This window comes from Agelaius phoeniceus, chromosome 1 (assembly GCF_051311805.1).
Source record: "Agelaius phoeniceus isolate bAgePho1 chromosome 1, bAgePho1.hap1, whole genome shotgun sequence".
In the NCBI taxonomy this organism is placed as follows: domain Eukaryota; kingdom Metazoa; phylum Chordata; class Aves; order Passeriformes; family Icteridae; genus Agelaius; species Agelaius phoeniceus.
The window spans coordinates 88,557,700-88,776,353 of NC_135265.1; the positions used below are offsets into that span (position 1 = coordinate 88,557,700).

The following is a 218,654-nucleotide window of genomic DNA, read 5'->3' on the forward strand; positions in this document are numbered from 1 at the left end:
ATTCCTAAAACACCTTTTTCTCCTCTATTGACAGGAGATGCAGATTCAAAATTTCATGCAAAACAGAATTAAATACTCAATCTGGGAAAGTGAAAGTGTGGGCTTTTCCTTTTAATGTATTTCAGTTATATACTATTTGCAGTAATACTTTTTTTAAATGAAAAGTGCCTAGTACACCTGTGATTTTAAGCTGTGTGTCTCTAAAACATTGCAAGGAGAAACTTATATTTTCATGTGAGTACTAATGAATAGATGTCAAAACTCACTTTACATAACACCTAACAATACAAACGCTCCTCAGACTGATTTTGCTTTTGAATTCCAGTTTAATGGACAAGAAATGAAATTTTAAAGTCCAGTCATTTTACCCTTGCCTCATTCAGAAGTGCTTCTTCTCCTTGGCATTTCTATTGACTGTGCTGTTTCAATGGGGAAAAAATAGTTGTCAGTGTGGAGACAATAATACTGAGTAGCTGGGACAGGATCTTGCTCTTGAGCATTGCTCAAGAAGGGCTCCTATAGTTTCAGGTGGATTCAGCTCATGGCTGAATGTGGATCTGTGGCCACAGGCACTCCTTGACCTTCAGGTGGCTTTCCCACAGCTGCTGTCCTACAGCTTTTTTTTGCATTTTCAAGGAGCACAGATAAGTAGTCACAGACTGATGTCCCCTCAGCAGAGGCAGCTCCCATTTATCCTTGCCTTTGGAGGAGGCTGAGGGCACTCCATGCCCTGCAGGTTCAGGGAGTTTACCAGCTTTCTGCATGGCTTCCAGGAGAATATGTTTATCAGCACTCGGCGCTGTCCCCACCGCGCACGCTCCTGCAAGCGTTTGCGCGAGAGCTCCTTGGTCGCTCGTCAGGCACCAGCAGAGGTTGTTTTGACAACACAGCTATTCATGATGATTCCCCCAAATGGAAACATTTCACAGCAAAGTTATTCACGCTCTGGGTGAGATTTCTGAGCACAACCAGCGCGCCCAGTGGCTGCTACTTGAACCACTGAGAAGCTGCTCAGTGAATGACAATAAATGAGTAACTTGGGTCTAAGTGAGGCACTGCAGCAGGGTGGAGTAGAGAATTGAAGCTGGACATTTTCCTCTTAGGTTACTTTTCTAACCATTGGGGAGTTGGCTAAGAAATATTTACACTTTTTGGAGATAAATTTGCAACCTTCTTGACAGGTAGAACGGGAAATATCTTGAAACGAATATAACTTTTATTCGTGGGATGAGGTAGCCTTTTTTTGTTCAGTTTCTGCAGCAGCAAACTGCTTTTCAGGTGATAAGGAAACATACTGCATTGCTAATATGGCTGTGACCAACCCAGCCCATGTCTGATATACCAGCCTAGGAGCACAAATATTAGAGTGTCCAGTAGACCAAACAAACTCATGCTGGGATGGGCAGATGTGCTGCCTGAGGATGCACCTTCTCACCAATCCCTGAACAAGCTTCTTTTTTCTCTCTGTGTGAAAATAGTAGATTTTTTTTAAGGTAATATGGTAGACAATATGGCACCTTATAGGTGTCTTCAGAGGGCAAACAGACATCAACAGCTCTGTGCTTCACACCGAAAAGTGAACAGACTCCAAGAGGAGAGAGCCAGCTAAAAATAGTTATAATAACAGTAAAGTAGCCAGAAGTGAATGTTATGGAAACTAAAGGTCTCTAATTATTAAAATGGCAAAATTCTGGAGAAGCTCTGCAGAGCTACTCAGGCTAGAGAAAAACTAAGTAAATGAACAACAACAACAAAAAAAAAATCCCAGCCAAAAAAAACCTTCATAAAGTAATAAAACCATGGCCCTGAGTACCAGAGAAATCATCCTTTTGTTGTGTGTATTGACCTGTTTTGACCAACCTGCTTTACTGCCCTTGGAAGCAAGCAAAATCCTAGTTATTTCTCAATATTATTTGTTTTTCAGTCATTTTCTTCTTTTTACTATAGGTAATAAAAATGGATAAATAAGTATTGCCAGCACCAGGGATGGTGTTAAAAGCCAAGGTAATACAGACAATGAACAATTTAAAAGAGTTGTCAAGAAAAATCATTCTTAGGAAGGGAAGATGAGTATTCAAAAATAAAACTAAAATTTTCTTTTTGACAAAGTTATATTGAAAACTGGTTTTTTTTTTCCTTACTTTCTTCTCCTCAAAGATCTGTATCTACTGAAAATTAACTACTGGAGAAGACTCATCTAGGCTGTTTTGGTATGGAGTGAAATGTTCCCAGTGCAGGAAGGCACTTCCCCAAGGAATGGCCATGCAGGAGATCCTGCCAAGGCAGATGCAAGTGAGCAGTTTAGGGGTTTGAAATATTTTCCTAACCAGAGAGTAACTTGAGGAATACCTACAGAGCAAGGCAGACAGATGCAAAAAGTGCCTTGCTACTGGTACCATTCATGACCCTTGGGAGACAGAAAATATTATATAGCAGGGAATGGTGTGCAATCCATAAATTTTCCAGTGTATAGGGTGCCTGTGTGCAGTGTTTAAGCAGTACTAAGCTGGAGGGTGAGAACAGAGCTGGAGAAGAGGTTGTTTTCAGTGCTGCAGAGTATCTGAGAGAGTGCTGGCTTGCTGAGTTGCTCAGCTAGCTCTTACAAGCAGGAATTATTTTCCCATGTGTGCATATTTCAGGCTCTTCTTTCCTCGTGAACACACAGATGTACATATCACCATTGAAAGGCAACCAAGGAATGTGAGGTGAGAAAAATACAGCTGATAACTTTTGGGTCTCTTCCCTTATTCTGTCAAAGGAAAAACTCACTCAGCCAAGAAAGGGTACTGATAAACCTTTGAGACAGCCTAATTCATTCAGCTCATCAAAAAGCGAAGAGATACACACACAGCCCCATTCATCCTGGTGCCCTTGCTGTACATTAATAAGAGATGTATTCACCCTTTCAGGGGCTCTCAGTACATCCTTTCATTTTGGACAGTGCCTCATTCACCTTCTCCTGAAGTGCTTCTTTCCAGTAGCATCAATCTAGGAGGCCATCAGCCCTGCATGCTTGATAATTTTCAATTAAAACAGTAACATCTGCATTGTATAGGAGGAAAAAATGCTGGGAGACTAAGGAGGACAATTTCTAAGTTTAGCCATCAGAGGTGAATGTAACCTAATTTAAATGTGATGAAATTAGACCATTTGCCCTAATTTTCATGCATTTAGCATTATCTCAAGAATACTGATGAGGATAGAATGAACACCTGAGAGCAGCTGGCAGGCAGCATGGTCACTGTGCTGCATCACATTCAAGGTTTGATTTCAGATGAAAGGATGGAGTTATAAAAATGAAGGATAGAGGTAGGCTATCTGGCTCTCCAGCTTGTTTGGGAACAGGATAATGCCAGCATCCTCCCTTCAAAATCACACTGATTTCTTCTTTTACTTCTGCTAGCCTGCTCTCCTCTGTATTGAAATAAACTCAATACTGCTGTTTTAGGGGAGAGGGCTGTTCTTTGAGAGGTGTAGGTGGGAAAATTGGGATTTGGGAGATTGTTTGCTTGCATTTTAGTTTTTAACTAAATGGAGGTAGGAAGAAGAAAGCGTTGCTCCTTGAGTCAGTGCATAAGTAGCAAAGACACTACTACTTCCATCTATTGGTAGAAAAGTAAAAATTATTTTACTTACTTTCCAAAGACAGGAATTACAAGAATTTCTAGTGCCATCTATGAGTGAACACAGAGAATTGCCAGTATTCCTATGCCTTATTTTACACACACACACACACACACACACACACATGCACAGAGATATAAAATACAGAAATGCACATTGCTCATCTTGCTATCTCTAAGTCCACACAAAATCATTGTGAATAAAATCCTTTTGCAGCTATTTAATACACACACTTGAATAAATCCTGTTGGAGTTAGTAAAACTTTAAAACTCATCCCCACAGTCTAAGGTACCATGCAAACCAGCTGCCTTTCAATGTGCCATCACGATGCAAAGTTATTAAAGGAAAGCCTAAAGGAGATACCTGAGCTCACATCTCTAAACTTCCTAAATGGCAACAATCCAGGGTCAAAATCTGTATTTGACCCATACCACACTGAAGAGAAGCATCTTCCCACCACCTCTGCTGTAGTTCAGGTTTTTTTAAATACATCCTAATTCAAAACCAGCTGGAAACAGCAAGATTCAAAACCCAGTTGTTGTCCTCCGCTCACCTCCTGAAAAGACAAGAACAATCCACCTGGAATTCCCCCCTGGATCTTACTGGCAAGCAATTTAAAACCTCAGAATGATAATTATCTTTTTCTGATCCTCTATAGGTTGAATTTAAAATGCTTTTGAATACTCATCATTAGAGACTGTCAGAAGCAGGGATGTGGGAAATCACATACTGTAATATTTCCTTTTTGGATGTTCCCAGATGTATCAATTTCAAAAAGTGCAACTTATGCCTGGGAGAGACTTTCTATTTTATTTCTCCTCACCCATATCTCAGTCTATTGCCTGAGTTTTTTCTCTCCAAAGAGGACAGTAGCAAAAAGAATTGGCAATCCAGTAAATAAAGAATGGTTATATTGTATTCCATGAGAGAAAAACATGGAGAAAAGGACTACAACATATCTTAAAAAACACATTACTTTACCCTGGGGAAAAATTTAGGAGTTCACATTAAGGCAATATTCATTTGCAGAACCTTCTTAACACAAATTTGCAACATAAAGTATTATAAAGGCTGTCATAAAAAGTGAAACACCAAGCAAATATTTCCTGGTATTTTTTCTACTATTGTTAAAAGAACCAGAGCAGAGCCCCTCACCAAGCAGAGTGTTTGAGGTTAGCTCAGCACCAGAGCTGCCTCCCAGCTCTCTGCAGGGACATTCCTTGTGCAGCAGCACAGGCAGTGGGGACATTCCCATTGCAAGTTCTCACATCCACACTGCCCTAGGTCCAGTGACTGCAGCCACCTGGGCCAAGTGATGCCCTGGGTTTTCATATGGAAATAGACAGAGTCTCATTACATTGTGGAGAGATGCACACAGAAGTAAAAATGCGATGTCCGCTCTGGTTACACAGTTAGTTTTAGTTTTAAGGGAATGTTCAAAGAAAAAAACGTGTGGAGTGTGACACAATTTCTACATTAAACAGTAAAGTGTATTATTTGTTTTGTGCTTCCTTCAGGTTCTCCCAAAAGCAGAGGTCAAAGGAAGCTTTCATTAGCTGGGGACTTGCATTTTCCTGATATCAGACTCATGGTAAAAATACAGCTAAATATGGATTACCAAAGGAGCATTTAAACCAAAAAATGTTCCCCAGAAACAGAATCCCAGCAAGAAATGTACATAATAGTGCATTTCTCATCACTGGGAGGCATCAATGGAAAATTGAGGGGAACAGAGGGGGATATAATATCCATTGTATTTTCACCTCAGTATTTTCCTCTGAATAAGAACATTTTATGTTAGTTCAAAAATTTCATCTGATTTATAGTAGACCTGACTAAACTAGTAATTCATTTTCCAGAATCAAGTACAAAGGCAAGATAAAAATCAAACTCCAGAATTTTCAAGTTAATATGTTTTAGTTCGGAGAATTTGAATGTACAAAAACATAAAAAGACATAAATTGGGTTTTCAGTAAGCAAATGTCAGCAAATTACTAAGAAGGGCATGGTATAGCAGAGTCTTTGACTGACACCCTTTTTTCAAAGCAGGTCTAACTTACTCCCTAAGTTTGTAAGGGTTCTACATGGGATTCTGACATGACACTGTGAAACACAATCTGTTCCTGCTCTGATCTTTCCCTTCTTCTTATAATCCTTCAAATTCTGTGATGTATACATGTTTCCAGAGTGTATGTACCTAGATGCTGCCTTTATTCCATCACATGGGAGGTCAGTTGGGAAAGTAAGCAAGTACTGTTGTCCTTGGACTTTCCATCCACACCCTAAGGCATAAAGTTCTAGGAAATCCATGTGTGTCACTAATTAAAATATAACTGCAGACAAGTATTTCCCCTACACAGAGACACTATTGCATGCCTCATCTTTCTCTAAGCCATTTATTACAAGACAGCAAAAAATTTGATTTCTTTACCCAGGATTTATCTATTTTTCACACTCAAGAGTCTGTGTAGATACACAGTGAGAAGCAATGGCACAACTGCTTGTAAATTTATCATGGGACATGTTACTGCAGTTTCAGCACATTTCCAAGCAATAATGATAAGTAGGTTTTTAACAAAGGTCCTTTATCTGATGTGGTTGCTGGAGGAATTACCCTTCTTTCTGTAAGGTACCACCAAGAAAAAGACAAGGTCTGGTTCCTCAAGCAGAAGAGAACAAAAAGAGCTTCAATTTTCTAATGTGCATTATGAGGCTTTTATTTTTCTAAATGTTGACAAGGCTTCGTTAGGCTTTGGCTTTTTTTTGTTTGTTTGGTTGGGTTTTTTTGTGGAGTTTGGTTTGGATTTTTGTTTCATTTTCCCTTGGAGTTGGGGTTTTTGGAGGGAGGGCTTTGATAACCTATATTTAGCTGTATTTTTACCATGAACCTGATGTCAAGAAAATGCAAGTCCCCAGCTAATGAAAGTCCCCAGCTCCTTTGACCTCTGTTTTTTGCGAGAAACTGAAGGGAGCACAAAACAAATAATACAGTTTCTTTACTGTTTAACATAGAAATTGTGTCATACTCCACACTGTTTTAGGAGAAGAAGAAAGGATACACTCACTTTGGTATATTAACAGTAATTTGGCTATGTGGTAATTTCATGTTATAGATTACATACAGCTCTTTGTGTGCATGTTAAATGGCATAAGTAAAACTATTGAGAAAACAGTTGATTAAAAAAACAAAAAACCAAATATATTTGAAAAAAGCCACAAGAGACTTTCAGAAAATACATTTTTAGGCAGTGGGCAGTGACTACCATGCACAATTCTTCACAGGAACTGAGCTCAGAAGATGCCCTTTGGTTTTGCCCTTGAAATTAGTGCATCAAGGGAAGAAAATTTCAATTAACTAGAAAGCAGAAAGACAAGTTTTTAGAAAATTCTTCTGAGAGTTATGAAAATAGGTCTTTATTTTTCTCTTCTTTATTACTAACACTGCCTGCATTGATGTAGACTCATAACAAAGTTGACCAGAAACACAAATCTCTATTAAAAGAAACAAGAAATACAGAGGAAATCAAATTAACACCTTTTGCCAAAAACAAAGACATTAGGGGGCCAGTTTGTTTTGGTTTTCTCAATAAAAATATAATAGCCCTTTTATATTATCACCTGGGCATAGAATTTTTAAACATCAGTTGTGAAAATGCAATTAAATAACCCCCAAATTTCACAGACCAGGTTTAATACAAAAGGCCTCATTTGGAATCAGACTGGTGAGATTTTTTCCCTCCTTCATTTTAAAGTAAAAAACCTCAACCAAAGAAAAAGAAGATGCAAGAGAATTATTCCTCCCTCCAAATTTTCAGTTTAGATATCAATTTCATCCCTCTTTGCACTCAAATTCCTTGCTCAGCTCTACTTTTGACCTTTTATTTTTAGAACAAAGAGGGAAATAAGAAAAGAACTTGAAAATTCATGCAAAATAAGGCTACCTAATTTACTAATGCAAACATCCATATTTAGAATCCTGGAATTGAACAGCATATCAATTTGTTCCTGACATTGAAGTTGGAATGTGAAAGAAGGGTACCTCTCCCACTTGCTTGAGATTCAAATGTGTCATACCTCTGCACATGTCCTTCCCTGCTCTGGCTGAAAAGGATGAGCAAGAGTAGCCTATGAGTCAGTGTCCTCCCTGGAGAGCTTCAGCCATGGCATTATAAAGGCAGTAGTTTTGTTAATTCAATCAATCACATGAGTGCTTGCCTTCAGCCACCAATGAGGGCAGAACGAGTCCTTCCTCTCATATTTTAGGAAATCCACCTTTCACATCCTCAGTGGAGTCAGGTTTGGGGGGGAAGTTTGACCAATCTGTACCAATTTCTCCCCAGTTCCATACCCTTGACTGGGCAGCAGGTTTGGCTCAGTCTCCTCCAACGGCAGAGAGCATTTCAGCTGGCTGCTGTTCTTGGCATGGGATAATAACCTGGTGCATCTCTGCTGTTCTCGGCATGGGATAATAACCTGGTGCATCTCTGGTGCCTGGGCAAAGAACCTGCTGGCTCTGCCTTGGCATTTCCATGGCCCAAAGCAGTTTGTGTGGCAAGGGCTGGAGTACAGCACTGGGGTACCCACCCACGAGAGTACAGCTCACTGCCATGCTTGTGCCATGATTATCCCTAAAAGTTAAGGTCCCTACACTATCCATTGATGAACTCATGGCAGAAATGGACAAAATAAAAGCCTGCTGGTATAAATCAGAATGCTCTTGTTATTTTCACTAATATAGAGTTAACAATCATTTGCAATAGCTGCAAAACTGGCCTCTCATGTGTAATGGATGACACAACACAGCTGCTGGGGAGGAAGAATAGATATGTCCTCCCACTTCTTTATGAAGAAGCTCCATTCTTTAAAATGCTCAACAGATAGAGGTGACTCTATCTGAAGAAGTCAACATGCATCATGAAAGATCTCAGATATTCTGCTGGTAGGTGATCATTTCATTTTATCTTCAGCTGTCAGTGTCAGTCAATTGTAATGCTAAGTAAGGTTGCATCACTTGCTTTCCTCGGGTGCAAGGAATGGGATGTTTTGCACAGGTCTGCACAAATTTTTGCTACAAGCTCTCCAGTAATTCTCAAGGTACACTTTGAATTTAAAAAGCTTTTCTACATCTAAGGACTAGGAGTGCATTCCTCTTTGAAACAGGTTTGATTTATTCCCATGGCTGGTGCAGCTGAAAGAACAGAACCAGCAGCAAATAGCTGCATCCAGCTCAATTTGTTGTATATTAAATGTTTGCTCGTTGTTTTCTCCCTGCAAACATATTCCAAACAGACAAAACTTTTCAGGAAATAAGTCTCTTTACTGCTAGTGATGCACATAGAAGTTGGAGTTGGATCTGTCTGCCATGAATATCATCACCAAGGGCTATTAGAGCTGATTTTAAGACATGTCTGGCATTCCTTCAACAGAAACTAATGCTGGGATGACTTCTTGGAGTCACCATCCTCAAATGTTCCCTCTCCACAACCCTTTACTGTGACAAAACAGACAGCAAAATCTTTCATTTCAGCAGCTTCTGGTTTCAGCACTGCTATCTCAGCAGGATGTGAAGACAAGATAAAAAAGCCACAGTGACTTTGCTTGTAGATGGGTCAGAGAAAATTTTCATGAAAACAACTTTCATTTCATCATAAGATGAAGTTCAATGACTGCAGCACAGTCAGGTCCCAAGCTATTACACATGTAAGTAACAGCTCAGATATTAATGTACAGCAGAGATAATCTGTGGAGTTTTTTTCCTTTTGTGTTTTTTGTTTGTTTCTTTGGGTTATTTTGTTTCATTTGTTTGTTTGTGGGTGGTTTTTGTTCAGTTTTTGTTTGGTTTTGTTTTGTTTTGTGGGTTTTAGGTTTTGGTTTGGTTTGGTTTTGGTTTTTTTGCCAATGTTGTTTGGTTTTTTTTCTTTAACTTACTTTATACTTGGGATTTAGCTGAAAAAGGATTTGTGAATGTGTCTTTGAAGGCACATGACACTGGTCAGGCTCCTGCTCCAAGTACAGTACATTTTTCCTGTGATTTAATCCTCATGAGAGGCAGCAAAATATTATTTAATATTTAGACTTTATAAGACCTGCCACCACCTTTTCCTGGCCCAACCAGAAAAATCAGAGTACAGCAACCAGCACTGCACTGAAGAAACACAGAGAAACAAAGGACTGGCCCAGCCTTTCCCAAAGCAGCACAATGTAGATCAAAGGACTTAACAGAAAAGCCATGCTTCAACAGAGGTAAGTTTCATAAAACAAGCCTCAGATTAGGTAAGCAAATGCCCAGATAGCTGAAGGTGAAAAAATCATAGACTCAGGAGCCGAGCCCTTGCTGAAACCATTGCAGCTGTGCCCACAGCCGAGGAGAGAGCCGGCGCTGTGCGTGTCAGAGCTGCCCCTGAGCTGCCCTGCTGAACAGCCCCAGGACAGAAGGGATTTTTATGGGTGGAATGATGGTGATGCAGAGGAGTGAGCAATGTCTGCCTCCTGCCAGCCTCTGGCAGGCAGCTTGCAGTGATTCCCCAAACCCCAGGGCAACTGCAACATCCAGAGGGCACCTGCAGTGTAAGTTCTCTGTGCCCAGGACCTCATGCTCAAGGCATAGAAAGGGCAGACTGCCCACTGTTTCTGCCTGTTTTGAAGATCAGAGGGGACACAGATCATTTCCACCAGGCCAACTGTGAGCAGCAATGTGGTTTAGAAAGGGATTTCACATACAATGCTGCAGCAAGGATGATCTTGCCTGCTGTGCTGTCCAGCATGAAGGAGCAAGCTCTGAAGAGCCCATATGTAAAAGTGGCAGCTTGTGTCAGCCCCCTCACTCCTCCATGCCACAGCAGAACTATGGCCATTAGCTCAGGACAGCATGCATTCATTGAGCATGCACATTTGGCTTCAGTCAGGAAGGGTGCTTGCTTCATACCAAACAGATTTGTAACAATAATTTGTACAGGACCAAGCTACCTGCAGTGAAAGGGATCTAGGAATGTGGAGATAAAGCTGAAAGGTCTCTTCTCAAAGACACAATATCTGAAGAATAACAGAAGCATATTTCTGGATCAGTGGAGTGGAGGTCATAGACTGGAGTGTTTTCCATCTGCAAAGATTTCTTAGCCCACCAAAGAGGAGCCTTTTTATACCTGTATTCAAACACAAACAACAGAGTTGGCGAATTTTGAGGATAGACATGTTGCCAGTATTTTCCCTACATTATTAAGAATAGCCAAGAAAATTACTCCTTATCCATTTCTAGATGTAGATAGAAAGCATGGTTCTGTCAGTGAACTCATTACCAGAAAAATTAGTCCTTGTATTACATGACTATCTTGTAGATATCTCTGCTACAGTCCTTAGCCATGTTTGATTAAGCATTCATAGCTAGTTCAAAAACTGTAGTAAGCTGCACAGTTACTAATTAATCAATATAAACAAACTGCTGTGTCTTGAGTCCCTTAAGAGGAGTGGAGGAAAAGAGAGAGCAGCTATTTTTGCATCACAGTGACTCAGGGGTACTGCTCTACGTGCTGAGCAGTTTGTATTTTCCAGAGAACATCCACACCTTTTCATTTCAACAGTAAACTCCAGAGAAGTGCTCCTTCAGCTGAGCACACACTCCACAAATTTCTCACATAAACCTGAGAGAGGGTATTTAAGAGTCATACACCTAAAATGTGCCTTGAATACTTGAAAAGGAGAGGTTTTGATGTGTGTCAAAATAAGAACTATTCAGCCAGGAATTGTCAAAGTGGGAGCTTTAATCTTACATGTTTAGCATTTCCACCTGGAAAAAGAAATATTAAAAGAAACTTGAAGACCACCAGTAATGTGGGAAAAAACCCTCTGAGCCAGCATGGACAAACTGCAGTGACTCAAGGAAAAGAGACATAACCTTAATTGAAGAAAAGGCTTCATGTGTCAGGAAGAGAATAAATTTGGACAGTAGAGAGACAACAACAGTACTACTGTGACTTCCAAAATTTGGGGAAATTACACAGGGGAGGCAGGCAGCAGGGGGCAGGGCTGGAGACACACACCTGTGTGGTGGATCTTTTTGCTGAGGAGGATCCTGGAGGGACTGCAGCCCATGAAGGACCCACAAGAGGATGAGGAGCAGTGGGTGGCATGGATCAGCAGAATAAAACCTTCTGTGAGCTAGCCCAACCTCATGGGTCACCTGTCACCTCACTCAAGGGACAGGGAGGGATTGAGAGTGACATGCCAGCAAGTGGGGACCAGGAAAGGTGGAGGAGAACTGTTGGAATGAAGACCAATATGGGGAGAGGGGAAGAAAGACGTTCCCTCAGGGTTTGTTTTATTGATCAACCCCTTATTTTTCCCCTCAATAACCAAAGTAGATATTAAAAGTTCCTGTTAATCAGAAATTATTGAATTAAATTAAAATCCCTGGGTCAAGACTGCTTTGCTTGTGATGAGAGGTCTTAATTTACTTAGCATTTTCACACAGGTCTGGGCTGTTTTCTTTTTTTTTTTTTTTTCAATCACCACAATGCGCTGATAGGGGGACATTTCTTCTTTAGGATAGGGATGCTCAACATGCAATATGTGATGCCTGTGGAAGGGGACTTCAGGGCAATGAAAATGTTGTGATACCCTTCCTGGCTATCACTTCTGAGCACAGGCTGCTCTTCCCCTGTCACAGTCCAGACTGACCTGGGGACAAGTGGCAAAAGCTGCTGTGCTCCAGCCTGTTCCTGAAAACAGAGTTTGAAAGGAGCCTACCATCCTGGTTGCTTCATACAGTCTTGCACCTGGCTGGGAACAAACAGGGATTTACCTGTGCATAAACACCAGCTTCTCTGGCTGCACCACCCACACCCAGGGCGTGTGTATTTGGGAAATCCAGCCCCCTGAAGAGGCAGTCAGGACCTGGCAATCACAGCAGAGGGTGGCTGCATGGAGACCCTGCAGCCCATGGGGAGTAGCACTGCTGTGAAGCTGCAAGTGACAAACCCAGCCATCATCCACATGATAAGGCCCAAAGGAACTTCTGCCTCCTGAAAGAAACTGTGCAGCTTTTCACACACAAAACTATCCTCTCCTGTCCATAAATCATCATAGCTCAGGAGAAACTAATGCCTGCATAACAAAAGGATTACAGAGCTTTCCTTATGAGGTTAGGAAAGTCCAGAGCGTTTCAATCAGCTCTTTGATATTTGCAATCTCGGCAAAGCCCCAGGATACTGCTTTAAGGATTAGAAAAAATAACAGAAATATTTCTTAAACTGGTTTTGAAATCTGCAAATGTTTTATGCAACAGGAAGACCAGGCTCCAGGAACAAGGCAGAGCCAGCAGCCTGTTCAGCAGCACAGGAGGTGGTGTCCACTCAAAAAATATTTGAGTCTTTTGGGTGGGACCAGGGTTCATGGATACAGAAGATAACAGAGCTGTGTGAGGCCTTCACAGTTTGGCATCAATACCTAAACACTGGCTTAAAAATGAAGCTGTATTGGCCTCAATTAAACATTACATGAGTGCTTAAAATAAAAACAGACAGGAACACACCAAGCTCCATCAACAGTTCTCCACCATTTGAAATTGAGTTCCATTTCTGAGATTTGCTAATGACACTGAGCTATTTGGGGTGCACTCCAGAGGAAACTGGAGAAAGGTGGAAAACCAGACAAAATGTTGCCACATTAAAGGCATGTAGTTTGAGCTGTTTCCAAATTATACTAGGTACTGAATTGAGCACATCAATTCAGAAGAGAGAACACTATATTTTAATAAAGAATTTAGTACCAATCTCTGGACAATCTGCCAGTGGCAAAAAAACTCCAAAAACCAAAACAAAACCAAAACCACACCAAAAACAAAACAACAAAAAAATCTAAAAGGAAACAAAATGTTACAGAAGATAGAAAGGCTTTCAAGTAGCTCATCAGACAAGTGAGCTGGTATCTAGCTAATCATTCAAATTCTGCTTATCTTCTTTTGAGCAATATAGCTATAGCAGAATTTGAAGATATCACAGGATAAGTGTGTGAGTTCCACAAGAAGTTGGGCTGATATAAACCACCTTTTTTTAAACAGGCTACTCCAGGACATGTGGCTTTAAGTGTTGACCATATGAAAGAAGAGCCTTGCTTGGGTGTGCTAGTTGTCAGCACACAACATAAGTTTTTTAAAGAAATTAAATTATATGAGTAATTGCAGAAAACTTTACACCCCCACCCAGCAAAGCACCAAAATGCACTCTCCTCTCTCTTCAGAGAAATGTAAAACATCAATGCTGCCTCAAAAGTTTCTAATGCTGAGATCTGTCAGACTCAGGAAGGTTCAGAGGGCCCAGGATGCTGAGGGAAGAGATGTGGGAAAGGTGCTTTTAGAGAGAGATTTACTTTGTCACTCACAAAGGTGATGGCCAGAGGGAAGGTTCAGCCATCTGCCTCTAAAGTCCAAGTCCTCAGGTGGGCAGGGATATGGCAAAGGCTTTCAGGGAGGAACCCTCTTCAGGATGGGCTCCATTTAACATCTCCATGGGTGACTAGAAATGATGAATAACTTGTTCATGACGTTTACAGATACTGATTAATTAGAAAAAATACGTGTGCACGTCAGCTTCCAAACATAGTGAGGGAAATTATTTTCTGAATTACTGTTTTTATTGACATTGGACTCACTCTGTTGAATGGCTGAATGAAAACACTTTTCCATCAAATGCAACCATCTAATATATTTTACTGCTGTGTGCAATACTGTTGATCTAGATCAACAGTATTCCACAAAGCTTCCACAAAGGTGATTTTGACCAGATTCCTGATCATGTTTTTCTTCCTATCCTGTTTTATCTTTTGTATATCTGTGTTGTAAAAGCAGCATGTGAAAGCATTTCAGGTAAAGTCCAAAAGGGAAAGGGTAAAAGTACAAATTAAAACCTGTTAATTTTTAGATGAGAAATCAAAACTTTGACATGACCTTGTAGCGAGAGGAGGAAGCAAAAAGGGTGTGATCCCTGCAGGTGAACAGCTCTTGCAGTGACTGTTGGAGCTGGGTCTCTTTGCCAAACAAACACATTTTCAAGCCCTTTCAAGCCCTTTCCCTCTGACTGGATTCCAGATGGGGCTGCCCGCTGGATGTGGTAGCAGGGGAGTGGCAGCCAAGGCCTGAACATCTTCCCACCTACTTAAGGCTGGCAGGATTCTTCTTTTCTTTGCAATGACTCTGTGACCTGTGAAAAAAAATTTTTCATGTTTCACTTCTGAACACTGGGAGTCAGGGCCACTCGCAGTCAGTGCAAGGTCAAACCACTGAATTATTGTTTATTTTCCATTGTTTCCTTCCTCTGGAAAAACAGCTCTGCCCCTTTTCACAAACTGCTTAGAAATCCTGGGTTTGATTAGCACTGCCAGGTTCATCTGCACAGGCACAAGGATGAGGATGTGAGGCAACACCTGCAAGCAGCAGGGAGAAATATCAGGAACACTGATCTGTGCTGGGCACTCCCACTGGCCACACATTTAACACTCTGATTCACTGGGCCAGAGAGGCCTCAGTAAGATGAAAGCATCTCACAGGTTTGAGTGCGGGCAGATTTTTAGCTCTTTAATATTAAGGCTAACTGTGTTTAGGGTTGGAGGGTTTTTTTCCATTTTCACATACAACAATCTGAAGAGAAGAAAAAGGAAAAGCCAGCAACCCTCACATACACACATGCATTCAGAATGGGCTGGACAAGTTGCTTCAAAGAGTTTATTTCCTTTGATTCTCTCAGCTTACAAACCCAGCCATGTATTCTGGGTCAGAACTGCCCTGTGAAAAGTCATGTCCCAGTTTACTTGGGGCAAACTAGTCACTCAGTCCTGCTAGGGCTGGGGCAGAAGTTCCTGTAGCAGTGAGTGCTGCTGACCTCCTGCTTATCTCCTGTTCCTCATCTGTGGCTGCTCCCCCAAGTGACCTCTGTGCAGCAAACTCTGGTGTGTCACAGCAAATGTAGGAAAAGAAGATGCAACTCTGCAATATCTGGCTGACAAAGCCAGCTGATGTTGTACCCAGGGCAGCAGGTCAGATGGACTGTGAATAAAATGGTACTGGTTTTGCTGGTGTGGCCTGCTTGGAATCATTTATCATACTGGGTGGCCTATAGCACATCCTTACCTACCCCACAACTCTACTGTGCCATACATGCAAAGAAGAGCCTGCAATTTCCCTGGCATAATAGCCACAGAAAAACCCCTCAGCCTAATGAAGACATTCAGCTTTTATAAAATGGCATGTACAGCTTTACAAGAAAGCCTGAGAATTTCACTATAAGAGGCAAAATTAGTGTGACTTTGTTAGCCTATTTTCAAGGTGTCACAGCAACAGAAAGACATCAGCATGACACTCTTGTAACTCCTTGGGTGTCAAATCAAGACTCTTTCAGAAGGCAACATAGAAGCACAAACCACCCTCTGTTAGCAAAGAGAGCTTTGATAGCATCTGTGTCTCTCCAAGAGTTTCAGACTGTGGCAGGCAAAATCCCTAATCCTTTGCTGTGACAAGAGGGGTAAGTGCAGGAAAGCCTCGAGGTGTATCCATACTCAAGGCTTGACCTCTCTGGCTGCTGGTGGAAGAGCAGACACAGTGTGAGTGAATGGGCAGGAGCTTTGGGGAAACTCCACCTCAGCCAAGAGGAGTCACAGCTCTCCATTGCTGCCCACCTGCCTTCCCCTCACACCCAGCCAGGTGCCCTGCTGGCATTCTGTCCAGGTTCCAGGCATTGCTGGCTGCTGACTTTGCTGCTTTTTTGGGGTTAGCAAGCACACCTGCAGCAGAGCAGGACACGTCCATCAGCTCTCCCACCAGCAACCACAGCATGGCATCTTACTGCAAGGCTGGTGTGCTGCTGTGGCAGACACTGAACAGCTGCCTGCTCCAAGAGAATGGAAGTTGTGCTTGAGTGAATGGGTTTAAATCCAAGTGTTCGAGTCCAGTAGCTAATTTATGATACAATGCCAAGATGTCTCACAGGAGTTCATGCTTCACCCTCCTCTGCACAGCCCACCATGCAGTGCAGTCTCTCTGGTGCAGCCAGAGTTTGACTGTGGCAGCTGCAGCACTGCAGAACATCCCTCTGCACAAATGGCCTGGTTTTGTCTTGCCACATAAACAACAGCAGTCCAGGAGCAATATCTCCTATTGACACTGAAAAAACAGCTGAGATGTTCGTGAGTAAAACCACCGAAAGAGAAGCATTTCATGGCTAATTTGTAACACACTCAAAGTCCTTGTCTGCTTTGGAATTTATAGGTCTTAACCACTGCTTGGACTCTTTATAGACCTGGGAGATGCATAGGACCCCAGCAATGTGGTGATTCCCTATCTCTCATTGTTGTGATATGCTGAATTTCCATCCTTCATTCTGCAGGGATGATTACAATCCATGCACCTCATTTGCATTAGCCTCATCAGGCTTTGTGGAACTTAGTCAGCTAAATATCAAATCCAGCTCTTGCAATTCTGCTTACCTAGAAGAAATAAAGCTGGATGAATTGAGGAAAAAGTAATCAGCTTATGTTGCTCTGATACAAAATATTTGAAGCTGATCTGGGATCAAGTATCTGGTTACTACATTGGTATTTAGAATATTGTGAATGTTGGGTATTGGGTGCCCCAGTAAAACCCTTAAGAGGCGAAGTTGTGACTGCTGCTTGTTTTTAGCTCTCTGGCACCTGAGGGTTGCAGCACACCCCATACATGCTCAGGTAGCTCTGAGATTCCAGAGTCCAGATGCAGCAGTTCCTACATGCAAGAGACAGAAAAGAGAAGCATGCTGTGCAATAGCTGGCCAGATGTATGATTTTCCAGAAATCATGGAAAATGCTATTCTTTAGGAGGACTTGATGGGATTCATACCATTCACAACCCAGAGTCTTGCTCCAGCTCCTAGAGCAGGCCACAGAGTCAGGGTCCTGGCCATTTGTCTGCTGTTGAACCAGGGCTGGGTGAATCAGTCAGCATCATCTCTGCTGCTCCACTGTCCTACAAAACAGATGGTGACTGTGCATTTCCCATGGCATTGGGAAACAGAAGGGATATTATCATGTCTTTCTAGGACCAAAACTCAGGTTAAAAAAAAATATTAAAAATTCTCTTTAAATATTTACTAGTGGAGATTTTGTTCTAAGTAATGAAAAATGTCTGATCAAACATAATACTCCTCTGCAAATATTAGGGTAACAAGGCAAAGAGAGCACGGAGTGAAACTGCTCATTCTTTGAGGTTCTGCCTTCTTGTGGAGCAAGAAACTCTGAAGACTGTTTAATTTCAATTTCCCCATTAGTAAAAGCATGTTCAAATAAAGCCCAGGGCACATAAATCTTTGCACTTACAAATCTGTACAAGTTTTGTGCAAATGTGACACACACAGACCTGTGCTATTATTTGAACTGTGAGTCATAGAAAAAAGGAATGTAACAGCCAGCACAAGGACAGCTGAATGAATTTTCATCAACCTCCTTGATAATGATGTGATAAACTGTCATCAGGGCTTCCTCCTGTTGCTAAAGAAAGCCCCATGACCTGTCAGAGCAGTAGGAACCCCTGGCAGAGCCCCTGCCAGCTCTCAGTATAGGCACTGCAAGTCCTTGGTGGTGCTTGATGAAGGCAGCTTGCACATGAAGCGTGGGCTTCATCAGATGATCACTGAAACCAAATTTGCTCCTTGGAAAACATGCACACATTCCCACAGTCCCAGGAAACAGTGGGCTGCCAAAAGAAGATTGCCTCAGCTGACCTGGCCTAGCTTTTTCCTAGCAGAAAATACATATTGAAAATCCCTTAGGCCAATTTGCCAACTTCTGCAAAGACCTCATCGCCTGTCCTCATCTAAGTCATTGAATGAGATCACAACTGCCCTTCCAAAAATGCTGAGGGTGGGCAGCCAGGATGATTTCACCCACCTGTATTCCCACAAAAGGTGATCACAGTGTTGAGCCAAACAGCCCTTGTGGGAGTTCCATGAGAAACCAGTGAATCTGCTCAAGGTTTTCACTCTGTTGTCTCAAGGCTTCTTCCTTGGGCATTGATCCTGTCACACTCACAGTTTTATGAGTCAGGAGGTGAAGTGTATCTGGCTGCTGGGGAATTGATAGGAGAAATAAAGGGCTTTCCTTGAAGCATAGCTAAGTGCCAAGCTTTTCATGCAAAGCTGCAGCCTGCAGTGTGCTGACCACACTGCCCTTACAGGCACAGAGAAATCAGGCAGCCTAAAGCAATAAAGTGGTTATATGGTTTTCCAGAAAACCTTAAAAAAAAAGGGAAGAAAGTATAAAAGCACCTGGATTTAGTCACAGTTTTGCCTCAGAACAATGTGGTAACCTTCCTTTCCAGAGAAGGTATTATCTTGAGCTTCGGGAGGTGGGTTCTGGTGCAGGCTCTTTCATAACACCCATGATTGGTATCCTCTCTCTAGAAACAGCATTAGTCCATCCAGACCAGGTGCTCTGTTTGAGCCAAGATGTTGTAAAGAGATCTCTGAGGCCAGTTTCTGACTGGGGCCCCAGAGTGCCTGGGAACACAGGCACCAGCTTGTCCTTCTTGGTTCCTCCTCATCTGTATGGAGAAGGTTGAAGATCAGGCTGGGATCTGCCATGCTCCTTGCTGTGCCTTGTCTATAGGGATATCACTAGGTGGCCCTGTTAGATTGCTTATTTCTAACGAGCAAGTTTTTAATCTTCAAAAAAATATTATAGTGTTAGTGATTGGAGCTTTTTAATATTTTTTTTTCTTTCTTTTTTTTTTTAATAAAGGATTCTCATTTTGAAAGAAATAATTTCATGATTGTGAGAGCTTGCTGGTAGGTTTATTACCTGTATTTTGACAGAAACCCATGGAAACCACAACTCTGGGCCCAAAGAAATGAAATTTCTTTCAGAGGAGGTTTCTTTGTACATGGTTTGAGATGACCTTGGCTCTAAAGTTAGTAAATGCATATAGATAAAAGAAGATGGGCTTTGAGTAGCTGATAATCTGGTCTGCTTCAGTAGAAAGGTAAAGCAAAGGTTTGCTACAGTTTGGCTCAGTGCCAGGTGGAAAAGGACAAGGTTTTTTTTTTCCAAGTGGAAAGGCTGACACATTTGCTAGTACCTCTTACATTTACCTAGGACCGCACAAGGACAACGCATCAGCTTTTCAATCCTGCCATCAGTTACTTGTCCTCTAAAAGGTTATTTGTGCTTCTGTGAGAGGCCATTGCAACATTCAGCTCTTCATCACAATCCTTTCCAATTAGAAAAACCAAGAGTGTTTACACAGTGAAGCTTGAAACCACTTGTACAGCTGCAGCATGAGGGCAGCTTGGGAGTGGAAGAGTTTGTAACTACAAAAAGTCCCACGATCACGTTTCCCAGCACTGAGGATCTGTGTTGCATTCCTTGTACAGCAGCTTGACTGGTCAGCATTGTGAATTTTAAGTAGAGCACAGAGTATCAGCACATTGTGTTGAACTTCTTTTGGGTCTGCTGGGAGAAGGGAGACTTAACAGGTCTGAAAAGAAGAAATTATTCTCTCAGTGCCTGGGAGAAATAATGGGAGTAGAGGATGTGCTGTGTGGAAAAGAATGATGCAAGCTCTCAAAAGTTATTTTTGAGTTATTAGTGAGTTATTTCCTGCAAGCAACCACCTCTGCTACAAAAGAGATGTTGGCACTCCACCAGTTAAAGAAAACCCAAAGACCAGTTTGGCTCTTCAGCAGTGAGCTGACCTTGCAGTCTGAACACCTGATAACTGCTGTAATTCAACATTGTGCATGCTCCAAAAGACCAGCTGCCACAACAAAAGTCATGGAGATGAGAAAAACCAGTGAGCAAAGAAGCCCACACCTCTTCAATATATTCACCAAACTAAACAGAGCAAATCTACCTCCCCAGCAAGGTGTCAGTGGAGAGGGGAGGGCACAGAATATTTGTCCAGCTGGCACAATAAAGCCAGAAAAATTGCATTTTAAAATGCTCACTGTCTTTACATAGGATGAAAAAGCTAGGGGTGGGTTTTCCCTACTAGCATCAAGTCAGCAAACCCACCAGTGACATCTGCCAATGCCAATGGAAGGAAATTTGTCCTGGATACCACACAAATGATGGTGGTTGCTCTTTGTATACCAAAACAGCATCAGTCCCAGTAAGAGAACAAAGCCCAGGTTCTCAAAGCAGAATATTTCTCTTCTGAACATCCTGACTAACAAAAACATGAAAGGTCTGACTTAGGACTCAAAAAGACCTCTACTCTTTTTTTGAAGCCATTTGACTTCTACAGTGCTGGGATTTCTCTGGGAATTTGCTGGGAGGCTGTTAGGAAGACTCATGTCACATGTAAGATTAGGCATCCTCTGGTATCCCTTCCTTTCCTAAGGACACAGCTTCCAGCTGAAGAGCTTTGAGATGAACACACGACCACCTTGCTGGTGTGAGCTGGCCACTTGCAGGGCTTTCCAGGGTTATTTGCTTGTTCTAGCCTTGCACTTGAATAAACAAAGCCATGACATTAAGTGGCAGAGACCACACAACATCTGTAAAACCTGCTGACTGAGCTGTCTGAGAGCCCCCTTTGCTTACCCATGGATGCAGGGAAGGTTTTGCAATTAGAAATGTCAAGGCAATTTGGCACAACAAGAGACATTTCCCACTTCGAAATTCTCATGATTACACAGGATTAAATGGTGTGTCCAGCCACACATGGGATGGTGACAGAGTTCTCTCTCAAGCACTGCAGAAGCCAGCAGGTTTATAGCTGGAGCTCTAGAGAGACCTGTCACCTCTCAGCCACTGTTCTTAAACTTGAGCACGTGTCCCCTGTTACATGCCAAAATGTTATGTGCAGCAGAAATAGAAATTAAAAGATACTTAATGCAGGAAATCCTCCCAGAGAAGAGATTTCTGCTGCCTGCATCCCTTTCTTCAGCAGTGGCACCTCTCATACCAAGAATAAATTATCCACATATTCCTAAGCACTGAGGCAAGCAACAAGGGCTTTTTACATCTCTCCCAGCCTTGCCTTCTCCATACAACAGTTGTTTTCAATTACAGCCAGCTTCCATCAGCATCTCTCACTCTCCTTGCTTGCAGGAGATGAGTTACATACTGACTTTATTTTCACGTAAGTTGTTCTCTGGGCTGTGGAGGAGGAAAGGCAAAGAAAGAGAAAGTGAGTGTAAGTGAATATCAAGAACCTGCCTTAGATAAAATATTCAAATCTTACAGTGAATAATACATGGGAATGGAAAACATTTTTCCAGCTATGTGCAAGCCCAGTGCACTGTAGCAGAGGCCGTACCAGCTTGGCTAGCAGCACCTGTCAGAGGAGCAAAGGAGGCAAAAAATTCTGCACAGCTTCTGTTATTACCTAAATTCCCCTTCAACACTGCAGCAGCAGATGCAGACACAGAGCATGCATACACTCACACTCTCTCACACACATTCTTTACACTTCTGCTCCAGCAGCATGGGTGCTGTGCTCACATGCGGCAAAACAGCAGCAGAACTTTGTCAGAGGTTTCAGCTGGAGGCTGGGCTGCTCCGTGCTGCTGATCAGCAAGGACTATCCCCAAGATGATTAACAGAGGTTTGCTTTGCAGCTGCCATCACCAGCACTCTGCACTCCAGCCTGCCCCCCCTCTCCACTTCCCTGGTGTCCATAGCAACATCCCCAGCACTGCCTGCAGTGCCAGCTCTTCCCTCCTTCCAGGCAGCCTCCGCTCTAGGGAACCATCCTCGTGAGCAGCAAACCTGTGCTCTCCTCACTCACAGGCTTTGAAATCTGTGACCATTTCCCAGCAGGATTCTGACTCTCACCAGGTGCCAGTGGCCCCGCTCATGCCCTGCCCATCCCACCACTGACTGCTGCTGAGGAGCTTCCCAGGGGTGAAACACTGCAGACACCAGGCTCAAAGCATGGCTGCCTTTACCTGCTGGCAGCATTGCATGGGCACCTTTGGAGCCACTTCTGCCCTTGACAGAGGGGATGAGCCTGGCCTTGCTGCAGCTCTGCTTGGTGCACTGGCCCAGAGTGCCTTGCCTCTCCTTTCTTTGTTCCTCTCTAACCAGAGGGTTGGCTGAGTTAAATCCTGGCAAGTCCCTTTGTAAGAGCTGCTGAATCCCAGCTGTAGCTGGGAAAATGTCATCCCACTCCACTGGATGGGAAAATGCTCATCTAAGGACATGCTGTAGCCTGGGCTGCCTGAGCATTCATTTAATGGGTGCTGCACTGCTGTGGGAGCTGCTCATCTCCCTGCTCTGACAAGCTGCAGATGTTTTCATCAGTGTTATTTTAGTTTCAGGCACAAAGTGCACAGAGGCTGGAAAATAAGTAGCCCTAAGGGATCTTGTGAACCCCCCCATTTGCTGCCTCAGGATACACATGCACCCCTGCTGTCTCAAGGCACTGTGTATATCTAGAAACCAGGGAAAGGAAGGGGGGAAGGAGAGGGAACACAGAGGCTCTCAATTCCCACTCACAGGCTCTGGGGAGCAACTCAGCACTTGTATAAATGCAGGGACAAGGGCCTGTACTGCTCAGCAGCCAATTCAGGTAATAGCCATGCCAGGCTGAAACTGCTGCTCTGGATCAGCTCTATTCACAGCATTCCTCTTTCCAATTTTTGCTGGCACAAGTGTTCCAACAGACTTAGCTTTCAAAGCACCTATTACTGTTTAAAAATACAAAAAAACCACAGACTGGCTCTAAGGCTTCCACAGATTGAAGGAAAGATTTTGTTTACTTTTTAAGCCCTTCCCCGCTTTAAGACATAATTCATTTATGCAAGCAGATAAAAATGTTTTTTATTGCAGGCCAGCATATTTCCAGACAGAACTAATCATCATTAGCCTATTTGATTACTAAGTAAACAACCTGATTAAGTATTGATCATTAATCTGTGATATCGCTTGGATTCATTTTAACTTCGCACATTAACATCAGCTGCTGTGAGATGCAAATACAATAGATTCACTTTCCAATTTCTTGTCAGATTATTGTACATGTGCTACTGCAGTATCCCAGGCTCAGATATTGCATTTCTCCCCTGAGGTCCAACAAACAAGAATTTCAAGAGGGCAGCAAATGAATTTTTAGCCTGAGGGAAAAAGTTTGATGAAAAAAGTCACTTTGTTAATAGTTTTCATGGAAAATGAGATGAAAGTGGGGTTGAAAAAAAAAATACTGGAGTTGTTTTAGCTGTAAGTGCCACTGAGGGCCTGATAAAAGCTGTACCTTGTCATTTTTTAGACTAGTCTCTTTTGCACACTAGGGCTCCCACTCAGGCTCACACAAAGTATTCCTCACTGAGTATAAGGTAGGAGGAAGACTGCTGCTCCCCGTGGGCAATGTCAAGAAAGAGAGCCTGCCTGGTAAAAGCTAAAATATAATTCAGGAAGCATTATGATATCTGGATTAACTAAAAATCATTATTTTTATTGGAAGTATTCTTTCTCATGGTGAGAAGTCCTTTACTCCTGTGAATAGCTAGCACGTTCCACAATTACTGTGAAAGCTCAATTTATCCAACAGAAATGTCAATGGAAATCTTTTGGGTCAGCTTTCAGAATACCACCTTGCACTTTGAAAACAGCAAGCAAAGTAGTCTTCCTGTTTTATCCATCAGGAACTGATGGCAAACAGGCCAGGTAGATTGGACAGCAAATGGGTTTTAGTGCACAGAGCTGCTGCTCAGCTCATGGCTTCATCACCAGTTGAGGGAAAAGATGTATGGGGGCATTAAACAATCACTGCATGCATCACCACATTGCCCCCTTGAAAGTGAGGCATGGGGATGCCAGAAATCCATCTGTATTGTTCTTGGATTCACTATGAGTAGTAAACTGATGCGCAAAAAACCCCCAACTACAAACCACATATGAAATCCAAGCAGTCCTAAAGTGCCAAGAGATTTCGTAGGAGCCCCTGTGAGGCAGGATGCAGCTGGGGTAACCTGCTTCTCCAGCCTCCTAATTGCCTTGATCCATTTTCAAGGAAGAGGATAAAATGTCACAATGACATATTTTGCTTGAGCTAATCAATGCTGTGGGCTGCAAAGCAAAAGAAAACAGCCCTATTAATTCACAATAACCTTCTTCTGAAACCTTGTGGGATTTTATGCTTAGCTGCTGCTAAACAGAGGAGGTTAAATAACAAAAATGCAGAACCACTTGCTTTGCTTCTGAGCTCTGATGGGCAGCCTGATAAGATGGATGCTGTGGTAGGATCCAGACCAGACACAGCCGCTCCCTCAGGCTGTGTGCAGCTGTGCCAGCTGCATTGCCCATGCTCATGTCAGTCACTGCTGGGCTTCCTCCTCTATCCTCAGTGAGCAGCAGCAGAAGTGGTCTGAGGAGCAAGGGAGCCCTTGAGGAGCCTGCCCTGAGCTCAAGCTGGAGCAGCCTTAGGGCCCAGGACAGCTGCAAGGCTCAGGTGGGGAGCAGGACATGCCAACCATTCCTGTGTGCTTCTTCAAAGGCCTGCGTGAGGGAACCACGGCAGAGCTCTCGGTGTGGGCTGGTTTTGTCAGTTAGTTTGTTTGCAGGTTTGCACTTCTGTTGTTCAATATGAGCAGAAGTTAGGGTTATTCAGGGAGGATATCCTGAACCTTCTTTCCCAAAACTGTCCTCTTGCCCTGACACAAGAATGCTTTCCCTGCCTCGCTGCCACACCCAGGGGCTTCTCCCATCCCTTTGTATCAGGCTCCCTCTGTGCTCCATAGCCTGTGTGCACTGGGAGGGCAAAGAAAGCCAACAGCTTTCCTAGGATTACTTTTCAACAAAAATTCCTCCCTTTTTAGCAAAACTTACTAACTTACTACTACTACTTACTACTTCAATTTATTTTAAAAATAAAAACACTCCAAGGAAAGCTTCCCTTTAAAAAGCAAACAGACCAGTAGCAATGGCATTAAAGGAATTGATTTCAAAGCAATTGGAATGCCAAAATCTTGATATGTGACACCTGTGGATGGACTATTATGGAATAAGTTTATAGCTGTTTAAAAGGGCAAGCAAGTTAAAAGAATTAGTCTAGTATGTCAATGAATAATTTTTAAATATATATATATATATATATTGTTTTTAGTCTGACAGCACACAGGATAAACCTAGAAGTCCCTACTTAGTAAGAAAAATGAAAGAAGCAGCCTAGGACATACAAGAGGGCTGCTACAGGTCATCCAACAAGCAGCAATAGATATAGAGTTTTAATTTATTTTCTTAAAAGAAAAAAAGAATTCATTAGCTGAAGACTTTGGTAGCCTTCTCCCTTCCCAACACAAAGCAATGAAACAGGCAAGAGATTCAAGAGCTCCTTGGGATATGATGGGAATGATTTTCTGCAAAGTTAAAGGGAAGAGGGAGGTTTGGAGGATAGGTAGCTCTCTGGAGAAACAGTATTGAAAGCACACACGCAGGCTCTGCCAGTGCGGAGGAAGCATAGCAGGAGAGCAACTTGGCTCTGCTGGGAGCTATGAAACAGCCTGAGACTTGGGAAGAATAGAAAAATAGGACATAGGGGAAGCTATTCAGGAGAAGCATGACAGAAGAGCATGGATTTATAAGGGTAAAATCAAAGGCCAAAGACACAGAACAGGCGCAGAGAACAGCAATATCACCAGGAAAGCATGTAAATTAATACATTAGCAAGAAAATAGAGATCACTACTCAGTGGGAAGGGAGCCCTGAGGAATGGAGCATTCTGCTTTGACACAGCTAGGAGTGGATGGGCAGGAGAATAACACCCAGGAAAAGAGTAAAAGAGCCAAGATGATACCAGAAGAGAATGAGCCATAGAGTAGTCTGGTAAGATAGAAAATGCCTGAAAGCTTGTTTAACTGATGACACCTGAGGAAATGTACCCAGATTGCTCATCAGCCCATGGGAGAACATGTCAGAATGACCAGAAATTTTTGTTGAGCACTTGGAGAAAAAATGGCACTTGGTAATGGGAAACAGAAGAGCAAAATGGTCCTTAAAAAAATGACTTCAATGTCCAGTGATAACAGAGCAAGTGGTTTCAATTGCAACTCCTAGAAAGGCACTGGAACAAATGATCTAATTATATGTGAACCTGCAGTAAGCAAACATGTTACAAGCAACCAACATCTCCAACTCATTAATAAAACCCACATCAAATCAATCTAGTTTTTAACACATTGCCATACCAGAATATAAAATCTGAGAGAGGCTTGTGAGCATAATTTGGGGATTTTTTTGTGATCCCCTCTCTTTTGTTTTGGGTTTGAGCTGGGCTTTTTTTCCCCACATCCAGCTAGGTTTGGAAAGGAGAAATAATTGGTCACTGAGTGAAACAGAGGAACCTCAGGGGACTTTGGTAATACAGGAGCTTAATAATGTGCCATGAAATTAGATCTCTTTAAATGTTTCTCTTTATTTGTATATATTACTGTCAGTGCTTTGTATCTCTGGCTATCCAGATCACTCACACTGGCTCCCCACCATGACACAGGTGCTGCAAAGTATTTCTTTAAGCAGCACAGTAGGAATAAGGTTTACAAGGAAATCTGGGGTTCACAAACGCCAGATGAATGTAAATACACATTTCTGTGTGCACATGAAAGCGTACTGCAGTGGCATCCAGAGCTGTTTTAAAAATAATTATGTGCATTAGTCATGGGGTTGAACAAGGAAAGGTTTCATAAAGGCAGAGTTGTCAGCCTCCATCTGCACACAGCCGAGTGTGGGGAGGTGCAGGCAGAGATCTAAGACGTGAAACTGGCTGATAATTACCTTACACCACTCAGCAAGAAAAGTTAAGCTGTGAAAACCATACAACACATGTGAATTATCACCCCACATGGAGTGGGGGGGTCTCTGAGGGCAGGGGCACAACATGCCAGCCCTGGGGGCAGAAGGTGGTGAAGAGATTCTCAGGCTGCAGCTGCCTGAGGATGGACATGTAGGCCTGGGGAAGTTCTGGTGAGGGACATGAGACTGAGAGATTTCAGGGACCCACAGGAGAAACCTAGTGGGTGGCTGCAGGCTTTTCCTTGTGAGGGAATGTGGGCAGCTTCCAGGCCGTGGTACCAGGCTGGGCAGGCATGGTACAAGGGGCAGCTGACCTGACTAGGGGTCTTGCTTTCAATAAGTGATGGGGACATAACAGAAGAAGATGGGAACACCTGGAAATTGTGGACTGTGGTTCAAAAATTTTACCTATCAAGACATAAAAAATCATTGGTTAAATTCCTCTCCTCCTTGGGTTACCTTGGCTCAATATACATCATCTAAATAAATCAAACCACTGGCCACAGAAAAAACCCAACAAACTAACCTCAACTTTCCAATTGTTTCAATCCAAATAATTAAGAGAAAAGTAACCAGCCTTTTCAACAAAAACTCCAAATTTTCCCCTTTTCCTTTAGCAACCTCCTACAACACATGAACATAACTAGTGGCTGCATTGCAGACACCATCTGTTCCAGCACAACAGCAACTCACCCACTTCTACCCACTCAGCATGACCAGAATTTAGCAGTGCATGCTGCATGTGCAGGGGAGGCACATGTGTTGTGAGTGGTGGAGGAGAGCAAACTAGGATAAGGAAGGGACAATCACTGCTAGAGGGGGAGCAGAGTGCAGCTCTGCAATGAATCCTTCTTTTTGAGAGGATAACGAGTTGGCCACACTTGAGTCGGGTGAGAAAAATTCATCTTGGGATAACCAAATGTTTCTCCATCTTGCAAACTGCCTAGTACTGATGCAGCCATCCAAACCTATTGCTTCCTTGCCACCAGCCACAGCCAGCAATCCAATCATATTTTAGTGTGAAAATCTTCTAGTACTGTGCTCCACAGAGTATTTTCCATGGGTAGGGCATCTCATGGAATATGAGTAAATCATTCTGGTAGTCAGCCTGGGAATTCTGGCATCAGCCCTGGCATGGGCAGAGGAATACAGCTTGGCCCTCAAATTCTCTTTCCTCGTCCAATGGTTTTGCTCTGTGGCCATGAGATTCTGCACCTAACCTTGGGGGAAATACAAATTACTGCCTCTCACAGGACTGTAAAACAAACTTTGCTTGGCAACAAGACACAGTACCTCGTCTGTGGGAAGCTATACAAAAATGCATTCTCTTCTGCTGAACTTCAGCTCTAGCTACATCCTCCCACTGTCCCCAACAGGGAATGCATGAAATCTACCAAGACCTTTTTCTGTAAGCATTTTAAACAATTAGCACAATTCCATGAAGGAGCAATTTCCGTGAAGCAACAGGAACACAGTGAGAACAAGGTTGTGCCCAGGGTTTCAATTATCTTTGCAGAAAGGCTCTGTGCAGAAAGCACTGAGGGCTTCCTCTCAAGGCACATTGCCAGTGCTGTACTTCCAGTTTCTATCACTTTATGCTCTCTTGCTTGCTATACTTGGATAATCCAGGTTCCATGCGGTATCATTCCCTTTGCACTTGGATGCTTTGGTAGTTCCATCAGCTCACACAGCTAAACTGCTCTTCAAATATCTGCTGAAGTTATATCTGCCTCATTTCTGTAATTGAGCAGTTATTAAAGAAGTTATTTTCTCCTATATTTAACCTTTGTGTCACACCTCTGTTTCCTTATATACCATGGCTTGGTTGACTGCATGAATAAACTGTTCTGTCCCTCCTCTGCACTAACCCAAAAGCTCATTGGAAGTGGGATTACATTTGATAGTTATGTGCTCAGCGTCAAGAACCCTAACTGCATCAGATTACAAACTTGAATAATAATTGGTTTGATTAGGGCAAAAGGCATGATATGTAAACCAGTGCTTGAATATACACTGGATGTAATCATTGCCACATAAAGTATTTTATTTTCTTTGCTCTCTGCCATCTAAACTCCCTGAAATGCCAGGAAATCACTTTCCTAAGTCATTACCCTTAAAATAATCCTCAATCTACATAACCTTGTTATGACAGAAGAGCAAACAATTTATGCAGATGGCAATAAAGCAAGCAAGATTCAGTGTCACTTGAAGTAGTAAATTATGCATGTATTACAGGAATCTACAAAAGCAAAATCCTATGCATATAAATAATAAAACCAGCTTATATGCAGATTTTTTTTCAATAGTTTGAATCAAGTTTTTACTTCAATACAAAAACTACTGTAGCACGCTAGAAAAAACCCACTCCTTATTTATATATATTATTTATACTACCTGTATGGCCAGCTTCATTTTAGACTGACCCTTTTTAATACTGTTTATGGTTGAGATGTCAAACTGAATATATGTGTTCTCTGCCCATTTTTGGAGCTACTTTTGTTATTCACTTAAATGTTCTGTTGTCTCTTTCTATACATGTGCTCACATACACATCTTTCTCTCTCTCTCTAGACATGCCCTTCCTATCCTGTCTTGATAAAGAGATAGTATTTGAAAGTAATGCCATTTAAACAAATCTTTAGGACTCCTGCAAGAGCACTTGCCAAGATGGAGCTTCTCAGTTGACGAGTTGTAAGCCAGGCCAGTTCTGAGCAGTTGCTGCCATAGAGGGCGAAGTTGAATAACAGAGGCCAAAGAGGAAAAAACCAGCATCAGGCCATGAGGGAACAGATGATTTTGAAAGGGAGCTCAGACTGGCTGTGGCACTCCCTGCCACAGGGACTGAAGATGGACAGCCTGTTTCCTTTAGTAAAAATCCAAGGGGAATGGGGAGGAGAAAGAAGCATAGCAAGCTCCTTGTAAATGGTTATCCTCCAGTCTTATCCTCCTCAGCAGGTCTAATAACTCTTGGGTTCTGTAGATTTCCTGCATCCTGCATAGCATCTAGGCTATGTTCAGTCTTAACTTTCCTTCAGCTCGAAGTTCTACTTCTTCTCAGTTCCTGATTTTCTTACCAAAGTAGGGGAAATATCCACTGTATAAGAAAGAGTTCCTACAGAGGTGGCAGTTTCCCAGCTGGGTGCCCAAGACAGCTTTAGACATTTGCTCATGCATTGACATCTCATTTGTTAGAGCAGGCAGAGTTACTGAGTTAGCAGAGATGGAATATCACAGTACTCAGAGCAGTTCTTATGGAGAAAACAACATCCTCTATTCAAAATGCAAGTGTCGTCAGCAGTACAATGTGGGGAGGTTTTCTTGTAATAGTGTTTCTAAAACTAAAATAAAAGCCCAAAACAATACAAAACAAAAAACCTGAAACAAAACACAAAAAATACCACAAAACAAATGAAAAATCAACCCAGATGGACAGATGAAAATAATTAAGCCCTGACTCTCCTAAAGAAACCCAAAAACCAAAAAAACAAACAAAAAAAAACCCAAAAAAAACCAAAAAAAAAACCAAACCCACAAACAACCCCCACTCACAACCAGTCAGGAAGCAGCAACGAGTAACTTTGTAGGCAAAATGTATTTCAGTTTTTGGCACGGTTACCTGAATGCTGGAGTCACTGCAACCTTTTAAGTTAAGTGTTATACATAAGCAAATTGGCCCCATTTGAAAGCAGCAACCTCATGCTAACTTGGAATCTGTATAATTGAATGCAAAGAGCTACACTACATTTCCATGACATTTGTATGAACATGCATGAGCAGAGTTACCCAGATCAGGGCTGAGGACTCTCATGCTCAAAAAGGACAAACCACTTAGCAAGGAGCAACATCCAGTATTTAAATGAGAATTTATCAGGTCTAAAAGAACAGGGCATTTGTACTGACACAGAAAGCTCTGAAGGCCAAATTTACACTTCAGCAGGAACAAACCCATTAGCAATCAGCACTCCTATTCCCACAGCACTCTGGGCTACATCAAAGTATACAGTGAGGGTTTTCACACACCTTTCCACCCTGTTATTACCATCTGACACCCCAGCTCACATCATTATTTGTGCCAGTGCAACCTGACTGTCCTTAAGCAATTAACCCTTGGGACTGAGAGACAGCTAGTGCTGAGGAAACCTTTTTCTATCAGTGCCAATTAACTAATTTTTTAAACTGTAGCTGATGTACAGATCAACTAAAAGGCTCCTGATATAAATGATGCTGCATCTTTCGTGGGTGGGTACTAAATACAATGAAATAGAAGTAAATCAGAACACCTTTGCTTAAAAATAGTGTTGCAGTTCTTTGAGCTCCCCAGTAGCAGTGTCAGGCCACACAAGGGTACAGGAGTGTACAGAGGAGTCTGGCCTTTTATCATGCTCCAGCAGAACATTGGTGCCCCTTATTCCTGAGGATAGACCTAGGAATCTGAACTGGCTCTGAACCCAGAGACCAGCAGCAATGACCCCAGTCTCCCCAATTGACTCTCCCCAATGAGTTAGTCTCATAGGGTTCATTTTAACAAATTGTGAACTCTTAATTTTGCCACTCAAAATGAAGAAACAAGTTTTCTTAGCAGATTGGCTTTTGCACATGCCACCTTTGCATATTTATTTTTTAGTACATGAAACCCAGTTTAATGACATTGTACTAGGACCGACAAAAAAAAAGAAACTTAATCCCAAATGGACATGAAACCAGATATTAATAATTTTTATTATATTAGTTAAATATTTTACTTTGAGTACTAAAAGGAAGATAAGCTAAATTGATTCACTGCTTGAAAATACTTATATTACTGAACTAAGGCATGAAAAAGCTAGACATAAAAATACCATATATACAGCAGAATGCCATTTGACATTTATATTCCCAATTGTAACAAATTCAAGCAAGACTGTTAAAAGGGAGTTCTCTTGCCTATGACTGCTTGTTAGGAGTCTTTTGTGTTACATAAAGGCATCCTTCCACATTCCTGGCTCCCTGGTGGAGCACCTCACTCCTCTGGTAGCCAGTACCATAAGGGGTAGCCAGTACCATAAGGATTTTAAAGGATTACCTTGTATGGAGGAATGGAACACCTTCATGACCAAAAATCACGTGTAACACTCAGCAAGTTAAAGCCCTCTTCTCCCTTCTAGCAATCAGCCATGATACAGCTACAAGCTTGGAGTTTACTTCTGCCTTATCTCCTCCAAAAGGCCCTTCTTGCACCCTATCTTGCTATCAAGCTGTGAAGATAGCAGTACATCTTTCCATAAATGGCTTCATTTGGATTTCCAGCAAAACCTTCATCTTGAATAGCTGTGTACCTGTAAGAGATCCCAACGTGCACACATATCCCGTGTCCGAGCTGCCTAGACAGGTGATTTTGGCCTTGTTCTCCCTTTCACTGAGATTTTATTGAATTTGTAACTTCATCATGAAGGGTTATTGGCCTCAAGCTTGAAAAGACTAATCAGTAGGCAGAGCCACGCCTTGTAGACCGCAAAACGTGCTGGCTAACAACCATCCCAGTTCTTAACAAACTCCCAAACATATTTTCAGGTCAATGCTCTATCCATCTGCTAGTGTTTCATTCAATGTGTTCTCTATTTTGAAACTTATGAACTTGCATTTCAATATGCATGTAAACAGAAATAATTCAAGAACAGCATCACTGGGCTCTGATTTGTTGTGAAAACGTGATCACCACCATGGGGCAACAGACGGTGTAGAAGATTACTCAGGCATGCTGGTGAGTCCCCTGAGAACATGTGAAATCCCAAAAGGAAGGACAGGCTGCAGATTTCATACATAGGAGCAAAAAAGAAAATCTGCACTCAAATGGTTATGTGGCCTTGCATGACATGACTGCAAAGGTTTATTCACCTAATTAATGAAGACAATCCTCTTTCATAGAACTTATTGCAAGTGAAATATTCCTAAGAATTTGTGACTTGCTTGGTTTCTTTTTTTTTTTTTTTACTGCGGTTTATAGACCAGACACTTCCCATACAAGCTTGATTGCTTAGATAAAATTCAAGCTGGATCCATGTATGATTTCTTAGATGATTCCTATCAAAAAGGCCAATAACTTTTAAATGTAATTCTTATTTGCTTTTTGAATAAGCCACAGTAAAACCATATAGCCAAAAATGCTTTATTTGACCATTAGCCATATAACCAATATGCATAAAATGGTGGCTATATTTTTTTTCAAAAAGCTCAAAGTTTTTAATGTTTTCAGTAGAGCCCAAGAAAGCTCTACTGAAAACATTAAACAACCCTTTTTTCCTATAAAAATAAAAAAGAAAAATTATGCATTCAAGAGGTGGCTACACTTTTAAACAATAAATTAAACTTTGTAATATCAACATCAATTTCCATTTCAAATTATTTAAAAGAAAAGTACAGCGTAGAGTACAAGATAATCTCTTTCCTTACCTTCCAAATGCATCAAATACATTCTTTTATTCCTTTAATGCACTGGCACCTAAGATGCTAGAAGCATATAGCACTATAGAGTGCTTCAGGGAAAAGAAAAAAAAATTTAAAGACCTTCAGATAGAGTCCCTAAATGGATATTCCCTTCCAAGATTTTGCTGACAAAAATGCTAACTGAACTTTTATGAAAATACAAGCTTAGTGAGTAGAATAGTGAAATTTTCTTCAAAACTTGCAAAAAACCCCAAACAACTCCAACTTTCCCAATTGTTATGCAATTTATCCTAGTACTATAAACACATTTCCATATCAGTTGTAATCAGTTTTAACCATTACGTTATTTGTGAGAATGAAAGGCAGGCAGATTTTTAAAGCTTTTATAGGACTGTCCCCATTATATACCTTGTATTTCTCTATCAAGGTTACACAGTGAAGTGTGAAAATCTAAATAAATTTGTGTAGTGCGCACCGCACAGGTTACTGGAATGTAAGCACTGGTATTCATCATTTATTTTGCAAAACTGGGATTAGAAATAGATTTACATTTGAGTGCATTTACTAATTCCCCACCTATTTTCTACAGACAGTAATTCAGTTCCTGCTAAGCCCCAAGTTTTCAATCATGTATGCAAAGCTCTGAATTAGAAGGGCCCTGATTAGGACTAACCCAAGTGCTGCCACACTCACCTGCTGCTTAACTGAAGATAATGAAGCCCACTGCCATTAACACAGCTGGGCTGAGCTTTTCTGTTTTCTGGAATGAAGTGCTATGATATCCTTGCAAACCCATACAGATACACCTAATCTCACTTTGAACTAAACTGCTGAGGTTAGATAATACAAATACAACCCCACTAAGATCAATCTAGGCTGTGGATTTACTGCGCATTTACTATTTCTCTTTCCCAAAGGAAGGCAGCCCTTTTTCCTTACTTCCTTGCAATCAGGATTGCAACCAACCATGTACAAGAAAGTTGACAAATAATGAGGCATTTGGGCTGATGATGCACTTTCTGTGCTTTAGTGGCCATACTGCGCACTAGCTGAGAGCCAATTTGCTTTATGACTAGGTCAGCTGCCCCACAGCTAAGAAGGTACTTCTAGCAGCTAACCTTTGCATCTTGTAAGAAAAACTATTTTTTTTTCTTTTTAAAAGATATATTTTGTACAGAATTTAGTAAACAGTAATTTCTTATAGATATTAACTTTTTTTTCTTTAATTTTAAAGCTTAAATTCTAGCTTGGTGCAAGACCACTTCCTTGCAAGCTCCAAGGACTGTTTACAAAATGTTTATACTGCAAAAGGCTGATACAAATATGATACTACTCTGGCTTAATTTGGTAAGTGATGTTAGGTGAGGGGTTAAATAGCCCTAACAAAGCATCATCTTCCTCTTAAGCATGCAGGGCAACCTCAACAGGATTGCAGGCAACCTCAACAGCAGGGCAACCCAGCCAAATGCAGATTTCATTTATGTCTCAGGAAAAGACATCAAATGAAAACAGACAATATAGTTTGTAAGAGGAAAATATTTAAGAGGTTTTTTTTAATGTTACTTAAGAGCACAAACCAGTAGACGAGAAAAATGTTCCACTTAAAATTATTTTCTAGGTGGGCTTGACAAAAATTACATCCCACGGCCAACAGTATGGCTCTCTATGCCATAATGCACTCATAGAAGCATTTTAAAGGAAAAAGAGTAAAAAAATAATATCTTTTCCACTTCTACTTTATCTGTTAAAAACATTTTCATGTTCACAATGTTTGATTTTTTTCTTTTTATATTTAAGTTAAATCCAGGTCTTATCTGTCCCAAGGAAAACATTTCTTACATGCTTTTCCATATATCTTTATGATTTCTACCACTGCTAGCAGCACTGTTTAGAAAAGAGAGCAGTTTGAGACTGGTCTGAACACCATGCTGCCCCTTCAGCAGGTGAAAGAAAAACATCCTTTCTTAAGAAATAGTAATTTTGCCTGTCTGAGACAAAGCCAGTTTCACACTTGGAGGAAACCTCAAAGTAATTTTATAAGGCAAACCAATGACATTTCCATGAAACAAAATCAGGTAAGTCAAGTAAACAGAAGTTAAACAGTTAACAGTAAACGGAAGTGTTTCACTAATGTCTATTAAAATAAACACTTTAATATTTTAAATACAACTTTAATTAAAGGTTAACCTGCATCTAAACTCAAAATAAAGCACAAACTAAGACAACTCTTAGTCAAGCAGTCTGCAAGAAAATGAGATGAGATGAATTTTCTTTAAAAAAAAGAAAAAAAAAAAAGGACAACAATATTTCCTGGTCTCTTATAGTCCATACAATTTGTTTTTTCCCATAACATTACTGATCCTCAACATTTGCTCTTTATATGAGTGGTACAAATGCTACTGTCACAGAGTTACTCTAAGCTGAAAAATTGTTAAATCCATTGATATTAGGTGGTACTTCTTCTTTTGATTTGGAGAAACTTCCTTTTTCTTTAGAATGACAGGCTTCAGTGATTGCAGATGCTACTGTTTGAAGCTTATACAGTGTTAAGTACTCTAAAACTCAATCATATTGCATTAGACTGGTATATTTAAACTGTTAATGTAAACTACAGTTAAAACAGACAGCCATTTGAGATGGCTGAGCACTATCAGTGTCAGGACTTAAATGCAAGAAAACCATATAATCAAAACATTGTTTTATATAATGAATTAATCATTCACATGGCCTTTGAACAAAATATTTAATGAAAACTTTACCTTCCATATAGCTTCAATTAATAAATGCTTTTAACCAAGTAGACTGCTTGCAGGTTACTAATCAAAATACAAACATTTCCCAGCACATGTTTTCTGGAAAGGTTGAAAGAATCAAATAAACTTGCACTTAAATGCTACATTTCAGGATAGAAAAATAAAGCCATTATCAGTGAAATAACTATGTTTAAATTATAATTGACTGAATATGAACCATGTGCATCTATTTTGAACATTTATGCAGTTAGTCTGATAGTATAAGAATACTGTCTATAGGGAAGAGCTTTTTTGTAAAAAGGTGTCATACTATAAAGCCAATGCAAAGTTCATTATATAGTTCAGAACTAGAGTTCTTTTAAAATAGATATATATTTAACCAAGTATTGCAGAGTAGGAAATATGAGGCACCAAAAAAGGAAAAATACTGAGTGTATATGAAGACTTATTGCTGAATTTGTGGGTACATTTTGACTGCATATAATTTAGTATCAACACTTAAAAGACAGGATAATTAAAAGCAAACCCCTAGATTACTTTTTTTTTTTTTGTGTAAAACACCATCACTGTTCAAGGTTTGGTTGTATTTTAATGACTTGTATTTCATATATCTGGTTACACAAAAGGCATTCATGGTTTAGGGTGTTGTTTTTCTTATTTTTAACAAATAGCAAGACCTGTCCCTTTCACCTTTATCTCAGAAGTGTTCCTCTGTGAGATTTCTGAAGACATGCTGAATAGGCAGTTTAGTTCCACATCAAATATAAAGCCACTAAGTTAAAATTTCTTTAATTCCGTAGAAATAAATGTTAGTGTATTTCACAGTGATGAAAACATCAAGGGTTCATTGCTCCCTCTTCATCCATCACCACCACACCGGACATTTTGAATACTTATTTTCACGACCATGCCAGCACAGGAAAAATCAAGGGTAAAATGCTTATGAAGGTTATACAGAATCTTTTCTTCACAGCATCTTCTACCACTTGCCAACTGCTTGACAATTAAAAACTGTGTGCTCACGAGTTTTAACTCCCACCAAAATTCCCCCAAACTGACCATTTAAATCTAAATCTTCATGATTTCTTAATTTTTGTGAAAACAAAAGTTGGCAGTAAGATGTTTTCATAATTATGCTTTCATTGCAAGATCAGATCTAAGGCATACTTCATTCAGTGCAAAGTCATCACACACTACAGAGAGAAGACAAAACCCCTTCAATTCTCCCATATGGATCCTACAGGTACATGTGCAAAACCCAGCAAGACTGAAATAAAGATGGACACAATATACAAGATACTTGTGTAGTTAATATTTCCTCCTAGGTATTAAAAAAAAAACAAACCAAACAAAAAATTTATAGAGATTACTATTTATATAGCTTTGAGCATTCTCTCTGTGGCCACAATTTCAAACAAGTCAAAAAAATCCAAGAGCTCCCCAATGGTATTACCAAACCCATCCAAGTTTACCAAAACAAGAGCAGCATTTGTTGTCACAACATGACAGTCATCCTTTAAATGCACACATACTAACCCAAGTCAAGCCTATATCATGTATCTTGAGACTGGAATTATACGAGAAATACATTTACAGTGCTTTGGTAAGTACATATTAAACATGAAGAAACATAAATAGCAATTGGAATATAGGAATAACCTTGACCACAAAGAAACAATGAGTACTTCCATGAAAGACACAGATGTCACAAAGATGCTCTAAATATTTTCTTACAATTTATTTTCTTGCCTTTTTTCACTTCTTGACAAACTATTAAGTGCAAGTCATGCCAACTGCAAGGGATGACTCTGAGACCTGGGAGAGGAAAACTTAAAAACCAAAAAAAGTAGATGTTTTAACAGACAGGCACACGGGTAACAAAGCTTCCCAAGTAATATGTGCAAGTCCACTATCATTTTACATTTGGAGTCACAGACTAATTAAGCTACCTGATGCAGTTTAGCAAGACAAGAGTGAACCAGTCTTTTGGTTTTTAATCTATGCCCAATCAAGCAAGATGACAATGATCCAAAATATTACAGAAAACTCCAGTTGAAGTGAAATTTGGAATGCACTATGTAAGGATGAGCACAAACCTATTCACCATTCAAGCTAACAAAGCCAAGAAGGTTTCCATGTTGCCAACTACTCTGCACATCTCAATTAAAACTCTTTTGATCAATAACAGTAACCAGACATCCTCTTCAGCTATAGCTAAAATTGTAATCTTGGAGAAAGGATCAAGCCTACAAAAGACAAGTCAGCAATTTAGCTCATCCTACATGCACTTTCTAGTTACCTCCTGAGGGAAAAAAACATAGTCTTCCAGTAACATGAGAGATGCATATTGTACAGCTGTGACAGTTTCTATAATGAAACTCCAGCTATAAATGATAATATCCATAATACAAACCATAATTCTAAAATACATCTGAATAAGTGTGTGCATATATATCTCTCTGAAAAAAAAATTATCTAATTTTCTCTTTTATACATATAAACATCTGGCTAATATGCCCCATAAAAATTTTACCCTATTTAGGACTAATTTTTTAAATAACAGAGTTTTAAACAGTCCCTTAGAATATTTTTTAAACACTATTAAAAAATTAATAACTATCTCAGGTTAATCAAAAAGCACACACAAAATAATTTAACATTATACAAATGTGGTTATACTGTTCAGAACGTCCAATTCTCTCATCTGAAATGAAATAGAGACCAGTGTACCTTAGGGTGAATTATTCATCAATGTACAAATTCATTCTTTCTTTCCATGTAAATCTTCAGGTGAATTTAACTGCATTTCTGCATAAGCAAGAAACACAGTAAATCTGGAGAACTCTTGCAAAAGGGAGTCGTGTTTCGCTGGATAAGAGCGCTTTGCTGGAGGGCAGCAAGTCAATATTTTATCACCATCTGAACACTAGCAACACCTGTGCCCTTGTAAGCTTCACACCTTGAAATAGCAGCAACGTATTTGATGGGTTCAGTAGTAATTTTTCTTCCAGTATTGGATTAGACTACTTTGCATATACAGTAAGTCAAAAGTCTAGTACTTGTGTGCAACATTAATCCACATTTACATCTGAGAACTCATAAATACACATGGAAACAAACATGACAGAGAATTAAACCTCATTTTAAGTTAAAATGTTTTCAGTACACATATAGAAACAGCAGTGAAAACTATAAAGGAGATGGACAGCAGAAACAGAAGAAAAGGGGTGCAATAACTAAAACTGTATGAAGTAGGTCACTGTCAAAAGGGCAAGTTGCAACTAAAATTGATCAATAGAAGATGTAGACTGTACCACCTGCATAAATGCCTAACTGCAGCATTATTTTCACATCACATACAGTAGATGTGATTTCTAAGCAGCATATTATAACAGCTGGCATACTCACTAATAGATTTACGGTAACTGAATACTAAATTTCTCCAGCTCAGTTTACAGTAGTTATGCATTAGCCTTTAAAGCTCTTCGTCAGCCTTTTAGTCAAGGTTACAGTTCCACGGATATCTAGTATCCCAATAAGAAAGTTACAAATATTCACCTTCAATGAGCTTTCATATGATACAAATATATTAAATACCTTCTTAAGATGAACCATTTCAATAATAGGAGTTTTCCTTTTGCTATTTCAAAGGAAACACAAGGAACTTTGTAACTTCCAAAGTAAAGGGTGTTTTAAGGCAGTAAAAGATGTGTGTTAAGGTTTCCATGATTGTTTATGGTTGTCTATGTGAATAAAGCATATTACACACAATTGCTGTCATATATTTATCTATGTGACTTTGTTATACTGTACATGATTTAGCAATCTTCTTGAGAAATTTAAAGTGCCACAGTTCATATGTGCTCATCTGTCTTTTCATGGGCTTCTAGTCCATTCTAGTTGCTTTCAGAAACAAGCCCTTGCTTTACTTAAAGAGCAGGATTTTAGGCAAAAAAATCATCCTTCACTGCTGTGCTAACTGGAATCCAGTGGTCGAACCAATCCTTCTTTGTAAACACGAAGAATAGCTTCACAAACAAATTTGTATTGACTCTGTGGAGAAAAGAAAACACAAAAACATTTATGGATGTTCAGTTAAACTGCTGATTAGACAGTATTATTGAATAGGACTAACAGATCCACAGCTTCCTTTTTTCCTGAGCAATGACAGGAGAGGAGCTACAAGGATGGGAGGAGAAAATCCTACTCCTCTGTCTGTGTTCACGGTAAACAAAGCTGACATTTACTCTTCCTTGAAGGACAAGCATTAAAAAATCACACACCAAGGAAAATATAGTTCCCCAAACTAAAATTATACGTGCTTAATTTTCAGGGAAAAGGAATTATTTGTAAAAACTATGCATGACTTTGACTAAATTTAACTTGATATTTATCTTCTTTATATATCTCATCCATTTTGGGAGGGGTTTGGTAGTTATCTGATTATTATGAGTATTCTGAGCTTGCCAGTCTTGCATTTACATATTACTGGGCACATTTAAGGTTGACATCTAGGATCTATAGGTGTGACTACCTAACTGAAACCCTTATTTTTTTTCCCCCAAACAACCTGCAGTACTGCAGAAGGAGTCACTTTATTTTCAGTTTTTGATCAGACCACATATCTCCTTTTGTAACAGAAGGGGAGCAAAACATTTCAAATTAATATTTTTGAAGATGAGCAGTCACATTAATTCTTCTCTCACTCAACATTTTTATCTCAATTAGATCTCAAAGTCTTCACAAATTAGAGTTTCTTTCCTGCATTATGCTATTACAAAGACTAGCTCTTCCACGACCTTGTAACGTAACTATTTGTTATAAAGAATAAGCCTGTAAGCCTCTTCCTAAAAAGTGATACAAAGACACATTATCAATAGGACTAGTGCAGAACTAAAAATCCAGGTAGCCTGAATAAATTTTTTTGACTAACACAATCCTGAGAACACAAGATGATTGAAATTTAAAAGAACTTGCAAAGATCAAAGCATCCTCACTTCTTCTGTGAAACTACTATTGTCAAAACCCCCAAATGAACCCTTTTCTCCAAAGTTTCATGACATATATTCAGAGAAGCAAAGCTTCCTATTTTTCATATCCCTTTTTTCCATCTTTGACATGTTCTCCCAGCTGCTCTTGTATTGTCAGCTCCCATCAACTCTTCTGAAACATCTGGAAACATTCTCCCACCATCTCCCAAAGGGAGGGGCTAAAAGATAACATTTGGACTGTGAAGGACCTTAGGTTGCCTCTATATACCAGCAGTTAGGAATGTTATTCTTGTCCATAACATAATACAACACATTTTCTTTTAAGTACAGAAAAACTTAAAGGAAAACAGGAAGGTGGAAATGAGTTTTCTGCATCTCGATTTTCCCAGCTTTTCTTCAACCTTTCAGTCAATTACTCCCACCTTCAATAACACTTTGTTCTTATTTCTTAATTACCTTGTCTCTTCACTGTTATTGTCATTTCCATATTTCTACTGCCTGAACAAGCCAGGTGTGGTATTTAGCTCTCTGTTCAATACTTCTGTTAACTTGGGTGATCAAGTTACTGAACAAATAAAAGAATCAGCACTTCACCATTGCTTCCTCTGACTCAATCTCTGACTACTTGTTTTTCTTGCTCTTATCTGTTGTATGTATTCTAACTGCTCACTCAGCTGGTAGCTACTTCTATTATGTACATCCTAATGTATTCTGCATTGCTTACCTACCTAATTTCTCTTTAGTGGTTAATCTTTCTTTTTTTTCATGGAAGGCCATAGAGTTACACCAACTTTGTTATAGATTCATCATTTTGGTTGAATGATGGATTTGCTTTTTTTGCTGCTCACATAACAAAATTACTGGGGTCTTTGAGAAGCTACAGCTTCCATAGGATTAACAACAGACACTAAACTGACCAGGTAATAGCTCTGATCAGTTCATTCTTTTTGAGTATGCCCTGTCACAACATGTACCCGGCAAATCATATCACCTTGGAATTGGAGCGCACACACAGTCCCCATAGGGCAGCTGAACATGCTCTAGGCAAGGCTATTAAAACTGAACAATCCCTTTATTACAACTGAAGAATCTCTAACAACTTCTCCCAGATACCCTAAGCAGGATCTCAAATATGAGAAGTGAGGCTGGCTGGAATGGGATGGGAATGGGATAGAGCACCCAGGATAGATCGGAATATTAACACGCAGCTCTCTGGTATTCTGTTTTCTCACAGTTCAGTGCTTGCTTCTGTGTCTCCTTTACAGCACAGAATGCCAGTTTTCTCACTGGCTTTTCACAACAGTATCTGCCTTCTTCAGAAATAACAAGCAAATTTAGTTTCACAGTATTGCTGCTACAGATCATCCCTCTCCTGATTGTGCTGACAGCAAACTCTGTGACACAGTAAGCAAGGTAAAGAATCCTATTTTAGATATTCATTTTCCACACCAGGAGCCTGACTGTAGCTGCATTTATTACTATTTCCTGTATTCTTCAGTTATGTCAAAGTGTGGAGTGAAAGGACAGTTCTGGCTGATTTCTGTTGTAACAAAAGGGATTCAGTCTTCTGGCAAGCTGAAGTTTACTTCAGGTTTTTACATCTGATTCTCATGAAGAGAACCACTTCTAGAATGTTGAAGCTTGAATTTGTGTAAGTAATTTTAGAACCTGAGGGGTATAGACAGGTGCAACTCCAGAAGTTAACACTCAGCTTCCTTAAACTTGAAGCTAGTATTCTTCATCTCATGACCACTTTTGTCACCAGCTCAGCTTTCACTTCAGCAAGGAACAGGCAGGGCACCCTTCAAACAACTCCCTTCCAATCACACAGTCCCGACCCTCTTCCATAAGATGAGACAGAAATGCCCAATTTAATTGTTGGCTTTCTGTGTTTAAACCCCCTTACTTTCATTTCTCATAGGGCATTTAGCTCTCCAATATAACCCACACTCAGAATTCTAGTCATCAGCCTCTCCTAAAGAAAGAACAAACTCTCATCCTTCATCCATCTCTAATGTCAATATGCTCATTTCCAAAGCTGACAAAAAATGGCTCTCATGAACTCAAGTTGTCTCACTTTTATCTTAAAATTGCCATCTACTTTCATGTTTCTGTTACTGGTGCTACACAACTTGCCCTTAGTTTTTTTCCAACTAGGTAGTGGCAAAATTAAAAAAAAAAAATCTATATGTTCTTATAGAATTTCTACTCTAAAGTGGCCTTTTGAAAAGCTATTTCCTACTTTTCAAACCAGGCCACAAACACTTTGATTTTACCTTCAACTTAATAACTTCCTATGGTGTTCTGTACCAGAATAAAAAGCAAAAAATTATTCTAGCCTAGCAGAGAATTTAGACAAAGGACCAGGAGGAGATGATCAGTACAAGTCTGACTTTGGGCATTCTAACTACTTACAATGTATCAAAATCAATTATCTTTTCATGGTAAGATAAGAGGTATTTTTAAAAAAGAAAAATACATACCTCATTAGCAGCAGCCTTGGCTGCTATGCTAAATTATGCTAAATTTATTTGATATATAATGTTTGATATAAAGTTTGATATATAATGGCAACTGAAGATTCATACTACTAGATCCTTTATAAAAATTGTGGACCTGTTTTATAACTTGACAAGGGCAGTGTATACACAGAAAATGATGCTTCCTCTCCATCACTTACTGATGTTTGCACCATCATAGCTCTCTGGTCCCGCATTTTCCGTACAATATCCAGTGGATAAACAGGCTGGTTCCTTTCAATTAAGCACATGGCTGTTTCCATAGTGACCAACACACCAGTGCGACCGATTCCTGCACTGTGAAATACAACAGAAGAATACTCTATAAAATTAGGTTTTTGCAAAACACCAAATTCATATCACAGTCTTAATAGTAGGGCAGCCTTGGAAATTACAGGAAGACCCCAGTAAAATCCAAAGAGAGTGCAAAGTTTATTTTTACAGAAACTTCAGTAATATTTTCTGGTAATTACTAAAAAGAAAATATTTTAAAATATAAATAAAACTAAATCCTCACCTAAAGTAGATGCATTTTTAAACAACTGATCTGCTCAAACTGTACAGGTTTGATATTTTTGTCTTTAAAAAGGTAAGATCTAATTGACTGCTTTTATCACACACACACACTTGAACAGCAGGGAAAAGAATTTTAGCAGTACCATTCAAAATGAGATTACAACAGTGTAGAGGATAAAAATCAGAAAACAAACTAAATTGCAGATTATCAGTTCTGTGATAATTATGTGACTAAGCCATTTCACCAAAAGGTTGCAGGAGAAAGGAAGACAAAGTAAACTCATCCTTTAGATATAACATCAGTGTTTACATCATCAGCAGTAAATGCTCGTATTGCACAGTTTAACATTTTCATCTCATTCAACGATCTATAATTAGAGTTTTAAAACACAAATACCTGCAGTGAACAAGAACTGGCTCATTCTTTACTCTCTTTGGCCTCATACAGTTCACAAACTCCAAGAAGTCCATGGAGTCATCAGGAACGCCATGATCAGGCCAAGCTACGTACTGGAGATGGGTGACGGTGTGCTGTTGTTCTGTCTGAAATACAGTAAAGTTTTAAAAAAAATGGCCAGAGTTATGACTCCTGTATTAATGTTTACTAGATACAAGTAATGTTTTTCACAGCAAGTGTTTTCTGCAGATGCAATAAGAGGTAGATGGTGTAGAAAACGTTTGTGATTTTAAAATTCAGTGTGAAGTATGGACATGTAATTCTTAGAAAGAATTCATGAGGCACAACATTTTCTAAATAAATGAGGTATGAAGTTTAACTTCCATGATTTAAGCATTTAAATTTTTTTGATTTATTGACTGTTGACCTATTATACTTTGACATCATTGATTCACCTGAGGTAAAATGCTTTAAGACATAAGCATAACAGTACTGCACAATAGTTTAGAACTGGCTGGAAGAAACTGAGAACAGCAGAACTACTGAGAACAATACCAATATAACAGGGATTTAGGGCTATACAATCTATTGTAAATATGTCTGTGCACTCTTACAGATTCAGGTATAATAAAGTTGCCTGCAACATTTGCCAAATCTGGTTTCTGTTAGAAAACAGTATATATACATATATATCATTCATACACGCATGTTTATTGTACATATATGAATGACATCTGTATGATCCACAGGAGAATACTTTTCTGTATGGAAGCAATATAATTAGTTAAAAGATTCTGTTGTACAGAGAGTTCTTTTTTTGAATTTTTGAATTATATGTAAAAACCCTGAGGTTTTACAGAAGTTCTTTCAGCTTAGCTTTTTGTTAATTTTGATTATGAAATCACTCAATCATCTATGCCTTCAGATTGAGCTGAACTGATATGTTACAGATGTAACTAATGGTTAGGGTGGGAAGGAAAAAACCTAAGATGCTCATGAGCTCTGAAACATCATGCAGTGAGAATGTCAATCTTTACAAACTGAGACAAGTCTTCACGCTCCTTTATGCCTTCCACACATTTTGCAATAGTTAAGCTGTTACCTGCATTTAATTTATGTCCATTATCAGACTTAACATTTGGCACCCTTCTGAAATAAGACTCTCCTTTATGACAGGATTAGTCTATAAAAGCTGGCCTTTCCCTAGTGGTCCACACAGGAAGGTTTCTGTGATGCTAGTGACTTTAAAAGGTTTTTCCCCTTTTCTCTTGTGCTCACAACTGCACAAGAAATAGGACCTGTTTTAAATGTCTTCAGCTGCTTGTTTTCCTCTCCCACTTGAGGATGTTCCACTGCCAGGGAACAGGCTAGTAGGACACAAAAGATGGAATAAGTACTCCCTATGTATTAAGTAGAGTCTTAGGGAATACATTTATTCCAGTCAAAACAACTGCAGAAATTTACAATTGCCCGCAGGGACAAAAAGAAAAATGACACAGCTCATACTTTGCTTCTTAAAAGCAAAGCCTGAGCAATCAACAATTAAAAGGTACAGCATAAGGCCCACATGGACAACATAATCTAACATTAATGACCAAGCTCACTGTAATACAAATTACATCAGGATCTACCACCCATGTCATGAAAAAATGCACAATGACCAGGATTTCTGCATGAAAAAGCATGCATGGCCTTTTGCTATCCAGCTCTACTGAGTAGGAAAAGTTGACACTGATCAAATGATTACCATTCACATTTTTCTGAAATTCCACAGATTAAAAAAAAAATACAAAAATATGTCTAGGAAATATCATTAAAAAGTCCTCCTTTGAAAATCTGTACTTGCTTAATCAGAACCTCTTCAAAAGGGAAATGAGATAAAGCAGCAATTACACGTAAGAGTTTGAGCTGATTCTCTTAAATCAGAGATGTTTGAATTACAGCATCCTGGTGAAACAAAGACTTGATTAATTTGAAAATTATCCAAAACTGAATATCCAGTTGCTTTCCATGTGCTTCAAGAACTTAAAGCTACACAACATGGATAAGTGCCAGTGGCACACCTGAGAAACACTGACGGTGATCAGTAGAAGCAAAAAGTCATTTTACAAGCTTAGAACAAAGGAAAGAGCTGACTTAATTTTTACATATCAGTACTTCAGGCTCAGATAGAGTGAGCTGCATTTAGTCAAATAGTTCACAGACATTAGGTACAAAAACTTCGTTACATAAGACTTGGAGTAAGAATACACCTAGAACATGCACTTAGTCCTCATAGCTGCTGCTTTTGGTGTAAGCATCTTCAATTTTGGTTTTGTGCCCTAATCATCCTTAGAGATCAATATAGGTGTTTGTTAATTATTCCAGGTATGCCTCAAGCCTCAGTGAAGCCTTCCAACTATTTGTGCTTTAGCATGATCAATTTTGATTCTTCTGTTGAGCTCTTCTGAGATGATTCGAAATGCTGAAACTTGACTATTCTGCTTTCCACTTGCTTTCCAAAATGCACAAGTATTTTAAAACATGTTATGTTTTATTAGCAATGTACACAGTAAATATATTTGTGTATGTTAGAATTACTTTTTCTATGTAGGAGTTTTTATATCTCTTGCAGAAAAATGTCAAAGCAGTACTCTGTTGAAGTCCAGATTTTTAAAGTTATTTTTAGCAGGGTTTTTGGCTTTTTTAAAACCATATTATCTTCAAGTCTAGTGAAAGTCAGTTTTTAAATACAGAAAATGTCAGCCAAACAACACCCCACATAGAAATAACTTACATTAAAAGACCATCACAGCTACTAAAATCTAGCACTTCTACATGAAAAAATGCTAGAATTAACGTTACTGGTTCTATAGCTAGCCCTACAGTACATGTTCTGTTAGCAATATTTATTTTTAAACACTATTACTCTCAGATCTTGCTCCTTTATACAAACCTGATAATGGAAAATAAGAGGTAACTTCTGATATTCAAGTTATTAATCAAACCACTATTCTCTACAACTCAGTTTAAATCTTATCCGCAATTTTTTTCTTTTAGCACTGAGGTTTTCAATGACAATCATCCTAACGACTGATAAATGAATAATTTTTCTTCATAAAAATCTGGCTTTATTAGTTCTGTTTTATGAGTCTTAGAGAAAGTGAGACAGCAACAGCTGCTTATGGCTTGGTTGCTATTTTTGCTTAACTTGACCTTGTACACCTTGCTATTCCAAAATTATTTAATTTTTTTTTGCATTCATGTGGACTAATTTCAATGGAATTAATGTATTTGGTATTTCTCCAAATCAGTTTAAAAATTATGGATTAAAAAAAAATTAGCTCAAACAACAGACTCCAGGGACACTTCAGTAATTTGCCCAGTTTATCGTCAGCCCTTTGGCCAACATTTAGCTTCTTCATGGCATTGATCCACATTACTTAGTAAGGAACTACAGAGGTGTAAGACATCACCAGCTCTTTGTTATTGTGCTTCTTTGCTGTTATTACAGCAAAACTCTTCAGCAAAATAACTCCAACAAAATTATGTACTTGTCCCTACCCGGCCTGGGCAAATTCAAGATATCTAACTGCAGAAGCAGCTTCATTGTGGTTAAGCTAACATCCTAAATTTTGCTCAGAAGCACATGATCTTTTCCAGTGAGTCTGTCATTAGGGCTGAAATTCCTGACAAAGAATACGTCTGTCACAGGTAGTGCTTCAAATGCACTTGCAATACAGCTGTACTGTCAAGACCTTCAGACACAAAAATATCCAATCTTCATCCTTCTGCAGTTTGCAGCCTTGCTTATTATAATTACATCAAAAGGCAAACTTCCTTGTTTCATTCACCTTAAATGATAGACTCTCCCTGATTAATAAAAGATTTGTGTCCTCTTCAGAAAATCAACACACAGAACTCAGAATCATAATAATCATATAGAAAGTAGGAAATTTAAACTTGAAATGTCAACCTTAATTCCTACTTATGCTAAAACCAAGCAATTGATTTTGCATTTCAATGTTTCAGTTAATGTCCTTCTTCACAGAAGTTATAACATAATCTTCAATAATGAGACAAAAAAAAAAAAATCACAGTGTAGAACTACATTAACCCTGAAATGGTTCTTTTATCTTCTAAGCAGGAAAAGGTGAGCTCTTTGCCACTGAGCTTCATACCTTGAAAGCTGAGTCTGAATAATCGGGGTTGAAGCCCAGTTTCTAAAGAGTAGATACTCTGGCAAGTGGCATTTGTCATTTCTTGGACAACTGTTCATACGTTATTATGCTGCTGCACACACTTGCCATCACATTTCTCACTTACTTTTGTTATTTCGTTCTTTATGGTTCAAAACCAGTGAAATTTAATGGCCAATCATACTTTGCAAGGCATTCATCTCAAAGGAAACAATGAAAATTTGTTTCAGGCCTCTTACGCAATTTTGTCCAGGATCATAAAGAAATACGTATCTCAATTTACAAAATAGTGCACTGTGTGATGAACTCTGCACTCTCACGACATGATTTCTTTCCTTTGGTCTGCTTGTTCTGGTCCCCAAAGTGCACTGAAGCTTTTTTTAGAAAATAAAAAGTTTCAACCAACCCCAAAGACCCCCAAAGTTAGTGCTACAGTATAGCTTTTGATCTTGTTCTGGAAAAGGCCAGAAATTAAACCTTTCTTCATTTTATGAGATATATAAAAGTTACAAATAATTTGAGTGAAAAGAACTAAAATTTTGGGTACATATAGCTGCAGTACTACTTTTGTGAGGTTAATTTCTTCTGTGCTGACTTCTTTTTAGTCAGGTTTATCACTTACAGAGAAATTGGCCAAAATACAGAAACAAATATCATGCTGCTCCCTGACTGGGTGGTTTCTCATATCTAGAAATAGAAGTACAACAAACTGCCTTAACTGAAAAACCTTTAAGTACTCACATCTGACATCTCACATGTTTATGACTGCAAAGGAAACTTAATCACATTAAAGCAAATTTGGATGCACTGTCAAGTGAGAGAATGTCAAGTTACAAATGTATGAGACTAATGGATTGGTTATGCTGTAAGAACATGGATTAAATATTATATTTTAAAACAGATATTGCCTTTTCCTTGCTTACTACTTACTATTACTACTAGCAATTCTGGTAACAGTAAAAGCTGATTAACTCTACAGAAATTTAAAAGACTGGCTTAAAATTAGCCTTTGGACAGTATACAGTGATTTCTCACACATTTTATGATAGCATAAATCCTTCATCTTTTTAGAAAATACCTGTGACCATAGAATTTTGGAAAAAAGATGAAGGAAAACATAGAAATGCAGGTCTACTTAGAAACAAAAACCAAACTTCAACCCCTACAATTCAGGTTGTGGGAAGTCTAGATGTGACCTGAACACAGATTTCACAAGACAATATGCTGTGTTTTGCCTTCTCTTTGTTTTCTAACTCCCCAGACATTAGCATGAAAGTATTAGGAGTTATGGAATATAAGTATTTTTCATAAATTGAACACATTTCAATTGAGATACATATGGATCTCAATTGAGAGGTATGTATCTTTTTTCATTTTTAAAATCTGACTAAAGACAATGAAAAGGAACTGGTGAGATTCTGCATATTATCTCAAAACAACTTTATTATGCTTCACTCCTTTATTAGCTGTTCTAGCTGCATGTGCTACTAACCAAGTGACCCATATTTCATCCCTGAAACAGCAGAGTTACTTAGGGAAAAAACTCTCTTTATAAATCAAAGTACTTATGAAGAGTCAGTGATTGCAAAACTGTTTAAAGAAAAGCACTAAACTTCCTTTTGATGCTTATTGCAGTACCTGTATTATAATAGCATAATGCATTACAGCATAATGTATTATAGAACTTCAAAAAGTGTGTCTTTGAAGAAGATCTAAAGAAATAATCATACCATGTTGATCCATATAAAGCACACATATTCTATTTTTAAAAATGAACGTGTCTGTGTGTGTTTATAGACATGCATCATATCCATACACAAAGATATACACATATACATTGCCAAACACATAGCTTTTATCTTAGTATAAGGGTATTAGCATTTGGGATTCTAACATTTATCTACCCCTCTATAAATGTATTCATTCAGCTTGTTTGGGGATGATTAAAGGCAGGGAGCATTTACCTCAATGTTTGTAATGACCATTTCTCTGACAACATAAGCAATTGTGCAGTCTTCAGAGTGGCACCTGACACGGAAGCAGCCATATTCCATTACATCTGGTGGATCAGGCCAATACTGATGACATTTGGTCTGTAAAGGAAATCAGGCACACATCAAGACTGTTGTATATGAGCCCTTCCATTTCCAGCCTTCTTTCTTGTATTATGGTTCAGGGAATTCAAGGAGTGGTACTAAATCTGTTTTAGTTTGCTGGTTAGATTTTTTTCCATCCAAATTGAAAAATAACAGGACATATTAGGCTAAGTTGTCCATAAACTTCTGTTTTAGTGATTTATAATAAATATTCAGGTAAATTGGATGCATGATGCTTTGTCTGCTGCTTATCTGTAATTGCAAGAATGACTTCTCAAGGCATAATGTGGGAAAATAAACATAGATTTACTTTGTCTTAAGAAAAGAAGTGCAGGGATTAAATGTCAAACTAACTTTAGCCATCTAATAGCGGATTACAGGAGAGGCATAGCCACACTTTTCTTGAAAGTGAACAACGAAAGGACAAGAGGCAACTGTAAAGAAGCTATAAGGGAAATTCTGACTAGATGTTGGCAAAAAAATTCCCCAAAGAAGGACAAGCACAGAAGCAAGAGCCTTATGAGAATGTGGAATCTCCACCTGTGGAAATTATTAAAACTTTGATGTGACACTGCAACCTGCATAAATTTCAAAGTTGTTTTTGTCTGTAACTTTTAAATTGATAGAGTAGCACGAGCTGGAATTTTTGGAAAGTTAAAATTTTTTTAATTTTACCTTTAATAGAGCTCAATTTTCAGAGGCTTGAAACTCAAATTATAACCATTATGCCTGAAAGTTTCACTGTAGTAATTTATCTTAACTACTTTCCTCTTCAAATTTAAGCCAAAATAATGTATTCATTTTGGAAAAAAAATAAGCATTACTGAGGAGGAAAAAAAAGTCCTATCATACAAATCTTAACACCATTGGAAAGAGATAGTCTGGAACATAAAACCTCCAGGGACTAGGAAAATGTCTGGCACTTGTCAATGGGGATATTGACAAGAATATACTTCTTTTTCTGTGCCTGAAAGCTGTCCCACAAACTGGGCAAATCTAAATAATTTCTGAAGGGAAACAAAACTCTGGTGTGTCTGGTGTGCAAAGGTACCAGCAGGATGATTAGAAGCTATCAACAACTGCCTTGAAGTTTCCAACTAACTGTATGAAATCCAGACTAATACTGATCTGTCTTCCTCAATTGAAGGAAATTAATACAGCAATACACTCAAAAGATGAAGGAAGCATTTCTGTATCAGGTGATGTTTAATAATGTCTGCTTCCATGAGCAGCTACATAATGTGACTGTGGTTAAACCTGATTGCTGCTTAACTCTACTTCCTTACATCTCAATCTTTATGCTGTGTAAGACCTAAAATACTCACTCCCTTGCTTTCTAAAAACACTGGGTTTTGACTGGGGTGTCAGATAAATTTGATAATGTAAGACAGATCACATATGAAATACAGACAGAGACTACAGTGAAGGCATACAGGAGTCACCACCTTTTCCACCTCTTAAAAAATCCAGCTGTTGAGTTTTCAGCTTCTAAAACTTTAAAACCAATACCTTCCCATTTAATCTAAAAACAATGTTTAAAACTACAAAGGACAAATTAAATCAAAACACATCAGATTTTCACTGTGCTATTCCAAAATTCAAGGAGAGACAGAATTTACCTAAACATAATTAAAATAATTATCGGAGCAATTCTAGGAAGGAACCTGAGATGTAAATAAAAATAAGCAAGCTAAATTTTAACCACTAGTAAATACCACAATGACAGACTCCTTTTTACAGCAGACTACAAGGTTTCCTCAACCTACTCAATGCTTCCAGACATTTGCTGAATCTTTTGGAGAGAAAATGCCACATGGAGGCCAATGCTCAGGGAAAAAAACAACAGCATGCAGTCCCTGTCTGATCAGCACAACAGAGTGAATGCAGTGATTTCTGTTTATCAGACAGCTGGCTTGTTTGCAAAACAGCATAACAAAAAGCAAAAGGAGGACTATCTGCCCTGCCTAAGTAATTCAGGAAACCTGGCCCTCAGAAGAATAATTCAACTGAATAAGTTGGCCTCCTTTAGGGTTATTTAACCATAACAATGGAAAAAAGTTCAAAGTTACAGTACATTTTTCAGCATACAAAGGACCTGGGCGCTTACCCGTCCTCGTTCAGTGAGAGTTGTTAGCATGATGATCAGTGATAATTTGTGATCCCAGACTACTTGCCAGAAGTGTGCACATGTGTGTGGAAGAGGCCCCTGAGTAGCAATGTACCGGTTCACAATGCCAGCAGAAGGAATTTCCATCTACAGAGAGAAAGAGAAATCCTATGTTAAGTTCATTCTCACTACTCAAGTACTTTTTTAACTTTTGCATTTCATTCAAGTAAGTTTTGAGGGAAGAAAGCAAAAAAAGCTAAGTAATAAGACAATCAAGATTACAATTTGATATGTGAAAAACTTTTAAACCATTAATTTAGAACAGATGTAAAGCACAGATTCTATAGTCCTTCATGCTGAACTATGAGCAGAAGATTAATAGTGAAAATGTACTTGAAAACTTGAAACTGCAAAGCTTTCTAAATTTTCTTTAATATTTAGTAAGGAATGATGTTGGGGTATATTCACCAAAGGTACAGCAAAAGCTGATTATTGCCTGATAATAAACACAGGAAGTTAATAATTGACTATATGATTCAGGTGCTTAGCTTATGTATCTGACAGAAATATATACACATTTTCCTCCTTTTTTTCCCTGACTCCCAGCCTACACTTGATTGATTAGGAAAATCAAGGCTCTAGTTTATCTTCTGGATCCTTCATAGCATAGCTATGGTCATAAGTGGATTTAGAGGGAAAAAAAGGCTTAGTTTTATGGAGACAATCTCAGCATTTGAAGTGTATGGAAAAATAAAACAATTTTTACTGGTTAAAGACTCTGCACATATTACAGTGTATCACTACATGGCAGCACCCACTGTGTATTAGGATGGTCACCTGTTTCACAAAAACACTATATTTTAGGTTATGAAATTTTACATCTTTCACATTTAAAAACTCCCCAAATTAAAACAAAATATCCTTATTCCCTAAAAAAGCCCTTTTTTTTCTGCTTAGTAATACAGAAAGTGAGTAAATGCAGGTCTCTGTATGACTTACATTCACATAATTTGCATTAATGTAATCTTCATCTCCTTGCAATATTATCCTTGTGGCATCATCTGCACACACACAAGAAAGAGGGAATAAAATTAGCAATTAAGAGATATACTTCCCCTCTATTAAGTTTAAAAAACCCTGAGGACTTGCAGAAACACAAAAAGCAGAATACAAACAGAATAAATTACCTTTTAGAAAATAAATGACCAATTACATGACTTCAATTATATAATTAAATCTTTAATCAGTAAGTTCAATACAGCAGTTTTAAAAAGCAAAATAGGCAGAAACTGTACTTTAGACTCACAAGGTAGAACATCTTTGTATCTATTCTTGTCCATATTCTGAGGTACCTTTGCACATGTAACAGCCAATCCTGGTTTCTTTCTGTAAAGTTGCTGCAAAGTAGAATGAAAAATTACAAGATTTTGGGGGATGTGATTATGCTATACACACACTAATTACATTCACACAAAAATACATAGACTGAAAAAACTACATATTTTCTTTAATGTTTTTCCTATCCCTCTGCAAAATTCACTTGGGAGGTTTTTGCATTTAACATGACAAGAATTTCTGTTATTGCTAGCCCATCAGGATAGCTAGAAAAATTTCTAGAAAAAAAGCAAAAACAGCAAGTGAGCATCATTGATATAAACCATTGCTCTGCAAGTTTGCCTTTTGCTTTTAAAACTGCAGACCAGAGGGACAACAGTGATTGAGGGTGCAACAAGGGAGCAGCGAACGGCATCAGAACAAAAAAATAGCTGCAGACTTACTCTCTGGAATCAACTATAACACAAAAATTTCAGAAAAGTTTTAGTCTCTGGAATAAACCTATCCATTTCAATCCTGCAAGTAACTAAAAAATCACAACTTCAATGTATCAATCTCTTAACATGTGACTTCTTTGCTTTTGGGCCAACCCCTATGTTGCAGACTTTATCTGGAGTAAATGGACACAGTAATGGGGTATATATAATGTGTGTATAACCAAAATTTTGAAGTTGGTGTGAGGTTAATGGTTGGATTCTACAATCTTGAAGATCTTTTCAAACCCTAATGATATTTGCTTCTATGTACATCAAACAAGACAAAAAAAAAGGTAGACAAGGGAAACAACAACACAAAACCAAACAAACCCACAAGAACTGTAATTATACAACTATAGCTTTTGTGTATTAAATATACATGAAAGCACCTTACGACTGAGTTATTAAATCTGGATGTGCCACTGAACACTTACCACAGAGTTCATTATATATGAACTCATATGTTTAATGAAGATTTTGAATATTGTTCCACATATAAAATGGAATGAAACAAATAGGAGGCTAAAATCCCCTACTTCTGGTTGAGAGAAAAAGAGCAATACACAAAAATATTTATTCTACTGAGATTTGCTGGACCTTAAAATTCTGTATTCACAGATCACTGAACTTTTCAACTTATACAACATAAACAAGCCATGTGAGAAGAGAACTTGATAATATATGTAATGGAAAAGCTTCTATCTGTTGTAAGTCAAGTTCCACTTTACTAGAGCCTGGATGCAACTTCTGCCTTTTTTAGGAAGACCGAGAAGAATAATTTAAAGTCAAGTAACCATTTTTGAGCTTCACTGTTGCCTGGCAAACAGTCATTTGCTATTGACAGACTTCTTAAATTCTGACTAAATGGAGGAAGATATTCTGGAAAAACTTGATTATTCACAGTCTACGGGCTAATTATTTACTATTTTACTAAAGTGAATAAATAGTTTGAGTCACCAAAGCTGATGAGGAGACACTGCCATTGCCCCTGCTTCTGAAGATCACTAAACAATGAACTCAAAGCAAGAAGACCACTAAGCTGTACCCTAGTTTATTAGATTTCAAAAAGCTTTTGCATTTTTTTCTGTAAAATCCTTTTATAAACATTGCCATAAAAAAGATAAAATACAGGCTCAAATATCCTATGAATATCATAATATCATATATCAGAATATCATAAAGGATCAAATATCCTATGAAGTTCACTACGGGAAATTTGTGTACAAATTTAGTCAACAAATTTGACAATTAAGAAGATATTGAAAGGTCAGTTCACATTTTTGAGCTACAGCTTCAATAGCAGTAGCAACAGATTCATTGTAATTGCTGCATTGCATCCAGTACTGTGGATTTTGGAAAGTAGTTATGAACCATTGTCTACAATTCCTTAAAACCAGGGGAATTTTAATTCTCAAAAATCATAGAAAAAAAGGAAACCTCATAAAAGAGTGGTTATACAATAAACAATACCACAACTCTTCAGCTGTTACCATTACATTTTCCAGCTTTAAAAAAAAGTAAAGGAAAAAATATGAAAAGAGGAAGAAATTTCATTGCTGTTCTACAAGTTTTCAGTGACAGAAGGGGTTACCCCAGAACCCAATGCCAATTTTATAAACCATAATAAACTCAGGTTTATTCAGAGCTTCTACAAATGCTTGAATCTACAAGAGTGAAGCAACCACAAACATACATACTGCACTCCATTGCCATTAGAGAAGCTGAGGAATTATCCTTTGGAATTTCTTATACTAACACTGAAGGAATTAATTTAATAAAATATGAAAATCTTATTAGCTAGTTTTCTATGCTAACACATTGAAGAACATAAAAAAGGAAACAAAATACAAGACTGACCTCTGTCAAAATCGCACTACTCTAATCAATTAAATACAAAAAAATAACTGATTTAGTGAACTTTGGGTACTTGAGCCAGAAACATCTTAATTTAAATACATTTTTCTCAGCAGATGGTATTTTGTCTAAGACTTAAAACTCATTCTTCCCTATTCTAAGTAGTGAAGTGCGAACCTGATGGGCAAGTCAAATTGTTGCTCTCTTGAGATAAGATTGAAGAGGAACAATGAGATTTGCAACTAATTGCAGCCCCTCCATGACTCACTGGTTACAGCTACTGTTCTACACTAACAGAGTTGAGTATTACCTACCTCAAACTGAATAAGGACAGTCCCACTTTCTAGCCCTCTTCTTAGCTGCTCCATAGACTCCTCCAGTGTATCACCACCGTATTCAGAACAGACAGGAAGAATAGATTCTGGCAGAGTGTGAGAATCAGCTTCATCTTCTGATATGGGATCCACAAACTGTTTGACTACTGAAATATGTATATGAAGTTATAATCCATTACATACAGCATTAATGTGTTTTTAACAGATATTAAAATTTACTAGCTTGAAATAACAGAGTTTGCAAAACCTCAGAAAAGCAAATAATTAAAAGCAACAATTTAATCATGCTTCTTTTTGTACTATATTACTGTAGAAACTATAAAGAGTATAATGTCCCTATGACCTTTCTGAAAGAAAAACTCCAAATGGCTGTTTATGAAGGCAAAGAACTTGAATTCCTAGCACAAGGAGGTTTTTGCAACCTTGTCTTGCCTAATGAACTGCTAAATAGGCTAATGAAATACAACATCCACCATGGTAAAAAACAAGGGAGTTTTACCTAAAGAAGTGTAGATCGTAATTAGTGGAATATGTCTACAAGAAACTTCTATCAGTTTGGACCTCCAAAAGCAAAACAAAGGCAAAAATCCCTTCATCACACTCCTTTGCCATCAGAGAAGACACAATTATCTTTTACAATTTCTTATGCAAACACTGAAGGAACTAACTGAAGTTAAAAAGAATTATTAGTCAATTTTCTACAACATTCCTTGCTATTGAAGGACATGAAAAACATTAATGAAGCAATCTACATAGCATTTCTGTCCCTATGAAATGTATTGTATCACCAGACATGTCCAGCTGTGATTATCCTGCAGTGATGGGAAGAGTTCATACCTGCCAAACTTCAGAGAATGAGAAGCTGGTTATGCTCATGCCTATAGAAAATTACTGGTATGGGGCCATGGGTCATCTTTAAGATTTCTCTTATCTGCAAGTTGGAAGGCAACTAGAAAATTAAGGGAAAACTAAATGCTGCATAAAGCCAGCAGAAAATAAAATAAAAAGAGCCCCTCTATCTTCTTAGAAACACAGGAAGTTTTAAATAAAGCCAGTGTTACAGAAATACATATCACTTAGGCTGTTTCATTCCCTCCTATTTCCTAGTAATGCCTAATCCCTTCAGATTTTTATGTCTTCATGCAATCAGGAACTTTGTGTAATTGAGTGTGCTAATGTCTTACCATACCTTTTAAGGAAAGCAAATAACAAAATTAAGAGTTTGACATCATCTGAGTGCTCTTGGGATCTACAGGTGTTTAAATATGGAGCAAGCAATGCCAAGCTGGATGAGTTTTCCATTTTTAAACATACAGCTTAAGACCCTGCATATTTCAAAGATTGTCTCCTCTTTGCAGGCAGCAGTTCTGCAAGCAACCAGCACAGGTTTATCTCAGTATTGTCCCAAAATGTCTGCTGTAAGAATGCAGTTTCATCACGTAATTTTGCAGGGGAACAGCCCATGAGTTTTTGCGAATCTGCAGTTGGGGGGTTTCAAAATGATGCTTTATTTACGGAAAAAAACCAACACCCCACATCACCAAAAAAAGAAATTCAAGGGACTATCTATTCTCATAGATTTTTAGAACAAAAAATAAGAAGAAATTCTAACTTGCAAGACTCTTTGTAGCAGTGGTAAGAACCTATATAGTTTAAACTACTTGTACTACTAATTCAAATTTACTGAGACCTACTCTTTGCACAGACCTATTCCAAGTGCTCTGAGAACATGCTTATGCAAACAGAAGAGAGTAGAGTACACCACCAAGCATAACAGCAACAGTCCCAAAAACATTAGAAGTGAATAAAATTAGCCCAGTTACCTTTCCTCCTGACCAAAAGTGCAAGCTCTCTTGTGTGGGATTCTCTGCTGGCTTTTATGAACATGACCACCTGGTCATGCGTGTGCTCTGAGATATCTCGGCCATTAATTAATACTATCTGATCACCTTCATTCAGCTTTGGAATGCATTTATCAGCCTGTTTCAAGACCAAAGAAACACATTAATGTCATCACAACCAGTTGTGCAAGCAGGAACATATCAGGATATTAAGTACATTGTGTAAGCAGTGTACAGTTCTTCACAGTTCTCCTGGCAAACTTTCATACTCTGTATCAGAGGTTCTATCAAAGGTTTCAGCTCTAAAGCTCTCATGCTTCAAAGCTTCTCCCTGACAACAAGGAACAAACAATTCAAACAGCATATTGATAGCTTTAAAAAGAATTCACATTAATCAAACAAATTGCTCTCAAAGATCTGTATTTCAGACTCCAAGTGTAAACTACCTCTGAATTTTTTGATAAAGTGTTTCAGGCACATGAGATAATCCAGTTCACTTTTTATGCGGCGAATACTAAGCAGTCCAAACATGATTTTCACAAACATGATTTAAGTAACATGACATTCCCCAGGCATGCACTTTTTAAATTTCAAAGAAATCCACACACATTCCATATCTTTTTTACTTTGTAGAGTCTTTAGATTTAGATTAACTGCTGGACTCCAAGGTTTGTTTCGCTTTTTTTCTGCCACAGTTCTCTGTATGCTTAGCCCTATGTCCAGCAAAAAGCAATCAAAGCTATGGCCAGAATATGATGATGATGATGCTACAAAGATGTCTAAGGCACTAGAGCAGCTCTTGCATGAAGGACGACTCAGAGAGCTGGGAGTATTTAGCCTAGAAAAGAAAAGGCTCAAGGGGATCTTGCAATGTACATAAATACTTAGATAGAAGACACAGAGAGGATGAAGCCAAACTCTCAGAGGTGCTTAGTGACAGGATCAGAGGCAAAGAACTCAAACTGTAACACAGGAGGCTCCATTCAAGCATCAGGAAACAGTTCTACTGCTGTGGTGACTGAGCACTCCAGCAGGTTGCCCAGAGACATTGTGGAGTCTCCCACCTCAGAGACCTCAAAAGCCACCTGGCAACTAACTCTAGGTGACCCTTGAGCAGAGGGGATTGGAGAAGCGGACCTCCAGGTCCCTTCCAACTTTCTGTGCTTCTCTAATATGAATATGCAGGATTCTAGAATCTTTGAGTGTCAAGTAATGTAGCAATTTTTTCATCATTACTATCCTAATCTTTATTTTGTCTAGGAAGTCTCCAGCTACACAAGTGATATATAAACACTTCATTCCATTTATTGTATGAATGAGACATAGACCTTTACTGGTTTTATTTTTTCATAGGTGTTCCCTGTATTTCCTTCATAGCCAGCACAGGTTCCCTGAGCTTTATTCATCCAATATCATTAGCCCTACCAAACAACCATTACCAATCCCCTGTGAGCAAGAAATTAAGACTAAATCCAATCCTGATTATGCCCTGCACCAATGGCTCCTAATATATTACCAACTAGTAAAGAGGTGATGGAAAGAAGAAATTATATCACAAAAATATCACAAAGATGAAAAATACAGAATAAAAAAAATAGTGGCATGAATATGAAGAAAATAAATCGGGAGTCATTTGTACCAGCAAACAAAGTTAAAGAAAAGAAAACTTAAGACCTGTCTTAGTGCCAAAAAACAGATAAAGAAGAAAGGAAAGAAGCAAGAGAGAGGAAAGATGCATCCAAGAGGAAAAAATCCCATGCAGAAAAGCTGATTAAAATTTTAAAGAAGGAAGTGTTGCCCACAACTTTTTTCATAAAAATAAGGAAAGAAAATAATGAAGGATAGGGAAGATTGACAATGATTCATAAAAAATGTAAACAGGAAAAAAATGGGAATTAGGAGCAGCCATGATGTTCTTCAATACTGATTTAACTAGGTATTCACAGGTCCCCAAGAACACCCTTGCCATATTTTGTCCAATTTACAAAGGTAAGACTATAGAATGTGACTATGAATGACTAATTTAATCACTCTTAAATATTGTTAAGTTTTTCTCTTTGAAATACAAATACTTGAAAAGATAGGTGATATAAAGACCATATCTTGACTAAGAGAGTCAAGATGTCAACAAGGACTTGGCAGGAATGGTTTCTGAGCTCCTATATTTGCCTATAATTTAGAGTTCTTGGCTGACTGCTATTAGTCTTTATTACAGATGGACTAATATCTTTGCTCAAACAAACTTTGTTAATCATGTGATTTGTTAATGCACCAGCCTTCTTATTTGAATCATCTGACTATATAAAATATATCTCAAAGGAGAATTAATTCCTCCTATGCAAGCCTAATTTATAGATTTTTCAGAGTCTGAGCTCTTCCAGACAATTTATTATGTCAAAGGCTCTCTGTCCTATTGATACAGTCAATGTGTCATTTTTATGCTATGTCACCTGCTATTGCTCCAAGGAGCATGCATGGGGGTTTTTTCCATTAAAAGCTCTATTACATAAAACCATAATGACCTCTTTAGCACCTGAGAGCATTAATACTGTTTGTGAAAAAATTCTGTAAAGAACTTTAATTAAAAAAACCCTCAAGCCGAACATATGAAAGAAATGGTTGTTCCTTCACTAAAGTGTGCTTTCATAAAAATCTTGGGCAGTCTATCCTTCAGTTTTCCCAGCATACTACATTGCTGCTTTATTAAAAGATTTTTTAAAAAGAACTTTAGGAGGTGTAAAGAAAAATGCTGCCTTATTTTGGGGAGTAGATTTGCTTCCCCTCCTCAAAAAAAAAAAAATACACATCTTTTTGTAGGAAAGTGAGGAAAAGGTGACCTACAAACCTGAGAAATAATCTTAGCAAATAATATTACCAAATAGCATCTGTGAAGACATTTTACAGGGTAATGAGTGAATCTAGAGGAAGTTAAAATAGCAGTAATGAAGGTAAGGCAAACTGAGCTAAAATAATATCAAAATGCATTCAACAGACTTAAATTTGAACTATCAGCTTCATTTCATTAAACAGTAAAGGACAGTTTATGGAAAACAATATAATCAATGTTAATACTGCTATTCTCTAAAAATATGTGTATTTTTGCTATAACATGGCAAAACATGTGTATATCTTGCTATATCATGGCATGATTTCCCTAACACTGCTACAGAGTATTATATATTGGATAGCTGTTTCCATTTTTTTTCTGTGATCCTGGTAACTTTCTCACTTGGTGGTTTACTAGGCTAGAGAGATAATTAGTCACTCTTGTCCATGCCTATGACACCAAAGAGAGACACTTCAATGAAGTGTTTAAAGTTGGAAGATCAGCCCTTCTTCAATCCAGGAGAAAAAAATACAGATCAATACTTTGCAGAAGACCAGCCAAATCTGCCAAAGGAAATTACTGCCTCTGGAGGAACATCTTTCATTCTCTGATTGCAGAATGAGCCTGTTTGCCCTATGTAATTTCAGAATCTCAAATCACCCTTAGAATATTTGCTAGGTTGACCATGAAATGTCTTAGGAACTGTTTTATTTTCAATTCCTAGATGTAAGTTATAATTTCCTACCAAACATTTTTTCAAATAATTATTATGGTTCATAAAGGAGTGCTATGCACTGTGTAAATCAGGCCAAAATCATAAATGTGACCAAAAAATAACTTCTCAAGCAATCTCTTTCAGCTGGATTAGCATCATGACATTTAGGTATCAGTCCTGTGACTCCTTATAAAATTTCAGAAGAGTCAGAAGATTCAGAGTGCACTGTATTTTTAGGTTTAAGTCAGTAATATTTCCTAATAAGTCTGCACTGAAATTATTTGATGAGAGTTAGAAAATATAGTTTGGAAAACGGCAAGTGAAAAAATTTGATATAACATTTGTCCTCACAAATTTATGTAATAATTATTTAGAAAAAAAGTTTTAAAAGATTTTATGTTCCTATTATTATTTCACAATTCAACAGAAGAACTCAATGACTCTGCTGATTCTTATACATTTCAGCTAGTCTATAAATATTTCCATAAGAAAAATTCTATGGCAAAATAGGAACAGAGCAAACATATGCTCCCTTTTAATGCTCCCTCTCTCCTGCCAAGTACTCTCCCATCCTATAAATAATTTTAGAACTAAGGATTTCCTCAGCCTATTATGGCTAGCGTAGTCAATAACAATAGCTTTTTTACCCAAGTATTTGTCCTGTCCTGACGACACAAAAAATTATTTTAACCACACATCCTTTGTCAAGGAGTTTCACAGATCTACTATCTTCTACACAAAGAATTACTTCACCAAACATGAAGAACCTGACCTTCACAAACTTAATTTAGTAGTCCACATTTCTGTAGTCCTAATTTTAGTAGTCCATATTTCTGCTGGAATTCCTTTTTCATAGTGCTCCTAATCTTGCAGATCCCTACTACATCTCCCTCAAACCAGCTATTTTTTCTAGGGTGCAGGGGCCCAAATTATTTACTTCTTCAGTAATGATGTTCCTTTTCCCCAGTTCTTGCCCCTCATCAAGCATTTTCCAGTTCAGGATGCACTTGTTCAGATGACAGGAGAACACAAATATACTTTCTACTTATATCTGGTTTGAAAAACTCTTCCAGATCTTTTAAGCTCTTTTAGCTCAGTGATTAAGAAATCAATGGTTAAACCAATCCCTAATGAGAACAGTCCTGCTGCTATCTCATACTGGTTACAGGTGTCCAAATTTCTATGTGTACAGACCTTTGAGAGGTGGAAGGAGTAGCAATGGAAGAGATTAGAAACCTCAAGAATTTACTTACAGGTGATCCTGGAGTTATTCTTGATACCAGCAGTGGCATTTTCTGATCTACTCCACCCTAGAGGAATGAGAGGAATATCAAGTAAATAGCAACCGTAAATCTATCATTAAGCATAAGCAGCATTTAAAAGAAGTAATTGCTAATTTTCTTTTTATATAGTTTTTTTATGCTGTGTCATCATAAACAGGGACAGGGTTGTTAGGACTGAATTTTCATCAGTAAATGAGGAATTATGGGGTGGGTTGTGATGTCTTTAAATGTATCAATTTCCAGTAAACTAGACTGGGTGTCTGTTTCAGGCCATATATTTTAAAAAGCATAAACAGATAAAATGGAACATTTTTTGTAACACTGTCCTTGAAGCCAGCCCAATTTAAAACTTCCAAGGCAGACAGTTTTCTTAGATTTTGTGACAAATGTGCAAGGAATCTGGTAGGATCAAAGTTCCAGACAACTGTACTCCTTTATTCTCTTTACATCACCAATAAATAGCCAAGGTGAAATGATCAAACTCTTATTTTGATATTATGGCAAATTTATAATACTCTGCTTAAATGGAATTTCAGTGAGGGAATTTAAAACATTTACAATAGTCAATTATCAATAATAATTTAAATTTTGTTCACAAATTAATTTTCAAAATTTCAATATGATTTCTAAGGGGTACAATTAAACAGTGGAACAGCACAAACTATTTAAATTGTTTTATAATACAGAGGTCCAATTTTCCAAAAGTCGATGCCTTAAATTAGGCCTTCAAGTTCATATTTCAGCAGCCAAATAGGCAGTGTGCCTTGGATATGGGCCATGCCCATAATATATGCAACTGAAAACCAGAGAACTATTAGATGCTTATTTCTGTAAGTGTTGCTTTAGCACTTAAAGATTAGGCTGCCACTTCTAAAAACTCTCAGTCCACAGGACATTCCTGTAAAATAGACTGCTTTCTCCAAATCATTATGCTAAAAAAATTTTTAAAATCATGAAGTAAAAACATCTTATCCATAAAGCATTTAAAAATAATTAAAAGACAGCTGGTTTACCTTTAGATTAAATCCAAACTTCCCTTCTTCATCTGGTATGATACGCACCAAAAGTAAATCTCCCTCAATTAGGTCATTCTGCAATATATAGAAAAAGAAAGAAAATGTTCTTATTTTTAGAAGAAAATATCAGCAAAGTAGAAAACAGTGCGACCAAATTTAGAAGTGCTGAACAAAAATACTATACATATATCCACCTTTGAAATAGGAAGAGGATATGGTTGTAGAATACACTTACAATAGTAACAATAACAATGTACATCTCCGCAAACGATTTCTGGTTGCTCTGTCCTAACATCATTACTCTCATCCTAGCTTTCCTTCCCAACTGAAAAATCCTATTAAAGTTCCAACCTGTTGTCATTAAAAGCTTAGGTGCAACATATGAATAGAAATGACTCTATTCCAAGAACAATGAAGTGACCATTTTTAGGACTTTTCTTCTTTAAATAGGTTTATTTTTATGCAACAGATCCACAAGGCAGAAGAATCAAAAAGTGTCAGCAGCTAACAGACATGTTGGAAATGATAGAACTATTCTAACTAATTTTAGTTAGTTGTTTTAATTAATATTAAATGCCCACTTTTAGGCAGAACCCCTCTGGAACAGGCTGGGGAAGAATGATCTACGACCATAATGTTAGCAGGGAGCAGTTGCTCTCCAGCCAGGTCAGAACTCAAAAGGATGATGTTTAGCCATCCTTAAGAAATGCCTGGGATAAAGCAGAGCTGTGTCTGCTTTTCAGAGATGCTTGGGATAAAGCAGAGCTGTGTCTGCTTTTCAGACAGATGGCAACTTGACTTAGCTGATCTTCTTTTCCCTTGGAAGAAACAAGATTCAATCATGTAAGGATTTCTATTCCACTAGGAACTTTCCCTGAAGCTTTTAGAATGCTGGACACTTTGGGAACCAATGCACTTGGTAAGCTTGTCTATCACACGACCTTGGATAAATGTGAGTAGCAACATGAGATCTACTCTCATTACTACATAAAATATACCCATCCTGGACAAAGCCACCACTTTGCCCATTCTCAAACCACAGCTCAGAGTCACACTCACTGCTAGCCCTGACTTCAAAAGCACCCAAGAGCACACACCTTATCACAGTAGTACTGACTGGAGTCTTCTGTTGAGCTGCTTTTTGTAACGTTGTCATACGTTTCTAGGAACTGTTTATCCACCCCTTCCAGTGGGTAAGAGCCAGAAATGTTGCCAACTCCATTGGGAGAGTGAGCCAAGGCTTTAGGTGAGAGATGGGTCAGAGAGCTCCGTGTCGGACTGTTTCCCAATACGTTCCTTTATTTTGAAAGGATAAATATTATAAAGATATTGTTAATCCAGATTTTTAAATTAAAAAAAAGATTTAAAAAGAGCAAGTTCTAAGGGTTAAAAGATTTAATACCACCTCTTAGTGGAAGTGCAGGAAAACAGGATTGGATTGTGAACTAAGCCTATCATTAGGAAGTGCAGGGAAACAGGATTGGATTGTGAACTAAGCCTATCATTAGGAAGTGCAGGGAAACAGGATTGGATTGTGAACTAAGCCTATCATTAATCAGTGAACATCCAGAAAAATATTCAAAAATTCTGGAATAGCAAAACCATTTAATGCAAAATATTTGGATGTTAGCAGTGAAAGGCACTGTTGTAGTTGTACAGGAATTCACAGTAACACATGGAGAGGGCTGAACCACAAGGAAAGGCCCTTCAGTTGCCAATTCTATCCATGAAAAAATCTTTCGCTCTGATTCCACTCTCATTACTTCAAAGTACTTTTTTTTTTTTAAGATTCCTCCTCTTATGAGTACCATCTCAACCTTATCCCAGCAGGTGAAGGCAGTTTGCAGAAAAGCCAGGGTAAATTGTCAGAGAAACAGGAAATGAAGTGAAAATTAAAGGTTTAATTGCAATTAAAATATTGTGTTATTGAGGTAGTTATAGCCATACTAAAGGACCCAGAACTAACTTAGGGTACAGATCTGGCATTTGAGAACTTTAGCATTCAATGATAACAAAAGTCAGTACCTCAAACCCTCAAATCTGGCAATTGGCCAAGTTGCCTGATGGTGCTCCAGGACTTCCCAAACATTCATTTAGTTATATTCCCTCTTTTGAAAAGGATGACATACAGACCTCTCATACAACTAACCCCCTTCTTTAATTGGACCAAACTCATGGATGCCATACAGACTAACTGCTCCATCCTTATAAATACTACCCAATGTGAAAATATCTGTCTTGAGGAAAGCTCAAGGTATAGCAACATCACATTTAGACAATGTTAAAGTGGCAGAAGTACATATCTTGCCAAGTTAACCTTGGCATTAAAATTTGTGAATTCAAACATTTATTTCTGCTTTGGTATTTGTCGATATATGTGAGCTTTTTTGAACCATTTCCAGCAGATATTTAGAGCTGTCAATGAAGAAGTAATTCTACTCCAAGGAGTGTAGCTTTTAGCATACAGGACTTGTATTGCAGCAAACTTTGATACTGCAGCCACTTTTTTGGCCTGTGAAAGTCTGATCACAACAAATACAAATGTCCTGAGAGGTGCCATCAAGGAAATGTATTCTTGCCATAATACCTCTGACTTTCAGTTAGAATATGTGTACTTGGCAATGGCAATGAGGTATTTCCTGCAACACTTGCAGTACTTTCAGTTACTACAGAAAGTGGCACTTTTTGAATGAATTCAAAGTTTCAGGATGCTTTGAAGTAGTGAACTATAATTACACTGTCAAAATTCTGGTTTTATCTGATAGCTTCCAAGACTCTTCATGATTCTGATGAAGTCAATGTTAAGCAAGGAAGAACACTGTATATGTAAATACATCCTAATACGTTTTTCAGAACACAGTCCAAAAAAAATATTTCACTTACAAGTTGAAATTACAGACCATGTAATGATTTTTTTATATAGAAAAGAAATCTAACAATACCAGAAAAATATTATTTCAGTCAGTGTCATCTGGCACTGTATAGTCACCACATAAAATTGCCAGTGGATTTTTGCATCATTAAACTTTTGTAACAGTTTCTAACCAAGTTTTTCTGTTAAGAGTGATGAGAGATCTATTACAACTTAAGACTTTCCAAATCCTGACCCCAAAACTTACTTTTTTTTACAAATCTTTACAATCTTCATTCATTTATATATTTATTTGTGCCTTTTAATAATACAAAACCACTACTTTGAAAAATCAGTTGAAGTTATATATTTCCTTATTTATCTTAAAAAGGTAGGAGAAAGTATAAAGAAAACTCACTTTGGTGATTCTTGTTCAGATGACCTGGTAAAAAACCACAAACACAAAAACAACATTAAATGGATATAAGTTAAATCTTAAAAAAAAACAAGAACCAAACTCCAACTTCAAAAAAACCCCCAAAAAACCGCATAAAAGCCAAAAGTTGTGCTCATAATGAATTAAAGAATACTTAATCCAATGGTTAAAGTCTGAATTAGATAATTAGGGTGTTTATGAGACACTCTGCAAAAATCCCAGGGCAGCTCTGGTCACTCACTTCCACTTTTGATACAAGCCCAATACAAGCAGCACACATCTGCTACTGCAACTCAAGCTCTGCAGGAGTTTACACAGGCAATTATTTAGCCAGACACAATAGATCATTTTAGAAAGTTTTAGGTGTGGATTACAATGACTACAGATGTCACCGCTTGTATTTTGTAAAAGTCAAAATGTGGCAAGATCTTTATGTTTAGGTAGCCAGAAATGAGCACAGGTGGCTTCAGAAGCTTGACATTCCCAATGCTTTTTCTCATGAAGTGAGAGCAGAGAAGGTGTTGACAGAAAACTTTGAGACAAAGTATAATGAAAGTAGAAGTGTTTATAGCAATGAGGGCAATCTAGAATGGAAAAGAAATCAAAATTTGCACTGCACAGCATTTTCCAATGCATTCAATTAACTTCATCAAAAATCCCCTGAAACAGCAAGCTAAATTATATGATATTAATTATATATAAATTATATGATATAAATTAAAACAGTAGCAGTGCTACCAAGACAAAATTTAAAGTAAAAGTTATCAAAAAACGTGCTTACAAAGCAAAGTTTAAGGCAGATTGGATAATTTTACAAATTCGTTTAAGAAGTGACCAAAAATCCTGGACTGATATATGTCCATGCTGGAAAAAATATGTGAAGTAGTTCAGTTGAAAGTAGACTTGTCAAATTGCCAAGTTATAGGCGGTCATTCACAGTTAAATTTTCAACTCATGCTCTCTAAATCATCATTAATACTAAGAGTTACATACTACATTTCACTAAAATTACAGTAAAAATAGCACCAGTATCAGTCGAGTTAAGATTCCTTGTATGTAATTTGACAATATGAAGAAATTCTTCCTTGAGAGGCAGAGACGGTAAATCTTGATCCCTGAGGAATCTTGGAGGTTTGAGTTCTATGTACTTTTAATACTTTTAAAACATTAAGCTTTTTCCCCTTTTATTGCAGTCATATCTAACTTCTGACTCCACTGACATCCACCTCCACTCACCCACTAATATCTCTTGTTCTGTTTGTCCACAATCCCCAGAGAATTTTTACCCTCCAAGTGTAAGCAGATCCTGTTGGAATGTAAGTTCACCTGCTGCCTGACCAACCCACATCTAAATAGGACAAAAACTGAACTTGTACTTTAACTCCTCAGTGAGAGGACAATGTCATCTTAAAGTTTTGGGAGTTTTTCCTGCCTAGTCACTGACTTTCACTAATCTTAAGAAACTTTGCATGTTCAAAAACTCATCTCCTACATTACATTTGATTGCATTGTCCAAATATTCTCGAGTGGAAACAGAGGCAGAGGGGCTGTACAATGACATAAGCCTTATTTCCTTAGGAAGTCACACTAAAAATAAAAAAAAACCATTGAATTTATTTTCATTAAGCTAATGGATTTCCTTGTAAGGCAAAGAACAATGAAACTGTACATCTTTTTTACATTTTGCCACAGGAGACCTGCAGCTCTATTACCAAATCCTGTGCAGAATCAAAATTGCCCTGAGTTAACCCTTTCAAGAGTCTTCATCAAAAACTTACAGACATAGAATTGTGATGACAATCAATAAAATGCCCTGGTTTTAATATATTATCTGCACTCTATCTTCCCAAATGAAAGAGGTAAAGAGAAAGAAAAAAAAACCAACTTAGGGCTTCATTTATAGACCTTCTATAAACTTACAGTAAATTTTTCATTATCTCTCTTTGGAGTCTTGAATATAGGATATAAATTCTTAGTACTATTTGATGAAGATTTATTTGTTAAATTATTTCACTTTAATTCAAACATATCAGCTCTAAATGATTGACTGGAAATTTGGTAACCTTTTAAATCAGGAAGAAAGGTGACCAAATATTTGACCAAGAAAAGTGACCAAATTCATTATCTAAAATAATTCATCAGAGACAGTGCAGCTGTGTATTCCTAAAGTTCTCAGCAGGTCAGCATGTTAGAGCTGCAGAATTTTGCACCCTAACACAGTTAAAAACTATTTCTATCACTTAATTATTCAGCAATATGATAAAATACTTTAAACATGAATAACTAGCTGATTTTTTTTGGCTACACAGTGTTGCACAGTTTACCAAGTCATCCTCATTTAACAACACACAAGGATTGTATTTTAAGTCGATGAAAGACAACACTCACCAGACCAGCCATTCTACTTTTTCATCCAGGAATAGAGCCCTTCCTTGCAAGGAGATTAAGCTTTCCATTGGTGCAGCAAACAAGCAATCACTTCAAAACTTCAGGTAATTTCTCTTCCTCACTTTGCAATATAACTAAAATTATGCCATTTCAATCTTGCATTCAGTATGGATTGATCTATTGCCAATTATCTTTAAATATAGGTCTTTGCCCCGAAAAATCTAACTCTCCTCTTCTGTCAAGAGGACAGAATAGAAAGGTTTTAAGGAAAGACCCCTCCTCCTCATTTTGGTGTGACCTACCAGGGAATTCTGCTATTCTGAGAACCAAGGATGATGAACTACAGCAGAATAAAACCCCGAGAGAAAAGGGTCAACTGAAACAATAGCACTGTAGCAAAACTCCCCCTTTACAAACAAGTGAAGGAAACATCTGTAGGTTTTGCCCTTGTGCTGTTCTTGAAGTTCTTAAAGCTTCTTTCATTGTAACACCTGCAGGGCTGGGGAAAGTGAGTATGCCAGCATTTCCATTATCACCTCTTTTCTGAGGACTCACCATTACAACTGGGGTTTTTTATTCATAAGCAAAATAAGTGGAAGATACTTGCAGCAACACCTTTCTCCTACCTTTTAGAGGAATTTATACACAGAATATTCAGCATTTCTGTGAAGAGAATAACTGTGTAAGTTGTCATAAGTTTTTTGTACTGTATACAGAAAACTCGAGGACTTCATGACATACACAAGCTTTTCAGTGATTTCCTAGAAATTTCAGTCATTCACCTTTGTAAGCTGCTACCATCTTTAAAGGGATATTTTGTTACTCTGCATTGCCTCTATTGACTGTGCATAATTTACTGGCTTGCCAAGAAATTTTCATGTGTTTTGATACACAGCAACGGCTTGTATTGCTACAAGGTTTGCCTTATCACAGATTTGCAATTCAACTTTGAGACTTTCCATTTAGATGCAAAATCATTGCATTTTGAACTGGCAAGGAAAGTATAGTACATTTGAATAAGGATATATATTTAAAAAGCAAAGTTTGCATCTAAGCAAAATATATACATGTACTCTTTTCATGTATATTTGAGTGGAAAAGCACTCAAATATAAAACTTAGTCTTTATACTCAAATATAAAACTTAGTAGTAGCATTGTAATTCTAATTTGAAACATTCCCAGCTCCACTGTCTAGTATTAGAATATCTTCTTTGAGAAAGGCTGAAGTACACAAACAAGGATAAGAGAATTTAGTGAAATGCAACAGATTTTGTAGAAACAAAGAAATTATCATATCTGTGTATGATTAAGTACAAGGGGGAGGTTCACTTATTTGTAATTTTCTACCCAGAAAGTAGCTACAGGAACTCAGTTGGATAAATCTGAAGAGTAATTTTATCAATAGTAAAGCTTTAAAAATTTTCCTCTTGTGAAAAATCATATTTTAGTTAAACTAATGATGTGTTCCCATAGTACATTCACCAAAGCTCACTAGGCAGCTACAGTTATTGTCTATCAAATGCTAAGCTAAAAGAATTGAACAAATGAAGCATCCGTTCAGGAAATCTATTTTCAGTGCAATACCTTCACCAGATGATGCATCACACTCACACTAGGAACGTATGTGCACTTCCAGAAATTCATAGCACAGTGCAAGTGAATTTCCGTTCTGTATATTAGTTCATCAGTTCATTTCCTTCCCCTCCAGCTCTGGGGCTGCACACATTACTCCATCTGTATCACTAGCAAACAATAGTTTTACAATGGAAATTGAAAGATGCTTATAGCTTTGCAAGCATTTCAGACAAAAGTTTATGCAGAGACATATTCCACTTATAACAAGAAGAATTATAGACTGAAAATAATTTATGTTGGAAGGGAACCTGAGAGGTCACTTAAACTCTTATTCAAAGAATAGACACCAAAGCTACATGAGGGTATTTGGGTCCTTGCCATGTTGTGTTTTGAGGTTTTCCAAGGATGGAAATAACTCCACCTTTTTGCTGGTGTATAAAAAGGCTTAAATAATCAAAATGTGATTCTCCCTCCCCTAACTATCTTTTGAGCATTTCCCTAGCTATAACTTGCATCCAATGCCTCACACTTTTGCTCTGCATCTCCAAGAAGAGTTGGCTCTATATTCTTGATAATCCTCTTTTGGCAGAGCAAGGCACCAATGTGACCAACCACACCTCGACTCCCCCAGCCTTCTGGTTCTCATGCATCATCTGCTTGCACCTGTGAATATATTGCCAGATTTATCTCATCAATCAATGTATGACTCTAAATATATGATCTATAGCATCTCACCTGTCAGGAGGCTTTTCTTGCTGACTGTTACTATACCTTATCACTTAGAAATATGTTTTACAATAATCTTCTTTCTGGTTAGACAGAAAATTCCACTAATCTTTTCTGTTTAGGCCAGCAAATCTACTCTAAAAAAGTACCAAAACACTTGCTCCTACACAATCTGCTGTTCCAAACCAAACAGACATGTTCAGTTTATTTAATTACAAGGTGAACAGGAGAAACTGAATACAAATCAGACAACAAGACCCTCCTCCACACAGCTTATCAAGTTGCTTTTCCAAGCCAATAAGCCAGTTATTTTTTCTCTTTAGCACCTTGTATACTCTGCTGGTTTTGGCTGAGCTAATTTTCTTCAGTGTCCAGTATAGGGCCCTGTTTTGTATTTCTGCTGAACTGTGTTTTGGATTTGTGCAGGGCTGATAATACAGAGATATTTTTGTTATTGCTGAGCAGGGCTTACACAGAGCCAAGGCCTTTGCTGCTTTTCATACTGCCATGCTGGTGAGGAAATTTTGGGTGCTTGGGGGGTTGGGAGGAGACACAGCCAGGACAGGTGACCCCAATTGACCAAAGGGATATTCCAGACCATATGCCACCATGCTCAGTGTATAAAGTGGGGAAAAGAAGTAGGAAGGAGGATAAGTTGGAGCAATGGAGTTTGTCTTCCCAAGTTACTGTTATATGTGAGGGGGCCCTGACCTCCCAGAGATGGCTGAACACCTGCCTGCCTATGGGAAGCAGAGAATTAATTCCTGGTTTTGTTTTGCTTCTGTGCATGGTTTTTGCTTTCCCTCTTTAACTGTCTTTATCTCAGCCTATGGGCTTTCTAGCTTTTACAGTTCTGATTCTCTCTCCCTGATTCCATTGATGGAGGAATGAGTGAGTGGCTGTATGGTGCTTGGTTGCTGGCTGGGGTTAAACCAATGCAAATTTATATATTCTTCCTGACAAGTACTCTCCCCATTAGAAAAGTGCATTCAGAAACAGGAAGAAAGGCATTAACAGAGCAAACAACAGCTATATTAACACACCAAAGTATTTCATCTATTATATAAAAAAACAATTTAAAAATATTTTTAAAAGCACAAGCCATTAAACCTGAATCTAAAAGGTCAAAATAAGCTCTTCTCCTCATACAAGGGAAAGGGGAAACAACTGTACAGGTAACATGACTAAGATTATTCTGAGCTGCCAAAATAAATTACTGTTTGTTTCAGTAATCGTTTGCATGTAACACCTTTTCTTAAAGAAACTTGAGCTTACTAACATTCAGTTAAGGGGCAGGGGCAGGTGCTGGCCACAACACAGGTCTTCCCACAAAGCCAGATGAAAACCTTAAATCCATGAAGAGAGAAGAATGGAGTATACTCCTTTTCCATACTGAATGGTAGAAAACCATGCAGCTTCCCACAACAGGGTTCTTGGAGGTTAAGAGCATTAAACAACACTGTGTTTTTCAGTTTTCATTTCTTGTCATTAGTTTGTTTTCATTTCTCATTGCCTAATGAAGGGTGAACATCTGTATCACCCCTCATGTACCCAAAGATGCTTGAGAAAAAGGAAAGGAAAAATGAAACCAAGAAAGAATAAAGCCCAAAGATCTGTAAATAGTATTCGGTTACATTGGATTTAAGTTTTCATGGCAGACCTTGGTATTTCAGGTTCACCAAGTGTTTAAAAAATATATTATTGAAAAGTTTAAAATTACATTTTTAATTTACACCAAATACCTTAACATAAAGACACCAGTGAAATCATTATAGCAGTTTAAATTGTCACTTATTTACTTGAGGGCAAAGGGCAGGCTAGTTTATTTTAAGGAGTTTTTCTTTTAGCTTCCTCTAAGAGTTCACATATGAAGAATCCTACACATATTAAGTTGTCTTTTTTTTTTTTTTTTTAAGCTACCAATGCCAAGAACCAGACCTTGCACTGGGGATGGCCAGTGCAGCCTCTCAGGAGAAAACCTAATACCTGATAAAAGATCAAGCATATCAAAGTACATGATTCCAAAACAACTAGTCTAATGCCCCAGTTAAAACCAAGTTTGATTTAAAGGTCACTGCATAAATCAAGGATGTCTTGGAATTTCCCAACCTGATATTGAAACAATGTCACATATTTCAGTATGACTACTTCATTTTTCCTGTACCTTTTCCCCTTAAGTGACACAGTAGCATACAGATCAGAGTGGTGTCAGGGAAGGCAAATCAGCAAGGATGACTTGTTCCTCTACATCTGTGAGTCTCTCCTTATTCCAAATTTGGAAACTGTAGTGGTACATTTATCAAGACAGACTGCAACAGTGGTAATCTTCAAGCACTATGCCAGGCTAGACAAAGCAAAAATTGCAGTAAAAAAGAATTCCATGGACAAGCCCATCAGTCTGCCTTTAAAAATAACCAGCTGTGGGTTAAACCTGCTCAATGCGTGTGGGCAAAAGCCCAGGGGAAACATCCACATTTAATACTAAGGATATGCAAGGTAAACTTTTTTCTTACAAAATAGATTTAGCTGATAGGTTAGGATTCCATCCATCAATGTTCAGTGTCCATGGAAAGATTTTACTACACAAACATGCTTAATTTCACTTTGCATATTTCAACAAAGGAAGTGAAGTAAGTAGTAACTACTGTAAGATTGCAAAAGGAAAAAAACTGGAATGTGGACTAACAAACTTCAGTGTAGAGAAAAAGTGGGATTTTTTAATGGCTACTATTTTACCTCAATTGTTAAAAAGGAAATTATTAATGACTGTTTTACTTCACAAAAATCTAACAGTGAATACAACACAGGATCATTTATTCCATTCTTCTTCCAAACCACACAAATTGAATTTAATTACTGAGATTTATGCAGATTTTCATTTACTTGCAGAGTATCAAATATTATAAACATACCCAAAAAACCTGATACTGTATTAGGGATAAGATGTAAGAAAAAAAGCAATGATTTATAGGTGGTAGCAACAGTAAAAATCTCCACAGTGAGCGATATTTCTAAGATTCAACAGAGTCACTAGGGCTCAGAAAATAAATGAATGTGCTATTTTCAAATTTAGAACATCCTTTTTTTCATTGTCTGAGAAAAGGCATGAAGGCAGGAATTTCCACTCCGTTCTCAATATATATAAGATAACTGAAACAGGAAGGAAAGAAAAACCTACAGGGGAAGAAAAGAAAAAGGAAAATAAAAGAAGTCCTACAATGTGCTAGCTGGCAGGACACAATATGCCAGTCACAAAACACAGCATGGGAACATAATTTTCTGTCTACAGCTTCTACGCTCATCATCTCTTCTTATGTCTGCCTCTCAGTATTTTTACTCAGAAAATACTTCTATAAGTATATCATCTGCAAACTTTAAAACCCAGCAAAGGCATGCCTTCCTACCTATGACTATTCACAACATCTAAAGGCCTAATTTTTATGTATTATCATAGTTACTACTGCCATTAGTAATAATAAATTGTATTAAGGTTCAGCTGTCTTCCAGTCAGAAATATAGAAAAATGAAGTGACAAACTCAAAACACTTAATATACTCAAAAGAGTAACAAAATCCAAATATGCATACAACATATCAATTTTCTCTTTTTTTTAAATTGAAAACTCTTTGTTATAATGTCACAATAATATTATTATAGAATCTAAAGAAAATAGTTTCAATCAGAATTTAAAGCGATATGTAGTACCTGCACACTGTCACAGAGGCAGGTGAGTCCCATCAGCTTCCACTAAGACATTGCTTCTCAAAATACACTTTGGCTTAAAGTCACTAGGCATCACTAAATACCATTATTCTTTTGCAGTGCTACAAAGGAACACGCATTTCAATACACAGCATTCTCCCCAGCTCCAAGTTTTAAACTAAAGTTTAAACAAGTTTTCTTTTTGAGACTGAACAATGAATGATTTTGTACATTTGTGATAATCTGATATTCATTAAGAAATGAGTGTAGCCATACATATAATGTAATATATGAACAAACAAATAATCAGAGTGCACAAAGACAGGTGCTTCAACTTCTGGCAGCAAACCTAGCAGTTGTTAAGGCACTGCAGAGGAGAACAAAGTAGGTCCTCAAGGAATACAGCCAAAAAGCAGACACTGCCTTTAGACAAGCCATTGACAGTTCCTCTGAAGAAGAAAAAGATGGATGGCCACCAGCATTATGAAGTTCTTGAGTATACTCAAATGCAATACCTCTTTCAACTGACAAGGCTGAGCTGATGATGTGGAACGTGAGTGAACTCTTAGAAGAGTTCACTAAGTCTTTCTCCCCACAAAAAGAGTTTCTGACAGTTAGGAAAGGGGTGCAAAAGCTACTAGGAAACAGAATATTACCGATTTGAACAGACATGTCTTAGTAGTTCTTCTAATTTTACTAACAGCTCAACTACTATGTATTGTTTAATGATGAAGGGTTGGTATGCTTTTGACTTGCATTTTGCATCATGGCATTTGCAGTATAGAAATTGGTCAAAATAAAGCTTATGCAAACAAAACTGAACTCATTGTAGCCTTACAACTGATTGCGACTGTTTCACACTACAGCTCTTTGGGATTTTTGTTTGGTGCTTTTAAAAAAATCAAAATAAGCAATGGATTCTTTGCCAAAGTCCTTACCTCCTCTGTGGACTACGGTTCTGAGAGAACTCTGAATCACTGTCCTTTGACGTTGGAGAGCCCTTATATGTGTAAAAAACATCCTCTGTTTCAGTAATATAACTAATCTCATTCGTAAGGTTATCTACAGATGAGTGTCGTGGTTTGCGGATTTCATGGCGTAGTCTAGGACTCCGCCTTAAAAACACAGAATACAAACAGAAAGGGGAAGATTAGAATATTTCATGAAACTTTATAAAAGAAAAACTTATATCCTATTGCAGTTATGATCTGAATCTTCATATAAGTCTCACTTCAAAATAATCAATTTTTAACCATTCCGTATGGTGTAGGAGGCAATCATACACTGCTAGGTTCAGTACACTGAACTGATTGGTGTTTCTCCCCCTGTAAAATGCAACTTATCATGTTTTAATCATAGGGTGATTCAGGTTGGAAAGGACTAATGGAGGTCACCTAGTCCAATCTTCTGCTCAAAGCAGGGTCAACTAAGGCCAGAGTAGGCTGCTTAAGACTTTATTCACTCATATCTCAAAAAATCTGAAGGATGGAGACCACAAAGCTTCCCCAGGCAATGACTGTCCATGTGGTGAAGCAGTTTTTCCATTGTATCATGACAAAACCTCTTTTGTTTCAACATATACTTGTTGCCCCATTCTCCCACTCTGCAATAGTGAAAAACCTGGCCTAATCCTGTAGCTGGCCTCCTCCTAAGTAGTGTTATTAGGCATCTGGGCAACCCCTGCTTCTCCAGGTTGAACATATGTCACTACATCAGCCTCTCCTCACAGGGTAGGTGCTCCAGCCTCCTGACTACCTTGGGGTTGGTGGTCTTTGCTGAACTTGCTCCAGTTTGTGTCTGTTTTACATTTGCAGACAAAAAGGGCTGCAGCATTCTAATGAAATCTAGAGAATGCTGGGCCAAAAGGGCATCACTTCCACTGACCTACCACCTACAACCCTGTCAATTTTGCCAGGTTGGACTTGTTTGCTGTCAGGGCATACCAGATGGCTCATGTACCACTTCTGCCTATAAAGATTACCAGGCTGTTTTCCAGAAAGCTGCACTGTAGACAATACTGTTACACTGGGTTCTTATTTCCCAGGACACTATGTTTGTCTCTGTTGAATTTCATACATTTCCTATTGGCCCATTTCTCCAGATTATAGAGATGACTTTGAAGAGCAGCCCTGGCCTCAGGCTTATTGACTCACCTCCCAGTTTGGTGCCATCTGCAAACTTTATGATCAACCATACCATTGCCTCCTCTAGGTCATAAAGAGGTTAAGCAGGACAGGTCTCAAGAGCAACCCCTGCAGCCATCTACCTTTTTTTGTTGTCCAGGTAGAGTGTGACACATTAACAACTCCCCTCTTAGTCCAGTCATCCAACCATTTGAACATTTTTTTTTTTAAACCATCCTCTTGTCCACCCATCCGGAAACATAATGACTTAACTTGGGTAAAAGATTTTGGCAGACAGCATGAAAGCCTTGTTAAAGTTGAGGTGACACCCACCCTTCTGTTGCCATATATATTCTCAGAATAAAAATGTTTAAATATATCTGTACACACTACATAATTATTCTGCTAGAGTACATACAATTAGAAATGGTAGGAGGCTAGAAGGTGTGGAAAAGGCTGAAAATGGATTTACCAATTGGGGGTAACAGGAGGTGATCGAGAAGGAAGGCTTTTGGTCTCTAGGTGCTCAACTGATAAGGATCGTCTCATAGATGGGTTCCAAACCATCCCACCTATCACTTTTCTGCAGTACTGGTTGTTTACGGACCTGAAAAAATATAAAACAGCTATATGTGAGTTATTTTGCATAGAAAACTTAAGATATGCTTATGAAAGTCAATTTCATAATTTAAAGCATCCCCCTGTGCTTATCCCTCCTTACTTATGCGTTTACATTCTCACAGAGACATTTGCTGTCCCTCATCTGTGACAATAAAAGTGATTGTTAATCCCTGCTCCATTGCTTATCACAAGCCTGGATAAAAATAACTTTTTCTGAGAATTATTTTTAACCCAATTGTGTTTAAGAAGACAGAGGGGAAAACAGGAAATTCAGTATGTCCTGCTGGTACTGAACTGAGTGCCTGACAAAGGACAGTTCAAATACAGGTAATATGTTCTGAAGCTTCCCTGTTAATATTCACAAAGGGGTAACAATTCAGCAAGAGCTTCACTGAGCACAGGACAACTTTACCCATCTACCTGCTGCCTCATTCAGAGCTAAACCAGACAAGACTCTATTGTGAAAGGAAGCCACCTTGGAGTGATGTATTCTTTATAGAGATAAACCATTAAAAAAATCTGACATGAAAATAAGATCTCCAGGTCTGGACTGCTTCTTTTGACAAGAAGAAGAAAGATTTGAGAAGAAAAGGGCTGCAACAGTATAAGTACCACAGCTAGGAAAGCAGTAAAAGTATCTTAATAGTGAAAATACACAGCATAAAGAAAATCTTGAAGTAGACTGAAATTGAGATAAACTAACTCTTATGCATCATTTTATACAGCATTCCATGAGTCAAGCTGAGAGATAAGCTGCTCACCTTTAAGTTTACAGGCCTAGGATTTCTCATAGAAGAAACAATTTATTAGTTACAGAGAAAACACCTTTGGCCCATTAAGCCCTGAACTGTACATAATGGGCAGCTGGGCTAGCACACTATGTAAGCATCTTACTAGAGAGCTGAAAAGCTTCAATTTTACATAGCATTAAAAAAGAATAAAAAATAAATAAAATTAAAATGTCGCTAAAGCTGTGGTTATTATGCTAAAATCAAACCTTAAGCATGCTTTGCATGGTACTACTTTTTGCTAATATAAGTAAAAGAAACCCATTATTTTTTTTCATATATACTGAAGTATTTTGCATATCTTGTTCATGATTTTAAAGGAAATCAATTCCCTCATTTTCTAAATGTACTTTAGAAGCTTCTCTATGTATAGAAAACAGAGGAAAAACTTAGTATGAAGCATCTACATACTACAATCAGCTACCCATGTATGTTTCCATACCTAGTAAACAAAGTCCATCAACTCAGGAGAAGCTTTTGGCTATACTACCAATTTTATTTTTCTAACACTTTTGAATACAATGACAAGGTACCAGCTACTCATCTTCTTCAGAAACAGATGTCTTTTAAAGAACCCTTAGATAGTTGGAGCAGAGGGAAAGACTGGGAAAAGATGAATGCATTATGAAAAATGCATTGCAAAGAACTCCATATTAATAAGCTTTTCATTTTTACAAGTGGCTGTTGAGGCATTTTCCAACACAGACAACTTGAAGTGCAGCATAACTCATGTGATGGAAGCCAGAACCCTAAGCCCTAATTCTAATATTAAACCCCTAATCCTGACCACAAAATCACTTATAGGGTAAGTCTCTAGATATTTCAGTTAAGGCACAGAAGATAAATAATCTCTTGAATTCAAGTAGATGCCCTTCAAATGCCAAATATCAGCATATTTCTCAGCAAACATTCTGGAAGGCTGCCAAAGCCTTTCTGGAATGGACTGTACTATCTGTAAATGATGCTTCCTTTCTCCTATCTATTACTGAAGCTATCCTTAGTGAAAAATACAGATACATTTTTTAGCTGTTCAACAAGGAATGAGAACGCGTCTAGGAGAGGTTATTCAGCGTTCAGGCCAGAATTTACCTCTCAGAATCTGGGAGAAGTGATTCAGTCTGCTCCTTGAATAAGGCTTACAAGTGATTTATACAACTCAGCAGCTTAATTTAAATGGAATGCCTCTAGTACCTTAAGCTAAGAGAATCAAGAGGCGCACAGGTACGTGCAAATAAGAAATTGTACTCAAGTACTGCAACTATTTGAACTGATGCAATAACTGCCAGGCTATCTGCCTCAAATAAGTGTAGAACATAGAACAAGAAAGCCACAAATTGCATAAGGAAAACCTGTGATACTTAAGATGGTAAAACCTGAAAGTAGCAGCCTTCAAAGCTGATGGAAGCTGCATGAAAAGAATTCTTGAATACAAGTCAGTCTTAAAACCTCCAGGACTGCACGCTGTGGTCAGTGGAGCTTTTGTGTGCAGATTTAGTTTTATGGTTTGGTTTGTCTGTGTTTGTTTGATTTATACAATGCAAAAATTTTTTCCCTTTCAAAAGGGAGAATGCAGAATCACTTTTTTGGTTGTGTAACTTCCACATGAGTTCAGAGCATCCTTGAAAAGGAACATGGAAAATCTTACAGCATTCCACAACCATAAACAAGTTGGAAAGTAAAAATTTTCAATATGTTAAATATGACCTCAGAAGTGACTTTTCCACAATGTTTTTTAAATCTTTTGAGAAAATAATTTGCTGAGTTCATAGGAACTACTCAAAGTTTTTCAAAAATACTGTTGCTTCTTATGTAGTTAAGGAGTCTTTCATAGCAATGGCTGCTGAATTACCTCTTCCTCATGTAGATCCCAAAATTCATGCTTACTACTGGTATAAATAAGGCCAAAGACATTATCCTAAGCTGATGGAAAGTATCTCCATAACTGATTCTCCTCCTGGAGATTCCTTAGAACTCTAAGTAAGCAATTCAGCAGAGAATGCCTCAGAGCACTGAAATTACTTAAAAGGAATTATTTCTTAGTAATTCAGATCAACAATGAGAACTGTCCTGTATGCTGCAGAGTATTAAGAAATTGTAAGGGCAGATTTGTCAAAATTAAAATGTTTGGTAAAAAAAATGAAATTATACTAAACTGGTACCCTTTGGAACTCATACTGTTTTCTTTCTTAACATTACAAAGGCTGTGGAATCACTGTGTGTATATATCTGTCCTATAGGAAGATCAGGACTTTCAATCTCTTTGCGAATTTGAAAGAAATAAAGGACTCCAGGACTTGACAATCCACCAAACTTTGAGTCACCTCAACACCTCCACTACAGGAACAACAAGGTCATAACACACCATAAATGAGTTAATTCTAAAAACAGGTATTTTTGAAATGTTAGAAAATTAGAATACTGTTTGTACAACTAGGTTTTTTTCCCCATAACCTAAAAACCAGATCATCTAGCTATGACCTAGTACTAGGTGAAAACATGGAATTATACTCCAGTAAAAAGCATAACATTTTATCAGAATTCCTACATTGCCCTCAGGGGTTAATTGCTTCATTTACAAGCAATACCAGTGCACTTGGTATTAATTACTGCAGTACCAAGAGACATCAGAGTGTGAAAAGCCAGAGAGCCACCAAAGTCTGAGGAGGCATTTGAAGCATGTTGATATCATTCAGAAGTTGAAGCTATCCAAATAGAAGACAGAAAATCTCCAAGTCTGACAAATTATATGTAAAGTTAAACTGTTACGAGAACACACTACAAAAAACTCACAAAAGCACACCACCCATGAACAAAAAGAAAACAATAAAATACTTCTCCAAAAATCATGAGAAGAAGTAGGTTTCTAGAGAGTCTACAGATCATCAAAGGGTCAAAGAACCCCCCAGAATCTCACATCCAGAGAGGATAATGACACAAGACTTTCTTCTTCATTCACTATTAATATGAAATATTTTTTTATATGTTTCATTACAGAATGTTTTTGGGGGGTGGGGTAGGTGGATTGGGACGGGTTGGATGAGACAATGAAGCCACAGGACATGACATCTTTGTAGCTGAATTGCTGATAAATGTAACAACAGAACAAATCAACATAACGGAAGAAATCACTGTGACTGATAATTATCAAAAAAATGTAAAAGCCCCTAAAATAAAAGAGCAGAGTAAAAAAAATCACACAGGATAGCCAAATAAGGGCTAACTGCAAAGAAATGGAGAGGGACATTACAATGTCATGTGACTGGACAATAAACCTGCAGCTTAACTTTAATGACAATAGGGCCCAGTAACTGCATATGGGGAGGAATAATCCCAGCTTCATATAGGAAAATCACAGGCTCTAAAAAATTACTTCCTGGTAACTAAATCTTAAACAACACTAGGAAACTAGTGTTTTTAGTACTTTGTAACTAGAAGAATCCAATGAGACAAATAAAGGATTAGAAGTGTCACAACAGGGCTATCTTGAATACCTGAATGGGAAAAAGTTTTTCATCTTTGTGTCAGTAATAAGTGGTTGGTGTGATGCACTCCAGAAACTGCCCTAACATATTAAACAGAATGTGTATATGACACTAATGGTTAAACATTTCAAAACAAATCTGTTCTGAAATTCTCTTACCGGATCATTAGCTATATGACATTTTTCCTTTCCAGTGTTTTTGTACTTCAGACTGAAGCAACAAGTTGAAAAAATAGTAGTAAAACATATATCAAAACACCTTTTGAGGCAATTATAAGAAAAGTTCTACTGTAAGGAGATCACATTGCAGAAAGTGAAACCACAGCCATATAACTTGTCAAATGGTTCATATATAGACTGGAACAAAGCTATGGACAGGACTCAACTCTGCCACTCCAACTTGAGCTACTACTGACACAAATCCTCCCATTCCCATCATAGAGCAAAACATGCTTTCACACAATACTTACTTTGCTGGATTTCTAGAACCCAGAGTCCAATAATGTGATAATATCTTTTTTTCATGAGGTAGTGACTTCTTTGCCTGAAAAAATGTGTGATGCTCTACACAAGATTTCCAAAGATTTTTGCATGCTCTGTAATTTAACATGTTGAAGGCAACAATATGCTCTCTGGATTCATTCTGTAACAGTAGGGAACACCATGTTTCAACATATACAAGTAGATGAAACAGTAAACAAGATCATAAAAAAACAAGAATTATTTTAAGCTTAAACATGAAAAATACATTGTGGCAAACAAACAAACAAACAAAAAACCAGCATACAGTAGATTTTGAGCTGGAGATGGCCAAAATACCTCTATGACTATTTGAAATTAAAAACTGCAAAATGTGCACTTTACAAGTTCATGAAATGTTAATAAAATATTTAAGTTTAGAGCAGTAAAGATTTTGTATATATGAGTATCATGTTATACTGATAAATATATTTTCAGGTTTCCAGTCAGATTTTGACCTCTTAAGACAAACAAAATTCTTTAAAACATTCAATTAAGGGTGCAATGTCAAAAGGAAAAAAACCCTCATTCTTTGAATTCAAACTCTTCATGTAAGGCTTCCATTCAATAATGTTCTTTCAAGTGCCATAATATGCAAAATGCATATTCTTTTCGTTCTTTCAGAAAAAACTGAAGATGTTAACAGAGATCTTTCTTTGGGGAAAGAAAATACTTCTGATGGGACTGGAGCTGCTGCTACTGCTGTTGAAATCCACTTCTGCTTGGATGATAATGTGAGGCCACAATGAGGAGGTTCAGAAGGCAGCAGAATATAAAACTTGCGTGTCTCGATGCAAACTCTCACGAGTAACTTCAGTGCCAAAGTGCCAGTGAAACATGAGTGCAACACAATTGTGCCATCAATGTTTATCCCAAGAGTTTTGTACAAGAGAAAGCTTTGGTTAGCTAATCTAGTTATTGATGCAAAGAAAGTGGAACGAGAGCAACGCAAAAAGTAGAAATAAAGGTAACATGAGACCTGAGACAATTGCCAGCATAGCTCAGCACACCAGTGAAAAAACAAGTTTTCATCACTCATCTTTTCTAGCTCCTCTAAATTATGACTAATTTTGTAATCTCAACATATAATTAGACAGGCAACCTTTTGCTTGTTCACAGCAACAATCCTGTTGGGAAATAACTACAAACCATTTTGGCTGGTATAGTCAATCTGTTTTTCTTGTGTTTTTTTTATTTCTAGGCAGCCTTTTACAATTGACAGGTATCTGAGACCAAGCCGGCTTTTTGCAAATCACTTCATGTCTAGTCCAGAGAATCTGCAGCTTTTAAGAAAAACAGTGACACTCTCAAGAGTAAAAAGATTTCCTCTTGATTTTACATAAGTACTGAAAAACATTTAACTGATTACAGTCTTTAAGGAACGTTTTCCCTATATCTATTAAAGCATTTAAAACATATTTTCTTTTCAAGATGTGGGTTTGTTATTTGAGTCTCTTGCATATTGGAAACAATTTGTCAGTTCACCACAATTGCTTCTAAGTAGTTACACAAAACAAAGCAGGAAAGCATAGCAAATCTTAACTCAGAATTTCTTGAAATATATGAAGCACACATCACAAAGGTTTAATGACAAATGCTATTTCTGACATACTCCCTGTTGGTTGAATCCCACTTGAAGGGTTTTACTACTCCAGCAGACAAATAAAAGTAAGTGTATAGATATTTTTGTTGGCCTGAAGTACTGGCCTTTCAATTGCCACAAAAATTATTTTATTCAAACATCTCAATTATACTGAAAGACTATAGTATAAAGATAAGGAACTAAGTATATCTAATATTCTCTTTTTAAATTTAGGTTTGATAGCAGCAATTAATTTTGCTTTTTACAAGTGTGCTTTTCTGTTGTCACAGAACCTTCTTAGCAGCCTTTAAGTTTCTAAGGCTGAAAGTTTCAACATGGATTTAAGCTAGGAAAAATATTTTGAGAAGTTTCATAAAAATTTATTCAATTTTTAGACTAACATAATCTTTTGTTAATTACAATCTGCCTCACTAACAGGTCACCTTGCAAGTTATGCTGTTAAATCTGTCTATGTTTTTAAAGGTGAGGAGAGTTCTAGTGGGATTCCAGGATATAATGCCCATTATACTTCTCAAGTCAAGTTCTAAAAGAATGGCATTTTCATGATTATCAAGAAATGAGGGTTAGAGAAATTTGAGGTAAAGGGAACAATTCTTCGTAACTAAAGTCTTTTGCTAGTTCAGCATATGGAAGAATTTCTGCATCAGTTGTATGCCTACTCACTCCATTAACAGAAAATCTGAAAATATCTAGAGCACAAAAAGCGAAGATATATTTTAGTATGCAACAAATGAAGTTGTTTTTAAGCATTAGGTAAGCACATTGAAAATAAAATTTCATTTCTGAAAGGTACAAAATGTTGCCTTTAAACAGCATAGTTCCTATTCCTACCTTAAATCCTCCACCCTTCATTAAGCCTACATGTCATGAGCTTCTCTAGCATCAGACATTCACTGATTCATCAGTCTTGCTCCCCAGTCCTTATTTGGCTCTTCAGTAGAAAAAGAAATACTGCATACTCCTAATCAAGTAGCTGATCAACAGACCGGAGCAGGGGGAGGGTAAAAGAGAAGGTGAGTAGAAGGGAAAGAGTGAGATAAGGTAAGTTGTTTTTTTCAGAAAAGGTGCATAAGGAAAGAAAAATGGAGTAAATGAAATGAGGAGAACAAATCAATGAAACATGGGACATATCCCAGGGGACTGCAAATCCATTGCCTTTGAGAACTTTCTGTAGATTTTTGAATCTACATACGACATATAAAATACAAAAGAGGTTCTATAGCACTCTCGTCCTCTTTAGTCAAACCTTGCCTAAGAATATACAGTATCTGCTCTGTTTTCCCCACACTCTTTCATCTCTTTTACTTTCAGATTCATTTACCTATTTGCTTCTGTCTTTCCAAGCAAAAAAGTGATCATTTTGAAGACTGACACCAATGCAGTCATCTGTCCTCGCACACCCCTCAAGCATCCCACTATTCTGGTGAAACCCCTAGGACTCCACTCCCCTCTCTCCCTCTGCACGGCACCAGCAAGCTTTTCCAAGCAATACCACCAGAGCACTGCACACTTGATGCCCTAAATTTCAAACAAAGCAGGCTGACAAGGATGGATGTATCCACAGATTCAGTGGCACACCTGGTCTGCTTTTTCACATGAACTGAGGAGGAGCAAAAAGGTCATGCAGCTGGCCTTACTTTTCTTACAGTTCTGTAGCTCTTTAAGCATGACACTGCATGCATTACTGTCATCTCTGGAGGTTATGAAACAAAGAACTATGATCACTTAAAAGAAGGTAAGCTAAAAGAATTAAGAGCCTTGAACTGTCATCATTTATCAGATGTTTGATTGAACAAATTAAGATTGCTGCTCTCTTCAAAAGTGACACAGGTCTCCAGAGACAAAAATTCTACTTTTGACAGCAGCCAAGTCTTTATGTAATGAACACACATATTTTACATTAAGTCCACAGATAGTTCTATATTGACACTTTATTTGTTCATATTACAAAATCATTGTGAATACACTCATTTTCAGAGAATCATAGAATGGTTTGGGTTGAAAGGGACTAAAAATCATTGAGTTCCAAGCCCTGGAAACTGCTGTCTGAAAGCCTGCACTTATCTGTATATTTGAAAATATTTAGATTTTAAAATTACTATTTATCAGTGAATTTTTAATCCTCAAACTCAGGAGAGAAGTTACTACTTGCAAGTGTTTACACTCACAATTGAGTAGAATGGTCTATCAACCACTCATTTCTTCATGCAGCGAAATATAAATGAACAGACTGACATGTCTGCATATAAAAAACATATTTCAAAACTTACAGCTAGTAAAAAAACCTTAAAATCACCCTACTGTGTGTAAGGACACACCCTGTGCATGCTATGTGTGTGTGCAAGCATAAGTGCAGTCTGGAAACTAACTCTTTTTATACATGAATCCTGAAATGTAACATATACATACTTGCACACTCCTCAAATTTCAAAGAGCCCGCCAAAATGGGAAAAAAGAAGGATACACAGAAAAGAAAAAAGAAGAAAACATTTTCCTTTTGGGTAAAAAAAAGGCCTCCTTAGAAATCTGTGTTCAGCAGACCTTCTAATCTATGTGGATCAAGAGGTGGTCTTGTAACACAGTTCCTATAAATTTAAGAGCTTGTGTACTACCAGAAAGAACCTCCAAGAACTTTAGGTACAAGTTAACATTTACCTTTTACTAAGTTTTGTCCTCAATTGAACTAAAATATTTATACATCTGCTGATCACTAGTTTCTGAGAAGTTGTTTTTTTCTGTCATATTAAATAATCTATGCTCTTTGTAAAAAATATCTTATTTTTTTCATATTGTGGCAGCACAATAATAATCAGTAATCAAGATTTCCTTCCCCATTAAATAGACTAATATTTCAATTGGTCTTCAAAGAGCACAAAGCAATCAACAGAAGCCATCTCTTAACAGTTGAAAAATTTTATGTGCGCTTTATCAACTCTCTTCATATAATTTGCCAACTCCTAAAGCCCTCCATGTTACACACAGCAGCAGGTGGGCTATTTCCCTTTTCAACCTCATGTTTTCCATCTGCAAAGCTCTCCTTTCCTCCAGGAACCCTGCTCTCTTCCTGAGCTCTGAGCCGCATAAGCTGAAGGGACCTGACAATCTCCCCCTAGATGGGACAAGCAGTTTAGTAGATTCACTGCATTAGGGAACTCTACAGGGCAGGGAGAGCAAAAAGGGAAAGAGCAGAAGATGCTGGTGAGAAAGGGGAAATATGCTGTTAATAGATATTGGAGAAAGGACGGAGATCTGCATTTACCCAAGTCCCCAAGGGAAAAGAAGCCTCTATGGGAAAGATACACTCCAACAGACTGAAAGTGGAGGGATTCAGTGTTGGAAAAGAAACAATAAAAGGGAAAAAAGAGAGGGAATAAGCAGACAAGAATAGCAAGACCAAGTTAACGAAAGAGTTTCAAAGGCACACTATCCCAACAGAGCCTTTTGATCAGCAGTTTGTAGGTTACATTCAATATAAAATATTGAATATTGACACTAGAGCAAAACAATATTAGAGGACTACTTACATGTTTTTGCCGTTGTTGTATAAAAAACTTTTTCCTTTTAAAGGAAATTTTTAAAATGTTCACCCTAAAAGACAGAAACAGGCCATGAAATACCGAGCAATGTTTAGAGTGATAAAACAATGAAAAATAATATTGTGTACAGTAAGCCTGAAAGATTAGAGCTGTAAAATATTCAATGAATAATATGCAGCCATCTCTTGTGTTGAGTGGCAAATAAATGTCCTCGTTTAATCTTTAAATAGTTCACAGCAGTTCTCTCCCACCAAATCTATTCTTGCAGCAAAAAACTCGATGACATCTTCTACACTAAGCTGCACAAATGTTAAATGTGTCAACTTTTGTATAACTTTAGAGTCATATGACAACTGTGACTAAAGGAACAAAATTGAAGACCCTAATGACATGACAAGGTTGGTCTTACAACAACTGAAACTTTGCAGAGGCATTGCAGAATTTGTTTCATAACGTGAAAGATATCATGTATTTGCCTTAATCACTAAACAAAATCTCTAGATAAAATCATCATTTTAGAAGGATGAAAACTGTAGGAAAAAGTGTTAATATACTTTTCACTTCATTAACATTGCTATGTAATTTATGTGGTAATTTTAGAACTGAACACATCTTTTTAAATATACACAGCGTGAATACATATTTTCTAAGGTAAAGATTACAACTGAAATTGGTGCTCAAGCAATTTTCATTTTAATTATACACTTATCAGTTTTTCTAAATTAAACAAACTTCCACCCACCTGCACACCTTCCCACAGCAAAACAAGATTTGTCTAAAATACCTAAATTTTCTCTGCAATAGTTCTACTTCAGTAACTGAAAACCTGCATTTTTGGACAAAGAAATCTCTGATCTATAGTCAGCTGGAATCTTACAGAGGCCTTTAGGAAACCTATTTAAGGTTTGATCAAGTCATATTTGCCTGAAAAAAAATCATGAAAGGGTTTTGTAAGTTTACTGCTAAAAGTCTCATAATATTTTCGAGAACAGATGTTTCACAGGATGTTAGATACCAAGTATGAACTTTGTTGAAAGTTCTCTCAGTTTGGCACAGTTTTTGCATTACTCTCATTAAGTGCGATGGCATAAAAACTCATTCCCAACTGCTCATGGGAGAGGCACTTGAGTTATAGAGCAACATCCTTCATGGATACAGGAGAATATATTTGCCAGTTACTAACAAGAATATTAATGGAATTACCTATCCCTCTTTCTGCACAAGAGGTGGAAAACAATGCCATTTTCAGAAAATGCTTTTCTCCATCAATTACAGAACCACAAAGAAACAGGTATTTCAACACTATTCTTCAACAAGACAAACTGATGTGAAAATTAATGGAAAATTGAAATCATATCCTGTTAGGTCAACTATTAAAATACTCGTGTCATTTGACTGGCTACCTCAAAGATCAGTGATCTGCATTGCTCATCTAAAAGCTCTTGATTCTGAATATCTGACAAGTCAGAAATTTTCAGTTGTATTTCCTGAGCTGCAAGTACCAAAACTCCCTCAATCGCTCTCCACTATCTCCCGCTTTTTCTTGAAAAACCCCAAAACAAGCAAACAAAAAACTACCAAAACTCCATCAAAACCAAAACAGCCCCCATGATTCAGTGCATGACCACATAATCATTTCAAGCCAAATCAGAGCACTAAGTCTCTTTATTTTGACATTCTCCTAAATAGAATACCCCTCTCAATTCCATTCATTCTTCTTAAAGTACAACTAAACCTACTTAGTTCAGGCATGAAGAACACTTGCTACTCTGACATTTTCATTTAACAATAACTAAAAATCATTTGCAATATTATGCCCACAAACTGACTGAATGTTCACACCTAGAAAATAAAAATCTAGGAGATTAAGGTGTCAAAGCACTTAGACTTAACAAGTTCTTGAAGGTGCCATATCCAAAAATTATATTAATAGAATGCAGTTACTACTCTTATAACTGGCAGTTCAGTTTTCTCTCACCAATAATCTGTTCAGTGACAGATATGCATACTCACAAATTGTGAGTGTTGCAGATATGCAACACTCACAAATCATTAAATTTCATGGTTTATTTAAAAAGCACTCACTAGTTGTAGCATATTAAGAATGATAGATCTTTTGGGTCCCATCTTCCTATCATTCACAAGCATCAAAATAGATTTGTCACTCCGTGGGCCACAGAATCGCTAATTTTTGATTAAACTGGCAGTCCTGTCCTAGAACTTAGTACTAACAGCTGGTACTTGTGACTTGAAGCAAAGAGAAAGTTTCTTTACCTGTAAACCCTATACTTTGCCACTGAAAAAAGATTCTGTCAAATTTGCTATGCAAGATACTTGTTTTCCAAGTTTTAACTAGCAATGTATTATGCATTCCTCAACCAGTTTCTCTGAAATTTTCAAAGCAGTGAAATGGCATACACAAAATAGCATTTACTACCTAACTTCAGTTGCTGCTGTATTTGTATGTTTTTGCCATTAATATTTACTTGGAAAATTTGGAAATAACCATATAACTGTTAAGCACCCTTGAGAATAACTCTGCAGAGTGCACAAAATACTGCATTAAATACAAAGCTATTTTTTAAACCTATCTTGACTTGCATTGTCGCTGACTGATCAGTCAGCTCTTTACGTAGGTTGCTTTGATTGAAAAGCATCTTTTTGCCAAGGCAGAGCTCTCTCACTGCCTCTGTTCCTGAAAACTTTTGGGCCCCTTTGACTACTACCATATGGCATAGTTGTATTGTTGTCATCCACTGCAAAGTATTTTACTTAAAATTTTGGATAGAGTGCTTCGATGGTGTTTGCTGCCACCTTGAGTTCTAACTTGTTAATGGTGAAGTTTGCACAGTCCATAGGAAAAACCACTTGATACGAATGGTGTTACATAAAGAGCCTAAATAAATACTACTTCAGGCATTACAGAAATACATCCTGCTTTGAGATCTAAAATAAAAGTGAGAATTCAAACTACAAATACATCCCAAGCAACCACTCTGGTGGTTTTCAGTGTTTGCTTGTTTTGGTGGGATCAGGGAATGGACACCATTCCTGCACAAAGAATTATGATTAACTCAAACAAGATGCCAGAAATAAAATATCAAAAAGTTAGCCCCTGTGTAGGGAGCTTTTGCTTTCAAGATGAAATGAAATTTTTAGAGAGAGAGAGAGAGAAGCAGAGAGAAAGTGAGTGAGTAGGAAAGCTTGGAACAACTGCATGAGCTGTCAGCTTAAAATATTACTGCCTAAACCTCATATTTTAGAGTGGGAATTATTTGAACTGAAAAACCTGTGGGTTTTACTTCCCTCAATTTTTTTCTGTAAATGAGAATAGGCTTTTGTGAAAAATGTTTTAGCATCTGTGTTTTATTCCTCTGTGCTCTTCAGGAGTAAAAGTAGCACAGGAAGTTGTAGATTCCTCCTGTCCTGTGTGCTACAAACTATTTTTCCCTTCCTTAAAAAAATTCATAGTCACAGATTTTAAAATGCCATTACTCCTGTGATTTTCAGGAACAACTATTATCAATTCATATCTTAGGTCAACTAAGTTGGCAGAACAACACTGGCAGAAGACAGAAAATGTTCCTCCAGCTGGCAGTTTTTAAAACCTGCAGAAGTTGAAATAAGCTGAGTGGCTGATGTATGAAAGAGAAACACTCAAGGCACAAAGATGAGAGTCAAGTCTTCTATGCTTCAATGTGCATTAGAAATGGAAAAATACAAGCTTTCACTCTGCTGCTACATGAGAGCATTATTACTGACATGCATTTACCCCGGATGATTGCAGCACATCCCAGGGAGTTGAAATGCAACTCACAGCAAAGAAAAAAAAACTCCAGAGACCATGCAGTATATTTTCCCCTAGAATTTAAATTGAAACTGATTTTATTGTTTTTCTATAGGAAATAGCTGTTTGGCTGGGTTCATAAATGGAAGGATGGAATAACACTAGTATTTAAAGACTACAGCTAGGGAGTTTTTTTTTTTATAATTAAGGGCCAAAAAGCAAGTACAACTCACTGGAATGTATTTTTCTGTCATGATTAAGAACACTGTCCTATCTTACTGAAAAAGTTATCCAGAACAATTGTTACAAATTCAAAGAATTCACGTATAACATGACAAAGCTATAGTTTTATCAAGCATAAAAAAAAAAGTTCATACTTCATTTAAAAAAGAAAGACTGGAAAAAATTTCTTTCTGATCCAATCCAAAAACCTTAAGGAAATGCCTGACCTCCATATAATTTCTTATTCAGGTTATAATTTTAGTATGATATAACTAATAAAGCCCAAAAGCACTTTAAAAAAATTATAGCTTATGTAACTTCTCATGTCATTCACATCAGAGTTCCTGTGCACATTACTTCTTTGCAGAGGTTATTTTCTACAGCACAATCATGCATTGTAATGTTTTATGTATCAGAGAATAATGTGAAGGTCTCTCACCTGCTTGTAAATGTTATATACCCATATTTGATGACATTTAAAAATGTCTAAATTATATTATCTTACTTCCTGTAAATCTGAAACTCCAAAAACCTAATTTTACATTTCTACTTCAAGTAGTGTCTTCTTGCTGAATGCCACGTTAAAAAGTTCAGACTGAACTTAATTCAGACTGAATTAGGGGCTGAACTTTAATAGCAATACTGATTGGTTTTGTTTTTAAAGAGACATATTATGGAGCACAACAGCAACAAATCTCTAAGACCACAAGGTCCTCATAATGTACTCGGACCTGTATGTAAATTAACTTGATCAAGACTTCACACAGTGTAAGGACTTCAAAAGTCTTAAAGATTTAAAAGCCTAGGTAAGTTTTTGTTTTTATCTAAGCACAAGAAAATAATACAATACTCCATAAAGAACAAATATGTGTATTGTAGGCTTCTTTGGTAAAACTGTGAAAGCAAATGGACGTAAGATTGAAAAAACTGGACACATTTCTTTACAATACAGGAATTTACCAGGGATAGAAGCTTGTACAGATGAGTTTTCTATATACAGCAATCCCACTGGATGCAATCCCAATCATAAGATCTAGATTATGGAGATCCTAAAAAAGAAAAATACTGTAAGAATACAGATGCAGTTTGTGTCATTCACATTTATCTACTCATAAATTTATTTTCACACTTTCTATACCTAAATTGCTACACTTGAGGAATAAAATCAATGACATTTTTGAGTTTTGATTTTTGCTCATGTCTTTCCTTTGATGTTATCTATTACACATTCTAAATATTATTCATTCATTAAAGTTGTAACATTCATTCTACTACCCAGGATGTTCCTTAGGTCTGCATCAAGAGTAAATTTGCAAGTCTAACCTTATTTATTTCAGGAAAGAAGTTGAAATACTTCCAAAGATTAGTCAGGTAAATGTCACAGAATTTTGGGAACTGAACAAAAATTGCCTGATTACATGCTGTTAAAAAAAGGAGAGGAAATAATTCCTTACTTTTTCCTAAAAAGGTCTTACCAAGAAAGACTGCACAGGAGGTGACCATAATTTCACACATGAGAATATGTTGGAGAAATACACATGAACATTTCATATAATAAATTAAATCCATTATTAACTAAACCAAAAGCTGTGCATTAGCTTAACACATGCAACTGGGAAAAAAAATCAGAATTTTACAATCCTTTCTAGCTACTGAGATACTCAAGAGAAAACATATAAGCAAAGATTTGAGTTTAAAAAAACCCCAAAAACAGAGGCAGAGAGGAGGATGCTGGATGGTCATTTTGAGCCTAAACCCAGACCAATGTTAAAGAAGTTACAAATCTTGGCTTCCCAGTTCTTATGATCAATACACACTAATGTGGCATTACACAGATTTCTAAACAGACCTAAATGTATACATCAATCCACATGTAAGTAGAATCCATCGTTTCAAATATCAGCTTTGACTCAAAAGCAGTTTCAGATTGTTTTTAAAGGACAGCCAATGGTAACAGATTAAAGCCTTCAGTAGCACAGTTGCTCCTCTAGATGGTACTCTGGGCTCAATTAATATATGGCTTTCCTCCATGTCCAATCCCAAGTTCTTTATATTAGTAAGGTATGGGAAAATATAACAGGCAGCATGTGCTCTGGCAATACTGTGGAAAGTCTATAATAAATCCTTTAAAAACAGTTGAATAGAAGTGTGATTCAGGCCCATAAATGAGTGAAGTCCAGCCTAATTTGCAAAGCATAATACAGGAATCCAGAAGTGACATCCCTGTATTTAAATACTTGGGAGAAACAGAGGTATTCAGGAGATTAAGTGCCTACAGTTTAGCTGCTTCTGCCATGGTATGGCCAACCTAAAGCAGGGTAGAAAATTGTATTATTAGCACTCTGAGCTTACACTAGGCTCCTGCTTTTAAAAATCAATACTGTGAAGAAAAAACAGCTTTTAAAGTAAAACCTTAGAATCAACATGATTAAGTAGAAACAAAGGATTATCTAAAACACTTGATGGGGATTAATTAGGCTAAACTACTCTATTTTCTCCAGAAGCTTTGTCAGAACAAAGTTCATTCCTTACCCTCCTCTGCACCAGCCCAAACCACTAAGCTCCCATGTTATTTGTTACTATGAATTCTTTTGTATTAGGCCTAAGAAACACAAAATCAAGATGCTGGAACAGCATAAAGAGAGGGTCTCTTTAACGAAAAATGATATCCATGTACAGTTATTTCACTTTCATAGCATGCTGTTAAATTGCATAAGAAAGAAATAACATGCATATTTTTATTAAAAAACAGGTAACATGAAGAAGATAATAAAAAGTTGTAAAGAAAAGTTGTAAAAAATTGTCATGCCAGGCATCTAGCTAGTTAAATACCAATTCATATTTGATTTAATTTACAATTACCATTTTTATTTTTGTAGATATGGAAATAATATTGATTCAAAAAATTTCCTATCTTCAACTCTCTGAGTAAAAATGAAAGATAAGTTAACAGCAGATTAATTATTGAGCAGAGGGGATAGTGGTCCAGAGTGAAAAGGAGATTAGAAATTCAAGGAATATCAATATAGTTTTAAGATATTGAATTCACTCTCTTGAGTCTCCCCTACCACTATCACATATTTTATTATTTTAGCAGTTCAGATTTTTCATCAGAAAAAAAGCAAAAGCGTTTGCAGATGAAAACTGAGCTCAGATTGAAGTTGCATATTTAGTAAGTTGCTAAGAAAAAAAGGCTCACACTTATATTAAATATTTAACTTTGTATCATAAAACAAAAAAAAATAAGGAAGCTATACATCCATCTGCTCTTCAAGAAACATTATCCAAGAGTATCCCACTCTCAACCACCAGTACAGGAGCACCAGCTTCTTTGGGCCATTAGTATAAAAGCCAGGTGTTACCTGGTTCTTCTGCCATACACCATCTAAGAGGAACAAGATCATCAGAATCCACAGAGATAAACCCTTTCACAGAGACACAGCTTAATTAGCCCCTGCTAAATCTGTCAAGGCACTGGGATGTGACAAAACTGGAAGGATGATTTAAAAGCAGTACTGAGAGGGGGGAGGATACCAGGAGGCACTGTAAACATCCCTGCCAGAGCAGGGGCAGGACACAGCAGCCTCTGAAGAAGCAGCTTATAAACCTTCACTGTAAACTTCTTACAGGGAGCAAGGCCAACCTCATGTTGGTTGAGAGGTTTGCCTCATGGCATTCAACCCAAACAGGGACTTGCAACTGATGTTTTAGAAGGACAAAACTTCAGAGACAACCAACTAAACCCTGACTGATTCAGCTTCAGGTCATTTACAGGTAGAGGATTTCCTGGTTTCGAAGCTTCTTTTATGTTTAATGGACTCCAGTGACTGCCTGACTGTTCGTGATAGCTATTTCACCTTGAGCATCCATTCAATCAGAAGTAACCCTTACAGTTCAACTGCAGCATTGTGGGAAAAGTTCCTTTACTTAAACCTGTCTCTTTTTGGGTCGACTGAAGATCTTGTTGGCTATTCACATTCTCCATGCTGTTCACCTGCTACAGAAGGCTTTTCCTTTAAACATTCATGATTGTTATCCTTCTCTGTACTTTTCTTTTTCCATTACCTACTCTGAGATAAGGAAGTGAGAGGAAGAATGAAGATCAACATTCAAATGATATTGAAACTCAATTTGAAAGGTGGCATGATATTTTCTGGTTTGGGTTCTATTTCCTTCCTCTCAGCTTCTAAACATCTAGATGTCTAGTTCAATGGCTGGAAAAAACAGATCACAGATTTCATCCTTAAAAAATGAATTTTGATAAAACTATTATTTTGAATTGAAACAGTAGCAAAATTGTCTGCAGTGAAATTTCATTTAGCTGAAAATGTCTGAATCCAATCTATTATCACTGCTGGCACTGGTAAAACCACTACTGACACCCTGCATGCAGTTCAGCAGCCTGCAGCTCAGGAAGGATAATGGAAATTGGAAGAGCTTTCAGAAACAACATCCTGTCAATATTAAGAGACTGGTCACAGTCTAGAGTGGAAATCTTAGCACTCAAGTTGGCTTATCAAAATACTAGGCTATAATAGAAGTTAAAAGGCAAATATCCAATCAAGTTAAGTGAATATAGTGATCTCAAGTGTAACACTAAGAACTTCTTCAATAAAGTAGAAAGGTGACAAATAACCTAATGGACAAACTATACAAAGTCAGATTTAATAATTTCCCTGTCTTTCTACTTTTATCCATTATTTTAAAAAGTGTCTACCTTTTGAGCACTGTATTTCATGAATATGAATGTAATTGCAGTGGCTTCATACAGAAGCACTTTAAGAATTTCTAGAAATTCAATGCAACACTCACTTATTTGTGGCAGCATAAAGAAAAACAAGAAAAAAATATGCTGAAGGAAGCAAATGACTCATTCTATTCCTTCCTCATCATAAAAGAAATTTATCAATTTTTCATTCTAACTCTTAGTGTCAGGATTATTAAAAAACCTCAAAAATGTTAGGAAAACTAGAAGTCATCTCCACTTATGAAATCAATTATCTGTAGTACACTTCCTTTGGTTTTTACACTACAAGTCCTATACAAAAACAATTTACTATTACACATAAGCACAAAAGGTAACTTGCACCCTAGAATGCAAATAAAAAAGCATTTTGGGGATTCACTTCAGATGAATAGTGTAGCCAAAAAATTAAATTGCAGTAGACAATGAAATACTAAGACATGTTTCTTATCAATAAACACCCTGTATTTAAAGAATTCAAATACATTTTTACTGGTCATCACTCATGCTGTTAAATACTTAGATTTAGCCTGGAATCAAGGAATACAGGAATTTAAATGTGAAAAACCCTCTATAATCTTAACACTATAATCTTAACTCTATAATCTTAACACTAAGAAATTAGTGCTAGAAATTCTGAGAAATTAACCTCACAAAACACCTGACAACTAATAGCACTAAACAGAGCATTTCATTTTCTTTCATGTAAGACACTCAGAAATCTTTGTAAAATTATTAAGTAAAATATATTGCAGTAACCAAATAGTTTATCTTAAAAATACTTTATTACACTTTGAGGAGCTCTAGCTTATTTGGTTGAAATTCTAGCACCTATGTCATACATAAGTTATTGAAAAATTAACCAGCTCTACTTAAAAATAGAGATGATAAAGTCAGTACTTAAATATTACCTTTTTTTTTACTGCTATTAATTAATGTAAAAAAAAAACCCACATAAATTTACTTTCCAAGGGAAAAATTACAATGTAAACATACTCTACCACTGTGCAATTCCACTCCATAGAATTCAAGTGTTCTTGCTATATTTATATAGCAGGACTCTGCTTCAGATTGCTTGAGGCCACTAGAAGAAGGGAAAAAGTAATAAATTTGAACCACAGACCAGTCAAAAGTAAAAGATATTATATTTATTCCAAAAGCATAAAACCAGAAGAATGCTGAAGTCCAGTGTCTCAGAAATAACCCTACATTAAGTAGTGCCACAATTTCTTTACTGGTGAATACCCTGCTAAAGTACTCCCAAAAAATTAAGTGAATTATGTGTGATTTTATTACCTTAGCCACTCGGGACTAGCTATTTTTGGAAAAATCTTTGTTATCTGTTATTTTCAAAGGGATGAGGAAACAATTCCCCTATAAAATCTGACATTTTTAATAAGAAGCTGTATCTGTAAATACTGTGTATTTCATAGTCTCTCAGAAAGTAGTCATGAAGAAGAAAGATAAGAAGCACGAATGCACTAATAAAATAAAGGAGAGAGAACAGACTAAAAGTTAAAGATATGAAACACACCAAGGAAAAGCCATCTGAGATAACCTAAAATCTGTAAGTCCTAAAATATTTTTTCTCCTGCAGATAAGACATTAAAATCATAAAAGCATTTGACCTTCTCGTCTTCAAGAAAGCTTCTATGAGTACAGGTAAAAACAACTCTTTGCTGGGTAAGCTTCCAAAACAACATGCATAAAATTACATTAATCAAATCAATTTAGGTACAACCTGCAAAAAGTTGACATAATACTGAGTTATGTTAAGAACTCCAGCCTCTATTACTCCCAATTAACATCTCTCTTTTTAAATGCAAAGCCATCCAAATACAATGCCCTGAAACAGTCACTCTAGGAAATCTTACATCATGCTGCAGAGAACTGAAAGCTACCTTGAACTGGAAAGCCATGGCCAGTGTGGCTTGAGGATGCCATAACATCAGGAAAAAAGAGAGCAAAGATTAAGAAAACTTCTGTTTGTCATAATACTGAGCTAAACTGGTTTCTCAGATCTACATGTATACTGACTTTTGTCAGCTTGATTCTGAAAAACTTTAGTAGACCCTGTATCTTTCACTGTGTCAGAAAATTATAGAAACAAACCAATTTAAAATGGCCATTTTGTTATATAAAAGTATGCTGAATATGTTTGCAAAAGTACATTGCTGTCATTTTAAATATTTTGATCAAGTACTTTGTTCAGAAGGTCTGCTGCACACTAACAAGATATGCCTGCAAATTTTAATTCTCATTTTGTATACTCCATCTACACCAGACCAGTCATGCTTTGTGTCTTGAAGGGCCAACAAGTATCTCAGCACAGACTTAGGTTTTTTACTCGTTGTTACACTCTCCTACTCAATTAGAGGTGAAATGAAACCTTCAGGTCCCTAAGCAGATGGTAATTATTCAGTGAGATAAACAGGCAAGAGGAAACTGGTCTTGATGTTCCAATTTTTACAGTTGTTGATACCCAAGGACTAGTGAACTTCATCTGGAATATAAGCATCCTATTTGGTTTCAAATGCATCCTTCTCTTCAAACTGATGGCTGGATCTAGCAAGCACTATGAAAACCTTACCAATTTGGACGATATCTGCATCCTAAGATCTCAGGCTGCTTATGTTACTCAGCAAAACACAGCAGGAAGACCACATTAGAACCAACTATATACAAAAAAATCCCCCTATGGATTTAGGGATGAACACAGAAGGAAAATTTCTGAAGCTACACAAGTGCAATATGACAATAAACTGCTTTCTTAACAGCTACATACTGTCCACTGAACAGTGTGACATGGACTTGTTCAGGGAATACTTCCTCAGATTTTGAAAAGCAACATAAGACCTAGGTAACAAAAACTTTGCACTGAGTTACAGCACATAACAAGATATAACTTCTCAAGTCTGTATTTCAGCAATTCAAGTCTTTTTATTTTCCTTTGTGAAAGTTTCCCAAAGCATAGACACTAAAGAATGAAAAAAGGATAGATGTTTATAGAGTTGGCTTTGAAACCCTGTAATATAAGAATACCAATTTCAAAGCTATAATAACTTACAGATAACCTATAGAGTTTACAGCAATATTTTTTATTCCAGATTAGCAGAAATTTCATTCCAAAGGAACAATGTTCTCTCAAAGGTAAAAAAGTTTTTAGAATTCTTCCTTTCCATCTTTCTTTCCTAGCAGCTCTGGTGAACACCCGAGCCATTCTTGTCAAGTATGCTCTTGGCACTGATGTAGTCAAATTCACGTCTGAGACACAGGAATGCCAAAGGAGTATGCAAGAAATACTGTCAGGATATACAATAATTTGTCTGCCTCTCCTCGCACTCTGAAGTAAATTGGCCTCAAGAGCTAAGTTTCTAAAGACATGTTAAAACAATAAAAAAAAAAAATTCAAGTCCAATTTACTCAGTATTTTTATTCAGACCTTCAATTACCAACATCTCTGTTAATTCCAATACAGATGTTAAACTTCTCAACCGTCAAGGCTTCTTCACCCCAAAGACACTCAATGAAAGCACTGATATCACTGAAAGGACACAGAGAAGAAAGGTGTCTTTCCAACAGACCCCAGCACACCTTAGTCTGGACCAATGCTAACTTCTGATCTTTACTCTGCAGTTTTATATCTCTTGCTACCACAGCACTAAATACCTGAGCTCAACCCAGCCAATCCAAGACTCTTCAGAAACTTCCCTCAGTGGTCTCCAAGGTGACTGCTTCCAAAAGACAAGCAGGTTTATTCATTCCTGTCTAAAAACTTCCCCTCAAAAAACTACTGAGCCTACTGGAAACTGCAAATTAATTTGGAAGGAGTAGAAAGAAGCATCAGCTATTGTGTGCCTGAACATGGACTGTTTGGAAAGCAGCCCAGATTAGTATCTCCAACAGAAAGGACAGCTGGAGTTTAGAGTTCAGCAGTTATCTTCTTTTGCCCCAAAAAATGACAAGGCCTGTGCTGGATGTCTAGGGACCACACGTGAAGTTCAGAACTACTCACTACACCCACTAGCAGTAAAGAAACCAGAGGAAAAAATAAGAGTATTGAAAGATGAGAAAAAGGCAGCTGAGGGACATTAGGAAGACATGAAAATGGAAATATTTCAGGGTATAAATCAAAGAAACTAAGAGAGCAGGGAATTAGCTCTGCCGCAGTTAAGATACAGACAGAGAAAACAAGTCTACAGAGATTTGGATTTCATTTGCTCACAGACAATTTCTTAGATTGGTCTATTTGCATTCCCCTTGCAAGTATCTGATCAACACCACTAATTCCAAAGCTGCAGTCTTACAAGAGACAAATCAGCAGGATCAGAAAAAATAATTAGCAGTGCACTGACTGGAATAATCTGTTGCAGCCTTTGTATTAAACTCAGGAGAGAGGAGTGAAAGCACAAAGTTAATTGAAGTGGTTTATGGTTATGGCATTTCTTGGAGTTTTTTCCCACATATATAGAAAAAAAAAATATGTAGAATTTGAAAAATGATCAAATGTTCTTCATGCAGCAAACTCCTCAAACATCTGGTATACTGTTCTAGATTGTTGACTTTAATAATATTTAAGGCTAACTAATCTCCTGGAGGTTATAACTAGAAATTTATTTAAATCTTTCAACACATTAGCATCATACTCTGAATATAATTAATCTAGCATCTCTATGATAAACCAGAGTATTTCATTTAACAGCTACATAAAATACTGTTGTAATGAAACTACTAAGAACTCAAGTCTTCCTTTTGACATCTTTTTTTTTTCTTTAAAAGCTCAAGAGGTGAGAGAGAACTAAAAGTTCACATTACCTGTGTTGCTCATGTAGCGTTTCTACTTTGGTAAGAAAATCTTTGTTCTGCTCCGGTATAAAGTTGTAATTTGAAAGATATCCTGAACAATGCACTGAAGCATTATAGTCTCCAAGTTGTGCTGTTAAAAAACAAGAAACACATATACAAAGTTTTCATAGTTAATTGGATTTTTGTTTAGAAGAAATTCCTTCTCATTAAAACACATACACATATGGGAAAATGCAGAAATTACCAATTATTTCCCAACAGACAAGAAGTGTTGAACATCGGGAACTGTATGACCTCAGCGAGGTAAGACTTTTTTCAAAATACACTTACCATAACTATAATCTCAGGCACTGAATGACTCAGTACTTTATTTAGTTACTTATGTAGCCTCACTTTTGCATCACAACCTGTAACAGCACCAGACAGATGTCATGTGCTGTGCTGACACACACATGCTGCACTGTAACATCAGAGAACACCAAATTACTTCAGTAAGAGATGGCAAATGAAACCAATTTGATGCATTTACTTGACTAGAACATATTAGAAGTTTTCAACAAGATCTGTCACTTAAAAAGCATCCACTCTTCCCAAATTCAGGTGGAAATCACCCTACTACCAACTGTAACACTGTCCTAGAAATTGAGCTGTGAATTACTTAACAGAAAGAGTGAAAAAACTGCCGATTGGCACATAACATTACCAAGCTGCTAAAAAAAGTAAATAACTATAACCTGTGCTAACCTTCTTTTTCATAAGGAGTATAGAATAGTGGTTATAAAGCCCTAAAGTTTCCCAGAAGTTATTGGTATGCTTTGCAAATTAACACAAAAGAAAGTAACTGATAGGCTGCAAACAATTCAGCATCAAAAGCTCCTCAACTAAATCAAAGTTCAAGAGCACGCTTTTAGTAGGATATACTATCAACTATATTAACACTATTTTCCAGAAAATTTTTTAAAAAAAATACAAAATAGATATTTAAGTGATTCAAGTTGAGGGGCATGAGAGGCACATCAGAAATAACTTACACATAGTAATTATGTAGGATCTGTAATGCAGGGGATAACTAATATTTTCCACATATATATATTCAAATTGCATGATTTATATGGTCCAATGGAACTACAATGATACAGTACAATTCCCAGGGAAATGCAGTCCAAAGCTAATAAAGTTGCACACCTAATTGTCTGCATCAAGAGAAATATTTAAATAAAAAAGGGAATGATAAACTAATTTACTTTAAATGCAGAAAGTCTTGCCTACTTAGTTCTTTCTTTTAAAAGGTAGCCTAAACTTTAAATTAATTAGCAAATGGCAGGCAAAGGACTAAATATTTTCCATGAGAGCCAAAAATCGTATTTGAACATTACTGTAAAGTTATCTGAAGAAAAAAAAAAACAAGAACAAATAAAAACAAACCAAAACAAAAAAATCACCAAATCAACCAAGAGAGACAATGTAGAAGTATCACAAGAAACTGATTTTAGAAATATCTCTATATTGATAAAAGTCCAAGCGTGACAATGCTAAGTCTAAGGCAACAACAATAAAAGTGAAAATTCGAAACTTTTAGAAATAAGTAGTATGCTAATAACAGTGTAAAATAAAACTCACAATTTCACAATTACAGTAGTTGACTGAGGATCCCTTCCTTTGCTAGTCATTAACACAACCCATCTTTTCTATGAAACAATCTACATCTTTAAGGTTTGCTGCAGCCAGTTTGAATTCCAATCTTGCCAGTGGGAAAAGAGCAGATTACCAGAAATAAGATAATGTCGTTTTCTACTTCAATTTTGTTTGCAATAGGAAAAGATATTGTTACTGTAATTTTACGTTCTCTAAAAGAGGCAACTGTTTTTCCTCCATACATTATGAGGTAGTCTTCTTTCTGATCTTCTAAATAGGCAACTGGGTTTTTTTCCTCTTGCTACTAGCTACCTGAGGCCATGCCAACAAGGGGAGCAATTTAGCTTCTCCAACTCCCTAGCCAGCTGTTGCAGTAGAAGAGAAACATCTTGCTAGACTAATGATCTTGTGTAAAATTTAATTATCCAAGCAGGAAAAAAAAGTTAGGACATATCAAGATGCCAGCAAGAATAATAACCCATGATGCTTCTATCTCTTTACTGGTTTTCTCCAGAAGAGAAAAGAAGGGCAAAAAATATTAAAGACCTATTTCTAATCTGAGTTTCTCCTGACATAGTTTCTGCTCTGATCATGAGACAACAGATACTAACTCAATGAAGATAGAGTATAAAAATAATATTTTAACCTTTCTCCATTCTAGACCACTGTTGCTCTTTAATTTATTATAACTGGCAAACAATATAGAGCAAAGTGAGAGAAAGTGGAACCAAGGATGAGTCAAAAAACAAACAAACCCTGATATTTGAATATCAGAATGCTGTATTTTAGAGTTATATATCGAATATGAAAAGCTTTAAAGGAAGGAATGTGATGAACCAATAATTTAGAAGGACATATTCAGTAAAACCAGAGTATTTATTTTTAATTTCTAGTAAAAGAAGATTCAATAGCCAAGTAGCCATGCCAAAACACTAGTTCTACAAACTTTCAATAAAGAAAGAGCTTATAAGTGCTTGAAACACAAGTCTTGAGATCATATATGTTTAAAAAGCATAGGATCTTTCTATGCCTTATTGAAACCTAAAGAAGTCATATATTCATACTTTTTTCAAAAGTAATTTGTTCAGATATCCTTCAAGGTGCAGATGACATTGTTCTCTAATTCTACAGACTTTGCTTGTAAATAACAAGGAAAAGAATTGCATCCAAAGCAATAGCACCAGAACCTATTTCTGCACATGGGCATTTCAAGTAACTTCACATACAAGAAGGGAAATGCATTAATAGCTCATTGCCTAACCATGATGAGAAATCAGTTATAGATCTTATGGACAAACTGACCCAAAGGAATGCCTACAAAAGCTAGTCTTTACAAACTGGTTAAATATCAAATTTCCATAGACCTGAGAAGTGTACCAGAAAATAATCAAGCAGGTTCATATTGAATTTGTAACTTTTTTGCAATTTTAATATTCTAGGTCACATGAATAAAGCACAAAAGTGAATTGAGTTTCCTGTTTAAAAAAAGGATAACTACATATAAAGATCAGGTTCAGAGGGCAACAGAATAAACAAACCACAGGAAGAGTCTTGCATATAAATTGTAAAATCGCTCACATAGAAAACTGCAGTCCAGGATTAAAACATAGAAATCATAGGATCATATGACTGGCCTCCAAATCAAGACAGCAATAATGACTCACATTCCTGAGATGAGGGTGAAATGTAGTATTAAAGGTTAATGATTAATTTATCTTCATATGAACACTGAGGTACAAAAAGAAAAGATACTTAATCTATACAGTTCAATCAGTTTAGAAATTTTAAGTGATTGCTTCTTGGCACAAAAAGAGAAAAGAAAGATTAACTTCCTAGCATAAACTGTTTCTGAACAGTAACTAAAAATTATTCAAATATTAAAATGTTTCTGGAATCATAAAACAATCTGCTACAGCAGAATTCAGTTTCAAAGAACCAGCATAAAAATGCAGACACTTACTAAAGACAGACTAAAAGGCAAAAGGTAAAAAGTTACATTGGAATGATCAAAATGATACCATGTTGAAAATGGTTTCGAGAGAGAAATTTCTAAAAGGACCAAAACCCTCAGAAGTGAATGTTGAGAGAAGGAAAGGTGTTTCAACAAGTGGAACCTGTATCCAGATAAGGATGTGAACATGAACACTAACCCACTCAGTCCCTAAGAAATTGTGATGTCCCTACAGGACAAGTAGAACTAGCTATCATGTGAGTTAAAACTAATTTGTTTTGCAAAAGGAAATAATGCTTCACACTCAAGAGCCCTTACAAAATGTTCAGCATAGGCATGACTGTAAATAGCTGCTTACGACCACTTACAACAGCTGGCCATTTTGTGGTAAGACAGAATGAGAAATTAGGCATTAATAAAAACAAAGGAACATTTGTAGAGGAAAAATAGAGAAAACTATGCATGCACAATGGTAGTCTCCAAGTTATTTACCACTCCAGAATGAAAAATGAGCCAGTCATTGTAATGCCTTTTATTAAAAGAACTAAAAAATAAAAATCAGCAGCTCAAAACCCAGACACAGTCAAACAGCAACACAAAACAATAGTCACAAGGAAAAGGAAGAAACAAATTAGAAACTATAAATTATACTGAGTTGCTGTTTCTGCATCTCAAATACAACATGTACTTCAGAAACCATACAGACACAATCAAAAAAAAAAACTATTGAGAAAAGCAAAGTATAATCCAAGGTACAGGGAGTATTCATTTTGAGGAGACATTGGAATAAAAGACTTAAAGGAATAGTTAGCAGTACTCCTCACAAAACATTGTGAGGCTTTACCAAACTAATGCATCTCATCCTCTGCCATATATGTTGTTTCTCAGCATTCATCACTACTCATTTGAGAATCACAAAGTCATTTAGGTTGGGCAAGACCTCCAAGATCATTGAGTCCAACCCTTAACCCAGCACTGCCAAGCCCACACAAAACCATATCCCTCTGTGCCACATCTACACATTTTTTAAATACCTCCTTGAATGCTGACTCCACCACTTACCTGGACAGCCTCCTCCAAAGCCTGACAACCCTTTTGGTGAAGAAATTGTTTCTAACAGAACCTAAACCTTCCCTGGTGCAACTTGAGGCTGTTTCCATGAGTGTAATTCTGTATTACATGGACCTTGACCTTGGGAAACTCTTCTTTCCCCCTTTTTAGTTATGTTACACAAAAAACAATTAAAAGAGTCATCCAACTCAAAATGCAGAAGAATAGTAGTGTCAAATCTATGAGGCACTGCAGAAAGTCAGCTCCTTCAGCTACAGCACTGGCCAGTATCCCAATTTGGGGTTCTCCACTCTGGGGACTATACCTTGTTTTTAAGTGTTACGGTTCAAAAATTATTTGTGGCCTAATGGAAGACCATCACAAATACTTCAAGCAATGATCTCCTGAAGTGGCTTTTGTATTGCCTAACACAACTGTAAAATATAATTAGGGAAAACCAGCCCAAAAGAGCTGGAAAGTTGCTGTATGTAAACAATCAGGACACTTAGATGATCTGTTGTACAGAGATGCTAGCAAGCTCAGGAGCAGCAATCTAGAACTCAGTGAACTATGTGGAAGGAAATGGGAATGTTTTTCAATTAATCTCTCCAAGCTGATTCTTGTATTGGGAGTTTCATCACCATCACACAGATAACACTGGCACTGCTGATGACAGGTACTGTAAGATATGATAAATGGTGTCTCTGAACAACACTGATACAGGCTTCAGAAGAACAGATGTGACATGCACACAATCCTCAGACTACCCAATACACCTAGTAAGTAATTTCAAACCCTGGAAATTCAGCTCAAAGTTCTCTCTGCTAATCCAGTCTGATTTTGATTCTAAGACACAAGGGTTAAAGATGCCCTGGAAAGAAGCAGAAATCTGCATCATCTGTAAGCAAGTCTCTCAGCTTATATGAGATGTCCTTATGAGCACTATTTTACTTGAAGAAAGCATGGGTAGGGAGCACACACAGAAAAATCCCCAAATGCTAACCATGAAAAGAGAGAGGTTTCCATAAACTAGGAAGTCTGAGAGGTCAACCTAATTTTTATAAAGGCAAAATGATAGCAAGTCAGAAGAAAGAGTCAGGCCTCACTGTGGTGTTGATATTTCTCTAAGTCTTACACCCCACTCTCTGGGACATCAATCTTCTGGCATTCCCAAAATTTTAATACTCTTATTCCCAGTTCCTGAGAGACTTTCACACTAAAGTTCACAAAGTTCAGCTTTCCTTGACTCCTCAGCATCATCTTTCCTCAGCTTTCCTTTCCTTAGAAGAGGTTTAAGTCCATTGGAAGCCCTAGCAACCAGTCAACCCCTTTCTGAACAAGTCCCAAATACAGATTGCAGTGTGCTAGAGATGATCCCTGGTTCTCAAAGCAGGGCTGAGAGGAGCAGTACCACAGGAGACAAGAGCAACTGATGCTCAGGAAAAAACAAACTTAGAAGCATTCATAACATCTTGTCTGGCTTTATTGCTGTGCTTCAGATTCAAGGTCCAAATCAGCAATGGATTTATTAACATAAGAGCATATTCTCACAAAACCCATGGGGATTTCTTAAATACCAGTATCTGGGCATTTAAACAATGGCCTGGAAATGGCAATTTGCTACATGAAGCGACAGAAAACAAGTGTTGCTAAATCATCATTTGAAATTTAAAAAAGGAGTAGTCCTACTGTATGGGTTTCCTTATTTGGTTTTATAGACAGTACAACATTCCCATTTTACACAACTAAAAACACATGATTTATCAAGGGTTTTTTTCAGTATGATTCTATCCTTCCAACTTCACAATGATGAAATTATTTGAAATGCACCTTAACAAGTTCTTCTTAAAAAAAAAAAAATTCAAAATCCACTGACTGTTTTGTCACAAAGCACATTCCTGATAATACACTAACAACTTATTCTTGAAGTGCCTGAAGTATTTTCGTAATCAGGTTCAGTCACATGTTCTTCAGACACAGTATTCACACCCACTTGCATTCCCCTGTAACTTAGCCCCACCACGCAAAGCAGGGTGTGTTGCAGCAGGGCAGAGGGACACGTCAGAGCTTTATTTCAGAGATTTATTTCAGAACCAAATGCCTGCACACAGGGCACTACAGAGAAGCAGCATCCCAGTAGATATGACCAAAAACTGTCCCCTTGCGAAACTCAAAGTCTCTGAAGCCAACCATACAACCAGCACACAGAAGAACTTCAGTTAAGAAGCAAGAGCAGAAATATCAAATACCAGACATCATACACTGTGAAAGAGATCTGCCTTCAGCCCTCCCATCAGCAACAACTGCTACACCTTTTAAATAAACAACCCACAAGGCTATCAGACAACATGGATTTCCCCTTCTGCATACAAGGGAAGGCATAGAAGGAGAGAGCAGACTGAAAGCCTCCAAGAAGTGGCAGTAAACAGCCCAGGTAGAACTGATTCATGGCAACCTCAGACAATGGATTTCTCATAAGCAGCTACCTCATACCAAGAACTTCAGCTTTCCTTACTAAGTATGATTAGAAAGGAAAATGCTAATAGAAAACTACTTAAAACTATTTCAATTGACAGGAATCACAGCAAACATGACTCAGTAAGGAGACTGAAATCCCTGATTTCACAAATGTCTTTGCTATGCCATCATCTTCAGGTAAAAGCAAAAAAAACCCAAAACTTAATGGAATATGTCTTTCATTTAAGCATTCATAAGCATTTCATTCCCTACCAACGCAGAGAATAAATATCAGTATCACACAAACAGCAACAGAAAGGAAATCAGATAGCAAAAAATAGTTGCTTTTGGGTTTGGGGTTTTCTGTGCTGTGGCTTTTTTAATTAATAAAGAAACAAGAAAAATACGCACCACCTGGTAAAAGCAGCACCATAAGAAGTTAGAAAAAACAGATAAATAGCTTGATGGAAAATCCAGAATCCACCATGAAAGAAATGATTAAAACACACTAGCACTGTTTGACAATCTTCACTGTCCTTCTATCATTCTCCTTTAGTACAGATAACTGTGTTAGTAGGTATCCTAGCCTAAGTACTAAAAAGGGAACAGTCGTAAAACTGAAGGGGAAGCAGGAACATCTTGGGGATTTGGGGTATACTCGATATAGCATTATTAATTTCCCTTTTGATAAAACCTTTGCATTCTTCACTTTTGAGCTTTAGCACAATTGGATCACCAATTCATTTAGCAATCCTAATGGTGCAGAGTGTTTCAGCCTTCAAGTGCCCTTACTGGGCCTCGGAAACACCAGAGCAGGATGCATTTCATTTGGCACCAAAAACTGGGACTATGGGAAATTTGGAAAATTTCAACTGTTCTTACTGAAGCTTGAATCTGATTACAGTTTCATTTTATAAAAGGGTGCAACATATTATATACTTCAACATAAAAGCAAATGTTTCATAGACTCTTAGGGTTTCAATAGATACTAAGAGTTTATCACATTCCTCTTTGAAAACCACACTTTAATTATTTTAGCTTGGTTCTCATTTCAAACAAAAATACCTCAATTGTTTCTGTGGGCCTTGTTAGCCTTTCCATAAAAGAAATGAGATTCAGCCAAATAATTACACAACTATTCTCGCTTATTTTCCCCTGACTATTTTAACAAATATGCAAACTCCACTAAACCCCCAAAGTGCTTTTTTTCTTTATTTGTTTAATGAGAAAGGTCCTCCTCCAGCTGTTTTTCACTATCGTTTGAGGATGCTTGCAAGGCACTGTCAGACTCCAGTTTGGTTTTCCTACAGAAGATGCTTTTCTAGTATCATCATTTGAAATTTTTTTGCTAGCTGAAGGCAGATGAGAAGGATGTAAGTTCTTATATGTAAAGTCACCTTAAATGTGTTGCAAAGGGCCAGTTTTACATATCTAACAAACCAAATTCCATGAAACAAACATTGTGTAAGAACACTGTAGTTTCTTAATCATGAGTTTACCTTCCTCTTATCTATTCTCTAGATGACCACTTATTCCCTTGGAATGCTTTCTCGTAGCTATTATAACACATAGTAAGTTTCCAGTTTCCCAGTTTTGTTTCCACTGACAATGCAAACCTGACTTTTTAGTCAGCAGTCAGAAGCACACATAAATAGCAACATTATTCTTGTATCAACTTTTTTTTTTTACAGGCCTAAAAAGTATTCTTTTTCTATTTAGACTGCCTCTGGAGGCTGCTCTAATAACCTTCACCTGCATACTGAATACTCTGCACAAATAGATAAGGAAAGAAATCTTTCCTGACTTTTCAGTGCCAAAGAGCCAAGAAAGTAGTCAGTCAAATAAATTAATTAACAAAATAATGGTTGGATATTACTTACATTGTACTGCATATGATGCCAGGACAACAGCAGAATTAATGGGGCATGACAACCTGGAAAGGAGAGGAAATAATTTTTATTTAAACATAGGCTGTATGTACGTCTTATTGAAACTGTCTCACAATTAGTTCAGTATGCGAAGACTAATTTATCTTCAAAAGAATATCTGATTTTTTTCTTACTCAGTTTGATTGTTAAAGCACAGTACCAGACATTAAACAGTCCCTTAAGTGAACGGAAGGAACTAATCGGAAAACGACATGCTCAAACTCTTGCTGGATGCTTAGTCAGCAAAGAAAAAGGAGACAATATTTTTATGGGGCTCTGGACATTAATAGCTGTATTCTGGTGTATTTAAAATGAGACACAAACATTAAAATTACCCAAATGCCAAGCACAAAGACAGCTCTGATCTTATGACCAAAACTGACTCTATAAAGGAAAAAAAGCCAACACCAGTAGGTAACTGACATTTGGCAGCAAATACTTGGACCATGTTTTCCTTGTTACTTCTTTTTTAATCTACAAACACATAGAAATCACAGCCAAATAAACCATTGGGTATATGCCCACCATATAGGTAATATAACCCTGAAATGAGAAACTATAGCATGAACTGCCCGTTACTATTCCTGATTACTGCACTAGGTATTGGGTCCCCAGGTTTGGAATTCCATGCCTGGCACACCAAGCCTTGCATAAATATTTCTGTGGCTAATGTTGAGCCTGTTGACACACAGCATCTCCTACAGCTCATTCACAACAGACTTCTGAACCGTTCTTAATAAGTGAGCTATGAGAAAATTTGTATCATTTCCTAGCAACATGATTTTCCTTTAAAGCAATGTTTCACAAGACATATTTATAGGATAACTGGGATAATTTTAAAGCAACAATACCCTCAAGTCAAAGACTTTTTAATTTTATTTTTAAAAGAATTATAGAGAAAGTGAAGATTCTTCTTATTACCTTCCTTCTGCAATATCAATCTTCAACTGCAGAAAGAATAAATGCCTAGAAAATAATTTTTTGGAAAAGAAACAAATGTGCATTTATTTTTAAATGGTATGATTTAAATAGCAACATATATAAGTTTTACTTCATTAGATTTCCCAGCAATCTATACAAACAGATGAACAAATATTAGTGGCATTTACAAATACACAGTCATACACCCACTTATTCTCACAACATTTTTAAGGATCTTTGGCTGTCTCTACTGCAACTCCAAAGCTGCAGTAATAATGTCACAATTGACACTACAAAAACCAAATAACCACTGAAATGGGCTCTTTTTCTCCCTAGAATACTCATTTTGAATGCAAATTTAAAAACAAATTGAAAAAGGAAAAACACCCCAAATCTCAATTGAGGTTTGACTGTGAAAGTCTATCTTGGAGCTAGTCAATGAAGGATGAAACATTTCTCTAGCTGCATATGCTGACAAAAAAGCTCTTAAACAATTCCCCAAAAGCAGTTTAGTCTTCCTCTTATTAGAGGGTTTGATAATGCTAGTTTATAGTGATATTGAAGAGTGGGCATGTGAATAACTTTAAAGAGCAGATCTTAGAATAATTTCAGTTTTAAACTGCAAAACAGCTTAAAAGTGCATGATTAACAAATACCAAAACAGGTCAAAAGCTAAATTTTCTACAAGAAATATAATTTCACATGTTGTACTACTTATATTCCCAAGTCACTGAAATGAATAAGCAATGAAAGTGCTACAGAAATGCCAGATAATGGCCAGATTAACACGTGCCTTCAAATTCTAAACTCCAAATTACAGGCACTGAACAAAACAAGTATTCAATTAAAATCTTGTGACAAATTAATTGCAAATTGCTTACAATTCATGCACCTCACCACCCCAAAAACTCAAAGACAGGTTTAAAAATAAAACTTCAGAAGTCTATTGTAAACTGAAGCATTATACATATTTGCATGTTACAAGTAATGGTCAAACTAGAAAACAAGAACTGTTATCAGTTCTTCACCAAAAAAAATAAACCCCACCCTCCCACACCCTCAGCATTAAATCTACTACACATGTTTAAAACTGACTCAGTGTTGATACAAAACTTCTAAGACAGATAGACCTAGGGCATGCAGACCCAAAAAAAAAATAAATTTCAAGACACAAATAAACGTACTTTTAACACCGACATCTTTGTACTAACTTATACACAGCTTACAACTCTGAGGTACAGCTGGAGTGTATCAGAAACTACTCATTTGAGCATGGCATTAAGCTCTCCATTCCAAATGCATTCAATACCAAGAGTTATAGAAAGTTACCCATGTAATAAAGCATAATTTGCCAAGCTGCAGACATGGGTAAGACACATTCTTAGTTCATAAAGGCAAATAGAAGTTACCTGGTTTGTTCTTGCTGAAGTGTGTTAGGATCAGGTATAAAAAACCTTACACGAAAATGAAGTGTGCAGGGAAAACCTCCTGCAATATTTTAGAAGAGCAAATCAATATTTAGTTTAAAACAGAAAGAGCATAATATTTTAATTTCTATACTTACAGAAAAATTACATGAACAACCACATAGACATCTCATGCATTTTTTCCATGAAACTCAAAGAAACTATGCAAAGTCTCTCCTGATGCCCAAACAGCAACTTTGAGAGGAAAATACTCTCAAATGTAGTAACACTTTAAATGAAAGTACTTCGCATATGCTACATAAAAGGCATTACTGAGCTTCCTTTGCCTCCTAAGAAGAGAGAAAAGCACTAAATATATTTAAGGTATCTCAGCTGGGCTAATGCTCAGTTCTATCTAACATACAAATACATTAAATTACAGCAGTCCAACATGCTACTTTTGTATATGAATTGAAATAAAAATGCGTGATCTGTGGCACAATGTAGATATGAGAGTGCTGAAAAACATATCTCAAGTGCCACAGCCCAAACTGGGACAGGGCCACTCAGTGTCACTCCTAAGCTGCTCTCCAGCCAGGGTTATGCTGGCTGGCCTGTCCCTCTTGGCAGGCATTCTGTGTTACACAAAGCTGCAAAAAACAAGACATACTAGAACAACAGATGCACCTGGAAGTGTGTGGCGTTGGTTTTTTTGGTTAGTTTTTTTTAATAAAAATGCATAAATTTGGGGTTTCTTATTGTATGTGAGATAAGAAATTCTCAGAACCTAATTCTCAGAACACAAAACTGGCTATTCCTCCCTCAATCAAAACCCCTCTTCCTTTGCTTCCCTCTCAGGAGGAATTCACTGGCACCACAATATGACTACTGCTTTCATGGCCACCTAAGCATGTCTAATACTGCTCAGAAACCAGGTTTAACTGCTATTATAGCATCAAAGTTAATGATCTAACAGGTCTTTCCTCTCAGGTAGGAGTAAGAAAAGCAGAAGAATCTGTTGAAAAGACTGGAAGACACAAGACTTGCTCTTGAAGAAAAATCTACCATTTGGACAATATGCATTTGTTCTAGCCATAAGAATGCAGAAAAACAGAACTGCAAAGTTACAACCAAGATAGTAAAAATAAGTCTTACCTTTTAACTGTTTTCTAATAGGTTTGCTTGGTTCAAGCCATCGCTGTGAAATGAAAAACTATTAGATGGATTAAAAATAGTTACAAATAAATACTGTTTATGTGCACGTGTGTGCATGAATATGTGTGTATACATACATGTGTATATATTTATACACACATATACATGCACACACATTTATTATTTACTATACTTACAGGTGAATCTACTGAAGTCTCATTTTGCTGTAAACCAAAATATTCCTTCTCTGTCACACCCAGCTGGTTATAGGTCATATCCAACAAAATCTGTCCAGTGTCTTGTTTCTGAAAATAAGAAAAGTTTATAAGTGAAATCTGCAACACTTATACATTTTAAGATACAATTAATTGAAGCTCGTTTAGTTCTGGTTTTTTTCCTAATATAACTCAGGAATAAAATAGCTGCTAATTCATCAATTCAAAGGTTTTCAGCAATAAGAACTTTATTCTGATAAAGGTTTGGGTTTCTTTCCAAAATACTTTAGGCACAAGAAATTTCCTAATATGAACAGACATGTATTCCAGCCCTTGATGTGAGTGCAGCAAATTAATTGTAAGCAGGTCACCCCTCCCTCGCCCACAGTGGGAGCCATGCCCTTCCCTGGAGTGGCAGCCTGCAGGGATGGCTTGCAGACACACGGGGCTGCTCTGGCCCCTGCTGTCACCATAAAGCAGCATGCTGTGCTTCCACATCAGCTAATAAAAGGCAAAGTAAGTATACACCAGGATGGGAAATAAAAGGAGGGGGATCCTGTGATGCAGCCATGAGACCCCATACTTCAGACTGCACTCTCACCTGGCCCTTTGTGTCCACATACTCAGCTTCCATTCAGGCACCCCATTTTCTGCCTAGATGTCCCCCATGACAGGAATCACAGAAGAACTGGTGCAACATGGTATCAAACAGCAGAGATCAGAAGTCTAAGGCTGGTATAATTTCCCCCAAACCAAAAAAGAATCTCCATGCCATGGCATTGTGGAGAACAGATTAACCAACTTCTGCCAAAGAACACCATGAACCAATTCTATTTTAAAAAGCCACCAAACACTGAATCAAAAAAACAAACCCCCTCAACAAGACTGCAATCCTAACTATGCTAATAAGTAATAGAGAGGTTGCTGTAGTGGGTTTGTGTGGCTAGATTTTGGTACTGGGGAGGCACCAGAGCAGAGATTCCCCTGCGGATCATGGTGAAGCAGCTCTGTCCCTGCAGCCCATGGAGTCCCACAAGAGAGGCAGAGATCCACCTGCAGCCTGTGGAGGATCCCATGCCAGAGCAGGGATGCTTGAAAGGAGCTTGTGAATCAATGAGAAGCCAGGGGTGGAACAGGCTCCTGGCAGGGACCTGCAGACCCATGAAGAGAGAAACCCACACTGGAGCAGGTTTGCTGGTAGAAGCTGTGACCCTGAAGGACTGCACCTCAGGGAAGAGTGATCCATATAGCTGCAATTTGTGAAGAACTGTGGCCTGTAGGAAGCCCATTGAAGAAATTTGTGGAGAACTGTCTCCCATGGGAAGGACCACATTGTGGAGCAGGGGAGGGACTCCTCTCCCTGAGCAGCAGGAGAAATAATCTATGGCAAACTGACCAAAATCCCCCTTCCCTGTGTTCCTGTGCCACTGCAGGGGAGAAGGTAGAGCCTGAGCAGGAGAGATGAGTGGTGGGAAGGTGTTTTTAAGATTTATTTTACTTCTTATCCTGCTCTGATTTTGTTTGTAGTAAATTCAATTATTATTATCCCCAAGTTCAGTCTGTTTTTGCCTGCAACAGTATTTGGTGAGTGCAGAGCTGTGTGGCATCTTAGCTCTAGATTTTTATATGCAGAATTGCTGGACAGAGCAAAAATCAAGACAGTTTGCTTTTTTTTATTGAAAAAAAGAAAAAGAAAACAAAGATTCCTAATTAGTTTAGGATTTTTCCAAATGTCTCTCTTAAAAGCAAAATAATCTGCACACCCAAATTAAAAACCCCAACCCAAACAAACAAAAACTCAGAGGAAAATTATTTGAACTGCAAAAGACAAGCAGTTTATTCTTGAACAAATTTCTTAAAAATTTAGCTCTGGTTTTATTATGTTCTGATTTCTTAAGAAAAAGTCTTGATTTTTTTGAAAATAATCTCTTGAAACAAAGGTCTTAATGCATAAGCCACATTACTGTGGCTGGCCCCAGTCTTGCTCAGTATGTACATGTTCACTTATAAGCCAATTCAATTCTTTGCTTAAACATTTTTTTTATAATAGAGCAGTCCAGTAAGTCCTGTTCAGAAGAGAGATTTTTATTATTTTTTTAATAGTGTGCAACACTGGTGTGATTGAGTGCTTCAAACTGCATCATATTACATAGTCTTTCCTTATCTCATAGGAGCATTCTTCCAATTTAAAAAAATGGGAAAAGAAAAACAAAATTTCAAGCAAAGGACACACATCTTATTTTGGAGGATGGAATATTATTCAACATTTTCTACTGCTAGAGCACAACTCCTAGCAGCTCATTCGTAACTTGAATGTTCAGCGTTGCCATATCAGGCTGTTGGCCTCCAGTGAAAAGCTATGTCCATTTTTCTGTCACATGTAAACTGACACTGTAAAGGCCCATGTGGAGAAAACAATGTAGGCAACATCCAGATGTTGAGACTACCTTTTCCTCTCCAGCACTCTCCCATCTTATCTAACTTTCAGAGAAAACAGTTGAGATCTCACAATAAATGTGAATCCACGCAGGCCTGTACAGGCTGTGTGGCCACTAAGAGCAGCAGCTTTGCACCCTCCTACCAACCCAGCTGCACATTCCCACTCCCACCTTTCAAACAGGCTGCTGGCATAGTCAAACCACAGCACTGATCAAACCCCACTTTTTTTTCTGAAATAGCATAGGCCTAACATGCAGCTTAGAAACTGAACTGCCAGTCACAGGTAAGGCCACGCAACCATGCACTCCTTGTCACCCAAAGCCATGGCACCATGCACCTGTCAGGCAGCTCTGTCCAGCACCATCAGTGGCATTGCTTCCACCATGCAGACTGAGATTTGCCCACCAGAAATTATTCATATGTGTACAGAAGAGGGCCCCATGGAAACAGCAGATTGCACCTCATGAAATAATGGGCATTTCCTGACATCTGTAAGCTCATCTTTAGCACTGACTATATTTATTTCCTCAGGGTTGGGTTTTTATAAGCAGAAAGTTAAAACACTTTTAAGTCTCATCATGACACCTGCAGAACTCAGAAGCCTAATTTAATTGCACACCTATGGTGTGAACTTTTGACAGCATCTAAAGGAGCTCCTAAAGTTATATTATGACCAGAAGGAGTAATTACAGGGGATGGGATAGATACTTTGATGAAAGAAGGTGTTCAGGAATATCAGGTTTCATTATAAATGGAGCAGGAACAAGTCCACTGAGGGTGGATTCTTCTGCTAATTTTTAGTTTGATTTTCAACACTTCCTATTCCTTTTGGTTTCCTTTCTTCACAACAGCATTATCTCCAAATTCCTTTCTCAATTTCCATGCTTCCAGTCTTTCATCCCAATTCAGATGCCTTCACCTTCTCCCTCCCCAGCCCCTCCCAATTCCATTCCTGCCTCTCCCCCAGCACATATGAATTGCTAAGCCTTCCCATTGTTTTCCTGTAAAGACAAGCAAGCTCCTCACTATGACATCTTGCTCAGCAGAGTTCTCTCTTTGCAATGCTCCCATGGGTCTCCCAACCCGAAACCCAGCTGTTCAGCCAGCACTAGTCTCATCCACCTACACATCTATTTACTTCTCTTCTTCCTCTCCACATTTCCTAGGAAAAAAAAATAATTTCCAGCATTACTTTTATGTAGCTCCAGTTCTTGCCCTCTGGTACTAAATGCACAGTTTTTTTCCCAGTACCTAGACCAAGCATCCAGTCAAGAAATCTAAACTAAATAAAAAATGTTATTTTAAATTGTTCAAGTCTTGTTAAAATTCCCAGTTATAAGGGGGGGTGTTGTTTTTCAAGGAAATGTTTATTTACTTAATTTTGGTATTGCTTTAAGAAATATTTGAATTATTTTTTGGTCTATATACCTAAAAATGGCCACACAACTCATGCTGCACAATCTTCAACTTACTTTGTAAATTAACAGTTTTGAGACCTAGGTGTAAAGTGAGGCAGGTTAAGCATGTCACATCAGAGCTTCTGAATTTTGACATCCATTCCAATACAATTCATAGCCACAGCATATTCAAATATTACAATGTGTCAAGTGCTTTACAACACATCCTATTTTCACTCCCCTGTGCCATAGGAGGGCAAAACCAACATGAACACTGCTCAGCTATACTGGGCATTAGAATCAAGTTCTCCTTAACCCTATAAACCATTAGGGCAAATATTTAAGGCATTCCTAATTAAGCTCCTGTTTTTCTATAGTGTAATTTAAAAAATTATGTGTCTTCCTCACTAGCCTGCGCTGCTGTAATGACACAAACTCTTGAGAATTTCAAAGTTTTTACTGAAAAGAAACATTTTCAAGAAGTTTGTGCGTTTCCACCTGAAAAGAATTATTTATTTCACCTTCATGATATCTACCAATCCTTATTCTGAAGTATTAAAAGCTTTGCATCAACCACCTCATAACTACACACTATTCACCTCCATTTAAATCTGTCTTCAAATCAATTACAGCTTATGTTGGATAGGTCAAAGATTAATACTTAGAGCACTCATAATTAACACCTGTTACATTCTACTCATGCCACAACAAATTCCTACAACATTTAGGAAATTTAAATTAGTCAAATTCAATTTCTAGTAAGTTAAACAACTGTGAAGAGAAAAAAGCCCTTCATTACTTTTTAATGTCAAATACTGCCTAGAACCTGGAGTGATCAAGACTCACTGCCCGAAAAGCTGCATAAACTTGAGGGGAAATTGTTAGAACCTGGGACTAAAGAGGTAAATCTGCATGCAAAGTTCTTCAGGTTGTTAACTTCTACAAGGGAAGTGGTACAAAGTGACCATTTTGGAGGACAGTGCAATGTAAAGCATATCTCCCCGTCCCCTGCAGAAGCTTTGCCCCCACTCTCTGGTAATGATAACCTCGCAGTTAAGCGCCACCTAAGCTTTTGCAAATTCAGTCTGACTTCAGACACAATGCCCACTGCCTGCCATGTGCTGTTTGAGGTCATCCTTTCCTAATTTAGCCTGTAACACTCCTTTGCAACCAGAGAGCCTATGTCCTTTGGTCCTAAAAGGTGCATGAGCCTGAACACAGTGCTACCACTTTCTTTTCATTTCCGTAGTAATTCAACACACAGCTAATTTGCTCTTCTGCTATCTCTGTCCTTGTCTCTTCCTGGAATTTATTTACCAACCTGATGCCCTTATTCAACCATGGAAGATTTTGTTCATCTAGAATAAACAGAACTGGCTTTTTCCTAAGGTCCAGTCCTCTGCAGAGCAGCCTAGTTTTACCTTCTAAGCCTGCCTCACTGGAACTTCCCTCTTTTGTCTGCAAGTGGCCAGGATCCCCATGTGACATTCCCTGGAGGACTGCCTCAATGCCAAGACTAACACTGCTAATACTTCCTTGACACTGGCTGAAGATTCTTGCCTGGTGCATGAAAGCACTTACCTTTTTCAGAACAGTAATACATGAGCAGCTCAGTCTGCAAACTGCCACCATTCTCTATTGTTTGCAACTGAAAATTGAGCTTAAAAAAACATTACCTCATCTCATAAAAGCTATTTGTTTGCACTACTGATTCCCCTCACTGCAATTACTCCTCGTTCAAGATAACCTGCTACCTCATATTCCTGTATCTTTTTGTTGCTAATAAGGCCTCAAACTTAATATTTTTGATTTTTTGAAAAAGTTTCAAGAGCAACACATTAAGGAAATCTGACAGTCAAGAACTCCCTTTAATGTCCTTGCACTATTTAATATCTCCTTCTCACCAAGATCTACAACTACCTCCTCAGCCAACTCCTGGCCCACCCTGTAACGTTTCTAGATTCCATACACTTTAGCACAGTATTTTCCTACATAAAGGTCATACAAAATATTTGTCCAAGGACAGAGTTTTAACTCACTGCATTTCCTCTGCCTCACAAAAATGATTTAAAACAAACATATATATGAGGTTAGTCATTCCATTCTAACTTTAGAAAATTTCTCCTCCACTAATTCTTTCCTTCAGCATTTATTATGAAGTCTTGCCCTACAAAGGGCCAAGACTAACAAGCCTGCTGTAGGGCAGATCACTTTCTCACTGTCCTCAGAGGCATCATCAAATTTCATACTGTCTTACTGCTTTCCAGTCAAGTATACTGACCTGACTCAATACAAAACTAAATATTTGCTGCCAGCCTGAAACTTCATACAGCAGTTCTTTCAACATGCAGGGACACAGACTAGCATTAAACCATCTTGTATTATCAGACAATACCAAGTAGGAAAACTTGGTGACAGATACACAAAAATTCTGCAAGATCGCATTTTTCCATGAATGGTTTAAAATTATAAAACACACACACAATCAAAAAGAACCTCTAAGACTTGTACCTCAGTTGATTATTTTAAACATACCACAAATAATTGTGGGTGTTCATTTTAACCATCATATTCCTTGTCAAATACTGGAAGAAGAAACTTAACTGAGGTGGAAGAAAAGGAAAAACATTCGTTACGATTCAAGCTTCAATTCATGTAAATTTTTGAATTATTACAGCCTCATCATTTTCTTTCTAGAAAGAAACACTATTACTAAAAGACAACTAGTCTAAAAGCAAAAATCCCAGGTAATAAGACAAAAACATTAACTGTCTAGCTGATAGACAATGCAATTCAGAAGTGATCTGCCACTGTCAGTTTTATACCTTCTCAAAAGTCAGTTTACTTGAGACATGCTTCCTAAGTGATCATTCCTGGTAAATGAGTCAAAGTAGAGCAAAACCAGAAAATATCTGCATGTTTATATCAAAAGTTACAGACAGATTTGCATTATTGCACAATGTAATATACATAATATAATAAATACCTATTAAACACACTCATACATACACATGAGCAAATTCTCTATATATCTGCATGACAGCTAACATTTTCTCCAGGTGAAAAGCCTATGCATTATAGTCTTAGAACACGACAGAGGTGAAAATAGGGACAGAGGTGAGTTAACCTTACCATAAAACTGAAACACCTAAAATTTACTAGGAGGCTTCAAGAAAGCCTGGATATAATTAAAGTCAAGTGCAACATTCAGCACTAAATGCAGTCAAGTCTTTGCCTCAAATATGTTTTGAAATAACATTTCCAACTCTCAGCTTCCATGCACCTTCAGTTTTTTGCCTGGACTTTGGACATGTTCCATCTAAGTACTGAAACACATAACAATGGAACAAGAAAGGCCATGTCAGCCTTGCATAGTTAACATACTCCGTGGACTGTAAGCAACATAGTGGAATGCGTCTGTGTGTTCTCCCATGTGAACTTTCTTGATAATGATGACCTAAAATCAGCACATACCACAGGTTAATACTGATGAACTCTTTGTGATACCATGAATCCACATTTCAGATTCACTGAAACTGTGGAATAACACTTTTATATAAAAACATTGAACAAAATAGCCAATCACTTCACTACTCCGCCAAAGTAACAAGTCCCTGAGAAAAACGGCGCTGCTCTCAATTGCAATTAAGTCTTTGTTTACAGCTGGTCAGAAAACCAATATTCTTTGGGATAAACGATAAATAAGAACAACTTTTAAGAAAGGAAATTATGCAGCTATCTTCAGGTTTCTCAATAGATAGAAAGTTCCTCTGGTTACATCCATATGCAAAATCTACCTTCTTTTTTCCTTTGTCCAGTTTTACAATACTTGGTTTTTATTCACCCTCCTACAGACAGAACCACTGGGAAAACAAAGTAACATCTGAATATCATTCATCAGAATGATTAAGAAGAAAGAAACATATAGGTGTAACTACAAAAGTGCCATGCCATCTGGTAACAAAATTTGATGAAAATCAGCTCTGTAGGCTCTATAAAGACCTTGTTTCTAGAGAATGAAATGAAAGTTTTATCTCTATTCTCCCTGTTCTACTCTCCGAAAGATTCAGTATTTTGAGATACCATCATTTTCAAGATGTTAGTACTAGTTCAAAATTCCAAAATATATAAGTTTTTATCAGTGTTGTAAGTTTAGACTATTTAATCAATTATCTTTCTATTAAATTTAAATCCACCCCATATTTTGTAGTCTTGAGCATATGTACATTGCCAACAAGATAACAGAAATGACAACATAGGAATATCCATTTGTTTAAGCTTACAGTAAATTTATCTTAAGTTTCTTCTTACCCATGAGATTCCTTTTCTTTAATGTTATTTTCCTACGTAATCCTCTTACAACTTTGAAAGAAAGAAATCCTTTTGCAATAAGAATTCTGTGTTCAGAGAGCTGCTACATGACAAGCAATGCTGGCTGTTTCCATCCCACTGTCTTTAGAATGGGAGAACTCTCCAATTCCACTTATGCTGTTATATGGACATAGGCCAAGCTTCAAGTATTCTGCTTTTCCACTGTTACTTGCTACTATTTGTTGATGAAAAATATAATTTTGTCAATGAACATAAAGCACACTTATGCATATGTAAATATTAGTCTAATGTTAGTTCAAAGTGCAACATCCATCCAAACTTTGAGCCTTCACATATCAGAATCAGCTACCACTAGACCACAAACAACCCTGAAGAATTCCCAACCCTAATTTTTCACTGATAATATTGAAGTTCTTTTGAAGAGAAAACACTGAACTCTATGCTTTAGAAGAGGTGATCCTGTTCAGGTCTAGTTCTCCAATCTCTGACAGAGGAGAAAAATTCCACATATTTCAGCAATAATAGTAAAGCAGAGAAAGTAAAAAACTTAGAAAAAACTTATTTAAAATATCCAAAAGACAGAGTAGGTCTTTTTATCCATGTATCTTGTATCTATGTCTAGTCTCTTCAGAAAGCACCTTCATTTCAATAATGTACTACTACATCATTAATAAATTTCTGTTAATTTGTCTTCTGGATAATTATGCCATGTGATATGCATATTTAATTTCTTTAAAATACAGAACTATCAATTAACATATCATCCAGAAATTATTTAAATGTGGAGAAAAACATCTTGATAAGAGAAACAGTTTCTCTAAAGCAATACAGAAAGATTTCATTAGTGAGGAAAATCTGTTCAGAGCAAAACTTATCGTTTTTCAATAAGTACATGCCCTTCAGTTCATGACCAGCTGACTCCCACACTGACCACAGACCCAAGTTATTCTTTGCTCACAGAGATAAAACTGAATTATGTTGGCAATTAAAATAAACACACAAACAAAAAGGCTGAATTTTTCTGCTAATGTAAGCAAAACTTGGATACAGAAATTTTCTGCAGCTGGTTTCAAATCCTTTTGAGAAATGGACTTTATGATGCTACCAGAGTGTGGCAAAGCCTATTCTTAGGCTGCTGTAAGGTTAGATAATCAAGAAGGGCCATCCTCACAGAAAAATGCAGCCTCCCTCATTACCAGCTCAGTACTCAAAGAACATAAATCTGCAAAACCCTTTTCTTAAGCCATAACACAGCAGGGTAGCTGCATTCCCTGCTTGTTTCATGTAGAGCAGTAATGAGTCCTATATCACCCCTGTGAACAGTTCAGCATCACAGCTGCAGTAAAGGAGGCCCTTACAATTCCTGGATGGAGGAGGTAACCAGGAGTGGTACCCTAAGGATATGCTGAAGGTAGGGAGAGAAATCAGTTGAGTTCAGAATTTCATCTTAAATATCATCTGGTTCCAACTCCCCTACCATGGCCAGGGTCACCTTCCACTACTCCAAGTTGTTCGAAGCCCCATCCAGCCTGGTCTTGAGCACTTTCAAGGATGGGACAGCTGCAACTTCTCTGGGCAACCTGTTCCAGCACTTCACCACCCTCACAGCAAAGAATTTCTTCCTAATATCTCATCTAAATCTACCCTCTCTCAGTTGGAAGCTAGTCCCCTCTTGTTGTATCACTATATGCCCTTGTACAAAGTCCCTCTCCAGCTTTCTTTAGGTACCAGAAAGCTGCCTTAAGGTCTACACAGTTCCTTCTCAATGGTTCCCATTTTGCACTCACTGCCTAAAGGAGGAAACGGGGAGCAAATTTCACTTGTATAATGCTGGAATTCAGGCCAAGCACTACACCTAAAGCTGTGAAACATCTGTTTACAAAGAACAAATATACTACTATGCATGGACTTAAAACCATTTTGAATTCCCCACTTTACACAGATCCTTGTGCAGGGCAGGTGGCAATTATGCCAGCTCACTGACAGACAAGACAATTCCCAGGGCATGCTGGAGACAAACAATGGAAACTGTATACTAACGTGCTGCTCCTTCTCTTACTTACTCTCCTTCTACTCCACTCCCCAATATTACACACATATATGAACACATAGCATGCAAAAAAAAATACTAAAATGAGACTAATTCTGGATATACTATGGTGGAAATAGCCTTTTTAACCTATCAGATAATTTATATTTCAATCAGTATCCAATATCCAGCAGACAAAGTTAAAAAAACAAAATTAGTCTGCAGAGAACTGTAATAAGACTTGGGAAAATACAACTTTTGGGTGCACTTTTGAATGTCCTATTAGAAAGCACAGTGTAGTCTAAGATATCTAAATACAGCTTCCTCAGCAAAATGCTTCTTCTCAAACAAGGTAACTCAGATAAAAGAAGTATCATATAAAGAAATACACACAAGTCTTACACACAATTCTACTTAAATTTATCCACAGTTTCTCTGCATGGTCAAATAATTCTATTGAAAGCTGATTGAGAAGTTTCCCTTGTTTTCATTCAAAAATGAACTGATATTTTAAATCAGTACTAAAAGTTATAATCCTTGCAGAATAAAATACACTAAAAATACGGAGTACAAACCCCCATTAATCCCCTTTCCCTCCCCACACCCAAATAAAGAGACTGTATTGAAGTACAAAAGACTGATCAGAACAGTCCTACTGAGCCACAACATCTTCACTGTTTACATCAACTTTGCATTTCTGAAAATATGTACTGACATCACTACAGGAATTTATAAGGTCTCCTTCTTTCAGGAGGAGTCCTTTTACTAGTCCTTTGAAGGAGAAGCACATCCCAGTTCAGGAGTTTCCTTTAAATATGAATTACTTATTCATAGTTGATAATGATCACCAGATCTGTTTCTTCGTGGTTCCCATATCATGTAGAACACCTTTTTCCAGATACAATCTGCATGACATGATTTTATGACATTGAAGTTGGTTGGCTTGAAAACAAATTTTTTAAATCCACTTCATAAGCAGTAATTGTGCAGTTTGTTATGACAAAGCTACATCTTCAACATCTTTTAGAGGTACCATGCCTCAGGGTCCCATATTTCATCTGCAGCTTTCAAACAAATTTCTATGTATTTAAAAAGAAAGTAGTTTTCCAAACTTACGTTGACTTTGAAGCTTTGTACTGAGCCATCCAGAAAGTGGACGTTACAGATTATTTCTGATCGGGTTTTCTCTTTTGGTAGCTCCGATGCTCGTATGTTATTTATCCTCCCACCTAAGGCTCGTAAACGGGAGTTCATAACTATTGCTGAATAACCTATAAAACAAAAACTATGTTTAATGACAGTTCTTATAATTCTCTATGTTTGTTTTTCAGAGTAACTTACAACATCATGAAGACCTCATTACACCCCAAGCTAACAAATCCTTCTTCTAGAAAAGAATAAGTTGTAAAATTAGCCTGTTGTAAACCAGAACATAAATGCATAAATATAGAGGGGTTCCCACACTGTAAATGGGAAAATTATCAAGAGAATTACAGGTAATCCCTGCAATGTATACCTGGGTTAGGCATGAGTCAGTGCCTTAGTTTAAATCATTAAAAAACCCCAAACACCTACTATAATGTAGGAAGGCAACGTCAAGACAAGTTTTTATCATCTGTAACTAGGAAACCCCTTACCCCCATTTACATTTCCTACATATTTCTGCATTTACAATACAAGTTCCACTACAATAATTCTGTTTACTCTCAGCTGACAAAACAGTCTTGAGTTAATGCAAATCAGATTCTATCAAGTAACACTTTGTTTCAGGAATATATATGCAAACACCATATGTAAGGCAAGCAGAACTAACTCTTAAAACATGCCAATATTTTACAGTCTAGCATGAAGCCAGAAAAGAACATCCCACAAGAAAACACTTATTTTGTTGCTTAGGCTTTTTTCTTTAAAAAAACTCTTAATGAAAACCAAAACTCTAAAAATCAGGATTTACAAATTAAAACAAACAAAGGAACATCCCATCAAACAACAAAAAGCCATTCATTGAAATAAGAGGTGAATTAAATTCAGACAAGCCTGTAAACATTTCAAGCCTCTCTTCACTGGATCAGTTTACCAATTAACATCACAGCGTTTAAAGCCAGTTGGCAAGCGAAGCAGAGGATAGTTTTCCAGGTTAATTACCATACCAATTACCAAACCATTCCTCACTTATAAGGGGACAGCTACAAAGGGACTTGCATAATATGAGTGTTACATAGACTGCTGGCCAAGCTAGACAGGACCTATATGAGCACTATTTTGCCATCTTCCCTTTTCTGTCTATCTGCCTTAAAACACAGGCTGCCTTTTCTTTTACACAGCTACAGAAATGGAACAATTTAGAAAAAAAAAATCACTTAAAATACCAAAGCATTGTCTCTACTACATATCTCTTTGAAAGGGAGACATGAAAAGCATGAAGAGCCATGGGATGTAAAATTGCATAAAGTGGTCTTTTTGGGGTTGCAAAGACAACAAAGCAGTGCAGTGATCCTTCTCCACTCAAGTCCGTGTAATCTATACTCAGAAGCAGCTAAAACAATTGCCTTCTCACAGACAGCTCAGAAGTCAGACACACATTAGCATTCAACACTTCCAACAACACTCTCATGGGTTTTTTTTGTCAGCCAGTTGATAGTTCACCATTGTATATTTTCTAAAATCAAAACTGTAAGCTAGCAAGACTCATTTTTTTTAGCCAGCATGCATTTTTTTCCTCAGAAAAGGTGTGGGTTAGGGGTTTTAGATGTTTCTTTTTTTCTTTTCTCTGGCTCTTTTTTTATTCTTTTGTTTTTAAATAAGGGGATAAAAAGGAAGAGGTAATCTTTAGGAGAATTATGAACAATATTTCCATATAAACCACCAAACACTCCTATTGCTTTGAAATTTTTCTTGATGTACAGTCTGCATCTAATCACAGGTTTTGTTTTTTGTTGGTTTTTTGGTTTTTTATATCCAGAAAATGGGGTAATTCATGACTGGTTGCTGTTAAATAAAATATACAGTTATCCAATTATCAGGAGTATACAAAAAGTTGATGACAAACTAGGATTGTAAATGAAGTCTTCAGTCTCACATTCTCTAATTTTCTAGCAGCTAAGTTTTAAACTATTTATTCAGCACCATGTTCACCTTTCACCAAAAAGTCAAGTGACTACATTAATTATACTACAAAGTCTTTTCTCCACTCTCCACCTCAGCTGGCAAAAAACACCTTCTCATTTGCAGAAATAGCTCTCTATCCACTAGTCCACTGATGGGTTAAGTGGAAGGTTATCCTTCACTGTGGGCCAGCCACTAGATGAGAGAGAATGTTTTGGTAGCCAGATTCAAAGCTTCATCAGCCTGGCCTTAAGGGCTCAGTCTGCATTCCAACACCTAATGGTCCCAGCACACAGACTTCTCCATTCGTGAAAAAAGGCTATTTGACCCTTTTGCTTATAATGGCCAACCTATCTTACACTTCCACCATTCCCTTTCTCTATGCCCTAATTATATTCTAACTTTGTCAGGCTTCAGCAGAGCACAGCAGTCCACAGGAGTCTCCAGCACCCTGCTCCTGATCTACCCAGAGAGAGGGAGCAAACAGTGCTCAGCCCCTGAAGCCCTAGTGCAGAACATGCTTCAAGTTAAGCTACACCTGGAGACACTTCAGACATTTTGATACCTAACTCTAATCCCTCTCCAGCAGAGCATTATTTTTTTAAGTGTTACAATATAGCCAGATCTTGCTACTCACTTGTTCGAGCTTCAAATGCAGAAGCCAATAAAATAGCATCAATAACATTTATATACACATGTGCTTGCAATCCAGAAAAAAAACACCAGCAAAAAAAGAAAACTCTTATAACTGCAAAAAAATTAACCTGAATAAACCAAATTGATGATTTTTATTTAAGTGACTGTGCATAGTACCACAAGTAATTACAGGTCAACTTCATACCACGGTCCCTCTGCAGGAAACCCAGCCTGTCTCCTGGATAACCAAAGCTATCTAAGAGCTAACAGTAACACATACTTTCATACTGCAGTTCATTATAAAATGAGAGGTGCTTAGTTTGAAATTTGTAGCCTTGTGCCAGTTTTTCAATTACCTCTGCTTTAACACCTTCAGGTGATCTGCTGGATGCTGGGTTATATGCCCAATTCCCCAACTGAAGCAGTAAGTTGGAAATTTATCATGAGAACTTCAAACCTGCTACTGTGACCAGTTTGGGTTCACAAATGAAAACCTGCAATTCCTTTATTTTTACCATTTTATGTAAAATCACACCAGGAACACAGAGTTCATGGTTTGTGCTTACGGCAAGCAAAGAGCCCCAGCTGAGGCTGTCCTCAACAAAGCCAGCTGACCACAGGAGCTGTGCCAAGACAGGGACAAATGGCTGAGTGTTTGGATGCCACAGCTATCAGTCAACTGGAGCTCAAGGGGACTAATCAAGGCCTAGGAAACTGTCACCAGCTGGAGTCCCCAGCAGAGAAAGCCACACCTTCTACTTCCCACCTCCATGGCCTTGAGCACCACTGTGCCAAGTGAGCTCCTCAGGGAGCTGTGTTACGAGTGTCACACCACAGGAACCTGCCCGCACCACTTTGCATGTCCCACCTCAGCGTGCCACGTGCTCAGCAAGTCTGCAAGGAAACAACTTAGTGAATCCCTAGCCTAAAGGGCAAGGGAAGGAGAACAGGAGACAGGTGAGCAGCTGAGCTGTTGGCGCCTGCTACATGACTTTTCATCCATAAGTGAGCTGTTTAAAGCTGTATTTTAAATCAGGCCAGGTTACTGGAATGGCTTATGGACCCCAGTGCAACATGTAGAAGCACATGAAGGAACCTGCAATGGCAACTGCTTTCAGGGAAGGGAGAGGGGCCACTGAGATGTCCAGCACAACCAGAAGCCTTACACTTCTAAGACAAGGGCTCTTAAGCCCTAGCAATCACCCTCCAGCCCTGAGCGACCAGAACCAGCCACTACATGCAAATCTCAGTCCCTGTTTGTAGCCTCAGGAAGGAGGCTGATTCAGAAATGAAACCAAATTTTAAAAACCTGTAAGACAATTTAATATTATCAACAAGTCAGCACTTCAATGGTTTTTTCCCTTTCCCTAAAATAAGCATGTTTTCCCTAAAAAAATCCAGGAAGTTGGGAGGTATATTTTAATTAAACAAACAAACAAAACACATCGAAAACACAGTTATTTTCACAGCTATAAAGTATAAAACAAACATGTGGAATTCTATCCCATAATGAAATCATGCAGTAGGCTTACAGGAGAAACAAATACAAGTACAGATATGAAAAGAAGTTAATGTTTTCCAAGTACATTAAACACATTTCTGGACAAGTTTGGTTATGCATGCCTTCTCCTACAGTAATGTTGCAGTCAAGCAGAACAAAAATAACACGTTTTCCTCATCTTTTGTATTGAGACTGACTTTTAAAAATACTTTTTTTCCATACCAGCATTTGATTTCTTTCCAACTGCTTGGAAATTGCTGGTAAAAAAGCTTAAGATTCCATTATCAGTATAACTGCCATTAACTTATTTTTTACCAAGTAATTAAATTAAGGGCAGATTTACTGAGTATACACTCAAAGACCTTCTACATATAATCATAGTGTGTATAACTGTTAATAGATTTGTTGGGTTTGTGATTGTTTGAGGTTTTTGTTGTTGTTTTTTTTTTTAATAAATTATTTATTACCTCCACTTCTTCAGGTCAGTAGGGATAATTTACTCCTGTAAATGGGTACACTCATGTTTTTTGTAGGAGGAGACTACTGCACTAAGTTTTCTCAGTTTATTACAGTCTTGACTGAAAACACTGGTCTCTCAAAAATCATAGATATTACAGAATCTGTGGGAATGTCATATACAAAAGGATAGTGCTTCCAACTCACTTTCATTGTCTGAGTGACCACCCCGACAAGGAAGGGGAAAACAGTAGTACTAACAACATGGTCAAGTCTTGTGTGCCCTTTCAATAACAGTTACATTTTATGGTTATCTGTTCCTTTACTAAAAAGGTACAAAATAACTGACATGGGAATGGAAAGAGGTATAACAAATTAAAGGTGTCTTTGTGGCAATGTATATCCCTAAGACAACTGATACAAATGCTCTTCAGCATGCATCAGCCCACGTAGTTAAGAATTACTTACACAGAGCCCTATCTATCATCAGTGCATCTTAATGACGACTAAATTATTCAGCCAGATTTTCCAAATAGAAGAATTAGGCTTAACTCACTATGTATGAAAACCAGGCTCTGCTTCCACCTTCTGCAGAGGAAATGCTTCATCTTTTCCACATTGTCAATAAGAAACTAAATGCCTCCCTATGAAAAAAAAATTCAGCTCTTCTAGTTCTCTTGGGAAAATCCCAAGAGGTATTTAGCACAATACAAATTACCAAGCATTACTATAGCAATAACCAAAGTAAAAGATAAATGGCATTTTGAGCAGTGTGTGCAGATCACCATTTTATCCTTATTTGTAGTTATTTCTTCACAAAATTTTCCTGACATATTCATGTAAATTATATAGAAAGCAAGTGGGGAAGCCAGAAGCAACATGATGAAACTTCACATTACTTGGAAAAACAAAAGCTAAAAAAAATCCGATCCAAAGCAATTAAACCATAAATATAGAACAAGCATGAAAGCCTTAGATGATTAAGCCTTACAGATTATGGTAGGAATACCTCCAAAAAATACCTCCAAACTGAGACACAAAGAATAAAAGACTTGTTGCAGCATGGCCTTCCTTAGAACAGGAATAAAGGTTAATATCCATACTGAAAGTTGGTGCATGTGTGTAGATACACACACAACTTCCAAAGCAGTAGCTGCAAGTTTTCAAACCACTTCTCTTTAAGAAGGGCAGCAATATCATTATAATAGAGACTCTTCACAGCAAGGCTAAAATCAAAAATTAATTTTATTAAAGATTTGGCTTTCTTGGATTTTTATATATGATATATAAAATACCTATGATATTTTCAAGCACAGCAAAACTACTTATCTGCCATGTAAGTAATCAATAGGTCTAGCTAAGTATTCTAAGAATGATATCAAAAATTGAACTACTAGTGCTTAAATCATTCTAGCTATCATCTTTGATTTTCCAGAAAAAAAAAAAAAACAAAAAAACAAAAAAACCCAACCTATAGGCAGAGATTCTTCACAGAAAATTAGTCCATGTAAGCAAAAAACATAGGCATTTTGAAGTTATACCTCCAACAGGCATAACACACATTGCCAGCCCATAATTTCCCAGAACCAGTACAGAACTGAGCAAAGAGAAAACATCCTTCCACAGTAAAATATAATGATACCTCTTCTCCATTAATAGCCCTTAATGCCAGAGTTCACCCACAAATAAGCCTTCAGGGTAGACCACATACAGTATGACACCTCTATTTGTTTATTTAGAGCATACTTCAAAGAATTTTAGTTTCAATGAAGGTAGGTACAAGAAAGAAAGGCTCATTCTAAAAACAAAAACCAGACCACAACTAATTGTGAATACTCTTTCCTCTTCTAACCAGCACAGAATTGGAATCTAGCTTTTTATTTCACTTTTAAAAGCCAAAAGGAAATAAACTAGATTTTTCCTAGTAATGTCTAGGAATCAGTTACCTACCTATCTACAGTAGTCACTGCGTCTTAAAAGAGAACCCAGTATATGCAGGTGAATAAATTTTAAAAAGTCCCTATACCACTACAAGAGGTTAGATGCTTAATTAGTGCATAAATTGAGTAATTAAGTGATTTGCAAGCTTTCCCTGCACTTCATTTAGCTTTTCATTATAACACAACCCTGGTAAATTCATATTGCAAAGTGTTTTCATGGGAAATCCAGCTATTTTAAACTCTGGATTCAGCAGGACCAGACATGAATGTCAAAGACAGACCAGAAGAGATGCCTTTCAGTTCCAGCATTATACTGCACCCTGACTGACATGCCACTGAGATCCCACTAAACCAATATCATACTGAAGGTAATGCCAGCAGTGTGAGCAGCTGCAGTATCTGGTGCAGAAAAGCCATGCACCACATTAAGCCACCAATCCTTATTTCAGTTCTGCTGCCTGGGACCTACATACACTCATGCAGCTGCACTGGGAACATTATTTCTGTTGGGGACCATCCTACAGTGGCAGAGTAAAAACACTAAGTGACCAAATTATCCTGAAAAAAAAATGGAATAGCCACATTAAACATTTGTTCTGTACATACATATATATTCATTCCAGTGCAAGTTTTAGAGACAAAGATTTCAGTTCAACTTTTTTGAGACCCTTCTTTCTTCCTGTCCTTCCCTTTTGAAAAAGGTGTGCTTCACCTGTAAAGATTTACCAAAGAGATTTTTACCCAAGAGTTGTAAAACATGCACAGCTTCAGCCATCCCCACACCTCTTGCTGTTAAGACTGAAGAGGCAGAACAGGCTGCCATCAGGGTAACAGAGATTATTAGACCAAAATAACCATACTATTTACATAGTAATAGCCTTTACATGGGGGACTGGGGGTTAGAAGGATTATCCCAGCCTTTCAGCAACATGTTCAGCAGCAAAGACTGCTTATCTGAAAACTTAATCTTGAAATCAGATAACCTAATGGTAACTAAACTCTAGAAGAGCTTATTGGTGGAAAAACAATACTGACCATCAATTTCAGTGTTGTTCAGATCTTGTGTTTTTAGCATCCTTTATTCCAACTTCTGAAGTAAATATTTTGGTCACATTTGCAAAGGATCAAACAAGATTGTATGAATAACTCCTCAAACTTCCAGGGTATCAATCTGGTAATGCCAACTTCACAAATGCTCTTTTGCATACATACAATAAAACCACACAGCTAAGGCACTGTAGGATCCAATGTGTCATTTCAGAGAGAATGAAGTATTATTGCTAGACCTGAGACACAGGACGAGCACAAGTAAAGAGCTGGTATCTACTGCATGCAGAATGATTGACAGCAGAAAAAGCAAGAGCCCTGCTCCCTACACTGCTAAAATACTGTGAAATACAGGTGAGAACAATACACACTTATAATGCTTTCACATTTTTTGCAGCTTTTACTGCTCATGTCAGAGATCTTTATGATCTTTATGATCTTTTTCATTTTTAAAAACCATTTCTAAAATAACACCTTCAGCCAGAGTGCTGAGGGCAGTAAACAGCATGCTGCTTCACTTCCTGCACGCTGCCAATCAAAGCGTTCAGGAACTCTAGGGCTTCCTCTATTGCCTGCCTCAGCTTTAAGCAGACCACAGAACAAAAGAAAATCATCTCACCAAAAAAATGCAAGGGCTACCATTACTTTATTTTCCAAATAATACCTTTGGGAAGTAACTAACAATGTTGCATGAATTCAAAATAAAAACTGCAGAATGAAAGCCAAAATTCACCTTCCCCAGCTTGGTAGTGCCTTACACTAACAACACTGAAGAGTGGAAGTGAACACTGAGTCAAAGTGAAAGCTGAGCACTGCAGTGCCCAGCTATCAACATTTCCCAAAAATATATGAGTTTATATAGAATAAGTAATTTACACCTTCAAATTTTCAAAACCAAGTAAATAAGCATTCACCACTGAAATTTATAAAGACAAGCAAAAAAATATTCTGAAATCTTAGTTACCAAATTAATCATCACACCAAAACTGAAATACAAAAAATACATCATTCCATTGGCAATAAGCCGTGTGTCATGAAACTTTTGTATGACACATAACATGAAACAAGAACCATCATGTCAATTCTCCTGCCAAGTAAAGCTGTTATATTTAAGAAGAATTATAATCATCTGCATGACAGACTCAGGATGAGATGTAGAAAAATAACCAAAGCTTTAAGTATTAAAATATATTTCCAAAACATGCTTTTAGAGGGAAATTCTAATTTTTTTACTATATCCATAGTACAATACTAATCAAACAGTCGAGAAACTTTCTGTTCTACTTCTGGTTTTAAAAATACTCTAAAGTAAAACTGGGATTATTCACACAAATCTCACACTATCCACCATGCTTACAGGTTAATATAAATCTCTATCCCCTATAGGGTAACATAAAGAAATACATACAATTTTCACTTTTCAGAATGTTGCTGAGAGTGTCAGAAAAGTATCAAGTCTCCATATAATGTTCCCTATGTGAGACACGCTCTTTTCTGATAACAACTTTGAACTGTTGTCCTCCACCTATGAGTTAAAAGATTACTGATCTACACTGAAATATTTAATTTGCCAATACAGCATGATGATGGCCTACCAAAAAAAAAAAAAAATCACAAACTGCAGAAAATGCCTTTTATGAGAACAGGCATGTTTAAAAAAAACTCCAAACACCAGCTTTCTTAAACAATCCTCTCCTTATATCTCAAATAGATGAGTAGCAGATCGAGATGTGCCACTGTTACCCAGTGTTTTCCACTGTGGGCAATACTCAGTCTACTTCTCAACACAACAGAGGACTGTGTACCATTCAAGCTTGGGAAGAAAAAGTCTTATCGCTGGCAACAAAAAAACCCAGTTCATACATTTTGCAAGGAAACATTTTGGACCTCAGAAGAAAACCTATCTTGTAAATTGTGTCAATGAACAAAAAACTCTTCAGAATTATTATGAATTATCTTTCTGAACCCAGATACTTCTTTTAGAACTTAAAGCTTAAAACTTCACAAAACTGTTTTCTATACATTCCTGTTTCATATATTTTATAATACACATTCTGCTGCAAGCTTTTGAAATATATTCCATTAAGCATGACACAAGACTTCTGTTATAAAACCTATGGCTTCAAAAGGTCCCCAGAGGGATTTGGAACACAGCACAAGCAATCTGCAGTTAAGCGCAGAATACTATTGAAAAAGATTAAATGGTAGAATAATCAAATGACAGCAATTCTTCCTTTAAAAGAAAAAGGAAGGACACAATAGCAATCTGGAAATTGAAAGTTATGTTATGAAGGGGAACTTCAAGCTGTATGAAGAGAAAAAACTGTTTCTTTTAAAGACTATAATTCTATAATGTAATTTATACTCCAGCACTGTTCAAAATGATGAGTTCAGGAGATCCTCAAGTCTCACAAAACTAGTTGAAGGAATTACACAAAGTTCTACCTCATGATTATTAGGAAAGCATTTGAAAATGTGCTGCAGAAATCTTGCATCTTAGAATCAAAACCTAAACAACATGATAAAATTAAAACACCTCCTGATACTTTGATCATAATGTCTTGTTTTTACATATTCAGATAAACAAAACTGAAGATGTTCACGTAAGAAGTTTACTTGCCCTGTGAGGGGACTAAGGGAGACAAACATCTCCAGAAAATTTACAACTTTTTATATGGGCATAGTGATAGGAAAAGGGGTAATGACTTAGGCTAAAAGAGGAGAAATTCAGATTAGGTATTAGGCAGAAAATCTTCACTATGAGGATGGTGAGACACTAGGATGGGTTGCCCACAGAAGCTGTGGATGCCCCACCCCTGGAAGTGTTCAAGACCAGGCAGCATAGAGCTTTGAGCAACATGGTCTGGTGGAAGATATTCCTGCTCATGGCAGGGGGTCTGGAACTAGGTGATCTTTGGGCCCCTCCCAACCCAATCCAACCCATTATATTTGGTTTGTAAGTCAAGAAGAAAAAGCAAACACACACTGTGGAAAGCCAGTCTAGGAACATCTGCATTTTGTAAACAATCGCCAGAGATGAACAGCTTACTGCCATTCTTTCCTCTCTTCATCTCATCTTTCTCTTGCATTTATGACTAACAGAAATACTTGTATTTTCAGCTTACCAAAGCACACCTCTTTCTTCCCTTTTCAGGTTGTGTTACAGACTTCAAAATATCTAGTATCACAAGAATTTGTTATCAATAAGTTCCAACTGTTCTCCAGGACCTGCAGTATCACTGACTGCAGCTCTGTACCTTTTGCACAAGTCCTCCTCCTCCTGCACAAAGAGAATAAGCAAACAAAAAAAAAAGCAACACTGCCATTCAATCTGGATAGACATTTTTCCAATTCCTGCATGTGCTTGGACATCCTTACTTTAAAAGAAGAAAGTAATTCCTCCACACAGTGAAGAAAAAATAAAGTAAACATACTACAGAACACGTCCTAGCTTGCAAACAATTTGTGCTTTCTGGTTTTCCATAAGTATTTAAATAGTGTATGCTTCAAACCAGCAAAATCTAAACATTTACATCTTTACATCCCTGTTAGACAATATTTTGACCACCCTACAAGATTAACACACACCCTGTGACCATGGTGCACCTCACTGCTCCAAAAAGCATTCACCTAAAAACTTCAGCCCCCAAAGAGCCAAAAAGCAACCTCCCAGTCAGGATTCAACAAGGTTTAATGCCAAGCTCAGGCTGGACAGCCATGTCCCTGGCAGCACAGATACCGCCCTAGACCAGGGAAGGCAGAGCATTCCTCCACCATCACAGGCTGAGGTGAGTATATTGGGGCAGCTTTTAGACAAATACCTGATAAACCTTCTGCCATGAGGCCACCAAAGTAGAGTGAACATGAGCCATGCAGTCCAAACTGGAGTTTGAGGGAGTAAAACTGAATGGATTAGAGTGAGATTTTGTAAAGGAGTCTGGTAAAGAACTGCTTGTCTTGGGTGAAGTACTGCTTTGGTTTTGTTGGGAAACAGGGAGGGGGGGGTTGTTTTAGGTTTTTTGGTGTTTTTTTGTTTCTTCTCCAATTCTCCTACTGACATATAACACTGGCACAAGTAATTCAGGCCATTTAGATCCTTTTTTGTTCATTTTTAACACAGCTGTCCAGCAAATGCTCATTTATAAAAAAGCCTCCTGTTGCCATCTGAAGTAATGCAAGTCTCTTCAACCTTGTTAAAACTCCCATGCAGAGCCAAGATCACATAATTTACAGAATTAAAACATCTTATTTTTGAGAATGCATTCCTATGTATCAACTGCTGCTATTTTTCAGAGTTTATCATTCAGAGGCTAGTTTGGTTTTTAAGTTTCAAATCATTCAGTGCACAAGACAATGCCAAGCATTTTCAAACAAACACACCAAATTTTGCCAAGTAGATCTGACATGCCTCAAGCCTTTCTATTTCAGTTTTTGTATTCCTGGCTGGCAGGTAGAATATTTATCTTCTTCCCACAAAACAATCTTAGCATGCTGTGGCAACAGATTACAGAGGAATGCAGGCACTAGGCCAGCATTGCTGGTTTATACTGGAAACAGGAGCAAAAAAAGGAAAGCTCTGCTTACTGTCCTGAGATCCGGTATCTCTCCCAGTTTCCTCACTGCTCAGCACTTTTACAATGCAGAGGTAATGGGCAATGCCTCCCCACAGGCAAATTCCTCAAAACCTAATGTGGAAGGGCTGGGAGAGCTGGAGGGGTTTGGCTGCAGCATCTCATCAGGTTAGAGCCATGATCACAGAACAGCTGGAATGAGACCCAGGACACAAGTCCACAACTACTAATGGTTTTTTGCCTTTGTGTTTCTCTCATGACCCAGCAATATACCAGAAGTGCATTTTAAAGGAAAGGCATCAAAACAAGGACTACTTGAAAACACAGTCCTGTATTTCTAGTTTTGCTTAAGACTAGTCAATTGACCAGAAATGAGCAGTACAGCAAATCAATGACAAACCAGCCTTTTTTCCGGGAAATAGCTGATCGTCATGAAAGCTTTAAAGGAGAAATTAATTTGAAATGGGTTCTTCAATGTCATCAAGCTTATTTTACCTTAGCAACTGAATAAAGGAGATTAGCAACTTGATTTTGAAAGCTATTAGCTAAACCTTTACATAGATCTCTAATATTTAAGCTTATGCTGTAATCAGTAACAAAGGTAATGACCCCTACTCCAGATTACCTACCCTAAATTACACCTAAATAAAAATACTCAGCTTTGTTTATTTAATCTTAATTGCTTTCCTAGTGCAAAATGTACCTTGTCATGACCAAGTAAGTGGTCTGCTTGCCCACGAGAGCTTTCTGAATGTGACATCAATATTTACTTATGCTGAATGCTCTCAACGGCTACATGATCTTTGGAATTAAAGTACAAATTCTGACCTACACCACATACACTTTCCTACTATTAATAAAACCTAGTATTTCACCCAAGCAAGTTTGTCCCTTGCAAAAATGGGGTGGGGATTCAGCTTCAGCATGCACTGCAAATTAACTGCTAGATCTAGCCAAAACTTGCAAGGTATGTAACTTTCAACCAGGTTAAATTCATGCAGCAGCATAGAGCCCCCCTCTTGAAGCAATATGACAAGAACAGAAATTCTATCAAAGTAAAGGCAATTTGCAAGACTAGAAAGAATAATTGGTAGGACAGTTTTGCTGGGGACTGAATGCAATGACAAGCTGGCTGCCTCCCCTGAACCAGCAAACACAAAGCAGCCAAAGTGAATTGCAGCAGCATGTTTGGAAGGGAGGTCTAAGAGATAGACCTCAGCAGAGCTCTGGCTGGGAAACACTTCAAAACCTTGAGGAAAAATCAAGAAGAGAATGCCTCCTGGTTTATTTCTTATCATATTCATGAAGAAAGAGCTCCCCTTTCCATAAATTTCAAAAGCATTATATCAGATGAGTTCAAACATAAAAATAAATCAGGACTGATAAGACTAATTGAATCAGGAATGAGCACAGGCTCTGAAGAATATAGGGGGTTTCAAGTAGAATAAGCAGAAGACCAAACATAAAAGCAAGTGCTGGATGAATAAAAGCATAATGGGATGGAACAAAGCAAATGGTAACATGGGTATGACAACCATGTAGATGTTGGAAGAAGAAATTAGATAAGATAGTGAAGGGGAATTACCTGGCATCTTTAAAAAAATGAATGAAGTTTGCTCCTGAAGAACTAGATCAGTGCCAGGCAAAAAAAACCAAAAAAGTATTAAGGATTTGTACAAATTCCTACTACTACCCTTTAAAAAAAAAAAAAAAAAAAAAAAAGAAAAAAAAAAGGAGAGAGGTTAAACTATTGATTATTGTGAAATAAAATATGGTGTGTGGGGCATTTTTTGGGAGGTCATGGTTGCTTGGTTTTTAAAATGTCTATTGAAGTTTCAGTATCTTTTGTGGGTTTCCCTTCATAAATGTTTGCATGATTTCATGCTGAGTCTGAAGGGCTTCCTTGAAAGCACCTCTTTTTAGTCCCAGCCAGTCTCAAGCAATGTTATCTGCACAGTTGGGTGAGAAATCAGATGCATCTCATTCAACATTTTCAGCATTCATTCAGCATCTCATCTGACATTTTCTTACTACTGAATTTGTCACCTTTTCTCCAACATGACTCAAATTATTCATGTACAGACAGCTAACAGTGACCACATACACACCTTAACTTCTGTGACAGACATGCACTACTACACTTAAATACAGGTCTTAACATCTTGTTTTACAGATAAAGATTTGATCTGCCACAGTATAAAATATTTTGCCATCATTCACGTTTAATGCTTCAAGATCAACTCCTCAGGTCCACCTTATCAATATCTCCAGAAGGAGAGGGAAATGAAAACCTCAGAAGAACAAGGATGACAACTCTTTCTGGTGGTATTACTACAACCATCATCATAGACCACGCTAATTACTTTCTTCTACCTCAAGCTTTCAGTATGCAACAGTTTAGCAAACTATCACCTTCTTATCTCTAAGAACCTTTTGCTCAATGACCAATATTAAGTCACGAAGGGAAAAACTGGCAACACTATCAAAGATGTACCAAATGTAGCGTACTAAGCTTGTAAAAAAGAAATGTGCATTCTTACTCATGTAGGTGGAATTAGAGGAACCATACTGTAATTTGCTTCAGAAAAAAACCCAAAACTATTTTGATCAATTAATCAAACACTTGGAGAGCAAAAAGAGCAGAATGTAGTTGAAGTAAAATTAAATCCTTAGGAGGCTGTAGAACTTTTCACCTAAATTTAGAAGTTCAGCTACTACAAAGTGTTATCAAACCTACAAAATTTAGTAATACAACTGCCATTAGAAATGCAGTAAAAAAAGGATTTAAAAATTCAAAAATGCAGATTTAGATGGCTACTTTCCTTCTGGTTTTCAGCCATGCAAACCTCCAAAAGAGGCTTGAAACTGAGCTTGGAAGAGAAGCCTGGCTGTGCTGGGCCACTGCCACCCCCAAGAGCACAGCTGCAGGTCCCCAGCCCAGCACACCCTGCCGCAGTGACACCGTCAAGCCGCCCCGCGCTGGGAACACGGAGGTCCAAGCTACTCATTAACCAGGGCCGGGCAGGAGGCTCCCGAAGCCCGCCCGGAGATGGGGCTGTGCCAGAGCACCTGCGAGCCGAGCCAACGCAGCGCCTGCTCTCGCCCGGAACAAACTCCAAGGGAAGCCCCTGCCCCGGCTTTTGAACCCTGCTCATGCTGACAGCGGGCGTTCAAAACCACCAGCTCCTCTGTTCTAGGACTAATCCGTTTGAAGATTTCTCCCCCCTTCCCTCCCCTGTCACCTAAATTATAATATTTTTAATTGTGCAAACAGTAGTTAATTATAAATCTAGCTATCCAGAGAAAGGTGACAGCACACCAGAGCCTGGAGCAGCGCTATTTGAACACGGTCTGTGATGGCTGCAATTATGCTAAGGAGTTGTGGAAGAATAAGAAAATTCTACATCAAACATCTCTTCTGGAAGGCAAGCGCAATGCAAACACCTTTCTGCCCACTTCAAGAGCAGGTCCTAAAGTGGTTAGGTGCCAGGAAAACAAAAAAAAGTAGGGCTGATCTAAATGCAAAGAAAGTAAAGATATCAAATAATTTAAAAAAGCAACAAAGAAAAGAATAAATCATTAGCAACACCAGGTAAAAAAAAAAATACAAAGTTTTCATTTTGAGAAATGCTGACCTTGCAACTGTTTTTCTCCCTGCTTGAAATAATTTTACTAGATAATGAAAAGAAATAAAAAAGTTAAAAAAGAACCTGATGAGTCATTATAAAACAGGCTTGTAAAGTATATCTGTATATATGTACTCCTCTTCTATTGCAAAGTTAAGCACTGGAAACAGCATTTAAAACTTACTAAATATACTCAACCAAGTAGTCCCTGCACCTAATTTTACATGCAAATCAGTCACAGGTTAACATAAAAGGTTTTGAATATTTAAGTATACTTTCCCATGAAGTAGCTTACAGGATTTTGCTATCTCCAGTAAGAGAATTTTAAGTTCCACTCTGAAAGCCAGGTCTAAACTTTTAGGTCTCCTGTACAAATTTTACATAATATATGCACAGAAATCTCCACAGACCTCAGGACTATTTCCTGAACCAGCAGACAGCAGAATTACCTTGGCAAAATTTGAAAGGCTAATTTGAAATGTCATACAGGGAATGCCAATAGATTACATTGACTTTGTAACAATTTCTACAATGAATGGCTGGGACAAAACCAAAAAGACTTTTACACCAAAAAGGCCAACCACTACAGCTGGCCAATTGGGAAAACAGACAGACAAATTTAAAAAAAAATCCACCAACAAAAATGCCCAGAAACCAACTACAAACAGGGTATGTTTACTTCAAAGTGTTTTGAAACAAATATAGCTCCACCATTTATAAGCTTGTCTTAACCTGTTCAATTTGTTCTGCAACAAACATATCAATATATATGTTATTTTCATATATATAAATAGACAACATGCCATAAAACCTCATTGAGGCATTCATCATTTACATATAACCAATAATAAAGGGGGGTGGAAGGTATTTGCTACTAATAGTCAAATGGTTTCTGATTAGGTTTGAAACTAGGTTGTTTAACACTACTCAAGCAGCATGGTGTGCGTCAAGCAAACTCCTTACAGGATGCAACCTCACTAAGAGCTCTTTCTGCTCTCATATAAGTAAAAATAACTGAGTGTCAGCATTATAGCTATTTCTGTAATATAGAACAACAATGTAAATTCTTTTGGTAAGTTTATCATTGTATACTGGCAATGGTATTGCATTGGCAGGCTGATTTCTCACATTTATTTTCAACAGGAAAAATGTCCTTTATTTTAACAAGATTAATGTAATTTCCATTATACTACCACAAATGTTTTAGAAATACATGGCTATACATGACCTAGATCACAGAATCATAGAAAAATCTAGGTTGAAAGGGACCTCTGGAGATCATCTGATCTAACTGTTCTTGAAAGTAGGGCTTTAAAATAGATTTTCCAAGGTCCCATTAGGTCAAACCTTGAATACTTCCAGCAAGGAAGATTTCAATACTTCTCTATGTAATCTATTCCCAGAGTTATATAGTTCTCAAAGCAAATATTTTTTCTTCTTATATACAGGCATCTAATTAAAAAAAAAAAAAAAAAACAAAACAACACCAAAAATGAAGAAAACAGTAAATATAAGCACACTGCAAATAAAAGCAGAATACTAGAATTTAATGTCTGCAGAATATTTATTTCAAGTAACTATAGGTTTATAATAGATGTAACTGGACAAGTCCATATTCATTATTAAATAACTTGGTAAAATATTGGTGATCCCTTTCGGTGAGTACCTCTGGCACCATCCACTATCCTAAGAGAGTCACATAAGCATTCCCAGATGCCTCTGAGCATGCACCTACTACTACTCTCATCTCTTAGAGTTCCAAGGTGCCAACTCTCCAAGCCTGAGCCCTTCCCCTTTTCTCCCAGATCCCAGGCCTTTGTGAGTCCCACACATTCCTCCATACTGCCAGTCTTGCCCAGCTGTCAGACAGAGGATGCAGAGAGCACCAGTGTAGGTAGTGAGTGAACATAAGCAGCTGCTCACTCTCTGCCCTTGGGCAGAGCAATACAGACATCTGCAGAGCCTTTCACAGCCCTAGGGCAGGCAGTAAGCTCTTGATGTAGTTCACAGCTTGAGGTCTGTAAGACATTATATATATAAAATGTGTTGAAACCAAGATGATCGAGCATTACAGGAGCAGGGATGGACAACCAGCACGCTTTTTAAACAGCAAAACTCAGAAGTGGAGTGTTTATTTGACCCAATGTTGCTTGAGGTCACCTGACAGCACATCAGAGTTAAATACATGAAGAAACACAAACCTGTACCTCATTTACTTGTCACACATCAACTGCCAAAAGGGATCCCTATGAATGGAAAAGGACATTAATAAAGCCAGGCTCCTCATGCTGTCTAACCTTATCTGCTGGCAAGAGGCACATTTGCTGATTGCCTTGAAGTTGCCTCGAATCAATCCAGTAAAACAGGCTTTTTTATTACCCATGTTAAAAGTTCAACTTTGCCTTATAACATGCAGATGGTTGTAAAGCCAGTTTTTCTCCACATTGCCAGAAAAGAAAAGCAAACGTGCTCCAAAGAATGCTGTGAGCAGTCTCTAAGCAAGAGAGGCCATTTCACAGCTCTGGGTGCTGGCACGTGGCAGCTGAGGACCACTGATAAGACACAGGACTCCTGCAGTGCTGTGACCATCTGCACAACTGAGGTGACACCTACAGCAACACTTTCTTCACAGCTTCTACAACATTAGGACTCCTATCTACTTTTGTAAAAAAACCTGTAAGAATAAGCATAGTATCTTGACCTTAGAAGTAATTTTACTTAATTAAATAAACAAAGCCTTCTAGTCCCCAAAGGGGGACTACAAAAGGAGAAGGAATCTTTTACATGAACATAGTGACAAGACAAGGGGAAATTCCTTCAAACAAGGAGAGAGTAGATTCAGATTAGGTATTGGGACAAAATTCTTTCCTGTGGGAGTCAAGGCTAGGTTGGATGGGGATTTGAGCAACCTGTTCCAGTGGAAGATGTCCCTGCACACAACACAGAGGTTGGAACTTGATGACCTTTAAGGTCCCTTCCAACCTAAACCATTCAATGATTCTATGATGATAAGCAGTGGAGGAGACAGACCATGTTTGTTGGTTACATTAATGTGTTCACAAAGGTCTGGGGGACAGAAGGCAGAGGGACAAACACAGGCCAAAAAAATCTACTTTTTGCCTTTGGTAAATGAGGTGATAATAAAGACGCAGTGCTGGACATCTGGGAGACTAAGCAACATGAAGATTAATTTCCTTCATACTCAGTTAACATAGCTTGTAATTGTCTTTGGCAGCTTACTTTGACACCCAAAAGAGAAATTTTAAGCCACTTGTTTTATACTGGGAAAGATTTACTTCCTGGGTAATCAGGGAAAAAGAAAAAGCAAAACCAAATACGGATGACCATAGTACGCAACACGACACTACTCCGAGTCAGTCCAATGTAGCATGCACTGGTTAACAAGTAACAGAGGCTGTAACTGACATTATAACAAAATCACTTGCTCCTGAGAATGCTCACTTGGTGACAGAGCTAACTTTAGACCCCAACACAACAAATTCTAGAGGCTTGCTTTTAAGACCACATTAATTAATCTCTGAAAATTGTATTTTCAGAGCAAATTATCTTTCAAAACTTCTTTTAATAAAGGGCTAGAGTCCTCCTTTATAAGCCAAAGAAAATAGGTAACATATCATGAGAAAAGGTGGTTTCCTGTATAAAACAATCACAACTCCTCTGCAATCCTTTTGCTCCAAGAAGACGGAGGGTTGTTTTGAAGAAACATTATTTATATTGTGTTTTCAGAATCAAGAAGTCAACGCAAATAAGAAGAAATTATTTCAGTGATCCATTACCTTCACCAGAATCATACAATCATTTAGGCTGGAAAAGATCTCTAGGATCATCAAGTCCAGCCATTAGTCTAGCACTGGCACCACTCATCCATTTCCCTAAGTGCCACATCTACATGCCTTTTAAATATCCCCAGGGATGGTGACTCCACCACTTCCCTGGACAGCCTGTTTCAAAGCTTGCTAATTCACTTGGTGAAGAAAATTTTCCTAATTCTGAATATGCCCAACATCATATTCCACTGCATTAGTGTTTGAATACCACAAGATCTCTGATGGCTTGAAAGTCACATAAATTTAGTTAGAAATCAAGTATAGTTAGATGAACGAAACTCACAGTAAAATCAAATGCACTGCTATCTCAGGATCTAAAGCCAATCTCAGGATCTAAAGCCAATATAATACTAACATATAATAAACAGGGTTTACCAGTTTAGCACTGATTTTAAGCAACTGCATAATTTTAAACAACTGTGTAATTCTTCTGCTCATAGTGACAAGGAGAAATAACTGTGAGGCTGCAACCCTATGCAATCTGCTCCAACAAAAGTATGATGTTCCCAATTCATTCCAGGGAGATACTACCTGATATATGCAGACTGCTGTTGGCCAGTTCAGGCTCTGTAATTGAACAGTAACAGGACACTTAACATGATACATCAGTTATTTGGTACCTCTGGTCAAAGGCACCAAGTATCACATGAATGAATTGAAAGATTAAATATTTATCTGAAAAATAGTAAAGCACTATCTGTTCAAAAAAGGTATAAGACAAAAAAACTCCAAAAACCACAAAACACACAACCCACAGCTTTTCCCGCTATCAAACACTGAATCACTTCCTAGTTACCAAGAGCCACTGTGCTTCCCTTAATCCTAGAGCCTTATCAGCTGCCAAGTGCCAAATCACTAGCTTCCTTAAGATAGGTACTTTTTCTCCAGATGTGCATTTACAATATGAACAGGAAGCACATTAACCAAAGCTGGAGAATAAACTTAAAAAAATTGAACTTAATGAATAGAAAGATACTATTAGGACAGCTGCTTTACTACAAGAGTATTCTGAGGAGTTCTAAAATATGTCAGAGATTTTTGGTTTCTTGATTTCTAGTGCTCCCTGAATGGTGTGGTCTCACAAAAATTTCCTCCACTTATTAAATTTTCTGGCAACTACTTCAAAAAAAAACTGTGTTGCTAAAGTCGAACAAATCTGAAAGCAAGAAGAAGGAAAAACCTCCATCATGGCTGCAAATGTAAAACCCTACACCTATGTGCAGTCTTACTAAAAGCTGTTAATTTTACATACACAAAGTATGGCATCACAAGCATTTTGACAAATTAGGAGTTGTCTAATATTTGCACATCTGAATTTTCTCAGTGATAGCTCAAATTGCTTATACTTTTGGAGTAAACCAGAAAGAATTGATTCCACCCCAAACTGTTCTCCACAATTCTTGGTTATAAACAAGTATTGGATTTTTATCACTGGCTTGCAACCTTCTGTGAAACAGCCATCAAATGCTACATACCTCTCCAAGCAGCCTATACTGTCTTGTTCTACTATTGCATTTTTAAAATTGTTTTATTAAATACATGGAAAACTTAAGCTTTTTAACTAAGTACTCATGCTTAGCTAAATTCTTAGCAACCTTTTCAGGCATCATACTAAATAAACTATATTTACAAAATCATGCTGTGAAGACAGAAAGGTTTATGATCATTAAAACAATAAGGTCTTTCTGTAAAAATATTATCAAAAGACATGATCTCTTTTCAAACTAATTATTAATAGAATAATGCAAAAGACAATTTTTAGAGTGGCTTATGCTCTACCCAAAGTCAAGCTCACCAATGAGTTTGCATCAAGTGAAAATTGTGACATCTTTTTTAGGCATCTGAGAATGTCATAGATGGAAGTGGCAATGGGCAGAACAGATACTAAAATGGCAACCAGGTTTAGTTTACACTATTATTAATAGAAGGATTGTTCTAATAAACAACTGCACTGATTCACAAATTGAGAGAATCAAGACTTAAAATTGAGTTAGGCATATGAAAGGGTGTAAACCTTAATCAAATAGCAGTAGTCCAGGCAATTCTATGTGAAAGTAGAAACTAGCTGAGTGCAATAATTTTATCTCTTTAAAGTCTTTTGATAATCAACACAATCCACTGACACACTGAACACAAAAATAAGAAGCCAAGGACATCATAGAAGCTTGAACTATACCATAACTATGAATTTAATGCACCCAGTTGGTCAGGATGTTAGACAAATGTTTTTAAACATGTTTCCAAAGTGCTTTAATAAATCTTTACTGATATACAGATATATATATAGATATAGATATATATATATGGCTAGAAGCATGTGCAAAAACTAGAAATGATCTAATCCTACAGCAACCTCTGAAACCCAATAAGGACAGCTTGTGCTCACTAGGTTGTTCAAAGATGCCTTTCTTTCCTACAATAAACATGAACTCACATATTCTGAAAGAACAATGTGAAGATAAGGCAAGCTGTACTTTACCATGTGCTAGCTGATCTTCAACTTGACCAAAGTACAATCTGCTATAACTACAGGCTCTTAATGTGCTAGTTAGAATATCAGCAACACAGTCAAGAAGACACCTTCTTCCAAACCACTAGCATTGAAACCATGGCAAAAAAAAAAAAAACAAAAAAAAAAAACTTGCATGTCCTTAACTTCAGGTACACATTCACATCTGCCTCAATCAAAAGCTGTGCCTCTATCCACACCATTATAGTTCCAGAAGCACAGTCCCTCCCCATCTATGTAAGAATATGCAAAAAAAAACCCCAAATCACAAAAATTATGAAAAGCATTTAGACTGACACAGATGTAGAAACAGAATACTACTGTACATACATGGGATAAAAACCTTAAGTATAAAAGAAAAACCACCAAAAGTGAGTGAAACTGCCGGGATCAGACCTCTGCATACTTGGGCCAATCCCTGGGGAACACCCCATGTTGAACAGGAGGATCCATAGTCACAGAACTGCAGGCTGTGAAGAACAACACTACAGTAGGAAATCCCACATGTATACAAGTCACAGTTCAGGCTCCCAGCTTTGATTCATAACATGCGTCATTCCAGAGAGCGTAACTGTATCACATAACTTGCTAGGGAAATAGCCATGGTTACTCATCACAGCTTGGTGTTATGAACTGCTGGCTTTCCATAACACTGCACACACCAGATTAAAATCTCTCTGGGGGTGGAGGGAGAGGATAGCAGGAAATCAATGAACAAGATGTCAAATCATAACTACTTTCACACTTCAAAGTGCAAATAAAACAGCATTTGACTTAGTAGTGAAATACTTCACTGTTGATTTCAGCTGCTCCTTCTCTAGAACTATTTTTTGAAGTCTTGCTCAGGCTAAAAGAAGAAAAAAGTCTGGATCAGAATAAATAATAAATTACTTGAAGAGAGGCTTTTTGCATCTTGCTACACAAAAACTTAAAAGGTAGCTTTACTTTGTGCATATGCACATTTAATTTGACCTTTAAACCATATTGTTGAGACAAAAGCCTTGGTTAGCACTACTGGCACCTGTCAGAATCAGCAAAATTACAGCTACCTCCAAAACACTGCAACTGTATTTGCCAGCTACAAAGGCTGAAGCATTTTATGATTTCAGACAAATTTTAGCATTACTTCTTCTTCAGAAAATATTAAAGTGAAGCATATTTTGTACTGTCCACCTTAACATCATAAATTAAATATTTTATCTTGTTTTAACACTTATGTGAACTGAAAGAAAGAGTACACAATTAGTTTTATATTACATTGCAATAGAAGAACAAAGAGTTGGAATCACTTTCTGTACACCCAGTTTTCTTCTGCTTGCAGAGAACTTAAAAACACACTGATTTTATTTTCACCTTGAATTATTTAAAACCTCTTGAACTCCTTGTAAAACTCTACCTCTCACTAACACACATGTACAGGTTTGAAGACTGACTTTTGCTTCACTTTTTATGAATTTCTATGAGCATACCAATTAACATTAGGGGAAGAGTTCCAAAAACAAAACTAGTGACTGAACCTGTGGCTGGTAAGTTACTACCTTAGTAACACAGTATTGATTGAGAGTAATTACCTAAGCAATTTCAGAGTGCACCAGCCACCAGCTTGAATTAGTAAGATAAAAGCTGGCTGTTGACAAAGATGATAGAGTAGGTGGCTGTGATAAGGATTGGTACTACCTTGCCTCTTGAAACATACTCACTGAATTGGTCAATACAAACAAGCATGCAACTTATTAGCTTGGCTGTATTTCAACTTTGTGATGCAGGGAAAAGAACAATTTAATTTTTGGCAAAACACCTTTTAGAAAGCCTAATACTCCTCCTGCCAAAAAAGGGATTGAGATCACTTATCTTGAAGAGTTGCTCTCAGCTCCAAACTCTAAAACCACAGTTTCCTCAGAAGTGTTTTTAGTCATAATTCAAAGCTTAGGACACTCTCTCCCCCCCTAACATATGTTGCTGTGCTTGTATCAAACCTAAACTTGCCAAGAGAGGGAACTGATGAAATTACAGCCAATATGACAGATTAACATATGCTCATAGCATGCACATGCTTCACTGCTTCTGGGATTTCTGTTTTATTTGTAAAACTGCATTACCTGTCTAATGTTCTGTAATCTTCATATTGAAGAGAGAAGTTTAACAGAGGGAACTTAGTCAGAGAGATACATCAGACAAGACCACTCCTAATGATTTTCATTTCAAATAGAGGCCATTAGGATAATGTGCTGGTTCAGACTTAGGGACCTAGAGCCTGCAGAGAGCCACCACATCCCTTATGCAGTGATATGCTCTCCTGTTAAATCAGTGGCGACAGTTCTTTGACAGAAGAACTGCATTTCTTAAAAGGAGAAGTATTGTTATTGGATGGAGACAGATGCTGAGAAGGGATAGTAAGATAATGTGAGACAAGAAGGCTCTCCAACCACAGAAGTGTGACAGACAAAGCCAGAGGAACTCTAAGACTGGTGAAGAGGCAGATACAGTTCTGCTCGTATCTTTTTCAACTTTTTTCTGGAAAGTGATTAAAAAATACCTTGCATCTTCCTGAGGAGTACCAGATAGATAATCTGTATTCCAAATGTATGTCCAGAGCCCATATTTTGGGACATCTCTAACTTGTAAGCCAAGAGCATGTGAGACTCACCAGGTGAACAACAGTTCAGCAGTGCACCAAGAACCTACAAGGTTTTCAAGTCTCTCTTGAGTCCTCTTGACCCAGAAGACGGAAACCCTTTGTTACCATTACTCATGTGTAATGTTTGGAAATCTAAACCAAAGTCTAGCAGACAGGCATGACTAGACTTCAGCACGGACCAGATTTCAGCACAACTCAAGCAACCAAATTATGTACGAAGTATCAGTGTTCTCTGCAGCGAGAAGGCTCTTCAAGATTGTGAATGCAGCTGGACAATAGGAAGAAAAATTAAGTCCAAAAAAAAGCTTTATAAAGCAAGCTATTAGACAATGTTTTCTATAGTATCTGATTTTGTAGCATTTCATGAATGCCAGGGTATGAAAAGAAGAAAGAGAAGGAACACAAAGTCCCATAGTGGGCACGTGACCGAGTTTCATATTACAATGCTAATAATAGAAATTAGAACTACTCAGTGAGGTTCAGTGCATGCTGACTGAAGGCAATGGTATCACAGGGTATGGGGAGATTAGAATCAATTATCTCAAGGTATGTCAGGATGAAACTTGCAGCACATCTGTTACTCCACTCCAACTGCTTGTGTACCTGCTCTTTCTCCTTAGTAAACACCTTGACAGAAGAATAATTTACCTCCCATAAATTCCCACTTGTCATGAAGAAAGCCCACATACACCTTCTGACTTCTAGGCTTCGAGAACAGGAAAACACTACAGATCATGAAAAGCATCCAACTCCAAGACAAAACTGCAGGCAGAGCATTTCTAGTTAACACTGGCACTTCCCTTTGCTAGATTAAGTTGCCTAAACTCTGCCTCTCTCTTAAGAGATAACCCCAGTTCAGAGTTACTTGATTGATTCAAGTGAACCATCCCATGCTCCAGTCCAAGGTATGGGATGCTTCCATCAGGGGCCAAAGTGCCAGAGCTATGGCTTCTCATCAGTGTTGTGCCAAATCTCCCTTGCTGACTAACATCATGCACTCAACATCACAGAACAAAATGTACACTGCACTGCTACACACAGGTAGCCAGAAGAGAAACCAATGCTACAAACACCAACAAATACAAGAGGGAAGAAAAATAAATATTTTTTGCTTAATATACTTTTTTGGGAAAACAGCTGAAAAATGTTGCTCTCTGATTTTTCTGTGCAAACTTTCCAGTAGATGAGCACACAGTGTTGCCTCTGACAGACATAAGTTCTCAAGTTCACAGTTTTATGAAGCTTAGGGAATGTGCTTCTCAGTCAAAAAACAGACCAAAAAAACCCCAACAACTAAAACCAAACCCACACCACAAGGTTTCTATAGAACTTACAATGAATACTTACCACATTTAAAACAAAGAGACTGGTAACTGTGGTCCTTGTCACCACTACATTTTACTTTTAACTGGTTGAATTTTAATGAACAAATACCCCTATGTTTAGATGCCAGCATGGCAAATATATACTTGTGAATGAAGTGACACAACAGAACAACTGCTCACTGTACTGACATTTAGTCCACTTTGGAGAATCTAACATTAATGACTTCTGTGCACAAGACTTCTGGTGTTGTACCTATGTAAGGTTACTCCTCCAGTGTCTATGTAAAGCTATCATTTACCCATCAGTGTAAAAAGTAGGTCACAGCTTAGAAAACTATGCACAACTGTCTCTGCTATAATACTGACTGCTAAAAAACAGTCCACCCAAGATCTTTAGAAATCAGCTGATATTTTAGACTCCTGGAATGGATGAAAACATGATTTACCACCTGGTAAGCCATGAACATATTCAAGAAGATGATGGTACTACCATTAGCTTTTTTGTTACTACTTTTTTGTTACTTCTGTCTACTGCTTTAAGCATATTACACCAATAATACAAAATGATGAATTGAGAAGCAGTCACGGAGCTTTGCAATTTAATAGCATATCACTTAACTATAGCTTTATCAGCATCTTACTTTGTACTGAAAGTATATTGGAAGCATGAAGGTAAAGAGTTAAGTACTGTAAAGTAAAACATGGCACTGTGATATTACTCAAATTTATGTCCTAAAATAATGAACTGTCCTGGTCTTAGAAGATGCAAAAAAGTTGATATGGTAACATTAGAAATGCTTATTAAGTCAGAGAGAGAGATGACAAGTGTTAAGAGTTCTTCCAGGAATCCACAGCCAGCAATATTAGAGTGTTTAATGAAACAAAATTAATCTTATCATCACAAGTTGGTCCTTCCAATGAGCTGTTATGTTAAGTGTACTTAGAACTATGTGAAGTATTACATTTTTTTCTTATTAACTAGAAAACAAAAATGTATTAGGTATTTGTCACCAACCTATCACTTTTGCCACAGGACAATGCCAGAGAACATCACCATCATAAAAATTTAGCATTTGTATTGCATTGGTGAGCAAGCCCTTCTAGAGATGGTAACTGAGGAGACTCTTCTTCCCCACAGCTCTGTTTTCTGACTCTTTCCCTTATGATCAAACCCACTCGGGTAATAGGGACAACTTGCTTCTTGTACAACTAGTTCCAGAAAAAAAATTGTTTAAAAAAAAGTGAAAGTGCGACTGCCCTCCAAAGCTAAGTATTCTACACATCTACATTCACATAAATAATCCTTCAATGCAACACTGTGCAAAATTAATACTTCAGTAACATACGCATTTCTACTATAAAGACAGTTTGTGAATAATAGAGTAGCAATACCAATATTTAATAGCATTTAAGAACTTGTTCTGCTTTGTTACACAGTTATTATAGCAGTAGCAATTTGTGACAGGCTGAAGAGTGCCACAAGGGAAGCGACCATTGTAGCAGAGAAGACAAAAAATCCCAACTGGATCTTTGAAAGAGAGGAAAGCAAGGAGCAACAGAAGGAGAGACTGACTAATTACTTCGGATAAGTTCATTCAAGAGAGGAAACAAGAAGTGCTGCAAGATGAATGAGAATTTTATATTAAAAGAGGCATCCTATTTTATCGCTGTTGCATCTGTTCCATAACATCAGCGAGGCAAATAGTTGTCACACTTGACATATATAGATATATCATATATATCTTAGCTATATTACAGATACACTGGATAATTCTTCTATCTGCACAGGGCAAGTCAGCATCCAAAATGCTGAAAAGTAACCGTTGCGGAGCCCCGGCAGCCTTTGTGGTGGGGCAGCTGCTGCTAACCAGTCTGTGGTATACTGTATCTCCGGGCTTTGGGGTTCTGATCCTTCGGCAGACCCATCGGGGCAGGGGCACGGGCAGGGCCGCTCTGCGCCCGCAGCGCTCCCCTGTCTCCTGAATACGCCCGAGGCACTCGGGACTCGAGAATACTCTGAAGTCGGGTGCTCTGCCAATGATTTGGGGGGAAAAAAACGGGAATAGAGAAGAAGCCAAACTCGCCCTATATTAACAGGCAGCAGAGGCAAGCGCAGGGGAGCCCGGGGACGGGAGGGGATGGGACCTTCCCCGTGCCCTCCCCCGTGCCCGGCGCTAAGCACCCAAGACGCGGAGCGGAACAGAAAACAGAGGGACAACGCGGAGCGCCGCTCCCCGAGGGCATGGCACGGCTCGGCGGCCGACGGGCTGACACCCAGCCCGGCACGGCCGCGCACCTTCCCGCTCGCTTTCCCCCGCGCCAGCCGCCGGCAGCAGCGCTCGCCCCCGCGGGGCCGGCGGACAGCCAAGCACCGGCGCGGGGCCAGACGCCCGCCCGGGCGCTCCGCCGCCCCGCCGAGGTGCGGGAGGAGGAGGAGGAGGAGGGAGGCGCGGGGGCGGCCCCGGCGGCACCGCCGCCCCCGCCTCCCGGAGGCGCCCCGGCGGCGCCAACTTTCCCCGCGCCCCGCGCCGCTCCCGCCGCCCTGCCCGGTACCTGCCGCGCCGCCCCGCGCCGCCGCCGCCGCCCCGCTGCCCCACGGGGCGCAGAAGGCCGTCACGGCCGTCGCGGCCGCCGCCACCGTGCGGACCGAGGAGAGCAGGTGCGGAGCGCGGCACCACGGAGCCGATCCCGATCCCGCCGCCGGCTCCGGCTCCTGCGCCTGGGCGGGCGGGGCGCGGCCGGGCGGGGCGGGGCGCTGAGGAGAGCCCGCCGCCCGCGCCCGCCCCCTAGCGGAGGGAGCGGCCCGACGGGCCCGGCCCAGGCCCCCGCCCGTCCCAGGCCCCCGCCCGTCCCGTCGCTGCTCTCCGCCTCGGCTCGGCTCGGAGCCCTTCGGCGCTTTTCGCCGTTCCATCAGGGGGAACCGGAGCGGGGTCACCGCGGATGGCGGGGCCGGGGCTGTTCCCTTGCCTGCCTTCCCGCCCCGCAGCAGCGCTGGCGGGGACTGCCCCGCCGCCACCTGTTCCCGCACGGCCGTGGCGGCCGCGGTCCCGCCCGGGTCCCTCCGTGCCCAGAGCTCCTCCCGGGCTGTGCCCGCTGGCAGCGCGGCACGAGGAGCTCTGGCGGCTGGCTCCAGAGGCTGACACGAGCTCGTACCACGCCGCCGGCTGGCGGACCCTGCCAGGGGACGAGGAACCGGCCGTGCCTCGTGCCATGGCCTGGGGAAGAACGGGACCGACACAGGAGGTGCGAAGTGTCACCAGAGGCCGCAGTGGGTGGCACAGCCTGCCCCATCGCCTCCCCTCAGGGGAGCAGGGCAGGTCTGGCTCGGGGATGCGTGTGGTGCCTCCCGCTTCCCCCGCGTCCCTGCTCCCCGCCGGGCACCGCTGCAGCGCCGTGCCGAGGGATCAGCTCAGGTCCTGCGAGCGGAGCAACTGGGTCAGGGCAACTCTACACCCATGCTAATTAGCTGAGCCTTCTTGCAGCGCTAATTAACTGGAGCAGAGTACCTCAATGGTCGAGCAATCCCGTGGCATGTTTTCTCCAGTTTTAAAGAAATTTCCTGGTGCTTGGTCCATGTGCCCTTGTGCTAATGTGACTGTACATGAGATCAATGAAACAGTCCGGTTAACGTATTCAGAAAAACCCTCCAAAACTGTGTGAAACTTAGATGGTGCTCTCCTGATCTGTTTTGGCCCCTGCCTTCAGCCATCTCTGTTAACTCAAATGCAGGGGTGGGAGCAGGGAGAGAGTGAACTGATGCGCCACGAGTTCCCTGCAAGGGACCCAAATCCAGAAGAAAACCCCAGAGACAAGCCCTAGAAAAACTTAGCAGATGATTCCTTTGACATGGCTGTATTGTTTCAAATTCCAAATTGCCTTTCCAAGCTTAGTTCAGGGACCTCTATGCTGCAGTACACAATCTAAATATGTCTGCTGTGGAGATGGGGCATTCCAAAATGCACCTTAGCTCTTGCCATCTGCTTGTCTGTACTGCCCTTCTAGTGAGCCATTTCTTGGGATGCCACGTTCTTGGCTAGTTTGGGGAAAGTAACATGAAGGCAGCAGCTCCAGTGAAGGCAGAAGAACGGGAGCCAGTTTGAGCATGTCTACACAGTACTGCCTATCTGAATTTGAGTATTGGGAGGAGCCTAGCCGTGTCACAGATTTTCCCACCAGGTACAACGCCCACTGCTGCTCAGCACAGCTGATTCATAGGATTTTGCAGATTTCCTACAGCCTTCTCTGAATGGTTCTGTCTTATGCTCATGTTCACTAATACCTACCCTGAAAAGTGTTCTTTCCCAAATGTTTGAGGAAACCATCTAATAATCTAATCTCCCGTCATTTATTAAAGGTACATAAACCTAATTTTCCATGCATTTAAACCTTAATGGAATATTGAGGCTTCATTCTATTTAACTGTTTCTGAGATTCAGAATGAGAATTAGTTCATTTGTTATTTCTATAACATTACTCCAGAATGTGAGCTTATTTAACTCTGGAACAATAAGGGTTAAAAAGCATTGGCATTGCCATCTCAAATCAGCCCATTAGGTCAGTGTGTTTCCACCAGAACCTCTACTACTCAGTGAGTGAGGATTAGACCCATGTAATGCTTTGTGTCCCATGGAAGGAAGTTAAATTTTCTTTGAACTGATAGTCGGCATTTTCCAAAGTAGTTTGCAAGCAATAGTCAACATCTTTTCTTTTAGAGAGAGTGCAGGAAAACGGTGCTACATAACAAATACACAAAGTGAACACACCACCAAGGGCCAAGCTGCTGCTCCTCATATTGAAGGTTACTGCATCTTGCCCTTCACATAGTCCCATGTAGTTCTGTAGGAGCATTAATTCAGAGGCATGAGAGCCTATCCATTCCAATTAATCACAGTCAGGACCTGATGACTTTAGAGATGAAATACGAGGGCATCAGGCTTTTGATTTAGTGGTGCAGTTCCTGGACTCAGGTCCAAATCTGTGCAGCAGAAAACTCTTTCATTACAAGCATCAGAAATTCTACTGCTGGGCCTTGAAAGAAATATGTAATCCCAGTCTTCCCCTGAGTAAAGACTACTACTTATTTCATCAAGGGCAATCAGTCATGCCAGTGAAGAAGAGTAACCCCCACTTTTGATTTGGAGTTGCAGATTTAATAGGAACAGACTACAGATTCTATTGCACACAATTACTTTCAGCTCAAAAATTCTGTTCTTGGAAAGCACTTTCCCAGATTCCTTGACTTTATGGAAAGGTAGAGAATCCTATATTATTAAGACCATGGAAGAGAAAAGATAAATTATTACCTAGGATTGCCACACAATGGATACCATAGAAGCACTGTCTCTCACCCAGAGATGATTTGTCCCTCCAAATCTGGTATCAGCTTATAGCAAACACTTCTGAATCCTCTACTCCTCACCTACTTGTTAAAGTTGTGCTAAATTAGATAAGTATTAATTAATTTAGTGTAATTTGTTTTCCTATCACACAATCAAAAATGTGGACAAGATACTAATTCCATGAGAATAACAACCTCAAGTTAAAAAGAAAAACCACTACTCCTCTCAGAAAAGAAAAACAGACAAACAAACCCCATAAAAACAAACAGGATAAAAGTTGTGTCTGTTATTTTCACCTTTTGTGGCTGAGGCATTATTATTTTCTGTAATTACACTAACAAACTCTCTTTTTTCAGGATTCTCTTCCATTCACTGGATGTCTTAATCCCTACAGACTGGATGTCTGTTTTCATACTCTTGAGTATCCAGCTGAAGACATCTAAGACACAGTTTTTCAACTAAATTTCTGAATGTGTTTATTCATATCTCTGAGCACTTCTTTAAATAAAAAGAAATCACAACCTGAACCTCCGGTCAGTTTACTCAGAAAAAAAAAAAAAAAAAAGCCCCAAAAAAACCCCCCAAAAACAAAAAACTCAATTACTGATCAGAGGAAAGAAGTCCAGCTGGAGTAACTTTCTCAGCATCATCATGAAGTGTTGTCACAGTAACAAACAACTCTGAGGGCAGTTTGAGCACCTGCCTAGGCTGGGATCAGGTTAAAACCAGATGAGGAAAAACCTGTGAGTAGTGTTACTTTTAATATAGATAAATTCTGGAGTTAGGTTAGCCAGTAGTGATTTGAGGAAAAGTGTGCAGCTGTAAAAAGCTGTCAATGTTCTATCCCAAGACATGTTAAAGGGCAGGGTGGATGGATCTCTGAGCCACCTGGTCTAGTGGAAGGTGTCCCTGCCCATGGCAGGGTGGTTAGAACCAGATCTTTAAGGTCCTTTCCAACCCAAACCCTTCTATGATTCCATAAAATATCTTAAAATATCTGCACACACACACACACAGATTTTCAGAACTTAATCAGCCAAATTGAGGAGGAATTCCTTCTTGTCAACAAAAGACTCCTTGCTGTCAGAATCATGGGCATGCTAAAGCTTCTCAAAAAATGGTTACAAATAGGGAGATTGTGTGATTGTTTTTAATTAGCAATTCCTTATCTTAATTCTTCTTGAGAAGGCAAAATTATGATCAGTTTAGCCAGAAGCAGAAACTCATGATGTGAAACTTCATCCCAAATGATTACATTCTGACACAGTTATAACAAAAGCAGGATCTCTATAAGAAAAATATTTGGCAATCTGAGCTGTGGTTACTCTGCCTTATAGGTAGATCTGCATATGCAAGCACAGAATAAACTTCTCTCCACTTCCAGAGACACTACAGTTCTAACCACTGTCCTTATCTCAAGTTCACAAGACATTTAAAAACATAAACCAATTGTGAACTTTAAAAAAAAAAAAATCCTAAGTGGCTTAAAGTATGTTCGCATTATCACAAAACACCAGTCTAAATGAATACAGCCGGGGAGTGTGAATACACACAGCCACTGAATGTTCCCAGCAGTTTGACAGTAAATTGTCTGGCCAAAGTAATTTATGTGCTTGCACAGTCTTCATGGATATTATCCTCCTCCCACACTTTGGCTGACATTTCTGAAAGTGCTTGCATTTACTTACAAGCATGTATGAAGCAAGTCATGTGCTGATTCATGAAATGTGTATCATGAAATATTGGTTAAACAGAGTGGAAGGGTGCCAGAAAAAATTGAAGCTGGGGGATATGCCTACAATGTTGCACTTACACCTAAACATTGAAAGTTGTACCAGGCTGCAAAAAAGCATTTCTAAGGGAAACAGTGAATGTACAATGAATTCAGCCTTTTAACCTTCAATACATTTAAACACATAGCTGGGAAATTTGCATGTAGGTGCATAAAAAAAATTGAGTAATCATTTTTATATCTACTTGGATTATCTGATCAGTAGTATACTGAATATGTATTTACATGAATATTGGCCTTTCTGTTACTGACAAGTGTTCAACTCAAATTATCATTTTGGCATAGTCTTCCTTTACTGCTCCTTATGGCCATTCAAACTTTCCTCTTATTAGTAATATATAATGACTGTAAATTATGAAAGATGGAGACATATTGCTGGAACTCCTATAATTTTTTTTCATTCACCTATAACAGTATTTCCCCACTCCAGGACATGTCTTTGTTAATCATAAAGTATGATTCATAGGAAAGAAGTGTCAAATAATTTTTGTTTTGTCTAAAATTTGCAAATGTTTTACATTTAGCAATTAACCATGAAAAGCATATTTAAATTAATCCTATTTAAATCAACCCATCATATAGATTTACTATAGCTGCGCAAGAGAAGCAAGATGGTACTATGCTAATTTTCTGTAAAACATACTTCATTCTTTTCAAAATTACCACTCCCTGAAGTAAAACAGGAGTCCATTTTAAGTTCTGCATCATTTGAATTTGAGATGGAGCATTGAAGAAAGCTGCTTTAATTGAAGATTAAAAGATATGGAATTGAGCCTTTAGGGAGTGTTGGGCACTTTTCTTGTCATTCTGGTTGATTGATTTGCATGATGTGGGTGGGGAATGTTGTTGATCAGGCTGTCCATTTTAATTTTGTACTGGTTGTGTCAGCTTTAAAGTGAGGGGCGAGCACACAAGATTTAGTACACTGTGCTGCAGGCCAAAATAAGTAAAATAGCACTATATACACTCTTGAAAAGTGTGATATTTAAGTCAACTCAGAATATCATATGCTGCAATATGTTATTTTTAGTCTCATATTGAGCAAGTGCCCTCTCTTTTTTTTCTTTTCCCAATTCACACGTGTATAAACAAGGTGGAATAAAAGTCCTTAAACCTAACATGTCACTGTCCTGGTTCACTGAGAAGTACTGTTTTGAATTTAGCAGACAACCAACAAACCTTAATGATGAGACTTGAGATGTCCCCTAAAGGAAAAAAAAACCTAAAGCTTATTTTGCTCTTCTGATTTACATTGCAGGGTAGGCCAGATTTAGCTGCCATTCTATGTCTTACCACTGCCTGATATCCTATAAAATCACTCTAATTAAGAGAGGCTGGACCAGTCTCCTAATTTGTTGTTACATACACACCTATTGCAATCAGACTTCTCTTTTAAAAAGGCAAAACTCTGCACTTGCAAGTTCTTTGTGAGCCATTTCTACCCAGGGGATTTAACTGGGTAAATGTTTCTGCCTGCATTGCTTGTGACACTGCTGTGACCACTGTGAAAATCAAAAGCACCTTCCAACAGATGGCACACAGGCCAATTAGTGACAGTAGTGCTTCTGCCTTGTTCGGTGTCCTATATGAATGGAACAAAAAGCCTTCCCTTTTCCCTGTGTTACCCTACAATGGTGTTCATTAACACTCAAAAATGGGGAAAAAAAACCTGCCACCAAAAAAGCAGGTCTCTCTTCCCACCCACTCCCCACCCATGACAAGGAAACTATGTTTCAGGAGATGAGTAATAGAGAAGCTTTTTTTCTAAAGGTTACAATCAATGCAAAGCAAAGCAAAACAAAACAAAACAAAAAAACCACCAAAACCAAAAACCCAAAAAACCCAAAAAAAAGCCAAACACAAAAAACTCCTTAACTATACTTCTGTTAAGAGGTTCTTAATGAAATGTGCAAATGCCTCAGCATTTTTGTATTCAGCACAATTCAGTCCAGTAGCACATGGGGTTATAATGTAGCTAAAGGGAGAAGACATAAAGAATTAGGTCTGGAGTCTGGGGAAGTCAAAAGCTTGGCTAGACTAATTGATTTTGCAGGCTGATGTTTTAAAAACCTATACAGTGAAAATACTAATGAGTTCCTTTTTTGGAGGGATGAGAAGAAGTTCTAAATTTAACTATGAACTTCCAGTAACTTTCAGTAACTATGAGGTCTTTTGCTCCAGGTATTTAGGATATAAAACAGCTGGAGAGGTTATCCTCCTATGAGCCCTCCAAACATGTCTCAGATATGTCTGGTGCTATTTGTTGTGACAGGCACAAAAAAGCAGAGTGTATCCAAGAACTTAAAAGCTGAATGTTGTAGCACTGAACACACAGATGCCTGGCTCTGGAGTAAAATCCTACATTCAGCTCTTGGGCTGCTTCAACAGAGTACATAGGGAAAGTTTTCCAATTCATGTTGTGTTGGAGAACTGTGTCAGCACATTAAATGAGGAGTGCTTGGTCACTGTTTTCAGCAGAGTGATGCTGGTGTCAGTGGCTGGAAGTGCTCCCTACACAGGTACCTGTCCAATCTCACATCTCTGCCTCAGGTGCTCCAGAGAGGCGCCTCTGTTCACTTGGCATCTGTTTCCACCAGTGTGTTCTTATGTGCAAGTAAGTTTACGTCCCTTATTTCTGGATTCTAATCAGGACCAGGTATTCTCCAAGCTGTGGTTTCACAGCCCTGTTACCCCAAATGTGAGTGTGGGCAGGAGTGGAGCTTGAGGGACATTGACCATGCATTGCCAACCCCAGGTGCAGCCCCAAGGTCTGTAGTTTGTTGCCTGCTAAACATAAAGGGTTGAGATGCAGGAGTTTTAGATTTAGTCCAAATCCCACTTTAGACTTTCTAGATACCCATGCCGTACCTGACTTTTCATGCTGTTCATACTTATGAACTAATTCTCATGAGAAATGATTTGATGCTCTGAAAAGACTGTCATCATTCTGTGGATTACACACATAGAGAAGAATTGAAAGAAATCGATTGAAAGGTGTTAAAATAATTCAGATTTATAATTCTGACCTCCTGGCAAACTCCTCAATTACAACATCCCATTTATTATTGGAATATTACATATTCCTTGTCACAAAGCTATCTTTTTGGAGGTTACTGAACTGTGTTAAAATATTTGCCACTTTTGAGAAGAAACATAACCTCCTGATTTTCTCCCTCTTTGTTACAAAAATTTCTTAAGTTCAACATGATTTCTCAAAAGTTAGTCTTCGAGGCAGCACAAAGATATCCAGACAATGGTGTTTAGTTTTCTTCTCACTGAATCACCTTGTGATGGAATTTGCAGTGAAGCTGATGTCCTTGCAAGGCAAAAATAGGAAAATAGGCTCTGAATTGCTACTTTAGATACTTAGATTGACTCATTCCCGTCCAGAGTAAATAGGAACAAAATTTATTATCCAGGTCCCAGCACTGCAGTCAAGTGCTCTCATTTCTAATTATTCCAAGCAGAGTGAGGCATATTTTCCCCAGAGTGACCAGGTGCCTAAGCAACCTTTAGAATTGTTTTAGTTAGAGAAAGAAGTCTAATCATTATCTCCTACTTTCCTAGCAAAAGATGAATGCCAGCATTTCTAGATTACACAAGTAGTAAGAGTGGCATCTAATGGCTCTGAAATCTTCAGGATGGTGGAGGAGGACATACTGATTTTTAAAGGGTCACATATAGGTGTTTTGCCATTTTATTAGGAAAGGTAGGAACAAAACAAGAATTTTAGATGCCACTAGGCATCTAGTTCCACTGGGATCTGCAGTTTTTGATGCACAGATGTGTATGGACCCTGTGTGGAGCTAGTTTGCTGATGTGTACTCTTGGTTGACTATCACCCCTATAAATAAACAAATATATAGCACTGTCACATGTTCTTCCTTTCCTGCCTTCCACTCCATGTGAAATTTTTATAATTCTTGAATTACAATATGACATAATCACCCACATTTCCTCTGGCAGGACTATCTCTGTAAAGCCTGATAGTTGACAAAAACTGGTTTCAAAGCAGAGCTGATCTCATCGCTGATGCTTGTCCATAAAGATGTTTTGACATGAAAAGATTCTGTATAAACTGATGTGTTTGTTATTGAAACAAAACTTAATTTTCATATCTATTCAAAAAGAAAAAGAAAAAAGATGGTAACTTCTTTACTGGATGGAAATGGCAAAGCAAAAGAGTTTTTGAAATTTTCTAGTTGCTGAAAGACTATTATAAGTATGAAAAGAAACAAATTAGGCTGATAAGAGTAGGATATTTGGCCTTTATGCAAATGATTCCTGATGCTTCTCCTCCAAACCTTTCTTTATGAGTCAGTAGCTCCAAGTACCACACACTGAACACTGCTGCAACCTGGTATGCTGCTATCTGGAAATTTCAGATTAGACTGTGTTTAAAAAATTGTCAAGGAACAGACCACAAAATAAAGAGGGGGTGGGGGGGTGAGGAGAAGGGGAGGTGGCAGTAGCTGCTCACAGTGGGTTACATAGAGGCTGCTATTCTGGTCAGAGAACTATTTGGAGCAAAATTGCTACAATTATAGGTAGGGAATATAAATGGAAATTTGAATGAAATATATACAGTTGTATGACCCACTAATGACTCCAAAAAAGGGCGTAAGATGAATGAGTCACTGAGTTTTAAATATAGTTCCCTGCTGCAATGGTTTTATCATCAAACAAGGCTCCACTTGAATTAAAGGGGAGTGAGGGCTATATGATGGGGTCTTGCAGCTATGCCACAGTGACAGCAAAGGCAAAGGCTACACAAGTTGTTTCCATTATAAGCAGTATAAGAGAGAAGCATTTGCAAAGGGGTGACTCAGATCAGAGAGCTTTCAGTTTGACTCTGATACAGTAGTTCAGATAAATGCGCTCATTATTTTCTATAGTCTGTGACCTTTCCTGATTCATAAATAGTAACATTTGTTTTTCTGCACAATATTTATTTTAACACTGTTACTATTGATTTCACTGTATTTCATCATTTGTTCCAATTATAAAGTTAGGCTCACTTACTAATATAAGATCAGCAGCTTTCTAAAGGCAAAGAAAATAGCAAAGTCGTGCTAGGATTTTAACAGCTGGGAACAGAAATAGCCTTTGACACAATGCTTTTAAACTATTTTTTTTATTACATGACACAATTTGTTTTTAAAGAACTGTGATGTATCTTACAGACACATGTTTGGCAAAGTATGGTCATTAGAGAGGTAAAACAAACATAATGACTTCTGCTTTGCTGGCCACCAAAACAACACAGGCAAGGAAGTGAAGAATTTTACAAGGTCCTTTGAAAATATAAACCCAGAGACTACACTACAAATGTTCTTCCTATCATTTGCAGTGCTGTCTCTGAAGGTCATTTTTAATTTCAGTCATGATTTGCATGAAGTGAAAAAGTAATTCAGATAGACTGCTAAAGGTTTGTGGGTTTAAGGGGTGATATATTGCTATACAAAGCTTCTGAGTGCTTATATGCAAAAATATGTCACACAGCTTCAAGAGATTTTCTTTGCATATTTGAAAAAGTGAAAGGAAACTTCAAAATAATGATAAAAAAGGTAACCTATTTTTTTCCCACTTCCCCTTTCCTGCATCACATATGCATATTTCTAAAGAGATAAGAAAAATGAACTTCACTGCTGTTGTGCTGCAAATGTCTGTAGAGACAAACTTAAACAATTATTTATTTCTCAGAATAAATAAAACAAACAGCAGCTTTCTTTCCCTGGAAATTTTGGCATCATTTACTGATAAGAAACCTCAAAAAGCTTCTGGTATTTAAAAGCTATTAGGAACCCAGTCCAGCCAGCCTTTCTCCTGTCTCCAGCTTGAATGAATTGGCTGGCTCTTAGGAGAGAGCACAGCACGAGAGCACAGGGTTTGCCCCTTGGCGTGGGTGACTGCTGTGCAGCATTGCCCAAGCTCATCCTGTCACAGCAATAGAGCTCAGAGTTTAAGCTGCCCTTCAATCCCTGGTTTAGCACAAGCTGTTTATAAGCTCTCTGGTAGCTTGTTAATGGAACAGTTTACATTGATTATAATGACACCAAAGAAGTAATTAAGGGGGAATATTTTAACTGTACCTGAATTTAACTTGTCCTGTGTTGCTATGCAGATTGTCTGGTGTGTATATTACCTCACCTTGAAAACATATTTGTAAAGGTAGAAGGTAAAAGATAAAAAAGTAGATAAAAGTACTACGGAAATATTACAATATTATATGTGAGAGGGTGCATGTCTGGCTGATTTCTTCCTGTCAATACCAAGACAACTGTTACATGCAAGAGTTTCTTTGAGTTAGCATGTTCAATAAATTCAACCTTGGCAACTGTGCTGACAATCAGCATTAAAGTTATAGACCTTAGGTTATAAAAATCTTTTCTCCCATCTATTGTGAAATTCGGGAAGTGCAGCTCAAAGAAATGGAAGAGATACAGCAGGCCTGAAGCAAATGCTGAAGAGCTTGTGATCTCCCCGTGCTTATTTATGTGATGAGTCCTAACAACAACAACATTGGCATTTCCTGCAAGTCACATTTGTCTGGGAGTCTTTGGAGATTTGTGGCAGAGAGGGCAATGCAACCTCTGCAATGTCTGCAACTTCTGCATGCCTTTTAGGGGTTTCATGGTCTTTCCTGGTATCTCTTGCAGTTAAATATCTTAGTTTCTCTTCCACACGCTGGGATAATTGTCACCATGAAGATGGTTATATGTTTAGACATATGTTCATGAAAATCCAGTATTTTTAAGGGGATGCAGTTGCAAATAACCCACTTTCATAATGCTCGTAACTTAGTGTAGAATTAAATAAGATTTGTAGTCCATGCTGTAATAGGAGTATTTAGTACATAGACTATTTCGTGGGGTACCAGCTGTAGAATGCTATTGCCATTAACTTTGCAACACTAAACTTCAGGCAAAAATTTGGTTGATACCTGCAGTACCAAGTGCCTAAATATTAATGGAACTAACACAGATTTTCACATCAAAAGCATGCAAATATTCAGAACTAGCTATTTACTTTTTATAGTGAAGACCTAGAAAAAGAGTCTTAAGTAAAATATTATAGCTCTAATTTTTTGATGGGTTTATTATAAGGAGATTGGTGAGTTTTGTTAAAGAATTATTTGAAGAAATTGACAGTGGTAATCTATATAACACTGGAACAAAACTTATGCCATTTTCATATGAAGGTAGATACTTTTGAAATATTTCTTGTGTACTTTGTATAACAAAGAGAACTCATTTCAATATAATATTTCATGCTGAAAATAACATTCTGCCAAGAGTATAAAACATGAAGATTGATTTTCATTAAAATTTTCAGTCCAGAAGACCTTGGTATATATTAAAAATCAATAACTGTTTTAGTCTCTTTTAAATCTTATTTATTTGTATTCTAAGAGAGGATGGGAATAAGAAGCCCAACTGGTGAAAAAACTAGTATCTTTGTGTTAAAATGGGTATTAAAAAATCACATTATGTACTTAGGGACTCTAAACTGCACATGCCCAGGTGCCTTATTCTGTGCCCATAAAGAGTCCCATGGACACTGAAGAGGACTGTTCATATGCATGAAGTTAAAACACATTTCTATACAGTTGTAAGTTTAAGAGCTAGTTTAAAAAATTCATTATGGAACCATCATTTTATTGCCTTTATATTTCCAGTGAAAAGAGCATTTGGTACAGTAAATCTTTTTTTCTTTTTTTTTTTTTTGGTATCAGACAAAACTGCTCTGTAACTCTACACATCATAGGAGAGAAATGAAATGCAGGAAATAAAAATCACTGTCAGCCCAACTGTGCAAGTTTTCTATGGTACATGTTTTTTCAGTATCTTGAAGTCACTCCTCCAGATTGTATTTCAGGGAAAATATGAGAGTTTAGACTTAGAAAGTGACACCAGGATCTAAGCACTGGAAAGCATTGCCTGTCAGTCACTTCTGAGGACAACTTGAAAATGATTAATGCAACAAAATAAATTGAGCATGAACTCAAATGACTTGGTAAAGCTGAGTCATAGCAAAAATTTCTATGATGCTGACTGCCTGAGAAACCAGGCCTTTCTGTTTCATAATGGCATAAACTACTTTTTTTAAACAGTCAACAGTGCTGTTTTCTGGTAATGCAAAAAATCTTCCTTTACACAGAAGACAGATTTACTCCACTTTAAAATGCAGGCAAAGGACCATATCTGCCATACACTGTATTTTTAATTTATTTTATCATTTTCAAAAATGCAACATGAGGAAATGGCTTGAAAAATAAATAGCTCAAAAGGAAAAAGACAATTTGTCCCATAGATGAGTGGGGTTCCAGAGGTAATTCTAGGGGTTTTTTGTTGAAAGGAAATGACCTTATAATTAATATAAGATGGTATGATCAAGCAAATAAAACTTTCCGTTCTGAAACTGCAACATGGGGGTTTTGAGCATATGGAAGGGAGGAAAACACTTTTATTACAGTCATACATTTAGCCGAGAATGAGCAAATAGATTATATTTAAAGAATGCTTTTTCTGGTGACTGGGAGTAAGGCTCAGAAACAAATCCCTTAAATCACTATTATTAGCCATCTCAGAGGAGAGAGATATTTTATCTGACTCTGCCCCAGTTTGAAGACCTCTCAGTAATTTTAAGAAATTGAAGTAAAACTACATGGAACTCATTTGTCCTAATTTCTAGGGCCTACTAAAGAGATCCATATTGCAAGTCTAATCTAGTCTAAGGAATTATGCTTTAGAGGGCTAGTCCCCTGCTCCCAAACATAAAGCTTTCTTCCCACCAGCACTTCTCCTTTGCCCTAGAGAGGTTGGGATTTTATTTTTTATTTCAAATATAAATGAAACTCTATCATCTTAATAGAAGTTGGTAAGTATTAAAATTCAAGATATAGTTTCTACATAATGGCAGAATTATATTGAGGCACAACCCACAAGCACCACTTTCTCTTCTTGTTGCATTAATTCATTTGGTGGCAATCTAGGTGTGATCTCCTAATTCAATTTACATTCAGTTAAATGGCTAAAGAAAAAGAGGTGTGTGTGTGTTTGTTTGCTTGTTTGTGGTGATAACCTCCCAGAAAATTCTCTTCTTCAGAAAACTGCCACCTCTGTTTTCATTACCCTGGAAAACTGATGGAAATTACCATAAATGTGTGTCAGTTAGAAAAAAAAAAAGGAAATGTGTGAAATTGCAGTGTAGCATTTCCTATGATAGCACCATGAACTCATGAAGCTTTAAGAAAAAAAAACAAACCAAAAATGAAATAAATCCCATGGTGTCTTGAGTGGTTTTGAAAGTGTTTGAGCTGGGAAAACCACTAGTCTTTAACAGCAAAAAATACTGTGGATTTCTGCCAAGCTTGTCTTTCTAGGTTTGTATCAATCCATTTTTCCCTGTCTTTCTGGTGGCTACTTGCCTTCTTAGTACCCTAACTCAAGGGTAAGGAATAAAGCTATACTTGGCTAGCAGGCCAGACTGATGAGTCCATATAAACTGCTTTCTTGGAGGCCAAAAATAACTTTCTAATGATGGAATCATGGAATTTTATTCAAATTGACAGCTAGTACTTATAGCAAGTGTCCATGTTAAAAAATAATGGTCTGGATGCTTGGGGCACAGAGGACACAGCAGAGCTCAGGCATTACTTCCAATGACATCCAGTCAAATGGATTCACTGTCCAAGGTAGCCACAAAGTTTACAGGTTTCTATTGGATCCTGAAGTGCAAAACCCAAGAAAGCAGATTTTGTAGAGAGAAGGAAAATATAATTAGATGAACTGACCATGCTGTGCTTGGTCATAGAACCTCTGCAGTGTCTGTTGCATCTTTCTAAAAAGAAAATACATTGCTTCCATTTCTGCCTACATTGTGGGAATTTAATAGGTCATTAACAGTGCCTGATGATTGAAAAGAACAGCATAAAACTCCTGCTCAGCCCTGCTCACTTTCTAGCACTACAAGTAAAGGACATCACAATACCTCTTTGGATGCAAAAGGAAATATCTGTTGAATAAAGTCAACACTTGAATTGAAGAGAGGGTGTGAACAACAGTAGAAAGATACCCGTGAGTAATTTTGTGCATGAATATGCTGGTTGTGGGAGAGGAGTGCTGCTTTGCAGGTGGGTAACTCATGGATGAGTCAGGAGCAACTCTGGTGACAAACCTGCAGGAAGTGTAATTCACAAAAACCCTTCACACTTAAACTGCCTTCCAAAGGATGTCTGTCTTCAACAGCAAATACTCTGACATCTACAGCAATAAAAGTCTTTGCAAATCCGAGAGCTGAGATCAGTCAGACCACAAGAGCAAAGCCTGTGAAAGTGGCCTCAAGTTACCAAAAGAAAGTAACAAACAAAATTATCGTTCTCAGAAAGAGCCAGGGGAAAAAAAAACCAAAAAAAAACCCACAAAACAAAAACCCCCAAAAGAAAAGAAAAGAAAACAAAACAAAACGCAACAAAACGCTCTCAGAGTCATAGCACTTCTGAGAGTTCATAAGGTTCTGGAAATACTGCTGCAGGTTTTGTTTCCTTTTTTTCCCCCTCTAAAAAGGGAAGAAAGAATGACATAAACATAAAAATAGCTTTTAAGCTGACAAGAGCTAGTTCACCAGGATAGCGGTAAGACTTTTCCCCGCTCTGCCGGAGGAAGATGCTGATGTGCCTCTGCACCAGTCCTGTGCCGCCCTCTGCTGCCCGCCGCCCGTCCCCGCTTCCCCCGCCGGGAGCGGCGCAGGGCAGGCGCGGCCAAGGAGGGAAAATGCCAATGATGCAGAAGTGCCCACGCTGCCCGTGCTGCTCTGTGCACCTCGGCTGCTACTACACAGCCTTGCACCTCCGGGGAGACGCATTCCTTCGCTTGCTGGAGGTGTGCCCTGTACGCAAACCCGGACCTGGGTGTCCCCGGTAATCCCGCAGCTTCCTTTTTTCCTGAGCAAAGCAGACTTTTATAAAGCTCCAGATTTCCAGCACTCAAGTTCTTTGTAGAAATACCCCAAACCTGAAGGTCTCAATCAAGCAAGAAACTGTAAACTGGAAGTCTGGAACTCTAAGCAAGCAGAGCCTTTTCGGCGTCCAACAACACCTTTGGAAGAGATCCACGCTGCTGTTTGCATTGCAGGGCAGCTGACCAGCCTTAGTCATGGGCCAGGAACCTGTTTACACTAGGTTGCAGCATGGTAATAACAATTTACGACTCCTGGAAATGAAGGGGTTTTGATTTGGGTGGCTTTTTGTTTTTGTTTTAAACTATGTGACATTAGCTGTAAAGAAAACAGTGGAATTCCCAGCTGTGTTAGCCCTGGTAGACTGAGCTGAGGGTTCGTTGTTGCTGATGCTCCTGCTAAACACAAAATACAAATCCCTGATCTAAGGATCTCATTCCGTAACTCCATTTTTCCTCTCTCAAACCCTTTCTGATATGTATTGCAGCCCTCACACTGCACAGTTCCTTTTCAATACCATTTTCAAAAGTTTTGCCTTTTTCTTTTCAGAAAGCAGTTTGCCATTTTCCAAGGATGCTCCCAAAAACTCTGCTTTGTTTTGCTACTTATCTTTGTTATGATGATACACTTTTATAAGTGTTTGAGCCTTAAAATGTAGATCAAATTAGATTTTCTGCAGTGAGAAAGCAATGTAAATTGAGGGCTTGAGAGACATGTTGGCTGCTGGAGGTCCTTGGCTGTTTGGCAGCCAGCAGAGCTCCAAACTGAGACTGAACAGAGGAGATGAGTTAACATCAGAGAGGGGAGCCAAAAGCCCTGAAAGAAAGAGGAGGAATAAGAGTGTGACCACTCCATCATGTGGCATGCTCCTGTCTGTGTCTGTCACGATGGGAGGAGGTGTGTTATTGAGCAAGCCACGCTGTTTCTCATTGCCTATAATTACAGATACACCCATAACTGCACACACAAGCTTATCACAAAGAGGATTTCACCTCCCTTTGGACATGAGCAATGCTACTAGAGTTTCTGTCACAGGCAGCACCTTTGTGCAGGTAGAATTTGGTAGAATTCTCCAGAAAGCTGTAAAGTCTTAATTTTAGTTTTCTAGCTACAGTGGTAATCTTGTCTAAACTATTCAGTGCTGTAGCTCAGATACCAGTTCTGGGTCATCTTGTGTAAGAGTGACCCTCTCCACTCCCAGGAATCCCACAATGATAGCAATATTTTTGGAAACATGTGGTCATAACAGGAAGTTAAACACACAATAATCCTATCTCTACCTCACTACTCTTTGTACACAGGCAGAGTCTAGGGAAAAAGAGCAGCTCCTAGTCACTTATAGATCATCTGTGTTTGGACAGTGCTGCACAGTGCCACGTGCACTGAGATTGCAGGACCAGCCATCATTCCATCTCCTTGGCTGGTAGGTCTGAGGATTTACCTCCCCTGCAGCCCTGAGGGGGTTCAGATCCTGGATCCAAATGAGGCATATTTAAAAAACAAACTAAAAGCCATCTGTTCTGGTATAAGCTGAGAGCAGAGACTTCAAGACCTGCAGGTTATAACTGCTTATGACTTACTTCTGGTGAAGTCAGGACCTGTCCTACATGCCTATAGCCAATGTCCATGGCTGTCATTTTTCTAGCCAAGAGCTAGATTCCTAGCTTTCCCCAGCTGCCAACTGAGTCCTTGGACTTCTCCTTGGCATTCCTACTGTGATAACCATTTGACTCCCTGATGAGGCTGTCAGTGTGCATAAGGACTTGCTGGACTGGGAGCTTGGGGTCCAATCCATTTCTCACTGAAGGTAAGAGGAAACTTCTTCCTGACATTGCTGAAAGTGCAAAGGGACTACAGCAAAATGAGGGAGACTACACTCCACATTTTCTTTCATAGATTTCATAGCTCCATGAAACTGGGTAAAGAAGTAGTTCTCCTTTACCACTGAGCAATAAAATCATCACAGCCAAGTAAAATTAATATTTTTTTTTGGTGACATTCAATGAAAAATAGCTGGATCAGCAAAGCATATCAACAGGCTTTATCAAATCCTTATAACACTTACTGATATTTTCTAGTTTTATTTTTACATTTCCCTAAGATAATGAATGGGAACAGGGTAAGTACACGCAGAAATTTTCAACTGAGGTGTGTTGCATAAGTTTAATATGGGTTTTAAACATGCTTTAATGAGCAGTTTGAAGGTTGCTACCCCATTGACTTCTAAATATTAGGCTCAAGATCAATTTTATGCTCTTCCAGTTTACTCTGAAGTACACAGTAATTAGTCCTATTTTTATCAGCTAACAGTTTTGAAATTAACATTTATTTGATGCTATTTCTTCCATTTGTTTCCAATATAGGAATAAGATTTCCCCTACATGCATTTGCCTGCATTAAACCTTAATTAGAAAAATGAAAGAACAGATCTTTGAGAATTCAGTTAACATTTGCTAGCACTTCATTAACTAATGCCAAATGCAGGAAGGAAGCAAACAGTCCATTCTTTAAGAAAATTAATGAATGTTAGTGCATTACTATATGGAAAAAATAACATAGGAAACATTATCACAGGCAGAAAATGTGTTATTCCATTCTGATACCAGAGAAGGAGAGGGAAAGCAAACTCTAACTTCAGTTTTGACCAGCTCATACAGTTACCACTGTTGTTTTACATTAAAATTTGCATTTTACTTGTTTCCAACAGCAACAAAAAACATCTGGGTCTGAGTTTACCCTTTGCTTTCCCTGGCTGTAGCAAGCACTGCCCAAGGTAGGGGTGACTTCAGCTCTGCCTGCCCCCACTGTGCTTGCAGACCAGCGAGGTGCTGGGGTGTGCTGCTTGGCCTGGCTGCACTGTGCCCATTTCTGCCACTGCTATGTCTGAGCTCTGAGTGACCTGCATGGATGCAGCCAGCCCTGGCTGCCCAGAGCTGTGACTTTTTCATCCACAGAGTCATGAAGGGAGTCATGCTGCAGATAACCTAGTACTGGGAAGTGAGTGCCAGCCTCTGAACAGCTGTGATCTCCAGAGATAAAATCCAGCAGCCTTCCTCTGCTCCCAGTTATCACCATCAACCAGCCACTGAGTGGGACCCTTGTTGGCCACAGCAGTGCTGAAATCCAGTGTCAAGTGCTGCTGTGGTGGCTGTGCCTCCATGATGATCCCTGCCTTCCCACTGGCCTTGGGACTGGTGACTGGGCAGTGAGCTGCCCTGAACAAATGGAGAACAATACACCCATCTATATCTCATCATCTGCATAGAACTGTCCATAAAGCTGAAATACCAATAGTCACACCATCCAAAACAGAACTACAGTAACTATTGAATGTATAATGCTTCTCAGGATAAATAAATCTTGAGAGTCACAGGGAGCTCCAATAACAGAGGCTATTAAGTTCAGAAAGGAACAGGGGTGTAAATGTCATGGCCTTTTAGGTACTGCATGCTTTGAAGGAAGATGCCATCACAACATTGTCCTTCACCTCTTCTTTTCTCTTAGAGCTTTCCTGAACCTCAGTGCTTTTGTGCTTAGCTGAAAGGAAAATCCACATGAACATCATTCACTGGGTTTCTCAAATTCATAAGGCTGTAAAGCTCTCTGACTATGTTCCAGGATCAAAAGACAGGACCTTTTATTTCCTCACCCCAATGTGTGGCCTGATGAGAACCCCAATGTGTGGCCTGATGAGAGTAGGTGCAACTTCATTTCAAGGGCTTTAACTTTTCCTAGTTTGTTACAGTGCTAAATATCTTTCAATCACAGCAATAAACAAAATGTCCAGCACCTTGTGATAACAAGTCCCAAAACTACTGCTGTGGAAGTTGGACCTTCAGAATTAATCAGGGTAGGATTTAATTTATAATTGCATTTTTCATGCACAACTTTCAGTAATCTGCTGATATTTGTATTGCTAAAGAAATATTCACAGTGCTCAGTTGCTCAGCTGGATTCCTGCAGGACCTTAAGAAAAACAAAAACTGGAGGCAATTAGTATCTATAAGTATCTGAAGCAGATGGATCCAGGCTCTTGTCAGCAGTGCTGAGCAATAAAATAATGGGCAGAAAATGACACCCAGGAAGTTCCACCTGAATATGAAGAAGAACTTCTTTACTGTGCAAGTGACTGAGCACTGAAACAGGTTGCCCAGAGAGGTTGTAGAGCCTCCCTCACTGGAGATATTCACAAACCATATGTATGGAATTCTGTGTAATGTGCTTGAGCATGGAGATTGGACCAGATGACCCACTGTGGTCCCTCCCAACCAGACCCATTCTGAGATTTTGTGAAATATCACCCTGGGAAAGGCTGGTCACTGGAGAAATGCCTCTCTGCCTGGCTAATCTGTCACGTGTCCACTGGAAATACTCACACTAGCAAAGGTAGATCATCACTGAATGCTGGGCTACTACTTCACACACAGGTTTGTGGGTACTCCTGATGGTGATTGGAAGCTATGGCTTGGTCTGGATTGCCCAATGTTGTGTATTAGGGACACATTCTCTTCAGGCTTGGGTGGGTCTCCTGAAGACTTACACGTGTTGCTAAGCAGTAATCTAAGTGAATTTGAAGAGTCTCTTTGGAGGAGAATGATGATTTAGGTGCTGTACAGAGATAGTGTAACCCTGTGGCTTTTTAATCTCTAAGACAACTAGAACATACAAACTGATTGCACAAGCATCAGGAAACTGGCATTTAGCCCTGTACCAGATCCTGTCCTGGAAGAAAAAGGGCATCTCTAAAGGTATAAACCTTTGCAAGGCCAATTAGCAAGGAAGCCTGTAGCTTCTTCCTCCTGCTCTGCACCTGCCTGGGCCCTGGTGCTGGAGGTAACAAATGGCAAAGAGTGTATGAAGCGCACTCCAGGCCATGATAGCTCTGAAACCTCCAGCATTTCTGCAGGGAAAGAGAGAAGGGAGGGGGGCAGAACACACCTTCAGCTTTTACCTTTTCTAGATGTCTTGATCCACAGGATGAACTGATGTGAAAAAGTAAGGTAGCCTCAAAAGAACAGCTACTCTTTCTTTTAAAAATAGATGTAATTATTTACAAAATGAATCCAACACCAATTTAGCGACAACCGCAACATTACCAATGGTCCCAAAGGTAAAGCCACAGCTTAGACTGGATGTACAGCTAACATAGTGCATGAAAACTTAATTAATTGTTTATTGAAGCCAGTGATCATTTCAGAGCCTTCATCTTATGATACGTGGAGAGAAAACCTAGTGGCAATGCCACTGGGAAAGAAAGGATAAAAGAAAGTTAGTAACCTTCACTTTGAGGTTGTGTTTTGTTTCGTTCTTTTTTTTTTTTAGATTTCTGCCTTAAATCAAAATTGGTTAATGAAGTCCTTCACTGTGAACAGTAGGTCGATTACTGTAAGGATTACATTTGTCTTTAAGGAAGTGAATCTTACTGCAATTGCTCCTGCTCAAGGATATTCTAATAAATGAAGTCTTGCGTCCTAATGAGTTTCAAGCATATTAGAAAATTGTGAATAAATAAAAAATCCAAAACCATTTTTTAATTATGCAGGGATTTTCCCCAAAAGTGAATCCATCTCAGACAGGAAGGTGGCTTTAAATACCTGGTCATTTAAGAAGAACCATTTCCAAAGGGAGTATTAGAAAATTAATCTTTTGCAGATGCTAAACTCATGGCATCAATTAATTAAAGAAGCTGGAAATCAGCACAACTTTAGTACAGAAATAGATAAAAAGCTATTAAAACACAAGCATCTTAAATAGAAAATCTGATTTTTTTTTTTCTTGGTTATACCAGAGTAAATCCAAAATTAGACTTTGGGTTATAAAACTTCCTGAAAAATAATCTTTTCTATCTGCACAATTAAGACTGTGAGATGAAACATACCTTAGGCAAAAACCCCTTAGTTATTGTGAAGTATCAAATCACCACTGAAATAACTGCAGCTGTACTAATAAATCCCAGCAGAGTGCCTGAACCATCCAAGTTTCCAAGCAGAAAAGAACTGTGGTTTGACACCTGCCTATTCTATAGATATTTCAAAACCCATGTGACTTCACCTGAAAATAAAATGAGCCAAATCCAAATTCTTCAGACATTCTCCTTGCTAACCTGCCAATCTCAGTTATCCTGTTCTCTGATTCTGATTTCTGCATTTAATAACAAGTCTGATCATCTCAGCTGAGTTCAGTTGCTTGGGGTTTTTTGGTGCAGTAGCTAATCCATCTTTGTGCAGCCATGCAAAAGTATCACCAACAACTACCACAGAATTAGACCTCAGCAACAAACCAACTAAAGCTGTGAGAATGGGTAAAGTGCCTCTGAACTCATGTCCATAGGGCATAAATCCAAGTTGGCAAATCCAACCAGACTTCCATCTGAGTGGGAGGAGGCATGGTTAATTTGATTAGAAAGTGGCTAAGGTGCCCATTCCTGCTACCACTGCTAAAATAATAGTAGGTTAGGGCAAAAAATGAAGATGACACATTTGCAAACAATCTAAAATGAAGTAGTCCTCAAATTTACCTGTTCCACAACCTTCCAATGCCTTTACAACAAGGGATGTGGGTTTTCTTATGACTGTTTTTCCAACAATAGAAAATGACTTGATGTCAACTTCTGTTTTTGAATGGCATGAACCGAGTTGGGTGGAGGAGGAAGGAGCCAGCCAAGAGGAAATTTGAGGCTTTTTTGTTTCTCCCTGTAAGCAGGTATGCGTTGACTGTACTGCTTCCAAAGGCGTATGCTGCAACTCAGCATTAATAATAGCTCACAAAAATGTGGTTAAACCTGTATAATACACAAGATGTGTCATAGCACCTCGTAGGACAGCACCCATTATAGTGCAACCTCAAGATCTCTAAGTAGTAAGTCCTCTGCCCTCTGCAAGTCCACCACATTTACAACCTATTTGCTCCCAAATTCCTCTGTCTCAGAATCACCCTGTCTAATAAAGGCAGCAGAAATCAGGGTCATGGGATTTTCCAACAAAATATTTTTACTGGAAAATTCAATTTCTGAGAACTAAAATGGTTCTCCAAAATGTAACTGTTAAAGAACAGGGAAATAAGACTTCCTGAGAAGATACTCAGTGGGCTCTGGTGCTCTCACATCTTGTAATACTTGTAATTACTTGTGGGTTTTTCAGTCAGATTCCTGCACAGCCTTGCCACATGGAGTGAAAAATAATCTCCAAGGTTTCTGCTGCAGAAACAAGGGGTTGGCAACCCTGAGGTTTATCTTCCCTGTACCTTAGCTTTAGACTCTGCAATACAGGGCTGGAAAGCCTCAAATCCCTGTTGATTCAGAGGTTTTCAGACTTATCTCACAGCTGGTCCCTCCTCTCATTGGATCTTAAAAGCCATGTGGCAGCAATGGAAAGTGAACTTTCAAACTCAATTTTATTCCTAAACAAAAGATTTTAACTGTTTACAAAACTTTTTTTTTTGTTGGTTTGGGTTTTTTGGTGGAGGGGGTCGAGGGTTTTTTTTGTGAGTTTTTGTTTGTTTGTTTGTTTGTTTTGTTCTGCCACTGTGGAACATTTAGAACATTTTTTTTCTCCATTTGTCCTCACTTGGTATCTTTGGATTCCCAATAAGAAGGAAAAGTATCATTTTCACCAGCTTTAGTCAAAGTCCAAAAATAGAAAGAAAGAGAGAAGGAAAAAAACTCCGAAACCTGTATTATGATCCCCTACTTGGGAAAGCTGTGGAGCTTTCCATCCTAACAGTGGAATTGCATCATTGGTTAGAAAGAGCAACACTCAGAATGGTTTTGCATTGAAAATAGAGATGAACAGAAGAGGTATGGCCTTTGTCATCATAATCAAAGAGTTGATCCTGTTATTTACATAAGATAAAGATTTGTATTTCCCTGCTTTTCATTTAAGTGGGTTTTTTTTAATCTTGGCCAGTGAATAAAGAAACTAGTTGAGAGATTTCAGATGATGTGAAAAGAATGAAAAAAACGTATTTTTTTATTCATTGAAATGTTTTCTTTAAACAAACTCAAATTGTGACCTTTTATTCAGATTCACTAAATTTTTATTTTGAGATATTGTGGAGGATGAAAAAGTTGTCTGTGATACCCTTTGGTATGGTGTCCTAAGAAAATAAGGATTGCATTATCATTCTCTCAGTGTGTCTCTGCTTGCCTGTCCTCCTTCTCTCTTCCCACACCCCCAAAAGGTTTTGAATCTAGTTTTGACAAAATGTGTCAGAATGTTCTACAATTCTTACAGTCTCAGAAAAGTAGGCTTTTGAGTGAAGTTGGAAAAGAAACACTATTAATAGACCATTAAGGGTATAAGAACAAATATAAATCTTATAAAACATGGGAGAATTTGCACCAGAATTTCTCATTATGGTCCCACCACTTACACATCAGCTCATTAACAGTGTTGGGGAATTCAGGTTCTCTGTGTGATGGTCTTCTGGCTGAACACATAAGGAGAACCCAAAAGTTTTAAAGAAGCAAGAAACAGCAAAATAGAGACAAGGATAAGGCTCTGAAGAAACACTGGGGAAGACAAATATTCAGGAATTGCCTTCAGCTAGGAATGGTCTAAAAGGATGTTTCTTCCCACATTTGATCACAGAGAAAAAAAAGAAAAGAAGAAAAGAGTCCAAACTATTGAACTATTGTTATTTAATCTAGAAATCTATTGAGGCTGAATGATCTGTGAGAATTATGAAGAAGTTTGAATTGCAAAAAGGCAGGCCCTGAAAGTGAAGAAAAAGCCTCCCCATCATACAGAACATTGCTCCCTGATAGTGATGGAGATCTAGGCTGAAAAGAGCAAACAGGTGCTTTCAAGGAAGTCTTCAGAGATAGAACACTGGACCCATTTAATCCTTTTTTACAATGTACTATGACTGTGAATAGAAGAATCCGTCATGTTTTGAAAAAACTCTTCACAGGTTATTGGTTAATCACTTGCATATCTTCCATAAGAGCAGCCTTAAACTTCCAAGTACAGCTGGGAGATGTGGCAATACTGGGATCCCACTAGGAGTGGTTGCACTAGGGGCTCATACAGCCCAAGGCAGAGGAAGAATGAAGATCACACTTGAGAAGGGTTGAAAGTAGGGTTTAAAATAAAAAAGGTTGCACTGCAAGCCTGAGGGAAAACATGGTGTAAAGCCCAAAGCCATTTAAAAAGCAAAAAATCCCAAAATTGAAAAGGTGGTCTTTGAATGATTGACAGAGGAAACAAGACTTTCTTTGGAGCAGCTCCCAGTGAGTTCCCACCTCACTGTTTTCTCTTCAAAACAAAACTCTCCACTGTAGGTAGTTCATAGCCAGGTTTGCTGCCTGGGTGTACAAATCTGAGGGATTGGGGGGCACTACAGAGCCAGGTGACAGCGAGATTTCCTGAGCAAGGCAACAAAACCAGCCAGGCTGTATGGAGTGCTCTGTAGCAACTGCCCTATGACAGTATTCCCTCATAGTAAGCAAAAGCAGGATTAACTGGTCTGCAATTACCAGGAGGGTTAATTCCCTCCTTTTAACATAAACATAGATCTAAAATGAGATTATATTACATCAGAAACAAGGCAAAGTTTGAGGATATTTGTTGAAAATTGGCCTAATGACTCTTTTGTCATTGTAATTCACACCTTTCACCTTGCTAATATCCAGCAATTGCAAATTGGCATACTACCAGAAAATGAAAGTAGCATCCTTCACTTGTCCTGTTTGCTTATCTGCTCTTTCCCCTTCTTTCTTAGGTACTTTTCAGACACGATGGACTTCCTTTTAAAAGCTGCTAGTCATTTCCAATTTCTGACCACTGTACAGCCAGCTGCCTGTTTGTTTTTAAAACAGGAACCTTTTTTTTTTATATCAAAGTACTGCTGCAGCCCTATGCATTTTACAGTCCCTGGCTGACAGCAAAAGAAATCAAAATTCCTTAACATGTCTTACACCCACCCAGGATGCATGGCTCCAAGGAATTTTGTTGAAGACAAGGAAGAAACTCAAGAGGACAATTTCTGGACATACTAGACATTATCTAAGCTTTTTTAAAGCTGGCACAGAATAAGTGCTTTGTAGAGACTCAGAAGGGAGCCCAAGCCATGAACTGGTCTGCCCATGTGTGGAACACCACAGAAGGGGTCTCCAGCCACGAGCACCTGCACTGTGGGGTGAGGAGAGCACATGGTGGGCAGTAGGTGTGGCACTGCAGGGGTGAAACCCTGGAGAGGTGAAGAAGAAAGGCAGCTCAGGCTGTTTTGAGGGTGGTATTGCTGAGCTGGGCTGGGCCCCAGCTGTCTGCCTTGCCGGGTCCCCTCCCACAGCAGACAACTCAGAGCCCTGAGGAAGCTGTTATCATCTGCCACCATGAATTACTTGCAGAATTCCTCCTCCCTTTAGTCCTCCAGCAGATGTCTTGTGGCTCAGATTCAGGAAAATCACTACACCCATCTTGGACACAGTAGACAGATCTTCCAGTGGCACTAGAAGCAAGGAAGGAATTTGCCATGCCCTTATAAAGCTAAATTTTCCATGTACCCAGAATCACATGGACTGCAGGGTTAGGAATTGCCCTGTTTCAGTTTGCACAGGCAGGCTGTGCTGCCACTGTGCCCTGAGGGTGATGGCAACATCTCCTACACTGATCTATCTTTACATTCTATAGTTTGTTATTTATTAAGTATTCCTTTCCAGAAGAATCATCAGTACTAACCAGACCAGAGAGGAGAGGAGTCCCCTTTGCCAGGAATCTTCTCCTCTCAAGATTCCAGTTTCATGAATCAGATTTCTGTTTAACTCATTTTTTCTGGCGCAAAATACAGCAGATTCATTCCATGCAGACAAGTCACAGCAGAAAAGGATGCAAGAATCTTTCAGGGGGCAGTAAGCTAGCATATGAAGGGAAGAAGTTAGTATAACAAGTCCAATTTGATAGCTGTCTTTTCTTCAAGCACACAGAACTTGCCAAGTAGATGCTCTCTGCTGTCAGCTTTTAGCTTTCTTCCTCTTCCTTATCACTTTGGTAAGAATCAACACTGATGTTTTGTAAACACCTGCTCCCCAGTTTAGGAAAGAACTGTGGCTATGGGGGCAGCAGGAAGATTTTGCAAGAGTTTTGTTACCGTGATGACATGCTCTCAGTGGATATAAGGGCATACTTGATTCACACAACATCTCACAGACTGTTTTCTTCCCTTGGCTAAGCAAGATTTAATCTGTTACAGATTTTTAAAATCTTAAAAAATCTCTTTTTTAAGATTGGTGCAAATCTTAAAAAAAAAATGTGGCATGAAAATACCAAATTGTGAGTCTGAGGTTGAAATACAGCCTTGCCTTTTCACTGAGAGCCTGAGGTGAATGCTGTTTGCTTACTCATCACAGTAACCAGTCTGGTGCATCTTTCCAGGTTTTCAATATTAGATTATCTGAGGATATAAAATCAAATTGGGAGAATGAGTCTGCTGATAGATTATTGCCTACTTAGAAAAAGCACAGGAATGTCATTATATTTGCCTACAAAGAACCACATGTACCTATGAGGTTGTAAAGATGATATGCATGAACTCGATTACTGCTAATATGCTCTGCTTCATGTCTCAGATATTTCTTTTCTATAATTTTTTGTTAATATCCTAGGGTTGATAAAGTGCTTCAGAAAATTAAACTGATGAATACTATTTCACTGGCCTCATTAAAAATTCAAGCAATAATACTACAATAGCAATAAAAGTTATTGTTAAAAAAACAAACAGTTCCAGCTTAATTGTATTAAATACAATTAAGAAAATGGCATATTAACTCCAATGTTAATAGGAGTATAGTTTATATTGCTAACATTCTTTTTTTCTGTTATGGACACCACACCTAATTCTCTCCTTTTGTAGAGCTGAAAATTAATATTTCACTTTACACATATTTGTTACATATTATCAGCTAGAGCTGGGATAGAGTGCTGTCTGGCAGTTGCTGCTGCTGCTATGCCTTTACACAGCAGAAAAAAAACCCCCAACAGTAGAAAGGCAGAAATGAAAGTGGTATTCAATCAATTGTCCCTCTGGAAGCTGGAAACAGCTGTCCATTCTGCCACTGGGAGCCTGTACATTCTCCTACACTTTTTCTGACATGCTTGCAGTATAGCAACTTGACAGCTCCCCACATTTTCCCTCAGGTCTGGTCTGACCAAGGGAACAGATATGGTGGCCTCACTTTGCACTCTGCAAGGAGCATTCTTCTGCATGCTGTCCTGCGGGCAGGGAGCTCAAGCTACAGGAGGTCATTCAAGAAGACACATCAGGAGAAACCTGCTCACCTTTCTCCTGATGTGGCCAGAGCACTTTAGCTATAAATACCATAATACCAGTGGGGCTCTTCAGGGAGAGTTGGAGGGAATCACAGCAGCAAGGTGGTCTGAGTAAAACTGCAGGGCTGATGGAAAGTGGTACCTGATGTTCTCCAGGTAACAAAGATCCTGTTTCCTCATAGATTTGGATTGAGCCCTCACAGCCTTCACCTTAGTCCACAGGCAGTGGGAAGACCTGCACTTCCCCACCAGGAGCATTTTGGAGATGAAAGCCATCTGTGGAAAACTGACTGACTGGAAACCAAGTGCTCATTAAAGCCATTGGGTCCCTCCCACAGCAGGTAGTCCTTCAGGAACAGGCTGCCCCAGCGTGGGTCTCCCACAGGTCCTGACAGCTCCCATGTAGACTCCTCTCTCCACAGGTCCTGTCAAGACCCTGCTCCAGCCCGGGCTCACCTGGGGTCCTTCAGGTACCTCCACCCGCTCTGGTGTGGGCTCCTCCATGCACTCCAGACGGATCTCTGCTCCACTGTGCTCCTCCATGAGCGGCAGAAGCACAGCTGCCTCACCATGGTCAGCACCACAGCTTGCAGGGGAACCACTGCTCCAGTGCCCGGAGCACCTCCTGCCCCTCCATCTCCACTGACCTTGGATCTGCAGAGCTGTTCAGCTCTGTATTCCCACTCCTCTCTCTGGCTGCAGTTGCTTTTGTGCAGTAAGTTTTCCCCCTTCTTAAATATGCTGTCCCAGAATTCCTGCCATTGCTACTGACAGGCTCAGCCTTGGCCAGCAGTGGGTCCATTTTGGAGCCCCCTAGCACTGCCTCCATCAAACATGGGGAAATTTTCTATCAACTTCTCACAGAATCCATGCCTGTATCCCCTTCTCCTGCTATCAGAACCTCAGCACACAAACCCAATACAACATTCCACCCTTCTGTCCTCCCTGCAGTGAGGCTGGTCATCAGTCCTCATCCAAGGTCTTCTCCTCTCATGGCCAGAGAGGGCAGAGCCCTCAGTGATCACCAGTGAGGAGAAGTTGATATTGCACAGAAAGAAAAAACTAAAGTGGAAGCAGCAAGGAAAAACAGCTAACTGTGATACTGAGACGTGGAAGGAAGACAGCTTGCCTGAGCCCTCCTACAACATACAAACAAATCCCACAGGCCAAATCCAAAACTGCAGAACAGAACCATAGTTTCCATAGGCTTTTCTGTCACAGAAGCCATGACTACTAGCTATTGAAAAAGACTTAATGGTCAATAGCTTCCTGCCATCTCAGATAGTTACAAACCAAGAGGAATGCAGGTGCTGCCAGCCTGTCCTGTGTCATGGCCATGGTGGCTGTCACATGGCATGCTTGGGGAATGCCACAGTTCCAGAGGAACAACGGTCCCTCACTGCTCCTGAGGGTGCTCTCCATGGATAGAACAACACCTTCCTACAGCAACATGCTTTTGTCTTCCCCCTGGATAATTTCTCTCTAGCAAAGCCTAGCAGAATTTCCCAGTATTGCTTTCTCTGAGCATGAGCTGCTTGTAGGATGGTTGGCTAGCTCCTACCTGTAGGGAAGGCAGGGAGGAAAAGGCATGCTCTCTTTAATTTAATAATTAAAATAAAATTGAACCAAAATGAAAATATTCTTCATGAAATGTGGTTCTTTCTTTTTTTTCAATAAAGAAGAAAAATGCAAATAAGAATAGTGTCCCAAATAGTTCTGATAAACATCAAAACTTCCACTTGAAGAAAAAGAGTTACTAGAAAACATTTCTGAGGCCAGAGAGAATTCTGTATTTATTAACAGGCAAAGTTCAAAAGATTAATCATACGAAGTCTTTGATATTTTATCATGCAAAAGAATAATCTTGATAAGAAAAATGTTTTGGCAAGAGCACCCTCACTGTTGAACACATGATGGTTACTCTGGAAGAGGGAACAAGATCTAACTTGTTGAAATGACACTGTAAATGCAGAAGAAAAGCAGGTTTTACTGAACTCTGGTCCTAGACACTTATGTTGGTTTTTGTCCAATTTCTTGCACTACCTCTCACACAGCACCAGTGAGAGGAATGAAATAGAAAAGCCATCTCCTTCATGCCATTTATTTTTCTTCTTTCTCATTCCTGCTGGTTTTATCGTTGGGAAAGAATTCTCTAGGAGGCTCATAAGGCCATTTGTCTCTGAATCACAGAGAGCAACAGGCAGCTCAGTGAAAAGCCACACTGGGGGAAAAGAAATCCAAACCACAAGCCATCAAGGTGAGTTAGTATTTCCACCCCTGGTTTTGCAAGGGATTAACTATTAATAAAGATTTAACTAATCCCTGCTTTGCCTGTGCAGCTGAAATATTAATAATGGCCATACATCTTGTAGATCTGTTGTATTTCCTCCATGGCAAGTCTGCAACAGTGAATATAGCTCCAGGCTGTTTCTATATTACTGAAACTCACATCATTGTGCTTTTCTGACCCTTTTCCCCCATTATCATTAAAAAGAAAAAGGAAGAAGTGTTTTCTTCTACTCAGACTCTTCTGTCACCCTCCATTCCCACCATATGTTATTTTCCTTCTCATTATCTCAGCCACAACAGTAAAAGTACAGAATGAAGCACAGACAAAAAGCCTGGAGCTATCTTAGAATGCCTTATGTCACAAGAATTACCTAACTAGCCAGCTTCCCTTTGCAATCAGATTTGATATGATACCACAGCTGGAAACCTGTAAAATGCTTTTAGTTCTGACTTTAGTTCTGCCTCTCTCTTGTTTACATGTTTTTTGTCATCTCTAGAAGTTTATTTTCTTTACTTTGATTTCACAAATATTCTTATTCATGTTTTAGGTTGCATGAATGTCTGAGGTTTGTAGAACAGACTAAACCTTGGTCTTCAGGACAACCCACAACTTCTAGTTCTATACTAAAAGCCTTTAGCCACAACCCATAAAATATGGACTACTATGGAAAAGGTTTATTGATAATCTTTTTTTCTCTCCTGGTTAGGAGGTACCTCAAACTTCAGGACAACTTAATTTCTAGCCTCAGAAATTCTCCTAGTGCTATTAGCTGTACCCCAGCTTCACCCCTGTCTCCTCAGGGTGGGAGGAAGGGCAGGGAAGGTGGGCATCCATTGCCTTCCTAAAAATAGCAAAGGAGGTGCAGGGACTTCAGTCACAGGGGTGTTGGAAACAGGCCAGCTACTGTATGTGGAAGCCAAGGGAAATGCAGATGGCAGTCTCAGTATTTTGAGCTGTTGTGATCTCATAATATGAAATCAATCATCAGATTTGACCTTTTCTAATTCTGGACAAAACGTTATGAAGGACACTTTTGGCTTTCATCTCTCTTCAATTAATATGTACCTCCCTAGCAAACATTTTATGAATCCCATTGGTTTCTGTGCAGCTAGAACAAATGTTAAAAGAAACCAATCTAAAGGAAATGGTTTGGCTTTTGGAGTGTTGGGCCTTTTCGCTATGATTTTTTTTCCTTTTCCTTTTTTAAAATTTGTTTTTTGATCTCTACTTTATTCTTTTGTCCTGAAATTACAAAATTGGTTCTGAACTTTGAACGCAATTGTTTATGACAATAAATCAGTTGACTTCACTGTTTCAGTGCCATCCAAAATGACTTTGTAATCTGGAAAAAAATAATTGTTCTGAGGAGAAAGGGAGCAATGGACATTTCCCAGGCTTTTTTGACCTTCTGAGCAAGAATTGGAACTTGCCTAGTGGTTTAGATGATAATCTATCTACCCAGTGTGTGGGTGTGCTCTGAGTCACAGCCAACATGTGCAGTCACTTCTAAAACAGGGCTTCCTAAATATTTTTGTAAGGGTAGCTTTTGTTTAACTTTCATTTGGCAGAGTCCCACATTGGGAACAGTCAAAAGCTCAGGAAGGACCATATGTTGCATGTAGAGCTGCTAAGGACAACTTTGAAAGTTTTCAAATCTTTTTCTCTCAAACAGAAGAAGAAAAGACTCACCCTTCTCCCTAACATGATTCAGATATTACTTTTTTCTCACCCACTTGCCAGAAAACCACATCTGTCAGACTTCGAGTTTGCAACAACTGTCTGTCCACAGTGAAGATAAAGGTCTTTTTGTCTGAGTTTTTGTTGATTTTCTTGGGGGGTTTTCATTTGTTTTGATATTTGGGTTTTTTTCAGTGTTTTGTTTAATTTTGTTCTTTTGTTGTTGTTGTTGTTTTTTGTTTATTTGTTTTGGGGTTTTTTTGTGTGTGTGTGCTTGTTGCATTTATTTTTTTAACCCATGTCCAGCTACCAAAACTCAAGGGGCATTCTGCTGAGGATGTTCCAGGCAACTGTAACCCTGTAAGTCTGAGCAAACAGGATACAGTGGCCATACAGGCAGTGGGTACTGCAGAGATTTCTGCAAGAAGTATTTTTTGGATACTTTTCTCCCTGTTACATAACTGGGAATGGAGATAATGAACATGTTTCAGCCAAAGCATCAGAGGTGTTACAAATTGCTTTCTCTCTAGGAGGCCCTGTTATTAACCCAGTTACTCCTAGTAATAATACCTGCTGCTCTGCAAATAAGCCTGAAAAATACACTGGGGCCAGATTCAATAAAGGGCTTTGGTGACTCAGCGTTAAGTTGGTGTAATACCCCGTATTTAAGATCTCAGGCCTTTGAGCAGAGTCTGAATCCTGAGCAATAGATCTATAAAGTGCACAAAGAGTGTTAGGAGCTAGCAATAACAACCCCAAGGAGCTTAGCATGTACCTGCACAGACCTAGCCAATAAAGCTGGCTGGGTGGGGAGGGAAACCTTAAAACCTACCTGTCAGACCTGCAAGGAGATACTTGCATCTGGTTGTGATCTGCAAACTGGATCCTTTCCAAAATAAAATTTTTTGGGCTTTTTTGCCCCCTTTATTTATTTTCCTTTTTCTTGCTTTCTCCTTCCTTTCAGAGAACTGTGCAGGCCTTAAGCTTTTTATGTTCCCTCTTTGCCATAGTTTCCACACAACCACAGCAGACCCTGCTGCTGAAGCAGTGACCTGGGAATTGGATGTCCTAAGTTTGATTCCTTGCTTTGGCTGCACAGTGTGCGTGGGAAGGGGGCTGCTGCTCCTGCCCACCCTCCTTCCCTCCAAGCTTATGCCTTTAGCAGCTCTAAAGTAGGTCAGTCTGAGTGGGATGGAGGGATGTGCTCCTCATCCTCCATCTGCAACTGTGCAGGAAACATTTCAAGAAACTACTCCATAAAGAGAAAGAGCATATTAGGCAACTGAGTCAGGTTTCCTCATGCTCAGGACACTCACCTGGCATGAGGGCATCTGGGCTTCTGGCCCTTGTCTCTACTTGGTTTTTTGTGTTTTATCCACTGGTGGTTGAATGTGAATGACAAGAAAAAGAAGTCCCAGTAGGGAAACTAAAACTCAGGCCTGTCCAGCTCTGCTTGGAGTGAGTAACCAGCACCAGGCTGGTGGCATGGTTGAAGTGGGACTGCCTGTTGCCAGAGTAGCCTCTCTGCTGCTGGCATGGCTGTGTCTCAAGAGGCTGAAAAGATTTGAGCATTCTCTGTTCAAATAGGGAATGAAAATCTCCAAGCCCTCTAAAGTAAATACACAATCTACTATGAAGTGCTCGGGCAGAGAACAGGAATTTTGAATTTTGGCAGAAAAAAGCAAGAGTCACTCTACATAATAAGGTGAGAAATATGTTCCTGGAAGCTGAGGATGGTTAGAACACATTTGTGGGACCAATTGTCCCTACAATAGGCTTAGTTAGGGGTATGTACAAAGTGACACTTGAATTACCCACTCAACTCCACTAAGACTGGGACATCTCAGGATATAAACAGCTTCAAGATCTTGGTAAACTGAAGAGCAAAAAAGCTTTTAATCACCAGCAGCTTTGTTGGGATTTTAGTCTTAAATGTCTCAGCTGGGTCAAGTCCCAGGTCAGAAAATCTGATGTGGATTTGACACCTTGCTCCTTTTAAATGAGCATCAAAGAACAGAGTCTCCTGCTCCAAACTCCATCACTCTGGAAGGAAACACCATACAAAATTTTGTTCTCAGTTATATCATTACAACTTTGACAGCATAACTGGGCCAAAGATATGATAGCAGGATTGCTTTGTGGGTTTTTTAGTTTTATTTTTCATAGGCAAGGTTGTGCTATGGTATGGCGAGAAATACAAGTGGACACCTCACTACAAACAGCTTTGTGTGGCCAATGCAGTAGAGCCTCTACCCCTTGGAACCCAGTAATGCAAAAGTGATGAAGATACTTGCAGATGTGATTGAAGAAAAAAAACCTCAAGAGAGTCAGAAACCTTCCTGGACCCAGAACCAGATGTGTGGGCCATAGATGTGTGTATGATGCCTTTGAGATGCGACATGTATCCTAAGTGATACTGCAGATATATTCTGAGTCCATTTTAAACTTCCTCCTGCTGTTTTGTCCCTGCACATTGTTTCTCTTTCTTGCAGAGTTAGCCTAGGCCAGCCTCCCACTGTCCCCCAGAGCCCATGTCCCTGCACGGGGAGCTGCACGCCTCCAGCTGCTGGTAGCATTCCCACCCGCGTTACCACAGCAGCACAAACAGCCAAACATTAAACACAAGGATGCTGTGTGGGCAAAGTCCCTGCATCCTCCGGGCTCCTGAGCAGCCTTTATGCAGCTGCCAGGCCCCTGGAGGAGCCTGCAGAGTTTGGCAGTTTGTTCCATCCACTTTTCCAGCTAAGCCTGGCATTTTTCTGGGACATATAAAATAACCTGTGCAGAATGAGCAGTAAGCAGTGGTTATACCAACTTTATGCAGAGAAGATTTTTAGTGGCCATTCGACTCAGGAAGAACATAAGCTGTTTCCCCACATATACTTCTCTGTAACCTTTGACAGGCACATTTGTCCATCTTACATGTCTGCCTGGGCTCCACCCTTGCATTGCATAAGCCCTTCTTCCAAAGATAATTCAGCACACAGGAATTCACATGGAAGTATCTTGCAATGTGGCTCTGAGTGGAGAAGCATGTGGATAGCATGTGTGTTGCTTTTGGCTTGTTTTCAGTTTATTTTCACTTCCTTTGGACATATCTGATCTTCAGAAATTAAGGAGTGATACAGACTTCATTTCCTATTAGCTGACTACAGCTATAGATTGGATTGACATAAACTGATGTGTTAATTTGGCAAGATACCAAAAAATCAGCCAAAAAAGCTGACAGGCAGCACAGTTCCCTGGAAAACAGATTTCCTTAAATAAATCTTTTGTTTTGACAGTATGACAGCTCTGTTCAAGAACTGTATCTGTATTGGAACAGTATATTTTGATTTCTCCAAGACATGCAATTTAACTGTACATGGCTTTTTAATTCAAAATGTGCATTTACTGGAACTTAGAAAGAGTGTGTTAGATAGATTAGAAATTGATTCCCTGTTAGGTTTTAAGAAGGTAGCTGTTCATCAGGAGATAGCTAGGGCTGTTTTTCTTGTGATCCACCTGAGACCAGGTCTTAGTCTGACATTATTTAATATGTTAATCCACAATCCAAACAAAAGAAAAGAAGTCTTTACAGGCAAATTTGGGAAGTGATTAAAAAAAGTGATATTGCTAACAGGAATCACCCTGCTTTGAGGATGATCATTAATTTAAAGGTCTAAGTCTAAAAAAATGCCTTCTGACATGACCAAACAAAACATTTAGATTTGAAAAGGAAAAAAATGAAAATAAAAAAAAAAAGAGACTGAGAATGAGCAAGTGTCTGGGAAAAGTGTTTCAAATAAGGACTTTTTAAATACTCCTCCTAGGCAACCACCACATTTTTGTCTTCTCGAGACAGAGAGAGAACAGATATTTCCCACATCTTCTCATTAGCACACACATAACACCATAGTGCTGCTCTTAGACAGCAAGCATGAAATATATTAACTATACAATATTTTTTCAAATCTCAAATCTAAGTAAGACATCCTGAAAGTGTGTTTGACATTTTATAGCTGAGAAACAGTGGTCAAAACCAAGCAAATGAACAAAAAAAACCCCAACCCTCCCTACAAACATAATTTGTGGTTGAAATATCTTTGTTTGCTTCTAAGAGAAAGTTGGTTTGCTTTTAGAATAATTGAAAAAAAAGTAGTTATTAACTGCATGACAGAAAATTAAAGTACAAGCACAAAAGTGTGGGGGTTTTTCTCGAGGGTTTTTTGTTTGTTTGTTGGTGAGTTATTTTTTGTTTTGATTTGGGTTTTTGTTGGTTTTTGTTTGCTTGGTTTTTTGTTTGGTTGGTTGTTTTTTGGGTTTTTTAATAAAGGCTTAGACCAGTGTGATTTTGTCATATGCTCTTCTAGAGTTAATAAATTAATAAAAAAATAATTCTATATTTGGGCTTTGGGAATGTACAAATATTACCTAAAGAAACAGCCTAACTTAAGGTATTCAAAATACCCAAAGATATGAAACTATTATTAAAACAGATGATAATGCAAAGGGAGAAGTGCAAAAAAGATAGTTTCTGTAATTTTCCTTAGAAATTTACATTTGCAAGCAGCTGTTTAGGAATACTGTGTAACTATGTCACATAGTTTAGAAGTCTGTTTATCCTGTTCTAGTAGCAACAACATATTTGATACACTTTTTTCTTTCTAAGAGGAGTAAAATCCATTGTAATGGCTAATTTACTATTTTTTCCTTTGAAAGCCACCTCTGCCAAGAGAATTTCTAATAGCTTCAACAGAGTTTGCTCTAAATACCTGGTGAAATAAGGCTACAGACCACAGAAAACCCCAGCTCATATTCCCTTCAAGAGAAGAGAAAATATTCACCTGCGGACTGAATAACATGACACTACAGCACTAGACCCTCACATTTCTATGGAAAACATGCCATGTGACTAACTGCAGGCTGATTTTTCAATGTTCTGACCATTCTGGTTTGTCTTAGAGGTCAAAAACCCCAAATATCTTAGTTTTCCCTTGCAAGACTTTTAGGGAGACAAATGGCATTAAGCAGAAGGCGCATGGAAAACGCATCATGACAGACAGCCAGACCTTTGGTGCAGGTATAAAGTTTTGAGTTTCTTGTTGACTTCACATAGCAACAGGTAGAAAACCAACAGCTCCCAACAAGTAGGTCCAGACTTGCAAAGACATACCATGCTTAGCAGAAAGAATTTCTTAAAAGACTCAGGTTTTTATTTATAAGCTTAAATCTCCAGCAGGTTGACCTCTTGGAACAATCCAAGACATCACTTAGTTTTGAGCTGAAAAGCATCACCCACTGAGGCATAGTTTGACCCTTTACAGCTAGAATGGACCCATTCAGTGCTCTGTTTGTCTTTTTAACATGTCAGATACACACAAGAGCTTAATACTGTAAATGCAGTAAGGCTGTTCCTCCACATAGTCCTTTCCTAAGCCCATGGGGTAACTCTGTTGGCTTCAGGGGGGTCACTCCTGATTCATGGCACCAGAGGTGTAATTAGTGGACCCAGCTCATCCATCCTGAGGTATTACATGGCTTCCTTCCTCCTATGGATTTAGTTCCTTTGGGCTTGATTTGATTTCTCTATGCAATTTTTTCAGCACCTACAGCGCTGCGTGTCAGATTTCTGTGAATTTGACAGCCAAACTGAGACTGAGAAATCTCTCTCTCTCACACATGCAAATACAATGACACACAGTAAGAAGTTAAATTTCATACACAAAACTGAGCAATTTGAGAGGTTCAGTGACTTTTTAAGTCTTCCATAAAAGGCAATTGCATGATTTTAACCCACTATGACTCCCATTTTCTATCTAACATTAAAATGAACAACAGAAAAAAAAAAAGCCATGAAACAAAACCAATAATTTATATTGCCGAGGTTACAGCAAAGCTAAAAATAAAGTATTGTTATCCTGCTTTTTAAAAAACCTTTTAATAGGACACTAGGCAGCAGAAAAGAAAGTGTGGTTTGATTGGGGTTTTTTAATAGCACAGATATTTTAACTCCAGGTTTCATTTAAACTCTGTCACAGTCAGTTGGTTATGAGCTTCTAAGTCAGCTCAACAGGACACTGTGGTAAGGATGATTTTTATCTCTCTCTTGTCCTTTGCATATACAAAGCAGGGAGTAGAAAACAAGACAAAAGTGAAAATGTCTCTCGACAGATAAACTGCATTTTGCTGACATCCCTGTCCTATTCTGCTCCCAAAAATGAACACAAAGCCCCGTGCAAGGTGATAGTTTTACAAACAGAACAAAGACAATCCTTCATCCTGGAGTAAATTTTAAATAACCTCATCATGAAGCAAGCTAGGCCATTCAAAAAGCAACATTTCTTTAGTTGAAAGGGAGAAGGTTCGGTTTTTTGTTTTTTTTTTTTTCACTGGATTTTGTTCTGGCAGTGCACTGAAGCGGCTTCAGGACATACCAGTTCTATTTCTACATTTGCTTAATATTTTGTTCAGACATGTCCAGTCCACACTTAGTTACCTGACTTTATTGTAGTCAGCTACATTTCTACCTTTCTGTCATACTCATCTTTAGCATGCTGGAAATCTGAATTAGTTATTTCACTAGTCTTTTAAAACATTCTCAGGCATTTTAAAAGCCAATATGTAGAGATTTTATTTGGTTTATTGTATGTATTATATTTTCTGGTAATATAAACAAAATTTCTTGTTCAGAAAGAGGTTCTGTGACAGTGTGCTTTCAGGAAGGAGGGATGGATTTGGGTATATTCCCACTGTACCCTAATTTCAGCTGATATTTGGATAAAATATCAGAAAGTGTGCTGATGTCAGGAAAAACAGGCATTGCATTGTTAAAAAAGCCTAAACTGTTGATTTTAATCACACCATGTCTTTCTTGAAAATGCTTTCTTTGCACTCCAGTCTGCTTCTTAAGTAACTAAATCAAAGCTCATTGTTCATGTTCTCTACCACACAAGCAGCTCCACACCACAGCACTTTGCAAATACAAACAGAAAGCCGAAGATTAAAGCAAGTTTCTTCAAGAAGCTTTTATATCAGAGTTGTGCATGCAAGCATCCTTTCTTTTGCTTGCAAGCACGCTAATCGTATTTCAATTGCATGCCTACAATATAAAGCTAATAGCTTCCTTATTTCCTTCTTTCAGCATTTCCCCTCTATTCCCTCAGTCTTTTCAATTATACAACCTAGATAATTTCTTTCATTTCCTTCCTCCAGCACCCTGTTTTCATTTCTTATGTAAAATCATATTTGGTCACTTACACTTTTCTGGAGGATAAGCACACGATAGCAGCATCTCTTGCTCCACCATGGTGCTGTCTGTTGCAGAGGTCAGTGGTCCCTTGAATAGCGCTTTAAGAAAATATTTGGGAAAGCTGAGCTCACTCATGCAGGCTTCTGATCTTCTCCAGTACTCTTGGCTTCTCTGTGTGCTGTCACATGTTAGCCTCCCTCCTGAGAAACCTGTGAAACGGGTCTGGCAACACGCAACTTGTGTGTCAGAGGAGTTTTAATTGATTCATTGCAACAGGTACCCACCCTCATTAAAAAAAAAGCTGTTGAAAGGAGTAGTCTCTTAGCGCCTCGTTTGAAATTACAGAACCTGCCCTGTGTCACAGCTGGTGCACTTTAAAGGGAAACTGCTTGCTGGGTTTGCGAATGCACAGGAAATAATTTCAAATCAATCTTAACGTGGCAAATAAACCACAAATAGCGGGAGAGGTTGGAGCCTTCTGCACTGTGGGAATGCAGGAATCCTTCTGCTGCACAATGAGGTGGTGAGGGCTGCCACTGCATCTCTCCAAGGTGCGATGTCCTGAGGGACAAAGCAGCTCCACATTGCTCTACAGAGTCCTCTGTCTCCATGCTCAGCCACTCTGATCGCTGCTGAAGGGGAAAAATTGTGTGGGCCTGATTTCTGAGGAATGTATCTTCAGGAGCATGAGGTTATCAGTGCCTCAGTGCTTGCAGGGAGGATTCCTCCATGCAGCAGCCATGGAGGTTGCTCTGCCTTTCAGCAGCCCCTCTACCCACCCAAGGTTCAGTGAGGAGTCTCCAGCACTGCTCTGCAAGCCCCTTTCAGATCAGTTACCATTTACCTGTTACCCCTGTGACCAAGAAGAACTGCAGATGGACCTGATTCTGGTCCCATATCAGCTTCACATCAGGGTGCACTTTGTAGTACTCCCATAGCAGTTCCCTACTGTTTTTACAAGCTGCTGATACTATCTCCAAGTGAGGCTGTGGTTAGCAAGGAAGCAAAAAGCAAGAGACATGGGATTTATGCCTGACTCTGCCTCTAATTTGTCCTGTCACCTTGGGCAAATTGCTTTACCTCTTGGTGTTTCTGTTTCCCCATCTCTACCACGTGCATAATTACAGTTCACTTTCTTTGGGAAATGCTTTGAAATCTCTTTACAAAATGCAGCGTGAAAGAGGAAGCTATCATTATGGGACACTTGTAAAATATTGGGATGTGGCAGATAAACACCAAGCATGTGAGATATTAAGCATATAAAGTGTTTTGTTTAAGAAGAACTTGACCTTATTGTAATAATGATTTTAAAAAAGAGACACTCCTACAGAATTTGGCAAAAGCTCAGAGTTTATTTTCACAGTGGAATGATGAGAGAAAAATCTAAATCAATTCTCACTTCTAGGATCACTACGCCCTCCTGGAAATAGCAATTCCACCAGAGGCTCCTCGCTGGAAAATGATATAATGTGGCAATTTCCTGCTTTTCTTTCACCTAGGTTAATAAAATCTCTCATTTTATAGCCTGTGACTACTTACATTATACTCAATAGGTCTAAATCCTCACCCTAATTTTCTTTCTGTCTCTTTGAAAACTGAAACTCAACAATGCTTACAAAGATTGGTTTTGGTTTATTTTATTCATGTGCAGGTAAGATTGAACAGATTGATGCAAAGTTGTGTTTTCCAGAGGTTAAATTCACTCATATGGGAGCCTTATACTTCTTTTAATACTTCAGTGAACAAAATGAAAGGGGTGCCCAGAGAAGTTATGGCTACTCCATCACTGAAAGTGTCCAAGGTCAGACTGGTCTGTACTATAAGGAACCTGGTCTAGGGAAAAATTTTCCTGTCCATGACAGAGGTCTTGGGTTAGATGATCTTTAAAGATCTCTTCCAACACAAATAATTTTGTGGTTCTGTGCATACTTTCACCCACTTCTGCAGTGTTGCTCACAAGGAGCCTTCCTCAATGGGGAGCATTGTAAAAGGCACAACAGTGAACTTATTTTCCTCTGGACATTAGAGCAAATAATTTTTCACCTGCTCTGCTTGGGAAGACAGCAGTAGCTGGGCTGTGAGAAGAACAAGAGGACCTGCTTTGGCTTTCCTGCCTGTGCTTCTGCTGCCATAATCCATGTACTTTCACCGTCAGGCTGAAGGCATCTTAAATGATGGTAACATTCTTCAGATGATACACTGAGGACTCATATAAGCTTGAAAAGTAAAACAAATTTGCAAAAGCTTTCAGGACTTATATTGTTTGTGTGGTTTGTGAAGAAGCAGTTACTGCTTTTTCCCCCTGCATACTCTTCCTGCAGGACAGTTCTCAATAGATATTTATTTATTTATCCACTGTCCTGCTTATACTAAAATCCTTAACATGGGTGGTAGCCCAGAGATTAAGCTGGGAAACACTGAACTGAAGATAAGTGGATGTGGAGAAATAGCTTTTTGTGAAATGCCCTTTGATTGCACTTAATACTGACACATTCCAAAGGCTTACCTGAGTCTTGAAACATAATTCTCTACATGACTTAACATGGCCAGCCAGCATTATTATAGACCAAGATAATAATGCATATAATAAATGCGTAACCTACTTGCTTCTTACTCCATAATCCACTAACTTCAGAGTCATGTTTTAGGATGTCCTAAGGTTACTGCACTGACAATTTATAGTATGAGGTGAATAACTTAGAGCTGCAAGCTCAGAAACTCTTGGAAGGGTGTTCGCAGAGGAGTGTGTATTCATTTGCATTGTCTGAATACATATAGTTGCAGTAGGTGACTTCTCAATAATCACATTCTCAAATGAAGCACATTACCAAACTCATATAGAGTATCAGATAAGCATAGTTTGAATGTCAGTGGAAGGAACTGTTAAAAAAAAATAAATAAAAGATTTCTGTAGAGAGAGAGTATAAAAATTGCACAGGCAATACTTAGATTTTTTTTTTTTTTGTCCTCTGTTTAATTCTTCCTGTGAATGAAACATGTAAGGAATTAAAACAGTTCCTCAATCTTTGGAGATCAAAGGTACAGTCTGAGTTGTTTCCAACTTTTTACAGCACAGAAGTGGAAACTATCAATTGAATCTGTGCTATTTGTTTGAGGTCACACTTGTATGAGTGAATGCATTTGATTAAACATCAAATCTGAAAACTTTTAATAAGTTAAGTGAACCAATATTGTTAAGTTTAGCCAGAACAGCAGGAAGAGTAAAATTCACATAAAATAGCAGCCCGTTGCAATTACGAAATTAAGAGTATGAAGTGGTATCAGCCATCTATGTCTTTGGACAGACTCCAAACATTCAGAGTGATGCATACATTTCTATGTCAGTTACTGCCAAGTGTTCAAATGACAAACATCCCATAATTGCAGTCCTTGATCTTCCAAGAGGCTCGTATCTATAATTATGACCATTGTCTGAAAAAAAATCAAAACAACCTGGGCAATTGATGCTTGTTCCCACTTCTGTCACTGAAGTGACAAAATAACCAAGTCCTGCTCTTACCTGCTTCCTTATAATGCTACATTTGCCCTCACCTCAATATCTTGCTGCAACCTACAATCATGTGTCATTCATTTTGTGGAACTTATCAAAGCTTGTTCAGTTGAAGGCTGATTTGGGAATATGCCAAAAGTCTGAGGGTGGATGCTAACTGGCATCCCATGGATCAGGTTTATGCAACTGGTCCTTTAAACAGCACAGATTTTCCACTACAGGTAATGACTGTTATCCAGTGCTCTGTGAACACCAAGTCTTGAACACGTTGGTGCAGAGAGGTGTGTTATGGTGTCATCCAGACCATTTGGGTAATCTTTGCCTTTCTGTTCTAACTGAAGAACCTTAAAATGCTAAATTTACACAGCAGGACAGTGTTTGTTTGAAAAAAAGATTTCTGGTATTGCTGCACAGGTTACAGGACTGGGGCAAGCAGAGAAAAGGGAGCCAGAGCTCTCTTTGGAAGAGGTGAAGCTCACTTGGTGAGAAACTGTGCTGAAACTGCTGCCTTGCCCTGGAAGCAGTGAGCTGAGAGGTTATGAAACACAAAGATGCCAACCATGGCACTAGGGGAGCACACATCCACATCACCTGTGTGCAGGTGAGAGGCACAGCACACACTGGGACCAGGGCTGCTGTGTCTAAAAGGCTTTAGGAAGTGCAATCTTGTTCCAGCTATGTTTAAAGGAGAGGCTGTATCCCGAATTCCAGACACCTGTGGTGTAGATCCGTGCGTGTGAGGTGGTCAGCCCAGGCTGTCTCCACAGTCATGGAGAGAACCAGGCATGCTGAGGGCATGAGTCGTGTGATCTGTTCCAGACACATCCTTTAGGAGGAGCTGAGCCATGCCCTTGTTCCCTTTGAGCACTGATTCTCTCTCCGTTGTCTGTCAAGGGCACTCCCCCACGACCAGCTCTGAGGTGAGCTTCTGCAGTTAGCATCCTGCTTTCCAGATGCTGCACAAAACCAAATAGGTTCCATTTGTTTTTCTAATCCACTTTTCTATCTATTTTCTCAGACAAGGGGATGAATAGCTTTCCCTAAGCTGTGCCTGCAGACTCCAGGAGGACCCTGGGACCATAAAAGTCAGAGGAGCACAAAGCAACACACAGCATTAGCAGTGCTGAACATGTCACTGCCGAGCAGTAAAACTAGGGGACCAGCATAGATCACCTGAAATTTATCTTAAAACAAGATTTTCTGAACATGATATTAAATTGTTGAAAAATTTTTTTTCGGTTATTTTGCTTGTTTGTTTCTTAAACGTAAATTAAACAGCAGCTCAATATTGATTTCTCAAGATCACAAACCAAATGTCATCACATACTTTTAGACAAAATCTAGCTCAAGCATCCACTGTCAGGGTAATTTCTGTGTGATGTGTATCTGCTGTCACATACAATGCAGATTTCTGAAGAGCAAAGAGTGGTAAGATAACTTGATACACTGGCTACTTCATCTGGAGTCATTTCAATGAATGCAGATTTAAATACCAGCCCATTCAACACTACTGTCAAAGCTTTTCCTTCTATACTATCAGTTCCTTAAGGTAAATGAGCAAATCCCATCAGCTTGAAAAGACCATGGGAATGAAGTCAGCCTGCTAAGTTGCTGCAGAAACCTGAAGGGCTCCAGGGACAAAAGGCTGGGAGGAAGTGATGTGCTTTCCCACTCTCTGTGAGGGTGATGCAATGTGTTGTTATCCAGTGCCACTTTTTTTTTTCTCTAGCTTCAGCTCAAGGGATCAACAAACACACCTGAAGGCAGCAGGGATGTGTTTAAACAAAGGACATGTGAACAGATTCAAACCTCAGACTTAAAACAGGCAAACAAAAAGACTGCATAAGGGAAAAAGGAGGCAGTTGTAGTAATTGCAAGGGCAAAACCATGCAGAATAATGAACCCAGCAATAAACTGCTGTCAGCACACACAGATTTCCAGTTAAGTCTGTAGGCTGTTCCACTGCCAAATCCTGCCTGTTGAGGGAGGCACAATCAGGTAGAACTTTTTTTAAGGATTAAGTTCTTTTTCCAACTTGTCTTCTCTCCATATTTGGTTATGTTGTGGTGTGAGCGTTTGGCTGGTGAGCCAAGAGGGCTGATGCCTGCACCTGCTTTTGCTGTATGCTCCCACTTGCAGCAGTTCCCCTCACAGCCCCACTGGCTTCATTACTTGCAGCCTTGAATTGCTCAGGTCTGTAGCTCTTTGTTTTGGCAGTAGTGAGTCATGCTAGTCCAGCATGGATGAAATAACGTCAGATGGAAACTGTGAAAGCTCCATCTTACTGTCAAAATTTCATACTCTGGAGGTAAAGATTATTCTTGATGAAAAAGTAGGGAGAGGTAGATATTCATATATCAGCTCTGGAATTCTTTATCATGACAAATAAGGGCAATATACAATAAGTTCTCTTTTAATGTTCCTACATTAAACAGAAAAGGAAGAACTTAATTTGTTGTTAACATTCAAAATGTATTGATAGAGAGCAATGTGTCCACCACTGGTTGTGCTTGGACCATTTTCCACAGTTGATCTCTCCCAATCACCCTAAAACAAAGGAGTCAAGAAGCCAAATTAATGTAGCTCAAAAAGGGAGGATAGCTGGAGAAGGCAGAGATATGTCCCTTGGTTGTGGAAACCTCAGTTAGGTGCCCCCCTCAGAGTGCATTTGTGGCTGGTTCCATCTCTTAGATCTTCTGAGAGTACATGAGGGACCAGCAGCCTCCTGGAGCTGTACAGGGTTAGGTGTAAGCAAAGCTGGCTAAACCCCCTGTTGGGCATGTTCCTCTTGCAGTTTATAATTTTAAATGATTGTCTGGAATTTAATCTATTTTTCAACTACAATTAGCATAAACTGGCACTTCCTCACCCTTAGTGCTGAAACTTATTTTTGTAATGAACAAAAAAACCAGAGAGGTATAATAACAAGAGGAAGAGGGTAGTCTTGCCTATTAGTCAGTGCATGTAGCCAGGTTCTTTTAAAAAACAATAATTAAGCATAAACAGACTAGATCATAGAATCATTGAATATCCTGAATTGGAAGGCACCCACGAGGATAATTGAAGTCCAATTCCTGGTCCTGCACAGGACATCCCCAAGAATTACATCATATGCCTGAAAGCCTTGTCCAAATGCTTCTTGAACTCAGGCAGGTTTCATGCTGTGACCACTCCCCTGTGGGGAGTGGAACTGGGGAGCCTGTTCCAGTGCCCAGCCACCCTCTGGGTGAAGAACTTTTTTCTAATATCCAACCTAAACCTCTCCTGACACAACTTCCGGCCATTCCCTTGGTCTTTTCACTGGTCACCACAGAGAAGGGATCAGTGCCTGCTTTTCCTCTTCACCTTGTGAGGATGTTGGAGACTGTAATGAGGTCTTCCCTCAATCTCTTCTCCAGGCTGAACAGACCAAGTGACCTAATCTGCTCCTCTTTTGGTTTCCCCTCAAGGCCCCTCACCATCTTTGTTGCCCTCCTTTGGATGCTCTCTCACAGTTTAATGTCTTTCTTGCATTGTGACACCCAAAACTTCACACAATATTCAAGGTGAGGCTGCCCCAGTGCAGAGCAGAGTGGGACAATCCCCTCCCTTGCCTGGCTGGCCATGCTGTGCCTGATGCCCCCCAGGACAGGGTTGGCCCCCCTGGCTACCAGGGCACTGCTGGCTCATGGTCAACTTGGCACTGACCAGGACTCCCATGGGCTTTTTTGTGGTGCTCCTCTCCACTATCTCATTTCCCTGTTTGTCTGTCCCATTCTGGGTGCAGGATTCAGCACTTGTCTTTATTAAACCACATATAGTTAGTAGATAATTCCAATCTTTGCTGGAAATGATAGACAGGAACTAGAGGACCCACTGAGGGTATTAAATGTACAGGAAATTCCTAGTGTAATTTTGTAGGTCAACTGAAAGATGGGGATTATTCCGAGTGGAGGGCAAAAATGCAACCACAAACATTCATTTAAAAAAATCATAAAACTGATCATTTAGGGTGTAGGAGGTTGCTCAGAGTTAGCTGGAGGGTTTAATTACCCTGCATTTCTTGGATGAGTAAGCTTCTTGACTTCTTTTCAATGCGCTGACCAGAGGATATATGTAAGCTTCACTGTATTTAGTAAATACCTTAGGGTAGACGAATTCCAAGTGACATCCCCATGGTTTCATGCAGCAAAATGGTGACATGTCATCACCACCATGTTATCATCACACAAATTGTCAACATGGCCATGTTATTCACTACTGAGTGTGACACATTAATGACATGGAGTGACATTTTGTTCCTTTTCTGCACCTGTAAGTCTCAGAAGTGTGGCTCCTTCCTAGCCTAGTTTTTAGTCCCATCAATCCTTTTGTATTGACACACAAGCATGACACTTGCACACACACTACAAAGCAAAAAGTGCCTAATAACTATATCTCCAAGTTTTATGAAAGCCTAATACAGAAGGAGCTGGCCACCAAAGGATCCTGAATAACAAAAAAGCCCTGCAGAGGCAATCCAAATTTAGGCAACCCAAATTTGGGCAATCTCTGAATAAAGCTTAAACCCTACTAGAGTTATTTGAGCCATATTCAACCGTTGAAGTGAATTTGAAGCTCCAGATGCATTAAGCTTTATGCTTATGGAAGGAGCTGGAAATGTTCCTGTACAATTCTACCTGGACTAGAGAGTCAGATGTGTCCATGCAGACCAGCAAAGCAAATGTCTCCCAGTCAGTCAGCAAGACAATGGGACACCCTCTATTTAACCACCTCACTAAGAACTCTGCAAACTTGGGGTGCAGACCAAAAGTCAGGTAGGTGCTCAGTTAGATTTTTGTCATCCTTAGATGAAAGGAAGTGACATATTTGATACACATTAGCTTAGAGATCAATGGCAAGAAACTGTTTTTAAAGCTGCATAGGACCAGTATTTCAATAATACAAGTTTTAGAGGTATGCTAGTTGAATTTAATCAGTCTCCACTTATGTTCATTACACATAGATGATACTCCATCTTCACATAAGGCTCTAGATTTCTCACATATATGTGTGAAATGCTCCATACCTTAGCACTTTGAAGTATTGTATCCATTGATCTCTTTGCAGCTATGCACACCCACACAATTTTAAGGATTTTTTAATGTTTTTAAATACTCTCTGCACTAGAGGATTTCATCTAGCTTATTATCCACTTGGCTACTGATTTCTTTGGCATCTGTGCTTTGCCTGCTGGGAATCAGGAGATTCAACCAAAGATCTAAATAAAAAAAAACCCACAGTCTAAGCTTAACTTTATTGTCTTCATTCAGGTAGCTTAGATGTAAAAGTTAAACATGTTGTATAGTAGATGAGGTTGTTGGGCAAAGTAAACATGAGTGTTTAAAAGAGAATATTTTAATGCTTGATCTGACATTAACTTCCAAATGGTGATATACTTATTCACATAGCTATTCAATATAACTTCACTAACAAAATAATTTCTATTCAGTTTATTGTACCATATTGTATCATGCTGGTTTTATGATAACATCTGAAGGAAAAAAGAAAAATTAAAGCTCTATATTTAACACTATGTATACATACACTTCTAACATTGTGCTTCAGCTTACCAAAAATATACTATCCCTTTGTGGCTTATAAAAGGAAGTCTGTGATAAAAAGCCGGCATAAACCTCTCAGTATTTCTGCTGTTAATTGCCCTGATCTTATGAATCTACATGCCATGACTAAAAATCTTACTGCTCTTTATGTAGTCACACACTCCAGCATGGAGAGTGAAGGCATTGAATAGTGGGTCTTACAACTGTTTTATAAAAATCTCTGTGAACAAGAAATATTCACAGCTAATAGATGCCCTTACAGAAGAAGATGTTAACATTCCCTGGAAAACAGATCAAACTTGTTTATTATCCACACAAGCATGCCTCTCTGCCTATGAAGGAAGTGCCTGCAAAAGAAAGCACAAATGTAACACTGAAGAGTTTGAAATGCATCTTAAGATGCTTTCTCAGAATCTGTTACTCCTTTTGACCACTACAGTTTTTAAGCCATAATTCTAACCAAAATAGCTGATAACACATCTAGTCCATGAGCTGATGGAAGTGTTTCATTCTTCTTTCTTTGATAACTCTCAGTGCCTTGTTCTTACACTGACAGTGTCAATTTTCTGTCACTTGTGGCTTTTTTATTATTCGAGGGTTTATTATTTTTTAATTATTGTATTTATTAAATAATTTATGGTTTGCAATCTGTTCTTTTTTGATATGCCCCTTAGGACCAGGTAGTTTGTAATTCAGTGAGTGTGGTCAGAAGTGGTCCATTGGTAATTGAGAAAATAAAGGAAATAAGGTAATTACCAGGAAACGGATCCTATTCTTATTTAGCACATATTTTATGCCTTGAGAAAAATAAATCTTTTTCTGTGTTTGCTGTTAGATGTAAAGATCAGTGATCACTGCATTCCAAGTGCTGAGTAGCAAAGGCTTTGAAAAGAAGTGTGAGCTACCACTGTGTGTTGTGCATTTCTGCTTTTAAGGCCAGATATTCTGGCCTATATTTGTGATTTATATTAAAGTTACATTGGTTCCATTAACTATATTTAGAGTGATACAAAGCCAGATATAAAAATAATAGATAATACATCTGATGCCCCGAGCAAAGATCCACTAACCAAAAATCCCAACCCCTTTGCAGGATTTTTTGGATACCTTATTCCATGAGGCAGTGGTACCTCAGCATATAATTCAAGAACTAATGACGTGAGCAGATGGGACTTTTGCTGTGAGTCAGCTCCATATTCATGATACAACTTCATCAGCATTTTAGCCCAGGTGAGGAGGGCGTGCTGAAGTGACTCTCAGTTCCTGGACCACTCAGCTTTGGCCTAAGAGAGCACTAATTGGATTAAAACTCCAGCCACAAAAAAGCAATCACTCCTTGGAGTAGAACAATCCCTGTGACAGAGATTTTGGACATGTTCTGTAGGGCCCCTGCACTTGCTCTGCACTGATTGCTAATGTAGACATGGCCTCAGGGTGCTCAGTGCTGCTACTTCTGTAAAATATTGGTGGGTTTTTTGGTGATCAAATCACATCACCTCTGATAGTCTATGTTTCTTTAAAACAAAAAGTCTTGGGGGGAACAGACCATATTAAGGGAGGGAAGTGCTGGCAGGGCAATTGAAACAATTCAGTATCATGGAACTGACTGGGGTGTGGAGGCTGGGGGCTTTTTGATTGACTTGGTTCCAATTTCTTACAGGAGTTTAGCTTTTTCTATATATTAATCTAAGAATTGAAGCATTTTAACATTATAAAAATGTATTTTAAAGTTATTGTTTTGTTTCCAAATGAGAATATATTACCTTAAAACAAACAAACAAACAAAAAAAACCAAAAAAACCAAGACAACCAACTAACTAACGAATAAAAACAATTTATCATCTAAATCCTTGAAAAAACTTGCATGATTTTGAAATTCCAGAGTTTCTTATAGGACTAGGTTTCATTTTCAAAGAAGCTCTTTTTTACACTATTTCTGAACTGGCACAACCATAACAGATATGGCCAAACACGTGTTTCAGGACAAAACCATATACTCCAATTCCTTTCAATAGCTGCTGACACCTTGCACCCCCTCTCTCTGCTGAGAGCTATTATTTCCCAGGAAAAGGTGGCAGAAAATTAACTTATAAATCCAGATTTCTGGTAAATGCCCAAGGAAGCTCACCTTTGGTCCCGTTAATTTGTCCTCCTGCAAAAAATTCCACAGTGCTCTGCATTCATGAAGTTTTGTGCAGTTGCAAAGAGTCAAAAGAAAACAAATTTCTTTCCCGTGGTGCAGGCTCTGCCCCTTCCAAGGAAGAACGTTTCTGAGCGGGCAGAACAGCAAATATTCCCTTCCTTTCCTCACCTAATGCCCTGCCACCACCCACAACATTTGGACTCCTCCCAAGGTCAAAAATGACAGTTGTTTCTCTTCCCAGCCTGAAAGATACGGCATTAAAACCATTAGCATGAAGGTGTGTGAATCTTGGAGAGCATGGAGTTCACCTGCCCTGCCAAGGCAGTGGAAAGATTTATAGTTTCTAATTTATTTGGGTTGCACCACTTTTATTGTGGTAAAAATTATATTGCTTTTTAAAATCCTGCTACTGCTGTTCCCAGACAGGAATGAGTGGATGCTACAATGTGGTTTTCTTAGGATTAGCCTCATAAGAGCGTGCACAGTCAACTTTGTGCTTATACAACAGGTTTTGGACGTTCTGGTAGAGCATCTAATGCCAGGAATGGGCTTTGCAGGTGACCCCAGTTATGGCCATTTGTCTGCAGGCATTTTGGTTTTATTGGGCATTGTCTTACCTCACTTTCTGTGCAACTTCTCCCTCTTGCCACCCAGCAGAAAGGTTATCATCTCCAGCAGAACAAAACCCTCTGGTGATCTCAGCTTGGACACTGAGAAAGAGAGAGATCTCCTCAAGGAAGCAAGGACCAGAGGCAGAAAAGATGCTCAGGATTAGGGCAGTGGTGCTCAGCTAAAATGGTTCAGGAAAAGGCAACCAAGAGAAACCAGAGAATGTTTTTGGTCATGGTACTGTGAGCCGCAGCTGACAGCTGAGGCCTGGTACCCTGAACTACCACACATGGGAGGCAGTGGGATGATTTGAGGCCATAGAGGGCCTGACTCAGCCTCCTGGGCAGCAGGGGTGGAAGTGCTGACCTGCTGTGGCCATTTGGGTAAGCCAAAGGCAATAACCTCATTTGAGTAATTCCAAGGTTTTCAACAGTTTCTTAATCTGTGGGTAGCCACCCTGCTGAGTCATGCTTTTTAGGGAGAGAGAGGCATCTTCTCCAGGAATGGCCAGCTTCCTTTTCTCCTGGTTCAGTGTCAGCAGCTCCTTTTCCTGCCTTTGCTGGGGCATGGAGATAAAAAAATATATAAATATATATGTATATATATGTTTAAAGTTGCTGTTTATACTGGAGAGAAAGGAAAAGGTTGATATATTAGCAAAAAATTACAGAACTTCCTGAAGGTCATATTAAGGCATGCTTCCTGACACCAGCTTCAATTAGTGAATGGACTCTCGGATTGCTCTGGAATTCTGCTCATGTCTAAGAGCTTCCTCTTAACCCTTGACTTGACTAGTCTTCAAAAATCAAATTGCAAACAATATCAGTTTGCCAACACTGTGAGCAAAGCACACAGTTACTTTAACGCCTGCTAAAGAGCAGCCAATCACACTGCCCTGTGACTCAGTTATTCATGAACTGGTCTAATTTCCCTGTGAAAACTTTAAAGAAACTTTCAAATTGCTTGCACACAAATGCTTTTTGATCAGCTCAGCTCTATTTTTGGAACAAGCTCTCATGAACACATTAGCAGTCAGTCCTTCTCATATTTATATTTTTCATTCTGTCTGAGTTTAGGGGAAATATGTGTCATTTATAAATTGGCTTATTATAGCTTTGTGTTGAGCTCAAATGTGGAACACACTGGTCTAAATTAGATTCCATCATTATTTTAAATTGTAGCCCTAACAGGGGAGCTAAATACACAATTATATACTCATAATAACACGACTCTGGCCAAAGGGCAGTGGGGAGGGGTAAGATACTGACTGAGCCAACTGGTCAAGCAACCACACAAGTCCTTTATACAGCCAGCCATTCTCCCCAGGGCTTCCTTGAAACCCAAAGAGCACTGTTTACATTAGAAAACCTTCTCACAGAGGAAGCCCAGGCTGGGTTAGGAGCACTGGCTCTCCTTACATGGGGCCTTCTCCCTCTTTTCACTGCTCTGGTGACACCTGGCAGCCCTGGCTTGGCTCTGAATGTTGGACTGGCCTTTAGATGCCAGCTCCTGTCCATAGTGCCCACCTATCCATGTGTATGGAAAATAACTGGCTGTGACAGTGCATTACTGATGGATTTCCATCACAGTATTATGCTGGGTCTCTGGGACTTTGGGTGAAAATTTATGATGTTTTTAATGAGATTTGGGATGCGTCTGCTCTGGAAAGCTGGAGGCTGAGCACAAGCAGACAAAGGCACTTGATACTTACTAGGCACCCTGAAGGATAGGTCCTGCTTGGAAGAGTCCCATGAACTGAGAGTTAATCATTCAAAGAAAAAGAGGAAAGATAGCAACATGATGTAGGTCATGCTCTGGAAGAGAAGATTAGGGATGGATCATTTGCAAATGCCATCCGGCTGGCAGCCACTCTCGCCCCCCTGGTAATGAAATACACTCAGCATTTGCTATCAGTATGAACAGAGTTTAAGATTATGTATAGGCTGGACTTGCAAAGCATGACTTTTCCAAAGGCACAGAATTTTTTAGCTTGTCTTCTTCACACATTTAGAAGTATGATCCCCAGCTATCAATATATACTGCAGTGCAGGACAGGGTAAGATTTCCATCACATTTGTTACTGAGATAGGTAAAGAAATTCTTTATTCCAAAGCTCCATTTCATCAGTATTAAGAGACATTTCTGATTTGTGAGGACTCTCATAAGATAAGTATACACATGCATTTATAAAATGTTCTTAAAATATATATCACCAAAAAAGTTGCTGATGAACCCAGCTCACGCAGTTCTGCAAATCTCCACCCTACTGCACATTTAATGAGGGAGACAGCAGAACACAAGCGCAGATTTAACTCATTCCATACCTAAACTGCTTCTCAGTTAGAGCAATGCAAAGGAGATGAAAACAAGAGTCCAAATTGTAACAGACTCATTGCCCACTGTAAGTGGAAGAAGGAGATTGCAACTTGCCATTCTAATTTGTTCCTCCCTCTTCCTATCAGGCTGGACAACTTACCTATGTGAGTGCTTCTGCTGCCCACAAAAGGACAATACAGTCTCCATGCACTGAGCACTGTGTGAGAGCTCCTGTTCTCTGGGTCAGCTCCAGCCCCAGGGCACAGCCTGAAGCAAAGGATGTAGGGGTGTGTTTAATTTGCATGACCTCTCCTTCACAACTAGAAAACCAGGCCAAAAATAATTTCCTCAGGGTCTTTCCACTGATTCTTACTTGAAGGTGCTGTAAAAATACAACGCGAGGCATATAAAAATTCAAGCACCACTCACAGATCCACTTCTGAATAGCTTGAAGAAGAGAGGAAATAAAAGTGCCTAAAAAGCCAGGGCATGGATGATTACACGTGTATTTAAAGCATCAGTATTTAAAAAATAGGAAGGAAGAGGAGATCTTAAGCTTGAGTGAAGTTCTGCTGCAATACACAGTAACCACATCATATTTCACACACAAATCCACGAGGAAATATATCCTCTCCTCAAATTCCCTAATTCGCTGGCCACTGTTTCCTTCACAGCTTCTTCTACATAAGAGTGTGTAACACCACCACTTTTCTCAGCAGTTACAAACACTTATCTGATTAAGATTTTCCAGTGTTTATCTGGATGCTTTGGGACAGTCAGACCTTGAAGGAGAAGGTCTTACCTGCACCTACATGCACCTCCCTGCCAGCCAGGGGCATCTTATGAGTGGGGTGAGAGAATTGCCTGCTGTGGGAAAGGAGCAGCTCAAGTGTTGGTTGTTCCTCCTTGCCACAAGGTAGGACAAGGCCACCTTGTGCAAGAGCACATTGCAGGGACCTGCAGGAGCCCTGTCCCAGAGCACTGCTGTGTCTCACCCAGGGAGAAGGGGTTAGTGCCTCTTTTGTCAGCCACGGGCTCAGCTGCTGAGAGCCACAGGGCAGGGATTCCCACCACCCCGCTGGGTTCAAAGGGATATGCTAAATATATGCAAAGGCATGAAATCAGATGCAACAGGGAAAGGGAAGGCTGATTATCTGTGGACCTTCCAGAAGGCTGCACTGTGCCATTGCCTCAGGGAGGAAGAAAAAAGCTCCTTGGGACATGGGTCACGCTTGCTGTGTCCTTGCTTCTAAGCAGAGCCAGTTAGCCTTTTTTTACTCTCCTTCAGCAGTAAAATTAGGGGTAAAATCAAGAGAAAAGAAAGTGTGTTGGATCAGATCAGGACAGATTAGGTTGTCAGAGCTTTCTTGTCAATAAAGGGAGAAATAATTGTTTTGGACAATATAAGAATTCAATCATGTTCATGGATTGTAATGGCCAAGATTATATTGCCATGCATTTTATGCACCGACATGAAAGGGCATGGCACATTCTCCTGCTCATTATCAGTGAAAAGTCTGATTCCATAAAAGATGAAAGAATTACATTAATCCACTTCCCCTGCTATTTTGGAGGACAGTTGATGTCTGATCACAAAGTGTTCAGAGGTGAGTGGTGACCCTAAGCAGAGGAAATGGAGAAAACAGGTTCTCTTGGTGCCCTGACTGGAATGGTTATGCAAGAACCAGGCACAAACCATTTCATTATCTAGGGCAGGCACTGTCCCCAGGGAAGGGAAAGGCAGGGAGCTCGAGGCAAGAGGAGAGGTGTTGTCAGGGACAGGAGCATGTGCTGCAACGTGGCAGCCACCAAGGAGGCTTCTGTCCTTCTGTTGGGGAGATGATGAGTAACCCTCTCCAGGTGACTCAGCTGAGGTCTGATCAGCAAAACTGCACAGAGCTCTGGGTACCCCTCCTCTAGAAAAGAAAGCTTGCTTTCTAATTTCTATCAAATCCCTGACCAGATGGAGGTCAAGTGGTGCCAGCAATAATTTCTGGGCTGGGAAGACTGACTGGTCCAAGCTGGGAAAACTGACTTGAGGAAAGTTAGGTGACTGGGATAAGCTACAGGCAATTTCTCTGACAAGATTATTTGAAGGGTGGAGGTGAAAAAGGGAGACAAATCATCTAAGGCAGAGTAAGCACTATGGCCAGATCATTATGTACTTTTACAGCACTTAAAGAGTGATCAGACATTTTATGAAACAAATGAAAATCCATGGTCTGAGACCCTTATGCTCTAATCAGAGGCATAACAGGATGCATGACTGGAAGGAATGAAAGGCAAGAAAATGGAGATTGAGGTATATAATAATAAGTAATGGGCTGAAACTAAGACAGGACAAACTTAAACTGAAATTAAAATTCAAATAGATCATTAGGGCCATTGCAAAATCATCCAGGAAAACAGATTAAATATTCCATTTATCACACCTGAACAAAATGTCATGTATAGCATCACTTGCAAAATGCATGAAAGGATTTCTCCCTAGAGGAATTCACAAACTGTTTCAGACAGTAGAAGGAACAGAGATGAGGTCTCATCAAGGGGAATACAGAAACAGTGCAAAGAGCAGAGCACTGGGCACAAGCATTGGCCTCTATGGACATTGTCTCATTTGTCCTCAGAAAATGCAGGGCAACAGACATCATATAGAGACCCATTACACCAGTGATACACCACTCAGCTGGGGTTTTCATAAACACCAAGAATGTTTTTGGAAGCTCTTTCTGTTGTGTCAAACATTAGGCCTGGGCCTGTATCCTGATTTCCAGAGAGATATGGGCTTGATTCTTTGTCATCTTGCTTCCCAGTAAATCATCTAATGCAATCACATCCGTAACATAATTCTGCATCCCAACACTACCACCACACTTCAAAAGACAACCTAGGATGCAAAATAGCTGTTCTTTAGTAACACTTTTTCTTTAACATTGAAATATTGGATGTGCACAAGACCATCTTAGGGGAATTTTATGCCAGAAAGTCTACTGGTGTAATTGCTAATTACACAGGACCTAGATTGGGATCAGCTCTCAGGGCAATTTTATTGATTTCCTCATTCTATTTCTGATTTCTTACACTCATTCCTCACTGACTTAGCAGCAGTGAAAGTGCTAATTCCTAGAAAAGTTGGGGCAGAGAGAGAGAAAGACTTCCCTCACATTCAGCACAGCCTCTGGGAGTAAACTGATCCACATCTTCATCACTAGGTGAAGTAACAATGTTTGCAAAATAGGCCATCTTTCCAAAAAAATTTCATTGTTCTACTTTACAAATCTATTCCACAAGTAAACGCATTTCTCAAGAAATTGGTGCATCATTCACAATTTTGTTTTCCTACAGAAACTTGCTTAGGACCCTAGGAGCTGATAGTTCAGAACTGACAGAATGGTCCGAGTAGCAAAGAAAGTTTTCTCCAGTGTGGCTGAGCCTGAACACACTCATTTTTGAGCAGATAAGATAAATAGAACAGATAAAGCTTGCCATCTAGAGGAACTGTACAGAAATCCACTTTTCTTTCTACTGAACCTGTTCTTGCAGATACTCATTTGAGTGTGAGACCAACAAGAGCAAGTGACACATATTAGTATTGATCAGAACTCAGCAGCTACCAAAGAGATTGGAACAAGATGATAGAGAGACCTGCCTTCAGCTTGTCCTTTTGCCATCCAACTTTTCCCTCCTTTTGCACCTAGTATAAAGATCTCTGCTCCATCTTGCTCCCACAACTACTCCATGGTGAGATTCCCTTCCTACTGCTTTCTGTGTAATAATGAGAAGGGACAGCAGAGCAGAGGGGTGAATCCCTGCCCTGACATTTTGCTGAGGTGGAGTCTGGAGGATAGGTGAGGGAAATGCCTCAGGGGACTGAAGTATCAATTCAAGACATCATTCTCTGCTCACCACAGAAAGACAACCTTTAGACCATGAAGAGATCACAGGGACAGAAAATAACTCAGGCCACAATCTATTGGAGCTGCCTGAAAAATGCATTTGATAAGGCAGGGGTAGGATGGTACAGCTGAGTCCTGCTAAAATCTCAGAGGCACACTGCAGTGCATCTCCTGGGTAGGAGATGCCTCTTGGCGGGAGCCCTAGAGCAGCCACATATGACTTGCTTGGTAAAGCTGACAGGATTTCCAAAGCTGTGTGTGGCTTGGAGTGGAAGGAAGGTGGCCACGGTGGGCAGGGATGAATGCATCCAGGCAGCCAGGCCAAGAAAAATCAGGTCTCCTGCTCTGGAGGTGAAAGCAAGCTCTCCTGGCTCTGTGCAATGCAATCGAGGCTGCTGTGCCACTCACCCTGGCCAAACACACAAAGTGACTCCCAGCTACTTTCTCTTGCATAAGAGTGTGTCACATAAGCAACAGCGGTGGTGCAATTATTTGTCTGGAAACAGCACTGGGCACAAGGTCAGTGACACTGTTTGCTAAATTGCCTCAATTTCAGACCTGAGCTTCCGCCTCGAGTGCAGACCTTCAAAGAGATGGTGAGAAGAATGAGTACCACTCTCATTTCACTGGATGGAAAGTAATATGTCCTTCCAGCTTCAGGCCTAGCAAAAACAATAAACAGAGCTTCTCATGATTTTCACATTTGGGAGAACTTATATAATTAAGAGAATGACCCTGTCCTGCTTCTCTTGAAGTCAAAAGGAGTTTCTGAAGTTTGCATGAATTAGAAATGTAGAAGTGTTCACTGTGCTTTTGCCTTTTCCCAGTCACACTGATATCAGAAGATCACGTCAATGGAAGTCAGTGAGAGGCTGCCAACTTACGCCAGGGCTGGATGCGACTGATCGTGAGCTGTCATCCCTCAGGCTAATTATGAACTCATCAGTTCAAGGATTCTTCTGAGTTCACTTTTAGGGATCAGTGTGGTTAGTCCTCCAAACCTAATTTTTAGTCTTACAATGACATACCTAAGTACCTATGTTTAACTTCTGAGTTACCACTCCTTTGGGCTGGGAAACTGATAACAATTAGATGAGTTGTCCCCAGATCAGTGCTGGCCTCATATTTCACCCACCCTGCTGTACCCTGTTGTTTAATCATACCTCAGTGCTCTTAATGAGACTCATTTGTCTTACTCTCAAGTTTCATACTGTTTCCTGCTTTACTGACTTTTGTGATGAAAGCAACAGAAACACTGGTAATTGATGCCTTTCAGGTGACATTAGCCCTTGCAAGAGCATCCATCAGTGGTGGTAAACATCTGTCTGATAAGAATTTTCCTTTTTATATTCCACTTTGAAAATTTAAAAATAGCTAAATCTCTGCTGATAAAGGATAAGCAATACACAGCCTTCATCTGAGAAATTACAAGGACAGAGAGCATGGTAACAGAAATCTCTCAGACCTCTGGTGGCATGGTGGTGATTATAAGACCAAGTTAAGTAGACTGACAAAACCCTTTCATCAAGAGCTGCCCTTCGCACATTAAGTTGCATGAGCATAAGCCTGTGAACAGTGTCTGTAATAGTCTGTGTGCACTGTCAGACTGGGTCAGCTCAGGGGCAGCAAGAGTCTCCAAGTTCAGCTGTTAGCTGAAAAATAGTCACCTTTGTCTTTGGCCCACATAAGTTACCTGGCACAAAGTAAAAGTCAGGGAGAAAATCAGTGGAACTGACTGACTGAGGTATCTAGGCTTGTGCAGAAGCAGACTGACCACTTTGGTCTTAATCAAAGCAGTTACTGCTGCTTTCTGTGCCAAATGGAGAATGATCCTGATTGTCACACAGAGAGAGTTGAGTGTTTTCAAGAGCACTTATCCTAGTTCAGGTCTTGAGGGCACTGATATGCTACAACTGCCCTGAGCAGTGTCCCAAGACTCTATCCCTGCTCAGCCCAAGAGACCTGTCTCAGCTCCATCAGCACTGCCCTCTGCTGCAACAGGCTGGGGATGAAGGATGCTGGAGTTAGGGAACCCTTTTTGATCCCTTTGTCACCAGCCAGGTCCACTGCTATATTTGGTGCTGGCCTAGGGCTGAGGGAAATATTTGATAACATCTCAAGGACTCTTCTCCCTCCATTTTGCTGCTCTTCTCTAAGACACCAGGATGATGTTCATCCTTGAGATCAATTCCACATCACTGCAAATATTGAAGTGTTGGGAATCTTCCAAGGGATCTGCTGGAAAGGCCTGACTTTGTACAGCTCCTCTGTAGTTCAGCTAGATAACATGCATTATGAGGATATCCTATCAAAGGAAAGAAGAGCTCATAAAAGCAAGAAATGTTGATTGACTTACTAACAACCTCTGCCTGGAAGTAAAAGACTTGGCTGCAAGGATTTTCAGATTCACAAACCTCAGCTTCTATGCTTGCAACATTAGCCCAATACAACAGAAAAACCAAAAAGTAAAAAAATTGGGAATCATTTTGAGCTCTGCCACCTCAGCAGACAAAGAATTCTGGTTCTAACAACTTCTCAACTTCTTTACAATACAAACATCTTACTGATCCTGGTCCAACATCACCTTGAAATTCATTACCTATGCATGGGGATTTCAGAATGGTACTTGAGGGAAGGTTTTCTGCTCCCATGTGATTATAGCTTTTATATGTTGCACTGAGACAAATAAGTATGCCAGGTGCCAGGGAAAGAAAAATGAGGCTGCTCAGCAGTTCAGGCCTTATTTCGTTCCCGTGCTTGCCTAAAAATCTCATTGACCTATTCTGCCTGATTCACACTTTTTGCACTGTACATGCTAAAGAGAGAAGGACAAAGATACACTTGTGAACAGCTGTCAACTTTCTCTTGCCTGCTGGCAGTGAAACAGCTGATTAACTGCTTTCAAATATGGTTCATTTAGTAAATTAGGAAGCGGTACATCTTTGTCTAAAGTTTCAGAAGTACTTGGGCTGCATGGATATTTGACTGTTGCACTGCTCAGTCAACCCAATTTTTATTGAGTGTTCAGCTCATGCTTCTAGGAAATCAAATTTGTTAAGTATCCAAAACTGGGTATGCAGAAATGGAACTGCCTCAGTTGCATATCAACTTTCTGAATATTGTGGAGATCCATTTAGAACATATTGAAGGAAGCAAATATGATTACCACCAACCTAGAGAGGAAATGTGAGTTTACTCAGCAAAGACGAGTTTAGTTCTGCTGCTGACTTCCTTCAGACCAAGATTTTAAACACATGCCAGTCTTGCAAAGAATGTACTAAACACCCCGCCTCTTCCAATCCTTGAAAATAAACCCCCAAATTTTCCTTGATTGAGTCAGGGAAGGTCTGAGGATTGCAGCACAGGATATATGAGGTGATGTTGAGGGAGTGGGTTTCTTCAGACTAGAGAAGAGAAAGCAAAGGGCTGGGGGTACAATTATCTATGGACCAGGAGTAGAGATCAGTCTCCAAAAAGATGCACAGTGAAAGGATAAGAAGCAACAGCCTGAAGTTGAATTTTGGTCTAAAGAAGGATTTCTTCATCAGAAGGTGGAAAAGCAAAGGACGAGGTTGCCCAGAAACATTGTTGGAGAGACTCAAAACTCAGTTGGATACAGCCTGAGAGACCTGATCTAGCCCTGAAGCTTGGAGCAGTGTTTTGAACTAGAGGACCTTCAGAAGTCTGTTCAAACACACCTACATTGAGAGCTCCATTACCAAGAGGGCAACTAAAAATTAATGAATGCTAGTAGCACTCAAAACAAAATTTCACATGAATGAATTCATGCAAAGCCCATCATAAACATTTTTAAAAATGTATGAAGTTGCTACTGCACAGCAATATTTTGACTCATTAAATGAGGAAACTGGCTTATAAAGAAAAAGGATTCACACTGAAATACACAGTTTTCTAATCTCATGTTTTTTTCTTTTTCAAATCCAGCTTTGCTTTTAGACAGAAATGAGAAATAGCTGAAAGGTAGAGGGGAGAGTTCACTTTTAAGGCAGCATTTCCCCATTCTCAAGTCCATTCATGAATCTGTAGTTGCATTTTCAGATGGGTTACTGGGCTCATGACTCCTATTGCCCTAAGGGCACCAAGGGGCCTTGTTCTACTTACAGGCTCTAAAGAGGCTTCATCTCCTCTGCCATTCATGTTCAGACATCCTCTTCCTGCCAGATGCAGTTATTTCTTCCACAGAAAATCCAGGTTAAGAAAGGCTGAGTGTATGTCACAATAATGCCAGCATCAAGAGGTCAAAAATCATGGTGTTTCTGAACCAATAAGTCTTGCTATAGCTAGAAAGCTTTTCAGCTTTTCATTGCAGTATTAAGGTCAGAATTTTCCTCTTTCTGAGAAAGAGCGCATCTCTTCACGAGGCCTTCCCTTATGATTTTAAGGTTTGCTCTGTCACATAACTATATTGATTAGCAATTTTATCTCCATGCCCACATCCAGCATGAATATCTCTGTCAATAATAAGCTGATAACAACACTATTTCAGTGACATCTATGATCTGGCAGTCAGGGGGCTGTAAAAACAAGAACTGGTAAGACAAACTGTGGCTTGGGTATTCAAAACCCAAGAAATTGTATTTTTTTATATTAATGTATTTTAGAAGGCTTAGATAGTTTTGTTTAGTTCTGTTATTCACTTTTATACTTATTTTCATATTATTTTTAAACTTAATTTTCTTCCTACAGAGAAAGTGGTAGAAAATCTAAGCATGCTGTTTTCATTTAAAAAATTCCATTATTTTGCTGTATTGTGGCACTTTCCATCTGATACCACTTTGCCTCTCAATCTCTACTTGTTCCTTCTGGCATAAAGATCATCACTGGAGACTTCAGAAAAATAAGAACACCTACTTAAAGTAAATGTCCTAATTCAAGTTTCTGAGAGAGAGGTGTGTGTACTTATGGGGTTTCTCTTCCAGCAAGCATTCCCTTTGAACCTCAATGTGATGCCTGACTGCTTCTTCTCTTTGATAAGTGCCATAGACATTTTTCCAAATGGCTCGTTGTGTAATATCACCATCAGCTAATTTGTAGTCTCAGTTTAGAAAGCTGTGTCTTGTTCAGGAATTTTCAAAGTTCAATTCCTCTTACTAGATAGAAATTATAATTTAAACAAATATTTTGCCCGTCAATATTTAGGGGATGATAGATGCAATCAGAAGAAATGCAACACAGGTTATAATGACCCTCCCAACCCAAGCATTCTTATTTGAAGCAGACCATTGATTTAATATATATGCAGATAAATATGCTAATTTAATACCTGACAATCTCATTTAGGTCACCTATAGCTTCTTAAATACATGATTGATGGCTTTTATTATCTATGCACTTAACAAAAAGGGCTGGTAGGAATCTACTTACACTCTTCCCAATGTTTCATGCAGGTCCCTGCTCCACACAGCTCTCAGTCTTGCTTGACTGATTTAACCAATTGTTTCAGATTACCCACTCAATGAAACCTCAGATTTTCCCTTCCTCGACATGGTCTTCACTTTGCAAGTAAATAGCTCCAAATTACTATGGTGTGCCAGGGGGAAAGGCAAGGGAGACTGAATGAATACCAAGTGACTCCATGATGCCAGTAGGAGACATAAAATAGTATAATAACTTGACAAAGTCCTTCCCTCAGAAAAAACCATACACAACTAGTGAATGAAAAGTCCTCCAAGCCTGGTAAACTAAATTAGCAATGACTGTTGGGTTTTAATTGATATAAAAGTCTCTGGCCACAATATACAACCCTGTGCTACAGCACAAGGCAGCAGTGGCAGCCTTCCAACATTGTCCCTGGGCCACTGTGACACTCCCTCTCTCACTCTCTCTCTCCATCCTGTTTTCTAACTGACCAGATATTTCTGAGGAGCACTGTGGCTTATTCAAAATTCTGGCTGACAGAGGAAGCAACTCAGACAAGAACCTTCACTTTTCAAGTGTATTAAATCACTACATCGAGCTTTGGAT

General features: G+C 38.6%; 1 protein-coding gene across 4 annotated transcripts; it reads right to left on the bottom strand.

The window, feature by feature from the left end:
* Positions 1-38,260: 38,260 nt before the first annotated feature.
* On the bottom strand, positions 38,261-194,734 carry PTPN3 (protein tyrosine phosphatase non-receptor type 3). 4 transcript variants are annotated; one of them, XM_077182876.1, is made up of 27 exons: positions 194,621-194,734; positions 126,973-127,127; positions 115,642-115,749; positions 115,445-115,487; positions 114,293-114,371; positions 112,884-112,928; positions 111,915-111,967; positions 102,951-103,071; positions 99,132-99,219; positions 94,352-94,440; positions 89,371-89,434; positions 84,195-84,367; positions 79,307-79,441; positions 77,650-77,826; positions 68,302-68,325; positions 66,130-66,328; positions 65,030-65,107; positions 63,987-64,043; positions 59,174-59,330; positions 57,330-57,496; positions 54,657-54,747; positions 54,350-54,411; positions 53,351-53,497; positions 51,112-51,240; positions 44,970-45,115; positions 44,218-44,353; positions 38,261-40,599 (listed from the first exon to the last, which is right to left on the bottom strand). In XM_077182876.1, exons 1-27 carry the CDS (start codon positions 194,667-194,669, stop codon positions 40,522-40,524), a joined length of 2,850 nt encoding a protein of 949 aa, XP_077038991.1. In that variant the 5' UTR covers positions 194,670-194,734; the 3' UTR covers positions 38,261-40,521. The 4 variants fall into 4 exon arrangements, with proteins under 4 accessions (XP_077038991.1, XP_077038980.1, XP_077038995.1 ...); XM_077182865.1 differs by having other exon boundaries at positions 115,445-115,502; XM_077182880.1 differs by lacking the exon at positions 194,621-194,734 and adding an exon at positions 155,612-155,782 and having other exon boundaries at positions 115,445-115,502.
* Between the last annotated feature and the right edge of the window lie 23,920 nt (positions 194,735-218,654).

Bases quoted from the DNA above. Each gene is read 5' to 3' on its own strand.
- PTPN3 (XM_077182865.1), bottom strand. From the start codon at position 194,669: ATGGTGGAGCAAGAGATGCTGCTATCGTGTGCTTATCCTCCAGAAAAG. The intron at 65,108-66,129 runs GTGTGTGCTCTT...TATATATTGCAG, and splicing joins GTCAGTACTACTGTGATAAG to AATGACCTAATTGAGGGAGA. The intron at 64,044-65,029 runs GTAAACCAGCTG...TCATTCCTCTAG, and splicing joins AGTTTGGATTTAATCTAAAG to GGTGGAGTAGATCAGAAAAT.